A 233,187-nucleotide genomic window follows, 5' to 3' on the forward strand; every position below is an offset into this window, starting at 1 on the left:
TGCACCCCTGTCCTCCTGGGCGGTGGGCGCTCGGAGCACACTTCCTGGACCCCGTCTAAGGGCTGCACCCTGGGAGGAAATCCTTGCACCTCAGAGCAGGAGCCCTTGTCCCCGGCACCCCCTCAGGGACAATCGACTCCTCCATCAAGTGGACATTACAGGTGACGGCCCGAGTGGGGGTGGGGGGGTGACCTCCAGTTGGCATTTCTCATCCTCGATCCCAGGCTCCGGGACTGGCTGATGTGCCCAAGCGAGGTGAATGGCCTCTGGGGCAGGCCCTGTTCTGGGAATGGGCTGTGTCCTGGCCAGCAGGGAGGCCAGGGCCAGAGGTAGCTGGACCTCTTCAGGGTCCACCTGGGTCCACCAAGCTCTCCCCAGGCGGGGACACTATTGCCAGTTACCAGACATTTCAAGGTGGCCTGAGAAGGTACCTGGGAAGGATGGCACGGGGCTGGTCCCTGCACCTGTGTCCACCCCGCTGGTCCAGCTGCCTTCCTCCCACCTAGCTCACCCTGGAGACCTCCCCTCCTGGCTGGCAGAGCTTGCCGCAGCGAGTGTCCTCGGGCCTTGGGGCAGCTGCTCTGCATCAGCCCTGAGCAGCCTGCCCGATCCGCCCTGCGCCAGCCTCACCCTCTTCTCTGACCCCTGGCTCAGGGGTCCCAGCGCGGCCTCCCGGGAGCTCGTCCGCTGCTTGTTCCCTTCCCTGACGCGGCCTCTCCCTCCAGGGAACAGTGAGTTGGGCCGCTGCTCTCAGAAGGGGCTATTTCCTTGTTGCTGAGACACTTCGCTCCCGACCTGCCCCTGATCCTGTCGGGTGCCTGGGCTCTGCGCCCCTGGCCCGGGCTCCCAGACAGCAGGCCGGACCCCCCCCCCTGCCTCCGGCTTTCTCCTTCCTTCTTCTCCGCTGCGATCGGTTATTAACAGCCACGCTGGGGGGCACGTGCCGCTGCCGTGGCCAGCTCCGAGCTTCCAAGGTGGGCTTCGGGGCTCTCTCAGGCCATCTCCTGGGGGGACACTTGTACTTTCTTCCCCACCACCCACTCCCCCCGACCACAGCGGCAGGGTAAGCCCATCTGAATGCTGACCTCCCTGGTCACCATCCCACAGGACACGTGTCCCACCTTGGGCCACAAACCCTTCAGGTGAAGGTAGTGGTTTTCTGCTGGACGTGGACCCAGAGGCACATGGGGCTGAGTCAGGGCAGCTCGGGACCCTGAGGCAGAGCCTGCCCGGGTGGGAGCAGGTCCCTGGAGGCAGGGTTTTCTCCTGTGTCCCTGGAGGCCGGGTTTGTGTGCTCTCCTCCTTCTCTCCCAGCAGAAGAGGCTACCCAGGACCCCTCAGGAGCAGTAGCCAGGGGAGGCCCCTCCGTGAGTAAGCCGGCTCACTGGTATGGTTCACTGGCCAAGCAGAGCCTTCCGCCGGACACAGCGCCCTACCTGGCTGGGCTCCCCCCGGGTCCAGACACAGAGGCCCTCACAGGGGAGACGGCCCCCTGATGTCTGGAACATTCTGCCTCAAGAAAGACTGACCACACCTTCCTTCTTGTGTTTCTGCCCTCTCCACCCTCGGGCCTCCTCGGGCCTCCTCGGGCCAGTTATCCTGGGGCTCACTGTACTCGAGCCCTGACCACGCGCTCTGCTGTCCCTGCCCAGGAAAACCTACCCGAGCCCTGGTTTTCAGGAGATTCCTGTCAGCCTCCTCTGGAGTCCATACACAGCAGTCCTGCTTGATGCTGACCAGCCCGCCAGGCCCTGGCAGGGGCTGAGCTGCGCACAGGTAACCGTGTCTCGAGGGAGGGCTCGAGAGGTCCCCAGGATGCGCCAGGGGTCAGTCCATGAGGAGTGAGTGAGACAGGTGAGGGACCTGACCACCAAGACGGAGGAGCTGTATGGTGGGACTCTGCTGGGGACACGAAGGCCTCGGACCCCGGACCCCGGGGGGCTGAAGGGCCAGGGCCTGGGCTCCTGCTGAGGACCACAGCCATTGCTGAGGTTTGAATGTTCACATGTTGGAACCCGAATCCCCACCTTCACGGGTCAGTGGTGTTCGAAGATGGCCTTTGGGAGGTAACTGGGGTGGATGAGGTCCCGAGGTGGCCCAGGGAGGTATTAGCGGCTTTATGAGAGGACAAGAGGCCTGAGCTGGCACTGCTTGCTCCACCTTGTCCCGTGGGAGGCCACATCAGGTGCCGGGCCCTGCTCTTGGACCTCGCAGCTCCAGGACCCTGAGCCAAACACACTTCTCTTCTTTGTAAAGCACCCGATCTCGAGAAAGCCCGAGACACCACTGCCCGCAGGAAGGGTCTTATTGTTGAAATGGAGAGACCATCCCAGAAAGAAGGCGCGTGCAGGGTCCTGGCCTGCAATCCCAGCCAACAACCCAAACAATGCTGCTCTGACTGTGCCGCAGGCCCCCCCCGGGCTGAAGGAAGGTGGTCGCTTCCGGGATGCCCTGGGTCTCAACCATCTGCAAAGTGAAGGCTGCTCTGTGTGGCTTTGAGGTGGCCCAGGGACACAGAGTCACCACCTTCACAGGCCTGAGTTATCAGGCTCACCGGAGCAGCTTAGGTGTCAGAAAGGACTCCCAGGATGATCTGCAGGTGACCCGCCAGGGGCTTGGGGGATGGGGCAACACAGGAGTCGTGATTTTAGATGGACGCTCCCGAGGCCCTGTGTTAGCTAGGAGGTCCCGTGGTTAAGCCTCAGGGAGGGATGAACAGCTTTCATTTATTTATTTATTGGTATTGGAAATTGAACCCAGAGGCATTTAACCCCGGAGTCACATCCCCAGCTCTTTTTATTTTTTTTATTTTGAGACAGGGTCTCACTAAATTGCTGAGGCTGGCTTTGAACCTGCAATCCTCCTGCCTCAGCCTCTGAGTCGCTGGGATCACAGGCGTGCACCACCATGTTGGTTTAGAATGAATATCTTAAATTTATGAGTTAATTAACACAGCTGTGAGTGAAAGTGAATATTCATACGTTAATATTAAAATTGGATTTATAAAAAGAGTGCAAAACTTGTTGGATTTGGATTGCAAGTCGGATTTCGAGGTCCAAGAAAAAATAGGTTTTTAATATTTACAACAACTTAATTTTTTTTTTTGTTTTTTTGTACTGGGGATTGGACCCAGGGGTGTTTTCCCACTGAGCTACATCCTCAGCCTTTTTAAATTTTGAGACAAGGTCTGGCTAAACTGCTGAGGCTGGCCTTGAACTTGTGATCCTCATACTTCAGCCTCCCAAATTGTTGGTATGCCACCACACCTGGGGATATATTAATTTTCTTTCTTTCGGTTTTCAGTGCTGGGGATGGAGTCCTGGGCTTCACCCATGCTAGGCACTCTACCACTGAGGTTCACCCCAACACTTTTAATTTATTTCAGAGGCAGGGTCTCCCTCAATCGCCAAGGTTGGCTTCCAATTTGCGATCTTCCTGCCTGAGCCTCAGCTGGGATTACAAGCACGTGCCACCACACCCACCAAGCACCTAGGGTGATTGTTAATTCTGATTCAAGTCACTAAATCTCCCTTTCAAGTTACAAAACCCTCCTTACACATTAAAAAATCCAAGTGATACAGAAAAGAAAGAGTCCTCTCCCACCGCTGGGCTGTGAGGGCTCTGGAGGAGGAGCTAGATTTCGAGCTGGGCCTGGAGACCAATTAGAGGGTCTTCTCGGAGCCCTGAGCAAGCAGCACCACCCAAACATGCCCTCCCAGCCCCACCTCTGCTGGGGTGGACCCTCCCGCTGGGGCTCCCAGGCTTCCTGGGTAGGTCTGAGTGTCTCACTCACCTGGCCCCAGGGCCCTAGGGGGTCAACCAACCACAGAGCCCCTGGGGCTCTCCAGGTGCCTGGCCACAGGCTGGGGACTGAGAGCAAAGCCCTGGCCAGCCCTGCCGCCCTCTTTCATTGCTCTCCTGTGGGCTCAACGTTGACAGGCCCTCCTCCCCCCGGTCCTGCTGCAGTCTGGCACTCAGAGTGCAGGGTGAGGAGGCAGGGCCTCTGGGAGGCAGTTAGGTCACTGGGACTCGCACTGTTTCCAAGATGGAAACATTCCACAAGTAGGTGAAGCCTCAGAAGGCCACGGTGGCCACGCAGGGATCCCAGCTGCTGGGGAGACGGAAGCAGGAGGACCCCAAGTTCAAGGGCAGCCTGGGCAACTTAGTGAGACCCTGTCTCCAAAAATAAGGGCTGGGATGTGGCTCAGAGGTAGAGAAGCCCTGGGTTCAGTCCCCAGTATCCAAAACAAAAAGAGGGGTCGCGAGAATAAATTCCTTCTTTGAGGAGTTTGGTTACCAAGGAGAGCCTGAGGGCTGCGAGCGAAGGGTCTCAGGCACCCAGGAAGGGTTTTGAGATGGAGATGGTCCAGCACGTTTGCCTGGTGGCCTGGCCAGCTGTGCAGCCCAGAGGGAGAAGACCAGGAGTGGCCCTGACAGGGAAAGGGTGATCCAGGGCCCAGACGGCCTGCAGGAGGGAGCCAGCACATGGGGAGGCAGGCAGGAGGCGCTGCGCGTGCGGCTGGTGGGAGCTGGGTGGTGGGAGGTGAGTGGTGGAGGTGGGTGGTGGAGGTGGGTGGTGGGAGCTGGGTGGTGGGAGGTGAGTGGTGGGAGATGGGTGGTGGAGGTGGGTGGTGGGAGGTGAGTGGTGGGAGGTGAGTGGTAGAGGTGGGTGGTGGGAGGTGAGTGGTGGGAGGTGGGTGGTGGGAGGTGAGTGGTGGAGGTGGGTGGTAGGAGGTGAGTGGTGGAGGTGGGTGGTGGGTGGTTAGGAGGTGGGTGGTGGGAGGTGGATAGTGGGTGGTGGGTGGTGGGAGGTGAGTGGTGGAGGTGGGTGGTGGGAGGTGGATGGTGGGTGGTGGGAGGTGAGTGGTGGAGGTGGGTGGTGGGAGGTGGATGGTGGGTGGTGGGAGGTGAGTGGTGGAGGTGGGGGGTGGGAGGTGGTGGTGGGTGGTGGGGGTGAGTGGTGGGGGTGGGTGGTGGGAGGTGGATGGTGGGTGGTGGGAGGGGAGTGGTGGAGGGGGGTGGTGGGAGGTGGATGGTGGGTGGTGGGTGGTGGGTGGTGGGAGGTGAGTGGTGGAGGTAGGTGGTGGGTGGTGGGGAGCTGAGTGGTTAGGAGGTGGGTGATAGGAGATGGGTGGTGGGGAGGTGGGAGTTGGGGAGGTGGGTGGAGGGAGGTGGGAAGTGAGTGGTGGGAGTGGGTGGTGGGTGGTAGGAGATGAGAGTGGTGGGAGCTGGGTGGTAGGGAGCTGGGTGGTTAGGAGGTGGGTGGTGAAAGGTTGGTGGTGGGAGGTGGGTTGTAGGAGGTGGGGAGCTGGGTGGTGGGAGGTGGAGGTGGGAGGTGGGTGGTGGGAGGTGGGTGGAGGGGGGTAGGAGGTAGGGAACTGGGTGGTGGGAGGTGGGTGGTGGGCGGTGGGTGGAGGGAGGTGGGAGGTGGGTGGTGGGCGGTAGGGAGGTGGGGAGATGGGAGGTGGGAAGGTGGGTGGTGGGTGGTGGGAGGTGGGGAGGTGGGTGGTGGGGAGCTGAGTGGGTAGGAGGTGGGTGGTAGGAGATGGGTGGTGGGAGGTGGGAGGTGGGGAGGTAGGAGGTGGGGAACTGGGTGGTAGGAGGTGGGCGGTGGGGAGCTGGGTGGTTAGGAGGTGAGTGGTGGGAGGTGGGTGGTGGGCAGTGGGGAGGCTGTGGCAAGTGGTAGACGTGGCTTTGGTTTTATATTCCTCAGGGATGAGGGGGCAGGGCCATGTGGGGAGAGACATGTCTGCAGGTGGGGGATGGTCACAGGGAGTGAGTTGGTGAGGGAGCAGACATGGAAAGGAATGGGACTCCTGGGGACCTATGGGCCCCAGGTCTATGGGTCAGCCCCGTCAGCAGCCTTAGGCTCTCCCCAAGCCAGGTCCAGCTGCTCAGGTGCTGAGGGAGCCCGAGAGGGGCTAGGTCCACCCAGGAAGCACAGCAGTGCGGGCTGTCCCCTGAGCCCAGTGGATCCCTGCAGCTGCCCTTGACCTTGCTGGTCAAGGACTGTGGAACTGGTATCTGTCCAGCAGTGGAGTGGACAGCCAGTGCTTGGAACCAGCTGGTCACTGTGGGCCATCAGCACTCACCTGATGGTCCCAGGCATTAGGCATCATGCTGGACCCTGGCTCTGGCTCCAGCTGTCAATCAATGCCAGGGCTCCTGATGGCCCTACCACCTCCCGAGGCAGGGGGAGCGGGGCTTCTCCTGACTGCTGGCTGCCTGGATCCGGCAAGAGCTGGGTTCCAAGGACCCCCCCAGCCCCTCACTCCTGCTAGAAGGAATGTGGGTAACAGTCATCCCTCTCACCAGGATAGGTCCTCTCTCTCTCTCTCTCTCTCTCTCTCTCTCTCTCTCTCTCTCTCTCTCTCTCTCTCGGAGATTGAACCCAAAAGCACTTTCCCACTGAGATACACCCCCAGCCCTTTTGGGGACAAGGTCTTACTAAGTTGCTGAAGCTGGCTTTGAACTTGCAATTCTCCTGCCTCAGCTCCCAAGTCTTGGGATTACAGGTGTGCACCACGGCACCTGCCCGACTTCAATGTGGGACATGTTCCAGAAACAGCTGGCTTAGCTATTGACAGTGCTGTTCTGGAACTTCTGTAGAGCGTCTGCCAACGGGGTTGCAAGGCAGCATTCCCGGGGAGCTGGGGCCCAGGATCTGTCATTCACCCACTTGCCCGTCGAGCATGCCGTGGGGGGAAGCCTGGTGGATGTTTGTAAGTGGTCTAAAGTCCCCTGAGCCCTCCTGGCTGGTAAGGGAGGAAAGGACGAGCCACGGAGTGAAGAAGACCTTAGCACACAAAAAGTCCACAGTAGATAGAGGAGGATTCCTAACCATCAGGAAGACAGAAGACCCAGACAGAGGGGCAGAAGACTGGAACAGGCACTTTGCAAAAGAGGGCCCCCCAGGGGCCAGTAGCACCTAAAAGGGGCTCATGAATCATGGAGTGTGAAGATAAGGAGCAACCAGAGCTCCCACCTGTGGGGACAGGATACACCACTGGGACACTGTGTCAAAGCTGCTGTACAGCCAAACGTGCCTCGGTGGTGAGGCGGGATTCCGTTCTGAGGTGCGTACCCAGCAGAAGTCATGTTCTAGAATGTTCATTGCGATGCTGTCTGGGACAGCCCAACGTGGAAATGGCCCGGGGAACTCTGAAGAGGGAAAAGATGGGTAGAACCTGTTGGCGTGCACAGCGAGACAGCAACACAGAGCTGCAGGCACCACGAAGGGACCCAGGCCCCAGACTGTCCCACGTGATGCCACCAGCAGAGAAAGGTGCAAACGCAGGGAAACCACGGAGTTAGCAGTCGGGGCGGTGGCTGTGCACATGCGGAAGTTTGCCAGAGGGCTTCGGGTGCCGGCCACGTCCTGCCTTGACCTGGGTGCGACCACATGGGACATTACGTTTGTTTCCTGTAGGTGTATTTCAATTAAAAGACAAAAAAAAAAAAAAAACAACCATCTTCCCTTGGCGCGGAGCTCCGGTGGCAAGAGCGATGCTGGCCTTGAACCTGCTCCACACAGCCCTTGCAGTGAGCCACCTGCAGCCCCTCTGGTGTCACCTGTTTCACAGACACTGCCCTCCTGTGCTGGTCCCTCGGCTCAGGAGAAAGCTCCTTCCCCACAGCAGCAACACCCCCACCCCACCCTGCTCCGGCTACTCCCTTCTTGGCACCCCAGGTTCCGCCGTCAGCAGTGAAACCCATCGGCTCTGCCTTCCCAGCACCCACAGCGCCCCCCCCCATGCCTGTCACACCTCTGCCCTGCCCACCTGGCTTCCCTGCCTCCACTCCCAACAGGGATGGGGGTGGCAGTGACCAGGCTCTCCTGGCCACCCGGCACTTGCCCCTGAGCCCACGTGGGATGTGTGGAATGGGCCAGTCCCGCCCCCTGTCCTGGCCTCACCACCTGGCCTCCAGCCTGGCCCGGCTCAGGTGGCCTCTCTTCTGCCTGCAGCCCCCGCCCCTCGCCTCCTGCAGGTGGCAGCTGAGACCCCTGGGGGCACCTCCCCAGCCCCGCCTCAGACACCCTCAGCACCTCCACTGGGGACCCCACGGGGACCACTCCCAGACCATCAGTCAGGCTGGGCCCTGCAGGGCGGGGGTGAGGCCCCAGGAACTTGTTTCCCAAAATAGGCGAGGCCACCTCAGGATACCATTTATCTTTTCAGCACAAGGTCCTTGATTCAATCCCCAGGACCCAAATAAATGGACAAATGAAAATTAAAATGTTGTTTCTTTTTTTTCCCAAAAAAGTAGAATGTCGAGCTGGGGCTGTAGCTCAGTGGCAGAGTGAGGCACCGGTTCGACCCTCAGCACCACATAAAAAAGAATAATAATAATAATTTGTGTCCATTTACAACTAAAAAAGTTTTTTTTGTTTTTTTTTTAAGTAGAATGTCAGGGCTGGGGTTGTGGCTCAGTGGTAGAGTACCTACCTCACATGTGTGAGGCATTGGGTTCAATTCTCAGCACCACATATAAATAAATGAATAAAATAAAGGTCCATCAACACTAAAAAATATTTTTTAAAAAAGTAGAATGTCATTCAGTGATCTAGACTTTTCTTTCTCTCTCTCTGTCTCTCTCTGTCTCTCTCTCTTTTGGTGGTTGTTGTACCAGGGATTGAACTCAGGGGCACTTGACCACTGAGCCACACCCCCAGCCCATGTTTTATTTTTTATTTTGAGACAGCGTCTCACCGAGTTGCTGAGGAGTCGCTGGGATCACAGGTGTGTGCCCCCATGCCTGGCCGTGATCTTCACTTTTTCTGCCGCTGCGTATTTTCTGTGTTTCTACAGGGAGCACGTAATACTTACGCAATTCAGATAAAGCACCATTTCAGCCGGGCAGCGTGGTGCAATCCCAGCAACTTGGGAGGCTCAGGCAGGAGGATTGCAAATTCAAGGCCAGCCTTAGCAACTTAGTGAGACCCTGTTTCAAAATAAAAAATAAAAAGGGCTGGGGATGTGGGTACTTAACCCCTGGGTTCAATCCCTAGTACCCCCCCCCAAAAAAAAGCATATTTTCAAAGTCAAATTCTTTGCTTCAATATTTGCCCTTCTGGTAAAGTGCCCCTCAGAAAAAATCCTAAACACAGAAAAGAATTGTACAGGGACAAAAGATGACACGGAGCAGATCTGAGGTCCCCAAGAGGGCTGTATGGAGCCACCCTCTGCTGTCGTTTGGATGTGAGATGCCCCCTAACCTCCTGTTAACACCGGAATGTTTGGAGGAGGATTGGTTGGACTGTGAGAGCTGTGACCTAATTAGTTCACCCGAGTTTGAATGGACTCACCGGTGGTGCCTGTGGGCAGTTGGGGTGAGGCTGGAGGAGAGGGGTCACTGGGGTGTGCCCCAGAAGCGGGCATCTATCTGTTCCATCTTTTCCTGCAGTTCCTGGGCCCCCTCCCTCCTTCCTCCCCCTCCCCTCCCTCACCCCCCTCCTCTCCCTCCTCCTCTACCTCCCTCCTCTCCTCCCCCTCCCTCCTCCCCCTCCCCTCCTTCCTCCTCCTCCCCCTCCCTCCTCTCCTCCCCCTCCCTCCTCCCCCTCCCCTTCCTCCTCCCCCTCCTCGCCTTCCTCCTCTACCTCCCCTCCTTCCTCCCCCTCCCCTCCCTCATCCCCCTCCTCTCCCTCCTCCTCTACCTCCCCTCCCTCCTCCCCCTCCTCTCCCTCCTCCTCTCCCCTCCCTCCTCCTCCCCCTCCCTCCTCCTCTTCCCCTCCCCTCCCTCCTCTCCCTCCCCTCCCTCCTCCACCTCCTCCTCTTCCTCCCTCTCCCCCTCTCCTCCCTCCTCCTCCTCCTCCCCTCCCCTCCCTCATCCCCTCCCCTCCCTCCTCCCCGTCCCCTCCTTCCTCCTCTACCTCCCTCTTCCTCCTCCCCCTCCCTCCTCTTCCTCCCCTCCCTCCTCCTCCTCCCCTCCCCTCCTTCCTCCTCTACCTCCCTCTTCCCCTCCTCTTCCTCTCCCCTCCCTCCCCTCCCTCTTCCTCCTCCCCTCCCTCCTCCACCTCTACCTCCCTCCTCCTCCTCCTCCTCCTCCCCCTCCCCTCCCTCCTCCTTCTGCTCCTCATCCTCCTCCTCCTCCCCTCCCTTCTCCTCCTCTACCTCCCTCCTTCTCCTGCTCTTCATCCTTCTCCCTCTCCCCTCTCTCCTCCTCCTCTACCTCCCCAACCCCCTCTCCTCCCTCCTCCTCCTCCTCCCCTCCCCTCCCTCATCCCAGTCCCCTCCTTCCTCCTCTACCTCCCTCAACCCCCTCCCCCTCCTCCTCCTGCTCCTCCTTCCCCTCTCCTACCTCCCTCCTCCTCCTGCTCCTCCTCCTCCCCCTCTCTTCCCCCTCCTCCTCCTCCCCACCTCCTCCTCTACCTCTTCCCCTCCCTCCTTCTCCTCCTCCTCCTCCCTCTCCCTCCTCCTCCTGCTCCTCCTCCCCCTCTCCCTCCCTCCTCCCCTCCTCCTCCTCCATGTTTCCGAGCTCTGCCTGGAGCTGTGACTGCTGGGTTCCCTGCTTTTCTTCCGGCCTCCCTGCCCGGCCTCCCTGGCCCAGAAATCTTGACACCCTGGAGGAAGTGGCCAGCGTGGCGTTCTCCATCTCGCCCTCCTCACAGTCCAGTGGGCCGCACAGCAAGGGGCCCACAGACTCGGTTTGACCAATAAATCCAAGCCGGTGTCTCCCCTGGACCAGGCAGCGAGGTCAGGCCGGACCCGACCCTTCACTCTGCACCCGCGGGCTCACGGCACCCTCGCCCATGTCTGACAGGGACCCAGGGCTGCCCCAGCTCTGGACTGGCCCGGGGCTGACTCAGCCCTTACCCGTCCTGCCCCAGGTCCTCTTATGGGAGAGCCCTGCAGGTGGTGGCCCTTCTCCTGGCCCCAACCTTTTCTTGCCCCGGGGGCTCAGGTTCTTCAAGCCCTTCCATCCTGGGGCCTACCTTGTTTATGGCTCACTGTCCCCTCTCTGGACCTCTGTCTCCTCCTCTGGCCTGAGGGGACTCACCTGGAAACTACTGAAGCAGCTCTGGCTAGACAGGGACAGGGTGTAGCCTCCTGTGACATGCTCCCTGGACCACACAGCGGGCAGGGAAGGGGAGAGGGCGAGAGGAGAAGAGAGCCGCACTGTCTTGGGCCCAGGCTGGCAGGAGTCCTGAGCCGGGGTCTGGGTCAGGCTGGCCCAGCCGGCTTCCTGGGGCAGCAGCCTCTCCTGGAGGGTCGATGCCAGGGTACCCGGGGCCCAGAGGCAATGGCTCAGCCTTGCGGGAAGGGAGCCAGTGGGCTTCCAGGAAGGGAGGCTGAGATACCCCTTCCCGTCATGTCCCTGAGAGGACAGGGATCCAGTTCCCTGGTCCTGCTGTCCTGGGGTGGGGGTGGTGACCCTGAGGGCCCTGCAGCAGCTGTGCAGGGCCGGGCACTCCTGGAGGCTGGAGCCTGGGGCTGGGCATCCATTGGACGAGGCCCCTGGCCGGTGGGCTTGGCCAGGGCAGGGCGGGCGCATTACTGGAAGCCAGGCGGGCTGCCTGTCTCTCTGCCAAGCTGCCCACTGCATTCCTCGGCCTCGTATTTCCAGGCAGTCTCTGGGATGGGCCCCAGGCCTGGCCTGCCCTGAGTCTGGGTGCCATGTTTGGGGGTCACTTGAGCTGTTGCTTGGGCTAGCAGCTGGGACGGGGGACAGGGCTGCAGGATGGTACCTGAGGGAGCTGGGCTCCTGGGGGGCGAGGAGCACCTCTTCCCTGGCCATCCCAGGAGCTCAGGTGACGGGGGCTGTGTGTGAGCTCTTGTGAGTGCGGGGTGTGCTCACGGTGTGCAGGCACAGGTGCCGCGTCTCCCAGGAGGCATGGAGGAGCGGGGGGGAGGGGTGCCCATCTTCTCTGTGGGCTGCCCTGGGGCGGATGGGCTCTGCGTGACTGCCCACCCAACCCATAACCCAGCGCAGCCCTCCAGAGGGCCTGTCCCAGGACAGTCGAGGGTCTCAGGTTCCAGCACAGTGGCTGTCTGCAGCCCAGCCCAGCCCCTCTCCCCCTGCCCAGGACAGGGCCTGCAGGGCCAGCCAGCAGCCTGCTCCATGCGCTCTGGACATGGGCACCAAGGTCAGTGCCTGGGGGTTTCTTTTTGTTGTTGTTCATACTCTGGATTGAGCCCAGAGCTGCTCCACCACTGAGCCACATGCCCAGCCTTTTTATTTTGAGACAGGGTCTCACTCAGTTGCTGAGGCTGGCCTTGAACTTGATCCTCCTGCCTCAGCTCCTGAGTCTGAGTTGCTGGGATTACAGGCGTGACCACTGCACCTGGGTTATTTAATTTTCTTATTGCACTGAAATACATGTAAGATGTCCTTCCTAGCCATTTGTAGGTGCCCAGTGCTGTGGAGCCATCCCCATGTCCACCTCTAGAATACCTTCTTCTTCCCAAGCTGAAACTGTCCCCATTAAACAATACCCGGTCCCCTCCCCACTCACTAGCGACCCAACTCCCCGTTCCATCTCTATGAAGTAGACTGCTCCAGGACTGCCTGTGCGTGGAACCTCACAGGCGTGTCTTCAGTGCCTGGCCAGCTGCACACAGTGGGGTGTCCTCCAGGTCCAGCCTGCTGTAGCATGGAACGTCCTTCCCCTTTAAGACCGGACAATGCTCCCTGGCATGGAGGTGCCCGTGCAGGGCCCCCTGATTCTTGGTTCTTGGTTCCTGGTCTGGAGACGGTGGGTGCGGGGTGCTAGGCAGTCCCTGTGGTTCTTCTGAGGTTGCTGTTTTGCTCTGGACACTGGGAGTGGAACCCGCGTGGTGGCCACTGCGCTAGCCCCAGCTCCAGTCCCTGCGTTTAAATGAGGCCAGGGTCTCCCCAGAGGTCAGCCTTGGAGCTGGGTGCTGGGCCCCTGACCAGCAGGAGGGGTGACCTCTCACCCCTGGACCCGGGGCTCTGAGAGGCTGGATGAAGCAGGACACGGGGAGGCTCGGGTGGGTGGGGCGTGGCCCCGGGCGGGGAGGGCCGTGGATGGCAGCAGCAGTCCCCTCGGGCTCTGTCGGGGCGACCTGACTGTGTCACCTCTGCACCCTCTACCATTCCCAGGGCTCCCCACCTGGCCTGCCCGATCCCCTCAGGGTGGACAGCTCCTGGAGTCACCTGGAGCTCCCCGCCAGCCCGCTCGCCTTCTGCTCACTCTGCCCTCCCCCTGAAGCACGAGGGTCTTCCCTCAGGACCCTTATGGGGCCTGCGGGGGCCTTTGGCAGAGGGAGAGTCAAGCGTCCAGTTAGCTTCAGGGCACCTGCTACCCCCTGCTCACCTGGGACCTCCCTCTGCTGCCAGGTCAGGCCCCCAAGAGGGAGACAGTAGGAAGGTTCCAGAAGCCTGGGCCAGATCAATGGACGGAAGGCTGGCCGCCAGCAAGCTAGGCAGCAGCCTCAGGGCTGGGGTCTTGAGTGGCTTTGAGCAGGGTTTCCAGGCCTGGCCAGCCCTCAGGCCCAGGCGTTTCCTGCTGGACACGGAAACCTCCCCAGACCCTTCCCTCCCTCTCTCCTCTCCTGGCTCTGAGCTCAGCTGGGAGGAAGGCCCCGGGTGCAGGTTGGTGTGACCACTGAGGACATCAGGTGGCCCCTTCCCTGGTGGTCCAGGGGACTCCACTCGAGCCTCAGTCTCCTCCCCTGGACAACGTGGTGGGCGGCACCCAGGGCAGGGTCATCCCAGGCCCACGGGAGGGTGGGAAAAGCCTGGCCAACAGCAGCCCGCCAGCCAGCCAGGTGACTTCCTCTCCCCTCCCCATTCCCAGCCCGGACCAGAGGGAGTGGTCAGCTTCACCACAGCAGGGAGGGGAGACTGAGGCCCGCACGGGGCCAGCGGCCGGCAGAGGTCTGCCCCCTTCTGCAGGCTCCTGTGGGGGGGGCTCCTGGGGATCTGCCCACCCACCCCCCTTCCTGCAGACCATGTGCATCCATCCGTCCGTCCAGCCCTGCCTTCCTGCTAGCGGTGGGTTGGAAGGTCCCTGTGCCTCCCCCGCCAGCCACCGCAGAGGACAAGACTCGATGCACATCAGGAGGCAGTGCGGGCCCTTCCCGAGGGCAGGCCCCTCACTGACCCACGAGGACCATGGACTGTGGGGGGATTCTTGAACTTGACGCGTGTTCTAGAGCCTGGCGCGCCCTGGCCCAGGGCTGGGTGGACAGCAGGGCTGGGCTCCCGTGCTCTCCAACCAGGTCATCCCTGATCCACAGAGGGGCCTGCGGTGGCCTCTCTCTCAGGCCACGGGGTGCTCCGAGGACTCCAGCTTCCCAGTCCCTACCTTCTTCCACAGCCCTCTTCAAGCCCCACCAGCCTTTTGTCCCCACTCCTGTCCCTTGTATGGTGGCCTGTCTCCCAGATGGCCCTGTGACCTTGCCTCTAGTGTGCATGCCTGGGACATGGGCCCTGGCTGCTCTGTGTGACTTTGAGGCTCTGCCATCTTGGTCTGCGGCTCCCTTGCTGTGGGGAAAGCCGGTCACCACTGCCCACGGGAGTCTAAGCCGCTCTTGGAGAGGCTCGGGTGGAGAAGAGCTGAGGCCGCCAGGCGACACCTCGGAGCCCCCTCACGGGTAGGGCCTCTGGCCTCCCAATGAAAGCTGTCCCGCCAGCCTCCCACGACAGCCTCCCAAGCAACCCCAGGCTGGCACCACCAGCCAAACCACTCCCGGGTTCTGACCCATGTGACTAATAAACCTCCAAGTCTTGGGGTGTAATGCAGCCAAAGGACCCCTCGAGCCTTGGGTGGGGGCTCCCAGTTTTGTGGAGGATGCCTGGCCTCAGTGTTCTCGGTCACCTCCCCTCGAACACCTCAGCCTCCCCGCGGTGTGGCTTCCATGCTGTGGAACCCATGGGCCCAGATCCAGGACCTGGCGCACGGTGACCACCTGGCAGCCCCTGGGGCGGGAGCCGGGGCCTGCTCAACCACGTGCCCTGGTGCTGGTGGGCAATGTCCTCATCTGAAGCTCGACCAAGGAGGCCTCTGCTCCACACCGTCCAGTCACCGAGAGCCCCGGGGTGCCGGCTGCCAGAGGCCGGGCCACTGGGCTCTGAGGGCCACATGTCACCAGTGAAGCTCTTGGGCCACTCCGGGCTGCCGGGGGGACCCGGGGCCACGTAGCCTGCTCCAGGTAGTAGGTCCACCCCCTGCCGTGGCCCACTGCTCAGAGGCGAGTCCTGGCTCTGTCCACGCTCACAGAGGGGGTCATGCAGGCTGGTGTCCTGGTGGCACCCTGGGGCTCTGCCGCAGTCCTGCTGGCTGGGCAGGGAGCCGCTCTGTGCCGTGATCTGGGTGCTCGTCTCCTTCCAGTTCGCCCCGTCAGCCAGGCCCAGGTGGTTTGCCCGTCGCCCTGCGGCCCCGCGAGCCGTGCACGTGGGTGGGGCCGACTGAGTTCTAACCCAGCTCCTGCGTGTACTCCACACACCACCTGGGCTTGCCGAGTGCGGGACCCAGCGAGGGGCTTGGATTCATTACCTCCCTGTCACTCAGCCGAGGGGCAGCCAGAGCCCTACAGGGTCAGCTGATTGGCTATTAGTCAGGACTGTTGAAGCCAATCACAACTGGCTTAAGCAATGAGAAGGGGTTGTTTTTCTGGTCACATGACACACACAGGATTAGATCTGAGCCTCGGGCACAGTCAAATCCACATCCGCCTGGGTTGGGCTTGGAAACTGCTTGCTTCCACCTTCCAGGGGAGCTTGCCTCTGCCTTCTGGTGCCAAAATGGCTGCAGGCTGCTCAAGGGGAAGCTCCAGACTGCTGGTCTGGGGTTGCCTGGTCTCACCCCGAGCGGGACCAGTCAGTTCCTCCACTAAGGCAGGTGACCAAGGAAGGGGACGGCTGAGCAGGAAAAGGAATGGCTGGTCATTCTGGGGGCAGAGCCCGGGCCTGTGCAGTAGCCTTTGGGAGGCCACTGGGTCATGAGGGCTCCTCTGGCGGGAATGGGACTGAGGCCTCTAGGAAAGAGGCTTGGCTCAGGCACCAGCCCCCTCTTGTGCCCTCCATCCCCCGCCATGTGTGCACACAGCTCCCTCCCCTCCTCGGAGCACACCGCCAGGCGGGGAGGCAGAGAGCAGCCTCCCTAGACCCTGAGCCTGCCAGCCTCTTGGCCCTGGGCTTGAGCTGCAGGCAATAGTGGCTGTGGCTAATCACCGCCTCAGAGGCTTTGTTATAGCAGCACACAGGGCCTGGGACTAACCAGCCAGACAACAGATGGAGGAGCTGATAGCCAGCTGATAACCATCGAGACACTGAGTGTTGGGTGTGTGTGTGTGTGTGTGTGTGTGTGTTGCTGGGGACAGAAGAACCCAGGGCCTCCCACATGCTGGGCAAGCACTCTATCACTGAGCTACATCCTCAGACTATTTTTAAACTTTTTTTAAAAAAAGTTATAGATGGACACAATACCTTTATTTATTTATTTTTAATGTGGTGCTGAGGATCGAGCCCAGGGCCTCACACCTGTGAGGCAAGTGCTCCACCACTGAGCCCCAGCCCCAGCCTAACGCCTTTTCAAAATTTACTTTGAGACGGGGGCCTTGCTGGAGCTGGCCTTCAATTTGTGATCCTCCTGCTTTAGTCTCCCAAGTAGCCGGGATTACAGGTGTGTGCCACCACACCCACTGATACTGAGCATGTTTATGCCCTTCTAGACACAGAATCAAGAGCAGAAGCAACTTCCACCTAATGTAATGAAAATTTGCCCCAAATACACATTACCTTCATCCTCAAAAAACAAATTAAAAAAAAAACCTTGATTCTTCTCCATCACACTTCTTTTGAGCGGAAATCCCACCAGACTAAATGATAAACTCACCCACCTCCAATATACTCAGGGCCCCCCAGAGGCACAGCTGCTCTGGTATCATTCACACTCTAGACTTTTACAACAGTGCCCTCTTGGAGTTGTTCAGTGTGCAGCCTGCACAACACCACATGGTATCCCTGAGTCACATACTTTATGTAGAATAGTAAGGAAAGGAAAGATTAGGGATGTAGCTCAGTGGAGAGCCTGCTTTTTGCACGCACAAGCCCCTGTGTTCAATCCTCAGCGCTGCAAAAAGGAAGGGGAAGAGGAGGAAATTAGTTGAGAGAAATAAAAATTGAGCAGACTACAGAAGGAACTGTTCGTGTTCCCTCTGCCCTTGGCCATGGTCCCCTGGTTCTGGGGAAACCCAGTCTGAACGGGCCCCTCCTCCAGCCCCTGCTGCAGGTCCTAAGAGGGGAGATGCCTGAGGCTCGGGCCCTACCCTGGAGGTAGGTTGAGCTGCTCACACACGGGCCACCAGAGCGGGGAAGCAGGACTCAGGGGCAAGAGCCACCAGTCTCTATAGCTGCTCCCAATACACTTCTGGGTGAAGAAGGCCCGCAGTGGAGGGCGGTGGGCGTGGCTACAACAGGGCAAGACCAAGACCCTGCCGTGAGACCTGCACTGTGGGCACACGGGCACCGACCCAGGAAAGGAACCACAAACGCCAAACACACCCGGAAGAGTCCAGGTAGAGCCCGCCATCTGACAAGGCTGTGGGCTCCATCGAGGTCAGCATGCCGGCTGTCACGTTGTGCTAGTTTTGGAGAAAGCTACCACTGGTGTGAACTGAGCCAAGTGTGCCTGAAATCTGTCATTCTTTTCTTTTTATGGTACTGGGATTTAACCCCAGGGCCTCCCGCATGCACAGCATATACTCTGCCACTGAGGCAGACCAGTCTCTGTGTTACTTTTCACAACTACACGTGGACCCACAATTCTTTTGATAAGAATTTCAGTGGAGTGGGGCACAGCAGTGCACGCCTATAATCCCAGCGGCTCGGGAGATTGGGGCAGGAGGATTGCGAGTTCAAATGTAGCCTCAGCAAAAAGCAAGGCGCTAAGCAACTCAGTGAGACCCTGTCTCTAAATAAAATACAAAACAGGACTAAGGAGGTGCTCAGTGGTCGAGTGCCTCCAATGCCCCTGAATTCAATTCCCCGTTCCAAAAAAAAAAAGAAAGACTTTCAGTGGGAAAAATCATATCCAACGCTAAAGTCCTGCTTAGGGGCTGCTCCCGGGCCCTCCTGACAGCCCAGGTTGGCCATGGGGCCACCGTCTGCTGCACCTGGGTGCTCGGCAGAGGCGGGACTAGCCACAGAATGAACGCAGGAAGGGGCATGCTCGGGGGTGCAGGAGGGCTCTCCCTCAGGACCCTGGAGCAGGACAGCCTCAGGGAAAGCCGGGCCACATGCCTGGCCTGAGACCTGGGTCCCCCTCAAGGGAAACTACCTGGTAACCAGTACCACTGAGAGACTCCAGTTCCCAAGTTCCCACTCGGGTCCCCACATCTTCAGACACCAAGGTGGGTGCTAGGTCCGCAGTGCTTCTCACGGAGTCTTATTCCAAACACTCCAGAATGTCCCCGAGCACTCCACGTACCTTTTTCTTCCTCCTCCCCCAGGTGTTGGTCTCGCCTGTCCCCCTGGGCAAGGATGGGACAGCTGGCCTACACCTTTCTGCTGAGGCCTGAGGGATATCCAGCATGCTCGAGGCTTGCGGGCAGGGCTTCCTGCCTGGCCTTCACCCCTCAGGTTGTAGGTCACTGGGGCACCCACCAAGGCTGCCTGCCCTAGGCTGTCCCCTGGGATCTTCCATCCCTGCCCCCAGGAGGAGGACCCTAAGCCCAGAGGGTGCAAGGGGCAGGTTTTCTCCCAAAACTCTGGTTCTTCCTCCACCAGAGAACAGAGAGCACCTTCTCCAGCCCCTAGGGGAGGGGGTGGGGGAAGAACCCAGCAGGACAGGGCACCTGTGACTCTGCCACCTCCTACATGAGAATGCCCCTTCTGGTTAGGCTGCACTTAGGGCTGCAGGAGGGCTGAGCCCAGTTAACCGGGGCAGGGGAAGGCCAGTGGCCACCTCCACCTGCCCCCCGAGGGATCAGACCTCCCGGGCTGGAGGTGCTACTCCTGCACCTTCCCAAGGGCACCCGCCTATGTCCACCTCTCATTCCTCCCCTCCCTCTCCCCACCTGCGAGAAGTCAGGAGTTAAGGGCTGAGGGCTGGAGGCAGGGTCCTGGAGCTGGGGAGTCCCTGTTCGCAGGAGGCCTTAGCGCTGAATGGGGCACACCGACTGGGGCAAATCCCTGCTCCGGCTTCTTTTAGGGGCTCCTTCCGAGAGACTATTCGCTGATCACCTGAATCCCCACAAAGACAGCTGGGGTGGGGAGATGTTCTCTCAACAGTTCTAGAGAGAGAAGAGCTGGCAGCTCCAATTCCAAACCCAGGCCTTTGCAGTCTGACCATAAGAGCCAGGACTTGGGGGTGGTCTAGAGGCAGGGTCCCCATGCACCACGATGCCCCTCACAGCCCTTGGAGAGGACTACCCGTGGGTGACCTGTGCCATAGAACCCGGGCCTGGCGAGGTGGGGCGCGGTGCCCTGCAGGCCCGAGGGCTCCGCCTGGGCCCAGCCCCCGCAGGAGGCGAGCGCGGAGCCGGGGTGGCGGCGCGGGCGCGCATTGATTGCTGGTGCAGACGCAGCCGCGGCGGCGCGGCCCGGGGGCTCTGCGCGCCCGCGCCCGGCCGGGCTGTCGGGAACTCGGGCCGGGCTCGGCTCGCTCGCGCTTACTGGAAACGTGCTCCGGCGAGGAGAGGCTGGGTAGCTGCAGCCCGGGGCCGCCCTTGGCTGAGGGCAGGGCCGGACTGGGCACCCGGGCGCCTGAGGGCTGCCCTGGGCGCGTGCCACCTCTGGGGACCGTGCCGCGGTGGGGCGCCCCAGGCCTCCCAGCGCCGCGCTCCCCCCGGTGGGCGGGAGGGATAGGGAGCTGGGGGCTGGCCGGGGAATCCGTGGGGCGGGTTGTCCGCGGCTCCAAAGGGAGCCGCCTCCCTTCCCGGTAGCCTCGAAGCCACGCGGGGGAAGGTGGCGCTGCGCCAAGGCCAGGCGGAGGCCGAGAGCCCGGCCCGCAGCCACGCCCTGCCCAAGGTGCAGGTGGCCCCAGCAGGGAATGGTGCTGGGGGTGGGCTGACTCCCGACCTGGGAAGAACCTTCTGCAGGCTGCCTCCCGATCCAAGCAAGGGGCCTGCACGCCTGCAGTCACAAAACGGTTTATTGAGCACCTACTGCACCCGGCGCTCTGGGAGCAGCAGGACGCGGAGGGGCGGTTTCTCCCTTTCAGGAAAACGTTTCAGAGCACGTATATTTATTTATTTATAAAGCATAGGCACTTTATTACTGGGTTTATATATTATGTATCCATAAAACTTGAAATTTAAAGAGGATGAGATAAAAAATAGAAATAGAGTCTTGTTTCTTTCCATGTGCCAAACGAGCTGCCTTTCATCCCATCTTGGAGACCTGGGTTCAATTACTGCACCCTGGTTGGGCCCGGAACTGGAGAAAACACCCCCTCCTATTGTGTTCCTATCATCCTACCCACCCCCCACAAGCCCAAGGCATAAGGTAGCTGAGAGCAGAAAGTAGAGGGAGGTCCTCTGAGAACTGGGTTCAAGTCTTGCATCTGCTGTTTACTGGTCCAGTGACCTTGGGCCTCTGTGAGCCTCAGTTTCTTCTGCAAGATGGAAGGAGCCACATCTCTCATGCCTGGCAGAGGGACAGGCCATGGGGCTGGCTGGCTCTGGGGGTGATCTGGCACTGTTGCCGCCCAGTCAACCTGAATGGCACAGTAGTTAGGAACACACCCCAAAGGGCCAGGTGGTGTCCTACAGTGGCCATGCCCTTCCAGAAAGAGAGCCGTTTATTGTGGCATGGATAGGGCGGTTGATCGAGTCTGTGTCATGTGCCTGGAGCACTGCTGGAGGGGCCTTCCAGGAAGAATTATCAAGAGAAGAGCCAATCAGTCAGTCAGTCCGTTAACAAACAACCGAGAGTCAGCTCTGCCAGGTGCTGTTTTAGGTAGTGCAGGCCAAGAAGCTCCCCTAGGAGCCTAAGGTCGCTCGCACCCCAGGGTGTCCCCATCAAAGACACTGCATTGTCTCCAAAGAGCACCGGGGTCATCCTCAGGCCAGGGATAAGGGGCCCTTGGAACAGGGGGAGGCCCTGGCCCAAGCAAGGCCCATAGCCAGGTGGTCACCCCCTGAGGTGTGGTCCCCCCTGGGCGGAGAGTGACTCAGGCCCCGCCCAGCCTCCCGCTGCCTGGGTTTGGTTTGTTTAAGAACAAATTAGTCACAGAGCAGGCAGCTTTCCCGAAAATAAACCGAGAATCCCCAGGAAACAGGGAAAATTGAAGGCAGGCGGGTGAGTCAGCACGTGCGGCCCCCAGGGCGCCGCTTTCCAAACTGCCCTCGCCCCGCCCGCTCCCGCTGCTCTCCTCGGCCTCCTGTCCTCTGGGCACCCCGCCCGCTCCCGCTGCTCTCCCTGCTCCCCCACTCCCTGGCCCCTTCCCGCCACAGCTGCATTCATTCATCTGTCCTGCAGTGTATGCAGGGCACCCACGGGGCCAGGCCCTGGTGCCAGTGGGCAGAAGAGGGAGGCAGAGAGCCCGGCTCCTCCCGGACCCCCTCCCAGGGCACACGCAACCCAAGGGGTGTCACCAGCTGACCACGCCCTGGGCCCTTGCCCCCACCCCCGCGCCCACCCTGGGGAAGCAGAGCTCAGCCCCAGAGGACGGTGCTGAGGCCTCCACCAGCTCCTGTGGCCCCTCCCAGGCCACAGCACAGGCCATGGGCTCCAGGGGGCCCTTCTCTGGAACTGGCCCTCTGCTGCCCAGAGCAGGGCCTAAGCGGGGGGGGGGGAAGCTGGAGACCCTTGTGAATCTGAAAGCTCTGATGTCCTTCCTTCTGCGAACCTCCTGTGGGAGAGGCCAGACCCGGCTTTGGGGAGGACTCCAGCCTTCCCATTGACACCCAAATACTGGAGGTCGGCAGGGGAGGTTGGGGTAGCTCCGTTCTGGGAACCTGGCTTCTCAGCTGCCCATGGCCGGAGCAGGTGGGACACCTTTCCTGTCCAGGCTAGTCCCTGAGGGGCTGTACCTCTCCTGCCAGGGCCTCCTTCAGCCACCCCCCATCTCTCCAGCTAGAGGCCATGCTCTGCCACCTCCCTGGGACCCCCAGACCTCTCACTTCCCAGACCCCTCAGGAGCCAGGGGAGGTGGCCCAGGCCTAGGTCACAGGGCTGGGCTGGGGTCTCCTGTCTCCCGGTCACTGTCCAATCTCTGTCTGCAGCTCTCCATGAATAATTTAGTTGTTCGAATTACAGTAAAGAGCTTCAGCTTCCCTTCCCAAATCGTTAAGAGCTGATATAAGACGCCCCAGTTCCTTCTGAGGAAAGTCCCTTTCCCAGCGAAACTGAGCCCTGTGGGTGGGGATTTCTCCCCCTCCACCCCCACCCCAATCATCAACCAATATCCAATACTAGTAGGCAATTGGTATTAAACAAAAAAATGTTGGCTATGAAAAATGGATTGAAGCACTAGTGGCCAGTGTTCAGAGAGGGACGCAGAGCTGTCCTGCAGAGAGCCTTGAGGGCGCTCCTGGTGACCCTAGGTGATAACTGCAGGTCCCTGGGGGAGTCCTGGACCTGGGAAGGGGCGTGGCAGGAGCCTGGTGAAAGAAGCCCGGGGTCAAGCTGACCATAGAGGAGCAGTGGGCGCCAGTGTGCGGGGTGCACACGTGTGGGGCGTGGCCCAGGAGCGGGCACCGTGTGAGGCTGCACACGTGAGTGCCAGCGATGTGCGTGTGTGTAGGAGCTCGGGCACCTGGGGGCGCGGCTGGAACACGTGGGCCGCTCCGAGGGGGGGCTTGCAGAGCGGGATCGGCTCCCTCCGGGCTTTAGGAGCGGAGAGCGGTGGGGTGAGGACTCTGGGTGGGGCTAGGCTGGGCCTCCCGGTCAGGTGATTTGCAGGCAGGGAGCGAGGGGAGGAGCTTTGGGAGGTTGGGAGAGGGAGGACCGGAGGGAAAGGGCCCGGTGGGGACTCGGCTGGAAGATTCAGTGAGGAGGGAGGCCACACCCAGGGGCTGCAGGATATGGATCCTGGAGCCATGGACGATGGAGGCCCCGCACCCCCGGGTGTGGGAGCCCAGAGCCCAGAGTCAGCTGTGGAGGAGGGGCCAGGTCCCGAATCTCAGCCCCCCAGCACCTGGAGAGCCCCTGCGGTCTAGGCCATCCGAGGGGCGCTGGGGCTGAGAGGCAGTCCCAGCCTCTGCAGGTGTGGCCCAGAGGAGGCCGAGGGAGGAAGGAGGGAGCCTCCGGAGGCACCGCTGGCTGGAGGCTCGGCCTCCGCTGAGCACTCTGTTCTCTGAGCCAGGCCTGGCAGGAATGGGTGTGGTTTCCCATGACCTGTCCCCGCCCCAGAGCTACTGAACCTGCCCGACACACCTGTTCACTGACTGTACCTGAGCAGGCCCAACTGGCCTCCCACAGCCACTCAGGTGTCCTTTATGTCTGCCCATCCTCCCAACAGGACTCCAAGAGAAGGGCCCCCAACACCCTGCAGACACACACTCAAGGCCCAAGAGAGCAAGCCCCCCCAGGCCTTCTGTCCTCCCAGTTGCCACCAGATCCACGTCCACACGCTGCCTCTGTTTCTAGTGTCCTTCTAACTGACCCAGATACCCCAGCGGGTGATCCTGGGGGCAAGACTTCAGGCAGCTCAGAGAAGAAAGTGCAGGCCCAGCTGTGTGGGTTAAGGAGGGGCTGGGAGGACGGCCCCTGCCCCTCAGGGGAGGGAGCAGTGTGCATTGGCCTGCCCACAGGAATTTGCCCAGCTAGACAGTAGGATTCCTGTGAAGCCCAGGTGGCCCCAGCCTCCCACAGCAACCCTATGGGAAGCAGCTCCTCCCCCTCACAGAGGCCATGTGGGGCTCAGCTGTGACCCCGGCACCCCTCAACCAAACGTGGGCCTGCCTGGGTCCCCGGGGACCTGCCCTGACTGCTGTGTCAGCATCTTGCAGCTTCCGCTGCAGGAGCAAAGGCCGCAGAAGGACCCTGCGGTCCAGTCAGGACAGCAGCCCCTGGTAACCCCATCCTTCCCTCCCCAAGCCCATCCTGGCTCCTGGGGGAAACCAGGCTCCATAGAAGAGGAGAGTTCCTCCATTTCCTTGGAAATAATGGGCCACACCCTGTCTCCGAGCCCTCAAAGCCCCTCTGTGGCTTCTGGCTTCCTGGGATAAGCAGATGGGACACTCTGGTCCCCACATTCCCTCCTCTCCTTCCCCTGCTGGGGAGGCTTGGGCAGGGTGGTACCTGGCTGGTGGCAACCAAGCAAAGCCCACCTGCTCTCCTGTGGGTGAGAATGACTAGGGCTCTCTGTGGTGTCAGTATTTGGTGGCCTCTGCAGCCCCCCCCCCCCGCCCACTCCCACACAATACTTCCCCATCTCTGCTGGGTGGCAGGGGCTTCTGCCAATGCAGGGGAAAGCCACTCTCTCTTCCCTGAGGGTCTTAGGACAGGCTAGGGGCCAGCAGGCTTTTTCTGAAAAGGGCTGGGTGATAAATATCTTGGTCTCTGGCTTTGTAGAGAGAGAGAAGGTAATGAGCCCCAGAAGGTAATGAGCAGGTGAGTGTGTCTATGTCCCCAAAAAACTACAGGCGTTGCACCTTGAATTTCATGTCATTTTAACATGTCATGAAATATCCTTTTCTGTTTGATTTGTTTTCTAACCATTTGAAACTGTCAAAACCTCTGGGCATGGTAGCACACGCCTGTAATCCCATCGGCACGGGAGAGGGAGGCAGGAAAATCCTAAATTCAAAGCCAGCCTCGGCAACTTAGTGAGGCGCTAAGCAACTCAGGGAGACCCTGTCTCTACATAAAATACAAAATAGGGCTGGGGTGTGGCTCGGTGGTCCAGTGCCCTGAGTTCAGTCCCCGTACCAAAAAATAAATAAATAAAAATGTAAAAACTGTTCTTTGTTTGTGGACAGAAAAAAAGCAGGCAAGCCGGTGGGATTCAGCCTGAGGGCCGTGGCTTGCTGAGGCCTGGTCCAGGCTGCTTCCTGGGTGAACTCCTGCTCAAGGAACAGAGAAGCACCCCCTTGACCGGGTGAGCACAGCACATAGACCTCATGCCCGCACCACCGCTTCCCGGTCTGCAGCCTGGCTGGAGTCTGCACACACCTTCCATGCAGGGCAGCTGTCTGTTAAACTCCGGCGTGCTTCCTCTGCGATGTCTCCTGGATCTTCACAACCTCTGGCAAGGCATCGCTGTGGTCCTCATTGAATAGATGAGGTAGCAGGAGCCCAGAGAGACTAAGTAACCTGCTCAAGGTCACCCAGCTAGCTGACACAGAGGCAGGAATCCAGACTGTGCACACAGGATGCCTCTTTCCCCAAAGGCAGCCCTGGTGCTGGGCCTCCATGTGGGGCACTAGGCCTCCAGCCGAGGACATGTCCCCACTGCCCACCGCCTCCGCTCACCGGCTCCACTCAGCCCCCAGCCAGGCCCTTCTGCGCCAAGCGCTGTTCTCCCCATGTCTGAGGGGACAGCCACCCTGACACCTTCCCGCTCCCCACGTCAGCCTGGGAATTGGGCCGCTCCTGGGCGGGCCGGGCTGCATAAACATGTGGTTCCGCTGCGGTCTGCCTTCCCATGTGGGGTGTCTGGGGAGGCTTCTGAGGTTGGAGGTGGGAGGCAGCTCCTCCTCTGCACTCACAGGCAGTGACCCCGGCCCAGCGCTGTCCCTGCCACTCAGCCCTCCCTTCTAGCGCTTTCCCATAGAACATCCTGGCTCCAGGGATTCCCATCACCTCGCAGAGTTCAGAGTTCATGGGAAGCTCCCTCCTCCCCCTTCCTGAGAGAGGCCAGGGTCATGGCTGAGCTGCAGGAAGAGGAGAATCTGGGGGTCTAGTGGGGGGCGAGGGAGCAGGGTCTTAGGGGAGGTCGGGGTGAGGGTGGCCACAAGGGCAGCATCCAGTAGCACATAGCACAGCCTGGAGGCAAGGAAGTGACAAGTCACCAAGACCTGTGTCATCCAGGGGTTCCAGGAGGCTGTGCCCAGCCACAGGAAGACCATGGAGGCTGTGCTGGGGCAGCCAGTGCAGAGAAGTTCCAAGATGTGGCTCCTCTCCTCTGTCTCCCCCACCCACCCCCCCCCAGCTTCTGAGGGTCTCCGGAGAAAGCTGGGCCTCCCCCAAGGGGCGGAAGCAGCCCTCTGCTGTTAGGCCCAGGAAGATGGTGGACAGGGCTCGGAGGCCAGGGGCAGGGGCAATGTTGAACCCCCGAGAAGCAAGGAGGGAAGGAAGAAAGGAGGGAGGAAAGAGGAAGATGGGGAGAGAAGGAGAGAAGAGACGGGAGGGAGGGGAAGGAGGGCGGCTGCGCTGGGCTCAGCGTGGGCAGTGCCTGGCACCTGCAGGGCGCTGGGCTCTGTCCTCAGCTCCCCATTAAAAATGAATAAACGAACGACATAACGGCATCTGTCCAGCCACAACGACCAAAAGAGTCATAAAAAAAGATGGAAGGAGGCATCGGGAGAGGCGGAGCGCCCCCTGGGTGTTTGCCCCCTCCCCTCTCTCCCCTGCTCTCCCCAGGATGCCCCTGCTCTTCCTCCGGTGCTTAGTTATCTCCTTGCCATCTCCTGGCTCTGGCCCTGGATCCAGCGGGAGAGGCCGCCTCGCCTCGTGCCCCAGCCCGTTGCCCCGGAGACTCCCCTTTGTTAGACACCAGCATCTGGAAAGGTCAGACCGTTTTCGTGGGTCAGGCCCAGTCCCTCCCTTTTTTCCCCTTCTCCTTTTTCAATTCCAGTTGATTCTGCCCAAGTCCCAAACTTCCTCTGTCTCCATGGGGACGGAGGAGGGCCTTCTCTCTTTTTCCATCCCAAACATCTGTCTCCATAAACAGTTGTGCGCTGGCCTGGGGCACCTCCTCCTTCTGGCTGGGGCTCCGGAGGAAATGCTTTGTTTATCTGGAGGGGTTCGTTTCCTCGCTCCTCTTGGGGTTGGCCCGTGCTGGATGGCTGCAGCCCTGGACACTGGGAGCCCTGGGCACGTGGCCAGTGCTCTGCTGCCGGTGCCCAGTCGTCTGGTAGATCTCAGCTCCACTTTGCTGGTCGGGCTGTATCACACATGCTGCTTAACCTCTCTGAGCCTGCTTCCTCCTCCTCCAGGTGGGCATTCTAACTGTGCCTCTTTCCTGGATTTGTCCAGCAGGGGAAGAGGTGACCTGCGCAGGTGCCAGGTGTAAGAGCTGGGCTCTCATCAGAATGCTCCTTGTGCCCCTGAGGACTGTGGGTGAGATGTAGTGGCTTCACTGAGGACAGTGGTCAGACTCAGGGAGGTTGCTTGGTCCAGGACTGTCCAGGGGCTTGTTGGTGGGGACAAGACCCCACCCCAAGAGGCAAGCCCACCCATTCTGCGAACCGTCAGGACCCCCATCTGAGTCCCAGGACTTTGGATTGCAAGCTAAAGGAGTGAGGGGCCTTCCTTCCCGGCTTGAAGCATCTTTGATCTATTTCAGGGAAGAAGGTGGGGTAACTAAGAGCGTTAGTGGGGGTTTGCTGGGAACCAGGGATGGGAGTGTGTGGTGTAGGATAGTCAGGGAGCCAGGGACAGGGACCCTGTGACTCATCCCTGCCTCCCTGGCTGGTGGAATTGGCCACAAGAAGAACACAGGACTGGCCCAGCCCCAGCCTTGGCCCATCCACTGCAGGAGCCTGCTGTGGGCCACCTGACCCAAGTGCCAGCACCACTCCCAAGGGCCTCCCATAAGGACCTCCCAGTCCAAGTCCAAGGCCAGCGCCCTCCCCTGGGTCCTCAGCCCCTGTGTGGGTCAAAGGAAGAGATCAAACTCCCCCATCCCCACCCCCGTTCCCAGATGACCAAAGAGGGGTTCTTAGACACGTCCATGAACAGCTGAGCTGGACGGAGCCCCGGCTCTGGAGCAGGAAGAGGTGCTTCCGAGTCCAGCTCCAGGATTCCTGGCCGACCCTGGGCGGGTTCGTCTCGGAGACTCGCTGAGATCATCCGGGGAATGGAAAGCAGAGTTACGGTCCCAGCTGGGGACTAGTGGCTCGTGGAGGTAACATCTGGTTACGGTGCCCCACAAAGTGCTGGGGGAGCCCCGCGAGCCGCTCCCCACCCCTCCCATGGCGGCTGTGCCCAGGAGAGGTGAAGGAGGGCAGCTGGTGCAAGCAGGGAGGCTCCGGGTGAGCCTGGACCTGCCTTTCTGGGGTGACAGCCTGTGCTTGTGAGGACCCACAGCAGCTGGGCAGGGGCAGCCCCTCCAAGGAGCATGGCACCACACCCCCTCCCTCTGGCCCAGACCCCACACACAATAGGAAGAGAGGGCAGGGTTGGCTGGACCCGGACTAGGAGCAAGTGGGTCCCTCCCTGATGGGGCAGCAGGCTGGACTGTGGTGTGGGAGCCCAGTGCTCCCGTGGACTTGACTTACACAAATCAAATGATTATTGTTTTCTTTCAGCGCTGGGGATGGAGCGCCGGGCCTCGGGCGGGCCAGGTAAGGCAAGCTCTGCCACTGAGCTGCCCCCCAGCCCCCACGTCACGAATGGAGAATGGAATCCTAAGAATATCCAGGAGACTGCCGAGATTAAACCCAAGCCAGGGCGCCTTGTGGAGTGTGGGGCCCCAAGTGACAGGCCTGTCCCTGTGTATCTAAGATGACTGATTGCTGTCCCCTTAGTGTCTCCTAAGAGAGGAATAAACTGGGTTTGGGCAGGGATGCCAGGAAGAGGGGAGGGTTCATCCTCGGTTCCCAGCTCCCATTAGCCAAAGTCCAGCCTACCAGGTGTGGCCAGGTGAGCCCCACGGGGCTGGCCGGACAGGGGAAGCCAGAGCGTCTGGGGTGCTGACACACTGTACTTTGCTTGAGCCTGGCCACTTGCTGTGACTCTGTAAGCCAACCCTTGTGTTTAGGAAACACACCGAGTTCTATGGGGTAAAGAGACCTGTCTGTGACTTACACTCAAATGTCAGAGGTGAACACATGGAGGGGGGAGGGAGGGAGGAGAAACACAGCCGTGGGAAGATGTCCTCCCTGGGGAATCTGTGCAAAGGGTGTCCGGGAACTCTTCATAGTGTTTTTGCATAAGACTGATATTTTTAAAAATAAAAGTGGGTTTCCTTGTTAGTTTGTTGTTTTTTTTTTTAAGAGTATGATATGAGCTGGGCTCAGTGTCACATGCCAGAGGCTCAGGAGGCTGAGACAAGAGGAGGATCGCGAGTTCAAAGCCAGCCTCAGCAATGGCGAGGTGTTAAGCTGCTCAGGGAGACCCTGTCTCTAACAAAATACAGAATCGGGCTGGGGTGACGCAGGGGTCGAGTGGCCCTGAGTTCAATCCCTGGTACCAAAAGAATATGACACAGTTATTGTTCTGGGGAATAATATCATCAAGAGCCAGACCTTCAGGGGGTGGGCAGGTGGGTGGGTGTCTCCTGGAGGCTCCAGGTCCCGCAGGAGGGACCACAGCCCCAGGGCAGGGAGCAGAGTCCCCCAGGGCCAGCGCCCCGCTCCTGCCACCATCAGGTCCCAGCTTTCCGGCCTTGTGGCCAGTCTTTCCCTTTGGGGGGCTGGTGACTCAGCCACGGGCTCCATGTGGCAGGAAGTGGGCACAGTGACTCATGGGGTGGCCCGGCACCCTCCCTCCTGGAGGCTGGGATCACTGCAGAGGCCTCAGGCCACAGAAGTTCCCCTCAGAGAGGGGGTTCTGCGCCCAGAACAGCCCCACAGCGCTGCGGGGGGAGGGCGGCCTGGTCGCTGCTGGACCTTCCTCGTGCTGGGGCAGCCAGCTGTGCCCACGGCCCGCAGAGATCTCCAGCCACGCGTGGGCCTGCGCTCTGGGCTGGACGCTCCTTGGGATTCCTCACTGGCTGCCGCCAGCTCTCTGACCTGCCGGCTGCCCCAGCTGGGAGCCGTCACCAGCCTGGTGGCAGCATGCAGAGCTCCGCAGGCCCAGTACCTGTGACGCCTCACGCTCCAGTGTCCGCCTGCCTTGCGGACCCGCTCAGGCTCCTCTGCCACCTCGCGGGCAGGCGCAGTGGTGAACGAGGGCCACCTTGGAGAGCAGGCTTTGTCCTTCCTCCAACAGGTCCTGGCCACTCCAGGTTTCTTTGAATCCTAGGAGCATGGAGGGCTGGGGTGTTCACTTTAAAGCTAGGCCACGCTCACATTCGTGGGGGCGAAGGTCCCGTGCTCCTGTGTCCAGGGCCTCATCCTCATCACAGAGGGAATCTGAGGCTCCGAGAGTCTAAGGAGCTTGCCCGAGACCAGGGGGCTCCAGGAGGTGAAGTCGGGACTTGAACTCAGGCCTTCCTGACTCCAGGCTGCCCTGCCCTCATCCCGCCTGTGCCTGCCTGGAGCCACGGTGCTGGACGGGGAGTCCAGCGGGTCAGCCAGGAGGGTGGCTCCTCGGCAGGAGGCTCTGACATGTCAGGTGTGCGGGAAGGGACTCGGGACACAGCACCCGCCCTCTGAGCCAGGGCACTCCTAGCCCTGTCCCTGCCTCTCCCTGGCCTCCCACCTTGGCTCCCTCCCCAGCTGCCGGGCAGCCCCCACCTCAGCCGCCCTGGCTGCTCTCTCCCTGGGCTCCAGTTTCCTCTTCTGTTCACAACGTTCCCACTCCTGTGTGCGTCCCTTAGTTCCTCATTCTCCTTCAGTTCCCTTTCTGTCCCCTCTCCTCCTCCTTCCCTGGACCCCTCCTCCCCGTGTTGCCCTCAGGCTGGAGTCACAGTCCCCAGGGAGCAGAGCCTCCTTCCAGGTGCCTCCACTCACAGGCAGGAGCAGGATAGGGGCCAAGTGACCTACTTGCTTGTCACCTCCCACTTCCTCTGTGCAAACCCAGGGGTGGGGGTGGGGTGCTCCCAGGGAGTTGGAGGGAGCCTGGGGTCCTGGAGTCCGGGGATTCCATGGTGCCTCCCATGGTCCTGAGTTCCACGTGGACGGCCTGTGGTCTGCAGGGACTCCTGTTGTCTGCTGGGTGTGGTGATACCGAGAGCTGGACAGGATGGTGCTCTGAATATCCGGCAGTCAGGGACTATCAATGAGTGGAGTTTCTCCTTTCCTTCCTTGCATTGAGTTAAAATCTGCCTCCTGGAAACTTCTTTCCCCTGTCCTTTGATCTGGGTGGAGCCCATCTTCCTAACCAGCCAACTGTCACTTGATGGTCAGCTAGCTGGTCGAACCCCTTGTCTGAGTCCATTTTTTTTTTTACCATAACAAAACACCTGAAGCAGTTCACTTTATAGAGAAAAGAGGCTCATTTTTTTTTATATCTTTATTTTATTTTTATGTGGTGCCGAGAATTGAACCCAGTGCCTCATGCATGCTAGGCGAGCGCGCTACCACTTGAGCCACATCCCCAGCCCAAGAGGCTCATTTTTGGCTTTTGGTTCTAGAGGGCAAGGACAAAGTGTTGCATCTAGGGCTGGTCTTCTTGCTGGCGGAATCTGAGGTGGCTCAGGGCCTCACATGGGGAGAGATGGGAGCTCCTGTGTGTGTCTTCCTATGTGTTTTGGTCTCTTTCCCATCTCCTCCTCTCATAACGCCACCAGGATGCAATCATCTGTGGAGACTTACCGCCACATGGACATTGGTCACTTATCAATGGCTTTTGTTTGGTTTCTGATAACCTTTCTTTCTGCTATAATCTCCGTGGACTGTTTGGCAGGCTACCTCTCTGTTTCCTGTAGGCCACTTTTCTCGTGCCTTCCACAGGCTGTCCTGGGAGGCCTAATGTTTGGGGGGCGTGGGGACATTCTCTCCCCTGTGCATCTCTGTGATCTCACAGTCCCATCAAAGAAAGGAGCTACTTTGGCCTGTGTCGCTAATGATAAGCATAATTTCTTTTTCCTTGAGAAAAGGATATTCTATCTTTCTATATTCTTTTTATTAAAACTTCAAAATACAAAGAAGTGAAAAATCATTTGAAAACATTCTAAATCCTTCCATGCAGAGATTCATCAAACACTGGGCATAAACTATGTGTACCAAAAGCTCATAAAAATGCCTCTTTCACTACTTATGTGTTGTGCATGTCTTCACACGTGAAGGAATAAACACAGAGCTAAACATGCCGTTTCCCATCAGCTAGGTGATGTTCCAGCACACACATATCCCAGCCAACGGATCCCAGAGTACTGGACCTATTTTTGCCTCTATAAACATTGTTATGTAGACCTGCCAGAAACAAGTTTGGTTCAGCTCGGTGTAGTGGTGATACTAGTCACTCGGGAGGCTGAGGCAGGAGGATCGCAAGTTCAAGGCTAGCCTCTGTAACTTAGCAAGACCCTACCTCCAAAAAACGAAAGAAGAAAACAACAAAGAAAGAAAAGAAAAGAAAGAGAGAAAGTCCGTCTCCTTCTCTGAAATGCATCCAGTTGTTACTGTCTGCCCTTCTCCAAACATCTGCAGTTCACCCCTCCTTGGACGCCCTGGCACTTTTAATCTGTGCTTCCCTGGTAAACATATTTTCCATTGCAATAATTATATCCTGTCATTTTCCTGCCTGTAGCCACTGAGATCACATAGGGAAAAGTCTACCCCGACTTCAGCTTTCACCCCCACCCCTTGAAAAACAAAGAAAAAAAAATTAAGAAACAAGTAACCACAAAAAAAAAAACCTCAAAAAAGTAAAAAAGAAGATTAAAACAACAGCAACCCCCTGCACCCCGCACACACACCCCACACCCCGCCCCCCCGCCGGCCACAGCAGCCACCCTCGCCCTCGGAGAGGCTCCATAAACACCTTGGCGGAGGGCATGGATAAACGAATCTGCTCAATGATCCACTGCGGAGTTTCCTGGAGATGGGCTCACACTGGAGTCCAGCTCCCGGGTCTGGTTTCTGCCCTTCCTCTGAATCCCTGTCTGGGTCTCAGGATGACTGGGAACACGCGGTTCCCGGCTCCGTCCTGGGCGTGCTGGCCCTGCCCACCTGAGCTGACCAGGGCCTCCCAGCCCACCTGGAAGCCCATCCTGCCCTGTGTTGGACTTCAGCACCCTCTTGGCCTCCCCTGCCCCGCTTCCTTCTGAGTCTGACAGAGCTGCAAGGAGAAGTGGGACAGCTGTGCATCTCCTGGGGCTCTTAGAAGTGACAGGGAGAGTGGCCCCTTGACTTGCTTTCTGCTTCCTTGTAGGAGGGTGCCACAGCCCCCGACCCCCCCGTTCCCGCACTGCCAGCTTTGGGGAAAATGACAGACTTTAGGGCACACCAGTACACAGTAGGTGTTCAATAAAGGCCGTCTCCATCCCCCCTCTCTCTCTCTCTCTCTCTCTCTCTCTCTCTCTCTCTCGGTACTAGGGATTGAACTCAGGGGCACTCGACCACTGAGCCACATCCCAGCCCCCTATTTTGTATTTTATTAGAGACAGGGTCTCACTGAGCTGCTTAGTGCCTCGCCATTGCTGAGGCTGGCCTTGAACTCTCCATCCTCCTCCTGCCTCAGCCTCCTGAGCTGGGATTACAGGCGTGCCCCTGCACCAGGCCCACCTCCACTCTCTGTCCTCCTGTCATCGGGCATGTACTGGACTCCTTGTGGGCCTGCCTGTGACCTTCTGCATCCTCTGTCTCCTTAGAGGTTACATTAGAAGCTGAAGTGTAGCCCTTCCATCCCAGGTTCAAGGCTCCCTCCCTTCCCTCCCCTCCCTCTTCTCTCCTGGTGGCTTGAGCTGTTCCCTAGAGGACACCAGTTCCCTTCTTGGGGATCTCTGAGTCCATGGTCTGAACTGTGGGTCTTTTCTCCCAGTTCTCTCATTTTCACGGCAGACCTATAGTTTTGTTTTATTTTTCCAGAGTTCCCCGAACTTTTTGAAAAAAAATCCCCCTCAAGTCTAAGATGCCCGTCTGTCTAACAATTTCCAGAATCTCTCTCCTGAGTGACCTTAGCCGTGGCCTGAAGGGACCCACCTGTGTGAAAGGCAGCCAGGATGAGGTTCCTCCCCGGGAGCTTACACCACGGACTCCACTGACGGGAAGAGGGCCTGGTCCCCTCTGCCAACCCGGGTCTCACAGAACGCCAGGACCCTAGGGACCCCTCAGCAGAGCAGTGGACCCAAACCCACCCAGGCAGAGGCCTGGCCTCCGAGGACTGACTTTCTAATTAATGGCTCGGCCAGGAACAGGGGCACAGGCCTGTAATCCCAGCCACTCAGGAGGCTGAGGCAGAAGGATCAGCCCCTGCCACCCAGCAAGACCTTATCTCAAAACAAAATAAACATCAATACAATAAAGGGTTGGGGAAGAGCACAGAGAGTGCTCCAGAGCCCCTGGTTCATCCCCAGCAGGAAAAGAAAGAACAGGAAAGGAAAGAAAGGCAGCCCAGCTGGACATAACAGATCCACTGGGCACGGGCTCTGTGACCAGGGCTGGGCCAGAGAAAGGATGCAGGACACCCCATCGGCCCCCAAGAGCTTGGAGCCCACTGCTGAGACCTCTAGTGTTTACCCTCCAAAGAGAGAGAACAGAAAGATGGAGCTGGGAGGCGGGGCAGGGGGCAGTTGGGACAGTTTGGGTTTATTTAAAGAAATTTAAAACCGTGTCGTCTTCCTGTTTCTTCATCAGGTCTAAGTAGTTTCCAGTCATTCCATTGATTAAACAAATGTGTATTAAGAAAGAAAAGCACAGGCCAAGCCTACCTTGTGCCCGGCTGCCATACACAGTGAGGCCTCTCTCAGGAGGCTGAGCCTTACCCCTTGAGAAGGTATCAAATGGGGCACACGCCAAGGTCGGAGGACAAATGCCCAGCCTTAACAGCGGGGGCCACCCTAAGTTCCACGTAAGGGGCTCAAAGTTGGGTAATCAAGAGTGGAAATCGCTGGAAAAACCCTAATACCCTGTTGCAACATTCTAGGAAAACGAATCGTCTATTGAATAAGAGTGAATCACCCAGGGGAAGGCTAGGGGCAGTCAACACTGGCCACGCTGGTCATCCCCACCCTTTGGTTCCCCAGTAAGGTCCAGAGGCCCTCTGGGGCCATGCGGAGGAGGAATGAACTTCAACCAGAATCCAGACACATGCAAATGGCCCCGTGGGCCCTGGAGGAAGTTACCAGATGGGGGAGCACTGGGTAGCTCAGTGCTCATGGTCCAAAAAGCAGAAGTGAGAGTGGGTGAGATTCCCCAGGCCCTCCCCTCCCCTCCCTTCTCACTGGACTCCACTCCCCGGGTGGCCCTTGTCCCTTCCCTCTCAGAAATGAGACCTCTGACTTTACCCAATTACCCAAGTCTGCAAAATACCCATCTTGAAAGGAAACAGCCTTGTGAGGTTCCTTGCTGCCCCTGGATTGCGGAATAGATCTGAGGGCCCCTGGGGGCTGGAGGGTAGATGAGGGGACGGGGGAGCTGCTGAGCCCCACGTGGAGTAAGTCAGGAGTGGGCGGTGAACCTGAGGTCTTCCCCAGCTCTCTGCGGGGTTAGCATCCTCGTTCAGTAGATGAACTGATGGCATCTCAGTGGGCAAGCAGTGACCCTAGGACCTGACTCAGTCTGGCTACAGTGGTGGCGGCCAGCTGGCTTCCCAGGCTATATGGCCTGGACTCTGAGCCCCCAAAGAACAGGCAGATGCTAGTCTTTTAGGAAAGGAAGACACACCTGTCATACTCCAGGTGCACTTGGGGCCTCCTAGTAGACACTCACCTGATAAGTTCTACCCTAGCTGCTGGGTTTTGATGGAGCCATTCTATATTTCCAGTAACTTCCACCTTAATTAATCGCCCATTGATTCCCCTTTCACTTACGTGTGAGTGTGAGGCTCCAGCTTCTCTGTCAGGAAGCAAACTATCTATTGATGAATGAGTCAAAGCCGGGCTGTTGCTCATTCACCCAGGAGGGTGTTGGTGCATCTGGGTTTCCCCTCACCTGTTCCAGCGAGCCCCGAAAGATGGGAGGAAAAGCCCTGGGGAGAAAGTGGTTTCCTGGCTCTTCCAGGCCCCGTATTTGAACCACACTTTCTCTCTCTCTCTCTCTCTCTCTCTCTCTCTCTCTCTCTGGCTCCTCTCCTGAGATTTCCATCCCATGCCAGGTTTGGGTGACTATGGCCAGACTTTTTAAAATCCATATTCTATAGTGCTGCGTATCCTTTTTAGTGCACTGCTCACTTATTTTATTTTATTTTCACTGAGGACAACTGGACATTCAGTACATCAGGACATTCACGAGCATCACTGCAATGATTGACAAGACAAAAAAAGGAAGCTATGGGCATAAACTGCCCAGGGTGGAGGACAGAGGTGCCAGGCAAGCAAGCTGAGGCTCCAAGGGACATTCTGTGGGCCAGCAGGGGAAAGGGGGGTGCTGGCCTCCACACTCTGGACTCATCCCTCTGGCCCTCAGGCTCTTCATTTGAAGAACAGGAGAATGGGCTCACAGGATGGCTCTGGGGTTCTCGTCCCAGTGCCTAGTGCAGCAGTCTGGCAACATGAAGCCTGACCTGAGGACTCAGCAGTGTTGTAATGAGATCCAGCTGACCAGTGGTAACACTCCAGTACAAGAAGCACCGGGCAAAGCCGGGTGACCCAGGTGAGGCACCTGACAGACAGTGGGTGGGTAAATGTGACCTTCCACTCTCTGAGCATCTGGGAGACCCTCTGCTCTGAAGGGAGTGATCTGGTTTAGGTAATGGTAGCAACTTGCATTCTGATGGCATTACATGTAATTTGTCCCCCTATGACCACTGATATGGGGCAGACTGTAAATATTCTACTGGTTCTTAGATGGGAAAGAGTGACCAGGAAGGGTCCAGCAAGTGGTCCTCAGGCGATGGAGTGAACCCAAGGGGACCCAGGTCACCTGTGCAGGGCTACCCATAGAAGTGGTCACTTCCTCTAGTGGGAGAAGGGGCCAAGAGGGTAGCTAAAACCCACAACAAGAGTCTGCTGGACAGGATGTCCAAAGACCCCAAGGGGCTGGGGATTGGTGTCCTAAAGTGACCCTAATGTGACCGTTTAGAAGCTTTCATCCAATGACCATCTCAGGGGCACTCATTCTGGAAAGGGGCACTGGAGATTCAACACTGAACTACAGGGACACATAGGGGAAGGGAATTAGGAAGGGCCTGCAAATAGGACATTTGTGGGCAAAGGCTGTGTCCTCCAAACAGAGGGGGTATAGAGGGCAGAGAGGCCCAGGAGGAGGGAAGCAGTTCTAATGGGCTCTAGTTACTCTGCGTGATCAACACCAGAGAATGTTCCTGGCCTAGGCAAGGACCTGGGCCCAGCCAAGAAGGGGAGGGAGCTGGGCGCGGCCTGGGAGGAAACAGGGGAACAGGGGAGCCCTGCCCTAGCGTGCCCTCTGTCCCGGGCACGCACCCTGCCGGGAAGCCCTGGGGTCGCAGCTGCTCTGGCGGCCGGGCCCAGAATAGCCTCCTTCCGGGCAGGGCTGCCCCGGCCGGCCCGCAGCGCCAGCTCCCGAAATAGGTCGCCGCCTGGCCAGGCTATGAGAGGGGCGGCCCTGGCTTCGGGGCGCACAGGACAGGGACCTGGGCGCACGGACCACAGGGGGCTGCAGGACGCAGTCCGGGACTGGACGCGGGGCCCCGGGTGGGGGTGGTTCCGAGGCGGGGACCTGGGCAAAGGGTAGGCACTGGGTCACAGAGAGACGGGGTGCGGGCGGGGGCCCCGGCTCTGCGAGCGCGGTGCAAGCCCGCGGGGGCGGGGGCGAGGGGCGGGGACTGGGGAGGCGCGGCGGACGTCGGGGGCCGGGGGCGGGGCGTCGGGGCACGCGGGGCGCGGGCCGGGGGCCGGGGGCCGGGATCCCGGGCGCGGGGCCATCCCGAGGCGGGTAGAGCGGAGCGCTGAGCTCATGGCCCGCGAGCAAGCCCGTCCGGGCGGCAGGGCTGATGGAAGCCCTGAGGAATGCACAGCTGGCGGCGCGGTCGGGCGTGCGCGTGTTCCCTTTCCTCTTTAAACGTTGCTGGGCGAGGAAGCAACAGCGCCACGGTTGTCATGGCCACGGACCAGGCAGGGGTCCAAAGCTTGCAGGTCAGCGGTCACCGGCTGACCACCTGTCTCAGCCAACACAGGCGACCCGTGAATACCGGGGCTGGGGGTGGAGACCTTCGGGGTCTGGCCCCCAAAGGACACCCCCACCGCCTGATGAAATGTCAGCCCTGCTTCCTCCTCTCCCTCATCCAGATGCAGTCCTGGGGCCTGGTGCTCCTGAGACTCCAAGAGATGGGCAGAAGTGCCTGCAGCTCGCCGAACTATTGACCTAAGCAGACAGAGGTTGAGGGGGACCCTCAAGGGTGCTGACCTCACCTCCTGCCCATCACAGCCACCACCTCCTCGCCTTCCCTCCACCAGCCTCTGTCCTCCTTAACCTCCACCCAGCTCAGTTTTCTCAGCAGTTAGCCAGAGATCAGTCACAGCCGTCCAGGCAAGTCTGGTGCCCTGCACCCTGTCCATATGCGGCTCCCTCCCGTGTCCCCTCCCTCCTTCCCTCACAATGCAGCCTGGAGGGAGATAGGCTGCCCCATCACTGCCTGGCCCCTTGCCTGGGGTTGTGGGTGCAGCGACATCCCTGCCAGAGCCCTCCCTCTGGGTTACCTTGAGACCCCCCTCACTGAAGAGGATGGTCCACTTGTCAGAACCTGCAGAGATCCCCAGCTGAGGTCCAAGAACATGCAGGGCAGGTGCCTGGCTGGAGTGGGGCAGCCTCTCCCGAGGTTAGCCGCAGCTCCAGCTGCCCTTTCCAACCTGGGCAGGTAGATTGCCAAGGACCTGGACTAGGCCCAGGGCCTTGCCTCGGCTGGGAACATTCTCTCCGAGTCCCAGTGCCCACCCTTTGCTCTGGAGATTGCTGCAAAACCATCCTGCCCTGGGGGTGGGATTAGGAGGACTGGCCTGGGAAGGTCTCCTGAGGCCCCTTCTCTTACTCTGAGGACCAGGGCTAGGGGACAGGGGAAAAGCAGGACCTCCTGTAAAGAAGGGTGGGTGTGATTTCCCATAACTTCCTGGCCTAAGGCCTGGTGGTCTGGCAGTTGGGCAGGTGAGCCAGAGAGGCCCTGAGTACAGGGAGGTCTCAGGGAGAATGTGGCATTGCCAGGGCCCAATATATGTGTCCCAGGGAGTGGAGGGGGGTGGGTGCTGTAGCTGATTTCCCAGTGAGGTGAGTGCAGACAGATGGGCTGCCTGGAAGTACCCACTGTGTCCCTAAGCAGGTCAGGTCACTACTTAAATGCCAGATTATAGGCAAGGAAAAATAAATAAATAAAAAGGCTGTGCAGGTGCTCAGTCTCTTCCAGAGGCATCAGGGTGGCTGGGGTTGACCAAGCACTCAGTAGGTTCTGGGCATTTAGGGCATTCATTCACTGAACTTCACCAACCCCAACAAGTGGGGCTTTATTATGCCCATGATACAGATGGGGAGCTCATTTAGAGACCTGCCTAGGTCTCCTTGGTACAAGAAGGCAAACTGGGGTGAAAACCCAGCTCTTAGCTACCGCTCCCTCTGGCCTCCTAAGTGTGGGAACCAATGTGGCCCAGCTGACCACCAGGTGCCTGCCCCCTCCGCCTCAGGCACAGCAAGCTGCCTGTCAGTACTCAGCTGACTTCCTGTCCCTGGAAGAGCAGCTGTGGGTATGCTGGGGCAGGGCGGTCCCCTTCCTGTGGTTCAGGTGAGGGTGTAACCCCGTGACTTCTTGGCATCCTCTGTCTCTCCTTTCCCAGGCTCTGTAGTCAGACCTTGGTACCCCCAGCCACCTCCAGGCCACGTGTTTGTCCAGAGTGCTCAGCTAGTGGAGGGGCAGAGAGGGAAGGAAGAGGCTAAGGCCTGGCTGAGGAAGGCTTGGGGGACCCAAGGACCATACTTTGTCTATCAAAGGCCACACGGAGGGCTCTCTGTCCAGCATAAGTGTGCTTTGGTGGAGTGTGCCGTGGAAAGCCCCTTCTGCTGTCCACAGCCTGGTCATCTGGATTGGACAGGCGCAACAGAGGGAGAGGCCGGCACCATTAGCTCCTCCACCTCACTGTCAGATTCTCCAGGGCTGTGGACAGAGCTGGCCGGCTGCTGGCCAGCCCCCTTTCCCTAGGTGGCATTGCCAAGGAAGTGTGGCACTGTCTGTATTTCCTGTGCTCAATTCCAAAGCTCCACCTCCCTGTGGAGGCTCCGACTAAGCCTTCTAGAGGACAGTGTTCCTGTGAGGGGTCATCTGAGGCTGCTGAGACCAAAGTGCTTCACCAGAAAAAAGCAGGAAGTGCCTCTGCAGCTCCGTGAGGCAATGTCTAAACAGCACCAGGCTGGGCGAGGTGGGCTGCAGGTGTGCCCCTCCACAGGGCACCGACTGCCTCTCAGCCCTGCAGCTGGCTGGGCCATCGGCTGGCTCCATCCTTGTGTCTTCTCAGCCTGTCCTGGGTGCCCAAGGTGTCTTTAGTAGAGGGTAAAGGAACATTTAAAGGAGCATATTTCCCAGGTTCTTCCTGGAAGAAAAAAAAATTTTTTTTTTTCCTTTTTAGACAGAGACAATCCTCACTATGTTGCTCAGGCAGGCCCCAAACTCCTGTGCTCCAGTCTCCTCCTGTCTCAGCCTCCAGGCTAACTGGGCTAACTGAGAGCTACAAGCATGCACTACCACACCTGTTCTTTTTTTTTTTTTTTTCACTGTTGGAAATTGAACCCAGGGCTTTGCATATGCGAGGCAAGTGCTCTACCACTGACTCTCCCCAGCCAAAAAAAAAAAAAAAAACATTCTTAATATGGATCCCACAGGACCACTGTAGTAGGTTAAAAAATATCCCTTCCTCCAAAATCATGTCTATAAGGAACTGTAAATGTGACCTTATTTGGAAATAGGGTCTTTGCAGACGTAATTAAGTTAAGATGAGGTCATACTGGATTAATATGGGCCCTAAGCCAATGATTGATGCTCTGATAGGAAGAATGAAATTTGGACACGGACACAGAAAGCCGTGACATTGGACTGATATGTCTACAAGCCAATGTCCCTTCAAAACTTCCAGTAGCCTCCAAAAACTGGGAGAGTCGAGGAAAGAGTCTTCCCTACAGCCCTGGAGATGGTGTGGCCATGCAATACCTTGATTTTTGGACTTCTGACCTCCAGACAGTGAGAGAATAAATCTCTGTTGTCTTAAGCCATTGGGACTGTGGCAGTCCCAGGACACTGATACAACCATCAAGCAGAGGACTGGTAAAGAACCCAAGAAGAAAATGTATCAAGCCCATAAAGAAAAGACTTTGAAGACCCCAGGGAGAGAACAGGAAGGAGTGCTTCCCCAACTTCCTCCTCTCACCTGGCAGGAAACCATGGACCAAGTGGCAAGCCTGGGAAGAGGTGGTCACTATCCTCCTAGGGAGGGTGTGAGCTTGGTTGGAGGGGGAATGGGAGGGGAGGTGCCAGGAACTTGCTGAGTCCCTGGGAGACTCTGTTTACAATCATGAGCTCCTCCTGGGGCTATCCTCAGAGGTGTGGATTCCGACCTAAGGCAGGGTGCTTAGGGACTTGCCCAAGGTCATCCACCTTAAGCAGTGATGTGGGAGGCAGGCCCAGCCTTTCTGACCACCCAAAGCTCACTCCACTTCTGCCACCTACCCTCTGCTAGTCCAGGGCTCCCCTGCCCATGACCAGGGCCTCAGGGGGTTGGGCTGAGAGTCAGAGTAAGCACCTGGCCAGAGGCAGAGGCGCTGGAGCCCATGGCTGGGCTTGGGATCTCAGCTCTACTCTAAGTCACCTGATTTGGGGCAAGTTAAACTGCATCCCTGTTTCAGTTTTCTCCACTGGAAAAAAAAATGGGAACAATATTAGTACCTAACTCATGGAGCTACTGGAGAATTCAATGAGTTAATATGTTTCTAGTGCTTGGCACTTGGGAAGCTCGGCTATAAAAATGTTTGTGAAATCAATAAAGCATGCTGGGTAAGGACTCTTTTCCTCCAGGGTTAGGAGCAAGAAGAGGGCTGTGGCAGGGCAATCTGTCTTCCTCCGAGGGCCAGGGGGAGACCAAGGATAACAGTGCCTCACTTTGTCCTCATCTGTTTCCAATGGAACCCTCCAGAGACCAGCAAGGAGGCGTCCAAGCCTGAGCTGCCGAGTTCTGCCGACATCCTGAACAAGCTGACTCAGTTGCTTCAATCCTGCCTCTGAGGTCAAGGCCACCTTTTGATCCTGGCCTGGGCAGCTTTCTCCTGCCAGAGAGCTGGGACCCCAGCCACGGCCTTGAAGCCTGGTTGCCATCACTGCCTTGCTCACAGCAGGAACCTGGACCGGGGTGATTCACAATCACTCATGGCCCTGTGGAAAGACAATGCGCAGGGCATATCCCGGGGAGAGCTGTCCCTCACCTTCACACACTTGGAATGTGCGAGCAGCAGCTTGTGTACCCTGCGTGCCTCCGGGAAGTGCTCCAGTCATCGCTGGCCACTTCCCCATCGTTCTGTTGGGGGCCTGCAGCCTCCACCCAGCATCTGGCTATAACTGGCTCTCCTCCGGGTGACTCTCCTGTCAGCACAGAGCCTGGCCTGACGGCCCCAGGGCTTTGCTGTCCTTCCCCACTCAGGACTGTCAGACTCAGTCCCCATCCGGTGTGGGCACCAGGTCTTTGCAGCAGCTGGGCCCCTTGGCTGACCTTCTAGCTCCTTCTCTGAGACTGGAGAGGCCTGGAAGAGGGCCCAAGGGAGGGTCCCGGCTGTGCTCCTGGGCTCCTCCCTTCCACTCCAGGGCTCTGGTTGGAGCCTGCTCAGGGTCCATACTGAATTCTCAGCCAAACCCTGGCCCTGTGATGGCCTGAGGAGTCCAATGGGGAAGCCCCGACATCCAGGGCAGCATTCCAGGGCCATTGACTGCCTCTCCCCCCCCCCCCCCCCCCGGCCTTGGGCAATGTGGGCTGGACAGACTTCCTGCCAGACCCCCTTGCCTACTTTCACCAGGTGCCAAGGGACACCGAAAGGGCAGTGAATAGCTGGAGGACCACTCTTGGAAGCCAGCCTGCCTCCCGCCCTGCGCTGGCTCTTCTCCCTCCAGCCTCCTTTTCACAGGAACCTAGGACAGGAAGGAACTTAGAGGTCCCCTCCTCCACTCCCCACCCCTTTTCCAGAAAGGATAGTTTGGAGCGATTTGCAGTTCTCTGAGGCTTCGAGCAAAGCCCTGGACGTTAGGTTGGCCAGAGGTCTTGCTGGGGTTCCCGTGGGGACTGTATCCATTGGGGCACCAGCCAAGACATCTGAGGCTCCCCACGGGAAGGTGGTCTGACTTAGTGCTTCCTGCAATCATTTAGGGTCTGGGTGGGCAGCAGGGTTGCACAGGATCGTCCACAGGTCTGTCCAGGGCTCTGGTGAGAGCTATCATTTGGCTTGGGAGCTGCTAAGTGGAGGCAGTGGGTGGGCGTGGGTGGTGGGGCTGTCCCATACAGGTGCAGCAGCAGCAAAAAGGTGCCAGAACAGAGTCAGGGGACAGGTTCCAGTTTCCTCTGTAATCATTTATCTGTGATTGGAGACAGGCCTGAGCCCCTCTCCACCTTGGTCTCTCCTCCGGAGAAGGTAGTGTACCTTATTTTACTTTCCCTCCTTCCCTTGGAGGCAGGGAAGGCTGATGGAATTAAGTAACCTAAGCTGTTTTCTTTGCAGTGCTGGGGATGGAACCCAGAGCCTTCCACATTCTAGGCAAGCACTCTGCCACTGAGCCCCATCCCCAACCCTTAAAATGCATTTAAAAAAAGAAAAGCTAGCAGGTGGGTTATAGCTCACTGGTAGAGCACTTGCCTGGCATATGTAAGACCCTGCTTGATCCTCAGCACTTCATAAAAAAGAACCAAAGTGTCATATATGCAAACATATGGCATTAAAATTTTTTTTTAAATCCTGATCACCTCTGGAAGTAAAAGTTGGATTGAAAATGTGACATTTTAGGGCTGGGGATGTAGCTCAAGCGGTAGCGCACTCGCCTGGCATGCGTGCGGCCCAGGTTTGATCCTCAGCACCACATACAAACAAAGATGTTGTGTCTGATGAAAACTAAAAAATAAATATTAAAAAAAATTCTCTCTCTCTCTCTTTAAAGAAAATATGACATTTTAATTTTTTTTTTTGGGGGGGGGGTGGTAACTAAGGATTATATCCAGGCTACTCAACCACTGAGCTTTATTTTTGAGATGGGTACCAAAACGATGTTTACGTTATTGAGACTAGCCTTGAACTTGCAATCCTCCTGCCTCAGCCTCTGGATTCAGTGGGATTACAGGCCTATGCCACTTGCCCAGCAATCAGTGATTTTTTAAAAAAAAATTTTTAATTTGTTCTAATTAGTTATGCTTGACAGTAGAATGCATTTTCATACATTGTACACAAATGAAGCCCAACCTCTCCTCCTTCTGGTTATACATGGTCAATGATGTGTTTTTTGTTTGTTTTGGGGGGTACCAGGGATTGAACCCTGGGGCACTCAATCACCGAGCCACATCCCCAGTCCTATTTTATATTTTATTTAGAGACAGAGTCTCACTGAGTTGCTTAGCACCTCGATTTTGCTGGCTTTGAGCTCGCAATCCTCCTGTCTCAGACTCCAAGCTGCTGGGATCAATGATGCTTTAATAACTTCTAACATCCCATTTTTGCCCCCAGTACTAGGAATTGAAACCAATTTTTCCTCTGAACTATATCAAAACTTTGTTGTTGCTGTTTTGTTTTTTGTTTGTTTGTTTTGTTTTGTTAGATAGAACCCTGCTAAGTTGCTGAAGGTAGACTTGAATTTGCAATCCTCCTGCTTCAGCCTCCCAGTTCGATGGGATTACAGGTGTGTGCCACCATACCTGGCTAGAAGCCTCAATATTTGCTGGGCACAGTGGCACACAACTATAACCCCACCAGTTTGGAAGGCTGAGGCAGGAAAAGCACAAGAAGAAAGAGAGGAGTGGAGGGTGCAGAAAGAAAGAAAAAGGAAGGAAGGAAGAAAAGAAAGTGGTCCATTATTTAAAGAGCACTTCTTCCATATAGCCACAGATCAGGCGTTGGGTGACTTTCCCTAGGAACCACCCATTCTGCTGGACATTTCTGAAGAACATAAGAAAGCAAGAGATATGCCAGACATGGTGGCACACGCCTGTAATCCCAGTGGTTTGGGAGGCTGAGGCAGGAGGATGGCAAGTTCAAAGCCAGCCTCAGCAACTTAGCTGGGCCCTAAGCAACTTAGCGAGACCCTGTCTCTAAATAAGGAATAAAAAAGGACTGGGGATGTGGCTCAGGGGTTGAATGTTTCTACTAAGTTTATACCTGGTATCAAAAACAAAAACAAAAAAACAGCAACAAAAAAGAAAGAAAGAAAAACTAGGAAAAATAGGACATATAAGTCCTGGTGCAGAGCAGGCATTATTCAATAAATAAGTATAGACTGAATAAGAGAGTTTCTTTACTCTGAGAGTTCACAGTCCCGTTTGGAAACACAATAATGGGACCAAGGAATAGGGGAGTAAATAGTGTGTCTATCTATATGAGATGCTCCTGGAGGAAGAACGGTCCTGAGGTCTGCAGGGAGGCATGACCAGAGGAGAGGGAAGGACTGGCTGGGCAGGTGGGATATCCCCAGATGGACTCACAGGTGGGCAGAGGAGGGTATGTGTTGTGAGGAGTGGGAAGACAGCTCTGATGGGGACAAGTGTGTCTCCCAGTGCAGAGGGGCGGAGGAGTGGAAGAGGCGTCCGTGGTGGCTGGAGCCTGAGGGTCTGGATGCCCTGCTTGGTGGAAAGCACCAAGGAGAACCAGCATCCATCCTCATGATGTGACATGAAGGCAGTGTTTTTAGAAGAGTCTGGCATGAATGTGTCTGATGGGGATGGACCAATTTTCATGAAGTTCCCCAGAGTTTCCCTTTCCCGGGCCACAACTCCATTCATTCTGATATTTAGAAAGCCTGATCTTTCCGTCCTGTGAAAGGGACACCTGCTGTTGAGCTCACAGTCTCCCTTTCTGGGAAGCCACTCTCAGTCATTTCCTTCTGGGCACCCCCAGCTGTACCCTGTAAACGGTTTTATTTTTATACCCATTCCTTTTTAGGATACTTCTCAGTTTTCAGTCTGGTTCCCCTTTCACACTGTGAGACTCTGGAAGTCTCGGGTATATATCCTGGTTGTCATTGCTCTCCAACACCAGGCACAGTGGCCAGAACAGTGTTCCCATCATTACTGATGACATTATGTGTGCTGGTCAGGCACTGCTGATGCTTCCTAACTGGGACCACCGCAGTACCCCCAACTCAACCTCACTCACAGAGATGGAATCAGAAGCAGCACCCGCTGGAGTTGTGCAGCATGGCACAGTCCAGGTCCTCATGGACTTTCTATTTCACACCTATACTTTCAATATCTTCCACATTATGATACTACAGAATATTTTCTGTATGAAAAGATCCTATCACTGATGATTTGGGGGAGGGGAGGGGATCGAGAGGAAACGCATTTTCTTGTGTAATGTACAAAATGAACTTGCACTCCGGTGCTTTTCTTTTTAAGTCTCCATGTTCCTAAGGCCCAGCCTGAATATTGCTATGAAGAACAGCAGGCACGGGGTCAGCGCAGACAGCCCCCAATGTCCAGTACGGATCTCTCTGCTTCTTTTTGGAAAAGAGCCTGGGGCTCTGGTCTCTCTGAAAGCTGCCTTCCAGGCTGCTGCTGCTGTTGCTTAAGGCTGCGCTGCAATCGGAGCACTCAGGAGTGGGAAGTCCAGAGTTCTCCCTGCTTCTGGGAACAGACCCATCCCCCTCCCGGCACTAGCTTCCACAGCCAGCCCTCATGACAGTGGGTCAGGCTCACCCAAGGATTTCACAAACGCCTGGCCTGTTCCCAGCACAGCACAGCTGGGAGGCCTCAGTGCTGGGGAAGAAGCACCATCCTCCACCCTGGCCCCACTGTCCTTGGGCCCAGGGCCTCCAGGCCCTCCAGGCCCTCCAGGGCCTCCAGGGCTGGAGCCCAGGGAGAAGGGCTGCACTTGCCTGGGCTTGCCATGCAGCACTGAGGGCGGCAGGCGGCAACTCCAGGCCTTCCCTCCCTGTAGATTTCCCAGCTCTGCTTAGTCAGGGTTCAGGAGGAAATTCTGTGACCAGGAAGAGGGGAGAATCCAGGCTTGCCTGGCCCCACAGGCAGCAGCAGGTGGTCCTAGAGTCACCTGGAGTGGAGTCAATCATTCATATTCCAGGTCTCCCCTCAGGTGTCTGATTCAGAAGAGCTGGAGCTGGAGTCCAGGAATCAGTAATTTCCTCCTCACCCTAAGAGATCAGCTATGGGTGGATGTTGGTGCTTTCAGGGGGCTTGGGGACAGAGAGGTGTAGTCACTGGACAGAGAAAAGAGGCCAGTGGAAAGAGCCCTGGATTCTAAGTTAGAATCTTCATCTCTCCCTCTAGCTCTATGATCCTGAAAGAATTGTCCTTGAATTTGGGCCTCAGTTTATCCATCTCTAAAGTGGATGTGTTCTGACCTGAGGATAGAAGGACCCACAGTTCTAGTTTGCCAGAATTTCAAGGCGAACCCTCGCACCCTGGGAAAAGCTAGTTACCCTACCTGAGGGTGGGGCAAAATCCAGCCTGTGCCATGTACTACAAACGTGATTTGATGATGCTTCTCCCTGACACAATCGTATTTATTTTATTTACGTATCTACAATTTTCTTGCCTGGTCCCTCCCACTCACCTCCTGCGAGGTCCTGGGAGCCAGGCCCAGCAGCACCTGGCCTTGTCCGGACCCTGAGTCCACCACAGTCCGGGACACACAGGAGCTGTCAACCCATATTTGCTGAATGAGTGGGAACAAGGACGGTGGGCCTCCAAGGACAGGATCCCTGGATGGAGTTGGGGGTGGGCTTGCTCCGCTGGCCTGGACAGGGGTCCCGGGTCCCCGGACAAAAAAAGCTGATCCTCTTGCCGCCGGGAGGAGAGTGCGGCCTTCAGAGCAGCTGCCAGGGTCAGTGACCCCCGGGGCCCACGGCGAGCTCCCCCCTGCCCCCGCCCAGGGAGGTGCGCCTGGCAGCCTCGCGGCCGAATTTCCTGGCACTCGGCTGAGAATAAACAGCGCTCAGCGCCTGTAATCCCGTTGCCCCGGCGACGGCGCTCCGCGGGCGGGGGCGTGGCGGAGGCGTGGCGTGGCGGGGGCGTGGCCTGCCGTGCGCACGCTCCGCGGGGCGCTGCTCAGCTCGCGGTGCCACCCCCAGCGCTCCGCGCGGACATTCTTCGCATAGCTCCGCCAGGGCTCCCGCGGTGTCCGGGAAGTGACTCTTCCTGGCAGAGGGCTGCTCAGAGCGACGCGCCCGCCCGCCCGGCGGCTGCCTAAACGGAGGGGGTGGGGCGGGGCGCGGGAAGGGGGCTCCCCAGCCTGGGACTATGCTCACCCGCCGCTTCCTGGGGACCCGGTCCCCTGGGCACGTCTTTCCCCACGCTGCCCGGTGCTCCGGGGGCCCGAGTCCCACACCTCCACAGGCTGGTGTCTGCCTGGACTCCCTGTTGACTGCTCCTCCTCTGCCTGGTACCCATGCGGTGCCCCCTCTCAAACATCTGTACTCATTCCTTAGGCCGGGACACTTCGTGCGGGCTTATTTTCCATCGCTGGCTTTCCTGTCCGTGGCCTCTTCCCTCCTTCCCTCCCCCTAGGCAGGCCTTAGATTTCCCATTCTTGGCTCCAAGTCATCTCGGGAGGCCTTGCCCAAAAACAGCACCACCAGAGAGGATGGGGCCTCTTGGGGTGGATTATTAGCACAGGAGCAGGGTATCGGGTACAGGGCGGAGACCAGTCATCTCCCCGCTTTCCTTTGGCGAGGGACACCAGCTGTGCCCTGGAATACCTACTCAAGCCACAGGGGATTGCCCCACCCCATGCCCTGGAGGCACTGAGTGCATCTTGGAATCAGGAGTACTCCTCCTCTGGCAACCAGGACAAAGGAACCCCACAAGTCTTTTGGAAAAGGGGTGTCTTCCCCTGAAAGGATTGAGAAGCACAGGTTGTGTAACAGAAATGGGACAAAGGAGGGAGGAAAGGAAGAAGCTGCTGACCCACAGGTCCACCCAAGGGAGAGATGTGGCCACTAGCTTGCTGTGTGAACTTGAGCAGGTTGTTTCCCTTCTCTGGGCCTCAGTTTCCTTGACATAAAGGTAGGAGCCCAGAAGGTAGGAGCCATCTGTGATAGGAAATGGAGAGACAGAGAAGGCTGGGGTGGGCAGTGAGCTGTGGGTCGGGAAGTGAGTTGGGTGTCTTCCTGGCTCTGCACTTACCCCAAGCCAAGGTTCACCCTCCAGGAGGTAGGAGAGGGAGTCTCTTCCCCCAGACAGAGAAAGCCAAGTTCTTTTGCTAGTGTCCTTCAAACACAGGCACCCTGGCCAAGGATAGGGGCAAGGTACACCCTGGTTTCCTCAGTTCCAAAGGGACTGTTTGAGTAGAAGGAGCACTCTCTGCAGCAGGAGACAGGTGATGGTCAGTCAGCTCTAGTGCCAGGAAGAGCTGCCAGAGGTTTTCCCAGAGTCTGTATTCCTGGGGGGGAGGGGAGGGTGGCTGCCCACTGGGTCCCCTCATCTGAAATCTGCTCTGGAAACATCTCTCTACTTGGGTCCGCAGCCTCAGTTACTGAGCTGATGGTCTCTCTGTTGTGGGGCCCACGTATTCTGTCCACTCAGTGGTCTCATGCCTGGCCCCTTCTCGTCACTTTAGGTCATTTTCTCCAAAAGTCCAGGAAATGGGAAAGAAAAATGACTTTGTTTATTTACTCTCTCAGTTGCCTTTTGGACACTGATTCCTGGAGCAGCTTATCACGTTGGCTTAGGGGGTTGGGGGGAATCTGTGCTGGGGGCCTTGGGACCAGGAAGAGGCCCTGGTATTTTGTTTCAGGCATCTGAAACTCAGGTAAGGAGATGGAGCCCCAAATATAAGGATAACACTTGTCACCCAGCTGTCACCCATCTGTCGGGTCTGGGGAGTTAGAGAAGGAAGCAAGGGAGGAAAATATCACAGAGGTGTTCCCACCCCAGTACTGGGGACTGTAGAGTACTCTATCACTGAGCCACATCCCCAGCCCTTTTTATTTTTAGACAGGGTCTTGCTGAGTTGCCCAGGCTGGCCCTGAACTTGTGATCCTCCTGCCTCAGCGTCCTAAGTAGCTTGGATTATAGGTGCATTCTACCTTACTGGCTTCATTTTTTTTTTTTTCTTTTTTTAGCAGAACACTGGTGCTGAAACCCTAGAATGTGCGCGTTTGTGTTGAGGGATGCTAACCTCTTGTATTTTTAGGGAGTACTTACTTGAGAGCAACCATGGGCATATACTTAGTATATTGGGAGGCAGAGGTCACCGGCTTTGAAAATCAAATGCTCCTGGGTTCCATTGCTGTTGTCCTCACATTCCCAGGCGCTGTGTCCTTGGACAAGTTGGTTAACCTTCCTGAACCTGTCTCTGGCCCCACTCAGTTAACAAATATTTACTGAACACCTATCTAGGCACCAGAAGTGACCAGACAAGTCCTGCTCACACAGCACAGTTGTGTCTGAGAATACCCCCTGTCCTCTATGGGTGCTTGGGAGAGTCCACCCACGTAGCCTCCAAGTGCCTAGGGTGTGGGAGGTACTAAAGATGAGTGAGTAGAAGGCTGCTATTTCTGGGAGGTGCCTGGCTCTGTAGGGGCCCCTAGGAATGTGGGAGGTTGGAGGTATTGGGAACAGTGGCCAGGAAGCTCTCGAACACCTGGTTCTAGTCCCATCTGCACCACCCTCCCTACCTCCTGTGAACCTAGTGGTACAGAGGTTGGAGGTCAAGGGTCACTGCCAGGACCCCACATCTGGGCTTTCTTGGAACACCTCCCTGCCAAGAAGCCTGAGAGCCTCTAATAGCTTGGAGACTCTGACAGCTCTGACCACAGCTCAGCTTGCTCCCTGCAGGCTCTTTGAAGAGCTTCCTTCGAACTTGCTTTGCATATTCTGGTCAGATCTGAATCAGACTAGCAGGAATTACCCCTCTCAGTAACAGTCTAAGTGCTGCCTTAGCTTGTCAGTGACACACAGGGGCAGGCACACTGACGTGAAGGCACATTTGATTTCACCACAAGGAGCACCTCAGCAGGGATGGGGCACAGCCAGCCCCCTTTGTGGTTCCCTCCCTCTCCTCTGAGTGTGGGTGTGGGTGAAAGAGAAAGCAAGGCATGGTAGGGGTGCTGGGAGAAAAACGCTCAAAGTATGTTTTTCATTAAAAAATAGTGCTCTTTATTATAAATTACTGAAATGTTTCTTTTCTGAGTATAAATATAAATATGTGCAAAGTTTGACTTGGATTGGGATTTGGTTGAGTTCTTCAAGCATCTCCTAACAGCCTCGAAGGCCTGAGTGGGGAGGGGGCAAGGACTGGAGGTGGAATCTTTATAAAAGACAGAGTGATCGAGGCAGATTGTAAACATTATTAAAAAACAACAAAAAAAAAAGGAAAAAATGACCCCAAAGCACAACTGCCCCGCCCAGCCCAAATACCTGACACAGAAAACTTTTATGTTTAGTTTCCCCCCCAAAAAGAACAGTTCCAGGTTAATTCCGTCGCTGCTACATTCCTGTAAGTTGTCACTGATCAGAGCCAGAGCAGCTGGAGTGGCAGGCGCCTGGATGACTTCCTGCCCACCCCACCCCAAGTGAGGAGGGAGGGCTGTGCAGGGCCTGGAGGACGTGGGACCTGGTGGCTCTGCTCTGACCACGAGGTGCCTATGACTGGCCAACACCAACTGGGCTTCTGGGCTTCTAGCGCTCAGCTGGAAGGCATGGGTCTCCCACCCCCCTCCCACTGATCCTGACCAGTGGCTGGCTGGGTGCCCTCCAGCGAATCCCTGGGCCTCTCTGCCTGGATGGCCCAGTGTGTGGCCCAGCATTTAAGGCGAATCTCTTGGCCAGACAGGAGGCATAAAGTTGAATCCCCCATCTTCTCTAGGGGGGGATGGGGTCAAAGATGGCCCATCTCTACCACCATCCCCTAGGTGCTGAAGTCACAGCATGGGCAGGAAAAGGAGACGACTGACCAGCCCATCCATCCTCTCCAAATGCCACTTCCTCCTTATAACAGGGAAGGGCCCTGGGCTCTGGGGCACAAGATGGCTCCCTTCAGGTCACCCCTTGCCTCTCTCCCTAGAGCCAGGGAGTGGAGCATGCAGCCACCCCCCTCACCTGGACTGGCCATTTCCCTGGCCAGCCCGCAGCTCTGGGGCCCCTCAGGCTGCCCTCTCCCTTCCATCCTTTCCAAGGCCCTTCACCTTGCTCAGGTTTAAACCAAATCAGAGCGCAAACAAGTTCCGCTGGAAAGTTTGAAGATTCCGAGGCAGTTCTTATAAGTTCAACTCTCTGGAGGCATCCCCCGTTGGGAAGCAGTGGAGAGCAGTGCAGGAAGGGGAGAGAAGAGAATCCACTGGTCATTGCTATTGTCCCACCTGGCCAGCTGGCTCCTCCAAAAGCTGGACTGGGGAAGGGGAGCCCAGGTGGCACTCCCCACCCTCAAACATATTCCAAGTCCGCAGGCCCCATTCTGCAGGGGGGAGGGCCGCAGGGAGGGGCCTGTCCTCCTGACTCCAGAGCAACAGGACTCTCCTTCGGCTGGATTTTTGTGCTTGTGCCATGTGCCACAGAGAAGAGGGGACCCAAGCCCCTCTCCTGACCCCTGCCCTGTGCTCTTTATAGCGGGGCATCATACTGGTCCAGGAACTCCCGAATAGGCCCAGGCAGCTGGGTTACTTTCTCATAGGAGTCCAGGTGTCCATTGACCGTCTTCCGACAGAGATGCTGAAGGGTGGCCACGTTAGAGGAGAGAGGCCGGCTCAACACCAGAGGGATCTTCTCGCCCCCTGAGTAGATGTAATAGGCTCTCCTGGGGGGGCTCCCTGGGAGGGTCTGGGCAGGCTGAGTTGGCGGCTCCGGGCCCTCCGGGACCTCAGAGGAGGGCGAGGAGGAAGGTTCAGCGGGTGGAGAGGGGCAGGAGGGGGTACCCGGGGGCGGCATGTAGTGGTGCACCAGCTTGAGCACGCAGTCAAAACGGGGCACCGGCTGGGTGCTCCGGGGGTCGCTCTGCAGTGAGAAGCTGCCCCCCTCGCACTGGATGCGCAGGTTCTTGGTTCCAGACTGGGTCTTGACGCTGAGCGTGAAGAAGTGACGCTGGTCCGAGCTGTCGCGGATGAGGAAGGTGCCGGCGGGCTCGGCGCTGAGCAGCAGGTTCGCCTCGCCACCAGTCACGGCGCTCCAGTAGAAACCACTCTCCTGCAGCTTACGCACTGCGTTCACCACCAGCTGGTACTCGCTCTTGGAGCTGAAGGTCTTGAGGCGCAGGCTGGTGTCCAGGGGGCGGCTCATCCCGGCGGCGGGAAACTTGCTGTGGGTGACCATGGCGCACGGAGCCAGCGTGGATCTGCTTGGTGGCGGCTGCAGCTGCTTGGCGGCCTCCGCGCAGCGGCCGCTACCGCATCCCGGGGGGCTGCAGAAAGGAAGGCGCGCGCCTTGTGAGTGCCCGGAACCCTCCAGCGCGCCTGGCCAGCCCTGGCTCCCTGCCTCTACCGAGCGGCTGGGACACCCACTACCGAGGCCCTCGCTGCGACCCAGCACCCGCTGGAGCCCGCCCAGACTCTACTCCAGGAGTGGGGGCGGCCCCAGGCAGCCCCCTCCCCAGCAGCACACTGGGAGGACGCCGAGTGGAAAACTCTCGCGCGGAAGTTGAATCTCCAGGAGCGCGACCGGGGTGGGAAACGAGAGCAGAGCCCCCGGGACGTTCCGGGCGCCGCTCAGTCCGGTGGCCCCGGCCAGCAAGGACCCAGGGAGAAGCCCGAGGAATGGGAGTAGGGAGGGGATAGAAACCCGAGGGCCCCAGCCTGAGTATTCCGGGAACCTGGGATCTCCGGCTTTCATTCGCTCTGCCCCCTACTTCGTCCCCTCCCTGCCGGGAATGACCCGAGAAGGGGAGGGGAAACCGGGAAAAGCTCCCGGGACTAAGAGAGGCCCCCACCTTCGCCACACTGCGCCCCTCCTGCCTACCTGGTCCTGAACCGAAGTCTCTGGCCTCGAGGCTGCGCCTTCTACGGTCCCCAAGGCACAGCGGCGGCGCGGCGGCCAGCGGTGGCTCGCGCTGCGCCCAGATGTTGGCTATCGTGAAGTCCACAAAAGGGCCCTCGCGCGTGCGTCCCTCGGACTTCGCCGTCCCCGGGTTCGACCTAGCAGGGACGAGGCGAGGGGCCCCGGCGAGAGCTGGGCCAGGCGGGCGGCGTGCAGGGCCGGAGCGGCAGCGGCGGCGCGGGGAGTCGGAGTCGGAGCCGCCGCGGAGGCCGCGCTCGCGGGTATATACGCGGCGGCCGCGCCCCGCCCCCTTGGATTCCAGGAACTGCGCGACCGGTCTTCTTGTAATGTTTAGTCACTACTCGCAGCAATGAAAGGCTGCGCGCGGAGGGCGAGGGAGGGGCCGCGGGCGGCCGAGGGCGGGCCTCGAGCAGGGGCAAGGACCGGCGGAGACGCACCGAGACAAAGCGCGACGCGAGGCGGCCAGGGCGGCCGGCGGGCGCGGCGCCAGCCCCGGCGGCGCGTTCCTGGCAGCGGCCCCTCCCCCGCGCGCGCTCCGCCCCCAACTTCTCATTCACACTTCCCCCCCCCACCCCCTCCCTTCTAAGAAGGCCAGTTTCTGGCAGAGGCGGGGGCGCCGCTCCCGGAGCGCGGGCAGTTCTAAGAGGCCGACCCGAAGAGGCTCCTAGCACCCCTTCCCTTTTTCTTGGACCCTGCGGGGACACCCCCTCGCCCCCACCGAACCGAGCCGGATTACAGTCCCAGGCTGCCCGAGCCAGCCCAAAGGGAAGTGTGGCCATCCCGCAGCCAGGCCGCGGGGCTGGCGTCGGACTTGGAAGTTGGTGGTGGGGAACACGCGACAGTCACCTGTGGGCAGGTCCCAAGACTAGAACGGGAGTCCCAGGGGTGGAGGCGAACAGCCTGTGAAACAGCTGCTCGGACACGGCCCATCGGCCCACTGCCAGGTTCTTTGTTGACACTGATATGGGTGCTGGCCTCCCCGCTCCCCCACAAACAAACAAACAAAACACAAAACAACTGCTTTCCAACAGCATCTGGGTCTCTCCACCTGCGTGTATGGCGAGGGTCGGGCCAGGTGCTGGGGGAGCAGAAAGGGGAACGATGTCCCAACCCGCGCCCGCGTCCGCCAGAGGGCGCCCTGGAGTCTCTTCGGGGGAGAGAAGTTTGTACACATCCCAAACCTTGGGGACAGCTGGACCAGATCGCCCAGGAGCTGGAGTGCGGGACAGAGGAGAGGGGAATTCACACAGAGACTGCAATCAGACCTGGGAATAAAAGTCCAGCAGGAGAGAATTTCCAGAAAGCTGTTGTCCTGGGCTCAGCCCACTGCCAGTTGGCCAGCTCGCCTAGCCTGTGACCTCCCTTGCCTGGCGGGTGGGGGGCGGTATCTGAACTCTCCCTGGAGAGTGAGAAGAGCTGCCGATTGAGGTGAAAGGTTAATTTGCTCTTGGTCACACTGGCACTGATGAAGTGCTAACCTTATGAAGGATGGAAAGTTTTGCAACCTATCCCCAAACAGGCTGCAGGGTTCTGGAGCCACTGAGAGCCAGCTAAGTGGCATATACATCAGCACCCCTCAGGGCACGGAGGCAGTGAGCTTTGGGCCCTACCCTCTTCTCAGATCTCATAGGCTGAGGATAATGAGCTGGTGAAAGGAGGGCAGAGGTGCCCAGGGCACAGGCACAGTAGCTTGGGAGCGTGGAAGGGAGAGCTGGCACCTTGGCCTCACTGTCTTGGCCACTGTGTCTTCCATCTGAACTCTGACCTCTCTCCCCAGATGTTGGAGGACTGAGTGAGATTTGGCCAGAACACAGCCTCTCTCGTCTTCAGTTTTGCCGTCTGTAAATAGGAATAAAGACGACCTCCTATCAGAGATCTGAGATGTAAAGAGGTTAAAACAGATTATGTGTGTCAAAGTGTGTCCGGTTTGCCCTTCCGTCTCTTAGGAGAGCAGTAGCTGGAGAAATCCTGTTTCCTCTGCAAAGGGGAAACAGTGCATTCCACATGCTTCACAGACACCAGGCTCCAAGGGGTAGGTGTGTGCAGGCACTGAGCATGCGCGAGACTTCCCCGCTGCCTTCAGATACCTACAGGCTTCCCAAATGTATTTGTCCTCTCTGTACAATCAGTTCATTCTGTTTCCTTTTGGTACAGGGGATTGAACCCAGGGCTTTGCCAATGCTAGGTTAATTGCTCTCCATGCAAGCTCCATTCCCAGCCTTTTTTAATTTTTATTTCAAGGCAGGGTCTCGCAAAATTGCCCAGCCTGGCTTTGAACTTATAGTCCTCTTGCCTTGGCCTCCTAAGTCTCTGGACAATCCATTCATTCTTGTTTTCATTACGTGACTGCTATGACCACGCTCCTGCGCTGAGCACTGTGGAGGACAAGGAGGACTCACAAAGAAGAGCAGTTAATGGATGGGAAAGTGCTTTGTAAATCATAATGCTCCGACACAGGTCAAGTTCATTCATCCCTTCCACAAGCCTCCTTGAGTGCCTTCCTTTGCCAGGCACTGGGTGAAGTGCTGGGAAGACAGTCTGCTGGGTGAATCCTGCAGGGAGTGGAGGCCACAGGCAGGACGCCTCCTCTCCAGGGCTCAGTGCTTTGAGAAAGGGATGGCCGCATTTGCCATTCTGTGAGACTGATGGCACTTGGGGTAGAGTGGGGGCATTGGAAAAGGGAAATAAAGAGGAAGAAACTTCCCTGAGGTTCCGGGAATCCCTAGTGGGAGAGACCCACCTCTCTGAGGCAGGTAAGTCCTAATGCAGCTGTGTGGTACTCAAGGAAGCCTGGGCTCTGCAGCGGGTGCGGGCAGCATGGACTGTGTGGCCAGTCAGGAGCTCAGAGTGGGCCCAAGAGAGCAGAGATGATTTGAAGAGGAGAGGTAGGGCAGGGCCAGCAGGCTCCCTGAGGGACTGTGGCTGGAGAAGGTCAGGACAGGAGTTGGGAAGCAGGGCTGGGCTCCCTGCATGCTGTCTCAGGAAACTGAACTGTGATCCAGGCTCCACTACCCAGTAGCTGTGTGACTTTAAGCAATTTAGTCCACCAGCTGGGCCTCGGTTTCCTTATTTGTGAAATGGGCTGATGAGAGCAACTACTTCATCGTATTGTTGTGAGGACTAATTGAACTAACGCGTACAAAGTGCTGAGGACCGTACCTTGCACCTAGGAAGCACTTCATTCATGTTAACTATCACTTTTTGTTTGTTTTTAGTTCTGGGGATCAAACCCAGGGCCCCAAGCTTGCTAAGCATGAGCTCTACCACGGGCTGTACCCCAGTCCAACTGTCACTGTTTCAAAAAGCACTGGGAAGCCAGGTGTCCTGGTGCACACCTGTAATCCTAGCAACTTGGGAGACTGAGGCAGGAGTATGGCAGTTTAAGGCCGGCCTCAGCAATTTAGATCCTGTCTCAAAATAAAAATGTACTTAAAAATGGGGAGTCTGGGATGTAGCTCAGTGGTAAAGCAACCCTGGGTTCAATCCCCAGCATGAATGGGGAGCACTGAGGCCTCTTGGACAGAGGAGGAAGGCGGGGGCTCCTGGGGTATGGATGTGGTTAGGAGCTGCTGTGTGCTTTGGGAACTAAACAATTCCCATAAGAAGCAATCAAAAAACTTGTTTGTCATCAGAGGTCAGCCTACTGCCACGCTTTCCTTTGGCTCTCTGATTTCTCCATGGCTTCAGGATGAACTCAAACTCCTCGGTGGAGTGTGTACCCCAGGCCGTCTCTGTGAGGGACTGTGTCCTCCAGGCCTGCGTCATCGAACCTTTGCTCTCATTGGAGTGGAAGGACCCCATGCACTGGCTGATTGCTACATTCCTTTAAGATGGGGCAGACCCTCAGCTGAATCTTCCAGGGTGGCTCTTTCCACATGGCTCAAAATGTTTTGTCTACTTGTCCAGTGAGAATCTTGAGGAAGCCGACTATATTTGATTTATTTCTTTGGAACCTGCTATGTAGAAAGTGCTCAAGGAACCTTTAAGCCAGGGATTGATACAGTCTATTTTCATTGTTTTTAGGTGCCCAACCTGCCTTCTTCTAGGGTAGCTCTTGGTTGCTGCTGTGGGACTCAGGCGTTGCTCCCAGATGGGCTAGAGGGTGTGGGTTCCGGGAAGCACCCAGGGTAGTCGCTGGAGATCCTTAGGCCTGCTAATCTGAAGACAAACATGTTGGAAAAGTGGGAGGAGACACTTGGGCCAGTGCACAGCACATTTCCAGGAAGCCACTTCCAGGCAAGGACCCGAGCAGAGAGCGACCCAAGAACATGCTTCTGTCCCTTTATCTGCCGGGTGGCTCAAGGGGAGAGAGCACTAAGCGGGGTCCAGCCCCGGGCTCCACCCTGCTGTTTTCCCGTCTAAGGGATTTAGGAGACTCTGGTCTTTTCCTAATCTCTCCATTTGCAGAACTTCTGTGAGGTCAGAATCCCATTTCCAGGCAAAGGTGCTTGCTCATAAAGATAATCATTCACGGTGGAGGGGAAGTACATAGTGGTTTCAGCAGCCTGTGGGGCTCTACTCACTCCTGGTATGTGACAAATGCTAAGCACTTCCCCAAACCTCACAGATGGGAAGGAACCCTGGCGCCCCTGGGGGCTTGCAGGAAGCAATGGCACAGCCTGTGACTGACACGGGTGCCACATGTGCTTCCCAGGGGTGACTGTCTTGTCTGTGGCCTCATCTGTGGCTGGGGTAGGGAGGGGGGTAGGCCTCAGACCACCACATTGCTAAGTGCCAAGCCCAAGGGCTCCTTGTCTCCAAGGCTGTTGGGCTTTGTATGGCACCAGGGGGTGGCCCGGGTGTGACTGCCCTGTGGCCTGACATTGGTACAGTGCTTCAACTGTATGACAGTTGGCTACGCCCGGGGATGCCCTGGAAGGGGGAGCAAAATCTGGCCTCCTCCCATCTGGAGTTCTAGTCTGGAGTTGGTGGGGACACTCCTGTCTCTCCTGGGTTCTGACTGGCGGGGGTCCTGCCTTCCTCTGCTCCACTGAGGCTCCCTGGGCTCAGACAGCCTGGGGCTGGCTTTCACCTTCGCCCTCTCCTCACCCGCTGCAGGGCTATGGCCAGGATGACTGTGGTGGCCAAGATGACCTTTCCCTTGCAGGGGGAGATGGTCGTGGGTCACAGACCAGGTTGACCCTGATCTCTCCCTTTCCTGCTTCAAACAATCCCAAGGGGCGGGCTGCGGGAGGCTGGGACAATGGCCCGCCGCCGGGAAACGGTCTTCCAGTTCGCAGGCTTTTGTTCCCGCCGGGAGGGGCCTGGAGCTAATGAAAAGGTTTGCGGCTCGGGTGTCTCCCAGCGCAGTGGAGGAGTCCTTTCCAGCCTGACATTCCAGGCCCAGCCGGCCTCTGGCATTTCCCAGAAAACTGCTGAGGAGAGGAGGGGAAAGAAAACACTTGGCCACCCCCCACCGGCCCACCCTGTTTCTCTTCCTGGTGCCCTGTGGGGATTGGGCTGGCCTGAGTGCCAGGACCCTGCTCTGGTTGGTGCCCTTGCCCTGCTGACAGAGGGGACAGAGGGGGGTGCTCGGGTGAGTGAGTGGGGGTGACTTGGGGAGCTGCAGAGAGATGAAGTGGGCAGGGAGGGAGGGAGGGATTTCTTCCGCCTGTGGCAGAGGAATCCACATCTGGTCCCAGCTCTGAGTTGGGGGCAGGGGTGCGGAGAGTTAGCTTCCAGTCAGTTCTCTCCCCTGACCCCAGACCAATAAACCCTGCTCTGTCTGGGGCTGGGGTGGGAAGACTTTCTATTTGTTCAGAAGTGGGGTCCAACAATGTGCCTGCTCTGGAGACAGACACAATGGTGGCGGTGGCTAACCAGTGGTGCGCTATCTGGGTAGCAATGCAAATGAGTCTGGCTTGGGGCCAGAGTTGAAGTGGCAGTGCCCAGGAAGGAAAGCCCCACCCAGGAGGGGTTGAGAAGGTGAGGCCTACCCTGGGTCACACCTCAGGATGCTCTGGGCCCCAGGTGGCTTGGGAGGTGCCAGGGATGGCAGGGACCAGATGGACACAGCTCTCTGGCCTGTTCTACCTTGAAATGTCTGTGCTGGCTGCTGGGCCATGAGAAGGTCACCTGCATTTTGATTGTTTGTTGGTGGTGCTGGGGATTGAACCCAGGGCCTGGTGCACTTGAGGCAAGCACTCTACCACTACTGCGTGAGCCATATCCCCAGCCCCCACCATCTGCATTTTGAAGCACTTGAATTTTAAAAATTTGTTTATTTTTATGTGGCGCTGAGGATGGAACCCAGGGCCTCACACATGAGAGGGGAGCGCTCTACCTCTGAGCCATAACCCCAGCTCTCCCACTGCTTCTTAAACAAGTTCAAAGGTCCCAAACCAGCCTCTGAGGTGGAGAAGTGAGTCAGAGGAGTGGGGGCTAGGGTCTCTGTCAAGGACAGGGAGGAGAGAATTTAGGGGTTGACCTTGACCTTGGTCAAGAGATGAAGTGGGCAGGGAGGGAGGGACTTCTTCCGCCTGTGGCAGAGGAATCCACATCTGGTCCCAGCTCTGAGTTGGGGGCAGGGGTGCGGAGAGTTAGCTTCCAGTCAGTTCTCTCCCCTGACCCCAGATCAACAAACCCTGCTCTGTCTGGGGCTGGGGTGGGAAGACTTTCTATTTGTTCAGAAGTGGGGTCCAACAATGTGCCTGCTCTGGAGACAGACACAACGGTGGCAGTGGAAGGAGGAGAGAATTTAGGGGTTGACCTTGACCTCTTTTCATGCCCTTCTTCCCCTCTTGTCCATGCTGCACAAACGGGGCCTCCCTGGGTGTTGTCCAGTGCCTTAATCTAAGGTGCATCGCAGGGTTTTCATAAGCCCCCAACTCCCCTCCAGTAATCACAAAGATCCCGGGAGGAGGCTGGAGTCATTTCTTGCCTCTGCAGCACTTACTTTACAATCATTCCTTCCTTCCTGCATGATGTTTATTGAGCACCTACTATGTGTCTAGGTGCCAGAAATCAACCAGTCTGGTTCCTCATGAAGCTTCAATTCTTTCTGGAAGAACCAGATTCTTTCACAATTGATGACTGGAGTCATTCATTTTGGCCACGTTAAGTATAATGAAGAAGAGCCAGAGGGCTGGGGATACAGCTCAGTTGTTAGAGTGCTTGCCTCGAGTGCACAAGGCCCTGGGTTTGATCCCAGCACCACACACAAAAAATAAGACATGCCAGAGCTGTGGGAGCCTGTTGTGGATTACCTCATCTGCTGGGAGGGCGTCTGGGGGGGATTCCCTGAGGAAATGACAGAGGTGGACTGATGGGAAGCTGAGGCCCAGAGAGACCCTGGCCTGGGCCAAGTCTCCTAGATGTGCCTGGCACTTGGGCTGCTGCCCAAGTCTGCTTACCTGGCTCTTGGGCTTCCCCAGGACACTGGCTCCTCTGTCCTCTCTCCTGGTTACTTGAATGCACACTAGGAGAGGAGGACTCAGAGCTGGTAGAACCAGGGAAAGCCTGCTGGGGACAGGCATGCTACCAGCTCCAGGGTGCCCAGGGCTCTGCTGCCCAGTGTGTTCCAAACACTCTGCTTCTGTCTCCCTCCCACCAATGAGGGCCTTGACTTCCTGCTTCCAAGCTCAGGCTGAGGCAGCCTGGACCCGAGATGAGAAGTTCCTTCTTCATTCTACCTGTGGGAGGTGGGTCAAGCACTTCTGGAGCTTTGTCCACTGAAAATGCAGTTTGTGAATTGGCAAGACAACCTCATGTGTCCACCTGCAAAAGGCACGTCCCAGTGGCCAGGAGCTTCCTCTCCCGTTCCCTGTTCCCTGTCTTCCTACCTGAGGCACCTGGGACCCATTTTTTTTTTTTAATAAAAGCAGAATATGCCAATAAAGTAGTGAACCACAGGCTGAATCCAGCCCATAAATGTATTGGCTGGTAGGCCCATACAGAATTACTTTTTTATTCATTTACTTATTTATTTGGTACCAAGGATTGAATTCAGGGGCACTTGACCACTAAGCCACATCCTCAGTCCTATTTTTTTTTTTTTTTTTGCATTTTATTTAGAGAAAGGGTCTCACTGAATTGTTTAGCATCTCACTTTTTGCTGAGGCTTTAAACTTGCAGTCCTCCTGTTTTCAGCCTTCTGAGCCTGTGGGATTTCAGCTATGTGCCTCTGCGCCTGGCTCTTTTTATGTTTTAGTTTTGAGGCAGGGTCTCACTAAATTTCCCAGGCTGGCCTTGAACTTGTGATCCTCCTCCCTTAGGCTCCTGGGTTGATGGGATTACCGGTGTGTGCCTCTGCATCTGACCCAGGCAAAGTTTTAAAAGAGGGCTCAGAGGAAGAGCATTTGCCTGGCATAGAGAAGGCCCCCAGTTCCATCTCCAGGGCTGAAAAAACAACAGAATTTAAAATAATTTTTGAGACAACATTTAAGATCTGGAAATGTTACACCACACCTGAAACTGGGTTTCCTTTGGAAACACTGGACCCTGTCTCGGCAGTGGGCCTGCCTTCTGCTTCTTCCTGTTGGCCCTTTACATGGGGCCTGGGCTCTCAAGCTCAGCACAGCCCCCACCAGCCTGCCCTTCCCTTCCTCACCTGCCAAGGAGCTGCAGAAATTGGGGCTCAGCCTGGCCTCAGCCTTCCCTAGGTGAAAGGACACGACTTTGGGGGGTTTCTTTGGAGTCACTCTCCTAAATTCCCAGAGACTGCAAATCAGTCAGGCTTGGGCCCAAGCAAGAGATCAGATCTTATTCCACCTGCCCAAGCCTGGTTGGATTTGGCCTGGTCTCAAGCCAGATTGTCCTGGGTTGGGGGGGGGGACACCCTTGCTTCAGCTTCACTGCGGGGGCTGGGCAGTGACAAGCCAGGAAAGATGGTGGCCAAATGGGCTTTGGCAGGGGAGCCTCCCAGTCACCTGCCCTAGCTCCCCGAGCTGGGCCTGGGGAGCCTGGGATTCCCTGGGACATAACTGGCTGCCGAGTTTCCCCACGCTCTGGGCTGCTGGATCACGAGGGCTGCAGCTCCTAGCTGGGGTGGCGCTGGCTGCTTGCCACGCCACAAGAGGCTGAGATTCCCCTGAAACCAAGAGCTGCATTTATCCTGACGTTGACAGAGAAACAAACCAGGATGCTCTGCCCGGGAGGCATTTCCAGAAATTTGGGCTCTGGCTTCTTGTTGATCAAATGCCAGAAAGTCCTGGGCTTCTTTGTGGTGAGGGAGCCATTGAGCAATAGGTGTTTTGTTTTGCTGATGACAAGATTTTGACATTGAGAAGTTAAAATGCTAAGTGAGAGAACCTAGCCTGGCTCCCCACCCCTACCCAGGGAGGCTGCTGATCTGGGCTTCTGTGCTGGGCCCATTTCTTCTTTGGAACCTCTGGCTACTCTGGACCTCTGTCTAGCTCCAAAGGACTCAGGTTTCTGGTGTCAAAAGACCCAATCTCTTGTAGTTTTAGGGCCATACAGACCTGGCAGGGCCCATGTCAGGTATGCTATAACAGCTGCAGGGTGAGCAGACTGCTTTTGTGAATCCAGTGATATAATGAATGCAGCCAGGTTCGTGGCTGCTTTTACAGAGTTGGTAGTCCTTCTGCCTAAAGAGTGTAAAATATTTTCTATTGGGCCCTTTAAGAAATGCATGGTGACTGGTCCCAGTGGCTGGGGAGGCTGAGACAGGAGGATCGCACATTCAAGGCCAGCCTCAGGAACTTAGGGAGGGCCTAAGCATCTTAGTGAGATACTGTCTCAAAATAAAACCCAAAGGACTGTGGATGTGGCTGAGAGAGACAGAGACAGAGAGAGAGAGACAGAGAGAGAGAGAGAGGGAGAGAAATGGAAGACCTTTGTAGGGGCAAGTGGCATTGTTCTAGAACTCAGAAGAATGAGAAGAGCTGGGGAAGGGTGCTCCTGAGCAGAGGGGAAGGACAGACGTAAATAAAGATCCTGTGGAGTTTGAGGTAGCAAGAGAAGGCCAGGAGGGCCCCCGCGCAGTGCTCACACCTGCAACCCCAGCTGCCTGGGAGGCTAAGACAGGTGAGTTGTGAGTTCAAACCAGCTTCAGCAAGAGTGAGGCACTAAGCAACTGTCCTTAAATAGAATACAAAATAGGGCTGGGGATGTGGTTCAGTGGTCGAGTGCTCCTGAGTTCAATCCCCGATACCAAAAATATAAACAAATAAATAAAAAAAGAAGGCCAGGCCGGCACTGACCAAGGGAGGGATGGAGGAGAGGCAGGCAGTGGCCCCAGGCAGGCTTCAGCCCATGTGTGGTGCCCAACAGCAGGTGAGCCCTGGGTTGCATTGACCTCGAGGGCTCTGTTCCTGGAGGCAGGCGGGTGGGGGGCTGCTCAGCTTCTTCTTCCCCCTTATTATTTTTGCAGTGCTGGAGATGGGACAGTGCCTTATGTATGCTAGGCGCGTGCTCACCACAGAGCTACAGCCCCTCTGTGTGTGTGCGCGCGCGCGTGTGCATGTTTGTACACACACACACACACACGTGCACACCAGGTTATTAAAAAGAGGCACCTATCTGGGCAGAGTGGCAAGTTCAAGGCCAGCCTAGGCAACTTAGTGAGACCCTGTATCAGAATGAAACAGGGCTGGAGGTATAGCTCAGTGGTAGAGTGTTCGCCTCACAGACACAATGTCCTGGACTCAATCCCAATACTGGGGGCGGGGAGAGAAAGACACCTGGTCAACCTCAAATAGCAAGCCCCTCCTGTTCACCTCACCTGCCCCCTCATCATCTTGGTACTACAAAAATATATAGACATGTCTCTTAGTTTAAGAGTGTTTAGAACAAGCAACATTGTTCTATAAATCAGGGATTCCTAAACTTGATTACACACTGGAATAGTGGGCATTTTTTTTTTTTTTTTTTTGGTACTGGAGATTGAACCCAGGGGCATTTAAGCACTGAGCCACATCCCTACCCTTTTTTTTATATATTATTTAGAGAGAGAGTCTCGCTGAATTGCTAAGTGCCTCCCTAGCCTCGGCTTCCTGGGCTGCTGGGATTACAAGTGTGCACCACTGGGCCCAGCAGCCCCAGCCCTTTATGTTTTATTTTGTGACAGGGTCTTGCTAAATTACTCAGGGCCTTGCTAATTTGCTGATGCTGGCCTTGAACTTGTGATCCTCCTGCCTCAGCCTCCTGAGAGTTGCTGGGATTACAGAAGAGGGCATTTGTGCCCAGATGAAAAAGAAGCTTAGAGAAGGATTCATCAAATTGGTCTAAAAACACAGAAAGGTCAAGCAATGCTAGAGAGGTCTCAGTAGAACAAGAAATAAAGAGAAAGAGAAAACACAGGCCATTTTCTACATTTTCATGGCGCATCAAAGCTGTTGTGCCACAACTTGATCCTTGCGGGAGGAATTACTATCAAACTCACTCAGATGGGTGTTGGCGAAAACGTACCCCTCCTGTGGCATGCTGCCCGCACTTGTGAGTTCCCTGGCACTTGATCTTCCTTCCTCTCGAATTTGCCAGCAGCCCTGTGTTGGGGAGATACCCTGTCTCACAACAAATGTTTGGGGGTGCCTTCCTCTGGTCTTGGCATGATTTTCTGTCCAGGGAGTGAATCACAGACAGTGAGGCAGGGTCCCTGGGTTCAGGACCTCCTGGGCTTCCTGCCTGAGAGAGCAGCCGGCTCTTGGGGCAGCAGTCTATCACTCCTGACGTCAAATCTGCTTCAATGAATGGGTTTCCTTTTCCGTTTGGGAACTCAAAGTATCTGTCATCCGTCCCATCAACCTCTCCTTCTCACCCGGGTACCTCCTGTTTGGGAAGGAGCTAGCTGGAATAATGAGAAGGTGGTGAGTGGGGGCAGGAGAATGGGCAGGACTCTGTGGATGGGCCCCCTGGTTGCGTGGGGGTGGGGTGGGGGGTGGTGTCAGAAGAAGATGTCTCCTCATCAGGGTCCTCAAGGTGTGCATCCAGAGCCCCCATCAGGGGTAGTAGTATCTGCCCCAGATCGTGAACCCTCCAAGTAGCTTTGGGACACAAGAATGCTCCCAGGCAGGCTCTCTGGCCCCTTGTTATCTGGGAGAGTCTTATCTCCTCAACTAACAAGTTGATTAGCCCAGGTGAGAACCTCCCAGTAGAAAGAATGTGTGTGCTGTCACCCTGTAAATGGAAGCATTTAAAGATTGCTTAATCTCTAGAAGCCATTGTTTAAGATTTTTGCAAGTTCTTGGACTAAGTCAGGGTGGCTTCCCTCTGGTTGTGGCTCAGCCAGTTTCCGAACAGCCTTGAAGGCCAGGGGCTCTCGGCATGTGGCTTCAGGAGGGACTGTGCCACTCCCTGTTGTTTATCCTTCATGTAAACATGGATGAGTACAACTTGCCATGCCGTCAATCTCACTGTCTGTTTCTGCAACTTATTTTAGACTGGAAATTCCCAGAGAGATGGTACTCTGCTTTCAATACCTCACACAGCAAAGAACCACACACAAGAAACAGCTTTGAGTTCTTTTCAGGATGGGTAGGCAGTTAGGGTGCTCCTGAGGTCCACATGGTGCTCTCTCCTGAGTGGGATGGTGCGGCCATACGGAAGATGCTTAGGAGTGTGTGCCGGGCACTGTGCAAAGAGGAAACATGCAGTGGATGGTCTCATCCTAGTTACTGGAAGTTAGGAAATTTCATGATTCACCATTTCTTTCTATTTTCTTTTCTTTGGTGATACTTTGGATGGAATCCAGGGCTTCATGCATGCTAGGCAAGCACTATATTCCTGGCCTTTTAAATTTTTTATTTTATTATTTTTAAAATTAACCAATTATCATTATATTTTTAAATTTATTTTTTAGTTGTAGTTGGACACTATACTTTTATTTATTTTTATGTGGTGCTGAGGATCGAACCCAGGGCCCCGCATGTGCAAGGCGAGCATTCCACCGCTGAGCCATAACCCCAGCCCCTCATTATTATTATATATTTTTTGGGGTACTGGGAATGGAACCCAGGGGCACTTCACCACTGAACTATATTCCCAGCCCTTTTTAAATTTTGAGACAGGGTCTCACTAATTTGCTTAGGGCCTTGCTAAATAGCTGAGGCTGGCCTGGAATTTGCGATCCTCCTGCCTTAGCCTCTAGAGTTGCTGGGATTACAAACATGTGCCACTGTGCCCTACTTAATAATTCCTTAATAATTTTCCATTTCTTTCTTTCTTTTTTTTTTTTGTGGTGCCAGGGATTGAACCCAGGGCCTTGTGCATATGAAGCAAGCACTCTACCAACTGAGGTATGTCCCCAGCCCCTAATTCACCATTTCTAACTTGGAAAAGTTGAATCAAATTCCACCTAGGGTTTGTAAAACTATATAAACTGGAAAGAAAATGAAAATCAATCTAAGATACTCATTTGATTGCAAAAAAATTTAGGAAGTCCTAAACAGCATCAAATAGTTGACATTAATATTTTGGTGTATTTCATATTGTAGTATCTTTGTCTCTCTCAATTTTTAAAAAAAATATGTATTTTTTTTTAGTTTTAGGTGGACACAATATCTTTATTTTACATTTATGTGGTGCTGAGGATCGAACCCAGTGCCTCGTACATGCTAGGCGAGCACTCTACCACTGAGTCACGATCCCAGCCCAATCTCTCTCAATTTTTAATGAAATTAGATAGTTTCTATGCTACTCATGGGTAACTGGTTTTTACACATCATGTCACCAGATATTCCTCTGGAACATCACTTTTCATGGAGGTATGGCCTTCCAATGTACTGATGTGCCACTGTGAATTTACCCCCCCCCCATAGATGGCTTCCGTGACCTATCATAAAAAACACTTGAGGTGAACATTCTTGTGGGAATGCGTAATTAACTTCCTTGGGATGATCTGGATGTTGTTTTCAGTGTGACCATATCATTTAATTCTCACAGCACCCTTGGGATAAGTAGGATACGATTACATTTTACAGCTTTTCCAGTTTCCAAGTCCAGCCTTCGTGGATGCTAGCCAGGATTACAGAGCAGAGCTCCCCTCTCCTGCCTTTCAGAGATCTGCAAGCTTTTCCTTTCCTTTCCTTTCTTTTGGCAGTGCTGGGGATTGAATTGAGGACTAGGTAAATTCTTTACCACTGACCCATACCCCTGAGCCTCCTCCTACTTAAAATTAGCTGTAGAAAGTATTCATGGCTTGCGAGGCATGGTGATGAGGCATGATCCCAGTCACTTGGGAGGCTGAGGAAGGAGGATCACGAATTCAAAGCCAGCCTCTGCAAAAATGAGGCTCTAAGCAAACTCGGTGAGGCCCTGTCTCCAAATAAAATACAAAAAAGGGCTGGGGGATGTGGATCAGTGGTCGAGGGCCCGAGTTCAATCCCCAATACCAAAAATAAATAAATAAAGAAAGAAAAAGAAAAAGAAAAAAGCCAGCCTTAGCAACTTAGTGAGATCCCTGTCACAAAATATTAAAAAGTGCCGGGGACATGCTTCAGTGGTGGTTAAGCACCCCCTGTGTACCCTGTACCAAAAAAAAAAGAAAAGAAAAAGAAAAAGAAAAAAAAAAGTGTTGGTGGCTCATAGGCTTGTGTTGATTCCGTTTACTGAGGTGCAAACCTGTGCACTTCCAGGCGCCAGGGCTGACCAGGGGACTGGTCACATTAGGAGGGCGGAGGACACCCTATTTATCTCACAGAGGTTTTGTTCCGTCCGCTCAGGTGCAGCCTGACGCTGACCACGACCGTCCGCGGGGAGTCGGCCCCGGTCCCGGGTGGGCGGCTTGGAGGGTCAGCGTCGAGCAAGACCAGCGCCTCGGAGGCGCGCACGAGCCCGCCCGCCCGCTCAAGCGCAGCCCGACAGGACCACGCGGTTGGTTCCGCGGACAGCCGGCCGGGCCCACCGAACGCGGGCCGCCCCACGCCTGCGCCCTTCCCGCGGACTCCCGGGGACTCCCGCGCCTGCGCGCTGCCGCCGTGTCCGCGCTCGTGTTTCCAATAAAGTTCGCGCGCGCCGGAAGCGGAAGCGGCGAGTCTCCATGGCGGCGGCGGCGGCGGCGCCGGTGTTCTGGAGGCGGCTGCTGGGTCTGCTGCCGGGCCGGCCCGGGCTGGCCGCGCTCCTGGGGCGCCTGTCCGACCGCCTGGGCAGGAGCCGGGACCGCCGGCGCAGGTGAGGGCGGCCCCCGCCGCGGCCGCGAGCCCTGGAGGCGGCGCTGGGTGCGCTTCGGGCGCCGGCGAGCTGCGGGCCTTGGGCAGAGCCTGGCGGGGGCCGGGGAGCGCGTGGACGGCCCGGTCCGGGTCCTCTCTGGGCCCGGGACGACTGTGCCTTACGCCGCCGAGGGCCGGCGTGGCGGGAGTGAATCAGCCGGGCCCGCCCGCGGCGGGCGCGCGGCCCTCGCAGCCCGGCTCGAGAGGCTGTTGGGCAATCCTGAGTCAGTGGCGCTTGGGCGAGGGAAGAGGAACCGCCGAGAGCCCTGTCACGCTGTTCAAGGGCCTGCGCTCTGGAAAAGTACTGGAGTGAGTTGTGTCAATGGTGAAAGGGGCTCGTGGTCTTGGAGAGCAGACACTGGCCAAGAAGGCGCCGGCCTGAGAGGCCTGCTGCTGTCGCTGCTGTTGAAGGAAGGGAAAGGTGATTCTCCTGTGTGCAAATGGATTTCTTATTAGGGACATTTGGCCCTTATGCTCGATCCCCAAGAAAAGGTCTTCCAACTGCATCCTGTAGTTGAGGTTGCATTGTCTTAGGCGTCCCTAGGCTGAGATGGGGCCTTCTTGCTTGTGGGACAGAGACCCGCGTTTCAGTTATGTTCTGATTCTGGGTATGGAGGGGAGCTTGTTCTTATTGAGTAACTGCAAGATTTTCAGCAAAAACTGAAGTTTGATTTAGGGGAACTTTTAGGTGATAGAATCAAGGCAGGAAGGAACTCTTGGAAGCCTACTGATCAGAAGGGCCCAGGTTTCACAATAAGACACCCCCTACCTCCTCACACTCCAGGGGGAGCTGGAGTGTAGAAGAGGTAGTAGCCTCTGTATTTTCCGTAATTGATGCTTAGCCAGAGACCTGTCATTCCATTGGGTCGTGAAGTCAGATGATTTGTCTACCCCCCTGGCATCAAATTACTGAGAAGTTTGGTTTAAAGTTTCAAAACATGTTCTACCATCAAAGACAGGCTGTTTAGGTAGGCCCCTTTGTTATGCCCTTTCATATGTTCAAACTGTGAAAACCATGTTATTAATCTATGTTGTCTTTGGAATTGATTACTTGGGGCAGTTTCTACAAATTGTTTAAAAATATATATATAGTTGTAGATGGATACAATGCCTTTTATGTTTATGTGTTGCTGAGGATTGAAGTCAGTGCCTTCCACATGCAAGGCGAGTACTCTATCACTGAGCTACAGGCCCAGCCCCTACAAGTTGTTTTTAAAAAGGCATTTCTCTTGAAAGAGAGAGAGAGAGAGAGAGAGAGTGTGTGTGTGTGTGTGTGTGTGTGTGTGTGTGTGTTGAGAGGCAGTGCAGGTATGGGTAGAGTCTAAATTAGTTGACTTCCCAAAGTTTTTTGTAACTGGTGTCAATGGGATGTAGTTTGTGTGGCTCCATATTTCTTCATGATTAAGTTGGGAGGGAGCCAGTTGTTTCTCTGAGTCAACAGTTTAATCAAAAGCTCAGTTTCTTGGGCATTAAGACAGAAGTTCTTGTTTTATACTCCTTGGAAATAATACCTATGGTAGAATTGAGGATAAATACTTTGATCAGTGTTGAGTGATACTGTAGGTTTTTGACCTGTCCTTTGCCTTGTATGGTTTGCAGATTTCTTTTCTTTTTCTTTTGGTACTGGGGATAAGACTGAGCCATACCCCCACCCCTTTTTAAAACTTTTTTTTCCCCCAACCCCCCTTAAAACTTTTTTATGTTGAGACAGGGTCTTACTAAGTTGCTGGGGCTGACATTGAACTTGTGGTCTTCCTGCCTAGCCTCTCTGGTTGGCTGGGATTACTGGTGTGTGCCACCGTGCTAGGACTTGCAGACTTTTTTTTCTGGCTCTTTGTGGCCTGGGTGTTTGGAGTTATTCATGTCTGTCATGGCCACTCACCCACTGTTGGCTGCTGACTTTCGTTTCTTCTCCATTGTTCTGCTGCACCTCCCAATTCCTCATTCCCCAAATGATGTGGTTTCTTGTAACTCTCTGATCATTGATTCATTGATAATAGTTCTGTGTAGTCATGAGCTCAAGTTATTTTAGATTTCAGCTTGCCAGTCTGACTCAACATTGGGGGTGGGGGTGCTGGTGCATCCTTGTGGCTAGCAAGAGGAACAGTGCTCGTTGCTTTTACTGCCGTGGTTTCCTTTCAGGCTTAGAAATGGCTGTAGAGACCGAGAACTCTACTTAAGGTCATTTCTAATTAGTGATCTCGAAATACTGTTATTTCCTCTTAAGCAAGCATCTGACTCATTACCATTAGGGAACTCTGGATAATTCATTTATTTGTCACGTGTACAGAGCACTGCTGTGCTAGGTACCAGGGGAAGCAATGATAAAGATATAGCCCTGCCTTCAAGATGGCCAAACCCATGAACAGTGACAGGAAAGTAAGGTAGAAGGGCATGGTGGTACGTGGAGGCTCCTGGAGGCCACAGAAAGCTTCCTGGTGCTGTAATTGAGCTGTTTTGAAGGAGGAGCAGGAGTAGGCAAGGTGAAGAAGAGGGGGAGTGAGTGTTCAAGGAAGGAGTGCAGTGGCAGGCAGTTCCCAGATTCCATACTCAGTGTCATTTCTAGGAGCTGATGTGAGTACTCTGTAGGCAAGAGGAGAGGACTAGAAGCCAGCCAGCCCTCTGGGCCAAAAGACCCAGGAGGCAAGTTCTATCTCTCAAGTATGATTTCTTTTGCTCATGGTCCAGACCTGAGTGTCAGGGTTCATGAAGTCAGGAGCAGTGGGAGTAAAAGAGGGTTGGATTTAGTCAGCACTGCTTAGGGGTGTAGGGGATGCTTTAGTGACTGTGGATGGTGGCACTTCATTGAAACAGGGAGTGAGAAAGAGGACCAGGCCGGGTGAGGTGGCGCATGCCTGTAATCCCAGCAGTTTGGGAGGCTGAGGCAGGAGGATCACAAGTTCAAAGCCAGCATAAGCAACTCAGTGAGACCCTGTCTCTAAATAAAATACAAAAAATACAAAAGGCCTGGGGATGTGGCTCAGTAGTTAAGTACCCCTGGGTTCAATCCCTGGTACCATTTAAAAAAAAAAAATAGGACTAGGTTTGGGGATGGTGAAAAGGTCATTAGGGGCCCATTAATTAGTATCCAGGTGCGTGAGATGGAGATGTTCAGTGGGCTGTGGGAGAACTGAGAACCGGAGCTCAGGAGGGGGAGATAGCTTCAGATAGTTGGAGTCAATTGGCTATACTGAATGAACTCCTTGTTTGGAGTAGGTGAGACCTACTGGGAAATGGGTCAGGAGGCCCTAGTTTCTAATTTTTTTCTTTTTTTGGTACTAGGGATTGAACCCAGAGGCACTTAACCATTGAACCATATCCCCGGCCCCTTTTGTATTTTATTTAGAGAAAGGATCTCACTAAGTTGCTTAGGGCCTTGCTAAGTTGCTGAGGCTGGCTTTGAACTTGCAATCTTCCTGCCTTAGCCTCTTGAGCCACTGGGATTACAGGCATGTGCCACTGTGCTTAGTCCCAATTCCTAATCTTGACCTTGCTGGCATATATAGAAATATTTTCTCTCTGACCTTTTTCCTCCCCCTCCCCCTTTTAACTGATTTTAGTGTGAACTACATGTGCAATAAAGTCTTTTTTTTTTCCCCTGTGGTGTTGGGAATTGAACGCAGGGCCTTGTGCACATGAGGTAAGCACTCTACCAACTGAGCTACATCCCCATCTCTGCAATAAAGTCTTTATTTTTGAATGTAAATCCCATTTTCTCTATTCTACATGCATGAGTGAGTGTGTGTGTATGTGTATGTTGGAGCTGGTGGGGCTTCCTCACTTTCCTGAGTTGTAATGGGAAGCAGGTAACCAGTGTACGGTTCTTTTTTTTAATGTGGTGTTGAGGATCGAACCCAGTACCTCACACGTGTTAGGCTGCCCCAGCCCCCAGTGGATACTTCTTTAATTAGGTTTTATTACCGTGAAATTGGCAAGTCCTAGTCAGTTGTTTAACTTGTCAGTAGTTTGTTTTCTAAGGAATCACCAGATTTTCCAAAATTACTTTTGAATTTTCTGATGTTGGGATGCAGTCCTCTGTTATGCATTAAGAGTTTGGATTAGGGCTGGGACTGTAGCTCAGTGGTAGAGTACTTGCCTCGCACAGGTGAGGCACTGGGTCTGATCCTCAGCACCACATAAAAACAAACAAACAAATAAATAAATATATTGTGTCCATCTACAACTGAAAAAATATTTAAAAAAAGAGTTCAGATAAACCCACTCTTGGTTTACTTATAGCAGAAGAATGGATAGAACAGGGATAATTTGGAATCAAAACATCATTTTCTCAGTAATTCAAATTAATATTTTTTTGTTTTTGTTTGTTTGTTTGTTCCTGGGGATTGAACCCAAGGGTGCTTTACCATTGAACTACACCGGCAACCCTTTTTAATTTATTTTGAGACAGGGTCTTAATTGCTCAGGGCCTCACTAAATTGCTAAGGCTCACCTGGAACTTGTGATTCTCTTGCCTCAGCCTCCTAAGTGGCTGGGATTACAGATGTGTGCTACCACACCCTGCCCAAATAATTCAGATTTGATCTTGTTATGCATTGGAGTAAGCTTAGTAGTTGGCTGACTTTCTCAGCTGTAGCTTCATTAAGTTATTATTGACATGAGTGTCCCTGAGCATTGTAGCTGGACTGAATTAGGCCCAGTCAGTTGTGTAGGCTAGGCAGATGGAAAACAGCCGGGATTAAAATGTTCTGATAGGTAATCCTCTTGTAAATAGCGTGATCTGATTAATGTAAAGAGTCAGAGTCAGTTCACTACTGCCTGTAGTCAGCCTGGCTGCAGCCCTTTGGAGTCGCAGAACATGTGACTGGTTCTACTTGGGCACTTTGATGTGCCGGGTGCACTTGGCTACCCTGGGGCATATTGTGAGTTATAAATATATTTTAGATCTCTGGGCCCCTAGTGGAATGGACTTCCTTTGGCTGAGCCAGGAGGAGAGTCATCTGGTCAGCCTGTAGCCCAGTGCTGGCAGCCCTGGCCTCTCACGCCGCCTTGCTGGGGGAGTTCAGCAGGCCATCGGTCTTTGGTAACCTACGGGAATCCACATCATTTCCCTTACTTGGGTTCAGGTCTTGCGTTAGTCAGGAAGGGCTGCCTGATGCTAGGGTTGCAGGAAGTACGGGACCTTGGTGTAGTTTTTCAAGTCCTTCTCAGGAAGTGTTATGACTGTTGCTTGTTTCTCATCAGTTCACTTTTTATGTTTAAACGCGTATGGACGAGGTGGGGGTGGGGTTTTCTTAAAAAGTAGTTTCTGAAAATACAGCAGTCCAGAGAGTTCAGTTTCTGTTAAAGACTTCTTTTTTTGTCGTTTTGCACAGATTTGGATGGGATCCAAGCCACAGAGTTTGTCCCACGAATCTTATGGTTTCAGCAGAGCTTGTGGACCCTTAGAGCATGACTCTGAGCTCACTCAGTGGGATGCTTACCTAAAGCCCCATGTGGGGGCAGGGAATATGACCCCTGACTGTCATGGGCTTGTGAGTGGGTCTGAAGACAGTCTTCCAGCTTCACTGTACTCTTTGTTCAAAAACCTACATGTCCTCTTTGGAAAAGACCCTGAGAAATGAGCCTACAACTTGTGTTCCTTTGGTAGTGGGTGCCATTAGGTACTGCAGTTCCATGGGAAGCAGACGTGTGTCCCAAGGTGTACTTCTAGGGCTCAGTGAACCTCCAGGCACATCATTGCACATCTAGAGGAGAGACGAGTTGTGCCAGTGTTTTTCCATGAGACAGCTTTAGAATGTTTGGTAAGATGAGAAACCCATTTCCTCAGAGAAGGGACAGACATTTTTTCCTGTTTTCCCAGAGGCTTTTGTAAACAGGTATGCTCCATAGCCTCTTAGCTGCACAGATTATCCTGAACTCAAGTCTCACTGCTATCTCCAGGCTTCTCTTAGGGGGTGTTAAGGGAGTGTGTTGTCTTCCTGATGGGCCAGGCAGACTTTACTATCCTCGCTTGGTGGCTGCCCCTATCCAGGAGCTGATGGATAAGGGCTGTGCACTTGCTTCAGGTGGCTGAGATGTGGGTTTTCCTGGAGACAGAGGGAACTTGGTGTACCGCTCCCTTCAGACTCATCATGCCCACTCGCCAAGGCCCCGTCTGGGTGAAGAAATGGATTCCCAGATAGGGGGATTTATCTGCATTGTTCACGGGAAGCCTTGAATCACATGACTGAACCTTTATACAGGCAGGTGTCCTGTGGGCATGGCTGAGATGGGTGATTCACAGGTGCTGTTTTACCTTTAGGATTCTAGGCAAAGATTGCTTTGTGTTGTCTGTCTGACTTGGTTGTTGTTGAGGTTTACAGGTTGAAGCTACCAGAAGCTGGTGCAGCTTCTGGCCATGGCACCTGGAAGGACCACCTGCTCTTGCCCTGTCCTCTGCGTGCCCCCATCATACCAGAGAAAAGGGGTGGTCCTTCAGAGAGGCAAGACTGTTAGTCTTCTATCTGGTGCCTCCCTACCACTTCCTCCTTCTGATAACTAGAATGGGTACTAGATGGTATCTAGAAAGAGAAGACATGGCAGGGCAGTTCTATATGTGGAAGTCTTGTGTGTGCACTGGTTTAGTTCTCTAAATGGTGACTAAGACGCAAAGCTTGCCTATTTTGGTGACCACAGCTTCTGCCTCCTCAAATCTCTCAGGGCTTAGTTTTTGGTGGATGTGGTTTCTCAGTAATCCTCCTGGTGTGAGGGGGAAATGCATGTGCAGATGGTCGGCTGAGACTGGAATTACTGTGCATTGGGGCTGCTGCTAGCCTGGGAATATTCCCAGGAGTTGCCTGTGGGAAGCCAGGAACTCCTGGGTTCTGATTGAGGTGAGAGGAAAGAACAGGTCCCTGATAGGCCCTGGAGAAGCTCGTCCTGCAGGCTCAAGAGGAGTCATCTGCCTAGCTGATGCACTTCACTTGGATTTTGAGTGTCACCTGTCCAGGTGGATGTCCTTGGTGTGTGGTGTGGGACTCTTTACAAGACACTTGCTCCCTTTCAGAGCACCTTCCTCTTTGGGGGAATAAAATGGGTGCTTGAAGGCTGAGCCTCCTCCACAGTGAATAGGTGAAACCTAATTGGCTTCCAGCTTCTTCTCCTCTCTAACAAAAATAAACCTGTCACTACACAGATTAAACAGGAAGCCAACACAAAAAGGCCTTCAACAACTTTTGGACCCAGGCCCTGGTGGAACATTCCCAGGGAGCACTGCCTGGCAGGGAAGAGACCTGCCTGGGCTAGCCAGCCCTTGGGCACCGAGGCTCATGCTGCCGGTGCCTGCAGGGGCGGTGCTCTTGCTGGCTGTTGGAGATGGTGGTGGACCCTGACACCTGCCTGAGCTCTGTGTGCGCGTATGTGCTCTGGACTGGCTGTTGAGGTGCTCCCGGGTTTTCTGCTGGGAAAACATCCTTGCTTGGAACCTCCTTCCCTCGTGTTCCCTGTTTGAATTCTGCTGGTTTTTCAAGGCCTGGGCGGGGCAGGCCACTGTGAAGCCTCACCAGTAGCTGCTGGCAGCCCTGGCTTCCCTCTTGATCCCTTGAATCATACATACCACTCACCATGTATTTTGACATTTAATTAATTTTAGTGTCTTTTTTTTTTTTTGGTACCAGGGATTTAACTATTACTAATAAACCACATCCCCAGCCCTTTTTATTTTTGAGATAGGGTCTCACTAAATTGCTTAGGGCCTTGCTAAGTTGCTGAAACTAGCTTGGTCTTGTGATCCTTCTGCCTCAGCCTCTCGAGTTGCTGGGATTACAGGCCAGTGCCACTATGTCTGGCTAATTTTAGCATTTCTGCTTGTGTTGTTCTTAGGTGATTCCAGGTGTGTAAGCTAATGGGCCACTGTGACTGTGGAGGTGGAGACTGTTGAGCTCTTCGCGTGCAGTGCATCTGCAGTATGTGGCAGGTGTTCTCTGGAGGGCTGGGATTAGGCTTGCACTGTTGCTCACCTCTTCTCTGTGCCTGGGCCAAGGAGTGTGTCCTCTCTTTCCTCTCTAGGAGTTGGTGTGCATCTCTCAGCCCATGTGGAGGCTGTGTGATGCCAGACCACTTGGTGTGGAGTGGCACAGGTGGAGACCTGGCCCTTTCCTGGGTGGTCTGAAAGGTGGGAAGAAGAGCTGTGAGGCAGGGGTGTGCTGATCTTATGCTACTGTGCATTGCTACTGCAAATATATCACATTTCATTCATTAGATTTTAGGCCCCATTGGGGTCTTCAAATTGTTGTTACACAGCTTTCCCATTGTTTCATAGTCTTCTGTTGGGTCATGGGAGCCTTCCTTCTGCTCTCAGGCCTGGCAGGTCTGTGGCCCATATTTTGGGAAGTTGAGGCAGCTTATTTTTGAGCTGATGACAGTAATGTCGCCCTCCCCCAGACCATGGGGGAGAACTGCTGCTTTCCCACCTCTGCAGTGGGTCACCGAGGCCTGTTCCAGTCTTCCCAGGATCTAGAGAGCCGGCACCTTCCTGCATTGACAAAAAGTTTTCTTAGCAGCGAGTTGGCCCTGATAGACTGGTGGGCTTTCTGGGAAGCACAGCTGTGGGCCATCTGGCATCTGTGCAGGGCCATTAGGAACCCTGGAAGATTCAGTGCCTTATCATGAAGCAAGCAAGTGAAATCATCTTCCTGGAATTTGTGGCCATTCAAGCCTTGGGGTGTTTGAGCATCTTTTCCCCAGAGTCCCTTTGGAGGTCACAGCCTGAAGAGGATTTTCCTGCTGCTGTTTGTAGGACTGGGATTCAAAACAGGGTGGGATTTGTGTAGGACTCTGGGTGTTCAGGCCAGCAGAGATGTAGCTCCATGAGCAACCCCAGTTCCTCCATCTCAGCCCAGGGGAGTGTGGAGTCTGTGCCGGAGGGGCAGCTGGCTCAAGATGTGTCTGCTGGTGAAGTGGCCTCTGTCATCATGGCCAGCATCTCTTGAGAGAGGCCCCATTTCCTAACCTTTTTCTGCCCCAGCCTTTCTCTCCAAATCTGAGTTTTAAAGAGAAACACATATTTTTCCGAGTCCTTCCTTGAACAGAAACTCTTGAGTCGTGGGCTGGGGCTGTGGTTGTAGTAACCCTCAGACTTTCATTAGGCTAACCCTTTTAGGTATCTGTAGGCAAATTTTCTTTTCCTTTTTTTGGTGTTGGGGATTGAGCCCAGGAGTGCTGTACCACTGAGCTGTACCCTCAGTCCTTTTTCTTTTTTATTTTCAGATAGGGTCTTGCTAAATTGCCCAGGCTGGCCTTGAACTTGTGAGTTTGCAGAGCTTCATCTGCGCTCACCTTTTTTTTTTTGGTACCCGGGATTGAACTCGGGCACTGGACCACTGAGCCACATCCACAGCCCTATTTTGTATTTTATTAGGGTCTCTCTGAGTTGTTCAGTGCCTCGCCATTGCTGAGGCTGGCTTTGAACTCGCTATTCTCCTTTCTCAGCCTCCTGAGCTGCACCACTGTGCCGCTGCGCCACTGTGCCCGCCTCATAGCGTGATTATTTAAGCTTCATTCTGCATCGTCTCCTCTTAGTGTCCCTCCACTCTGCCTCTCAATCTCCTTCCACACTACTGATCTTCCCTATAACTTCATGTTGTCCTTTCCTCCCCCTTTCCTTTATTTTACTCTAGCTTCCACATATGAGAGAAAACATTCGACCTTTGAATCTCTGAGTTTGGTTTATTTCATTTAGCATATTTTCCATTTGCATCCAATTAATGGCAAATGCTATAATTTTATTCTTTTTATGGTTGAGTAGAACTCCATTATATATATGTACCACAATTTCTTAATTCATTCAGCTATTGACAGGCACCTGAGTTGATTTCATAATTTAGTTATTATCAGTTGTGCTGCTGTAAACATTTTAAGAGGCTGTATTGCTATCATATGCTGATTTTAGATCTTTTGGGAACACACCAAGGAGTGAGATAGCTGGTCATATGGTGTTTCCATCCCTAGTGTTTTGAGGAATCTCCAAATGCCTTCCAGAGTGGTTGTACTGATCTGCTGTCCCAATCTCAGGGTACAAGTGTACCTTTCTCCCACATCCTCACCAGTATTTGTTATTGTTTGTATTCTTACTCATTGTCATTCTGACTGGAGTAAGATGAAATCTCCAGGGGTTTTTGAGAAGAGTAACCCATTTGTGTGTGTTTTCCACCAGGTCACCATGGCTGCTGTTGGCTCCCTTGCTATCTCCAGCTGTCCCCCAGGCCACCTCCCCACCTTGCTGCCTGTGTCCAGAAGGTGTGCACCGGTTTCAGTGGATCAGAAGCCTGGTTCCAGAGTTCGGCGTCTGTAGCTCTCATGTCAGGGTGCTGTCCTCCCCAGCAGAGTTCTTCCAGCTCATGAAGGTGGGTCGTTTCTGAAGAACCCAGGGACAGAAGTTGGAGTTGGGGCCCTCAGGGAATCAGGTTGGGTGAGTCCTCGGTACCCTCCATTCTAGAAGCTTCTTAGGCTATTTAGCCTAGCCTGTTGGGTTTCAGTCTAAGGTGGTTGAGTGGAGCTGCAAGCAGAAGTCTCCCTGTTGGGTTTCAGTCTAAGATGGTTGAGTGGAGCTGCAAGCAGAAGTCTCCCTGCACGGCCAGCGTCTCTAAGCAGGGAGCAGTGAGGACAGGGCACATGCTGACTCTTGAGGCCTCGCTGATCCCCTTGTTGTTTTGTGGTGCAGATGTGGGCCACTCCTAGGGAGTTTAGTGAGGCTGTGCAGACCCACGGCATGCCCCTGCTACGTAGCTGGGAGGCCTGTGCTCAGTGGACCCTTGCCTTTGGAAATGTCTTCACGCACAGTATTGTTGTCTTGGTAGATGTCACAATAAGGAGACCTAGGGTGGGGTCTGATGTGTGGCCGGTGGCCAGTGCCCATTCAGCAAAGAGGCATTTCAAGATAACTGCGAAGGGCTGGGATTGTGGCTCAGTGGTAGAGCAGTTGCCTAGCATGTGTGAGGCACTGGATTCAATTCTCAGAACCACATATAAATAAAATAAAGGTATTATGTCCATCTACAACTTAAAAAAAAAAAAAAAAGACCGCTGGGGAAACTTGGACACCTGGTTTTAGGTCTCACAGGCCTCAGGGTTCTCTGGGACTTTGAGGTCTGTGCTTTCCTTTCCTGTTAGTGATGTTATCTTTGCCTTTTGAGTAACTTTCAACATGTTACTCAGGTTTACATGCTGCATCTAGTTATTCATGGTTGAACCACTAATTGGAATGAAGTAATTCAATACTAATGAATGTTTAACAACATGAACTTTGTGAGTTCATATCAGCAATGATGCTAGAATACTGATCTGGTGGGCCAGGCAGACAGGAGATTGCTGAGGGTCCTAGGAGACAGAGGTGGAGATGCAGCTTGGTGAGGCAGTGTGTGCTCATTCCCCTGAAGGCCTACGCATTTCCTCTCCTTTTGCCCTCTTGTTGCATTGGTCCACACTTAAAGCTTCATTTCTAGGTGGCTCATTCCAGAAAGCTTTCTTTGTGACGCCCTGAGCAGGTCCTCTGGTTCTCCCTCTGCTTTGCTGCACTGCCTGTCCTCATCCTGTGCACTGTTGCGTGTGTGGAGTGATGTGCAGTGTGGTCTTGGTTCTCTCCTTGCCTTGAAGAAACAGGTTTTTCCGTGGTGGTTCTTCTTGGTGTCTTGACTGACTCTCAGTGAATGGCTTACTGTGATTCCCCTGGCCAGGAGGCTGGGCCATGCCGTGCCTCTGCCTGTGGCTGCAGAGCCCAGGAAGGGGAAGAGGGGCATGGCCCAGGAGGTTGAAAAGAAGCCGAGGCCTCTGGACCGGATCATGGGCAGGTTCTTCTGGCTTGCATCACATGGAGTAGCGTGCGTTTCTTCCTGAGGCAGACAACAGGGAGGGAGGACAGCAGTGGTTTCTGCCTGCTCCTCATGTTGTCTTGTGGGACCTGGTGACCTATAGCAGAAAGGTATGCTTTGGTTGCCTGAGCCAAATGGACTCAGACATTATTTGCTTCCCTTTCTTTCTTTCTTTTTCTTTTTCTTTTTCTTTTTTTGGTACCAGGGATTGAACCCAGGGGCACTTAACCACTGAGCCACATCCCCAGCCCTTTTAATTTTTTGAGACATGGTCTCCCTAAGTTGCTAAGAGCCTCACTAGGTTTTTGAGGCCATCTTTGAACTTGCGATCTTCCTGCCTCAGCCTCCAGAGCCTCTGGGATTATAGGAGTGCACCACCACATCTGGCTGTTTCTTTTTATTATGATCCTTATAAACATCTATATTAATAGGTAGCAAAATAAAGGAAATTGCAACCTTGGGGTGTTTTTTTTTTTTTTTTTTTTTAATTGTGCCTATGTGTTTCCTAGTGCTGCGTTCATGCATCTGTATAGTACAGAAACCCAACTTCCTGTGTGGGTGATGCGGGCTGGGGGTGACAGGAGAGGGCATGAGCTATGCTGTATGCATCCCTCCCTTTTACCTTGCTCTTGTGTTTCCCCTGGGGTTAGCGTTTGGCACATTGCTGTTTTTTCTGTCCTTGCCACTACCTTTGGGGCAGGGCTGCCTGGAGTTTTGGAGGCAGGGTCTGTTCTTCTGGGCTGGAGCAGAATCCAGGGAGACTGAGCTGGTTTGGGGGAATCTTGGTGGCATGTTGTCTTTGAGTGTGGGTTTGTTCTGTTTTTGTGTCTGTGTACCTGTCTATATTTTGAAAGTGATACCTGTTCATTGGAACAGCTCAGCTGTGCAGGTGGTGAGTAGAAAGCATATAGGTTCCACCTATATCCCTCTTCCTTCCACTCACAGGGTTGGGCATAGGCAGGTGGGAAAATAGTTTGCATTCTGCTCAGTAATTTGCTTTTGCATCTCAGCAATCTATTGTGGACATTATGGACATTCACATTGTTGGGCACAGATCTCCTTCATCCCCCCCCCCCATTTTTTTATTGGTGCATTATAGTTGAACACACTGATGGCATGTTTGTACATGCACACGATATATGATATCTTTCATTCTTTTCTCATTCATTTTTTTACTGGGGGGGGGCGGCTCTTGAGGATTGACTCCAGGGACGCTATGTTACTGAAATTTACCCCTAGCCCTTTTTATTTTTTATTCTGAGACAGGTCTCACTAAGTTGCTGAGGCTAGCCTTGAACTTGTGATTCCCTGACCTCAGCTTCTGAGCTGCTGGGGTTATAGGCATGGCCATATACTCAATCCTCCTTCATTCTTTTAAATTTTTTAGTTGTAGATGAATACCATACCTTTATTTATTTATTTTATTTATTTTTATGTGGTGCTGAGGATTGAACCCAATGTCTTAGACATGCTAGGCAAGTGCTGTACCACTGATCCACAATCCCAGTCCTGCTTCATTCTTTTTAATGGTTGCCTTGCATTTTATAGTAGGGTTAGACTTAGGGTTGTGCCTAACTTTACAGGTTTGAGAATTGTGTGTTGAGGATTGTGGGTCCTTATTTGGTAGGTCACAATATATGGTGGGTTTTTTGTTTGTTTTGTTTTTTTGAGACAGGGTCTTGCACCTTGAACTCATGCACCTTGAACTCTTCCTGCCTCAGCCTCTGAAGTGTGTGCCATCACACCTGGAACTGTATATGTTTTAGTGGAGACATGGGGTAACTCAGCTTGGAGTGTGATTTGCCTCTAAGGTCAAAGGGACATATTTTTCTTGGTGAACTATGAAAATGCTGATTGTGAATTTTGAATGTTTTATTTTCTCTCAGGGGCAGATAAAAGTAGCCAAGAGGCGGGTCGTGATGGCATCTCTCTACCTGGGGACAGGTCCTTTGGAGCAAGAGCTGGTAAGGTTTATGGGGAGGTGGTCCTTGAGTATCACAGTCCTGAGAGGTGGGTTGGTGCTGTCTTAGTTTCTGTCGCAGCAGCTCTTGTTCTTGTTGCTACAGATGTTGTTTGAGTCAGGAGGGTGTGCGGGGGCTTGAGGAGGCCTAATCAGGGCTGGCCAGTGTCCTCCTCCTGCTCAGGGCTCTTGCTTCTCTGTCTACCAGTTGAGAGCTGCAGGCCAAATCTGGTCCACCACCTGCTTTGGTGTGGCCTTTGAGCTAAGAATGGCTTCTACATTTTCAAATGATTGGAATAAACCAAAGAAGAATATTTATTTTTGGCTTATTTAAAGTCTACTAAATTAACATTCTGGGTTCATCAGTTAAGTTTTATTGGAGCACAGCCATGCTCATTGTGCACCCTTCATGGTTACTTCAGTGCAGCAGCAACACAACAGAATGGTTTTGACAGAGGCCATCTGTCACAACTGTGTGGCCCTTTTCAGAAAATATTTTCTGACCTTGTACTGCACAGATGAACCCAAGTGCAGGTCGAGCTGCTGGGTGTACCCAGGCTGGTGTCAGATACCAGGTAGGAGCCAACCTCATTCCACCTGGACTCTTGGCATGCTGCACTTGTCACTCAGGCAGGCGGGAGTGGGCAGGAGCTGGAAGCCATCCACGTGGTGCTGCTTATGGCAGGTCCAGTATAGGCCAGCAGCCTCTGAGATGGAATTGATGGGACTATGAATGAGGTTATACATGTGTCCTGGGTTGGGGTCGCTTTCTGCTCAGAGGGAGGGGAATGACTCATTGCCTTGGATTGTCCTTGTTCAGAAACTCATAGATGGGAGCTGAGCAGTGTGTAAGGTCGGATGGGAGTGTGGCAGAGGGAAGGTGGGTCAGGCCTGGCTCTTCTTCCCTGCTTCTGAGGAAGGAGTCTTCTCCTCTTGCCAGGTCACCCTCTTAGCTACAATCTCGGGAGGGCTGTTTGTTCTCATGGGGTAGGAATGAAATGTCCTGGCCATAGAGGAGGGCCAGTGGGCAGCTTGTCTTGGATTCATTCATTCAGCAAATATTTACTGAGCATGCTCCATAAGTAGACCTGTATTTGTTGTGTGTCTGTGAGGACTATCTGTTGAAACCTGTGTGGGAGACGGTGTCTCAGAGTGTCCCTGAGTGGCTAGGCCAGGTTGCTGAGCAGCATGCCTCTGGCCTTTGTCTCCTGGGGCTCGCATTGGAGCAGCGCCGGGACTGTTTTTGATTGTCCCAAGGCCTTGCCCTGAAGTGCTTTCCCAGCAGTGGCTTGCGAGTTCTGGTGGTGTGTGTGCATGTTCAGGAAGGGCATGAGGGTGTGTGCTCACCAGGTGATAAGCTGTTTTAAATGCACAAATATCCTTTTGGTCTTGTTTCTGTTCCTTTGGGTTCTTTTCCCTGATAGGTGGATTGCCTGGAAAGTACTCTAGAAGAGTCTCTGCAAGCAAAATTTCCATCTGACCTCAAGGTCTCCATTCTCCTGGATTTCACCCGGGGCTCAAGAGGTAGGTTGCACACTTAGCCTTTTCTCTTCCTCTCCCTCAGACTTGGTTTGAGGAGTTACACTGTCACCTCTCCTGGTTCCAGGCAGAGACAAGGCCCAGAACTGCCTCCTTTTCCTAGTCGGGATTCCTTCTGTATCAGGTGACTGAACCCAGCTCTAAACAACTTAGGCAAAAAGTATTTTTTTTGCTGGGGATGACGCCTGTAATCCCAGGTCTCAAGAGACTGAGGCAGGAGGATTGCAAGTTTGAGACCATCCTAGGCAATTTAATGAGACCCTGTCTCAAAATAGAGCGAAAAAGACTGGGCATGTAGCTCAGTGGTAGAAAGCCCTGCGTTCAATCCCTAGTACTGCTTCCCTCCCCACCAATTTTTTTTTTTTCCTCTTGTGCCTGACCTCTTTGTGTGCCTCATAATTTGGGGCTTGGATTTATCCCCAAGATGCATCTCCTGGCCCTGCTTTCTTTGGGCTTGCTTCCTTCTCAGAGTCTGTGTGGTGGCCTCTGGTGGCTAAGGCCCTGTGCCCATGGCACCTTGGCCATCATTCTTAGGCTCTGTGTAGTGGTCTCTGTGGCTGAGGCCCTGTGCCCAGAACCCCTTTGCTATTAGAAGAAAGTCTCCTTCCTTGACATTCAGGCCAAAACCCCTGAGTGGCTGCCATAGACTGTGGCCCCAGCCCCGAATTAATTGTCACCCTAGGCCTGGAGTGGGCTGAGTGGCTCAACCCAGGCTTGTATGTTCTCTTGGGGACCTTGGGTGAGAGTTCAAAGCAAGTCGTCTTTACCCAGAGCAGGAAGGCTGAGAGTGAGCTGGGTGGTACCTTCCAGAGGAAGTTGAGTACACTTACCAGCAGGAGGGGAAGTGGGTGTCAGGTAGCAAAAACAGTGGATGGCTGCTGTGCAGAGCATGCAGTCCTGCTCAAGGCTGGCCAGAGTCCTCAGGCTGGAAGCAGTGCCTATTGGTGTGGCTGGTTCAAATAAGCAGCCCAGGGGAAGTGAGGCCCAATTGAGAGGTGGTTCCTCCCTGGCAGGTGGGATGTATCTCCTGGTTTTAGTCACCCACCATTCTCTCTGCTCCCCTCCTGTCTAGGCAAAAAGAACTCTCGCACAATGTTGCTTCCACTCCTGCAGAGGTTTCCAGAGCAAGTGCGCGTCTCCCTCTTCCACACGCCCGACCTCCGTGGTCTTCTCCGGCTCCTTGTCCCTGAGCGCTTCAATGAGACCATTGGCCTCCAGCACATCAAAGTATACCTCTTTGATAACAGTGTCATCTTGAGCGGGTGAGACCTGTCAGCTTCTCCTTAGTGCTGTGGGCTGGGAGTCAGTGGGACAAGGAGGAAGGATAGCTGTCCATTCAAGTCTCAGAGGCCCTGCTGTGTCACCTGCAGACACTTCTGTGGCCCTGCTGGAGCCCCTGAAGGTTGCTTGGAAAGCAGCCAGAATTTACTGGGTACTTGTGTGCTCTGGTCCCTGTGCTAACCCCCTGCTGTGTGCCACGTCACTCATTTCTCACCATGACCCTGTGAAGTTCTCCTTGGTTTATACCTGGAAAAACAGGTCAGAGAGGACAAGTAACTTGTCAGGCAAGGAAGACTAAGATGAAGCAGCCAGGTAGAAGTCCACATGCTTTTGATCCTCACAGGGACCTGGTAGATGGTCCCATCTAACTAGCTCTTCTCAGCCAGATGGTCAGCTCCTTGGAGTGGGGGTGGGGTTGGCAGTTTGTTTTGTGTCCCCTGGTGCTAGTCCTTCCCTGGTCTCCTGCTGTTTATTAAATGACTGCTCTTGTTACTTCCTGACTCGAGTTTGTCACTCCTCTCCTGAGGCCTGGGTCACCCAGTCATGCTGATGTACACTCTTACCTGAGTCCTCACCTGCTTCTTCCTTCCTGTAGTGCAAACCTGAGTGACTCCTACTTCACCAACCGCCAGGACCGCTACGTGTTCTTGCAGGACTGTGCGGAGATTGCCGACTTCTTCACGGAACTGGTGGATGCAGTGGGAGACGTGTCCCTACAGCTGCAGGGGGACAACACGGTGCAGGTGGTGGATGGAATGGTGCATCCTTACAAAGGTAGGGCCTGGCTCTGTGCTCCTTGGCTGTGGGGTGCAGAGCAGGGAACACACCTAGGTGGCTTTGCTTCAGGCACAGGAGAGAGGGTGGCAGGGCTCCGTTCTGCCTCTGTCTCTGAAGCCAGATAGGTGTGACTCACCGGCTGAAGGTCATGCTCTGAAGGTGAGACCTGGCTGGAGAAGATGGGAGTGTGGGCTTGGGCTTGTGGGCCCATGCGGGTCAGCCAGGAGCCTGCCCTGCCCTTAAAGGAAGAAGCAGCTTAGCAATTGCCCTTCTCAGCTCATTCCCCTAATTTCCTATCACAGAGGCCTTGTGGCTCTCACTCCATTGAGGTCTGTGGGCTCTCCCTTTGCCTGGAAAGTGCAAGGGGAGAGCTCTCAGCTCTGCTTGCTGGAGGCAGGCAAGTCCTGGCACAGCTTTCCTGGGCATTTGCATTCCTATGATTCCTGTGGCTCTGGCTTCTTGTGGATTTTTAAAGGGCAGCTGCTGAGTTTGCAAGCATGTTCACAAGTTGGGGACAACTTGGGGAAGGAGTTAAACACCGACTTTGTAAGAAGAGCTCTCCATGACCTGTAGTCCTAAGATGGGAAGCATCTGAGTGGACCTCCTGCTGGGAGTCCTGCCTTATGCCAGGGGAGGCATGGCCCTCCAGCTAGGCTGCGATTTGTGCCACTGCCCTGTGTGTTACCAGCGGAAGCTTAGTTATTGCCACTAGCCTTTGAATTTCATCAATAAAAACTTGATGTCAATCTGTTTCTCATTATATGAATACCCACACATTAGCCTCAATTTTGTCTTTTGGTCCACAAAGCGTAAAATATGTACATTTGGCCCCTGAAGAAAATGTTTGCAGATGGCTGGTCCATTGTTGTAGGCCAGTCTTGACTGAGAAGGCGACTGTCCTCAGGGGCAGAGCATGCACAGATGTGCTTAGCAGCCTGCTTACGCCTTCCTGACCATGCAGGCCTTGTGGCAGTGGGCACTGTGCCTGCTCCCCCGATCCAGGCAGTCACTGGCAGCAACAGATGTATCCCTGCATAGGACGTTCCTTTTCTGTTTGTTAATACAGCTTAGAAAGGCACTCAAGTGTCTGTCCCTGTCCTCTCGGTCTGTGTGAGCAAGTATGATTGACCACTACGGCCATCCTTCTCTGTTGGCTTTCCTTCCCAGCAGCCTTGCCAGAGCCTTGCTGTCTCAGACTCTTCAGAGGATTAATATTGGACAGTGTTCTCCATTTTTGTATTTTCATTCTATTGACTTCTGGTCTTATTTTCCTGTGGTGTAGTTTTACTCTTATTCTGTTTTCCCCATACTTCTTGGGCAGCTCATTATCATTCAGTCTTTGCTTGTCTAATAATAGCTCTTGTAGTTGTATTGTTCCACCTAGTTGTCTGCCCAGTCACTTGCCACCATCGTCCTCTCAGAGAGGATAGTTGCTCCCTATACTGCCCAGAGCCTGCCCTCAGAGGATTCCGTGTGTGTCACCACTGGTGGTTAATTATGCTTATGCTTCTCTGCACGCTTGTCATGGTATGTGCCCACTCTGTTTTAGCTATACTGATTTGGCTTTATATACACAAACTTTCTCATGAAGTTCACATAGAACACCAGTCACAGGTATAGCTCATGTGCCTGTTCATAGTGGATTGTTCTCCAGAAACTCCCCTTGGCCCTTCCCCAGGTGTTATTCCCCATGGTAACCACTGTCCTGATTTGTCACCCCAAGTTCATCTTTTCTGATTTTGAGCTTTTTGCAGTTGGAGATCATATAGATGTTCCCTTTTATTTCTCTCTGTGGGCAAGGTCCTTATTCTGGGCAGCTGTATCCTTGGAGGAGTCTTGCTCAGGGTTTCATGCCTGGAGCTCACTCAGTACATGTTCTGGCTGGACATGTGTTGCACGCCTGTAATCCTAGTGGTCTGGGAGGCTGAGACAGGAGGATTGCAAGTATAAGGCCAGCTGAGGCAACTTAGCGAGACCCTCTCCCAAATAAATAAAAAGTTGGAGACATAGCTCAGGGGAAGAGCACTCCTGGGTTTATTCCCCAGTACCAGAGGAAAAAGAGGCGTGTGTTCTGCTTGCACATCTTCACATGCCTGTCACATGCTGTGGCTGAGCCAGCAGAGTCCTGACTCCTCATTTCTCCTCCTCTTCCTCTTGTCTCCCTCTAGGTGACCGGGCTGCATACTGCAAGGCCGCCAATAAGCGGGTCATGGATGTGATCCACTCCGCCCGGACTCGCCAGCAGATGCTGCATGCCCAGACCTTCCACGGGGACTCCTTACTGACACAGGAGGAGGCAGCAGCTGCTGGTGATCGCAGACCAGCACCCGACACCTGGATTTATCCATTGATACAGATGAAGCCCTTTGAGATCCAGATTGATGAGATTGTCACAGAGACCCTGCTGACTGAGGCTGAGCGAGGTGCTAGGGTCTACCTTACAACGGGCTACTTCAATCTGACCCAGGCCTACATGGACCTGGTCTTGGGTACACGGGCAGAGTACCAGATCCTGCTGGCCTCTCCAGAGGTGAATGGCTTCTTTGGAGCCAAGGGGGTGGCAGGTGCCATCCCTGCAGCCTATGTGCACATTGAGCGGCAGTTCTATAGCGAGGTGTGCAGCCTGGGGCAGCAGGAGCGAGTTCAGCTACAGGAATACTGGAGGAGGGGCTGGACATTCCATGCCAAAGGTATGTGGTGGCTGGCCTCAGGATTGCTCCAACATGGGGGAGGCTTTTGGTGGTGGGGCGCGGCACACTCTTGGCGTTCTGGCAGGGACTGGGCTAGCTGTACTGTGCTGGCCCCTGCGGAACACCCGCCATGCCCGTGGTACTCCATCCTTTCTCCCATGGTGCTCATGGTGCTCCCCCAGGCCCAGTGGGGTGGTCTTGAGTCCTGGGGAGGTGAGGGTTAAAATACTCAAGTCAATTTTTTGGCAAGGGGAGTACTAGGGATTGAACCCTGCGCACTTTACCACTGAACTCCATCCCCAGCCTTTTTAATTTTTTTATTTTGAGACAGGGTTTCACTTAAGTTGTTTAGGGTGCCTTGAACTTTCAATCCTCCTGTCTCAGCCTCCCGAGTTGCTGGGATTACAGACGGGTGCTACTTCAAGCAAATGTTAGTTGTGGGAAATCTCTTTCTTTTACACACCAAAGACTAACAAATGGAAACCATTTTGGTGACTCTTGTAAAAAATGCAGTACATGTAATCTCAGACAGGGACTGGATATGACTTAGTCACATCTCATCATGGTGCTTCTGCTTGTTGGCAGAGCAACGATCATCAGGGATCTTGGGTTTGCCATCAACATCCTTTTTCTTTCTTTTTCTCACCATTTCTTCTTTGTTTTCTCCAGTGTGCCAGTCTCCACCTTTTTCTCCCTGTAACTCAGAAAATGGAACCAGTATTCTTCAATGTTTAGTTCTTATTGATGAATGTCCTATATACTTAACGTCTAGGTGGGAAGTGAGTTCTAGTCCAGATCAGTTTTTTATTGTGATCCCTCTCAGATATCTAGTAGCACAGCCCAGGTGGGGGCATATTCTTATGTGTACCTTTTTGAACTGTGATGAAGTACATTTAAAACCTCAAGCTTATTGGGCATGGTGGCACACGTCTGCAATTCCATTGGCTCTGGAGGCTGAAGCATGAGGGTCTAGATTCCAAGCCAGCCTCAGCAACTTAGCAAGGCCATAAGCAACTGATTGAGACCCTGTCTCTAGACAAAATATGAAGAAAGGGCTGGGGATGTGGCTCAGCAGTTAAGTGCCCCTGGGTTCAATCCCCAGTGTTAAGAAAAACCTCAAGCTTATGGTACAGCCCTGTAATCTCAGCTACTTGGAAGATCAAGGCAGGAGAATCACACGTTTGAGGTCAAACTCGGCAACTTAAACCCTGTCTGAAAAAAAGGGGTGCAGAGGCAGGGCTGGGCTTGTAGCTCAGTTGTCCAGCATGTGTGAGGCCCTGGGTTTGATCCTTAGCACTGAGTAAAACAAAATTCTAGTGTTTCCCAGTGGGCTTGCCCTTTGACTGCTGGGCGTTGTGAGTATGCCTACCTCTAGAGTGCTGACCTGAGAGTTTAAGAGGAATGGACAGTCCTAGGGACTTGGGCTGGGAATTCCATATGTGGCTCTTCTGGCTTCTTTTTGGGCAGTCCTGAGGCCTCTTTTGCTCACCCTGGCTGTTTTGCCCATCCTTAATCTTTTAGAAGAGCTGAGCTAGGGAGGATGGTGCTGTTGCTTTGGCCTCTTTCTTGGGTGCCATGCGTATGCCTGTGTCATCGAAGACATCTTTAAATTCCTAGGTCAAACCCTTTTTTCAATCTCCTAAAACTAGCATTTTCAGTGTGGATACATTTTAAGAAGCACTAACATTTAGGCCATCCAAGACCTGAGTCTAGCTTTCTGGGTGAACCTACCCTGGTAATTTATTTATTTATTTTTTGCAGAGCTGGGGGTTGACCCCAGGGTCTTATACATTCTAGGCAGGTGCTTAGCTCCTAGCCGCAGCCCCAGCCCTTAACTTGGTGTGTTTACTCCCTATACCTAGGAGATTTTGCTGCCCAGCCTTAGAAAACATGGTGAGGCTCCTGGCTTGTCCACACTGGCCCCATTGTGTTTTGAGGCCCCACACCTGCCTAGGCAGGTGGCATTGCTTGCTGTGGGAAGTGACTGCCCCATTGTACTGTTGGACTCATCCTAGCATGTCATGGACGGAACTAGCCTGGCGGTCAGGTGTCTCAGGATGGGTAGGGCCGGCAGGGAGGTGTGTGGAAAGTATTTTCAGGTTGGCCTTGTTCCTTCTGGGAATCACAACAGTGCCCTGGGGTGGGGCATCAGAGGAAGAGCTGAGCAGCTGGGAGAAGCTTTGAGCTTTGAAGAGGTACCAGGGTGTAGCCCAGGCCCAGGCTGAGTGGAGGCACAGCTGTGCAGCGCTCTTCAGCTGCTCCAGCTCCGCCTGCAGGAATTGTGGTATTGTGGTCCTTCAGAGGCACTAGGGAGTCGCCACAGGCGTACCAGTGCAGCTCCGAGGAAGAGTCTCTGTGGCGACTCCCTAGTACCTTTGAAGCAGAAGTACCCAACTGGCTTTTCCAGTGTGCCTCACCTTTTCCCGGATTATGTGCTCCTACTGCTCCCTCCCTTCTACGCTGGTATGGGTGGGGCTCTGCCCTCTGGGAGTGCAGAGTTGGTGGGGAGGCATGGAGATCCCAGGGCACATGTGGGTGTGTGTGTATGGCAGAGGTGGGTGGTTGGGGGCCAGATGGTGCATGGAGGAAGTTCTTGTGAGCAGAGCATCCTTAAGCCAGGAGCTAGAGTCATTCCATGCTGAAGTGCAAGGCCAGCGTCCCTCCTTGCTTGGTGGCTATCATCCATAGTGGGGTCTTAGCAGCCCTTTCTGGCTCACCTGTTAATGGTCGTTTCCCTAAAGCAGCCTGTGTCAGGAGACGGTTGTGGTTTGTGGATTTGGATTGCTGGTGCGCTGGACCATTTCCTGTAAGGCTCATGCTAGGTACAAGTTGCGGGCCTGTTTGAGCCCCAGAAAGTTTTGATCACTGTGTAGCCAATACCACAATTCCTTTACCCAATTCTCCTGTGGGATGGGCCTGATCTGATCTTGTCTTTTCCTGCTCCCAGAAGCCTTGGAGAGTGAGCCCGGGGCCCTAGATTCCAGATCCCTACACACTGGCAGCATCCCTGGGAATCAGACCACAGGAAACTTCGAGGACTGTGTGTTGGACTGCTGATGGCCCTGTAAGGGTGGCTCTGCAGGGAAGGTGGGTTTGGTTCCTGCCCTGGGGAAGCCTGAAGGCGAGGCTGGGAGAGACAGTCTTCTGTGGGAAATGACCACACTGGTTAAGTGGTGCCAGTGGGTTTCAGTGCAGCTTGATGGCAGGAAATCCAAAGGTCTTTAGTATTTTGTGTTATCAGATGTTGCTGGGAACATCCAGCAGTTGCTCAGATGCCTTGTTGGAGAGATCCTTGTGTGGTGACTAGTGGTGGAAGTGGTGTTTATTCTGTTCCCCAGCCCGACTAGAGGTTTACCTCACTTGCAGACTTTGCTCATTTCTTATTTATCTATTTTTTTTTTAGTAGTGAGGATTGAACCCAAGACCTGATACATGCTAGGCAAGCATTCTACCACTGAGCTACATCCCCCGCCCTTTTTATATTTTATTTTGAGACAGGTTCTTCCTAAGTTACTGAGTGAGATGGCCTTGAAGCTGTCTTCCTGCCTCAGCCACCTGAGCCCCTGGGATCACAGGCGTGCACCGCTGCGCCCAAGAGCTCACTTCATTGTTTCTTAATAGACTTCAGTTTTGTGACGTATTTTAGTAAACTAGCCAGAGGTGCCTTCTGTTTAACATCATGCCCTAGAGACTCCTTTTGCCATATGGATTATCTGTTTAGTCTTGTGTTTCACTTTTGCAAAGGACACCTCTTCCGAAGATCTGGTGTCAGTGTGCTTTAGTATAGACGTTACCGCATGTTTGCCCAGGACCCTGGTTCTTGGTTCAGTTTTACCCTGGGTAGAAGCTGAAGGAATGGTTCAGTTTCCTTTCTGTCAAGTAGGGTGATGGCACTGAATTAACAGGAGAGCAGGGTGGCAGGATGCACATTGACTTTCTTTAGCATGACCAGTGGCATAAGCCAGGAGGGATGCCTCTGGGGTCATGAGACTGGTGCTGTGTTGACATCGAGGGCCTGGGCTAGGAGTGGCTCAGTTAGCTCAGAGCAGATGATTGACAGTTGGACAAAAGTCTCGTTCTCTAGATGTGGGGTCTCTGGCTTTGTTACCTGTACACATGGGGGTATGTTCTGATAAGTCCATTTTAAGTTGAAGATAATGTGAGTTGAAAGTAACATAAGGAAAATACTGTGAGTTGAAAACACTTGATGCACTTAACCTGCTGACCTCCCAGCTGAGCCCCAGGAACACAGTGGAGTGCCAGTGGTCCCTCATCACTCGAGCCTGTGGGAGCTGCAGCGTGGTGCTGCCACCCAGCATCACCAGAATGTATACCTGTACCTCGTATTGCTCCCCTGGAAGAATAAAAAATTGGAGTTTTTCAGTGGTAGAGCACTTGCCTGGTATGTATGAGGCCCTGGGTTCCATTCCTAACACCACACACAAAACAATGAAAAATAAGACAAGTCAAGTTCCATGGAGTGTGTCTTCTTGCCCACCTTCTTCAAGTTGCTGCCTTGTTGGGAGCCATTGGGAGTTGGTCTGTGGAGTTCTGCTGCTGCTCTCCCTGCCTCTGGGTGGTGAAGGACAGCTTGAAGCCAGAGGCCTTCACCTGCAACTCTTGGGTCCCCAGAATGGGAGTCCTCAGGAGCTCCCCTTGGTATGCGGCTGGGCAGCCCTCCGTGTTAGCAGCAGGCTGCCGGCTGCTCCTATGACTCATGGTTTGCCAGTTTCCTGTTGCCTGGCCCTCATTCCTTGCCCTGTAGGTGTGGCAGCACGAGGTTCTGGGAGCCAGGGAAGAATCCGGACTCTGCCCAGAGGCTACTTTAGATGCTGCAGCAGACTCATCTGATTGGGCCCCGGGCCCACCCGCCCCCAGCCTGGTCCCTGTAGAGCACTGGGGTGGGGAGGAGAGCCCAGCTGCCTGCCATTTTCAGCCTGTAAGTGTAGTGTGCCACATGCTGGAGACTCACCTTGAGGTCTGTGACAGCCCACAGCTTCAGCAGAGGCTGAGTGTGAGGTATCAAGCTGTGTTCCAGCCTGTCGGCTTCCTGCCCGTGGAGGGGTGAGGCCAGGGCAGCGCTCACACTCAACTCCAGCTTCTTGCTGAGAGCGTGAAATAGGCCAACCATGTCCCAACCCTGTCCTGAGAGCCAGCAGCCCTCTCGACAGGGACCGTGCCCACACTGTGCACCTAGGTGCAGGATCTATGTGTGGGCTGAGCCCTGGGCTTGCATTTTAGGGGAGGATCAGAAAATGAGTTCATTGAGTTTAGATCGATGACTTCATTTGTTCTGGATTCAGTACTCTACGTTAACAACACCACGTGTGTGGCCAGGGTGGAGCAGGGCCATAGGATTGAGAGATTTCTGGCTCCTGCTGACAGCGGAATCTGTTAATGATTGTGAGAATTTCACTATTTTTATTGTCTTCCTGATAGGCTGATTGACATGGTGCCTACAAGTGAACTGATGGTGAGAGCCAGAAGCCCCACCCTGTGAGCCTTTGCGGCAGTGGGAAGGCTCTCACCTGGAACCCTTCCGGGGTGCTCCGCTTAGGGCTGTGCTGGTGCATACTGTCGCCTCAGGCTGAGGTGCACGGGAGGAGTTTCAGAGAGTTGTTCTGACACCAGAGCCAGCAGGTGCTTTTCCCTGGAGCGGAGGCCAGGGTGACTTTTTTCTCCTTGTTTTTTACCAGGGCCTGATTGCAGACTACTGTAGGGGCCTGCAGGGGAGATGCATACGTGTGGGTTTCTGGGCAAGATCCTGAGAGAATGCCCCTGATCTAAAGTATCCTTGAGCTTCTGCTTTCGAACCTTACTTAATCTAATCTTTTGTTGGAAGAGTCATCGTTACTCATTTTATTCAAACAGATATTTATTGAGGTCCTACCATGTGTCGTACATCATTCAAAGCAGTGGAATTAGCTCACTGGGCCAAGAGGGACTTCTTGTCTCCTGGGGCTTTCAGTCTAATTGGAAGCAGAAGGAGAGCAGAGGAATTCGTACCAATACACGTCAGGTGAACAAGACCAAGTTAGGAGAAGGGATCCAGGCTGACGGGCCTAAGAGCCAGGGAGGGCCCCTCTGAGGACCTGACATTTGGGCAGAGCCTAAGTGAAGAGAGAGAGAGAGTGGCCCACGTCTGCCTTGGGCAGGAGCGACCCAGGCAGGGGGCAGACAGTAAAGCCCTATGGGCTTCCTAGGCTTGCAGAACTGCATGGGCTGGGATGGGGCCTGTGCCATCCTGCAGGAGGTGTCTAGGGCCTCTGCAGGAGACTGAAAAGTGCTGTGAACTGGCTTTTGCATCAGATGGACAAGGTGACTGTTGAGAAGGGCAGAGGCTGGTGTCACTTTTTCGAGAAGGAGGCCCAGAGCTGGGTGGCAGCAGGGGCCTTTGACTTGAGTCCAGCTCTGTCCTCATGTGGCCTTCCACTCACGTGCTTTCTGCTGGGCTCCAGGCGGTCATGGCTGCCTTGGCCTCCCCTGCTCCCTAGGGTCCCAGGTCTGCAGTCCTCCTCTGCCTTGTGAACAGCCTGCACCCCAGTCTGCTCCTAAAGTCACTTTCTCCATAGCAGGGTGCTTCCCCCTACTTCCTGCTGCAGTTCCTGCTGGTTCCTGGAATGGTAGAGATGTTGGGCCCAAAGGTCAGGCCCTGGGGTGAGGAGCTGGGGCTTGATAACATTTTATGGCCCTGCACCGGAAGCATGTTTCCCGACAGCAAGTCCCTGCGTCTTCCCTGTGCACGCACAGCCAGCATCCTGAGCTGCAGGCCTGACAGGAGCAAAGGAGATGAAACTGCACTTCAGGGGTTTTCTTGATTTCCCCACCCGCTGGAAATTTCCCAGCTGTTCTCAGGGTGCAGACCAGTGATGAACTTGCCTTCCTGGAAGAGTTCAGATGGAGGGAGACCGCTTTCCCAGCAGGGCTCCCTGGGACACAGGTGCCCTGTGCCACCTCTGGTAGTGTGGGCAGTGTCCCTCCTTGGTAGTGTTTTTCACTATCTCAGTGGATCTCACCAGTGGGTATAGATCACTGTCTCAGTGGATCTCACCAGTGGGGACCAGGCTTGCCATTTGCTCTTTAGTTTTTCTTTTCTTTTGTGGCACTGGGGATTGAATCCAGGGCCTCACATATGCTAGGCAAGTGCTTTACCACTGAGCTGTACCCCAGCCCTTTATATTTTATTTAAAACAGGGTGTCGCTAAGTTGCTGAGGCTGTCCTTGAATTTCGGTCTTCCTGCCTCAGCCTCCTGAGTCACTGGGATTACAGGTGTCCCAGTGTTTATAAGAGGCTGCTGTTGTCATGAGAAGAGTAGGGACTAGCTTCAGCAGGTGGGAGGAATCTCTTGTCTTGGGGCTGAGGCTGCTGGAGTTCCTACCCTGTGTCTCATCTCTCCCGGCTCCATGCTCTGGGAGCGTTGGCGTGGGGTAAGGCATGTGCATGTGAAGAGCGGCCAGTGCAGAGAGCAGCCTTCCCTTGGACCCCACAGAGGGGACAGCCTGCCCTGCGTGTGGCCTCTTGAATTATCTGCACAGCCTGAGGCCCCATTGATGAAGTGGGTACAGGGCAAGCAACTGGCTTTGATGTGGCCCTCTGTAAGGGAGGGGACGAGCCCATTACAGGAACAGGCGGCAGGGCCTCGTCACCTCTTACCCAAGCTGTTCTTGGAAATGCTCCTGCTCTGAGTGAGAATTAGGAAATGGTCTTCTATTTTGGGAACGTGGTGTGTGTTACAGACTGCCAGCTGTGGTCATGCAGGTCTCAGGCCTTTAAGAGCATCCCATTGGTGGAGGAGACGTGGTGGGAAGTTGATCCCGTGCATTTGCCCACAGGGGCCTACAAGCACGTGGTAACACACTGGGCTGGGTTTTCTGGTGTGAGTGAGGGTGCGGTGAGGAGGAAAGTGTGGAGGCCATGCTGAATCCATGCTGCCCGGAAGAAGAGGATGTTTTGAGCAGCATACGTCCTTGGGAGGTCAGGTTTTGGGAATCTTCTGTTAGGAGTAGGTTTTTGGGGGGCTGAATTGTGAAAGCAGGTCTTGGGATTTGGGAGGTTATAGAATGAGGACCTGCCTGTTGTCTTAGACGACAGGTCAGGATTCTGAGAGAACCCACGACCTTTGTTACAGAAATGTCTCCAGGGTATGGTCAGACACACAGTCTTCCTGCTGATCCTTGACCCATCTCCTAGCAAAAAATGGGAACCAGTGTTTCTCTGAGAGAGACAGAAACTTGCAGGGCCCTCAGGTTCTCTCCTTTGTTGGCCCAGATGGACTTTGCTGAGTGCAGTCGAAAGGGAAGTCCTTAAGCCCCACTGCCAGTGAGAGCAGAGGTCTGGCCTGGAGCCCCTCTGGGCTTCCTGGCTTTCTGGTGTGTTAACAGCTTGAAATAGGGAGGCTGGGTAAGGGAGACTGTGTGTCCCCTGTCTGGAGGCAGGAAGGGCGGCTGTGTGTCCTCAGGCAGGCCTGTTCTTTCTTACCCAGTGCCTTGTCTCTCCTTGGTGACAGCACAATCGGCTGGCCCAGGCAGAGGGTTGCTGTTCCTTACCTGCTGCTTCCCGTGCCTCTTCCCTTGCCTCCCGCCCTGGGGTTGGGGATAGCAGCTGCTGCCCATGCGGGCCTGAGCTTCACCGGCAGCTTTGGCAGGCCCAGAGATGGCAGAGGCAGTTCACAGAGCTGGGATTGAAGCCCTGCTCTCCCTGGGGCACAATTGTGGGCGGCCTGTGAGAGCCAACCTTAGGCCAGCTTCGCTGGGTTCCCCCAAGGAACCCAGCTGCTCATCCTGTGTGGGACCCAAGGCCATAGCACAGAGTGGTGGGGAGTGCAGAGCAGCATTGGCTGGGGTGTCTGTTGCGCCCCAGCACAGGGTGTGGGGGTGGACCTCCTGGCCACCTCTCGACCAGAGAGCCTGGCCAGCTGCTTTTCTCTTAGGTTGACACAGTGCGTGGTGTGGATGTTGGCAGATTCTATGCTCATTTTCTGTCTGCCCATTTCCTTTTCCCTGCAGGCCTCTGGCTGTACCTGGCAGGGAGCAGCCTGCCCTGTCTCACGCTGATTGGCTCTCCTAATTTTGGGTACAGGTCAGTTCACCGGGACCTGGAGGCCCAGATCGCCATCGTGACAGAGAGCCGATCCCTGCAGCAGCAGCTCCACCAGGTTGGTTGAAGCAGTGGGATTCCTGGGTGTGCGGGGGGGCGGGGGGGGGGGTGCGGCTGGTACCCAGCCTGGCCCAGGTTCACTGGGCTGCTCCAAGAGCTGTCTCCTGCCATTGTCTGCTGAGGCAGTGAGACTAGGACTGAGAAAGACATCTTGAGTTCCCCCAGGTCTGCAGTGAGGGGGTAGTGGGGCCTTTCAGAGACCTGCGTCAGAGAAGCCTTGGAAGATCAGGCCCTTGGTCTTGCAGCTGCGGGGCGGTATGGACTCATGTCTTGGGGACTTGTCCTATACTGTTCAGAGGGCCTACCTCTTCGAAGAACAAGGGCAGCTCTTTAAGGGCCAGCAGTGGATTTGGCCTTCTCTAGATGGTAGCAGTGTTTTGTTTTCTCTTTAGATAACAATGTAACCAAGAATTCACGTATGATTTTACATAGACTTTAGTATTTGGTCACCTACAACAATATTGATGGACTTTTGAAAAGGAAGCACAGGCCCCATATGGGTGCGGCCTGCAGTGCTTTGGGTTCTTGAGGGTGTGAGCCTTTCCTTGGGCAGCGTTAGCTTCCCCTCCTGAGTCACAGGTGTGCAGAAACGTGCTGTAGGCCAGGCTTTGGAAGCCCAGGGCTGACCCGTTCAGCGTTCACTGCAGCGTTGGGAAGTGCTGCTGAGCTCTTGGACGGGGAGGGGGTGCTGCCTCGTTCCCTGGGCCTCCTCCTGCAGTCTCCTGTCCATGGAAGAGCAGGCCTGGGTGGCCCTGGGACACTGGATTTATCCAGCAGCTTTCTTCTTGCAGGGAGACATAGCAAGCTGTGGAAGAAGCCCCCACAAGCTGAGAGATTCCATTGTAAGGGGGCAGCCACTGGCCTCAGATCCTAGCTTATAGGAAAGACAGACTGGAGCTCTTATCCCCGGGATCTGGACTCTGGCCTCCAGGACAGAGAGAACTGTGTGCACAGACGGCCCAACTATAGAGTTGTTGGTTATTTTGGCCTGGGGTGGGGACGAGTTGTGTGGGGAATCTGGGTTGACTTGAGAAGTAAGTGCCCCAGGCCTATGCCCAGGGTCTTGGTACTGACCGTTCCCCACTTCCTGAGTCAGGGAACTCAACCCACATCCTGGATCTTGAGAAAAGCTGGGCCAGTTGTGGTTGGGAGCTGCTTTCTCAAATAACATATTTGGGATATTTTCTTCCCAAACCTGAGTCTCAGGGGCTTTGGATTGTGGGAGGGTGGTAAGAGATTGATTCTATGCTTGTGAATTGCAGAAATGCATTTCTAGATTATTCTGCTGGTCTGCCTCTGTGCCAGGACTACAGTGCCTGGTCCTCGAGCGCCAAGTACTACTGGGGCTGTGCAGCCAGCCACACACCAGAAAGTCCCTGCAGCCCCAGCAGCTGGGGTCTTTGCTCTCAGCAGCTGCTGCTGTAGTTCTGCTGGGACACAGGGAAGGGCCCTGGCCAGGTCACGTGGAGCTCTGGGAATGGGGAGATATCTTTATCAGAATCCGAAGTCCCTCCCTTCACTTAGTGCATACAATAAAAGTGGAAAGCTTCCTGGCTTTGTTCAGAGAACAGTTTTCCACTTGTGACCCAAGAAATGCTCCCTCGAAAAGCATTGTGACCCCGGCCAGCTGACTTCCTTCTCCATCCCTGTTGTGGAGTCTGAGGACACGGAAGTTGTGCTGGTAATCTCATCGCAGCCTTGGCTGCCTGTTCACTGAGAATGCAGGGCTGCAGTTGCAGACCCGCCCCTGAGACCAGAGCTGGCTCCTCCTGCAGGCACTTCCCACCAGGGATTTGGAGCTCAGCAGCAGCAATTGGGAGGCCATAGAATTAGCTCCCATGTTTGTGGCACCTGGAGCTGGGTAGAACAGCAGCTGAGGGTCTGCGCACGTGGACGTGGCCTCAGGTTGTGCTTCATGACCAGGGCAGCGAGCACAGCCAAGAGGGACAGCAGGAAGTGCAGCTGCCGACACCCGAGGTGACCTGGTCTTCCCTCACACAGCGTCCCTCTTGTGTGGCCCTGCATTTGTGGGACTGTGTGCCTGGTCATCCTGACAGGAGCCTCTGGATGGTGTGGACGCAGGCACAGCCTGGAATTCCTAGATAAGACGCTTGGTCCCCCGCCTGGTCTTGCGGCTCAGTCAGGAGAGGACAGCACCTAAGGGCACATGGCTTAAGAAAGTAACGTTCTCCTTCCAGAGAGCCTCCACACACTCGGAGGCAAAGCCTGTGCACGTGTTTCAGACGTGAAAGTAATAAACATTTTGTAAAGAAAAATTAGAAGAAACTAGCCTTTGGTCAGAGCTCCTCATTCCCTTTCATTCTGTGTATGCGTGGAAAGGCGTAACATTTTTTTAAAAAAGGAATTAGGATTACTGCTGGCCCTTCAAACCCACAGGTTTTGAATTCAAGGATTCAACCACCCATGGATCAAAATGGATGGAAAATCATTCCGTCTGTACTGAACATGTGCAGATTTCCCCCAAACAATACAGTGTGGCAAATATTTATACATAGCCTGTACCTTAAATACTACAGGTAAGGTGGAATTCAGAAGTCCCCCATGGGACGTGTCCACGCAGGCTGTGCATTTAAGTGCCAAGGACATGAGCATGCTCAGGGTTTGGTGTCTGTGGGGTCCTGGAGCCTGTTTCCCAAGAGTGCCAGGCATATACCCCACACCCAGCTCCTTCTGTCAGGTGTGCTGTGTGTTCTGCCCTGTTATCAAGCTTCCTGGGATGTGCTTGTCCCGTGGTGAATGCTGTCTTGCCGTGTGGATGTACTGGTAAGGAGCTTTGGGGCGTGTCAGTGGTTTCCAGTCTTTCCTGTCACGGTGCACTGTGGTAAGTGTCTGTGTGCAGACACCCTAGTGCTTGCTTCTGGGTGCACAGTTGCTGTTGTGGGAGAAGCTTGCAAGTGGAACGTTTAAGGCTCTTGATACCTGTTGCCAGATTGCCTTCCAGAGAGGTGACTCAGTGCCCCTTTCCACAGCAGTCCACGCCAGCCGGGATAATGACATCACAAAATGACTTTTTTACCAATTCGATGGAAGGAAAACTGTGTCTTATGTAAAAGGCATTTTTTTCTTGGTGGTGCTGGAATTGAGTGAGGGTGCTCTGCACTGCGTGCCAGGCACTTACTCTGCCCCTGGGCTGCCCAAGCCCAGGGCCTTGTCGTTGTGATATACACCAATTCATTTAGTGACAGTGAGCTTTTTTTTTTTTTTTTGCTGTTCCTTTTAGTCATTCATGACAGTAGGTCTGTTCTGACGTATTCACACAAATATGGAGTGTGTCTTATTCTAATTGGCCCTTGGTCATGGACGTAGGTGACGGCAAGACAGCTTTCCACAGTGTTTTTCCTACCAGGTGTGTTTCCTCCACTCCAAGTTGGAGACGTGCAAAGATGTGTCTTGGCATTGTCAGCAATGGGGCTTTGTAGCTTGTCCACAAGCATTGTGCCGCACCACGGTGGGCCTGCCCTGCCCTACTGCTGGGCACCCCCACACTTCTGGCCTGACATGTGTTTTCTGGCCTTGACACAGTGTTTGCCAGGCTGGTCTTAGGGCCGTGTTACCTGGTGCTGGAGGGGACTCTAACTACTTCTGTCTATTCTTCTTCCTTAGGAGCAAGAGCAGCTCTACTTGCGGTCAGGTGTGGTGTCCTCTGCCACCTTTGAGCAGCCCAGTCGGCAGGTGAAGCTGTGGGTGAAGATGGTGACTCCACTGATCAAGAACTTCTTCTGAGGACGCCAGGTGCTGTCTCTCGCACCGCCTCAGCTCAGTGTTGCCAAGAGCTTTGGGTAGGGCAGGGGTGGTCCGACTACCAGAGACCCTCTTGAAGGAACGAACCCTGAGGGCTCTTTCACCCCTTCCTTGGTTAAGCACGTGGAGGTTACTGTAGGATTGTGGAAAGCTGTCATCAAAGTTTTTGAAGACTGATGCTAAATTAGGAAGCTGGTTCACTTCTTATCAGGTACCAGTCACACCAAGTGCTGGGCCGCCTGTGTCAGCAGTGTGTACTCCCCTTCTGCCTTCCCGTGCCAGGGCCGTGCGAGGCCCTGGGTGAGAGGGAGGCAGAGCCTGTCCTTCCCTTCCCTTAGCTGAGCAGGACCCTGCAGGAGACAGCTATGGGAGGAGGACGAAGCCCTCCGGGAGTGGGGAGGGCTCTGGCCAGCTGAGCTCAGGACCACATGGTGGCTGAGCTGGACCTTGGGCTGCTGCCTTGCCGTCTCCCTGACGTCTGTGTGACGTGCAGTTAGGGAGGTGTGATGTTCTAGGTGTCAAGACATGCTCTGCCTACCAGAAAGCCACTGTTGGGTCCCACAGGCAGGTGCACCTTAGGGCTCACCCTAGCTACCCCTTGGCTGTCCTGATGCCTGGAGGTTGGGCAGGGAGTGGGTGGCTGCCGTGAGAGTGGGCTCTCTCTGGAGTGACCCTCTGTGTTCCAGATTCCTCAGGACCCTGAGCACACTCTGGAGGGCCCCAGATGGGGTTGGTTTCCTGGGTCCTCCGCACGTTGGCATGGTTAGGACTTCAGCTTGGGGGTACAGGGGAGTGAGGGGGTATAGTGGCACATGCTTCTCTGTTGGTAGAGTTCCTTGGCTCTTGACAACCTCATCTAAAAAAAAAAAAAATTGCATTTAATCCTGTAGTTTTTTCCTCATTATTTTAATTGCTTGTGTGTATGTGGAGGTGTACTGGTGATTGAACCAGGGACATTCTACCACTTAGCTATATCCCAGCCCTTTTTATTTTTATTTTTTGAGACAGGATGTTGCTGAGTTGCTGAGGCTGGCCTTGAACTTGCAATCCTCCTGCCTCAGCCTCCTGGGTTGCTGGGATTACAGGTGTGTGCCGCCTCACCCAGCTCATTTTAATGTTTTGTTTGTCTATTTGACCCAGTGTCCACGTACGCTGTACACCTTGTGATTGTTGATAATGCCAGCTCTCGTCTTGTGTCATCTCAAGCAGGGCATTTTGAATCTACCTGTCCTGTGTATTTATAGAAGTCCGTCCACCCTATCCATTGTCTTGAGCCAGTTTTAGAACTTATTGTGCAGTCTCAGCATGTCAGGATCTTGCACAAAGCATGAGCCTTCTGTAGGTGCCAGGAGTGGCAGCCCGACTTTAGGGGGCCAGACTGGAGAACTTCCCTGTGCCTCGTGCTTCTGGAAGCAGTCACTCTTGCTGGCCTCCTGAGAGGTGGCAGCTACCAGGACCATCTTTCCCAGGTTCTGGCTGTGTGGTGGGGCTCCAGGGCCCGAGCACCACTCTTCTACAAGGATGGCTGTAGTTTAAGCAGTTGGGCCTTGGCCACACTGCCCCGGGTTGTGTCACGGCCCTCAGACTAGTGCCTGGGGATGAGGAGACGCAGGAATGGCAGGGGCACTGGGTTTCTGTGTGGAGAGGCCTTCTCCATCAGCCCCCGCACTCCTAGGGTTTCTCCACCCCCGTGCGCAGCCTGGCCTGAGCAGTTCCTCTGTGCCCCTGCTCCCTCTGTCTCTGCTAATGGGAGTACTGGGCAGGCTCTCCAGAGACGCAGAGACTGGAGGCCCCTGGTTTCTCTTCCAAACCATGCTTTCCCCTCACTGTGGACAACCCAAAGGTGAATCATCTCTTGGAAAGTTTGGAGAGGATTTTCTCAACTACCCGCAATACGCACATGTGGAATAAATTACTGTTTTATTTTAGGCTCTAAAGGCAAAATTGGAAAAACTTCACATTTGCGGTTATTACCGGGGAATGGAGATGAGCTGCTGTGGCAGGCCATTGGCGGTCTTCTTTCTGTCCCTGCGGCCTGGTTATGAACGGCTGCAGTCACCCCTCCTGGCCAGCAGGGGTGGGTGTCCGACAGCCAGGGTCATTGGCACCAACTCTGCTTCCTTCCTTGGGCCCCGAGGGGTCGCGTTCCCTTCTGGATTTGAGTCAGACTTCCTGCACTGCACCACTTCTTCACCCATGGTTTGGGTGAATATGCATGTGAAAAAGATGGAGCGCCATTTCTTTCTAGAGTTCTTGCTTGCTAACGCTGTCACGCTCCCCCTGGGTTCCATCTTACCCGTGTAGGCTCTACACCTGCTTGCCCTGACTTGCGTCCAGGTTTCTAAGTAGTCATCTTCTCTCTGGTCTGCACCCCACTGCCCCAGTCAGCCTGGCTGTGTTGCTGGGATGTCTTGATGTGGCCCCAGGGCCCCGTGGACCTTACTTACTCCTGCAGACTTCCTGCCAGCTGGAGGACTCAGTGGACTCAGCCCGCAGCTGCCTATGGCCTGGGCAGGCTCCCTGGGGCTGTGTGCCACCCGCCTCTGTGCCCACTCCCTTGGGGCAGACGGGTGCTGGCGGTTGGAGCACAGGTGGTGTGTTGTGGACTAGCTCTCCTAGTTCAGGGGAGTTTTTAGGGTGTCCTCACTAGGCCTTGGAATTGGGTAGAGGCCAAAATAGCCACCCCCAGCCTGGATTTGCACACCCTCACAAGGGGACCTGAGGACTTTGCACATCCTCCTACTTACTGGCCCTGCAGAACGGTGGGGGTGGGGACAGGAGACAGTGTCTCTTTCTCCCCACCTTTGACCCTCCCCCCTCAGGACATACAGGGACACAACCTCACAGTTAAGGTCCCGTGGTTTTTAGAAAGCTGAGGGGAGCACCCCAGCCACGTAGAAGTGGCACCTGTGTGGAATAAATAGTTTGCCCTTCTAGGTTCTAGGGTCGGGTGGAGGGTGGGGAGGCCCTCTTGTCCTTGGGAGAGGAGAGGATGGCGCACCTATTGGGGGGCTGTGCGTGGACATCATCAGATCACAGGCTGCACCTGCTGTGCCCCAGGCTGCTTGCAACTCTCCAACCCCTCGCTCCCCTGGGGGGTTGGTCTGTAGGGTGCTTGCCCTTGGCTGTGGTGAGCCGGGGCCTTGCCGCAGCTGCACCCTGCTCTGGCAGGCCTGAGGCGCTGGGCCCAATGGATGAGACAGCCAATGACTGCAGGCCTTTTAATCTGTACGCCTCTCACACTCCAGCCTCCAGCCTCCCCTCGGGCTAGTCCAGGTGCACTCAGTCACAAAGCACCTCAATTATGTAAGAGGAAAATAACCAATGCTTCCCGTAAAGAGCGGGTGACAGTTGCAAGGCGGCGTTTCTGATTGCAGCCCGGTTGACTTGGTTCAGGGTGGGGCCGTGGCGCAGGACCGGTGGCCAGTTACACCTGCAGGAGCAGCGCCACCGCCGCCAGGATCCACTTGGCTGCCTTCTCCTTAGTCTTGAGGTTAAAGGTCCAGACGTAGGTGGGGCCGCGGATGCGTGTCTTGTACACGGGACACTCATATATGTTCTTGGTCTCCATGCGGTCCACAGGAATGGCTTTGATGAAGATGACAGGCATGGCCGGCGTCAGCTCCTTCAGACGCGCTTCAGCGATGACTCCAGTCTGGGTGTCCCAGCGAGCTCCTGCAGGGACAGCGTGGCCGAGGGTCAGGGCAGCCCTGGTGCAGCGAACAGGTCTTGTCTGGTGTGCTGGCAGTGAGGGGAGGGGCCCACAGGGAGAGGCCTGGCCTCACACCCCCCCCCCCAACCCTTTGCAAGGAGGTCAGTGCCCCTGAGACTCCTGAAGAGTTGAGGCCAGGTGCCAAGGGCAGGGGGTGCAGGTGTCCACAGAGGACACTGTGGGTGGTGGTGGCATGCTGTGGTGCCCCGGGCATCTCGCTGTGCACTGAGGAACAGCTCCGCACTAATGCTCTTGGGTTCCATCCATTTAAATTTGTGGTGTTTCCAGAGCCTCGTCTGTCGGCCTTCTCACTTTCAGTGGCAAGAAATCATAACTCCAACTGAAGATCACCAAGTTCCCTGACTCCCTCGTGTGTCACGTCTAGCCTGTGTGTCCATATGCAGCATAATCATCTATGTGCATATATAAATATTATTTGCCTTTAACCAGACTGCTGCCATTTCTACTCATCATATTCAATAATGTTTGTACTTTGTCTGGAATTCCAAAATAAATGTGGGGAACGGCTGCTGCTGTGCTTGTCTTGGTTGCTGTGGGAAATGGGGTACCTGGGCCCCCGCTGGCCTTGCCTGACACCACAGGTCGGGTGGTGGCAGTTGTGGAGTGGGCAGGGTTGGCAGAGAGTGGGTGGCCTGCCTCAAGGATGAGGGGGCCAGTTCTAGAGGGTGCCTCCACTCTCTCTCCCCCTCTTTTTTCCTGGCCACATGGATGGTGTGACACACAGGGCTCTGAGTCTAGGTGGTGGTCAGGCCTTCTGTCCCTTGGAAGTCCTGACCGTGCCGCTTGGAGACTGGCAGGGGGCTGAGACAGGAATGCAGCAGAGGTGGGCTCCTGGCTGAGGGCCAGCCTGCATGCCTGGGAGCCCACTGCTCTACAGTAGTTCCGCCCTGTGCCCTGCGCCCTGGCTGGAGGGGCTGGCCTGATAGGCACTGTTGGCTTCGTCCAGGCCAGCTGGCTGCAACGGGTGTGTGTGTCCTCCAGCCCTCTTCAGGTTCTCAGAACCCCACTGACTCTAGTGGTCAGCGTGGCTCCAGGCTGTGAGCTCAGGTACCCATCCTGGGAATACCGCTCTCCTAGCTGCCCCCAGCTGCACAGCCTGTCCTGCTGAGACTGAGTGGGCATGGCCTGTGGGCAGCTGTAGACAGGGCCCCCCCCCCCTTACCTTCCATGAAGAGTCCATACACATAGGAGCCCTCTCTGGGGGGAGCAGTCATGTCCTCCCGGTTTTTCTTGGTCACTTCCACAGACAAACACATCTTGTCAAGGGGCCACTCATTCTTCCTGGCCATGGACTGCATGATGGCCGTGAGGAATGACTGGGGGTTGAAGAATCCAGCCAGCCACACGGTGGTGGGCAGGACAAAGTCCGTCGTCCAGGCCTCGAGTTCCTGCAGGGAAGCACAGGCTGAGGGTGAGCAGGCAGGGCCAGGGCTTGTCAGTGTCCCAGAGAGTGGCCCTGGAGCCCGCCGCCTTCCTACCCCTTGCTTTGCTGTCTGGTTCCATTTTAAATGAGGGGGGACTAGTGGGAAAAGTGGCGTCAGGGAGGGAATGGCCGATGCTGGAGGCTGACCTGGCCTGTCACCAGGCTCACCGCAAGGCCTGAGCTCTTGGTGCTTGCTGGGTGGGGGGCTGCCGCTCATGGTGCGCACCGGTGTGACTTCCTCCTCAAGAGGAGGCCCCTGCATTGTCAGGTGCTGAGGGGCTGAGCCTGGCCCTTCCACCCTGCTCCTGCAGAGGCCCAGCCACCAAGGGCCTCTAGGGCCACCACAGCTCTACTCCTGAAGGCTCTGGGGTGTGGCACAGCCCTGGCATTCTGGTCTCCACATCTGAGTCAGGCACTGCTTACCCTGATGCGGAGCAGCAAGTCCGTGTACCAGGCTGCCAGGCCCATCATGGAGGGGTAGGCCCGGGCCACCCACGTGTCGGGCACAGTGTCGTAAAAGAGAGCCGTGGACAGGTCTTCCATGTCGGTGGTGATGGTCAGTTCCCCCTGAGGGACACAGCAGGTTCAGGGAAGTTTAGGCTCTGCCACTTGGCCTGGGGCAGATGTGCTCAGGTCCACCTTAGGCCTGCCCACAAGAGTGGGAGGCCACCCCCAGTGTGCCCAGAACCATCAGCTCTGGCTCTGTGGGACCCCTGGAGACAGCCTGCACGGGGCCCAGGCCAGCACCTTCTGCCAGGAGCAGTCAAGGTAAGTTCCCGTGGCTTCTGGAACACCCTGGGTCCAGAGCAGGGCAGAAGGGGGCAGGCCATGATGTGCCAGTGTCCCGGCTGTGGCTGGGAGCCTGCCTTCTTGGTCAGCCTGCCCCAAGTTCCTCCAGGGCCTGGTGCCTCCCCAGCTCACCTTCAGCCCCAGGTTCAGCTCCTTCAGTGAGCGGCGCATTTCGTTGGTCAGGATGTTCATCCTTTCACACTCTTGAAAGGCAACCACCACGTAGGGGGTCTTCTCAGCCGCCTTTGCCATGATCTCGGCCATGTTGAACGTCTCTGGAATCTTCTCGAGGATGTCATCCAGCACAGCCTTCACCTGGAAGCCAGCCCCCATTAACCCCCAGCACTCTCCACCCCAGAGAGACCCTTCCCTGCTGCTTCAGGGGCAGGGAGCCTGCCCAGACGTTCGGAGGAGAGGGAAGAGCGGGGGGCTGCCAGGACCCCAGCACCACAGGCTTCGACAGTGCCGGCAGGCTCTCCAGCGCTCTGGCCCCGCTGGCACACCACATGGCTGGCCCACGTGCATCGGGTGCCCGTGGCCTGGTGCCTCCATATATGCCCGAATGTGCTGGTGGGCACAGATGTCACTTTGTCCTCCATGGGGACCATACTGGTCCTACCCCCTTAGCATGGTCAACGCCCACCACTGTCCATAGGAGCTTTCTAATGTCACTTGTTAGGTCAAGCAGGGGTGTAGGTAATAGAGATTAGGGTGTTCACTCTACGTTTGGTCTGTCCACTGTGAAGCCTGGTACTGAGCTGGTCTGCGGTGAGTTAGGTGTAGGTGGTGCTGGGCCGTCAGGAGAGGGGCCAGGGGAGCCTGGACAAGCCGAGTTTGTTCAATGCTGTACTCTGGGCTTTTCCGATCAATGAGGTCTGTCTGTGGCCGTCTTGAGTGTGTCCAGGCTGTGCTGCCCGAGCCATGCCTGCCACTCCCCCGGGTTCTGCCTGCCTGACACAGGTGCTTCTGGGGGCCTGCCAGCCAGCTTGCAGACCCTCACCCCAGGTTTCTCATTCTCCCACTGGGATAGTGTGTGCCTGGCTAGCAAGGGCCCAGGCACTTCCTGTGACCTGGGGCTGCACTGTGCTGTGTGACCTGGCCCCAGGTCCTGGAGAAGGACAAAGGGTCCTGCCTTTTCCTCGCGGGATACTCCTGTGCCTGCTCCCGAGTCTGTCTCTTTGGGCTGCATTTCCAGGACAGTGCGGAACAGCTTCTCTGAGGTGACCGTCAGAAAGCCGATCTCTGCATTGGGGTGCAGGCCGTACAGGTAGGGGCTCTCCGGGGGAAGGTTCTCATCGATGTATTCATGGTAGCCCTGCAAAGAGGGACAGTGTGAGCAGACTGCCAGGTAAGCTGTGTAAGCCAAGCGAGTCCCTGCCTCGCCCCAGGGTCTGCGTGTCCTGCCCTCTGCCCAGTCCTCACTTGGTCCCTGGCCCTGCATGGCTCCCAGCTACATAAGGGAACTCCCAACCCCCTTCCTCGTTTTGTGTGCCTGGGGTTTGGCTCAGTCACTGCCACGTTGGAAGCAGGCCTGGACGGCCACCCTTCTCAGCTGCTGGCCACAGTGGCTCTGTGCAGGCCGCTGCTCACCTTGTAGTCCAGGTTGGGGGGGATCTGAAAGCCGGGGGCCAGCATCACCTCTCCCTCCAGCATCTCGCCGCGGACGTACTCAGCCAGGTAGGTCCTGCAGAGCCGCCGATCCCAGTCATCCGTGATGTGGCCGCCATACATGATCTCCCCGAAGAGGTAGCGGAGGTCGTCCCAGGGCACCTGGTGTGGTGGGGAGCAGTCGTTAGGGAAAGGCGCCCGCCCTCCTCTCACGTGGTGGTAGGCCTGCGCGGTCAGCCATGCTCGAGGGCCTGCTGTGCTGCCCTGGGCTTGCTGGCCAGGCTGGCCTCCCAGGCCATTTGCCTTCGAGTTCAGCAGTGACCGCTCAGCTGCCAGGCCAAGGGCTGCCTTCCCCTGACCCCGCACCACGGACCTGGTGTCTGCACAGTGGCCAGCACCTCTGAGATGCCCTCTGTTCTCAGGCTGAGCTCTCCCAACCTGTGACTTCCCTTCCCAGTGATGTCCTCGGGCGCCTCTGCTGGTGCCCCAGACGCCGCAGGCCTACAGGGCACATGTTCCTTCTGCCTGTTCCTCCTGTGACCCGTGTGTGGCTGAGGGCCGGCTGGGCCACGGCCTCCCCCGGGGCCACTGAGTGTAGCCATGTCTTCAGAACACTTCAGGCGCACCTTCCCTTGGGCCCCACAGAACTTGTCTGGTCCCCAGTTCCTTTGTCCATCAGTCCAGTAGCTGTCGCCTCGCTTGCCTCAGAGGGCTTTGTGGCAGCACAGAGAACTTTGAGCAAACGACTCACCCCACCAAACCGTGGCCTCCTGGGGCCTTGGGGACAAACGCCAGGCCCAGCAGTGTGCACACACAGCCCTAGTCAGGCCAGGTGCCCTCTAACCCGGGCCTCCATGCTCACTGCCTGCCTCTGCTTGCTGTGTCCCTTATCTCCAGAGCCTGGACACGAGCACCCCCACCCGTGAAGGCCCAGCCCCCCAGCCCTGCTCCTGCTGCTGGGGCTGCCACCGAAGGGCAGCAGGAGCCCTGGGTGACCCAGAACCTCCTCCCGGCCATTCTACGAAGAGCAGCAGGATCACCCCAGTATGGAATCAGTGAAAAGATCATTCCTAATTTTTTGGGGGGGTACTGGGGATTGAATCAGGGGCACTTAAGCACTGAGCCACATTCTCAGCCACATCCCCAACCCTTATGTTTTATTTTGAGATAAATTCTCACTAAGTTGCTTGGGGCCTCACTAAGTTGCCGAAGCTGGCCTCTAACTTGCGATCTCTGGCCTCAGCCTTCCAAGTAGCTGGGGTTACCGGTGGGCACCACTGCACCCAGCCCTCGAAATGGCCACTTTGACTTCAAAATTATCTTTCTCAGATTATCTGGAGTTCATGCTGAGCTGAGCTGCTTTGGAAGCAGCTTCTGTTTATGCTGTGAGGTGGGGAGCACACCCCCCCTTTAGGGACAGTCCTTTCCCACAGCAGGAGGGCTAGTGGGACTGGTCACCGGGCAGGCTGTTTCCCACTCTGCCAGGCCCATCCCAAGGAAGCCAGCCTGTTCAGGGCAGTCGCACCATGACAAGGCTGCTGGCTAGTCAGGCCTTCGGGCCAGGGTGGGAAGCACTGGGCTACCTCCTCCTGGGGGTGGGGGAGTAGCCCTGATACAGATGACATTTGCCAGGTGGTCCTGGCAGGCAGTGTGACCTGTGCCTTGAAGGAACAGAGGGCTGGGGACCTGGGCGGGGGTGGGGGCGGTCCCCGGGAGGAAAGCCAGCCTGCAGTCTGATAATTGCTCCTGGGGAGGGGCCCAGGAGGAGGACGCGCGCGGCTAGGGAAAGTCTGTAAAACACGTTGGACACAGAGGGACCTGCCCCAGCTGTGGTGGTGCAGGTCCTTCCTGGCATCTCCCCGCACCTCCTTATCTGTGACTGTTGAGGACACCCACCTGGGAGGGGTAACACACTGCCAGGACCGTCCCATCCACCTGTGGCTGGAGTCTCCCTGTCCCTTCCCCAGCTATGGGAGCCCAGGGAGCTGTGTCCTCCCTGCTAGAGACGGTTCCCGGTTCCCGGAGCATCTGCCTTTGTGTATCTATCCCCATTTGTCGTGATAGCAGGAGGTGTTGCCCCTTCTTTCCTGAGGAGCTGCCTTGTGTCCCTGCCTCCCCCAGGGCCTGGGTCTGTCTGGGAAGTGAGGAGCACAGGGAGCCAGCCCACGGCCGAAGCCCCGCCTGCCCAAGCCCATCCTCCCTCCCGCTGCCTAGGGTGCGGGGTCCTGGGCCGATGCAGGAGGGGCAGCTATCTGAAGTGTCCTGTGCGAGCAGGATGGTCACACGGCGGGACGACTGGAGGGGGTGTCGTGGGAGGTTGGTGATGGTTGATGAGCATGTTTTTAGATTCCCTTTGGTTTGTGGAGCCCCCTTAATGCCTGTTACACAAGACACAGAGAAGAAAGGGCAGGTGGGAGCGAGGGAAGGGGGCAGTGCGGGCCAGGTGGAGGGCCCGTGTGGCCAGCTGAGTCAGGACAGGGACCGCACTCCTCACCTTGGCGTTGGCCTCCAGGTAATTGTAGAGCACATTGATGGAGATGGTGAGGTCCCCGTTGTTGAAGGGGTATGACCGGTTCCAGCCCTGGGGACCAAACTTGCGCCTCTCGGCCACCACAGCATGGAAGTAGCACAGGGCAAAGAGGATGCACTTGAACTCGATCTCTTTGGTGCACATCTCCATGGTGTCCTGGGGGGGGGGGACAGGATGACATGGTCTGTGTCCCCTGTTCAAAAGAGGAAGCAGAAGGGGATGGTTGCATACAGACACCCCCGACTGGGGACAGAGCCCGTCTTTGCGGCTGCCGAGGAGCAGAGGGGCGCGGGTGGAGGGGACAAGGCCATTGGCCCATCAGCTCAGGACAGCCCAGCTGGGAAGGCACAGGCGGGGTCTCCTTTCCCTCCGTCCTTTCAGAAACGCACTTTTGTCGCTTTTAAGTGATTATTACAAGTCAAACTGACCCTGCTCTCTATAAGTAAGCCGCGGACTCAGACCACCATTTTGACCAAGCATGAACCAGGCACGAGCCTGCGGTCCCACTGGACGGTGACAGAACTGGGCGTCCCCGTCTCCTGTCACCACCCTCACGTGCATGGCTAGTTGTGAGCAGGCGTGCCCAGCGTGTCTCATCTGAAGACCGCACGGGCTGCCAGGGGGCATTAGCTGTTCTGTATGGGGGCCCGAGCTGGCGGGAGGTGAAGGCCCCCAGGTCAGGGCCTCCTGTGCCAACACCCCAGGGTGTCACGCTGAGACCAATACAGTGAAGGTGAGGTGCTAGGGCAAAGCAGACCAGAGCCCGGTTTCCGGCAGCTCCAGCTGCTGCGGCTCTCAGCACTTTCTGGATCGCAGCCCTGAGCTCCTCACCACTCACAGCCGCAGCTCTCCGGCCTGCTGCCTGGGCTTTCCGCAGCGCTTAGCACACTGGAGTCCCACTTCCGGGGCACATCCATGCCCCTCGCCCGACTCTGCTCACTGGCCACACGGGTTGTGCCCTACGCATCACCCATCCCGACACCTGCAACGTGCCAGGCACTCGGCCACGGCTGCTTAGATGACTCTCAATTCCCCGTGTTCTTTACACTTTGACGATGCTGTTTCCTTTAACTGTAGGTCGGGAACTGTTAGTGGGTGGCTCAGATATTTTCATAGAACTTTTTTAAAAAAATCTTTTTAGACATATGGGCCTTTATTTTTGTCATGTCTTTATATGTGGTGCTTGGAAATGAACCCAGGGCCTCACACATGCTAGGCAAGTGCTCTGCCACTGAGCCACAGCCCCGTCCTCTAGAACTCTTTATGTGTTTATTTTGGTACTGGCAATTGCGTCCTGGGGCACTCTACCACTACGCTACTTCCCAGTCATTTTATTTATTTAGAGACAGGGTCTTGCTAAGTTGCTGAGGCTGGCCTCAAATTTTTAATCCTCCTGCCTCAGCCTCCTGAGCTGCTGGGATTACAGGCGTGCACCACTGCACCCAGCCTAAGTGTCTTAAATTTGGAAGTGGTCCATTCTGGCATAGTGTCCTCCATAGGCACGCCATCTTCATTAGGTGTTACAGGACAATACAGGGTCTCAAAACCTCCGACAGATGGGAGATGAGTGCACGGCAGAGCACATGACGTGTAGAGGGGAGACACAGACTCCAGAGATCGGCTGCAGCAGCAACCCAGTGGACAGTGGTGGGAGGCTGCAGAGGAGGTGGGGAGGGGAGGGTGCCGAAGCCATCAGCTCTACCAGTCCACTAGCAGTTGGTCTTTGGCTCTGGAGGGCAGAGGTCAGGAAAGTGCTGGGCCCCCAGATACCGACTGACCGTCCATTGGCCTCCTCTCCTAGGGCCCCTTGAGGAGGCGTTCCCTGTGCCCACGCTTGCCTCTGCTGGCTGCTGGCTGCAGGCCTGGTTTAACTGCTGGGCGAGTGACCGTGGTGCCTGGTCCTTTTTAATTTTGCACAGCCTTCCAGGAGCACACCATGACACACATGCGCGCGTGTGCACGTGTGTGCACGTGTGCGTGTGTGCAGCGTGCGAGGCCGCGTGCGCCATCCTCCCTACCTGGTTGAAGAGGTCCAGGGCCTTGTGCAGGTTGGCGTACATGCCCGTGGGCGGCTCGTTGGTGATCTTGATGGCGTTTTCCAGGATGCCCTGGGGGATGATGTGGGCTTCGGGGCTGGGCGCAGGCTCCGCACTGATGAACACCCGGTAGTCCTCGTGGCTGCCCGTGCTGTAGTGCTCCATCTTCTTATCCAGGGTGCTCAGCCACCGAGCCACCAGGTGGATGTTCTGCAGTCAAGGCCACGATAGGCCACTTGGCTGTGTCCCCAGGCACAGGCAGGCTCCCTGATGGCACCCTCACACCCCGGGGGCTCCCCCACCCCATCTGCCCTGAGCAGGTGCCGGGCATGTGGGGGTGGTTCTAGCAATTCTTAGGCTCAGCTGTTTCAAACTTCCAACTTGTGCCGAGTCCCCCGCATCCTTCCCGGCACAAGGTGGAGATTCACAGTCCCCAGTCCTCTTGGAGCTAGGCAGGGTCCTGGAGGGGCTCCAGGACAAGGCGGGGTGGCCAAATTGTGGAGAGCACACACTGGGTGTGTGGCCTTTGCTATCTGCCCAAGCAAGGGGCCAGGGGGTGAGGGGTGCCTTTGTTGACTGTTGGTTTTTCAAATAACGTGTCTTAAAGGGGCAGCTGGTACAAACCCCAGTGTCTGTCCCCCGTCGGGAGGGCTCCCGCTTCCCCTCTGCAGTCTGGCCCCTGCGCTCCCACTGACTCCAGCCGAGCTGACCCTGGCTGTACCCCTCCTTAAGGAGTCACGGGATGCCCACCCAAGACTGCAGGGTCGTCCTGGGCACAGCCTCGGGCCCCCCTGCGCTGCCTTGGTGAGGCCTTCTCACCTGCAGGATGACCCAGTGCCCGTGCTGTGCAGCTACGTCCAGAGCATTCTCAGCCACCACCTCTTGTCCTTGCCCCAGGGACACATTATGGAGTTTCCCATTGTCTATGGTAAATCCCAATTTTTTTCCTAAAGAAAGGAAAAACAGGAAAAGCACAGCGATGAGTCAGTGGAGAGGCTCAGGCTGTGGGTGCACAGCTGGGAATTCCACGCTCCCACCTTGTTTATCTTGGGAAATGCTCATCGCGCACATCTGACAGGCTCCACGTCTAGAGAGCACCGTTTGGTCTGCTCCCCGGTTGTGCAACCCCCTACCTGGTCCAGCATTTCACCCCCAGGAGCCCGCCGCCCACCAAGCAGCCAGCCCCGCCCCCCCCCCTTCCCGGCCACCCCAATCTGCTTTCTGTCCCTGTGGACTGGCCTATCTGGGACATTGTGTATAAACGGGATCAGGCAGTTGGAGGCTTTGGGCCCGGCTTTCCACTGAGCGCAGTGCTGTCAAGCCCGCCCACCCCCTGGCGTGTCCTTCCACGGCAGAGCAGTATTCCACCGCGCGGATACGCCACTCGTGTTTAGCTGACCATCCGGCGATGGATTTTCTACCTCTCGGTTATCATATTTGTCTGGATGTGGGTTTTGGGGGTCTGGGTGTGTGCCCGGCAGTGGCTGCATTGCCTCAGGCCCCCACCGCGATGCCCAAGGGCTCTCTCTCCCTGTCCCTGCCAACCATCCTAATGGCCGGGGGGCGGAGGCTCCCTGGTGACTGAGGACTTCACTGGCCCTCTGCACTTACCCAGGGACTCCACGTCTTTCAGGGGGTCCACGCCTGGGGAGAGGATGAAGAAGATGGGAGTGGAGGGGCTGCTCTCCTCGTAGGACTTGGAGAACTCCACGCTCCGGCCTTCCACGAACTTGCTGCCCATCTTCTCCTCCACGAAGTTCCTGAGGGCAGCAGGCAGTGTCAGACCCAAGGCGGGAGCTCACTCTGGACCAAGGGCCAGATTCTGGGCTGGGCTGTGGCCCTGAGAGGGGGCATTTCTTGTGCTTCCTTCAGCAGAGAGGCCTCTGGCGGGAAAGCAAGGCCCTTTCGGGCACATCTCTCAGCATGATTTGCTTTCCTCGGGGTTTATTTGTCAGGGTGCCCTTTGTTCTGCCGGTGGCCCTGCCAGCTTTTCCCTCGAGCAGGGCCAGCAGGTACAGAGAGAGGCGGCCCGTTTTTGAAAGCACACTGGGTGCGAGTTTGAGAGGGAAGGAAGTCGAGATCAGTGGTGTTGGTGAGCGTGAAGGACCAGGGGACATGGAAAATCAGAGAAAATGAAGGCAAGGTGGCAGAACCCCTGTGCCTCGTCACCAAGCCCCGGCCGGGGGAATGGATCAGACCACGGACACTGTGATCCCGGCCCAAGGGCCTTCCAGAGGGGGCTAAGCTCTGCGCCTGGGTAGGGGTGGACCGAGACCACCTCAGCTAGCTCCTCAGTCAGGACAAGCGGTCCTTCTGTGTGGACGATGCATGTTAAGGGCGGACACTTGGAATCCAGTTGGCACTCAGACATGCCAAGCTATCCCAGGCCGGGGGCACTCCTGCCCCTCATGGGGGTCTTTCGCAAACTGTGGAGTGCAGGCCCCTCTCTGCTCTGGCTGACGGCAACATGGTGACTTTTGTTGTGTTCCGCCCCCTCCCCTTGTTCCCCACCACTCCTGGCCCCTTTCCTCTTTGTGGAAAACAAAGCAAAACATGAAGTCTTGGATAATCAGAGAGGGTGAGTCAGGCCGCTGCTTTGTCAGAGGGGAATTCTGTTAGGGACGTGGGTGTCTTTTGGGAAATCTCCTGGCATTCAGGCTGCTAGGGAAGATGGGAAGGCCAGGAGCGGACCAAGCCGCCTGCTCCGAGCCGGCCTGGGCTCCCTCCCCAGCCCTCCTCCTTCAACAGCCCTTCTCCCCCAGGCAAGGGTTCAGCTCCAGACAAGTCCTCAAGGTCAGCCATTCACTTGCAAATGACTGAAACCTACGTTGTCAAGGACTGACTTTAGTGTGGCAGTGGCCACACCTGTGGCGGGTCACAAGGCTGAGGCAGGAGGAGGGCAAGTTAGGGACCAGCCTGGGCAACCTAGCCAGACCCTGTCTCAAAACATAGTCAAGAGAGCTGGGGGCGGGGCTCAGAGGTGGGGCAGCCCTGGGGTCAGTCCCCAGGACCAAGCCAATAGCAGACACCCCAGCCAGGAAACAGGCCTGACGGTGGGCCCCCCGACACTCACTTGACAGCGTAGGTCATGCGGTCGGGCCGCATGCACCTCACCATGCACAGCTTCTGCAGCGCTGTCTTGTTCTTCCACTCCTTGGGGAAGACCTCCTTCTCCGGGGTCTCCGACTCCACCAGCTTCTTCCACCGCTTGGCGGACCCTTCAATGTCGTTGTCCAGGTTTTTGAACTCGTCCATCTCTGAGAGAGCCTAGGCAGACCAGTGGTGGGGGTGACTGCCCGCCTGCCCCGGGTCATCCCTCTGTTCACTGAGGAGCAGCTGTGGCCTTGGGAGGAGCGGGTGGCTCTGGGGAAAGAATGACTGGAAACCAGGGGCTAGAGGTCTCGGGCAGCGTATCTGGAACTCGGAGGAGCAGCCTTAGCTTAGCTTGGAGCTTTTGAGGTGCGCGGGGGGGGGGGGGGTGTCCCCGCCCTAGAAGACCTGGGGCCTGTCCTGCCTCTCGCTGGGTGGGCACCTCTCTGCTGGCTGCAGGCGGGCCTGCAAGGACCTAGTGGATGTCACACCCAAACAGGAATACAGAGCTTTCTGGGCACCCGTGGCCACCCCTCTGCTCTCCCTCTCCTTCTCTGGTCCCCAACTTCCCTCAGTGCCTGGTGGCTTGGCCCCACACACCCGCAGCACTGGGCAGAGGGCTCCACACAGAGCTCAGGCCGGAGACCAACCTTGATCCCGCCCCAGCCCTGGTGCTGCAGGAAGTCCACCGGCGAGACCACCCCGGCCTTGAAGGGGAACCGCAGCAGGAAGTCCAGCTCCACTGGGTTCAGCTCTTTCTTCATGGATAAGACCTGAGGGCACGTGAGGGGCACAGCCTAAGTGGGGCCGGCCACACAGAGGCATTCCCCAGGCACCAGGCCAGGTCAACAGAGCTCCCAGGGTCTTGCCCCTCGGGTGGGGGACAAACCTGAGTTTTTCAAATTGTGGTAAAATTCACATGACACGAAGGTGTCATGCTAAGGTGTGTCATTCAGTGGCGCTTAGTACCTTCCCAGTGTTGTACTACCAACGTCACCCCTAATCCAGAGCCTTCCATCACCCGCAAAGGCAGGCCCTCGCCTCCCTCCCCAGCCCCTGGAGAGCCGGCTACTGTCTCTCTTTGGATTTGCTTCTGGACGCTTCCTGTAGGTGGGCCCATCATGGTGTCTTTCCTGCCTGCCTTCTTAGCCTGTTCTGAGGCTCCTTCCTGTGTGTGTGCTATTGGGATTGAACCCCGGGCCTCGTGCGAGCTCGGCAGGTGCCGGACTACGAGCCACACCCGAGCCCAGCTTCATTGCTTCCCGCGGCTGCAGCGCTCGGCTGTTGGAGGGCTCCCGACTCGCGCTCTCCCGCTGGTGGACGCGGGGCTTGTTGGCCCTTGGCTCAGTGACAAGCCCGACCGTGAGAGCTTACAACAATCTGTTGGGACCCCCGATTTTAGTCCTTCTGGGTGCATGCCCAGGAGTGCGATTTGGGGCTCTATTCTCTGCTACCTCATGCCAGCTCCCTGGGCCTCCAGCAGGCTTGGTCGCATGGCACCCTGTCTCAGCTGGACAGCACGGGGCTGGGGTCACAGCTTCCCGTCAGGTGACAAAGGGCCCCTTTCTCTCCCCAGGTCAGACTCTTTCTTTTGGTTGAACAAAGGCTCCTGGAGCCTGAAGCCAATGCTTCCCAGCCTAGAAAGTGACACAGCCCTGAGGGACCCTCTCCCTGAGGACCGCACAGCTGGAGCGGCTCAGAGCAAACCTGGGGTTCCAGACGCGGGAGGAAAGAGGTCTGCTGGACCCACCTGGAGTTTGGTTTGACAGCTGGTTTGCCCTGTGCCTCAGCTGTCTGTGAAGCTGTGTTTCTGACCAGTGACAACAGGATCACAGAGGGGCCTTGATCCCCAGGGCACTGGTGAGGAGCTGGGGCTGATGGGAGGGGACTGGGCCACCAAGGCGGAGTGAAGAGTCACACTGTGCCGAGGGAGTGCACTCCTTGTAATGAGGGCGTTCAGTCCCTCTAGCTCTCCAATGTGGCAAGAAGGCCGGGCCAGAGGCAGCACCTTGATCTTGAACTTCCCAGCCTCCAGGACCACAAGAAATACTTTCTGTTGTCTCAGGCGTTCTGTTACAGCAGCACGGGCTGACTAAGACTTCTCATTTTAGTCTGAGTCGTACTGTGTTGCCAACCTGGTCTTCTACTCCTGGGCTCAAGCGATCCTCCTGCCTTGGCCTCTCAAGTATCTGGGCCACAGGCACGTGCCACCACGCCCAGCTAAGACAGGCCATTTGACCAATATTTAAAAAAAAACTTTTTAAAAGTATTTCAGCAGGACTGACTGCGCATGCAGGAGTACAAACATTCCTTCTTATAAGTCATACATTTAACTTATTGAGAAATGTCCCCTACCTACTACGCAAAGCCCAGGTGGTGCTATCTACTCAGCACCACTTAAATGTAACAAAATGACATTTCTTTATAAAGTTACCTTGTATCGATTTCCCCCTCAGCATCTCCTATTAGAACACAGGGGCTACTTCCTTGAGGTCCACTAAACAGAGCCCCACATGCCAGGCTTGGACTCACGAGGTGCCCCAGGACCTGCATTTCTAACAAGCTCCTTGGAAGGGAGATGCCCGTTACGGTCTGAGGTGTCCCCAAAGAGTGCTCAGAGGTGGGACCACTGGACCGTGAGAGCCGCAGCCTGGTCAGTCCCTAGCTGGAATGGACAGACGGGGTGGTAACTGCGGGCGGGGGGGGGGTGTGTGGCTTGGGGAGGGGGTCACTGGGGTCATGCCCTGGGAGGGGGCATCTGCCCTGGCCCTCCCCTCTCGCTGCTTCCTCGCTGTCCTTCTACATAATGTCCTGCCTTGCTTTGGGCCCAGAGCAATGGACTCGGCCCACCGTAGACTGAGTCTCTGGAACCATGAGCCAAAGTAAACTTTTCCTCCCCTAAGAAATTTATTTATTGTAGTACCGGGAGCCCAGGGGTGCTTCACCACTCAGCCACATCCCCATTCCTTTTTTATAATTTTATTTGGAGACGGGGGTCTTGCTAAGTTGCTGAGGCTGGCCTTGAACTCCCAATCCTCTTGCCTCAGCCTCCTGAGCTGTTGGGATTACAGGCATGCACCACTCTCCCCTGCCTGGTTACCCTGAGTTATTCCTTTTTTTTTTTTTTTTTTTTGGTACCAGGGATTGAAGTCAGGGGCACTTGACTCCTGAGCCACATCCCCAGCCATTTTTCATATTTTATTTAGAGAGAGCGTCTCACTGAGTTGCTTAGCGCCTCACTTTTTTGCTGAGGCTGACTTTGAACTCACGATCCTCCCGCCTCAGCCGCTGGGATCACAGGTGTGCACCACCGTGCCTGGCTTTCCCCTCAATTATTCGTGACGGGTATTTTGGTCACCACGACTCAGAGCTAGCTCACACAGTGCCTATGGGGCCAGTCCACAGACCACACTAAGCAGCAAGGCTGGACGTTACCTGAAATGTCACTTGTGCCAGAAAAATGAGCTTGTCTCGCTCAAAGAGCCCGCGGGCGGTGTACATGTAGACCGAGTAGGTGATCTCGTCCGTCAGGTTGATCACGCGCTGCTTCACCTCCTCGGCCGGGGGCGTCTTCTGGATCGCCTTCTCGAACACCACATTGAAGGCCTGGGGGCCACAGAGGCGCGCGGAGCTGGACTCTGGCCCTCCCACCCCTGTGGTGGCCTCTGGTTTGTTCTGATTGGGGCGCTGGGGTGCAGGGACCCACACAGACCTCCCTGGGGTGCTGGCGCTGGACTGACCCTGCCCTGGCTCCCCCGTATCCCCATGGGCAGCCGACCTTGAGCGAGAACTGGTAGATGGGGTCGATCTTGTTGAGGTCATTCAGGATGAAGTAGAGCAGGGAGGCTCGCTCGGCCGCCGGGCGGTAGTTCTCTCTCGCCTCGTTGATTTTGCTTTCTGTGATTTTTGCCTCTTGAACCTCAACACCGACAGGAGGGGCTTGGATGAGACCAGCAGGTGGACAAGCCACAAGGAGCCACAAGCCACAGCAGGTGCTCCACCCTCTCCAAAGCCCCCTGCTCCCTCGGATGTCCCCATCCCCTGCAGCAGCCAGCAGACCTGTGATCCCAGGTGGTGCACACCTGTGATCCCAGCAGACCCAACCTCCCGGGTGCCCCAGGGCTGCAGGGCAGGGCTCCCTACCTTCTCCTCGATCTCGCTTGCTGTGTGTTTGGTGGTCTCCAGGTTCTCCACCAAGGCCGTGTCTCCCAGAAAGTTCCCGGACGCAGCTGAGAGCCGGGCCAGGAGGGAGTCCTCCAGCTCCTTCAGGACGATCTTGAACTCATTCTGGGATTTGGTGAGGTTGGCCTGCAGGAGGAGGAGCAGAGGCCCCGCAGCCACCCAGTTAGGGCCTGGCCTCACCCCTGCCGGGCCAGTGACTGCCCCAGCCTGGCCACGGCCACTGCCCAGCAAGAGGATTGGCAGCAGGCCTGCAGGGAGGCCGATGGAAGTGGGGTCCCCTGAGTGGTGGAGGCCCAAGGCCTCCTCTTCTGGAGACCATGGGGTGGGACAGGGAGATGGGGGCAGGACACCTCTGAGCTGTGTGTGGCTACACAGAGCTGGGGAGAGGCCAGGGCAGGAGGGCAGCCCTGAGCCTCAGAGCCAGCCAGGGACAGCTGTGACGCCCACTCCTCGGGGAAGCGCTCCACTGATCGACAACTAAGTGTAGGAGCCAAGTGAGGAGATGCCGTGGTGGAAGGGTGGACGCTACTGGGCGAGAAGGCACCATCCAGTATTTTTGGGCAGCTTTGGAGAGAAGCAAAGAGACACTTGGGAACCCAGTGCCCTCAAAGTCCTGCGCCCCGCCCCCCACCCCCAGCTCCTGGCCCATGTCTGTGCTGCTGTGTGTGACCAGCCATCGGGGCTGTTACCTTGAGCTGCTCAAGATCTGGGCGCTCTTTGGCCACCACGGCCGCCAGGAGTTGGTCCTCGAGTCCGTCCCTGGTGACGAGGAAGTTGATGAGGGTGCACTGGGCCTGCATCTCCGGCTTGTAGTGAGGGTTGAAGTACTTGGTGTGTAGGATCAGGCGGAAGTTGGGGTGATACTCCACTTCCTTGTCACCGATCTTGATGAACCTGGCGGGGAGTGGAGGCAAGGGTCAACCCAGCGATGGGGACCCAGCTCAGATGGCCTTTCATACCTGCCCAGAGTTGTGCCCAGGCCAGCTGCTGCCCGAGCGCCCCCCTCTGGTTGCTGGAAAAGTGCTGCAGCTCTGCTCGGCCTGGAACGTGGCCTTCCGGACACCTCTGTCCTTGCTCAGTGCCTTACGCACCCCTGGCTGCACACGGGGCGACCCTGAGCCTTGGCAGAAACACTCAGGCCCAGTTCAGAACACCAGTGCACCCGGCCAGCCCCCTGAGGGGCAGCGGTGCGGGAGCCCCAGGGCTGCTGACCCACTGTGGGGTGGCTCCCTCTGGCCCCGTCTTTGCTCCCCCTCTTGCTGGTGGAGCTCACTTGGCTCCCTGCCCACCTGCATCGTACCAGGCCCTTCTCAGAGCCTTAGGCCCCAGCCTGTGGACCTGCCCCCTCTGAGTTCTGCCTACACCCTGGTGTCAACGGGTAGCTTCTGCCAGCCCTGACATGGCACACGTCCAGTTGAGTTACTTGTTTGATACTCTAAGGAGTAGCACCCGCTCAACGCATCAGCCGGTGAGTGGGCAGACGGAACGTGAGAGATCCACAGAACAGAATATTATTCAGCCACAAAAAGGAACGGGGTACTGAGATGTGCGACAACATGGAAGAACTTGAAAACACAGTGCCGAGGGAACAGAACCAGATCCGAAAAGAACAGCATGCATGGTTCTGTTTCCCTGGAGTGTCCACACGGGCAAATCCAGAGACAGGAAGTAGATCAGTGGTTCCTCAGGGCTTGGGAGGCAGGGGACCTGGAGAGACGCCCTGTGGGTGTGGCATCTCCTTTTAGGGCAGCAGCACTGTGGAGCTAGACAGAGGTGATGTCTGCACAAAACTGCGAGGGTATTAAAGGCGGTGCACCGCATTGCACGCTTTACTAGGTCAGATTCTCCAGAGCTCCTAAAGAGGGAAGGCATTCTCCAGGTTTGCAAAATGCGTAAGAAAAGAAAGAAGAAAACTTTCACTGTTAAAGGGCCCGTCTGGAGGGGCTCTCTAGTACCTGGGGTGCAGACAGTTCCCCCTGGACGGCTGCTCTTTCCAGCCTCCCCAGGCACTGGGCCTCCTTCACACCAGGCAGCGTCTGTGCAAGCCCCTGTCCACCCAGGGCAGTCCGTGCCTCCCATGGGATGCTCCCCCCAGTTAAACCTCAGGAAGGACACAACTTACTTTCCCTTTTTAATCGTGTTCCTGCCCAACAAAGGGTCCAGCACAGGGTCCACGGTCTCTCCAATGTTCTCGATGAGCAAGGTGTCCCCTTCTGAAATGGCCTGCTCAATGATGTCCAGGTAGCTACGGGCACAGCACAGAGGCACGTCAATGCAGAGGGGCCTGTGAGGGGGCAGCTGCAGTCCCTGAGAGGTGGCCCTGGGGGAGGGGTGCCCTGGAGGCAGCCGAGGAGCCAGCTGCCACAGTCTGGCTGGGCACAAATGCCGCAGTCTGGCTGGGCACAAAATCACGAGCCACCACACAGCTTGTAGATTCAAACAGCAACTCTTTATTCCCGAACTCACACCAGCCGTCTACAATCACGTTCTGGGGAAATCCACGTTCTCTGCCCAAATCCACGTTCTCTGCCCAAATTCACCTCCACTGGGCTTCTATCTCCAAAATATACTGTCTGAATCCCGTGAGAACTCAAGGGGAACTCAGGCAGCAGGATACGCCCTATTCCCAGCAGGAATAATCTTAAACCTTAAACCTGGAACCTAAACTGGGAACGCCCTAAACAGGATTATCTTAAAACCGGGAACACCCTAATCTGCCTTGGTCCTTGAGCAAGGTCACTTACATTCAATGTCACTGCAACATGTCAGCAACATGGGGTACGCTGGCAAGGAAATTGTCATACCTACTTGGCTAATGGCTCCCAGCAGCCAGCGGCAGCCTCCTCCTCCCAGCAGCTACCTCATCCTTCCCTGGGAGGAGCTGGAGGCCGGGGAGCGGAGGGGAAGGGGCTGCTTAAGGCTGCAGGACCAACGCTGCCTGTCCCTGCCTGTCCCTGCCCCTCGCTGCCGAGCACATAGGAGGGTGGACAGGGCACTCGTCATCAGCCCACAGTTACAGCCACTGACTCTCATCTGGGGCAGGAACATAAACCACGAGATGAGAAATGACCAGCCTGACGCCTCCTCCCCACAGGGCAGCAGTAGTGGGCAAGAGGAAGGGGCCCATGGTTGTCCCTGCTGATGCTTTTCCCTGGCACTGGACACCAGGGCCTGTGTGCCTGCATCCATGAAGGTCCCCCTGTGCATGTGACAAACATGCCACACCCAGGACGTGTCTGCGGGCGCCGGGAGGGCCAGCCCACGCTGCCCGGCCGGGCTCTTGGGCTCTCGGCTCTCGGCCACACACCTCTTCTGCCCCAGGCGGATGGCTTTCAGCATGCTCCCGTATTTGGTCTTGATCCACTTGATCCCCTGAAGCTGGGCGTCCACAATCAGGGGCCAGCGCTCCGTGTTGCACAGGATGGTGGCATTCTCGGTGGACATGCGGTCGCTGGGAAGGCCCTGGTTGTTCCAGGAGGCCACATCTGCGTCATCTGTCAGCAGACTCAGGGGGTCCAGGCTTTCCGTGATCGGGATGGGGACCTGTGAGGGCGGGGGAACGTGCCCTGTGACTCACTGGACAGCTCGCTGCTCCGTGGTTAGACGCTGGTCGCGCTGGGCCAGCTGGAGGAGACGGCCCCGGTGTCACCCTGAAGGAGCAGCTTGGCCCCACGGCCAGAAGTGACGTCACCATGTCGAAACCCTGAAGGGCCGAGCCTCCGCCGGGAAGTGGGGTGCAGTGTGGCTGCGTCTGCCCGGGGCCTCCCCCGTTCCCCGAGTCACGGCCGTGGCTGTGTTTACCTTCAATCTGTTTATAAAAGGGATCCAAAACTTGTCCATCAGCTCATTTCGGTATTTCTTGGTGAAGTAGCCCACGTAGGAGACGAAGGCAGAGATCAGCAGGACGTCCCCACACAGGGTGATCCCTTGGCTCTTGAAGTTCTCCACTGATTCTGCCCAGCGGACATTTTCAGACGCTAATCCGCCGACCAGCCTGGAGTGGGGCATGAGCGCGGGTGGGGCAGGGCTGCCAGCCTGGCCCTCAGTGCTGTCCGTCTCCAGCCCCTCAAGCCCTCCCCGGGATCAGGGCTCCACCATGAGAACGCGTTGGAGAAGCAAAAAACGGACCCTGGGGGTGTGGTGTCCCCCGTCACTGTGCCCTGGCCTGTCTATGCTGATGCCGCCGGACCGTTTCACCCACTCTTGGTTCATGGATGGTGAAGTCTGGGCAGGGACTGTGTGGCTACAGGACCACGTGGCATTCAGAGGGCACCTGGCCCTGCGAGACGGGAGACTCAGCACATGCGTCACCTTGCAGGCCACCAGCTTGAGGACGGTCCCTGAGCCTTGATGGCGCCCTGTGTGCCTGCAGCTGTGGCCCGTGTGTTCCAAGCCAGGTTGCCTGGTTGAGCAGGCTGAGGTCTGTTGGTGCGTCCTCTGGCAGCCCTCATTTCTCAGTGACCCCAGAGCAGAGGTCAGTCGGACCCCACGGGGGCAGTGTCTGTACTACCCTGGGGGGCTCCCAGGTCACGCTGACTCTGGGCAGTCACTGGCCACTGGGCAGAACACAATTAAGAGCCTGGCTCTAAAGGTGAGCACGGAGGCACGGGCACTCAAGCTCCCAAGCCACTCCGCCCGCCATGGCCACTGAGAGCCCCGGGTGGTGACTGAGTGCGGCAGGCGAGGCAGGGCCCACGGGGGACACCACACGGGGGGCTCGGGGCTCAAGGTGGACGCTTCAGATGTTGTGGCTAAATGACGTACGATCAGGGTTAGTGTCACATGCTTCTTTGTACTTTCCTGATGAGGCTGCTGGAGCGTTAATGTGACGGACTGGGGCCACATTTGCTTCCCAGTGGCCGCTCTGCCCTGGAGCCCCAATCCCTGAAGCTGGCTGGGCAGGGCCCTGGAAGCTGGCCCACCAGCTCCTGGGGAGAGCGGCCTGTGATGACGTCAGCCAGCCCCCCGCCCCCCGCCCCGCAGGGTCTGCTTCTGCAGATACAATCAACCTCGGATGGAAAATGTTTGGGAAAAAAATAGGGTAGGCACCGAGCACAGGCAGCGTAGGCACCGAGCACGGGCAGCGTAGGCACCGAGCACGCGCAGGCTCTTTTCTTGTCACTAGTCCCTGAACATACAGCACAGTAACCACCTCTGGCTCTGGAACCCTTGGGGTGACCTAGAGAGGGCCTCAACTCTGCGGGAGGACGTGTGCAGGTTATGTGCTGCACCCGCAGACTTGGGTGTCCATGGGGAGAACCACGGAACCGTCAGTCTCCTGAGGACTGTGAGGGAGCATGCTGCCCCAGAGCGAGCCCCTGTGGACACAGTGTCCAGGCAGCTCTGCCAAAGGTCCAGTTTCCTCAAGGTTGCAGAGGGAAGGGGGGCGGTGGGCCGGCGAGCCTCCGCCAAAGTTCAGAAAGTCACAACATTTCCTCCCTCCAAGGCCTCTGAGGGCTGGTCCCTTCTGGGGGACCCAAGGGACAGGTGGGGTGTCCCTGGGCGCAGCCGTTACCTGTTAGCCAGTGAGATCACTCTGTTGGTGGCGTCAGCCTCCTGCTGACACTGGATTTTCTCCGCAGTTGCTTTCTCGAATGCTGACGTCAGGTTGCTCAAGTTGGCATTGAGTTCCTGCCAAAACAGGTGGAGAGCTCCCGGGACAGCTGGACCACCCCCGGGCAAGGGCTGGCTGGAGCCCCCCAGAGCACGCGGCCCTGGCATGCACCGGTCCCCGGGGTCCTGCTCCCAGGCCGTGCCGCCCATGTGAAGCAGGTGCGCTTCCTGCATGCTGGGGAGGGAGCCCAGGCCTGGCACACACCAGGCACCGCTTTACCCTGAGCTGCACCCCAGTCCCGAAACCGGGCCTGACGGACCGCGTGGGCAGGCGGCGTGGGGCCTCGTGGGCCCACGGGGCGCTCACCGCGATCTTGTTTTTGATCCGGGTCAGCTTATCCTGCGCCTCGGCCAGCTCCGCGTTGGCCTCCTCCAGGGCCTGCCTCTTGGGCGCCACGTCGCAGTAGACCTCGTAGAAGCGCACGATGTTGATGCACCAGGAGCACAGGCCCGCGGCCGCCGTGGACTTGGAGCGGATGAACTCGGGGTCGAAGGTGGGGTTGCCTTGGTAGGGCCTGCGGGAGCAGAGGGCGCTGGGCAGGGCTGGCCAGGACGGGCCCATGCCTGCCTCCCAACCCTGGTTCTGCAGCGTGGGGCGCCCTAGCTGTGTGGGGCGAGGGCACGGGATGGCCACAGGAGGGGGCATTGTTTTTTTTTGTTGTTCCTTAGTGATTACAGAGAAAAATATGACATCGGATCTGGCCTCTGAAGTAGTTTTGGGGGTGGAGAATGGAGAGAGGTGACTTGAGTCCCATGTTCTAGATGGAAAGGAAACTAGAGTGTGTCAGGTGTCACAGAGCTGATGCCATCTTAATTCTTCAACTGCCCCCACAGGCAAGAATCCTGGGGTTCTGCGAGGACCTGCTGTGTTCACCTCATTTTTCTTTCTTTTCTTTCTTTTCTTTTTGGTACTGGGGATGGAACCCAGGGGTGCTTAACCACTAAGCCCCATCCTCAGTCCTCTTTATTTTTTGAGACAGGGTCTCACTAAGTTGTTGAGGCTGGCCTTGAACTTGCGATCCTCCTGCCCCAGCCTCCCAAGGGGCTGGAATTACAGGAGTGTGCCACTGTGCCTGGCTGTTTTTCCTTCTTACACTTTAAACTGTTTCAGACTGACCTAAGGGTTTACAGCAGCTCAACACCATCCCTCACCAGTGGGGGTTGGGACACACTGGGGTCCCTTGGGGTCCTGGTGGCCTCTTAGGGGGCCCCTGGACAAGGAACATGGGGCATGGGGGGTAGAAAACCAGCCGAAGTGCTCACATAATGGGGCAACTTGTGAGCCTACTGTCTGAAATCATGGGTTTAAAGTGGGGTCCCAGGGCTGGGGCTGGGGTCAGTGGGAGAGCGTTTGCCTTGCATGTGGAAGACACTGGGTTTGATTCTCGGCACAACATGAAAATAAATAAAATATTTATAATTCTAAAACATTATAAATAAATAAGTAAAGTAGGGTCCCCAGGTCCTTGCGCCACCTGAGGGAGGCCACTGAGCCTGTGGGGGCCTCCCTCCCGACATGGCCTCAATAGAGGACAGTGGAAGGAAAGAGAGACACAGGCACAGCCCCTGCAAGTGACCACTCATGTGCACGTGCACCTGTGTGCACGTTAGGCAGGTGTGTGTGTGCTCACACACTCTGAATTTGTGTGTGCATGAGTGTGTGTGCACATGTGTGCATGGGTAACAGGCTTCTGTGGCAGGGACGGGCCTCTGTGGGGCCTGGCAGCCAGTCCCAGGGTCAGGCTGGGCCCCGGAGTTTCCTGCTGAGAGCTCATCAGCCATGTGCTTTGGCCCCGGAGCTGAATGGGAAGGGAGCTGCCCCCATCTGCCCCAGCTTCCTCAGGTGAGGGAGACAGGGTGGTGGGGTTCCCAAGGAGCCTGGGCCACGCTACCCCCCAGGATCCCTAACCCTCAGGGGTGGCCCCATCTGCCCAGAGGTCACCTGAGTCTTTGGGTTCTCCCCACTCAGCTCACCCCAAGACCCCACCCCCAGATAAGCACATGCCTAGGGGCTGCTGTGCTAGGGCTAGTCTGTCCCCAGGGGGCTGGTCTGGGTCAGGGGCTGGTCTCCCAGGAAGTGGTCTCCCAGGGGCTCATCTCCCTCTCAGGGGCTGGTCTGTCCCCCAGAGGCTGGCCTCCCTCCCAGGGGCTGGTCTCCGAGGGGCCGCCCCTGGGGGATGGCTTCAGCAGGGAGACTGCAGGCGTCCCGAGCAGGCGTCCCGAGGTGAGGAGGAGCTGCAGGGGTCTGGGACTCACTTAAACGCCTTCAGGCAGGCCTCGGGGATGTGCTCCTTGTCGAACTTCTTGAGGGAGTCCAGGAACGTGTCCACTTTGCCCATCATGATCTTCGCTGCCTTCCAGCTCTTGTCCTTGGGGATCTTGCCTCCGGGTGCCGTCAGAATCATGACGGCAGCCGTGACGTTGACCACAGCGTCCGGGGGGGACCCAAAGGACTTCAGCTCTGTCAGGTTCTTCTGCAGAGGACAGATGGGCCCGGGCCTCGCCACCCAGCTCGGGGCCAAGGTGTCTCCTGCGGGTCCCTCACCCCCGCTTCCTCCGATACCTTGTTCAGAGTGTCCAGGGCCTCCTGTGCGGCCAGCAGGGCTGGCTCTGCCTTCGCCAGGTCCGTCTCACAAGCCTTCTGTTTCTCGGTGACATTCTAGGAAAAATCAGTGGGGGTCCTACAGGGTCGAATCCCGCAGGGGGACCAACCCTGCCACAGTGTGATCCCCCAGGACGGCCCCCTCGGAAAGCAGGGCCTCCTCGTTCAGGCCTGAGTTGGTTCACGTGCCTGTGTGTGCGCGTGTGCGTGTGTGTCTACACTTGATCTCTGGGTCAGCCGGGACCCTCTGACCTCCAGATGCCCACTAGAGACCAGAGGAGCTGGGAGAGAACAGGCTGTGAGGTCTGTGTCCTGTCCTGGATCTCAACTAGGCCACCTGCTAGTTTGCGACCTTGGGCAGGGGGCTGGCCACCCCGAAGCCTCAGTTTCCTGTCTGCCTAATAGGCGTGCGGTTGAGCTATTGACATGAGGAAGGGGCCGAGCTCCTGGCTGCCTTGCCTGGCCTCCTCCCAGCCGGGGAAGCAGCCTGTCCTCCAGGGTGGACCTGCCGAGGGAGCAGCCCCTGCCATGTGGAGGGAGTGGCCGCTGCTGGAAGACTACTGGAAACCCCTGCCCAGACCCGACCCTGACGACACAAAGGCGTGTGGGGAGGGCCACAAGCCACAGTGCAGGACCCCGGGGCCATGAGGGTCTCTGCTGGAGACACCTCGAGCCATAGAGTGGTCTTTGCCTCAGCTGCTGCCAGGCCAGGGACGCCCCAGGCTCCGGGGGTCTTTTCCACATCTTCAAGGAGCAGCAGGTCTGAGTACCAGGCTCCAGGGGCGTCTTCTGCATCTTGTCCAAGTGCAGAAGGGACGCCACCCGGGAGAGCTGGCTGGGGCCGGTGGCCTCCGTCTCTCTCAGGCGCCTGGCGATGCCACCTCAGGGGCCTGGCCTGGCTTCGAGGATCTCAGCTGTGGGGCAGGCGTGTCTCTAAAAGCCCTCCTCTGGGCCAGCTGCCCCTGGCAGAGCTGCCCCCTGCTGTCCCCTGCATGGGAAGCTCTTTCCTTGGCCGGGTCTCAAGGCTTTCCCGAGTCTGTGGTGCGGTCTGGCCCCCAGGAGCCCCCCGCTGCCCTGCGGCGCCCACCTTGTTGATGATCTCCACCTTGACCTCCTCCTGGTCCGCGATGGCTTTCTCTTTGCTGACCTTCTCGGTCTCCACGCCGACCACCTGGATCAGCTTGTCTGCCTTCTCGTTCTTCAGCTTGAGCTCAGCCTCCTGAACCACCAGCGTGGCCTTCAAGTCGTCCACCTGGGGAAGGAGAGACCGGGGACGGCGAGCTGGGGCTGGGCCCACACGCTGCCCTGCACGGGTGGGCACGGGCGGCAGCCATGGGGCCTGCACAGCAGTGGGTTGGGGGCTTCCGCCTCCCAGGGACTCGGGGGAAGTCTCAGTTCACCAGTGATGCCCACGGTGTCACAGGTGTCACAGGCGTCACAGGCGTCACAGGCGTGAGGCACCCCTGCTTCTCAGGCACAGCCGAGGCGACTGGGGAAAAAGGTCCCCTAGGTCATGGTGTGGAGGGGCCGTGGGCGAAGGGCCCCGGGTGCATTTTCCCTGGTCATGCTGGCCTTGAGATCCAGCCTCCTGGGCCGCAGGGTGGGCAGCACTGTGTGGGCCAGGCGCCCACCGCGAGACCCTGCAGCCCGGGCTCTCTGCTGGCCCACACGTCTGTCCCTGGTCTCGGTCCCGCAGCACTTGGCCTGTGTGGGACTTTCCCCGGGGTCGCCCGAGGCCCGCTGCCCACCTGAGAGGCTGTGCTCTGCAGCTTCCTGAGGCCACTCTCCAGCCGCTCCATCTTGGCCACCAGCTCCAGCCTCTTCCTGGCCAGCAGGTCCTGGTAGAGCTTGATGTGCTCCAGGAAGGTTTTGGGCGTGGTGTAGTTGTAGCGCCTCTCGGTTGCCAGGTACACCTTGGACATCTCGTTGACCGTGGTGTGCACGTAGGACATGAAGAGGCTGATGGAGGTCTTCACCTCCCGCTATGGGGAGGAGGGGACAGGCTGGCACCCCCGGGCCCCATCCACATGTCCCCACTCCTGCTGGGGTCCCTAGCCTTGCTCTGAGGGCCCAGGGAAGAGGGACAGCTGCTGGCCACGGCAGATCAGCCGGGTGGGGCTTCCTGAACTCAGCCTGGGCCGTGGACAAGATGCACCAAGTCCCCTCTCAGCCATCAGAAGAGACTCAGGGGAGCAAGACTCCCACCCAGGGCCACTGCCCTAGAAATGGCCCCAGCAAGACTACTTTTAATTGTGGTCAATTTGGAAACGATCTCCTCAACAAAGGCTCCCTCAGCCCCCACGAGGTGGTCCTGGGGACTGCTAGAGGCCATTCCTTGCTCCTTGGGGGCCACGTCTTGGGGACTGGAGACCTGAACCTGTGCCCTCCCCGCCTCACCGAAATGCCCTCCGTTTCCTCCAGGAAGCGAGTGCTGACGGACACCAGGGCATCTTCCGGCCACTCGTGGAACCAGTTGATGGCCGTGCAGTTGACCACGGCAGGGAATTTTCTTGCTCGAATACGCAGGATGGAGCCCACGGGGGAGAAGCACAGAATCACCTAGATGTGGGACACAGGCCCGTGGCTCATTGGGGTGGCAGTGCCACGGCTGTCCTGTCATCTTCCAGCGAGCTCCTTTGGAAAGCGCCGTGGTCAGCAGGCCTCGGTGTCCACAGGCCTGGGGAGCACATCCTGGTTCTGGGTTTGCATGGTGACTGGGCACCACACTGAGAAGCGCCCAGCGGACGTCACGGCACTCACTAGCAACGTGAGGGTGTGGGGCGACCCTGACCCCCTCCCTGAGCACCTCCTCCTTCTGAAGGAAAGGCTGGACCAGGAAGGGCCAGGGAGTGGCCTCCACGTTGAAGGGGGAGGACTGTGAACAGGAGGCCTGATCCCTCCTGGGTTTAGTCAGAGATACAGAGCTCCTGCAGGCCCCGAAGGACAGTGGCCTTTCCCAGACAAGATGGGGACTCCTGGGGCCCCAGCTGGGGAAGGGGCCGTCCCCCTCATCCTCTGTCCCTTCTCTCAGGGGCGAGGAGGTTGGTTCTCTGGACGTGCCATTGAACACAGCTGGCTTCATGCTCCTCTGACTTCCCAGCTCTCCCTGAGGTGACGGGTGCTCCTGGCCCCGGGACTGGCAGGGCCTGGTCAGGAAGCCCGGAGCCTGCAGCACCTCGGGGACTCCAGCCCCACAGCAGCCTCCATTGCCAGAGGGACCCAGAGGGGAGCCGGAGAACCTGGCTCTATTGCACCAAGCAGGGGAGAAGGACCAGCAGCAGACTGTCAGGCTGTGGGTGGACCCTCCGCCGCGGCCACCCTGAGTTCCCAGGCAGAGGAAGCAAAGGCCCCTCTCAGTCTGTGGCCTTCCCTACGCGGTGTTGAAGGCCGCGGTGTGTTTCTCTATGTCTTGGGGTGTCTCCGCCAGCCCCCAGGAAATGAATCTTCAGCTGCAGTTCATTAGGCTGTCCCCTCCCTGCCACCTGCACATGGCTAACAGCTTCCCGTGACCTGGGGAACAAGGACCCACCCTGGAGGGGACAGGGAACGGGCGGCTCCTGCCCGAGGTGGGTCCTACCTTGAGCTGTTTGCGCACTTTCTCAATGAAGAACTTCCAGCACGCCTCCCGCGTGTCCGTCATGCCCAGGGACTTCACTTGTGGTCGCATGGAGGAGATGATGTTCTCCACTTCGTCGTCCGCAAACAGCCCGGGGATCTCCCCGGAGGCCAGCAGGTCGTTGATCAGCACCAGGAACTGCTCCTCGGCTACCTGGGAGTCCGTCATCAGGAACACGGAGGGCACGTTCTTCACAGCAGCCTTTATGTACTGGGCGGCCAGGTCCATCTGGGCCAGACGAGGACATGTTGGGAGACCTTGACCATCTGGGCTAGAAGCACCCTCCAGAGCCACCCAGAGCTGGACACCTCCAGAGCCACCCAGAGCGTCCTGGGAAGGTGCAGGGCTCTGGAGGGACACCTAAATCCATGACAGGAACACAGCCTGCTGCTGGGACCGCCAGGTGCCCATCCATGGGCAGGGGACACACAATGCATGGTCCTTGGCAAGGAAGGACATTCTGAGACCTGTGACAACACAGTGAATCCTTAGGATGGCATGCCAAGGGAGCTGCTGGCGCAAGCCACCCAGGACAGAATCTGCAGGTCCCTGGCACAGAGATGGAAGCAGAGGAGGCACAGCCAGGAGCCGTGGGGGACATGGGGTGCCGTGTAACAGGGAGAGGGTCTGTTTCCAAATCAGAGAGTCCTGCCAGTGGCCGGTGGTGAGGTGACAGTGGGGGTGACTGTGAAGCCACCAAAGGCCACCAAAGGGTGAATCATTTGTCACGTGTAGGTTACCACACACGCAAAAGGCAGGAGCCCAGCGACACCTCACGGGGAAACCCTGGGGGAGGCCCTCAGCAGGCACACCCAGGCTGGGACTGGGGACCAGCCCTGCCACCCGTGGACGGCCCTGAGTGGGCCACGTGCGGCCTGACGCTGCCCCGGCCCAGCAGGTGTACAGAAGACCAGCAGCTCGAATCCAGAAGTCTCAGTGAAGAGAAATCCCAACAGAAAGCAGGTTGCAGGGTACGAACAACCTGCCATCTTTGAGAAAATCTTTGCCCATTGGCCTGCGTGTGCCCACTGAGAAATGCCTGCCGGGAGAACCCAAGCACTGGTGTGAATCTTCAGGGCCTCACTGACTTGCTTCTCTGCAGTACCCAAGTAACTGATTTTGCTGGTGGGGATGGGCCCAGGGAGCTCCACTGCTGAGCTACATCCCCAGACCCTTTTATTTGTTTTTGAGACAGGGCCTCGCTCAGCTCTTGAGCTGCTGGGGTCACAGGTGGGCCGCTACCCCAGCCTTCATTTTTTTTTTTTTTTTGATAAGACCCACGGGCATCTGTGGTGTTGAACACGTCCATCACAGGCACCTGAGTGACCCGTCCTCTCCTGAGGAGCTACTCCCCCTCCCTCGAGTCTCTGTTCAGAGCTCCTCTCGTGGGGCAGCTGGCTGGGGCCCGCCTGGGGTCAAAAGCAAGCCTCGAATTCCACATCTTTTGACAAGCTAAACCATTTAGAAGGCCTCCAATAATAGGCATCTCCTTCACATAGAAAGCTGAAGGCCCCCGAAGGTGGAGGGCCAGGAGGTGGGAGCTGGGGTCACCCAGACATGGCTGTCCCAGTGCAGCCTGCGCCTCGCCTCCTGTGTCCTCACTGGGGCTTCGGCCAGCAGACCCTGCACCCCACGTGTGCCCTCTGGCTGGGCTCCCGACCAGCTCCATGTAGGCCACCTGGCCAGCACCTGCCCCTGGCACAAGGGCAGGGAGATGGAGTCTAGCTCAGAGCAGTCCCGGGTCTCTTCTTGAGCACATCAACCATCGGCTCTGGACTGACCGTGTTTGCTGGGGCTCCCTGGGGGAGCAGGCCTGTTCCCACTGGGGTGACACCCCTGGGTTACCCCCCTGAAGGGCCGAGCTCATACCTCCTGGCCTTTACTTGTTGAGAGCCACAGTTTAGTCGGAATGACGCCTGGCATTTTGCTAGAGGGAATGGTTGAAAGGTGACCCTGCTCTGGGATTAGGGGGCTCGGGGGATTAGGGTGGATCCTGGGGTGGGGAATAGGGCGGCTCCAGGATTAGGGCGGATCCTGCTGCCTCGGGCGCCCGCTGCTTTGGAGTTGAGTTCCCACGGGTTCCGGGAGAATTGGCACGTGGAGCCCGGTGGAGGGAGTGTGTTCCCGGGAAGTGTGTGTAGAGTGCCGGTGAGAGTTCGGGAATAAAGAGTTGCTGTTTGAACCTACAAGGCTTTTTGGCGGCTTGGTTATTTGTGCCCAGCCAGACTGCGGCATTTACTTCCAAGGAGGACGGGTGACACTCTGAGGGCAGCCAGCTGCCAAGTGACCCTCACCTTGAGGTCCGGGATGCCATAGCCCTTCTTGAGGGTGATCTGGAACACGTCCAGGGCGCTGATGTAGGCGGCCAAGCGCGAGAGGCTCTGCTTCCCGCTGCCGCCCACCCCCACCAGCAGCGCGTTGCCGCGGGGCGACTCTAGGATGCGGTTGATCTTGCAGACATGCGCCACGGCGTCTTCAAACAGCACCTGTGGAGGGGACCAGGCTCATGGAGGGCCCGCCTGGCACGCAAACCCTCACCAGCCCCTGGGCGGCAGGTGCCACGCTGGGGTGCCCACCGGGAGTCACGCAGCCCGTGGGATGCCCCTCAGACGTTCACAGCTGTGCCCCCTCAGCTGTGGGTTCACTTTGCCACGGTTTCAGTTTCCAAAAATATCACGTGGAAAGTTCCAGAAATAATTAATTAATATGTTTTAAATAGTTTTCATTAGAGTATATGGTCACAGTGATTCTATTTTGTTGTTAGTTGTTATTATTAGTCTCTTACTGTGCCTAATTTATTGTTTTCTGGTGCTGGGGATGGAACCCGGGGTGCTTCACCACTGAGCTACACCCCCAGCCCTTTTTATCTCTATTTTGGGACAGAGTGTCCTTGACCTGCCCTCCCCCTGCCTTGGCTCCAGCAGCTGGGATTCCAGGGGTGCCACCGCTCCCAGCTCTGGCTTACACACGAGGCCTTGTCACAGGCACGCGGGGAGAAACCCTGTGTGCACTCCGGTGGTCTCAGGCAGCCTTGGGCTCATGGCACCTGTGCCTGGGGGCGCTGCTGTGTGGAGACAGGAAAGCCAGTCTCTGCCGTGCGTCCCTGGCTTGTGCCAACAGCCCTGGCACCACTCACCAAGTTCATGACGGCGTTGACTTCGTTGTAGCTGTCCAGGACGTCCACCAGCAGCTTGTTCAGATGAGCCACGTCGGTCACGTTGAAGTACTTGGGGTCACCAATCCCTTGGACAAAGTGGCAGAAGATATTCGGTTTGGCAAACATGTGCTCCTCACCGAGTTCCTGGAAACCAGAGACCAGATACTTGCGTTTTTGCCTCCGCGGCACAGGTATGAACTGGTGTCCTGAGGACTTTGCTAAGGTGGCCTAGAGGCTTTAGGACGCCAGGGACCCAAACCATGGCTGCCGCTGGCCCTGCAAACCACGGGCATCCTTGGTGGGATGCTCCAATCCCCCATTCGTGGAAGGAATGGACGGTCCTAAGAAGCTGCACCAGGGAGTGACCTTGGCCAGATTATACCGCTGTGTTGTGTGTGTGAGTGTGTAACAGCACTTCCGTCAGTGTGCACAACTAGGGTGCACCCATGAAAACCGGGGGTCCACACAGAAACGCAGCAGGGCACGAGGAACGAGGCCAGGGGGGATGGAGGGCGCCCTTCCACCCCAAGTGGTCAGCTCCTTCTCACTTGGGTCCACTGTCACATGACTGAGTCATCCTGTGGGACCACCCGTGGCCATCCCCACCCCAGGGGCCCTTCCCAGAGGACTGCAGTCCCCACTGGCCACAGGCACTCCCTGTCCCTCTTGGAGCCTCCCTGGGCTCAGCAGAGGGAGCTGGTGGCTTGACTTACATCAAAGAACTTCTTGGTGGAGGCCACCGTGACCCTGTGCAGGGTTTCCTGGTCTTTCTCGTCCACCATTTTGTCCCCATACACTCGCTCAGCCTCATGCAGCCAAAGGCGGACCAGGTCCAGGGGGACCTTCAGGATCTCTGCTGTGGAGAACAAGAGTCCCTGCCCCACAGCAGGGTGGTCAGCGTCTTCTGCTGCCTTGGGAAGGGATCGCTCGTGCTGGACACAGGTGGACTGTCAGCGTGGCTGCTTCCCGGAGGACGTGCTGAGCTGCAGCACAGCTTCTCCCTGGCCCAGGGAAGCAACCTGCCCCTGAGGCCATGTACATCCAGGCCAGCGTGGGTCTGGCCCCTGAAGATGAGGGAGTCCCCTCACCGTCAGGTCAGGGGCTCGTTCTCCAGTGGGTGCACGATTGACAAGGAGCCAGATTATCAAAGGCACAGTGTTTGGGTCCAGTCCTGGATCAGCCACGTATTGGCCAAGCAGCCTGCGGCCAGCTCAGCGAGGGCTGCTCACCAGGCACCCTCTGGGCCCTGGAGCTACAGTGATGGCAGACAGACCCTGTGTTTGAAAAGCTGATGATCTAGAGAAGACACAGAGGCAGGTGAACTAAATAACAAGGGAGTGACCTGTCACGGTGTGTGCTAGGAATGTCATAGGAGGGCAAGGAGGTGGAGGTGTGGGTCGCAGCGAGGTGGCACAGCGCGAGGAGACAGGCAGGACTTAGCCTCCTTGAGCCTCAGAGGCCCCTCCGTAAACCTGGAACAAGAGTCCCAGCTTTGCATGTTGCTTGGAGAGAAAATGGAGTGTAAGTGACCAGACCTAATGCCTGACTCAGACCAGGCAGCCAATAAATAAGAAGGAATATCATCACCACCATCGTCATCCTCATCACTACCATCGTCACCATCACCACCATCACCACCATCCTCACTGTCACCATCATTGTCACCATCACCACCACCATCACTACCGTCCTCATTGTCACCATCACCACCATCCTCACTGTAACCATCACCACCACCATCACCATCATCCTCATTGTCACCATCACCACCATCCTCACTGTCACCATCACCACCACCATCACCATCATCCTCATTGTCACCATCACCACCATCCTCACTGTCACCATCACCACCCATCACAATCATTATCACCACCATCCTCACTGTCACCATCACTGTCACCATCACCACCACCATCACTACCGTCCTCATTGTCACCATCACCACCATCCTCATTGTCACCATCACCACTGTCCTCATTGTCACCATCACCATCATCCTCATTGTCACCGTCATCACCATCACAATCATTATCACCACCATCCTCACTGTCACCATCACTGTCACCATCACCACCACCATCACCACCATCCTCATTGTCACCATCACCACCATCCTTACTATCACCATCATTGTCACCATCACTACCACCCTCATTGTCACCATCACCACCACCACCACCACCACCATCACCATCACCATCACCACCACCACCATCATTTTCCCCATCACCACCATCATCAGCATCAGCACCATCATTACCATCACTATCATCACCATCATCAACCCAGTCACTGTCCCCAGCATCACCATCACCGTCACCATCACCATCATCATTCTGCACTCACTTTGCCTTCTCTCCAGAGAGAGGCAGAGGAAGAGTGCACCAGGGGTGAAGCACGTGACCAGTACCTGGAAGATGTTGGAGAGGTCCCTGAGGTTGAAGACATAATGGAACTTGATGGCCGTGGGAAGAAACGTTGAGGTCACTTTCTGATGCAAGGCTGTTAGGGGAAAAGACATGCGTTGTGATGTGCGCCTCATGGCCTCGGGGAGCACAGAGCTTAACGTTTCTCCAGCAAGTGGACCATGAAATGGTGACGATTTAAGCGAGAAAGCTGCAAAGCTTCCTGAGGAGCGGGGCAGCCTGCTGCTGCTGTACTGGCTCGTGGCCCCGTCCTGGACTTCTGTGCTCTGCGTCCCCTGAAGCAGTTTAGCCACGTATCTCCTGCTGCAATGCGGCATCATTTAAGACCTACTGATTCCAAGGTATAGATAAAACATTCACCAGGGGAAATATGAGGAACCGCCAGCCCCACACAGCAGTGAGGGCGGCAGCTGGCAGCTTACCCAGGGCTGCAGCCACCAGCTGGCTGCTCATCCTCTGGACCACCATGGAGGCCGAGCGGTAGGACAGGTGCTGCATCAGGATTGTGCTGTAGATGGTCATGAGGGCGTCCTGGCCAGGGAAGCTCACGGCGAACACGCAGAAGTGGCGCTGTCCCGGGAGAACCAGAGTCTTCTGTCAGGCAGCTCTAGGGGTCCAGCTGGTGGCCAGGGCCACCTTCTTGGGAGAGGAGACCCCCGTCCTCACTGTCTAACATCATCTACCTTTGGGACATGGTCAGGATGGACAGTTTCCCTCTTTGTGCCTTGCAGGTGAGGTCACATTAACTATTGATTGGATATGAAACAGCCACTCACTTCCTGCTGTCCAGAAGCATTTGTGGGGGCAGAGATGTGACTCAGAGGGGGCCCGGGTTTGTAGTTCAGGTCTCCACCATGCCTCCGTGATTTAGGGGTGAGAGCTGTCTGAGCAGGATTGCAGACAGGATGCTGGGTGTCCTACTAAATCCAAGCTTTAGATATGCCACAAATACAAAGGTCTCTTTTAGTTTAATTATGTCTCATGCAATATTTGGGACATATTTGTACTAGAAAGGGCATTTGTGGCCTGGCTGGAATTCAGACTTCACTGGGTGTCTGCATGTTTACTTGCTAATTATGGCAGCGCTAGGGGGTCCTAAGGAGGGCTGGCTGGTGGCTTGTTCTCCAGCCTCCCTCAGTCTCCTGACATTCTGAAAGGCTAGGGAGCCCCCGAGAACACCCCGAACCAATGCTTTTATTCTCAAGCAAGCCTCAGACCCCAGGCCGTGGCCGAGATGAGTTTGGTTCCTGCTCACCTGCAGTCTTGGGTCAATGGTGAAGGATCCAGCGGTGGGGTTCATGCAAGCCACGTACTGACAGTTATGGACATCCTTCAAGGTCAGCTTCTGCCTGTCGTACCTGTGCCAGGGAGACCAGCATGACCACCCGGCCCCCAGGACTGCCGTGAAGGTGGTTGAAGAAAGAATCTCAGTAATACCAACTGGATGACAAACAGCCAAGTTTACCTCTTGCTTTCAAGGGAAAAAAAATAATATTTTTTTATACTGGGGATTAAACTCAGGGGTGTGCTACCACCGAGACACACCCCCCAACCCTTTTGATTTTTTATTTGGAGGCTGGTTCTCAGTAGGTTGCCCAGGCTGGCCTTGAACTTGCAATCCTCCTGCCTCAGCCTCCCGAGTCGCTGGGATTACAGGTGTGCAGCTCCACATCTGGCCTTCAAGAAAAAAATCTGAAACAGGCGGCAGAAGAATGTTCCGCAGTACAGGCCTGGGGTCACATCCTTGCTCCTTCCTTAGGTGCCACAGGGTGCTGGGTAAGTTGGCTAACCTCTGTGGGCCTCGGTATTCTATTTTTTGGGTACTGGGGATTGAAGCCAGAGGTGGTCTCCCACTGAGCTACAGCCCCAGACTTTTTAATTTTGAGACAGGGTCTCTCTAAGTTGCTTAGGGTCTCCCTGAGTTGCTGAGGCTGGCCTTGAACTTGCAGTTCTCCTGCCTCAGCCTCCTGAATTGCTGGGATTCAGGAGTGCACCATGGTGCCCGGCAAGGGCCTTGACATTCTTATCTGTGCAGTGGGTCCCTGTGGGGACTGCGAGAGTGAGTGCGTGAAAAGACACGGGGGGCAGGCCACTGGGACACAGCCACGAGTGATAAGTGCTTCCTGTCCCTGGACATTTTGGTTACTCTCCTTACCCCGGCTCTGACGGGTGTGTTCCGGGGCCAGCCTGGGCTGTCTTCCCCATCCCTCTTACTTTTCCCTCTCCTCCATCATTCCTTTCTTTCTGGGGTGGGGGTGCTGCCTCGTGCTGACCTACAGGAAGCCCTTGTGGATCCGATGTGGACCCTCCTGTCCTGTTGGCCGTCCCATTTCTTCATGGTCTCCCTTGTTGAAGGATGTGGATGTCAATCACAGCATTCACATTTCCGGCCCTGGGCTCTGCCTGCGCCTTCCCTGCCCCCCTTCCTAGGCTCACAGAGGTGTGTTCTTCCGTGAACCTTACACTTGACCTCCCGCCAGGGGGGTCTGCACTCCCTGTTGTCCCTGAGTGTCTTTTCCTGCTGCCTCCTGACACACCCACCCTGTCACCATGGAGCCACCTGGACCTGAAACTCCAGAGGAATCTTGAAAACCGAAGCCTGACTCCCGCCCCCCAGGGTTCTTCAGGTTAAACTCCGGGGAGGTGTGGACCCAGGCGTGGACCCAGGTGTGGCCCGTGCGCAGCCGCCTGGGGCCTCCTGAAGAACGCCATAATCTCAGCAGAGTTTCCTGGAGTGCTTGACCTTGTGGAGCCTCTTCAAGGGCTTTGAAGGGGCCTGGAGCCGGGAGGGCTGAGTCCTCATCAGCCTCACGGTGATCCCCCCGAAAGCCTGCTGGCCCCAACGTTCCTCCGACTCTCCACTCCTGTCTTGGTGCCCTCAAATTCCGCACCGACACCACCTTCTGTTCGTCAGAGATGTTGTGCTCAGGGTGCGCGTGGAGCGGCCACCTCGGGTGGCTGTGTTGGCTCCCCAGGGCGCCATCCCTCTTACTTCCCTTGGCCCCACAGGCCAGCCTGCAGCACCCACGGTCTGGGGCATCCTGCCGGTCCTCCAGAGGGTGCTCTGAGAGCCACTGCTGCTCTGCGGGGAAGGCAACCCTGGAATTGGCCCTGACACTCAGGAGTGCAGGGATGGGAGTCGGCAGCCCAAGCCCTCCGCGGGCTCCTGGACTCCTTTGGCATCAGGCTCCTTTGGCACCTGGGCATGGCCTGGGCCACTTGCCCATTTTGAGAGATAGGAGGAACTGAATGTATGGATCTTTCCAAATCGCAAACCTAAGCATGTCACGCTCTGTCCAGTCTGCCCCAAGGTCCTGGGGACCCCTCTGTGGCTTTGTCACTGCACCATACCCCTCGCCTTCCATGCCCCTTGGCTGGGGGAGGCCCTCTGCCTGTGCCCAGGCTCACAGAGTCCCCCACACGTGGCCTGTAGCTCCGCCCCCTGTCACTTGGCCCCGCCCCATGTACCCCTTGGCTCCACCCACTGGCTCCGCCCCACAGCCCCCCTTACCAATGCCCGTGGTCCATGTGCTGCCGGATGAGGGTGTGCGGGGCCACTGTCCCATACTTGTCCACCTCAGGCATGTTCATGTCGTCGATGAAGTAGATCAGCTTCTTGGTGCCTGGTGGCCCATAGTTCCTCCCCGATTTCTTCTCCAGCGGCTTCTCGAGCACACCTGGGGTGGGCAGAGGGTCAACCACTGCCCCAGTCCTGGGCCCTACCCACTTCCCAGAGGAAACGGGGTGGGAGCTGGCTAGGGTCATGATCGCTGAATGCAGCTGCCCAGGGAGTGGCCCTCAGGGACCCCGAGAGAGGCGGGCAGGGGTCTGCCGTGCAGCCTCGGCTCCCCCAGTCCCAGAGCAGACAGAACCCTGGGAGGCTGGAGTGGCAGGAAGCTGGAGCCACCACCTGGGACTGGCACGGGTGCTCCCAGGAGGACCGGTAGCCTTCTCCTTGACCCCATGCTTGCAGGGAGGTGGGACAGGACACGGGCGGGCAGCATGCAGAGTGCGCCCAGCGGGCACCTCACCCTGCAGCATGGCGGAGGTGGTGTAGAAGTTGAAGGGCACTGACTGCACCAGGTACTCGTCTGTGCTCAGCTTCTGCAGCTTGTCGCCCATCAGCACCGACTTCCCCGTGCCCGCGTTCCCCACCAGCATCACGGGCCAGGACTTCTCCATGAGCAGGTCCAAGAAGTAGCGGATGCGGATGGTTTCCGTGGTGTGGACCAGAGAGGCCTGGGGCGGAGAGGCCCAAGAACAGGAGGGAGGGGAGCAGAGCACAGGGGATTGGGAGCCTGCCTCAGACCACAAACCAATCCAGTCCTACCTCTCACTAGCCTGCAGATCTCCACAGTCTTCTTTCTTCTCTTTGGTGCTAGGGATTGAGCCCAGGGCACTTGACCACTGAACCACATTCTCAGCTCTCTTTTTCTTTTGAGACAGGGTCTGGCTAAGTTGCTTAGGGCCTCGCTAAGTGGCTGAGGTTGGCTTGGAACTTGTGATCCTCCTGCCACAGCCTCCTGAGTGGCCGGGATCACAGTAGGGCACCCGGCTCTCAGACCTCTGAACTCCCTGTATCACTTAAACAGGGCTACGGGGGAAAACTGGTTGCATTTGGACGGGCTGCCTGAGCATGTCTGGGGAGGGACCCTGCGCCCCGCTCTCGGCCTCTGCTGTGGGGTTACCTGCAGCGGGATGTCGGGATCCAGCTCAAAGGCAGGCACTTTGTCTGTCCACGGCAGGAACTTTTTAGTATCAGGATCAATGTAGTAGTCAAAAATCGTTCCCTGAGAGGGAAACTTGATGGTCTTAAACTCATTGATCCACCACCTGCTGAACTCGAGTCGGTAATCTATAAGCTGTTAAAAACCAAAAGCGCAAAAAAAAAAAAAAAAAAAAGGCCCAGCTAAGAGGGGGGTTGGCTCTCGCTCAGACAGCGGGGTCCCGGCACGCCCATCACCTGGTCCTGGAACATGGCCCCCCCGAAGGCCCAGAAGCAGGCGAAGACGAAGTACAGCTCGTAGAGCTCCTTGGGGGAGTCGGGCGGCGCGTTCTTCTCGGTGAGCAGGCACTCCAGCAGGTACAGGACCGTCTGGATGACGGTGATCTCGGGCACCGGCGTGATCCTCTTGAAGCCAAAGCGCAGCTTGTCCAGGCACGTGGGCAGGTACTTGTCGAAGAGGATGGTCAGGTTGGCCTTCTCCGACTGCACCCTGCGCCTCTCGATCCAGCTGCTCACCACCCTGGGGAGACGGGCGGCCTGGGTGTCAGCAGCTACTTCCCGGGGCCCACCGGGCGGCCTCCCTGTGGGAAACGCACCACACCCTCCATGGGGTTCTGCTGGGGTGGCCACAGTCAGGGCCGGGACAGCCTGGCTACTCCTGTGTGACAGTGGGTCTAATCGGGGTACCACCGAGGCTGTGCTGTACACCCCAAGGGGGCCTGAGGGGATGCTAGGCCAGGGGTCAGTGCTCTCCTCGGACTGCTGGCTGGGGGTGCTCAGTAAGCCCCTAACAACCGGGAACACACGAAGATGGTACCGAGGGCTGGACAGAGATGGGATGGGAGAAAGCTGCCATGACATCCCCTGCAGGGGACGGAGGACGTGGGGATGGGAAGGGAGAGAGAGGAGAGGCGGGTGTGTGCGGGGGACAGCAGGGACAGCTCATCATGGTGTTTGAACTTCCAGATCCAGCCATGCCTGAAGCGTCCGCTTAGAGACTTGGGCATGTGGCTCTGTGTTTGGCTGCAGTTAGTTCAGAGTCCCCTGAGGAACCAGCGGGTGTCCTGGTTCACAGTCCCTCCCTGCCTCAGTGGTGAGGGGCTTGGGTGCTGCAGTCTGCCTGCCTGGGCTGGAAGGGTGGGACTGTGGCCAGCTGCAGCTGAGGCAAGTTTCTCCGGGGCCTGGGTCCCGCTTCTCATCGGTGAGTGGGCAATGCTCACACCACCCCCTCTGCGAGGATGCGAGGATGCGTGGGCTGGTCTTTTTAACACAGAAGGGAGCCTGCTAAGTGCCAAATAAGTGTCTGCTAAGAGCGTAAATAGCTTCGGGCTCCCTGAGGTCCGTGAGCTCAGCCGGTGCGTCATTTCCAGGATGGTGCCCAGGGCATAAGCAGGAAGCTCACATTACAGAGGGCATTGTCTGTCCGTGGTGCGCTCCCGTCCTAGCTGCTCCGTCTCCCTGCACCTCGGCCAGACCCGGAACAGAGAGCTGGAACCTTCGCCCGCTGCACCTGGGTACCCAGGGCAGCAAGGCAGACATGCACAGGGCTGCGTCCCCAAGCCCACGGTGTCCCCCTGCATTCCTCGTCCAGGTGTCCTCGTGGGGGACACTGCAGCTGCACAGGGCGGCTTCTGCTTCCTGGCTGAGGGTGCCCGTCACACTGAGTGCCGTTAGTGCTGCTGGTGCGCACACTTGCTTGGGTTCTTGGGGCAGGCCCAGACGGACGTGTGAGCACGGCTCCCCCTCTCAGCTGGGTCCAGGCGCTTCCTGTCTTTCCCTGGGAGCTGCTGGGGCATGTCAGGCCCTGTGGCCAGGCAGCTCCTGGCCTGGAGTCCTGCCTCCCCCGCAGCAGTCTGGGAGGGCTGCTGCCACCGTCTGGCCCCGTGCCTGCTCTCCTCCAGCAAGACCGGCTGCTGCCCTGGGCCCTCGGGTCCACCTCTGCCCACGCTGACTCCACTGTTTTCCCTGCCCCCGCCGTCCTGTTGTCCCCCTGCCACCTCCTGGTCTCAGCAGCTCCTGCCTCATCATGGTCCTGATGCCCTGTCCACCCTGAGAACTCAAATGTGCCACAGGGACAGAATGGCAGTCCCTCCAAGGACACATCCACCAAACCTCAAGCCGTGAGCTCGCGTGGAGCGTGTGGTTGGGTGTGGTCATCCAGGATTGGGGCGGGCCCCAGACCTAGCACCTGTGTCCTTGTGAGGAGGAGGGTGGGCACAGACACTGGAGAGGGTGTGGAGGCCCAGGCAGGGGTGGAGTGACGATGTCTAAAGCCAAGGATGCCCAGGGCTGCGGTGGCCCTGGGGGTGGGAAGAGCGGCTGGGCACAGCTCCCCAGAGCCGGGGAGGAGCCAGGTCTGCCTGCACCTTGCTCTGCGACCGGCGGCACTGGGAGGGTGTGCACCTGGGGTGGCAGCATCCCGTTTGTGGCCCAGTGACGGCAGCCCCAGGACACTCCTGTTCCTGGGCAAGGGCCCCTGGACAGGCTGGCACCACGGTGCCTCTCACTCGAGTCCTGCCCTGACAGGGCCACTCTCCTCCGCATCTCCTGGAGCCCTGGCCTCACCCAGCTGCTTCCCCGCAGTGGGTGGGGGAGGCGCTCGGGCTCCATCTCCCTCTGTCTCCCGCCGGGATGTGTGTCTGGGTGCTCCTGTGCCTGCTCCCCGTGCCCGGCTTGGCTCTCACTGTGACAACGCTCCTCCCAACTCAGAGAGCCTCCTTCCAGTGCTCCCCAGCACCCGCCCCCAGCCCCTTCCTGCTGCAACATGTTCCCTGGAGTTATGGGGCGGTTCCTGGCCATCGAATCCTGGACAACCTTCCTGTCCTCAGTCCCATGTCCCTGGACACGCTCCTGTTGACCTCCTCCCTTAGTCTTCCTCCCCGGTGTGTGTCCTTTCTCAGGACCATGCCTGGACTCCTCTGCCTCCCCAGCACAGGCCGTGTTCCCCAGAGAGGGAGTATCCCTTGCCCACTCCTCATCTCTCCTAGAGAGTCCAGTTCCCCGGCGTGGCACAGGCGAGGGTCCAACATGGGGTGTGTGAGGAGGGGCGGATGGAGGACTGAAGGGCCACTTCCAGCCAAGGCACTGCTCCTGAGCCTCTGGTTCCGGAACACACCCTGGGTCATTGCTCCGAGCTGTCACTTCTGGGTCCCTGAAATTCCACTGCTCTGCCCATCACTGGCCACATGTCCAAGCAGTAAGTTGTGCCCCTGGACCAACATTGAGTCCTCGGTTTTTCACGATTTCAAGCATTTCTTAAATCTGTGTCTTCCTCTCCCCTCCCCGGCCACCCATCGTCCATCGGCATGGCCAGCTCTCTTCTTCAGGTCACCCTCTATGGCCCCACTCCCCTGTAAGTGCTGGCTCTCGCCCAGGATGCTCAGGATGCTGACCCGGCTTCTGTCCACCTCCAGGGCTCCCCTGCCTGGGTGCAGCCCTGACTTCATCCTCTGGAGGACTCCTTGGAGGCTGAGCCTCTCCCCCTCCCTAGAGCTCGGGGCTCCAGATCTGTGCAGACAGATGGCTCCACTGCACACTTGGTCACTTCCTAAACACGTCCATGTCTTGCCCTTTCACTGCTGTGACCATGGAATGAAGTGCACGTATTACAGTTATAATGAGACGATTCAAAAAGGAAGGAATGAAATGGCCCACTGTCCCGTGGATGGATGGATGGGGGGCAGTGACATGGCCCACTGTCCCATGGATGGACGGGTGGGGGGCAGTGACATGGCCCGCTGTCCCGTAGAAGGACGGATGGGGGGCAGTGACATGACCCACTGTCCCATGGATGGACGGATGGGGGGCAGTGACATGGCCCACTGTCCCATGGATGGACGGATGGGGGGCAGTGACATGACCCACTGTCCCGTGGATGGACAGATGGGAGGCAGTGACATGGCCTGCTGTCCCGTGGATGGATGGATGGGAGACAGTGACATGGCCCACTGTCCCATGGATGGACGGATGGGAGGCAGTGACATGGCCTGCTGTCCCGTGGATCGACGGATGGGGAGCAGTGACATGGTCTGCTGTCCCATGGATGGACGGATGGGGGGCAGTGACATGGCCCACTGTCCCATGGACAGATGGAGGGCAGTGACATGGCCCGCTGTCCCATGGACGGACAGATGGGAGGCAGTGACATGGCCCACTGTCCTGTGGACGGATGGATGGGAGACAGTGACATGGTCCACTTTCCCATGGACGGATGGGAGGCAGTGACAAGGCCCACTGTCCCATGGATGGATGAAGGCAAGGGGCAATGACATGACTACTGTCCCATGGACAGATGGGGTGGGGACAGTGACATGTCCCATGGATGGATGGATGGGAGGCAGTGACATGACCACTGTCCCATGGACGGACGGGGTGGGGGCAGGTGGGATACTCTGACAGCTGGCCGCCTCCCCTTGCTCTGCACAGGTGGGGTGGGACAGCCAACCCCACTCACGGGTTCCACCCCAGGTCCGCGGGGTTGATGTAGAGGATGCCGGCTCTGGAGACGGTGGCCGGGGTGGCCGTCCTCAGGTGGCTGATCTCAAACACCAGCCTCATGGTGCGGTTCAAGGGGATTCGCTCGTTGCTGGCCAGGGTGAGGACCTGGAAGGAGATGGGAGCCCGCCTGGGGTCAGCACAGCTGCGTGTCATCCCTACTGGGTCCAGCAGGCGAGGAGCCGCATGGAAGCATGCACGCCCACCCTGCACCCGGGTCTCCCCGCCCTCTAGCCCTGCCTTGCCTCCACATCCCTCTCCCCCGCCTGGCACGAGGACCCCCTGGGCAGCTCTAGACACAGGAGTAGAAATGTCCAGAACCGTGGCCCTTGCAATCCCGGAAGTTCTTGCATTCCCTCCACCCGGTGAGAATCATTTCCTTCCTCTGTGTGTGTGTGTGCGTGTGTGTGTGTGGTGCTGACACGGAACCCAGGGTCTCGTGCCCGTTAGGCAAACACCTTTCCACTTAGCTGCACCCTGTTAGAGACAGGGTCTTGCTTAGTTGCTTAGGGCCTCGCTAAGCTGCTGAGGCTGGCCTTGAACCAGCCTCAGCCTCCTGAGCTGCTGGGATCACAGGTGTGTGCCACTGTGCCCGGCTGAGAGGCACCTTAAACTGCTTCAGATAACTCTGAAGACCACTTCTCCTCCCAGGCTTCGGCTGTCCTTTCCATGAGCTGCCAGGGACGAGCTGGAGAGCTGTCCCCGTCCTCACTGCCGCTAAGACATTCGAGGACGAGGGGCGCGTGGAACTGCGTCCTATGTCTGTGCAGTGACTAGGTGGCCTCTGCCCCTCGTGACTTTTGTGCCCATTCTGGGTCCCAGCCTTGGGCAGTGCTCAGTGTGCATGGCTGGCTGTCCTCATGGCCCCTCCTAAGGTGGCCTGGGGACAGTTCACCTTGTTGTCATCCATGACCGTGTTGAGAGACTCGATCCACATGGGGTCTATGTCCCCATCCAGGACGATCCACTTGGGGCCGTCATGAGTGATGTTGGCCAGGTCCCTCATGACGGTGGAGAACAGGCCTGCGAGGAGGGGACCGGCTCACTCCCTGTCCCCTGCCCCAGGTGGCCTCCTGTCTGTGCTCTCCCCACCTGCCGGGACTGGGAGGGCTTGTGGGGACCGGGTACAGAGCCGCACATGGTCACAGCCCTGTCACTGTAGAGGTCTGGGCAGCACCCGAGGGGCAGAGTGGGCGAGAGGCGGAGGTGGGGAGGGCGCCAGGCGGAGTGGCTCCCAGCCTGGGAAGCCGGCCGAGGCTGAGGTGTGGGGAGGAGCGTCTTTGCCAGAGCCCAGGGACAGAGGCATGGCCACCAAACAGCCTGCCTGTCCAGCCTCGGGCCCTCGCCTGCCTCAGGTTCTCTTCCTGCAGCTCCCTCCCCGCCTGCTGGTGGTCCACTGTCCTCCCAGGCTCTTTCCCTGCTCCCAGGGTGGGAATCATCCCACTGGGCACAAGCCTGACAGAGTCTCGGTGAACGGCACTGAGTCTGGTGACCAGCCCAGAGGACCAGGGCCGCCAGGCCGAGCTTCCCACCGCCCGCTCCTGAGGCCACAGCTCCCGTCAGTTACCGTCTTTCCATTCCCTGGTCGCTGGGTTGATGATGCCAAAGAGCTCGTCACAGGTGACGGCCTTGGGGTCCAGGTCCACAGCCACCGGCTTCCTCTTCATGTTCTGGTAGGTTTTGTTGAGGGACTTGAGGACCTGGCAAGGGCAGACGTCACTCAGGTGTGACTCGACACCCACTGCTCCTGGATTGCTCTGGAGTGGGGTGCGGGTGAGTCGGCAGCCCAGACAACGGCTGGGGTGGAGGTGGCCTGTTCACGGGTGCAGACCGCAAGAGCTCTGGGACCCTTGGACCCTGCTCAGGTCCAGAAAAACCCGCTTCATTTCCTCTTCCTTCTACGAGTAGTGCATGCTCACGGGGAAGCACAGAGAACAAGCAGCCTCCAGGGAGGAGACCACCCACCCCCTTGGGCCCAGAAAGGAGACTCCGAGGCCATCTGAGGCGTCCCCTGTGCGTCCCTGTTGGTGCAGGCCCCGCTCAGGAAACCGTTTCCGCCTTTTAAAAAGCAACTTGCCCTGAGGTCCCCCCATGTCATCAGTCTTTGGAAATGACTTTTAAGTTTATTTTTATTTTTGCGACGCTGGGGATTGCACCCAGGACCTGTGCATGCTTAGGCCAGTGCTTTATCACATCCCAGCCCTAGAAATGAGTTTGATAGCCGCACACAGTTCATCCTGTGGGCACCCCGCTGACCTCCGGCCTGGGTAGGACTTCCAGGGTCACCGACATTGGTAATGTCACCCTCCCCCTTGCCTGGGGGGTGGGGGGGCTGCGGGGGGGGGGGGCGGGGCGGGTGACTAGAGTCAGCCGGGAGGGGCAGGTCCTCAGGGACCAGGGCCGGGACTGTGCCCTCCTCCTTCCTGGCGCAGGCCCCTTGCCTTTGGGGCCAGGACACCACGAGGTCCGAGGCGGGGTCCCTGACCCTTGGGCCCAGCCCTCCCCGGCTGTGCTGGCTGTGTCCCTGCAGGCCACAGGGGCAGACCTGGGACTTGCCGCTGCCTGCGTTCCCGATGACGAACACCGAGTGCCGGACTTGGAGCAGCTCCTCCAGCTGCACCACCTTCAGCACGAAGCTGTCCTCGGCCTGCAGCCGGAGCTCCACCACACTCTGCTTGATGACCTGGGGCGGAGAGCGGGCTCAGCGGCCAAGAGGACACCCGGGGAGTGCCCCCCCCCCCCGCCGTGGATGTGTTCCCCAGCTCGGCCCGAACCCCACCCCACTCCTCCTGGGACCTGGGCCCTGAAAAAGCTGGGGCCTGCAGGGCAAGAGGGGCCAGGGGGCCACCCAGGGAGGCATGGGAGACACTCGGGCCACCCCCCCACCGGGGCTGTCTTTGCCAGGGATCTTCCGGCCAGCGAACAGCAGGGAGAAGGGCCCGTCCAGGCGGCTCCCCAGGACAGGAGGGCCCAGGAGGGCCCACCTACCTTCTCAAAGTTCAGGTCTCGCTTCCGAGGCACGTCCAGAGCCGGGAAGAGGTCCCCGATCAGCCCCATGAACACGGGAAGGTCGTCGGTCACGATCTTGGGGATGTTGAAGTCCCTCAGCGCCCTCATGAGCACCTGGTCTTCTGCCCGGGCAGGGTCTCCCCTCTTCAGGGAGCCGGCCACCACCAGCACGGACTTGATGGCTCGCAAGCCCCAGTCGTAGTGATCCTGTGGGGGCAGGTGGCTGAGAATGTGCTTCCCCACGTGGCCAGCGGGTGCTGCCAGGCTCAGGGTGGCTCTGGGGCCAGTGTGGGGGGCAGGGCGGGGATGGAGGCCAGTGTGGCTCTGGGACACACGGACCCCCCCCCCCCGGGGCCGTGGGTGAGCCCCAGGAGCCCAGGGTACACACCTGCTTGGAGAGCAGCTCCTTGCACAGGGTGTAGAGTGTGATGAACTTCCTGGCCAGCAGGCGGGCCTCCAGGAAGCCCTCGGCCACCAGCATGATCTCACAGATCAGCTCAAAGTCGGGGACCACCATGGCGCAGGGCCTGGGGGGATGGCGTGGGCTTTGGGCTTCTCCTCCCACCCGGCTCCTGCCCCTTCCCCTGGCAGAGCCCACCTCCCCTTCCAGGCGGCCCACTGCGCTGGCCACCTTCTGGTGAGGAGCAGATCCCAGCCCCACCCTACCCACCTCTCCTCCCTGCCAGGCCCTCTGCCCTCGCCCGATGCCCCAGGCCCTCACCACCCACTCTCCGGCTGGGACCTCCCGCCTCCGGCAGGACCCACAGCTTTGGAGGAGGCCTTTCCCACTGCCTGCCTGCCAGGCCCCGACCTGCGGTCCCCAGCTCAGCCCTGCTCCTCCTCCACTGCCTCCTCAGCCCTGGGACGCTGCTCACCCTTCCCCAGGGTCACACACCTGAACAGGGCCTTCAGGTTCTCGGGCAGCTCTGTGCGTCCCGCGTACCCAGGGTTCATGGTGATGAAGATGCCGACCGAGGGGATCAACGTTATCATCTCTCCCAGGAAGTTAAACGTCTTTTTCTTGGCCCGAATTGCATCCTGGACACATTTTACCTAAATGGTTGGTTCACAGACACGTCAGCATGGCAGTGCCCTAATTTGCCCGTCACTTGGAGAAGTGTCATGCAGAATGTGACCTGAGGCAGCTCCTGTGGCTCAGCAAAGCTCCCTGGGGCGTCCAGGTTGCTGCGGTCAGCAGCTTGCTCCTGGCCCTTGCCAAGTTCTGTCCCAGCCCCAGCCCTTCTTGAATCTGTTCCCTGGGGAGGTCCTTCAGTGGCCACCCCCTCTGTGTCACAGAGCCTCTGAGACCATCTGATGCCGTTTACCAGGTTAAATCCAGAACTCCAGGGATCTGGTCTGCGTTTGGATTTTTGCAGAAACTGGAGAAGTTGGCTGCAAACCTCTGAGTCACCACTGGAGGGCACCCAACGCCCATGGCTGAAGCCTCGCTCACCCCAGAGCAGAGAGAGCCTTTGCCAGGGGCACTGGGGCTTCGTCCCTGCTGTCCGCACAGTGGTGTCAGGTCTGGGAACACCTCGCCTAGCACCATGCCCCTCCTGCCGTTCTGTTCTTGTCCCTGCTTCTGTTTGTGCCTCCAAACACTCAGTACCTCAATCAGACTCTGCCTAAATATTCTGGGGATTGTCTGCCAACTTGGGCGAGAGGCAGGAACACTGCTCAATGCCCCGGGGGCCAGGGGAGGGTCCCCAAGGAGGTGGCCAACCATGCCATGGGTCAGGTCTCTGCTGCCCATGTACTCTGCCGGATGGCCTCCAGCCTCAGAGCTGGGCAAGTCAGCGTGGACACAGGAACGGGGAGGAGGGAGCCTCTGCCTGCGTTCGCTCCAATCCCACCGGCAAACCCACGTCATCAGCTCCTACAGATTAGGAGACGGGGTGCAAAGACTTTAAATGGCCCCTGTGCAGACAGCTGGGGTTCACTGCCCTGAGTACGAGCCCCGAGCGGCCTGGCTCTCTTGTGCTGGGGGGTGGGGAGGGGTCTCAGCGCCTGCCCCTCCTTGCTTCCCCCTCCTTTTGGAATCTCAGCGTCGATCCTGGGGCTGGGGCTGGCCTCAGGCGGCCCCGAGGGTGCAGTGGCTCTTGCCTCCACAGCCTCAGGACCACTGGGGCTTCTGTTTATGTCTGTGGTCCGGAACCTTCCTCCACACTTGGGAGCCGGCCCAGGCAGCTGGGGCCACCTCAGGGACCAAGGCAGACGCACTCCCGCGGCCTTCCCTCAAGACCGTTAGACACTAAAGAGCCACAGACACGGCAGGAGCCTGAGCCCCCTTGTGCCGGGGCCTTCGAGGGGCCAGCCCTGCTGACCCCTCTCACCGGGGCCTGCCCGCCCACCCGGGTTCTCAGGCGGGCGAGGCGGCTCCTCTGCCTTCCCGCTCGGCTCTGCGCAGGCACGCGCCCCACTTAAGGAGGGCCAGTTTACAGCCTGGTGATGCAGCCATCGCCCTGGTTCTCCCAACCCGCCTCGTCCCCTCAGCACCAAGGACACCGCACAATGTCCTCGTCCAGACGCCTGGAGAGAGCTAGAGGTCCCCAGTCACTGCCCTAAACCTGCAGTCACGCCCTCCGGAGACCCCTGAGGACCAGGACCATCACCCAGACTCCAGCCACCCAGCCACCCAGCCACCCGGGAAAGGCTGGCCCTCCCCATTGAGGGAGCAGCCTGGTCTCCCATCCTGGGCTGCCTCCTGGAGTGAACCCCCATCGAAGCTGGCCTGTGTGTTCCTGGTCCTCGGCCCGGCTTCATTTCACCAGGCCAGAAGTTCTGGTGTCTGGCGTCGCCCTGATCCGAGGACCCTGCTTTCTGCCTCAGGCTCTGCACTTTCGTCCTGTGCTTTCCCGGGGTGTTCCCAAAACACAGGGGCACATTCCCTCCCTCCCTCCCTCCCTCCTCCTCTTCCTTCCCTGATAGGCTCTCAGCACACTTGTCTAACTAAGAAACTCCTGTGCATCCTTCCAAGCCCAGCTCCCTAATCCATTACTGCACGAAACCCTTGGTTCCTCTCCCGTTAGATTGAGCTGTTGGCCCATGGCTGCCTCCATGTGCATTTTAAGTTTGGCTCAAAGGTGTCTCCCTGCATAGGTACCGAGAGCAGTGAACCTTAACATGATGCGTGCCCACGGTGACCTACTCCGGTGACAGGAAGCAGAGTCTCAGCCAGTCACCCTCAGTCAACTGTCCAAACTGTGTTCAAACAAGACGGGCGCCAGCTGTGACCAATCCAGCGTCTCCACCTCCCTTCCTTTTCTCTGGCTATAACCTGCCCATGTGGCAGGCCTGATGGGGACCGTCCTGGTCTCCACTGCTGCCAGTTAAGAGCTATAAAGCTAGATTCCTGGTAGCTTCCTCTTCCAGTACCCCGCCCCCCCGCCCCGAGTGAAGACCCCTGCGCGTCCTGGGTCCTCTAGGCCAGGTCTGTTGACTGTGTCCATCTCCGCACGCCTAGGCAGGCTGTAGGTCAGGGGCCCAGGGTGGCCTTGGGCATCTTGCCACACCCGCCTCGAGTGCTGCACATGGGCAGGAGGGTCCCTCTGGTGGCTGAGACGCCCCCAGCTGGCAGAGCTGCCAGCTACCCACCCGAGCAGAGCTGGGGCAGGGCCTACCTGCACAGCGATCACGGACAGGACTTCCACCGAGATCCGGTTGAACTCATCGAAGCAGCCCCAGGCTCCGGTCTGGGCCAGGCCCTTGTAGATGTTCCCACAGGACTAGAGGGCGGCAAGAGGCAGAGGGCAGGGCTGCAGGCCCCACCACCACCACACAGGGCCTCTGGAAGGCCACTCCCCACAACAGGCTCACGGGCAGAGGGCTGGGAGCCGCAGGGGCATCCTGCACCCCGGCCCCCCGAGAGGGCGGCTTCCTGCATCCCTCCCCAGAAGGACGACCGACTGGTTCTGCGTTTCCCCTTGTCCTGACCTTCCTTCACTGTACGCAAAGGAGGGGTCTCTCTGAGCGGAGCCGGGCCCCAGCTCTCCCAGGACTTCCCTGGACCTCTGGGCCACTCTGGTCCAGCCGGATCATCAGGGTGAGTCTTGGGGACACTCACCCATGGCATTCACTTCCTGGGGCCCTTGACTTTCAATTTCACTTCTCTAGAACCTGGGAGGCTGGTGACCACCTTGGTGGTCAGCAGGGCCAGTGGACCCCTCCTCAGCCTCTGGAGAGGGACTCCCAGCGGTGGGGCTCAGACACAATTGGGCAGGGGAGTCCCGACCACTGCCCACCTCCTCTTGCAAGAGGCTACTGTGGCTGGGCAAAAACTGAGGCCCCCTTCTCCTGTTTGGCCCTTTGAGCTCTGATGAGACCTTGCAGTCTCCATGACCTATGGTCCTCCCCAGCTGGCCCCGGCCTCCACCCAGCATCCTGCACTGCACACCAAGAATGGGCTGCTCCTCTGGCAGCCTCTAGCCTCTGTTAAGGCTGCCTCTGGGGACAGGGGCAGGATATTGGGTTTGTCAGCTCTGGGAGCCTCTTCCAACAGGCCACACAGGGGACGCTGTAGCACACGGGGCCCTCAAGGCCCCTAGGAGCCTCCTCCCAGGTCCTCACAGCTGCTGGGACCTTCAGAGCTGTCTGGGGGGCCGCCTGGGACCTGGAGCCCTTCCTTGGCTCTAGTTGGGCACCTGTGGCCACGGCTGCCCACCTTGTAGTCCATCTGCTCGGAGCAGTTGAAGACGTACACCATGGTGCCCAGTGCTCGGCCCAGGTCCTTGGTCGTTTCTGTCTTGCCAGTGCCTGCAGGGCCCGCGGGGGCTCCACCCATGATCAGATGCAGTGACTGGGTCAGCGTGATGTAGCACCTGCCGAAGACCCCATTCCCTCCTTGAGTGACCCTGCTGTCCTGCTCACCTGGCGTGTGGTTTCAGCCAGCTGAGTGACAGCAGCACCTGCTCAGCCCCCGGGGGATAAAAGGGAGTGGACAGGAAGGGCCTCATGGAGCAGAGGTGCCAGGCCCTCCTGCGGACACCACAGTCGGAACGGGGGGGGGGGGTTTACGCCAAGCAGCTTCTGGTCTGAGTGAGTCTGTAATTCACTGCATCCTCGACAAACTCACAAGGACTCACAGAACACAGCACCCACCTTGCAGGCCCTCAGAGAGGCCAGGTGACTCCCCCAAAGCCACCCACCAAGGGTGCAGAGCCACAGTCGGGCACCGGGCAGCTGGCGGGTCTGCCTGACTCAAGCCGAGCAGTGGGGAGCAGACGAGTGGCCGTGGGGCAGTGTGGTGGCCGCGGGCACTCACCTGTCTGTGAGGGGGGTGATGACCAGCCGCGGCGTGTTGCCCAGGTACTCGTAGGAATACTGGATCTGGGCGTCGCAGATGTTGGCGAAGCAGTGTTTCTTCTCCTCATCCCAGCGGTGGCGGAGCTGCGACTGCCACGTGAAGGCCTGGGAGCTCTCCACCTGCAGGGAGCCAGCCCTCGGTTGGACCCTTCCGGCCATTTCCCCTCCAGACCCACAGCCACCTTGCCCTCGCTGCCCCGGCCGGCTCCGGCTCCGGTCGGCACTTGTGCTGCTGGTGAGTCCCCGAGAGGGCAGGGGCAGCGAGGACCCCCCCCCCCCCAGGAAGGGGCTGGGCCGCCCAGGGCAGGGCTGAGCTTGCCTTGGCGACGATCATCTTGGCCACCACGTCCCGGGCGTGCACGTCAATGGTGCAGATGGTCATGATCTTCATCCTGTCGCCAGCGCTGAGGCTCCCGATGAGCAGCGTGATGAGCGCGTTCAGCTGGCTGATCTGCAGGGGGACCGGCACCTTCCCTGAGACCCGCGTGGCGCCCACCAGCTGCAGGCAGGGCCACCCAGCCCGGCTAGTGTGTATATTTTTGGCGTATAAATACCACTGTATGCAACCCAGAACAGGAGGAGACCGTGAGAAAACGTGGACAGTTGTATTGCTGTGACATGGGACTGCGGGTAAATTCCCTGTATTTTATTTTAAAAATCATCTGTAGCTTCTAAGTATCTAACCAAGAATCTTAAAAAAAAAAAAGTCTGTGGGCTGGGCTGTGGGGCTCAGTGGCAGAGCGCTCACCTTGCACGTGCAAGGCCCTGGGTTCCATCCTCAGCACCACGTAAATATAAGTAAACAAAATAAAGGTATCATTGCGTCCATCTAGAACTAAAAATATTAAAAAAAAAAAAGTCTGGGGTAGTATCTGGTGATTTCCAGAGGAGCTACTGGGTCCTGCACTTCGGAGGCGGGACCCTGGGAGCTGGCCACTCTGACCCCTGTGTGCGACCTTGGGGGACAGTGGCCCTGGGGGCGGAGCCTGGCCCACCTGCTTCTTGTTGTAGTCTTTGATGGCGTTTTCATAGCCCTCCTCCAGCCTCGAGAACGCCAGGCCCACCTCGGTGGTCCACCAGATCTGGGTGCAGGTCAGCGCAATCTGGAAGCAGAGGGGCGCAGTGGCCCTGGTGAGCGCTGGCGCCTGCGGTTCATCAGGAACCATGCCACCCACTGCTGGCTCTCTCCCCAGGAGCCGCCATCAGCCCAGGGGCTCAGCGCCTTCGAAACCCAGCCCTTAGGCACAGGCACGGCACCGCGCCCACCCTGCTGGGCCCCGGACCTGGGCCGGGTAATCGAAGATCCACTGCTCCCTCGGCTTCTCCTCGTAGGTCACCACGGCTTCTGGAATTTCGTGTCGAAGGGTGGCACACATTCTGTCCAGCACTCGATTCAGCCAGACCTCCACCTGGGGACAGAAGCCACACTGACCTCACGGAGCCTTGAGCACATCAGTTCCAAGGATTTGATTTGGTGTAAAGAAAAAAAAAAAAATCCAAAAAGCAGCTGGTGCAGTGTCCTGTGCCTCTAGACCCAGCGGCTCAGGAGGCTGAGGAAGGAGGACTCCAAGTTTAAGGCCAGCCTCAGCAACTGAGTGAGAACCTGCCTCGAAGTGAGAACTGCTGGGGACAGAGCTCTGTGGTAGACATTTGACTAACACACACACACAAGGGAAGCAAAAAGAAAGGGCCATCTGTCCTCCTCCTCGTCCTGGGGTGGAAATGTCAAGGAGGCTACGGAGCACAAAACTGCCCACCTCAAACCCCTGGCTGGTAGCCCGGCCGACTCTGACCCTGGCAAGCTCGCTGCACGAAGCATTGAGGGCAGGCGGACTGTTTCTAAGTCAGAGAACAGGGCAGACAGCGCGGCTAGGCTCAGGGGCTGAGCAGAGCTGAGGTCCCCCGCCAGCCTAGGGGCTCTGACTTGGTGCTGCTGCCTGCTGGTCAAGGGATGCGGGGGCGGGAGGGACGGGCCACAGGACATGCCGTCCACAAGGCCTTTGGCAAGTCTTATTTGTATTTTGAAAGGTCAATGCTGTGGCTGAGGGTGCAGCTCAATGGGGGTGCTCCGCAGGCCTGAGGCCCTGGATTCCATTTCAGCAGCAGAAAATCGGAACAGAGAAAGCAAAAAATAACCCTTCAACCAACTGCTGCTGCGGGAAGGGTCCCCAAAGGGATCATGGCAGGCTTTCTGGTTGAGTGGTCAGTACGGGTCAGGTCCTTGTGGGGAGTAAGTGCCCGTGGGATCGGGAACCAGCTCTGATTGGTGGATCTGTGCCCCGCCCTGCCCGCCCAGCACCTCCTGTCTTTCAGGACAGTGTCCTGCACAGTGGCCTGGGCACCTCATTTGGTTTTCTCTCCCTGGTCTGATGTGCCCCTGCGTTTTCCTAGGCCCATGTCACAGTGCTCTCTGATTTCGATGGGTGGTTGGGCAGGGAGCCTGGGGAAGGGCCAGCCAGCGCGTGGGCGGGAGAGGAGGGGGACCCCAGGTTGCCCAGGTCCACCAAACAGTGCAGCCAGTTCTCTTGGCGGCCTGTGAAACCTGCGATTCTGATGATGTGGTCCCCTTGGCCACACACAAGTCCCGTGACATTGAGCAGCCTCTCTCTGCTGCACCCTCCCCTCAAGGCTCTTCTCAGGAAGCTGTCACTCACCTGCCCCGAGAGGTCACTCTCATGGTCAAAGTCCACATACTCGTCCTCCTTGCTGTACATCCCTAGGCCCACCTTCAGGGGCTTCTCGTCAGCACCCAGTCGGAACTTGAGCTTACACAGGCTGTCGAAGAGCTTGGACAGGTGGCGGCTCACCTGGGGCGGAGGGAACCTAGACTGGTCAGGTGGGTGGAGGGGCAGTACCCCAGGCCCAGACTCTCCTGGGGCAGTTTTAAGGTCTCTATCCCTCCCCCTCCCTCCCTCTCTCCTCCCCCTCCCTCCCTCTCCCTCCCCTCCTTCCCTCCTTTCCCTCTCCCTCCCTCCCTCCCCTCTCCCTCTCTTCCTCCCTCCCTCCCCTCCCCTCCCTCCCTCTCTCCCCTCCCTCCCTCTCTCTTCTCCCTCCCTCCCCTCCCCCTCCCTCCCTCTCTCCCCTCCCTCCCTCTCTCCCCTCCCTCCCTCCCCTCCCCCTCTCTCCCCTCCCCCTCCCTCCCTCTCTCCCCTCCCTCCCTCTCTCTTCTCCCTCCCTCCCCTCCCCCTCCCTCCCTCCCCCCTCTCCCTCCCTCCCTCCCCCCTCCCCCCCCCTCCCTCTCTCCCCTCCCTCCCTCTCTCCCCTCCCTCCCTCTCTCCCCTCCCTCCCTCTCTCCCCTCTCCCTCCCTCCCCTCCCCCTCCCTCCCTCTCTCCCCTCCCTCCCTCTCTCCCCTCCCTCCCTCTCTCCCCTCCCCCTCCCTCCCTCTCTCCCCTCCCTCCCTCTCTCCCCTCCCTCCCTCTCTCTTCTCCCTCCCTCCCCTCCCCCTCCCTCCCTCCCCTCTCCCTCTCTTCCTCCCTCCCTCCCCTCCCCTCCCTCCCTCTCTCCCCTCCCTCCCTCTCTCTTCTCCCTCCCTCCCCTCCCCCTCCCTCCCTCCCCTCCCCTCCCTCCCTCTCTCCCCTCCCTCCCCTCTCCCTCTCTTCCTCCCTCCCTCCCCTCCCTCCCTCTCTCCCCTCTCTCCCTCTCTCCCCTCCCTCCCTCTCTCCCCTCCCTCCCTCTCTCCCCTCCCCCTCCCTCCCTCTCTCCCCTCCCTCCCTCTCTCTTCTCCCTCCCTCCCCTCCCCCTCCCTCCCTCCCCTCCGCCTCCCTCCCTCTCTCCCCTCTCCCTCCCCCCTCCCTCCCTTCCTCCTTCCTCCTTCTTTCCCTCCTCCCCTTTCTTGGGCACACTCCCCCATCCTGGTCAAGGCTCACTAGCCGTGGCGTGGCCACCTGGAGGAACCCTATGAAAACAGCTGCCAGGGACGATGAGAAGCCGGGTGGCGCAGTAGGCCCCCTGTGTGTGTCCCCAAACTTCAGGGCTGCGGTCAAGTGTGGTCACTTTTCTTTCGCCTAGTTAACGCCCCCCTCTCTCTCAGAGCCCTGGGAGACCTTCTTCCTGGCTCCCGGGGTGGTTATTAGGGTGGTGACGATGGCCGGTGAGCAGGTGTGTCTTTCAGGAGCAGTGTCCTAGGCCGCTGCCGTCACCCACTTTGCAGAACAGGCGAAGGAGGCCCCGAGGCAGGTCAACTTGGCCCAAGCCACACAGGTGAGTCCCGCCCAGGGGGCTCCCAGCCGGCGTCCCCCTGGATGGTGGAGTCCAGGCCCCCTCCAGGCGCTGCCTACCTCCACGGGGTCGTTGCCGTTGGAGAGGATGTCCAGCAGGTCGGCCGAGGAGACAAAGTAGAAGCGGGGGAAAGCCAGCCTTTTGGTCTCCAGGTATTCTGCCAACGCCTTCTCACACATGGCCAAGCTAGAGGAGCGGGGACCAGGCTGGGGAGCGCCACTCGCCGGGTCCCACCAGCCCATGCCACGGCAGCTGGACCCATCCTGGAGCCGGGCAGCCTGTGGCTCTCGCTTCCCTGCCGGCCGACCTCCGCCTGCCCAGACAGGAGGGCACCACCCCATCGCATGGCCGCGGGCTCTCCCTGGTGAAGGAGCTCACAACCCGTGGCTCTGCACCATCCCGACCGGGGCCTCTGCCACCAGTGCCCCTGGTCTGGCCGCCTGGGGACCCACCTCTTCTTCAGTGCCTCGAGTTTATCGTAGAGACCTGGCTTGTTGGTGGCTTCCACCACGTTGGGAGTCTTCACGGCGTCCTCCATCAAGGCCTGGGAGGAGCAGGGACCAACCAAGGTGTTAGGAGGCCCCGCGTGGCCCAGGTAGCGGCTCCTGGGGATGCCCTGGAGCGGGCAGGCTGGGCTCACCTTGAATTCCTTGTCGATGTCATCAAAGCGCTTGGAGTCCTCTGGGAGCTGGGCCCGGATGTCTTCCGAGCCTATGAAGATGCTCTCCAGGTGGCTCCAGGTCCTTTGGACCTCAAACCAGATGGAGATGACCGAGTCTGCCGTGGACAGCTTCTGCTGCCAGCTGGTCACCTCCTTGAGGAAGTGGGACAGGTACTTGGACATCATCAGGTTCTGCAGCTGCACCTGGTTGTCCTCCAGCGTCTCCACCAGCAGCTCGTCCGCCTTGAGCATCATGGTGCCCGTGCGTGGGTGCGGCTCGTGCTCCAATTCCATGGTGGTCCACGTGCTGTCCAGGGCTCTCAGCACCTTTCAGGGGAACGGGACAAAGGGCACTGAGCGTGTGGCACGCAGGGCTAGGGGAGGACTCACGGTTCCCAGGCCACGGCATGAGGCCAGGGCGTTTGTGGTCAAGCCATTCACAGTCGCCATCGGGAGGGAGGACCTCAGAGGCCCCCCGCCTGCCCCTGATGAAGGGACAGAGGCAATGTGGGCTGTTCACATCTGGGTGTCACTCAGCCTTAGGTGGGAAGGAGGAGGTAGACCTGAGGCTGAGTGAGGGAGGCTGGGCACAAGAGGCCACCCATGGTGAGTATGAGGACCCCACAGCCAAGGGATGCCCCTCTGACACATGGGTGATTTTGATTTAAAAACACATTAAAGCAGGGGGTGCAAGGTCACGCTGACCTTCCCCGTGTTCCTTAAGAGCAGGAGATGAATGCCCAGGTGGAGGGTCCTCCCTGCCTCGTGCCCACACTACTGCACACGGGCATTTTACGACATTTCTGTCATGACCCGGTGAGAGAGGGCTCCTGGACTCCCCTTGCTGCCGAGGCCTCTGGAGTGGGTCAGTGCAGGCTGCCAGGCAGAACCGGCACCACGGCAGTGGCTGCCCACCTTCTCCATGCCGGACTCCTTCACGGCCTTGTCCACGATGTTGCGGACCTCGTCCTCATAATTGTGCAGGTTCAGCTGCAGGAGGTCGGCCAGGGTCGTCTCTTCCGACATCTCGAACTTCACCTAGGGAAAAGCAGCCGTGCTCCGCCAGGGGTCTCGCCCTCCAGCAGCAGGAGGGACGCAGTGGACACGCTTTGCTCGGCCCCTCTGCCCCTCGAGGCGCCAAGCCCCGCCTTCTTTCCCTGTGGAAGCATGTGACAGCAGAGTGCACCTCGGACTCCGAGTGTGACCTTGTCTGGAGACAGGGTCTTTGTGGGTGACGAGGATCCCGGGGCCCTGAGGGAGCTGTTCACCTGCTCCCCGAGCCCTGTGGACATGCATCCTACCACGAGGATGGCTGCAAAACCGGCAGGGCCCCGTGCAGAACAGACCCGCGGAGCCCTCTGTTGGAAAACCGCCGACTTTCAAGATGCTGAGAGCAGAGAATGAAAAGGAGCCGTCCCTCCACCCCATGGCGACAGTGGTACCTGGGTGGCCCGCATGAGCTGCTGCCAGTGGCGGTCACGGATGGCCGGGTTCTGCAGCTCGCTCACGGCGCGCAGGGACGTGATGGTGTTTTTCACGGTGCTGTCCAGCCCCACGAAGGCCTCCCAGGTTTTCATCTCCTTGTCCAGAGACCTTAGGTCCTTGGCAAACTTCTTGCAGTCGATGTCCATCTGCTCCACGTTGATGTCTTTCCACTTGGTGGTCTTCCAGTCGTCAATGCAGGCGTTCACCTGCAACGGGAGCCTGGCTTCAGCTCCTCTCTCTCGAGGGACGCCCGGGGGCACCTCCGTCACCTCCCTGCACTTGCTCTTAAGGAGCAAATTCCAGCAAAGATTTTTTTTTTCTGTCTTTCAGTGTTGGGGATCGAACCAAGGGCCCTGCATCTGCCACAGAGCTGCGTCCCCAGGCTCCAGTAAGGAAAGCTGAGAACTAAAACCAGAGTTTGGGAAAGTGGTTAGATGCAAAGGAAAAAAAAAAAACCCACCCAGCGTATCATAAAAGCTGAAATTTAAAAGTTGGTCATTAGAATGTATTTTGGCAAAAACCTGCATTGGGGCCTTGCGACTGCTGAACGCGATCCAGCTTTCTCTTACTTCTGAGAAGGACCATGTAACTTGTCTTGGCTGGGAAATGTGAGCCGTCCTGAACTTCAAGGCAGAAGGTCTTAATTGGCCATACTTGGCTCGGTGTTCTCTGCCTGCCTTGGCAATCACCAAAGTGCACCATTGATTCACAGCCTGGAGTGCGGAGCCAGCTGGCCCTTGGCAGACAGCTGCCCCAGGGACAGCTGCTTGGAATGAGGGTGTGGAGTTGACATGAATGAGAAATGTACTTTTGTTGTTTGATACATAGGGATTTGTAGGGCTGTTTGTTACTGCACAGTAACCTAGCCTATACTGACTGATGAAAATATCTTAGAAGAAGCTTCATTCTTGACAATGTGAAACAAAATAAATAAAACCACCTGAAGAAAGCCCTACCAAGAGGGTTAACAGAAGATTATGAACCCTGCATTCTGAAACTTGGGGTGGGTTGAAGTTGGCTATGAAGCTGGAAACTGCGAGTCGTTGGTGGAATCAGAGACTGTTCTCACGGGTGCCTGAGGCGGGAAGGCCCGGCTTGCCCCGCATCCATGTTCCTTGAAGGCCAAACCGGGACTGTCTGTAAGATGCTTGCCCTGAAGGCACCGAGTGCCAGCCCTCCCTCCACCCAGGAGTCACGGCCTTTCCAGCGGGTTCAGGCTGGCACTGTATCCTGTGACCCCGCGACGTCCTGGCTCATTATTTCTGGAGAACCAGTCTGACCATTAATATTTACAGTCGTCTCCTGGAGAGCGCCCCTTTGCTCTCTCCCGGGGCTGGAGGGAAGAGGCTCGAGGTCCCTTAGTGGTGAAGGAGGGTCAAGGGCCTGGATTCGCACCCTCTCTTTAGGCCTGATGGCCACAGAGCGAGGTATGCCGGCCTGCATGATGAGAATGGAGGCGCCTGCGACCCTTGACTGTGGTGTTTGTCAAAAATGAAAGAAAGGAAGAGGCAGAGCAGGAGAGGGTCTCCCCGCGGGGTTGGCAGAGTCGACCCATCTCATGTCCAGCCGCCTGTCGGAGGAGCGGAGGGTTAGGTGACTGATGCTGAAGCTCATCAGAAGGATGAGAGGAGAGCTCCGATACTTGTGAAAACAGCTGAGCAAAGAGGAGAGAGAATGGCGGAAGCCCCCGCGCATACACATGCGGAGAAACGCGTGGGCTAAGAGGCCTCCAGCTGGGCCTGACTCCCTCACCTGCTGAGTCTCGCCTCACCGCGGCCTTCCTGCTGCCCATCAGCCCACATAGCTGCCACAGGAGACCCCGCTTGGACCTGCTCCTGTGGCGGGTTTCCAGGCTCCTGCATGGCCTCTTCCCCCCAAATACCACCCCTCCCCAGCCGCTCTAAATCCCCACTCCCCTGGCATCACATGAAAAAGGCTGTTTATGGTTTTTAACAAGTTGCCCGTTTCCCCAGTTCTCCCAAGGTGGAGCAGCCCTGCGGGTTCCCTTGCCGTCAGAGAGCTGAGAGCCCCTGGGCGCGTCACGGCAGATAAGCAGTGAAAGGAGGTCGCTGAGGTGGGTTCCGATGGCAGGAGAGGGCAGGCCACTTCCCTGGCCGCTCTGGGGCATGAGACCCAGAGAGCAGACAGGCAGCTTCCCAGCTGGGGCGGGCGGGGGGCGGTGAGAAAAAGGGTGGGGGACTTTCCTGGAGCTTAATTCGGGGAGCTCAAGGAAGGCTGGGGACGCAGGAAATCACAGACAACCAAGTAGGGAAGAAGTCCCCATGCCACCGCTGCTCCTGTGTGGCGGGGTGGCCTCTCGAGCACAGAGGGGTAAGGGAGTTAAAGGAACCACGCTATTAGAAGGACTGAGGCACGTCTGGGGACAGACACCTAGAGATGGAGCACTCGCCTGGCTACAGATAGACCGTAGGAGACAAGTCCTACAACCTCATGAATTGACACAGAAAGCACATTTGAAAGGATCCAGGACCTATTCATGATGAACACTGAAAATAACAGGGACAGAGAAGAACTTTCATGACTTAAAGAATTACAGCTAACGCCACACATAATAGTAAAGTGCTTTCCCTAAGGCTGGGAATCATGCAAGAATGTTTGAACCCAGCACTCTTATGCAACATAGCACAGGAAGTTCCAGACACCACAAAAAGGCAAGAAAAAGAAATAGGAAGCCATGAAAATTGGAAAAGAAAACCAAACTGTCCCTAGGTGCAGACGACATTATTGTCTACGTAGAAAATCCCTAAGGAATCTACCAAAACCCCTAGAACTGCAAAGTGAGTTCAGTAAGTTCCCCAGGTGAAAACAAACACAAAACTTCATCCCATTTGCATAGGCCAGATCAAAAGAGGGAGCAGACACTTAGGACACAGTGCCATTCACAATCCCTTCAAAGAGAACATGAACACTGAGGTGTAAACGTGACAAGTCATGTAGAGGGTCTCTATGTCAAAACCACAGAATGCAGATTAAAGAAATGAAACAGGAGCCAAATAAATGGAGAGACATACAATGTTCATGGATGGGAAGGCTCGGCACAGTAGACTGATTCCAAAGTTTCCTAGAATATTAAACAACCTTGGCAGAGAAAGTCAAGTGGGAGGACTTCCTCTGCGTGGTATCAAGCCTGGCTGGACGGGTACAGTAATCGACCCTGGGTGGTTCTGCCGAGGAACAGGCATGAAGATCAGCACAACAGAACAGAGACCCCGCCAACAGTCCCACTCCAATACGCCCAGCTGAGTCAGGCTCTGGGGAGGGAGGACCCATAGCTTTTCACCAACAGTCCTGGGGCTCCAACACGTCCATATGCCAATCTGTGAGGGTCCACCTACATCTGGAGCTTCAACCTAAGTGTAAGACAGACAACTTCTTGGAAGAAGTCACAGGAGAATGTCTTTGGGATGGAGGCAACGAATCAACCTATTGATCACTGAAGGCACAATCCATGAAGGGAAAGGCTGATAAAATAGGTTTTGTCACAGCTAAAAGGTGAGCTCAGGACTGAGAGGAATCTTTGCAAACCACACATCCGACCCACGGCCAGTTTCTAGAATAAACAAAAACTCTCAAAACTCAGCAGTAAAAGACAAGGACAAAAAGGTCCAATTAGAAAGTGGAAAAACCGATGGCAGCTCATTGCAGAGAGGACAGAGAGGGCAAGTGAGCACATGGGAAGGGGCCCATCATCTTGAGTTGGTAAAAACGCAGATGGAAGTCACAGGTCTTTCCAATAGACCTGGCGTGCTAGGATCAGGATGCCTATGTCCCGCCGCCCCCAAACCCCAGGTTCAAGTGTTCAGACCTCACCCCGAGGCCATGGTGGGTGGGCTGATTAACCCCAGGGTGGAGCCCTCCTGAGTGCGATGAGTGCCCTAATAAAGGACTCCTGAGAGACCTGACCTCTTCCACCGTGCCAGGCACAGTGACAGTGTGCCATCTATGAGCCAGGAAGCCACCCTCATCAGACACTGAATCTGCCCTGACCTTGGACTTTCCAGCCTCTGAACAGGAAGAACTAACTGTTGTGCATGAGCACAGCATTCCACCTAGTGTGTGGCCGCTGCAGCTTGAAGGGACCAAGACATGCAGCGTTCCTTACCTTTACAACGCTTTTAAAAAGAGGTGAGATGTGAGGGAGAATGAGAGGAGGAGGAGGGAGGGAGGAGGGAGGGAGAGAGAAGGGGGGAAGAGAAGGGGGAGGGGGGAGGAGGAAAGGGGGGAGGGGGGAGAGGAGGAGGAGGAGGTGGCGGCGGGAGGAGGGACAGCAGTAGAGAGAGGCCAGAGGACGCCTGTCCCATAAGCAGCAGGGTGCCCTGGAGGACAATCCGTCCCAGGGACCCGGAGACCAGCTGCCGCCCTCTTGCCACCCGAGGCCCCAGAGCAGCCCCTTGCAGCCGGGCAGCCCCACGTGGAACCCCCCTTGGTGTCTCTGGGCCTGCCTCCCCTGCCACTCACCATGACGATCATGTCCCAGAGCTCCTTCAGCAGGCGGACCTCCTTGTGGCAGGCTTTGAGCGGCTTGTAGTCAGGGACAGTGACCTCAAACAGACTCCCGGATTTGCACAGCGCCTCCATGATGTCCTCCATGGCCGCGATGAGCTTTTGTTGCTGGGGAGGGAGGGGCCGGCGGGGGCCGTCAGGGCTGGTGCCAGCCCCCTCTCCTGCCCCTCTCCTCCCCCGTGTCCTGACACTGTCCTCCAGGACAGCGCTCCACTCAGGGCCCCAGCAGACACTGTGCTCTGCTGCGAGCCCCGGCCCTGGCTCTGGAGCGCGGGAAGGGGCCACCTCGGCAGGCCTGGCCCGGGCGTTAGGCGAACCGTGCAGGTGCCTGGTCTCTTCAGAGGTCCCCTCTGACTTCCCAGGCCCCCCTTTCCATACTGTGTTTTTATCTTATTAAAAATGACGCACTGATGCTGGCTGGCCTTGACAGTCAGAAGGTCTAGTTAGGCCAGGGAGGAGAAAGACTGCCCCAGACCCTGGCACCAAGTGCCGGCTGTCTTCGCCAGCCTCCACACCCGCAGGTTTTCACCCTGGGATTCAACCAAGTGCAGACTGAAGATGTTTGGAAAAAAGAGAGAGAACCTGGACATGCACTGACCGTGTCCAGACTTACTGCTTCCTGGTCAGTTCTCTATCTACTGCAGTGTGACGACTATTTGAAGGCACTTACAAAGCATCTGGTTGATCACTAGTCTAGAGGTGACTTACAGGGGTGTGCGTGGGTTCTGTGCAAACACTGCAGGTTCCTACGAGGGACTTGGCCTTGTTGAATCTGGCACCCACAGGCCCTGGAACCCATCCCCCTGGGTACTGAGGGACGATCGTGTGTGTGTGTGTGTGTGTGTGTGTCCGCCACACATCTGCACGGTGCACAGCTTCATGGGACAGGTAGGGACAAAGCTGGTTCCTGAATGTGGGCACACCACCTGCACAGCCTTCCTGGCACATGCATGTCAGGGCCCAGCCTGCCCTGTCACTCACTGGAGGCTGTGGCTTTGATCACATGGCTGTCAGTGCCCCCTCCCCCAGATCTCTCCAGTGAGTTCCGCCTGGGCCCTGCAGATGGACCGCTCTGGGGGTCGGAGGGAAAGAGTGTGAGCAGATGCCAGGAGGAGGGAGCGCCCCAGCCCTCTGGAAGGACGGGCCTCAGAGCTGGGCAGCAGAAGAGCAGGGCTCAGGGCAGGGGAGGCGAGGTGACCACTGGACACCTTGGCGTCCGTGTCTGTGTAGCTCGAGTTGCTGCTGAGCGAGGCAGCCGTCTGGGCCCTGGGCACCTGACCTGCTCTTGCCCACAGAGCCCCAGGCTGAGTGGGTAGCCAGCCCCACGGACCTGTGAACTTCTACATTGGACACTGACCATGGACTTGGGCAGTGGGAATGCAGTGGGGACATGTAGGAATCCTGGCATCTGGCTGGACATGGTGGGCCAGAGAGAGGAAGGGGTCAGGGATGGAAAGTGAGTGTTAGGCCCAGGTGACGAGGCCCAGCACGGGACAGACACGGGACCAGCAAGGTGATGCCAGGCTGAGGGACAGCAGGTCTGTGAGACGGCCTGGGGCACGGGCCTGAAGCACAGCTGTAGGCACTGCCACACAGCGTGGAGGCCTGTGGGGGGGGCACGCTCCAGTTTGCATGTCCACATGTACATGTATGCACGATCGTGTACACGCGCACACACCTACACTCATGTACACATGCACACACATGTCCTCACGTGCACACACCTACATACATGTACACATACATGCACACGCATACACACACGTACACAGATGCACACTCATGCACCTGCGCGCACACTCGCGTGCATGGCCCCGAGGCAGGCCCTGCTGAGGCTCTTTCTGGACGTGCAGGAGTGCCAGCTGGAGGAGGGCCGGGGCTGGTCCAGGCCGGCAGCCGGCTCCCCGTGACCTACCTTGTTGAGGGCCTTGTAGGGCTCGGGGCTGCTGAAGGAGAAGGGGGCCTCTCTCCGGAACTTCTCCCTGAACTCTTGCTGCTTGATCTGCAGGAGAGCGGTGCAGACGCTCTGGCCCAGGCCCACCCCAGCCTGGCATCCCCGAGGGGCCACAGCCACACTGCCCCCACCCCAGCGCGGCCCTGACCCCGTCACCATACCTCGAATTGCTGGCACTTTCGCCGCAGGATGCTGACCTCGTTGGCCTGCAGGGGAGCCACGTTCTGCTTCACCTGGATGGCCAGCTTCTTGGTGTTGGCCCACTGCTCGGGTAGCTCCTGCGGGGCCAGGGCAGGGGGTCTTTTCCTTTTGCTTTTTTTCTAAACTTGCTGTTGTGAAATGATCGCAGACTCATGAGAAGCTGCGTAAGCGGCCCCGTGGACACCGTGGACGCTGGGCCGTGCACTCTGCTGCCCGGGTGTCGGAGCCTCCCCTCCCCTCCCCCTTCCTATCTGAATCACACGCACACGCGCGTGTGTGAGCATGCGTGTTTGGGGGTGTGTGGTCCTCTGCCGTCTTGCCCCAGGTGGCGATCTGGGTGACCACCACCATCAAGGTAGGACTTACCCATCCCCTTTCACCTGCCGCCTGGCACCCAGGAAGCTGCCCTCCTTCCCGACCCCACCCCTCCAGGACGGCTCTTCTCTGTCCTGGCAAACGCTGCCCTTATAACCATAAAAGGTTTTAAAGGAAGCAAGCAGATTCCTGGCCTGTGAACGCTGCCTACAAACGGAGGGGCCGCCCTGCTTCCCCGGGTGGACCCACTTAGGGTCTGCTGCAGCAGGGGCTCAGGCACTGCCCTCACATCCAGGGGCCCCATGTGTGGCCTAGGAGCCCCGCGGGGCTGACCAAGTGCTCCCATTCACAAGGTCCCGGAGGGCCTAGGACATGATGGCAGAGCACCACTTGTAGTCCCAACCTGACAGGCCCATGGCAGGCTCTCAACAGCATAGGGTGGCCCTGGCCACCAACCCCACGGGGCTACAGGGTCCTTCCCCTGTGGCTCCTGGGAGCAGGCCTCAGCCCGGCAGAGTTGGTGCCTGGTGGACGGGACATAGAGAAGAGAGAGAGGAGGAGACACAGGCAGGTCTGGGAAGGCTGGTGTCCTTAGTGGTCTCTGAGGAGGCTGGGCAGTGCCAGCTCCTGGCCCAGGCTGCTCACACCTTCTTTGATGCTGACAACTGACCACCACTCCATTGGCTGTAAAGTGCTGTGTGAGGGCAGCTTCTGTCCCCGCTCCCTGACCACCTCCTCTCCAGGGGTCCTCTGTGGCCGCAGTCTCCCTCCACCTCCTTGATGGTGGACCCAGTGTCGGGAGAAGGTGTGGGACACGAGGACACTTTCAGCCCAACAAGACCATCAGATGGGACCCCTGGACCCTGGAGGTCGTTGCCCCGGAGGCCCTGACCTCCAGGAAGCCTCCTCTTTCCCCCGGGGTCTGAGTGCCCCTGCCTGGTGCTCTGGGACACTGTCTCCACTGAGGCGGGCGCCAGGGCACAGGGCGCCTACCTGCAGCTTCAGGTGGGCCTCCTCGGGCAGCTCCTCCCCGTAGGTCCTGAGCAGCTCGATGGTCTGCTTCAGGGGCTCGAACATGCTGTCGGTGGCCGCCTGCCTCTCCTTGACCTTCATCAGGTGCCCCATCACCTCCACCAGCCCGTCATAGTCTCCCTCCTTGAGCGGCTTCTTCAGGCCCAACTGGGACACCTTCATGAAGGCTTCCAGGTCCGTGAGGCTAGGGACCAGGGGAACCTCGGTGACAGGCCCCCAGCTCCGGGGCACCACACTGGTCAGGGACTGGAGGCCCTCCAGAGGAGGGGACAGTGGTGAGGGGACCTGGCTGCCACGCCAGGCCCTGCCTGGAGCAGGAGGGCTGCTGGCCCCCTTTGGTCCCCTGATGTCACCCAGGCCCCGCCAAAGTAGCTGGAGCTGATGTGGTAGTCCCAGCTGGAGGCCGCAGCTCGGGGGCCTTTGCTGGCCGCCTGGGTGGGCTGGCTGTGGGACGCCCTCTCTGGGCAGCGTGCCCGTCACAGCCCGACTGCTGCCAGCAGTTCAGTTCCTGGGCGTCGGCTTGACGTCAGCTTTCACTGCTGGCCTCTGGGCCCCCCAGGGTTTCCCTGGCGTCCGACGAGGACACTGTAGTGCTCCATAAACAGGGGTTGACAGCGGGGACACCACCTGCAGGAACCTGCCCTTGCTGGGTGGCTCAGGGCCCGCCCGGGATGTCCTGGCTTCCTTCCCAGCCTCCCCACCGGGGTGGGCAGCGGAGGGCGGGCCGGGCGCCTGCCCACCTGTTGATGACGTAGTCGCTCAGGTACCGCTTGAACATGAGGCTCCAGCGCTTGATGGTGTTGAGCAGGGCCTGTTTGAAGGGGCGGCAGTCGCACTGCAGCCAGCCGTGGAACACCTTGGCGCTCTCGCACTTGGACACCTCCTCGTACAGCTTCTCGTAGGAGTCGATCTGGAAAACCAGCCGCCGGCCATCAGGATGCCGGCCGCCCTTGACCTTGGGAGCTGGCGCAGCCTCCTGGTCGGGCTGCAGAGGGCAGCTGCCCGGCAGGCGTGCTCACGGGGGATCCTGGTGACAAGGTGTTTTCTCCCCAGGGGGCCTTCTAGCCCCACATTCAGGGTGGCCTGTCAGGGGACAGAGTCGGATACACCAGGAGCAGGAAGGGCCGGGAGCTTCAGAGGTGGTCACAGGCTCCGAGGGACCCCGGGTCCTCCTTGGGGCTCTCTAACCACACAGCTGCAGCCCCCCTGAGGGCCAGGTGGCACTTGCTCACAGGCTGCCTCTTCGCTGTGCCTTGGGATGGCACGGGGAGGGGCTCCTTGCTGGGCACATCCCTGACCTTGTGCCTCTTGGTGCTCTGACCTCTGGGGCCTCCCGTGCTCCCCACATGGGAGGGCGCTGGGCTGCAGGCAGCCATTCCCGGGCTCTCCCAGGGCCTGGCTCTCGGGATGGGTACCCCTGCTCTGGCGGAGCGCTTGCTGAGGCCTGGGTTGATCCCCAACACCACACAGGCACACTGACCCCTGCCCTCAGCACCCCAGGGTGGCCCCAGCCCACTCAAGACAGCCACTGAAGCCCTGGGCCTGTGGGGGGATCATGCTGGCCAGCCCTGGGCCTGCCTGTGGGGGACGATGCTGGCCAGCCCTGGGCCTGCCGACTGCCGGGTCCTTCCCACAGACTGCAGCAGGGCTTCTTCTGCCCACGTGACCCGTGCTCCCCACCTCCTGACCTGCCCTGGGGCCTGGGGCCTGCGTGGTACGCCTACCCCTCCTCTGCACACTACCCTCTTGGTGGTGACTGTCCCCTGATCTAGGGGCCTCAGCAGACCTGAACGACAGCGAGACCATGTCTTCAAGGGTGACACCAGGCTTTACACCAAGCCCTGGCGTCCTTGACTGGGAGACTCTGGAGGCCTGGGCACACCTGCTCCTGGAACTGCGTGAGGGCCGGTGGCGTCTTGGGCGTGGTGATGTCTGTCCGAGTGTCCAGCTCCTCTGCCGTGGGCACGTGCCCGAAGATGAGGAAGTTCCGCATGAACTCCTGCAGGTCGTCCGTCCAGAGGTAGGAGTACCTCTCCGTGGAGTCCTGGTACTCCTCCGCCTCTTTCATGGCGTTGATGACCAGGCCGGACAGCTCCTCCCGCATCTCGATGAGGTCCGTCTGGTCTTCCAGCTCCGTCTGAAAGCGGGCGGGGGAGACGGGGGGTGAGCCGCCTGCCCTCCCGCCCGCGGTTCTGACAGATGTCCCTCCCTGCCTTGGAAGCAGCTGTGGGTGGGGCAGTGGCGCCCAGCTCCCACCGCTGGGGACGGTTTTGACGACGGCGCGTTCTCTTGGGAGACTTGCCAGTGTGGTTTCTGCCCCAAGGACCCGGATGACTCCCACCTCAATTCCCTCGTTCCATTCTACTCAGCCCCTGCTGTGTGCCCTGTGCTAGGGTGGACACGGGGCAAAGGAGGGCCCACATGTGGTGTGCTGTCCAGGTGCAGGCACAGACTTCCATCAAAGAAGCACAGAAACAACACCTGCTGGCTCTGACCCTTGCTCTAAGGTGTGATGCGGAGGAGGTCAGGGAATGCCCCTGAGAAATGACCGCTGGGAGGAGAGCCGATGGCAGGCAGACAGACAGCAAGAGAAGCAGCTCTCCAGGCAACCACCCAGCATGTGCCAGGGCCCTGTGGTGGGAAGAAGCAGAGTGGGGAGTGGAAAGCCGTCTACCCCTGGAGCCTGGAGCAGAGCTCAGGAGGCCTGTGCTGGACTGGATATTTTCAGTTTTAAGTGACAGATCCAACTCAAGTGGTATGCAAAAAGAGACGCTTGGATCGCGTGACCATTGAGTCCCAAGGTGGTGCGTGTGTCTTCGTGAACCAGGTTTTATTTTCTGTCTCTTCTGGTGTCCTGCAGTGTCACGACCTCCCTGGTGGAGAGAGGCTTCCTCCGGGAGCAGTTCCTACAGCCACCGAGGCACGGCCTGGAGTGGTCTGTCCTGAGTAACGGGCCAGTCCTCAGTCTGTCCTCGGGTGTGAAACTCCACCTGGGCCCCAGGGTGCGTGTCTCAGCTTTGGGGCACCCGTCTTGGGTCTGCTTCTCAGTGACTGTGTTGGTCCCCGGCTGTACCTGAGCCCAACACTTTGGCCAGCACTGGGGACCCCACTGGTCAGCTGGGCCAGTGGGAGCTCCCTCCAGCCGCCAGGTGGCGCCAGCTCCCCAGACAGACAGGCTTCTCCCTCCTAGCAGTCCCCCTGCAGGGCCACCGTCCCCTAGGTCCCTAGGACTTTAGGCTGGCAGCCTGGACCCCACCATGCTCTCAGCTCCAAGGTCTCCTGCTCCGTCCCTGTCTGCCCTCACCCCAACTCCTCCAGGCTGCCCCATCAGAAGCACCCCTGGGATTCTCCGCCACCCATGCCTGGGTGCCTGACCCTGCCGCCATCTGCCAACCGTGTGGCACAGGTCAGACTCAGGCTGTCTCTGCCCCTAGCTGGCAGGCTTTGAGAGACCCTTGGTACCACAGAGCCCTTCAGTTCTGCAACATCCCGTCCTCGTGTCCCCAGTGTCTCTGGGATATCCTGTGTTTGGGTGCCATAAGAGCCCTGGTGGGGGCGGCTAGCTCTGTCCACAGCGGCTACTGGTCTGGGGAAACTCGGGTGCGGGTGGAGGGTAGCCCCCAGGCACCCCACCTCCAAGGGCACTTGCTTGTCTTGTGTGTGCCAAACTGTGGCGAGCCATTCTGAACTCTGGGACAGGTTGCTGTGCTCACGGGGGCCAGGCATGCCACCTTTCTGCGACTCAGAAGTCACAAGCCCGACTCCGTCTGGAAGATCCTCCCGCCCGTCGGGAAGAGTTCTCAGCTTCCCCGGGAGTCAGCGCTGTCCTCCTGTGTCCCCACTCACCTCACCACACAGGCAAAAATGCACACGCGCGTTCACAAACACCAGCACACAGACTGGAAATGCCCGAGGGCGGGGCGATCCCCAGAGTGGACCCACGAGCAGCGGAGACCACATTCCCCACATCCGGCTAGGAGTGACACCCAGGGGACCAGAGGCCCCTTGGGGAGGACGGATTCAGGGGAGGGAGGGAGAGAGGGAGAGAGAGTTTGCAGTCCTGGGGACCCTCGGGAGAGAAAGCCGGAGCCCCTCCTCAGGGCCACTGCTGTCACTGTGCTGAGCTGGGGGCGCCATTCTAAACCCCAGAGCAAGGGCTGCCCACACAGGGAGAGGGCAGGCCACAGTAAGCCAGGACTGACCTTGTAGTTCACCTTGCCCTTGGCCAGCCGGGGGATGAGTCTGGCCACGTTGTAGATGTCATTGACCAGGCCCTCGATCAGCGCCAGGAAGCCACGCTCAGAGCCCACCTCCAGCGACGGGTTAAAGGTCAGCCCTTCATCATTCAGCTCCATGTGGATCTCAAACAGGGGCGCCACACTCTCCTGAAACAAGGGTCAGGGCCGTGGCTCTCCCAGCACCGTCCTTGGCACTGTCCGAGGTGAGGTTGAGGGAATGCCCTTCTCAGTAGGGGACAAGCGCAGGCCCTGGGACCCAACATCGCAGGAGCAGGCTGTGTGGGGAGGCGGTGCCTGGGGAGACGGTCACTTGGTCCCAAGCCCACAGCTGCTGACCATCCGCTGTGTGGCCTCGAGAAGGTCACTTAAGTTTCAGTTTCCATGAATGTATAAAGCAAGGGTCATCAGTGTGGAGGGTGGGGACAGTCGCTGCCCTGTCCCCAGGTTACTAAGACTGAACCAGAGGACTCAGCCCTGCTGGCCACCCTCACGTCCCCCAGCTCCTGTTGCCAAAGCTCCCCGGTGGCCGCAGCCCTGTCTGCTCCTGGAAGCCCTGGTCTGGCCTCCTGTCACAGCAGAATGGACCGAGGAAGTCACGAACCAGCACTGGGGACCTGCGCTCATCCTACTGCCCTCGGTGGCTCGAGCATCTCAGGGCCATGCTATTCCTGTGGGTGACTGGGGGCTCTGACCTGCCTTACTGGCAGCCTCAGAGTCACTTGGTAGTCACCATAACACAGGGGAATTGGGTGGGGAGAGGGTCACCCTCTTGGAGGACCCGGGGGCGTCTCTTGGTGGAGTGAACCAGTGCTCCCTCTTGTCTGGCCTGGTTAACACACCACCTAACAGGGGATGTGCAGGTTCGTGGCCAGTGTTGCTGGCAGGATCCTGGTCCCCACCAACACGTGCAGGGGATAGCAGTGCCTGCTCTGCCCCTCCTGGCCACAGGTAGGACCATTCTCTCGGATCCATTTAGGTTTTTTCCAGCTGATTTGTGCTATGGGCAGACTGAGGTGACTGGGTATTCTGATTTTAATAGGCAGATTTTTATAACTATGGGTTTTTTTTTTTTTTTTTGAACCCAGGGGCACTTCACCAGCGACTCACACCCAAGCCCTTTTAAAATATATTTTATTTAGAGGCAAGTTCTCTTAAAGTTGCTTAGGGCCTCGCTAAGTTGCTGAGGCTGGCTTTGAACTCGCGATCCTCCTGCTTGAGCCTCCCAAGACGCTGGGATCACAGGCGTGCGCCACCGCACCTGGCAAATCTGTTTATCTAGAAAAATAAACTCCACACCATGGTCTCCCAGCCAGACCTCACCTTGTGTTATGGGGAGAGCGTGTGCACGCCCCCACCCTCTCACACCCACACCTCGGGGCTGGTCCTGACCACTTACATCCAAGGCCATGTTGTCCATCAGGTAATTGAGAGACTTGCGGATGAAGTACTCGAATTCCTCCAGGACCTTGGTGTCGATGTAGGAGACGTAGTCCTTCCAGGGCTGGCTCGACGTGTCTGCTCTGAACAGCTCTGTGTTTTCCTGCAACAGCGTGTTGGTGTCAGCTCACGGTTCAGTTCAGAGGACTCCCTGGGCCACCTCCGTCCTTGTCCTCAGCGTCTCTGAGGTGCCTGACTATGTCAGGCCGCTCCCTCCCCCTCCAGCCAGGTGTCAGGGATCAGCTTTGACACCCCCTCCCCTAAGGCCCTCTTGGAGCACCCCCTACCCATCTCTGCTGGGTGTCCACCCTGTCCCCCCCCCCCGGCATCCCTCTAGCCATCTGTTCATTCCCACAGTGGCACAGACGGCCACTCTGAATGGTTCTGTCCTTGGTCAGCATCCACTTTGAGGCCCAACTTGAGAAGAGCAGGGTTGGCTGTCCTCTCCAGTACCACACCCCCGGACCTGGCCGTGTGCATGGGCCAGCAGGAGCTGAGGGAGGTGGGTGGGCGGGGCTGGGGTTGATGGACAGAAGGACAGGCAGTCCAGCTGAGTCGTTCCCTGGGGCAGCAGCCCTCAGAGCCACGAGGAAGAGACACCAGAAGAGCCACACGGGCCACCTTCCCAGGGGACCGGCGGGGGCCTGCATGTGACCTGCCATCAGAGCCCACACCGTTCATCTGCACACGCCCCGGGGAGCCCCAAGCTGCCCTGATACTGTCTGGAACTCCAGGGGGGAATTCTCTTTTCCAGATGCAAAGCCCCAGTTTTCATGGCTCCCCCCGGCCTGGTGCCCAGGTGGAGCGTCCCGTGGTGCCTGTGTCACCCCCTCGCGTGGCTTTAACTGTGCTGGCTGGAAGCACCTCGTGCCTGTTCTGCTGCCCACCCCCATAGATGGCAAACCCGGGGATGCAGCCTGACCCTGGAGAACAGGCTGGTGCAGAGGGAGGTCACTTCCCTGAGCCAGTTCTGGGCAGGGCAGGAATGGGTTCCGCTCCCTTGGACAGAGGAGGGCAGACACCCCAAGAGTCAGGCTTCCCAGCCCAGAGCCCCAAGGCCGGCTGTCCTAGGGAAAGCCTGTCTTAGGTTAAGGACCGGGGCTGCGGTGGCACTGACGGCGGGTGCTGCCCGCGTTACGAGCTCTCCACCTCTGCCTTCTCTCCCGCCCCCTGTGAGGGGCAGGCCAGTGGCTCCCCAGGACCTCGCGCTCACCGTGACCATGGCTTGGATCTTGGCGCCCGCCTCCTTGACGGCCGTGTAGCGCTTATTCAGGTTGACCGTCCTCCCGTCCAGGTCCAGCAGGGCCTCTTTCTTGTTGTCCTTCCTCTCAAACAGGGGGTTGGCCGACCAGTCCTGGAGGGAGGGCGAGAGGGCGCAGGACCTGGAGAGGCTGTGACTCCGCCAGCGGGAGCCCAGGTCTCTCGCCTACGTGGGGCCCTGGGCGTCTCGGCCTGACTGCTGACAAGGTTAGCTGGGGGCCTACCCATCCAAATGATAACCGAATCAAACACCAACATGGCACTGGGTAGTGGTTTTCGCCCAGGACTCAGTGGGTCCGTCTGATGGGGGAGGAAGTGACAGAGGTGACTGATAGCAGAAAACAAGTCTCACAGCAAACCAACCACGGGAGACTTGGAATGGGAGCTGAGCTCCATCGCCCGCCATCCACGGGATGAGGTGGACGTCCTGAGAGTCCGGCCTGCGGCTCACGGGAGGCGGAGTGCTGCGGACGCTGTACTGGGCCGTGGCCTGTTCCTGAGGGCCAGAGCCTGTCCCATCCCTCTCTCTAGTGCCAGCCCGGCACCGTCAGTCCTCACCCCTGTGCTGAGCTCAGCACTTGGGAACAGAAGCCAGTTCCGGAGTGACATGCTGCACGTCCAGGGCGTTCCATGGCAGGCTCCCCTGCTTTCTGCCACACGCGGCCCCGGCCCTGGGCCTCCCTGCGCGCCCTGTCTCCTTCCCCGGTCCTGCCCTCGGGTCCGCTCACCTTCATGGCCTGGGAAATCCCTTCAATGTTCTGCTTTGCCCTCTGCATCCTGTTCTGCAGGTCGTGAAGAATCTCCCGCATCTCTTGGATGTACTGGAACACATCTGAAGACAAGCAGACAGCAGCGTGACGGGAACAGCTCTCCAGGGGCCCTGGGCTACGGCTGGCTCCCCAAGCCCATCTCCTGCTCGGCAGAGGAGAGCAGCCGACTGCCTTCCCCCCAGAACCCAGGACTCCTGGGGTTGCAGCCCGGCCCTGGGCTCCGGCCCCTCCAGCCATGAGCAGAATCCCAGGGACCTGAGCCTCCTTACAGAGCCACCGGGGCCGGAGCAGCCGGGGAAGAGGTGAGCCCTTCCTCTATCTCCAGGCCGCCTGCAGCCGGCTGAGACGTGTTTGTGGGCTTGTTCTCTCTCCCCCGACAATCCCCAAGAGGCCTGTGCCCAGTTCTGTGTGTAAGTGACACCCATGGGCCCTTTGGGTCAGGGCAGTGGGTAGAGTGACCCTGGGCTCTGGACCCCAGCCTGGCACAGCTGCAGCTGCGGCAGGAGGCCAGGAGGTGCCGGTGCCGCTCCTGGGGTGTCTCAGGACCCGCGTGGGCAGCTGGGACCCCGTGGAGCCCGGCAGTGGGTGGCCTGGGTACCTTCGCTGTTCCAGAACAGCGTGGTCTCAGCGCTGGACAGCCTGTCGTCGATGGCTTCCAGCTCTGACTTGATGAGCGGGTACTCCACGTCCATCACCGTCGCCTTGATCTGCAAGACAAGGGCCTGTTCCTAGCCGGGCGGGACTTGGACCCCGTGAGGGAGAGGCAAGGCGAGGACTCGGGCTTCTCCACACCCGGCTGGTCACGAGCATGTTGTTTGGGGGGAATTATATGTAACTTATGCTTCAGGAGATTTCGGTTTTTACAGTGATTTTTGTGACAAAGGATTTGCGTCGCCCTGGGAAGAGATGCGCCCTGCGGTGTGAAGCCAGAGGCTGGCCTGCCCTGACTGTGTGTAACTGGCTTAAGTCTGGGCTAGGCAGCTTAGCCTCACTGTGACCAACACAACCGAGAACAACAACCTGGAGGAAGGAGGGTTTATCTGGGGCTCGGGTGTCCGAGGCCTCAGTCCATGGCCGCCCACTCCACTGCTCCGGGCCTGAGGCGAGGGGAGGGGCAGCGGAAAGCTGCTCAGCTCATGGCGGGGTCAGGAAGCAGGGAGAGGGGAAGGGCCCAGGGCAGATGCTCCCTTGCAGGGGACCCGCCTCCCCCAGCCACACCCCAGCTGCCCAGTTACCACCAGCCAGTCCATTCAAACTAGGGTGGACCGACTAGGCTGCAGCCTCACAGTCCATTCACTCCCCCTCTGAGGACTCCTGCGGGAACAGGAGCTTTGGGGGACACTTTGCATCCAAAGCTTAACAGAGTCTTAGAAAAATCCAGAGACGTGCACGTGGATGACGGGAGCGTTTCTGGGCTCTGACCGCCACCCCCCTTCTCGGGGGTCTAAGTCTGGTTATGAACAGGGGATCCGGACCTGCAGAAAAGCTGTTCACATAGTTAGCAGATCCGGGTTCATGCCAGGCGGGTTCTGTGGTCTTGATTCGGCTCTGCCCTGCTCAAGAAACTACCGAACACTCGAGACCCCAAATCCACAAGACAAAATCAGAACAAGGAAGGAAGGAAAGGAAGGCGGTACACAGTTCTGTTGTTTTGTATCAAATATTTATTTTTTAATTGTAGTTGGACAAATACCTTTATTTTATTTATTTGTACGTGGTGCTGAGGATCAAACCCAGGGCTTCACATGTGCTGGGCAAGTGCTCTGCTGCTGAGCCCCAACCCAGGCCGGTACCCAGTTCTTACAAATCATCCCCTTAAATAACCAGCGCCTCCTGAGTTTTGGAATAGCCTTTCATCGAGCAGCATTTTGCTTCATGTGTGGGTCCGAGTGAAGTGAGGGGTCACACAGGGTTAGAACTGGACAGTCAGCAGGGCGCAGCGGAGCAGGCCTGTGATCCCAACAACTCCAGAGGTTAAGGCAGGAGGATCGCAAGTTCGAGGCCAGCCTCAGCAACTTAGGAAGGCCCTAAGCAACTTAGAGAGGCCCTAAGCAAATTAGCAAGGCTTTGTGTTAAAAATAAAGAGGGGTGGGAAAGTGGCTCAGTGGTTGGTGCCCCTGGGTTCAAGCCCTGGTTCCCAAACAAGAAAACAACAAAACACCGAACGCTGATAGTTTGCCTTTCAGAATGATTTTTTGCATAAACGTGGAACTTTAAATGGTGATCCCCTTGATGTCCCTAATGTTTTCAGGCCGTGAACTCTTAGAACAGGTGGGTAAGGACAGAGAAGTAAAGCTTCAAGGCCGTTCCCCATGGAAGACCAGGCAGCGCTAAGAGGAGCGTCTGTGGGTGGCAAAGCAGGACTGTGAGCAGGGGCCACCCTTCAGGGCCCAGCTCCACTGCCCTCTGCAAGGACAGTGGCCGAGCTGTCACTTAGAAGATGCGTCCGTGCGGGACAGCTAACACCTCTCCTGGGTTTGCAGCCTCAGCTCTGTGTGTGGCATTCAAGAAGGGGCCCTGATACAGAATTCAACCACTGGCCTGCAATAACTGGCCCTGGACCAGGGTGGGGGGCTGCTGGCTGATCAGAGTCTGGGGCCCCATGGCCTGCAGTGGACCGGTTGGACGTCGTGAGCTTGGCTGGCTCTGTTGGAAATAAAGTAGCAGGTGGTCAGTTTCTTTATTTTATTTTAAATACTGTTGTTGATTTTCCCCGTGCACGGTCACTGTAGGAGACCTCTGGCCCTGGGGGAGGGCCGGGAACGTTTCTCTGCCCCCTACTTGGCTTCTGTTTTCTCTGCACCTTGGCTGGGAGCTGCTCCAGAGAACCGAGGGAATGGTCCTGGTGAATGTGGATTCAGGGCAGTTCCCTTCACAGCCCACAGTGCCCGAGGACAGTCCGTCCCACTCGACCTTGAAGAGCCGACATCAGCGTGCTTTGTGCTCAACACGTGGCAGGCCACCTTTCGGCCGTGGTTCATTCTGTGGCGGTTTCACGGTGGTTGGTATTTTGACCACTTTCTGTGACAGCCATCCGCCAAGCTTCCTTCTGCCCCGGGCTTCCCAACTGCTCCCGAAGGCGCTGCCACCCATGAGAGCGGCTCCCCGCCTCCCAGCCTCAGCCTTGGCCTTCCTGGTTTCTGGGGCACCCAGCGCAGTGCTGGATTGGGGGCACCGTGGAAACCTGAGGGTCTGTGGTCTCCATCTCCTCCACGTGGCACTTTGTCAGTGAGTCCCCTTGGGAGAGACGTCCTTTATCTCACGATGTCACCCTTGCCACTCCTTCTATCACAGGAGGAAGGCAAGTGGCACAGCTCCATTTGTTGCTATGGCTCAGGCAAGGCTTAGCAAGGGACCCCACAGGGCGGGACAGGAAGTGGCCACAGAGAGGGGGCTGGGGAAAAGTCCACACAAGGGCCCCCTCTCCTGGGCACCGGTTCCTCTCATCCCCTCCTTCTCTGCTCCTGCGTGCCTCCCAGGTGACAGGACGGGGGCTTGCCTCTCCCCTCCCTGCGCCCCAGCACCCACAGACACATTGCTCTCTGGGACTCACTCCACATCCCCAGGAACCCAAGGGAGGGCATCTGTTTTGCTCCTTCGTGGTGAGGTGTGTGGGATCCTAAATGACGGCTCCCTGTGATGCCCAGCCCCAGTCCCTGGGACTCCTGGAGCTGTGGCCTTGCAAGACGGGAGAGGAATTGCAGGGAGCCTGCAGGGAGCCTGTGGGGGGCTGGGCTGTCGGCGCCATATGCAATCTCGGGAGGGAGGCAGGAGAGCTAAGGAGGAGGCCCATGGCAGGTGAGCAGAGCTGGCATGCAGAGCCTTGAAGCTAGGGTGTGGCTGCACAGTCAGTTCACCTGTCACTCGCTGAGCTGTGTGTAGGGGAGGCCCAGGCTGAACACTGCATCCGGCCACTTCAGGATGGGATGAGCGTTTGAGTGGAGGACTCAGGAATTCAGGGGTCCTCCCCAGCAGGGTGGGCCTCATCTGACTTCTTGAAGGCCTGAGTGGTGGGTGCAGGGTGGTGGGCTCTGCCCCCGTTTCCTGGCTCTCTGCTCGTCTGTGACATCGCCTCTGCTCTCCTGCTGTCGGGCAGGATGGACATCACCTGCCCCCTCCCTCAGGCCCTGGGCTCACACTGAATCACCACACTGGCTTCCAGGCTCACCAGCTCGCAGAGAGCAGGAGTGGGGAGGTCCTGGCCTCTGTCGCGACGGGAGACAATCCCTTGCCATGAATCTCTGGTCCAGCTCCCTGTCCCACTGCCCCTGCTCTCAGGAGAACCCACCCAGGGGACCATTGGCCAAGCAACATGGCCGCCCTTCAGTGCTGGAGAAGCCAGGGACACACCGTGTCTCCAGAGCCACCTCTGGCCAGCACCTTGACTCCTGCAGAAGGTACAGGCTGTGGACTCCTGACCTCAGCCCCAGAAGACCAGGGGTCTGTGCTGTTTCAAGCCACCTGGTTCGTGGTGCTGAGCTACAGCAGCCGTAGCAAACCCACACTGAGTTTGCACCTGGCCGTCTGCTGTGGGGGGCGGGGGTCAAACCTGGGGTCCAGGGGGCACCTGTGTTAGCTTTCCCTCATGGTGACAAGATGCCTGGGGAAAAAAACCAACTAAAGAATATCTATTATTGTAGTTGTTGTTATTATTATTGTTATTTTGTGGGACTGGGAATTGAACCCAGGGGTGCTCAACCGTGGGCCACATCCCAGCCCTCCTGAGTTTTAATTTTGGAACAGGGTTTCCCCATGTTGCTGAGGCTGGCCCTGAACTTGGGATCTTCCTGCCTCAGCCTCCTGGGCTGCTGGGATTACTGGTGTGGGCCAGAGGAAAGGTGTATTCCAGCTTATGGCTCCTAGGGTTGCAGCCCTGGGTTGACCCAGCTGCTTTGGGCCCGTAGGGAGGCAGGAGGCTGCTCACCTCGCAGCAAGAAGCGAAGGGAGAGAGCAAGAGGCTGGGTCCCACGCCCACTGTTCAAGGGCACACTCCGTGACCCAGCTTCCTTCCGGTGGGCCCCACCTCCTGAAGGTTCCGTTCCCCCCCCCCCCACCACCACCACCCCCATAGCGCCATGGGCTGGGGGTGTAGCCCATGGTTGAGCAGGGGATGCTAAGATCCAAACCATAATGTCTCTTTGCCACCCTGCGGTTGGGGTCTCTAAGAGAGGGGGTGCCCAGGACAAAGACAGGCGTGTTGCTCCGTGCTTCACCCCCAGGCGTCCCAGGCTCCCTCTGAATCCCTCTGGTCCTTCCACCAGGAGGAAGGTGCTCTGAGCAAACAGCCTTGTCACAGCCCTGTCACCAGGAGGCACTATCTGCCAGCCTACCGATTACCGCAATGGCAGCCTCTTTGTGACTGTGTGCCAGGGACCCAGGTCTGACATCAGGGGTCCAGGAATTCTTGAACACAGAGCTGCAGGTGGACTGGCCACGTGTCCAGGCACCTCCCCGCTGGCCAAAGCCCCGGAAGACCGACAGTCCCAGCCTGGGTTCCGGAAGCCCCTTCCTCCCCCAATTTAAGAGAGGAATGGAAGTAGGTGGCCTTCACGTTATCCAGGAGATGTTTAGGAGAGGAAAGCCTCTCACATGAACTGCGCAGGCCCGCCGAAGCCCTGCATCTGTCACCAGCTGCTTCCGGTCCCCACCGTCCTTGCACACATGACCGTGAGGGCTGGAACCACGCGTGGTTATTAAGACACACTGTTTGTTCTCTTCTGCGTCCAGAGCTCACCCCCTGCTTGTTCTCAACCAAAGCCGAGACTTGGCCGGAAAAGCACACGAGGTCGCAGCCCACCTGATTGTACCAGCCCACGATGAGCTCCAGGTTCCCCACGAACTTCCGGAAGGTCTCGTTTTCAGAGAAGAGGTGCTCCGCACTGCCTGGAATCTCTTTTTGCTGCTGGAAATTCAAATACTTGACTTCTCTCAGGACGGCCACCAACTAAATGGCAAATGAAGATGAAAGACCATGTTGGCAGGGAAGCTGGACGCAGCGGGAGCAGAGGTGGCCCGGGGGCGTTGGCGGGAGGCCGTGTTGGCCATGCCCACCTCCCTTCCTCTGGCCTCTTGCTCCCCCTCGCCCACCCAGGCTGTTTGGAGCAAGGCCTCGTTGAGGGCTTCTCCTGGGTCCTCCTGGGGTCCTTCCCCTTCTCTTCCCACCTGGATTTGATGCGGGGGATCGGGGTGACCCTTCCACTACTGCTCTGTCCCCCAAAGCCATCCCCCATCAGGACTGGATAACATCTCCACGCTGCTGATTCCATCCGCCATGTCACATGGCCTCCCAGTAGCGGGTCACTTCCACCGTGGCTTCTAGGACACCAGACTGTCCTGGCCACTCTGATCACTCTCTTGAAAATCTGGGGATGTCCATGTTGGAGAGCCAGAGTGTGATCCTTCTCATCTGGTCTCATCTGACCTCATGGCTTAAGATACTGTCCGCGTGTCGATGAGCCCCACAGGGACGTCTCCAACCCCAGCTTCTCTCCCCACCTCCAGACCCTCAGACCCACCTGTCAACGTCTGCCCTCGAATGTCTGACACCTCAGATTCAATGGGCCAAACAGAACGGCCGAGCTTTCCCTCAGCCTGCTCTGCCTGCCCTTTGTGGTCCAGGTCAGCTGATGGTCGTTCCATCCTCTGGTCACCCAGCCCCAAACAGTGGGCCTGACCTCTCTCTTCCTTCCTACTCTGTATCCAGGCCTTCCAGAACCTCGGGGCACCGCCGTGGGATCTAGCCACTCCTCACCACCTGCCTTGCCGCCATGTGCCCAAGCCACCACCCACCGGGCTGGGCTGTCATTTCCCACCTGCACTGAAGCAGAGGACTCCCAGTCTCTGTCCAGCCCTCGTGGAGAGGGGTCTTTCACAGATATAAATCAGGTCAAGCCTCTCTGCCATCTGGCTCAAACCCTGACCCTATCTTTCAGTGGCCCCTGAGGCTTCTCCCTCACCTCTTCTCCACCGCCTCCCCTTTGTCCACTCTTCCCCAACCCCACTGGCCTCCTTGCCGGTCCTAGAGCATGCCGGACACACTCCCGCCTCTGGGCTTTGCTGGGCCCTTGGCTCAGAGGCCCTTGGCTGTACCTCTGCTTGGCCAGCCCCCGCACCTCTGGCAAACCTGGACCACACCTAAACCTGCACCCCCAGCCCTCCTGTACCTCTTCCCCAGCCCCCTCCTCCAGCCCTGTGGACCTTCTTCACTGCCCTCCCCGTGCACCTGCTGTCACCGGCTGACACGTGGGTGGTATCCCTGCCTCTTTGTGCTACTCCCCCTCTCTCTCTCTCCCCCCACGTTCCCTTCGCCTCTTGCAGATAAACTCCAGGAGGGCAGGGCAGAGACCTTTGATTCTCTGGTTCATTAATTTTCCCAAACACATGTACACAGTAGGTGCTTAGTAAATCTTTGTGGAATGAAAGAACCAACGGATGTTAGTGAAGGGGAGTTTCCCTGCCTCCCTGGTATTACCCCCACACCCCGACAGGACGGGCCCCAGGAGGCCCCCGCAGGAGCTCAGCGCCCCCACTTCTGTCCTCTGCACACCCAAGCTGACCAGGTTACAGCTCACTCGGGTGAATTCTCCCCCACCCTTTTATTAAATTTTCAAATTGATGTTTCCTCTTGGGATCAAATGTAAAGTGACCAAGCTTTAAAGAGGGGCATTTTTGAGGACACTACTGTTTTGCCTCATATCTCAAATATATGCTGGACATACTTAAAAATGCTTCAAAAATAAAGTGGCCACCGCCAATGACATCAACAGCAACCTTCACAAATGAACGCTGTTGGTGGGATGGGCCACCTCAGTGCCACGGTGGGCCCTGGGCTCCTCCTGTCCCCCCAGCTGGACCCCTAGCTCCTGGGTGACGGCTTCCCCGCTGCCTGCCCCGGGACCCACCGCCTTGCTGAAGTTGACTTGGAGCAGGCCGGTGGTGGCATGTCGCTGGATCAGCGGCTGGCCCAGGTTGAAGTGGCAGTCCTCGTCCACCTTATCCACCCACTGCTTGTAGACCTTCTCGCGGTAGCTGTGCAGCAGCTCCAACATCTCGTCGTATTTCTGGTAGATCATCTTGGTCTCCATGCTGGACATGACCCTGGAATCAGAGTTGGGTGGAGCTGGAAGTCACCAGGCTTCCCTGGGATGGCTCGTCTCTGCCAGCCTCCGGCTGAAGCACCAGCCAGCCCCCTGCTTCTTCGAGGCTGATGGGCTGAATGTTCAGGTGGACAGTGGCCAGACCCCGGCATACAACCAGAACTCAGACCCACAATCTGTCACGGCCAGCCCGGGAGCCAGCCCACCATCTGAAGCCCCAAGTCCAGGAAGGCCACAGTAGCCCAGGTGGCAATCACCACGGAGGGCGAGGGTTGGACGGATAACCGCTTCCCTAACCAGAGAAAAGCCATCCTCAGGTGACTGCTTCTAACCAGCTGTACCCCCACCCTGCGGCCACCCTCCACTGCAGCCAGCCTTAGAGCCTCTGCCAAGGGCAAGTGGCCCTGGCTTGGTGGCTGCTTTGTCCTGGCCCATGGCAGAAATAGCCTCAGTCTGTTCCGTTTGGGCATTTTGGAAATCTCCCCAGGCTGGTGGTCAAGGGTGAGGACCAGCCTGGGAGGGCCTTTGGGGACGGGGGAGGCCTGAAGGGGCCTCTCTGGAACTTTGTTTTGGAAGTGAAGGCTGGTGGGCGGGCAGCCTGGGATGGCGTGGGCTCAGGAAGGGCCTCGTCCCCTGCGGTTGAGGCTGCCCGGGGCCACGCCAGCTGGCACTCACGGGTGGTCGATGTGCTTCAGGTGCTTCATGGACACCTCCAGCCTCTCCTGCAGCCCCAGGCTCCACTTGAGCTGCCCGGCCACGGAAGGCATGTTCTTGTGGATGGGCGGGATGTTGCCCTCTGCAGAGGCTGCCATCTGGGCATCGTACAAGAGCTTGGCATTGTCCAGCTCGGTATCAAACATCTCCAGCATGGTGGAGTACCTGGGCACCACCTCGGCCAGGATCAGGGGCCGCTCCAGGAGACTGCCGCACATGTACAGGAGCTGGGGAGACAGCAAGAGCACGTCTTCTCCAGGGTTCCCACGTCTTGCCCTGTCCCCAGCCCAGGGTTGTTGACAAAACAGGCAGGGCCAAGCTTTACGATCAAGAAAACACGTACTTTGTCCAAGCAAAAAATCCATTTGGACATTTCTCTGCATCTGGTTGTGGCACCTGCATGGTCCCGTGTTTCTGTTTGCGGAGCCCCAACGTGCTCGGCTTATAGACCAGTGTGCCTACTGGCTCTGAGGCCCAGGAGAGCTCATCCCAGGCCAGGGGGACAAGGGTGTGGGCAGGGAGACGAGAACAATTAAAAACACAGGTCAACATGAACAGCGGCCCAAGCCTGCACTCCTCTAACCGGGGCTCGCTCTGACAGCCAGAGGAGAGAGGCTTTTTTTAAGGGTCCTTCCTCTTGGGAAGACCAGGCTCAGGCAAGGAAAACGACATCGACGTCGGAAAATTGGTTTCACTCTGAAAAGCAGCAATGGTGGCGGGCGGGGGAGGGACGGTGAAGGGGGGAGGGTCCAGAGAGCAGGAGAAAGATGGGCACCCAGGGGCCCCTACTCTCTGGGCTCACCCAGCTGCCAGCAGCCACCAAGAACCCAGTGGGGCCCTGCAGGCAGGCCTGTGTGAGTCCCAGTCAGTCCCAGATTTGGGCTTGAAAAAAAATAACAACTACTGTCCCCAACAACGTCCTCTTGAATGGAAGACCTTCAGGCTCTCTAAAAAGTCAAGTGCAGCAGCCGCGGCTCCTGAGGAGGAGAGGACGCTCAGGCCAGCCAGGCCCTGCTCTCCACGGCCACCTGCAGACACAGGTGGGCACCACCTTCACGTTTTAAAGAAGTCGACCTGTGACAGTCGGGGACAATGCCACTTAGTGGCTCTTCCCCACCCTCTTTCTCTTCCTTCTTTTTTGTGGTCACAGATTTTTTTTTTTTTTGGCTTCTGGCTTCTGGGAGGGAAGTCCATCTTATTTCCTTCCAGGAGTCACCTGCACCCACAGGTGTTCTTCACGGGAGAACCTGCACCCAGGCCGCGTGGGCACAGGGGAGTGGAGGGGCTGGAGTGAGGGGCCCCAGGCCCACCCTGGCAGGGCACGGGGCCATCAAGGGCAGGGAGAAGGCTCTGTGTAAGATGCATGGGGACAGTTGGAGGTCGAGGCGGCTCCCAGAACCCTTTCTCCTTCCCCCTTTCTGACCTAGCGTGATGATAAAGTGAAACTAGACAGTGACTTCCTATGAGAGCATGAAGCTGCGTCTGGGCCCTAAAGGGCGGGCGCCTCCTCCAGGACCCAGGGCAAGGACAGCTCTCTGGTGGTTCCGGGAACACATCTAGGCACCTGGGTGCTTCCGAGACCACCTGCTCCACACAGAGAAGGCCAGGACTCCTGGGTGTTGCTCATAAAGGTGACCCTCCCTTCCTCCCCACCTGCCCACCGCAGGAAAAACGCCCTAGGCAGGGCTCAGCCCCCATCCGAATGGTCCTCCCTATCTGTTGCTCCTCTTGTTCTAAACCACATTTATGGGGGAGAAATCTCCGGGTGCCTTTGGGGCCTGAGAGACTGCCATCCAGGAGAGCGTCCTGTCCTGGCTGTGTGAGGAGAGCCGGCGGTGCCCTGCTCCGAGTCACTCCACGTTGTGCAGATCAGCAGGGCCTAGCCCTTGGTTACCCCACGTTACAAAGCAACAGTTTGCCATGAGTCACTCCATGCGACTCCCTCTCCAAGTGGAAGGGCTTGGAAACTTGTCGGGGCAAGTAGGTAGCCACCAGGTATTGGACATAACTCCAGCTGCCCAGCGAAACCAGAAGGCACAAACCGAAACAAGTTCATTGCCCCGTGAAAGCATCAAATCAGAAGCACATGGGCCCATGGCTGTATCGAAGCCACATCAGGGAAACGAGGCCCGTGAGCCTATCAGACAAACCAGACCACCCGGTGATGCAGCCCCTCACCTAGGACACAGCAGAAGGGGCACCTAAGTGTGCCAACCTGTCATCCTTCAGACCACCTGGTGAACGCATCCCCAGATACAGGGGCCGGGACTCCTGACTGTCCCCAGGACTCCAGCTTGGTCATCTCCTGAGTGACCTGGTCCACCCTGCCTGCTCCCCCAGCCCTGGCCTTGGCCCTGGCCGTGCTGGAGTAGCCGGTCCTCCCCAGGCCTCTGGAGTTCTCAGGCTGGGTTCGCCTCATCTGGCCAGCCGCAGCGACTCCTTGGCACCTGTCATCAACCCCGTGGCCACTGTGAACACTTGCCCAGTCCTTCTGCATCCGCTGTACCCTTGTGTAAAGTGGGACGTGTGACGTGCGGGTTGCAGATAGAGGAACTGAGATTGGAGTGGGCTAACAGAATGCGTGGTTGCCGTGGTCTCAATTCCAGGGAACTGTGAGGACTCGGCGAATTAAACCCGGTGAAAGCCACGTAGCTTGTGAATCATCGTTATTCAATAAATTCCAATGTTGTGGAAAGACACAAAGATGTCGAGTCTGTGTTGCTGGCAAGGCTCACAGGGGGGAATTTTTTTTTTCCTATTCCCTGAGCCTGTTTCCTCCCCTGTACACCCAGGAATAACTACTCTAAGAGGGGACGAGCCAGCCACCTGGCCGGCTCAATCCTGCACTCTCCTCTTTGCCCTTTTGTTTTGGAGACCCCGACCTCGGGCTCTCCACGTTAAAGGACCGACTCAGAACCTCTGCGTTAGTAACCTGATGCGGCTCCACAGTAAAGATCTAGGCTGCAGTGAGCCACCTCCCCACGCAGCCTGGAGCAAGCTCTCCCAGCTACAGCCACTGGGTCACATAGCAAAGGCTGCTGTTGGGTGCTAGGCTTGGTCCGAAGTGACCCTCAATCACACGCCTTCAGCAGGGGGCAGTCGTCCTATTCTTCTTGGGAGGTCAAGATCCCATAAGGACGTCAACACACAACAGAACAGAGCGGCGGGGGTGGGGGTGCCCCAAGAAGAGAAGCCGGCTCGGCTCTCAGCCTCAGCCAGTGATAGGGAGGAAGGAGCCCGGTGGAGGAGGAGGAGGGAGGGGCCAGGTGGTGCTCGGAGGGAAGGAAGGACCTGGGGAGCACTCTAGGGAGAGTCCCAGGACGCGGCACGGTGATCAAGATTCTCTGGTGGCTAAACTCGAGCTGGCTCCTGAGGCCCCTCCTAGGTCATGAGTGCACGTCCCTGTGACAGCAGCGTCAGCTAGACCCCATGTGTGGTCAGCGAGCAGTCCCCACCCTGGACATCCGATCAGGCTCCGCATCCTCCACCTGACCCCAGGTGGTGCCTGGTCCCCAGGCCTGGCTTCAGCAGGAATCCTGCTCAGTTGATTTAGACAGAGTCCCTTTACCACGATGTTCCTTCTCTTAGTAGCTTTCATCTCCTGACCCCTCCTGCTCCTTGGCTATGGGTTCCACTCACCCACGCTGTGTTCAGAGTTGACCCCATTTCTGTCCCCCACTGTCAGATCCTGTTGCAGGGGGCCCTGTAGCCATTGCTATGGGCCCCAGTGATCTCTGCCTTACTGTGACTTTAATTTTTTTTCTTTAACCACAGCAAGGAGACAGCACTGATTTGCACTCGGTGGTATTTTGCTTAGGGTGCCAACAATCCAAGACTTAATTGGTCATCATATTTGCAGAGCTGCAAATGCCCACGCATCTGCATCTTTACAAAGGATGGTTAAAAGACAAAGGCACATCCTGGCGTGTGCTAGGAGAGATGTTTGTGCTCAGTCAGGGGCAGGGGGCTTCCTGGGTCCCCAGCCCAGCTCCAGGAAGCCAGCCCTGACATGCCCCAGAAAGATGGCCGGTCCTGGGAGCCCACGCAGCCAAGCTCAGAGCTGTGGCCCTCCCAGGCCTGTCAGGCCCAAACTTAAGGAAATCTACCTTGTGCAGTGTTAATCAGCCCTCCAATATGGAGCTCCAGCAAAGAGCAGTGTGACGTTTTGAGGAACCTATGATTTAGGGGGCTTTCCAGTGCCACCTGCTGCTCGGATAGAGAAGGCACGTGAGCCTGAGGATTCTGAGACTGACCAGACCTCCAGAAACCACCTCGAGATCCCCGGGCAGTGTCACCCCACAAGTGACGCCTTGCCAAGTTTCCTTCAGAAGAGGAGCTGGGAACCCCCAAAGCAGGTCCTGGCTCTGGAGTGGCCACATCCTCCCTCCAGTGAGTATTCCTGGCTTTTCTAAATGAATCTCTGCTGAGAGGTATTGAAATTCTTATCTTCATGTATATCAAGGACACCACCAGTCCTCAGTGGAGGCCCCCGAAGGGGACATGGGGGGTGAGGGAACTCTGGCTGGGAACCCCTGGGGACCCTCTTCTGGAGATAACTCTTCTCCATGACAGAGAGCAGAGGAAGACAAATGAGCCCCCCTGAGCATAGATCTGAGAGAGGGACAGAGACTGGACGTGGGGGAAACCAGACCACAGGCCTTCAAGAGCAAACATCAAAACCGTCACGTTTTGTTAGAGTCACAGGTCTGGGATGACTCGGTGACCTCACGTCGGTTCCAGAATGGGCCATTCTCGAGACTGAAGAAGTACCCTGAGACCCACCTGCCCAAGGCAGATAATATCCCCACAAAAGATGCTCTGCAGACTTCAGCAGCCCTGGGCAGGCAGAGCCAGGCGCAGGCCGTCACCTTCGGACAGGCGGCTTGGTGCTGGGTACCCCTCCCTCTCCGTCACACTGCCTTTCTCTGGAGGCAGCAGATCAGCCTCAGATCAGCCCTGAGCCTGGGCTCCTCGCATGCCCTGCTGGGAGTCTGAAGGGAGGGGTCTGGCCGCGCCTCTGTCCTGCTGGCTGATGTGGCCCATGCGGGACTCTCAGTGGGCAGCGCCCAGCTCCTCACTCACCTTCGCAGAGGACTCAATGGAGCTGCAGTCGTCAAACGCTTGGCAGAAGATTGTGGCCAGCCTCCTGTCCAGATCTTGAATCTTCGTCTCAAAGTCGGCGTAATCATTGTCAAAACTCTAGAAGAAAATGGTGGGTAGTCGGCTCGTGAGGCAGGGCAGTGGGTGGAGCCTCCCCCTGGTGAGAAGGTCTCGGGGGGAAGTCCAAGCCAGGGTGCCCATTGGTGTGGGTCTGCTCCTTGTGTGGTTTGGGTAACACCTTTTTCTTTTGGGGGGGCAGTACTGGGCACTGAACCCAGGGCCTCCCGCATCCTAGAGAAGTGTGCTGCCACGGACCCAGATCCCCAGCTTTTTTTTGTTTTAAAGTTTATTTGAGACAGGGTCTCACTGATCGGCCCTGCCTCAGCCTCCGAGTAGGTGGGACTAGAGGTGTGTGCCACCGTGCCCAGTTCCTTGACAACTTTTAAGGTGGTGGACTGCAGGTGGCCTGCTTCCTTCACACACCTTTCTGCTCCTTGGGCCCAAGCGCACCAGTCCCTGCCTGAGGACTTACTGAGTCTCCAGGGTCCAAGGGATCGTATTTGCACTCCGCAAAAACCTTCACCAGCTCAAAGACCTCGTCGTAAATCTGAGTCACCCTGCTCCCCAGGATGTTCCCCCGCACGCCCCCGAGCTCGATCTTCTCCAGCTTCAGAAACTCGATGGCAGTTTTATAGAGATCCTGGTGGAGAGAGGGAAACCCCCATGAGCTTAGTCCTTCATCTCCAGCTGAACTCAAGGGTCCTGTTACTAAGCCCACTCTGACCCTAGCAGGGAGGGCCAGGGACCAAAACACCCTGGTGACAAGACCATCGGGGCCTGTGTCCACCTGTGTGATGGGCTTTGAAGCTGTCTCTGGAAGAGAGAGAGAGAGAGAGAGAGAGAGAGTCGGAAGGAAGGGGTGTGCGCATCGTCTGCGTGTTAGGAATGCGGACAAGCAGGGGGAGGGAAGTTTGGGGTCTGGTCCTGACCGTTGCTGGTGGAATACGTCACTCGGTAAACAGCACTGTACAGAGACCTCCGTCTGCCCAGCCTGGGTGGCTCCTGAGGCTCTCGCCCGCTGAGGTTCTCTGCTCTCTGGAACCGTCCACACTGAGCAGCAGCAGGTGGCCCCTGGCAGGTGTGCACATCCCACTTCCTCTGCGGACTTCTGTCTGTGGACCTGCCCCTTCCCGAGGCCTCCGCACCTGCCCTTCCCCGCAGCCTGCTTCCTTCCTGAGTCTGGTTCCCTCTGTGCTCTCTGCTTTGCATCTCACCCACCCTAACCCTAACCCTAACCCTAACCCTAACCCTAACCTGTTGGCTGGTGCTTCTGTGTGTGATGTTCTTGTTTCCCAAAAGAGGTCCCCAAGGTCCCTAAAGGACAACCAAGTGCCAAGCCCAGGGCCAGGCAATGTTTAGAACGCAGATGCTCCTGTGGGGTTGGCGTCACTTCCAAGATCTCCTCACCCCCAGAGCCTTCATCCTGATTCAGAATCTGCGACATAGGAACCCACAGCCACCCGACCAGATCTCCGTCTGAATGAACACACAGGGATTTCCATCCTGCGTTCTAAGGGGGCTTCCCCGCTCTGCCTCCCAGAGGTGTGGCTGAGAAAGGTCAGGTCTTTCCTAAAATCCTACAGTTAACGCTCAGTGGTTCCAGGATTATCCCCTTCCCCATTTTTTTGAGTCACATGTGCACAGTTAAAAAAAAAAATCAGCCATGCAGAAGATGGCAAAGCAGACAGCCAAGCCTCCTTACCCCTCCATCTGGACCCTCTCCCCTCTTTCCCCAGGGAAAGCCATCCTGACCCACTTTTAGGTTTTAATCTGCTGTGTGTCACTCTGCGGGTCCACCAGGGCCTCTCAAGTCTTCCTTTGTGATAATTTAGTCACTACCTGCCCTTGTCCTCCAGGCCTCCTGACTGTGAGTGGTCATTGAACTTGTAGCTACCGGCTCGCGGAGTGAACTAAGGGCAGAAGCAACCCAGTGGGGGCCATTTCTGACCTTGGCAGACAGATTCAGCGGCCCCCAAGACTGAGTTTCTCCTTTCCCCAGGACACAGACAACTGGTCTTCACTTGTATTTTCCTTACTGGGAGACTTTTCTGGATATTTTATTTTTTATTTTTGCAATTCTGGGGATGGAAGCCAGGTCCCCCCATACTAGGCAGGTGCTCCACCACTGAGCCACCTGGGGGTCATTCTAGAAAGGCCATGTGGGAAGTCGAGGTGAGGTGCAACAAAGCTTCATTTTTACCTCAATCGTTTGGATGCGGTGGAAGAAAGAGTTCATTCTGGAGAACGCGAGAGAAGATGGGAACTCCCAGGGCACGGGGTCCTTGTTCTTTGGGGGGGAAGGAGAGAGAGAGAAGCCGTGTTTGTTTCAGATGCCCACCTACCCGACTGCCTGCCGGGGTGTGGCCGACGTGGGTGTTCCCAGTGTGCCCTGCCGGGGCGGGGAGTGGTACCTTGAAGAAGAGCTTCATGTTGGTGCAACAGAAGTCGTAGGCCTGGAAGACCTGCTTCAGGACGTGCACAGACAGCGAGATGCCACTCAGGACCTCCTCGATCTCGCCCTGCAAGCCCTTCAGGACCTCCTCGGGGCTCAGGAAGGTCCGCGTCTGGACAGAACAGAAGACAGACTCCTGGAGAGATGCTCAGGATGAGGAGCCATCCCCACGAGGCCGGGGGTCTGCTTCTTCTGACGGGGGACTGTCGCTTGGGCACTTGGCGTAACCCAAATGCCAACTGCTGAGCCATTTTCAGGGGACTGAGTGGCTTCCCATACTTGTCCCCTCAGCCTGTGCCAAAGCTGCAGTCAAAATGAATTTGGGTCACAGATGATTAGGGACCTTCCAGGAGTGGGAACTGAAGGCTGATTTGCATGCACGCAGGCAGCCTAGGGCTGCAGCCTTCAACCCAGTACTGATGACTGGCTAAGGGTGTGTGTTGAGGGACACAGGAAGTGCCTGGGTCTTGGGGTGCAGACTTCCTGGGTGAGTCTGCTCCTGCAGCGGAGTGGGCAACGTACTTCCCAGGCTCTGGGAGACCTCCAGAAGGACTCAGCCTCAGGATGCTCAAGCCAACATCCCAGCCCTTTCTCAGTGGCTGGGGAACGGAGGGGGCCAGGCCTGGCCGGGCGGGCAGGCGAGGCTCACCATCTCAATGATCTGGTTGCACAACTCCCGCAGGATGACGATGACCCTGGAGGGTGTGTTGTAGTGCTCCGAGGTGGCCCAGATGAAGGCGATGGTGTCCAGCACCTTGGCAATGAAGTTTGGGAGCTGGAGAGAGACGGGCACAGGCACACAGGGACTGGCTTTGTCATACTGCCCCAGCTGGCACTGGGCACCCAGGGGAGGGTCCCAGAGGACCTTGTACATCTGTGACAGAGAGAAGCCTGCAGCCCCCCGCTCCCCCAGGACACAGCCCCCATCATCACACACAACGTGAGCTTCCCCTGCCAACACACCACCGAGAAGTCGGCCTGTTCCATCTCCTCCAGCGAGATCCGCAGGGGCTTCAGGTAGAGGACGATGTCGTTGGCTTCCTTCAGCCCTGAGTGGAACAGGAACAAGCTCTGGTCATGGGGGGGGGGGATCCCGTCAAAATGGCACCGTGCCAAAATGGCTGGGCTTCCTGAGACCTGTTCCTTCAAGAAACAGGATCATTCTTGGAAGGAGAGGGCCGGGAAAGCGGCTCATGGGGGAGATGTATGCCCTCTGGAGTTGGTGGGCAAGGGTCCTGTCCAGCCCCTCCCAGGAGGCACAGCTGGCTTCCTCGGGGAACTCACGGGAGGTGTCCCGGGCTCACCTTCGGTGACGTTCATGTAGACATTTTGCAGGGCCGGCCAGTAGCAGCTTTGGGCTTTCTCCAGGATCTCCACTATTTTGTTCACTTTGGGCCTGTTGAGCTGAAAGGAGAGAAGATTCGGGCCCTTCAAGTGAACTTGCAGACCCTAAAATGAGGGCAGCCCGACTTGAGGCGGCTGGAGAAGGGGAGCTTGGGCAGGTCTTGGGAGACTCTGGGCAGTCAGCACTGAGGGGCTGAGCACCGGGCCAAGCCGCCCAGCAGGGACTCGGCCATCGCAGCCAAGCAGAGGCCCTACCTGCTCGTGGATGCACTTGAGGTTCATCAGCCGGGCGTCCCAGAACTGGAACTCAACCTGGGGCAGGGGGTTCAGCCCGTCCAGGAGGGCCTGGGCCGAGTCCTTGCTCAGCACGTCCCGGATCTGGTGGGACCAGTCGATGATAATGGTTTCAATGGCGTGCAGGAGGGAGTTGTCCGGGGAGGAGGGGATCCTGCCAGGCACAAGGGAGGACATGCTCTTCCGGCCACACACCTGCCACAGCCTCCACCTAGCCTAACATCCACCTGCTGGACCCCCTGCTGCCTCTTCCTGTCCCTCAGCACTGAATCCTAAAGCCGAGCACGCTGGCTCTCGGCCGTGTGGACGCTGAGGCTTCGTTCACATGTGTGTGCGGATTGCACTGGGGAGCCACAGTGTGTGAAGGGGTGGGGGTGGCTGGAGTCGGAATCCCAGGGACTCCTGTGCTCTTCCTTCCCTGCCCTGTGCCATCTACCCGACTTGGTGCCACCCAAGGTACCCTCCTGTCCTTGGGTGTTTCAACAGCTGCAAAACACAAAACGCATTTGCCACGAAGTGCTGTCCCTTGCCCCAGCTCAGGCGCCTCCTGTCCAGCCAGTACCTCTCCATGGACTCCAGAGCACCGTCCAGGTTCTCCAGGTTCTCTGGGATGGGCAGCAGGGTCTTCCCTTTGATCTTGCCGCCCATCACAAACATCTCGTTCTTGAGCTTGTGGACTTGCTTCACGATGTCTTCGGAGACCACCCGGGGCCAGCCTTCCATGTTCTCGCTCTGGTTGAGCAGAGAGTAGAGGACCTAAACGGAAAAGCTGCTGTCGTTCACCCCAGCTGCCCCAGGAGGCTGGGCCTCAGCCCTGGGGAGACGGAGTCCTCCTCCACACCAGGCAGCGGGGGCCATGGGTCATTTGACCTGGCAATGACAGCCCAGCTGCCTTGACTTTGCTGTGGCAAAGCCACCTCCAAAAAGGGAGGCCCACCTTGAAATGGTAGCATCTTGCCCGAAGCACTTGTTCCATGTAGTCCAGAATTGCAGAGACAGGCTGAGCTGTGTCCCCAAGTCTAAGGCAGAGTCCCACCCCCAGCACTTTGGGATGTGACATTAGCTGGATATAAGGGTCTTTAAAGAGGTAATTAGGGGTAAAATGAGGTCGGCAGGGTGGGCCCTAAGGTAAGAGGACTGGTGTCCTCACAAGAGGAGATTGGGACGGAGGCAGGCAGAGAAGGATGACCGTGAGAAATAGGGCAGAGGTGGCTTCTACATGCCAGAAGGTGTCAGGAGCCACCAGCCAGCTCTGCCCCTCAGAGCGCCAGTCTTCAGGACCACGGTGGAGCTTGGCCTGCTGAGGCCCAGCCCAGGTGCGCGATGCGCTGGCCCTGCTGCCTGGGACAGGGACCGTGCACTCCCGTCGGGCCTACTGTGCTCGCGACTCTTGGATTCGAGGCTGGGAAGCCCTGTCCATCACCTTGTACTGGGCCCTGCTGAGTGGCCACTGGGCATCTTATTTTCCCTTGAGTGTACACAAGGTGGGACCCAGGTTCTCATTCTGCAATGACTGTAGCAGGTCTGACCCCCAGGCATGCCCTGTGCCATACTGCACCTGCTGACAGGGCCAGGGAGGCTGCAGGACGGTGGCAGAGGGGTACAGAAAATGCCCGCCCACCCTCCTAACTCAGAATGGGGGAGACCTTCCTGCTGGTACTTGGTGGCCCACTCTAGGCGTCCGGCAGACTCTAACGTGGCCTGGAGAACCAGGTGGTGGGCAGGGCTTCTCAGACTGCACCACCTAGTCCTGTTAGGATGCAGGTCTGTCTGCATTTCTGACCAGTTTCCACGTGCGGCCGCAGTGTCTCTAGGCTCCTCACTGCGAGTGTGAGGGACAGACTGTCCCTCCTGAGTGTGGGACCCAGCCCCTCCCGGCCTCCTGGACACACGCACCTCTTCTACCACCACGATCAGCTGGTCCACGGGCAGAGGGCTGATGTCCCCATAGAGCAGGTTCGTCTTGTAGTTGAGCTTGTTGATGCTCTCTGGCTTCGTCTTGATAAAGTAAACCCCCTTGGTCTTGAGGGACTCTGGGAAGCCCAGGCAGGGGACGATCATGCCGGTGGCATTGAGCGTCAACACCAGCACGGTGACTTCTGGCTTTTCAAAGAACTCTGTGAACAAGGCCAAGTTCTCCTCGGCTCCGATCAGCTTGCTCCACTTGTCCGGCTTGAACTTGAGGATGAGGGAGGCGATTTCCTCCAAGTACTCGAATCTGACGTCGGGTGTAATGGTCATCTTGGTCTTGACTCACGCCTCTGGCCTCTGTGCGGTGAACAGACAGGTGTCAGATGCGCTCCCAGGCCCCCATTGCCCGCCCCTTGCTGGGCCAACGGAGTTCTCCCACCAGCCCACGGAGCCTTGTTTAGCTGTGGATGGGCTGTGGCGGGGGACGGGCCAGGAAGTGGTGTCCGGGTGCTGTGGCTGGACACCGGCCCTGGCCCTGCTGTGGGGTGTCACCAATGGAGTAGTGTGTGCGCTTGAGTCACTTGTGGCCACCAAGTTAGTTGGTTAAGAAAGACAGAGAAGAACACTGGAGGAAGACAGAGGAGGTGACCTCCCCAGGCATTCTGAAGGCACCGGGGAGGAGAGGACAGAGGGTGGTAGAAAGGGCCCAAAGAAGGGACAGAAGACACCTCACCCCAGTGCATGTGAGAAGCAGAGGGGGAGGGGCGGCAGACCACACGCCGGGTGCAGAGTCCAACTGTCCCCATTGGACCCCAGCCACCGTGGGCCCAGCTGTGCCCTGTTCTGCACCCTGTCCCTTTGGACCCTGGAGCCACTGCTCAGATGCCCAGGGTGACTCCCCTGTGGCTCTTCCTTTAAGAAAAGAGGATACTAGAGAATTGGGGTGAGGGAGCTCCTTAAAGAACCCACCGGAGGCCCAAAGGTGAGACATCCAGGGCCTCACTGTGAGCACGGTGTTTAAGGAAAGGCCAAAGCTCTCGGACATCAATATATTTAGCATGAAAATATTCTTAAATATCAAAATTAGTGCAAACCAATTCATTTAAAAATATCAAAATCTCCCATGAAGGGGCTGGGTTGGGGGTGCAGGGAGGTGAGGTCTTCGAGGGCAGAGTGGGGCCTGCCCTGCACTTGTGGACGGACAAGGAAGTCTGGCGCAGTCTTTCCACAGCAGTGAGGGGGCCCTGGGGCCTGTGTTTGCTCTCTTGCAATTGCCACAGTGCAGCTCTGACAGATGGGGTGGGTCACTCAGATCCCGGCCTTTTGTTTGCCCAAAGCTATGGGTTACGGTCTGCAGGTCCCGACAGGCCCACGCTATGGAAAAGGTGGTATTTCGCTCAGCTCCTGCGTCGCAGAAGACAACTGTGTCATAAGGGGCAGGAGTAGGCTCTTCAAATGGCCTGGGGTTTGTGTCACTGTGAGAGAGCGCAGAGCCATACACAGAAGAAACTTGTAACGGCCCACAAGCAATGCCCATCTGATTCAGGCCCACCCATGACCAACAAGGGGACACTCAAGGCCCTTCGGCTGCATAGGAAGAGCCACATGTGGCAGTAACAGATCACATGCCATTCGTCCGAGGCCCAGGAGGGCTTTGTGCACGTTGCTGAATTTGTCTCCACTGGCCTTGGAGACAGAGTGGCAAAGGGAAGTTGGGGGAGGCCCCTCCCATAAGTCTGGCCACGTTGGTGGTGCTACTGGGGTTGGAGGAATGTCCTCTTGCTTTCTGATTTCATGGACTTGGACTTTGACAAAATCAACTTTTCTTCCAAGAATGGGATCAGAATGGGGTCCCTCTCCAGCTCTTCTCTGTGTGGTCCCCCGAGTCCCTCTCCCAGTCAGCTGGTCTCATCCCAGACTGCTGGTCTGCCATCCCCTGGGGCGCAAACCCACAGATGGCAGTCAGTAAGTAGGGCTGTCTCCCCTCCCGGTACCGACGCTTTGGGAGGCAGGCAGATGTGGCCATCTTTGGGGCAGGAACAACTTCTCAGGGAGGTGGCTTCTGGGAGAAGCCAGTGGGTGGAGGCGAGTCTAGCTTTAGAGCGGCTGGGGGGCGGGCACTAGGGATCCAGAAAGGGACTGGGCAGGTCCTAGGCCGCCTGCAGGTTGAGCCAGACCCCTGACCAGCTCCAAACAGGAGCAGAGCCTCTGCTGGCTGAGTGGGGTCTGCTGCCCTCGAGGGCCTGGGCTCCCACCCTGTGCCCTGAGGCCCCTCTGCTCTCCTAGACCACCTAACTGTCCGTGGCTGCTCACCAGCTTCTCACAAACGTTTGCTCCTGTCTCAAGCAGGACGAGCCTTTCCCCCAAACAGGAAAGAAAATGGCTCCTGTCCCTTGAGGGGCTTCAACTGTCACAGAACTTCTGGAAGTCTCAGGTCACCCGGGGCTTCTAGAAGTTTCTCTTTAGGACCAAATAACCAGTGGCAGTGCAGCAGATGAGTGACCAACCACAGCTCACCTCACCCCCAACAGCTTCCTCAAGCCCATACGGGGGATAGTGGTACCACAAAATGACCCACTCAAGGTCCAAGCTTCAGCTGGCACAGATAAAACCCCCAGTGTGCGCACCCCGACGGGACAACCAACACAGACCATCGACCATTCTCAATTATCTGATTTCTCTCACCAATTAGGCAAGTTTGGGAGTCCAGTCTGCAGGGGGAAGGAATGGAATAGATCCCTTGGACTCCACATGTCTCTGGACAGCTGTGGGACCTTCCCTGATGTTGCAGCCGCAGGATTGGCTCATTGTGAGAGCATCTCAACTGTGTTTCTGTGCTCGAGGATGAACAACCTTCTCCCGGCCCCTGCAGGACCCTGCTCCGTGCACACGCACAGCTGCCCGCCTTCTCCCCCTCAGGATGGAAGCTGCATCTCTCTCCGCAGCACCGCGTTCTCCCGTGCAGCACCCAGCACAGCTGCTCGCGTCCACCACACAACTGTTAGGGGCTCCCACCTCCCATGTTAGGCACCCGAGAGGACGAGTTCGTTGGCTCCTGCTGCAGAGGTTCCGGTAATTGGTCACCTGGCCCCTTGCTGTGGGGCCGTGGGGGAAGGATCAGAGCTCACCTTGTGGCAGCCAGGAAGCTTAGGGACAAGATATAGGCCCCAGGGCCCCCCCCCCTTAAATGAAGTCCCACTCCCACAATTTCCACCACCTCCCGATGACCTGTTCAAATGACGACTCCATCCGTGGTGAATCCAGCGGTGAGGTCGGAGCCTCACCCAGTCACCACCCAAAGCTCCACCTGGAACATTGATGTACTGGGGACCAAGCCTTCAACACATGAGCCTCGGGGACGTCAAGACCCAAACCATGACACTCCCACCCCTTTTGATGAGCATGGTCCCTCCAGAGTCGGCCACTGTGGCTGACCAGTGCAGGCCTTCAATGAAGGCCACTGAAAGAAGAAAGGCTAGACGTCCTGCTGAAGGGAGTCCGGTACAGCGCCTCCCACGCAGCGTCTCCCCCAAGGTGTGTGGCCTTGGAAGCCTGCCTCCCTCGGAGCCCGTCACTGTTACAGGGAAGAGGGACACGTGGGACTGTGCTGGTCCCACTTCCACCCAAACTGCACTTCCCCAGACTTCTAAGTCCAAGAGCCCCAGACGCCAAGGACTGGACCCCTGATGGTGAAGTGGCAGACTTGGGAGGGAGCGGGGACAGGCCCTGCGCCTTTGTTCTGAGGTAGGAGTTGGGGATACACAAAGAGAAAGGCAGACCGAGTCTCAGGAGGAGTGGCTGCTGGGCTGCAGGGAATGCCCATGAACCCACCAAGTGCAGAGCACGCCTTCCTCAGCCACCTGCCTGCACCCTTAGCCTGCACCCTTGACCCTGACCCTTGCCTGCACAAGGTAACAGGAGGGCAGTGCCCAAGCACTAGGGAAACCGGCCCCAAGCTCTCAGCTCTGCCTGACTCCTCTGGCCCGGCCCCCTCACTGCCTTCTACAAATATTAACAGCCAGACCATGCCCTGGCCGTCTCCCCCTCTGGACACGGGCCACACCCCCCCCTTGAGTGTGTCCAGACCCACTTTGCCCTCCCCTGCATGTCCCTTTGCTTTCCTGAGTGAGTCCTGGCCTGTCGTGTCCGTGAAGGGCCTCGTCGGTCCTGAGTGGTGGTGACCTCTGCTTTCCCACATCATGCTCGAAGAGGCAGAAGCACCCCCTTTTCTAGGGCACCTCGACCTCTCCTTAGGGACACACCATCCACACCGTGGCAGAAACCCCAGGCCCCAGGAAGAGGCCAGAGCTGCGTGTAGGGAGCTGGGCCATCTACCTTCTAACTGGGTGACCAGCGGGGCAGAGTGATGGCTCCCTCCAGGGTCACAGCTGGGCTGTCATTCACTCCCTTCTTTGTGTCTGTCATCACGGCCACATGGGGCAGAGCAGCTGAAAGGGCCCCCTGCCTGCAGCCCGGTCACTCCCCTGTGCTGAGAGGACTTGGAAGGCGAGTTCCATAAAAGACATCCCCGTCATTAAGGAGGATGGCAGGACAATCTTCCCCTGCAGCGTCTGCTCGCGGTCAGCGGGGCCGGGCCATCTGGGTCTCCTTGGCTCCTTCTGCAGCTTCCCTCTGTCGGTGTTGGCCAGGCCACATGTCCTCGTGCTGAGTTGGAGACCTTTGTCCTGTCCTTGCCCCTGGCCTTGGGCTGAAACGGGGGCAGAGTTGAAGCAGCCGAGCGGCCCGGCAGGTCCCCCTCCCTTCACGAAGGCGGTCAGGGAGACTCAGCAGACAGCGAAGGCCTCACAGACTTCGTCCGCACTGCTGCCACGGGGAGGCCCAGCTCAGGTCCAGTGCAGGTGACGTACAAGGTGCTGAGTGGAGGGAGGGTCAGTGACGGGAAGTGATGAAGAGGAGACACGGGTCCTCCCTCGGGGCAGGCCCAGGTGTCTAGGGTCGGGGTGACTTGGCAGGATTCTTAGCTAAGACAGGCAGGGCAAGACGAAGCCCGAGGACGGGCCTGGTCAAAGCAGCCCGAAGGAGCGAGCCTCTGTCCAGTTCAGCCTGAAGGAGAGGGCCGGAAGTCTGTCCCCCAGGCCGAGGGTGCCCCCTCCCCAGGGTGTGATCTGCTGGGGTGGGGGCTGGCACCTGCATCCTCAGGCGTCAGTGGGACCCTCGGCTTCACACTGGGCCTCTGTGGTGAGAGAAGAGGTCGTCCTGGTGCAGGTCCCTCCTCCAGCTCCCCGCGTCCCTCAGACCCGGCAGAGGGAAGAATCTGCCTGTGACCACTGAGGCCTCCAGCCCAGCACTCAGGGCCTGCCGTCTTTGGTCCCCAAACCTTCCTGTCATCTCAGCCACACACTCGACTTGTGCTGGGTTTGTTCAGGACAGTGGTGCCTGCAACCTGCCTCTTTATTAAACACAAGTTCAACTCTCCATCATTCTCATGTATTTATTCATTTGAGTGCAGGGGCTCGCCCTCGGGCCTCCCACGGCCAAGGCAGCGCTTTACGCCTGAGTTCCACCCCAGCCCTTGTGTTCCTCCACCTGAGCACAGCGGTTCTCAGAGCAGGGCCCTGGGACCAGCAGGCTGGGCATCTCCTGAGAGATGTCACGGTGAAGAGTCTCGGGCCCAGGTCTGCGGGGGCAGATTCAGGGACGGGGACAGCAATCCTAGGAGGGTCAGTACAGGCCTCAAGCTTGAGAGCCACTGAGAGAACTTTTTCTGTAACTTCACTTAAGTGGTCAGTTGTCCTCAGCTGGTGAGACCCTCCTGCCTCTCCTTTCTGGACGGCTGCTCACACGCAGGAAACCCGCCCCGTCCCGAGTCCACTTCAGCAAGCCCACTGTCTACCTGAGGAGCAGCTGTGGTCTAGTCAGATTGTTTGCTCCTGTGACTACAAGACCTGACAAGAACAATGTCAGAGGAGGAAACGTTTATTTGGGGTCCCGCGGTTTCAGAGGTCTCCGCCTGTGGACAGCAGGCTCCATTCCTCGGGGCTGGAGGTGAGGCTGGACAACGTGGTGGAAGAGTGTGGTGGAGGGAAGCTGCTCTCATGGAGATCAGGAAGCGAGAGAGAGGTCTCACTCACCAGACACCCCAGTGGCACGCGTCCAGTGTCCCTTCCTCCGGCCACAGCCCACCTGCCTCCAGCCGCCACCCAGTTAATCCCTCAGGGGGTAAGTCACCAACTGGGTCAAGGCTTCACAACCTGATCACTTCTCCTCTGAACCTTCCCCACTGTCTCACACGTGAGCTTTGGGGGGACACCTCACCTCCAAACCGTAACCAGTGGCAACGTAAAGCCTGGTTTCTTTGCTTGGCAGCCGTGGAACCACCTGAGAAGCTTCCAGAACTAACAGGGCAGGGGGTCAGAGCCGGGTGTCAGGTTTCCCGAGCTCCCGCTGGGGTCTGAGTACCAGTGGGATGGGGCATTCCTGGTCCAGGGGTCAGTGCCTCTCCAGGGTGAGTTCTGCTGTCCTTGGCCTATTTAGGTAAGAAATCGCTGATAAAAGGAATTAGACACTTGGAAGGTTTAACTCAGAGACAAACGCTCCTCGATGTGCCGCTGGGTGCCCGCCAAGTGGTTTCCAAGGAACTCAGAATACAGAGCACCTCTACCCAAGCCCTTGCCGTGTGGGCTGGAGTCCAGGCTGAAGGACTCAGGAGGGTCCCCACAGACCAGGCCGGCCACTCGCCCTGAAAGAAAACCAGATGGTAAAGGAAAAAAGAGCTATTTTCAGGGTGGCCGCCCTAGGAGGACAGGTCTAAGGACAGATTTGGGGGGCCAACAATAGCCTGGAGTCACCTGGGGAAGGCAGAGCCATGGCCAGCAGCCTAGGTCGGTGGATGTGGCTCATTCACTATCCCGAGACTGGCCGTGTGAGTCTGATCCTGGAAACGGCCAGTGCCTGGGGTGGTTTTGACTTCTGGGGCAGGACATTTGTCTACCAGACCTGTGGCCCTGGACTATAAGATAAACTGAGAATGACTCAGAGAAAGGCAGGTCAAAGAGACAAAGGGAGTCCGTCCCTTGGCGTTGGGGTCCTGCTGTAATTGGGCTTGTTCGTGGTGGCTGGTCGCTAAGAGAACAGCCTTGCCGTGGCCTCCAGTCCTAGCCCATGTGGCCTGATTCTGCTGCGGGAGGAAGGGCCACCCAGTCCTGGCCTCCCCCTCCATGCCAGCTGTCCAGCTCACCGCCAGCTCCTGCACCCTTCCCATCTCGGGGCACACACGGGCTTCAGATCAATGTCCCTCGCAGGCTTCACCCCACGTTACAGCTCAGTCCCCCAGAGCTGGGGCTGGGGCTGGGGCTCAGTGGCAGAGCGCTTGCCTAGCATGTGTGGGGCACTGGGTTCAACTCTCAGCACCACATAAAAATAAATAAAAACATAGAGGTGAAAAAACAAAAAAGAAAGCAAAGACCCTGTTTCAGTGTGGTGGTGCTGGGGACTGAACCCAGGGCCTTGGGCATGCAGAGCAAGCACCCTACCAACTGGGCTGTATCCCCAGCCCAAGGCCCTGTCTCTTGGGAATATTCTTTAAAGACCTACATTGTCATAGAATAATCTCATCTCAGGGACTTAATCCATAGTACCCCATAGTGCTGAGAATCAGTGCTCCCTGGTATCCCAGTGGGAGCCTGGGTTTCCCAGCTCCCGTGAGTGGCTCCCTCCTGCCCTGCTACCGACCTTCAGGCCCATTTTCAGGGGGAATTCAAGTTTAATTCTGAATTTCAGGAAAGGGAGAGCAGGAGCTACGTGGCCTGGGGGCTGCCCTCCCCCCCCCCCCACAAGGCCTTCTTACTTTGTTTGCAAAACTAAATGTGCCTTGAATGTGATGAGCCAGGAAAAACAGATCTGAACAAGGTCTGGGAATGAAATTTCCTGCCTGTGGTTTGACTCATGACTGTCTGTCTCTAAATCTACCCCAAGGACATTCATTCCACTGGGACAGAGCCCCAGCCTCATCCAGGGGGAGGGAGGATTGTCGGAGGCAGGCAGGAGGCCGGTGGGGCCGCACAGCCGGGGCTGCTGACCATGTCCCCTCACCACCCAATGCAATGGCACAATCCAGGTTCAGGGACTCCTTACCCAAGTCAGGATCCCACCCAGCCCGGCCTCCTTCTCCAAAGGCCTCGTTAGAAATGAGGGACCCGGGTCTCAAGGGTTCTCCCTGTCCCTGGTGTCTTTCTTTGGCGATGGGGCAGACTAGTGCAGGCTGAGCCGCGGGCAGGACGGAGCCGTGCGGGGCGGGGGTTCAAGGTGAAGCTGGTGGGTGAACAGTTGGTTGCTAGCCCTGTGCTGAGTGGGGGCAGGGGAGGGGAGACCGGGGCTGGCTGTTTCCTGGGGACCTGTCAGCAAATAAGACCAATTCCTTTTTGAGCTCTGAGAGGGAATTTCCTGCGATCTGGAAACTGATGGGGTTGGTTTTGGGACCTGATTTTTCCAGTTCACCAAATGCTTCCATTCAGTCCTCAAGGGTCACTTGGAGGGCAAAGTCTTTCTTTCTTTTTTTTTAATATTTATTATTTAGTTGTAGTTGAACACAACACCTTTATTTTTTAATTTACTTTTATGTGGTGCTGAGGATGGAACCCAGGGCCTCACGTGTGCTGGGTGAGCACTCTCCTGCTGAGCCCCAGCCCCAGCCCCAGCCCCGGCTCCGCAGTCTTACTTTGAGGTGTTCCAGTTTCTGGGTCTCCAGCCCTGCCTGGCCCCTGGGTGGGACCCACATTGTGTCTGCTCCCAGGAGAGTCGCAGGAGCGGTGGGAGCCGGAGTGCTGCGGAGGTTTGGAGGAGCCGCAGACACGTGGCTGATTTACCGGCAGGAGCTCTAACAGAGCCAGCTCGGTTCTGGGCCCGGCAGGTTGTACCGGTGTCTTTGGATGCACAGGAGGACAGCAAGTATTTAGTACATGAAAAATATCTTTAAAAACAATCTGTTTTTTTAAAAGCCACAGCCACGTGGTATATGGTTCCATTTATAGGAAATGTCCCAACAGGTGTCCCACAGAGACAGAGAGCAAAGGGGTGGGGACTGCTGTGTAACAGGGTCCCCTGGGGCTACAGAAAGCTCTGGCCCTGAGAAGGACAAGATATGGCTTGCGGTGCCCACGAGAAGGGGGAAAGAGTGGGTCTGCCCTCGTGTGCTCCGTCCCAGTCCTCTGAATGAAGGGGGAGCGGCCTTAGTCAAGGGTCTGCGGGACACTGACCCTGAGTCCTGGAGCTCGGGGGTCACAGTGAGGGCCTCGCAAAGCGGGCTGAAGCCTGACCCTGGCCCCGGTGCTGGGGACGGAACGCGGGGCTCCACCCCCAGCCAGACCCCCAGCCCTCGGTGCCTTCTTAGCAGGTCAGTGCCCTCGTGCAGGAGGCTGTCCCCAAGAAGGGGAAAGAGGCCAGATGTCCCCTCTCCACTTCCGCTTGACATTGTGCCCGAGTTTCCACCGACCATTAAGAAAGAGAGGCCAAAGCCATCCAGGGGCTCTGACAATAACAAAGTGTCACCGGGGGTGTGAAAGAGGGGAGTGTCGTGTCCCACTGGTGACCAGGAGCACAGAGTGGTGACACCGCCCTGGAGAAGAGCTGGCAGCCCCTGCAGACCCAGAGCTATCAAGGGAGCCCGCAAGGCCACTCTCAGGTGCACAGCCCAGATGCGTGGGGGTAGACCCCAGGTTCAGAGACGCATTCTGCCCGGCCACCCCAAGTGGATGAACCCGCGTCCGTCCAGGGACGAGCCGGTAGGTCAGAGGCGCTGCAGCTGTGACGGACCATTCTTCAGCCACACGAGGAAGAAGTTCACCCACAGATGAACACAGAGACACTCTGCTAAGGCAGTGCCAAACGTTGATGTCTGTGTGACTCCCTTTATAGGGAACATCCAGAATAGGCCACTCTATGAATTATGGCTTCTCAGGACTGGGGAGGTGGGGACTGCGTGGGAGCAAAGGCTTGGGGGCAGCAGGAATTTTTGAGGGATGAGGGAAATATTTTTTGTTGGTTGGTTGGTTGGTTGGTTGGTGCTGGGGATGGAACCCAAGGGCACTTTACCTTTGAGCTACATCCCGAGTCCTTTTGAAAAATCTGAGTTTGAGTGAGGGTCTCACTAAGTTGCTGAGGCTGGCCTCCAACATGCTATCCTCTTGCCTCAGCCTCCCAAGTAGCTGGATCACAGGTGTGCACCACAGCACCCAGTGAAATGTTTTAATATGATTATGGTGATGAGTTCGTGACTGTTCATATGCTCAAAACCATCGAGTATACACTTTCATTAGGTGACTTATGTGGTATGTGAACTCCAGCTCAATAAGACTGGTTATTGGGGCTGGGGTGTGGCTCAGTGGTGGGGTGCTTGCCTAGCAGGTGTGAGGCACTGGGTTCAATCCTTAGCATCACATAAAATAAAATAAAATAAAGGTCTTGTGTCCATCTACAAATAATAATAAAAAAAGAGTGATCATTGAGGCACCCACATTGGAAAGGGGAAAATAAAACTGCCTTTATTCACCGATGACCTAATCCTGTCCCTAGAAAACGTTCAGGAATCCGCCAAAAGGCTCTAAGAACTATTGGATAAATTTAGTCAATAAGTCAATATACAAAAATCAGTTACTTCTCTATATGTAACAATAAGCAGAGGGGATGTAAACTAAAAATTCCGTCAATGCCAATGTTTCTTAAAAAGATGATAAAATATGTTGAGAGCCACAGCCGAAGGGGCCCCAGCAAACTTCCAGCTGCCAGCAAACTTCCAGCTGCCGGCTGATGATTGGCTCACAGCGCCCCAGCAAACTTCCAGCTGCCAGCTGATTGGCTCCTCTGCGGTGATGCTCATTGGGCTGTTTCCCAGCCCTTTCAGACCATGGAGCTGCTCACTGGGGGAATTTTTGGCTCCGCCCACTCGACCCAGCCAATGGGCCTCAAGAGCAGGAGGAGGGGGGGAGGTTGAGAGGCTTGCTGGAAGCCGGTGGTGGCAGTTGGGCTCTGAGGGGATTCCTGAGGAGCTGTGTGGTGTGGCGTGTGTGGTTCTAAAAATAAAGTTCGTTTCTGCTTGGTAAGTGGCTCCTGAATTGTGCCCAGCCAGACTGCGGCAAAAATATTTATGGAAGTACGTAACAAGATATTTGCAAACCTCTGTGCCAGCGTCCCTTGACCTTGGCAAGGTGGGCCCTCCCAGCAGGACGGTCCTGGGCACCGTGGGGGTCTGGGCAGCATCTTGGGCTCCACCCACCAGCTCCCAGTAGCCCCCGCCCCAGTTCCAGTTGACAACCAGGGATATCTTCAGACAGGGGCAAAATCGCCCTCGCTTGGAAGCACCGTCGTCGAAACTACAGAACAGTGCTGAGAAGGAGGGAGACCACGGGGACAGGTGGGGTGCTGAGCTCGTGGGCTGGGGGGCGCCTCGGTGTCCAGAGCTCAGTTCTCCCCAGATCTGGTGCCATCTGGGCCCGTGGAACCTGCTGAGTGTGAGGCTGGTCTCACCTGGGTGCTCGTATGCTAAATGGTCCAGGGCGCTGGACGGGGAGCTGAGACGAGCCCAGCCCGAGACCTGGGGGCCCCGCGCTGCTCTCTGGCACCCTCCGGCTCTCCACGGGGCGTCTGTGCAGGGAGAGGCCTCAGGGGCTCCCGTCGGCCCCCCACCCGGTCTGGCCACAGAGCTGGGCACCCCCCCACACACCTGCTCTCCAGGGTCCCCCCCTCAGCCTCTGCCTCCCTGGCTCCACCCAGGGCCCTGAGGCGTGAGCGGGGAGAGGGAGGCTCGGCTTCTACCTAACCCATTCTTCCTAGAAAATGGCTGAAACGGAATTCCACCTTTAAGAGTTCCGGAAAAATCAAAGAAATGCTGCTTTCATGAGGCAGAAGTTGAAAGACGAGCGTGGGCGGGTCCTCACTAGTGCCCTCCATGACCAGCACCCTGGGGACGGGCTCACAGTCCCCTCTCACAGAGGTGCTGCTGAGGGCCGGGGGGTGGGGTGCCGCCCGGGCCAGCCCTGGACAGGGGTGGTGACCTCGGCACCCCGTGCCCCAGCCCTTCCTTCCGGCATAAGCTGGCCAACGATGCTGGGTCCTACCCCCGCCCAGGCTGTGGGCCACCCCGCAGTGCCCTGTTCCTCTCCTACCTCCCCACTGTGGAGGGTGTGGTCAGGGTCCCTGGGGGGACAGAGCCCGCTGCGTCACTGTGACTCACAGGCCTTCTGGTCACATCTGCTCTCAAGCAAATGAGGGGGGGACGTGCCCACGGCCATGGCAGCAGCTGTGGCTGACAGAAACCCTGAGCACAGGCTGCCCCCAGCCCCTCGGGGACTTCACAGGGGCACCTGGCTGGCCTGCCTTTGGGTCACAGAGGTCGGCAGAGTTTCTGTCAAGGGCCAGAGGGTGTGTCAGACTGTGTGACCACCGTGGGACGCTGCACTGTGGCCAGCAGCGTCCACAGGCAGTGTGTCAACACACAGGCTGTGTTCAGACAGGACTTCACCTAGAGAAGCGGGCAGAGGCCAGATTCGGGGCGACTTCCCTCACCCTAATTAGAGACAGCGGCCACTTCTAACCCATTCCTCCCCTCGGCTGCCTCAGAATTGCTTTTCTGTAATTACCCTCCCTCTGCCGGCTGATCCCACCAAGATGCAGATATACCAGAGACTCTGCCGCCTCAACAACAAGACAAAGCCACTCTCTCTAGAGGCCACCTCTGGCCAGCTGCCACCTTCTTCCTCCCTCCAGGTTGCTGACTCGATGAGGCACCTCCCCTTCTCTCCCCAGCCCCTGCCAGGGGCTCCCCATCCACCCTCACCTGCTCCAAGCCCCTCTGCCTGGGCAGCTGTGGAGCCAAGCTGGGTGCCATCGGGGCGGGCAAGGGTTCCGAGCACAAGGAAACGTGAGCAGGAAAACCTGCCCAGCATCCACTGCCCTGCCGTGGGCCAGCTCCCCAGCCCACGTCTAACCCCAGGCACTCCTCTCTCCAGCCGGGTCTTCAGCCCCGGGGCCTAGAGAGCCTCCTCGTTCCCCGTCTTGCTGGTGGCAGGACTTCAGACTCTCAGGAGATGCGTGGCTCATGCCTCCCAGTCCGTGGGTGTGCACAGCCCCCTGGGGGAATGCATCCTCATCCAGCAGGGAGCGCTCCGGCCTCAGCCCTCCCCATCTCAGCACCCCCTTTGGCCAGGACTCTGACAGAGCTGGGGCTGCAGGGAGGTTCTGCTGGGCTCTGGGCCACCTCTCAGCTGCCCACAGGTTTGTAAATGTGAATCATCTTTGTGTTCTGAAATGGACTGATGAAACACACAGTGGAAAGTTCAAAAAGGTGATAAGCATTTCCTAATTTTAAGATCTAATCTGCTGCAGTGCAAGAGACTTTGTCATTAGGTGGGGGGCTGGGGTTGTGGCTCAGTGGCAGAGAGCTCTTGCCTGGCTGTGGGAGGCCCTGGCTTCAAGTCTCAGCACCGCATATAAATAAATAGAGCAAAGGTCCACCAACAACTAATATGTATATATAGAGAGAGATAGAGAGAGACAGAGAGAGAGAGAGAGAGAGAGAGCGCTGAGCCCTTTCCGACTACAAAGCCTAAGTTGGTTTGGGCCTTTTAGTTTAGGTGCTCTGAGGTACAGGCTGCATGAAGGAGCCTTTACCCAGTTCGGGGAGAGGACACATGCGTGCAGTGGCCACCTGCCGTGCCTGTGACCCATCAGTACTGGCACCTCCCCAACTCCCTCCTGCCCCTCTCAGTCCCCTCCCTCACCCACATCCCCTGACCACCACTGACCTGCTCTCTGTCCCTAAAGCGTGGCCTTTTCCAGGATGACATGTAAGCGGACCTTGCAGCGGGCGGCCCCTGGAGTCCACCTTCCTTCATTGACTGGTGCTGGGGAGCTCCGACCACGGCTGTGTCCAGCAGTAGCCCCTCCTCGTGCCTGAGCGGTGTTCTGCTGCACACACCACAACTCACCACCCAGTTGTCAGGTGACGGAGGCCGGGCTGCTGTTCTGGTGTCTTGTGGTGCTGGGATGGCACGGGGGCCACACCAGGCGAGCGCTGTCCCGCGGAGCCCCACACCAGCCCCCTTTTGGGCTATCTTCACTAAAGCTTCCCTAAACACTTGTCCAGGGTCCTGGGAGGGCCTGTCTTCACTTCTAGGAGTAGGATTGCTGGGTCTGCAGCAGGGACAGGTGTGACTTCAAAGAAACATTTTCTAAAGGGCTGTTCATTTCACGTTCCCAGGAACAGCCTCTCGGGGTGCTACCCATCCTCCGGGGGTGGCGGGATCAAACCTGGCAGACACAGCGTCTCGGTGGGATCTGGTTTCCCGGGTGACCGACCCCGGTGGGCGTTGTTTCCTGTGTGTATTCACCACCTGGATCTCTCCTTGGTGAAGGGTCGGCTGGAACCTCTTGTGCATCCAGAGTTAAGCTATTTGTTTTCCTGCAGGCTGGTGTTGAGCGCTGTGTGCTCCACACCTCAGTTCTATCAGATGGCTCATGGCCAAGCACTTTTCCCAGCCTGTGGCTTCACTTCTCATTCTTAATAGTTTCTTTCCAAGATCAAAAGTTTCTAATTTTGATCAGGTTCAATTTGTTAATTTTTCATATAGTGATTATCATTCAAAAATTCTCTTAGTAGATTTTTGCAGCGTTTACGTAACAAATCACTACCTGGCATATATTTAAACACACTCACACACGCACAAACTCACAGGATCTCCTTCTGCAATACAAAGATAACACTTCAACAGCGAATAAGAATATAACTAAATTTGAAGTAAAGTCTTCCTGTAGATTCTACTATTTTAAAAATAGATGTTGGGAATCAGCTACATGGTTATGTTGAGTCTGTTGCCAAATATAACATGACTGTTTCACCTACTTAAAAACTCTCATATTTGCGCACTTTAATTTTCTAATGGTCCCTTAGTGGTGTTCTAACCAACTTGTTAATAATCATTCAAAAATGCAATGCCTTCCCTTGACTGACTCAGAGAGAGATGGATAGGAACAAGTTAGATTTCAGGGGAAAATGTACTATTGGTAGATGAGATTGGAAAGTGAATTGCATGGTTTAATTAACAGAACCAATGACGTGACTCCACCCGTGTGGTCTCGGCAAGCCCTGCGTGTGTGTGTGTGTGTGTGTGTGTGTGTGCGTGCTCGCCTTACTGGGGATTCAACTCAGGGGTGCTCTACCACTGAGGTACATCCACTTTTTTTTTTTTTTTTAGACAGGGCCTCACTATGTTGCTAAGGCTGGCCTTGAACTTGTGATCCTCCTGCCTCAGCCTCCGGAATTGTTGGGATTACAGGCCTGCACCACTGCGCCCAGCAGGCTCAGAAAGTTCTGATGAAACCACACTGCTCACCACTAGAGAGTTCTGTTCACTGAGATGCCTGATTGGGAGAGGTGGACGTGACCTCACAACCAGTCCATACAAGGAGCAAGTATCAGACTAGAGTCTGCCACCCAGAATGACATTCATTAGACGAGCAGGTGCTAGACTGTCCCTGTGGCCTGTGAGCCTGGTTGGTTTGTGGCTCCAACCTCTAGGTGCTCTGAAAGTGCATCTGAGCAGGTGCAGCAGGGTCTTGTCCCCTCTGGCCACTCATGATGCCGGGAGTCCCCCAGGAGCTGTGGCTGTGCAGGTGACCCCTTAGGTAACCCAGTTGCCAGGGAACCTGCCCCGGGCGGAGCAGCTGTAGTGAGAAGGGCATCAGGTGAGGGACACAGGTCCATCTAAGGTCATCTGAACATGGGGACCAGCCTTGGTGCTGAAGACACCCTGGCTCTGCGCGAGGAAGAGCGCCAGGCCCCCAGGAACTCAGGCTGAGGATGGCGGGTAGCCCTCCTGCAGGACAGGAGGAAGTCACGGTCAGACAGGATTTCTCTGATTGTAAGACAGGGGACACTGGGTTTTTCAGCTGGGCTGTTTGTGGCTGCCTTCTTGTGCCTGTTTCTTGACACACGGGGCCAGCTGCCTATGAGGTCCTAGGCGGGGGAGGCTGGAATGTGTGCCAGGGGCCAGGACGCGTCTGGGCGAGAGAGGGCAGGAGTGCGGCTTCCTCTGCTCTTTCTTGGTGAGGAGTCTTGTAGGCCGGTTAGGAGGGTCATTTCCTTGGCGGAGGAAACCCCTGGGGTGGAGAAACTTTTCCTCCTCCAGTGACGTCGAAGCCTGTCCCAGAGGGCAGAGGCATGTGGCTCGCTCATCCCCAACACACAGGCTGCACCCCAGACCTGCCAACAGCAGAGCAGAGCTGCTGCAGGCCCCCTGGCTGCACCCCACACAAGGGAATGGAGAGAGCTGGGACAGGGGCCACAGGGTGACCCTGTCCAACGTGCCGTGTGAGCTTCATGGGACAAAACCCACGGGGGTGGGGGGGGGCTGCCTGGCATAGAATCCCAGCCCAGTGCCTGGAACAAGAAGTACTTATGCAACAAATTACTGATTAATTAACAAACATAAGCAGAAACCATGAATGAAACATAAAAATTCATTAAAAAATGTGTAGGGCTGCTTTCCCAATCAGGGATGGGAGCAGCAAGGGGCTTTGGTGAGGCACGGAGATCCTGGCCTCGGGGCTGAAATTCATGCTCATCAACCAAGATAAATCGTGACGCTTTAATGCAAGTTTTGAAGAAAATAGAGTTCATGCAAAAGATTCATCCCAAGAAAATATCCAAATTTTACATAAAGAGAGGATGAGCAAGGGTCCCACGCTGAGCCGTGTCAGAGGCAGGGGCCAAAGAGATTCAGAATCGGCACTTCAGACCCTCCCCCACGCCAGTTTTTCATCCAAGGAGAACAGCACCCTGCCTCGCCCTGGCCCTGATGGAAGGGGCTCTGAGGCCAAGAGGAAAGGCACCCCACCTCCCTCGCATGGCAGGTGGTAGCCAGGGACCCTCTAGGCCCAGAGGTGGTGCTGGACCCCAGGGCTCCCATAGAGGTGAGAATAGAGGAGGGCAGGAGACGGGGTGCGTGCCGCGTACTCCTCAGCTTTAGAAGTTCAGGTCAGAGAAGGGAGGAGTTCATTCATAAAGCCAGACGGTTGGCCCCGTGGACCAGCTCAGCCTCACCCGGGCACAGTCCCGACTTTTATTGCAGCACAGCACAGGAGACCCATCTGGAGCATCTGGGCAGAGGAGTCCAGGGATGAGGCCCCAAGCAGGCCTCCTTCCCCTCTAGCTTCTCCCAGCTCCCTGGCTCTGCCGAGAGCCCTGGGCCTCTGCATCAGGCCTCCGGGGATCCATGTAGTCTCCACAGAGAGGACAGGGCGGGTCTGGTCTGTGGTCACTAAGGGAGTGACCAGGATGAGGCCCCCCATTTCCTCCTGAGGCACGGAGCCTCCTGGCAGCTGGAGCTGTGCATCCATTTCCAGGGCTGCTGTGGTCCTTCTGGTTCCCGGGGATCACCTGTCCATCAGAGAGCACAGAGCTCTGGGACGCACGGGGGCCTCAGAGCAGGAGACTGGCACATGGAGACCACAGCCCGATGGCCCATGGCAGCAGCACGGACCCACAGCCTCTGCAGCACCAAGGCCACAAGGGCCAGGGATGGACGGTGACAGCTGGTGGCCTGTCTCCAACTCAGGACTAGCAGAAAAAGCAGACATGCCCCCGACCCAACCGCATGGGCCGCCAGCTGCCCTCCACAGCCTCCGAAGGGCGCACCTGCAGCCCTGCGGCCTCCGCACCCTCCATACGTACGCACGGGGTGGCGCCGACTCCCTTGCCTGGTGGACTTCATTCCCACAGAAGAGGAGGCAGCGGGAGCAGAGGCCCGGGCAGGACGGGAGCTTATCTACGGTCTTGGGAATCATTTGTTCTCATTCAATCAAAAGGACTCGTGCGTTTGTCCCTGCCCTGCTGGTTTGGGCTCAGTGGCTACGTGGGAAGATCGATGGGAGGTGCCCTGAAGCTCTGGCCTCGCTCCCTGGCATGAGGAGCCTGGCTTGGGGCTCCTCTCTCTGAGTGGCCTGGGCTGGGCCTTCCTGGGTTCTGAAATCACCTCTGAGGACCCAGGTTTCGGGGGTCTCTGGATGGAAGCAGGACTGGTCCTGCCCCGTGGGCCACCTCCCCAGTGCTTCTGAGGCGAACGGCGCCCTAGTGACAGCCGCGACACCAAACCACCAGATGCGGGGCTCTCACCACGGCCTGCTGCCTCAGCCCAGGTTGGCGGGCAGTTGGCTTTCTCACCAGAACGGGGCTTGGACACCCTGGACACTCTTTCCAGTTGCCAGCTCCTCCAGGTGGCCAACCAGACGGCCTTTCACAGCAGCCTGGCCATGGCCACTTCCAGGTGGGACACACGGACAACACAGCCACTGACCTGGCACCCCACAGGCACGTGCTGGCGGATACAGGGACCACTGCTCAGTCCCAATGGATGTCCCCAGAGCTTGTGCCCGCTGGTGTAAGGGACCCAGTAAAGGCCTTTGTTACACGTCCCCTCCCCACACTGTCCATCTGCTCTCTACTGACTGGACTTCCCAGTGGCCCCCTCTCTAGGGCCTCTGTTATTCTGTGTTTGTGAGCTTCCTCCTCGGGGTCTCGCCTGACCACACACAGCAGTCTGCCTCTCCCACGTCAGGGACCTCCTAGAGCGACCCTCTTGGCTGATGGCCACTGTCCAGAAAGAGACCTCACGACCACATTAGAGGGGAAGGTGCAGGAGGGTCTGAGGTCCCAGCCTGCCCACCGCCATCTCTGGGGCCTCGGGGAAGTCACCCTCTTGTGGCACCTGTGTGACCACTTTGAATGGGGATCAAAAGTGCCTCCCTCCCAAGGGAGTTGACCTCCAGGGTCCTGGCCAAAGTCTTCCCAGTTCTTAAAGCCTGTCTCCATCCCCGGGAGCCGGAACACACACGGCCTCTTGGAACTTACCCTGAAAGCTAAAGAGCAGCCCTGACCCCTCCCCAGCCCAAAGTCCCCTCCACATCCCGAAGTCCCTCTCTACAACCCATAGTCCCCTCCACAGCCCAAAGTCCCCCTCCACAGCCCGTAGTCCCCCTCCACACCCCATCCCAGCCTCCTGGGCACCCTCTTCCCTGGGTCGATCCTCCCTTCGGGGTTGGACACGTGGTCCACAGGGTCAGGGTCACGAGCACAGTACTGCTGTAAAGAACCGCCACAAGATGCAGGGTTTCCCAGTCAGTGAGGCCATGGGCCTTGGGGGCCTGCTGGCCCACCTCCTGCCCCCGGCTCCCCGCCTGGTGTTTTAGTCTTTCCTCTTATTTTGTGTCTCTTCCCACTCCCTGTCTCCTCCTCTCTCCTAAACTTCCTCCCAGGCCCCGCCTCCACCTACAGGAACCTTTAGCTGGTCCACACTCTCCACCCGGGTGACGTCTGTTGATTGTCAAGAAAGGCTTGTTAAAGGGAAAATGTGTTCACCCCCAGGGATGACCACGTGGAGGGTGAAGAGCCTCATGGCCCTCGTCCTCAGGTTCCGTTAAAACTGCACCATCCCCACCCACGGGCGAGAATCCCCCCTCACCTCTCTGGTCCCTGTCATCGGCTTCAGTGCTCAGGGCACACCTGGCCTTCTACGTGCTGTTGATTAACTTATTTATTATGTGCACCGTCTGTCCCCCGTCACCAGCCGGCCCCGTGAGCTGCTACAGATCCCGTCACGTAGGGCGCAGGAAACACTCCTGAATCCGTCAGTCACCCAGCTGGCCACCTGTGCTCCCCGCCCCGGCAACCATCTGAGAACTGGCTGCTGTGGGCTGTGGCTGAGGATGGAACGCCAGGGCAAGTGCCCAACTCAGAGGAACGTGACTTTGCCCTGACCTCTCAGGGCAGTCATTTTCTGGCCGTTCTTTATGGTGTTTTCCAGGTCTCTGTCCCACAATGGGTTGGAAATTAAGACAAAACTAAACTGGTTCTTCAGCAGACGGTTGGAGAATACCAGGGCTGCAAATAAAAGTCAAAATCACCAGAAAAGCACGTTCCTAAGTCAGGCAAAATCCTGGGTGCAGGGTGCTGTGCGGGGCCAGGGAGGAAGGGCCCAGAGGGGAGCGGACCAGGTAGGCAGGGGTGCCTTGTCCTCCCACAGAGCAGGATGGTACCTGCTCTTTCTGGACCAGGCCCCTCTGCACCACTGGCCAAGGGCATTGACCTCAGATGGACGACTTCTTTCCCAGGGAAACCTTCACTGGCCATCGGCCAGCACCCAGGACTCCCAGCTGCCCCTCCTGATGGCCTGTCTGTGATTTCTGCCTGGCCCAGCCAGGCCCAGCAGTCATGTCACCAGGTCTTTGCCATCAGTCTACACAGGGTCCTTGTACTCGAGTCCAGAGGTGGCGTCAGGTGGTGTTGACCTCTGAAGATGTAGGAAAACAGGTGCTTACCAGCCCGGGGGCCGCTGGTTGGCCTGGTTGGAATTTCAGAAAACCATCAGGAACTTGAACTTTTTTTGTCCAAGTGTCACCGTGGGCAGGACACCTCCCTGTGGACACAGCGGCTAAGTGTCTGTTTCCTTGACCCCTGGCAGCTGAGCCTGGTCTTCCTTTGTTCCCAGGACACATCCTGTGTGGGGGTCCCACAGCTGGCAGCCAGGCTGGTCCACGCCCACAGGGGTACCTGGACCTGTGCGTGGGCTGGAACCCTGGGTCGAGGGGCCCTGAGGCCACTACTCAGCAGCTCAGTGAAAAGAGATGCCCAGATGCAAGGAGACAGGGAACACTGACCTTTCCCTTCTTCTCAAGACAAACCCCCTCTTGTCCCTTGAGTGGTGAAGAGACCAGGGGACACATGGGCAAGAGAACGCAGGAGATGCTGGCACCAGCCCAACGCTGCCAGAGCAGGACAGTGTCCCAGCTGAGGCTCGCCCAGTGCCCTTCACTCTGCCTTAGTTTTCTGTGAAGTAAAGTGACTGGGTGACCCCCAATTTCCTCCCACCCGTGCATCCTGTGGCTTAATCTGTGAGACGCCAGATTCCACCCCACCTAGCAGCTGTCCAGGCCCCGTGTCTTGTTCTGTGAGCTGCATTCCTGGGTGACCTGTCTCCTCTGGGATTACCAAGTGGGCTTTGAGGACTCTCAGCCCCTGGCTTGGGGTGGGCCTACGGCCACCTTCCTACCTTGACTGGCAAGGTAAAAAGCCGCCCTGTACTCCCTCTGATGCTTGGACACCTGAGACCCCGCCCATGGGTCTCTCTGGGTTTGTCTAACACACAGGGGAGAAATTCCACTCAACCTTGGCATCCGGCACTCTGCCAGTCTGTGCCCAGGGTCGTGTGTGTGTGTGATCAGGTGATTTGTAAGCCATGGAAACGTATTTCTCACAGTTCCAGAAGATGGAGAGGCTGAGGTCACGGTGCCAGCAGGATGGAGGGTGGGTTGGGTGGGGCTGCCCTCTACTTCCAGAAGGGCACCTTGTTGCTGTGTCTTCTGGAGGGACAAAGGCTGTATCCTCACATGGCAGGAATGATGGAGGGGTGAACCCGCCCTCCCGGGCCCTTTTATAAGCATTCTAATCCCACCCAGGACTTGCCCTCCCCACGTAATCACCCCGGGAAGTCCCCACCTGTTCAGACTATCACATCAACATGAATTTTGGGGACACATTCAAGTCAAGGCGTCCAAGAAACACTGGGAAATGTCTACCCACCAAAAGCCTTGGGGAAACTTGCCAGTGGCTAGTAGGGTTTCCTTGACCTGCAGAACAGCAGACCAGAGACGTCTCGGAGAGCCACGGCACTGCCCAGGACTCCCGCGAACTTCCCCAGGACTCCCAGGTAGGCCTCCATGGTGCCCTGGGTGGAAGGTGTCTTACCCCATCTCCTCATTGGTTTTTGAGGGTCTTAAGTAATCGCTGCACCAACGTCCAGATCAGGTGGATCAGGGCTGGGGTGGCGCTCAGGGGTGCAGCGCTTGCCCAGCAGGAAAAGGCCCTGGGCTCCACTTCCAGCATCACTGAAAACATCGGGGAATTCAAGCTAGACAGGGAGCGTCGGCGTGGACCAGGCTACCCCCCGGCTTTAAGAGGACCAGGCTATCTATCCCCCGGCTTTAAGCTGCACAGACACTTGGCACAGACCATGAAATGCAGAGGAAATCTCCAAAGCTGAGGAAGGAGGTCCAGGGAGGTGCCCGCCCAGCGCCACACAATGCCTAGGAGGGGGCTGGGCTTCCAGGTGAAGGTAAAGGAAACCAAATGCCTGGGCCCTGGAGTACTCCAGACAGAGATCAGGTGGGAGGGACGGGAGGCAGGACCCACAGAGGGTGCTGGATTTCGTCCCTGAGCCTGGAGGTGCCTCCTGGTCTGTGTTTCAGTGAGGAGTCACCTTCAGGGCAGGAAGACAGGCGTTGGTCCACCCAGAGGACAGGGGAGGGCAAACCACACAGCGGGGCCTTTACAACAAGAGCCGGTTCTTTCCCACCCGGGGTCAGGCTTGGGTCAAGGGTCTGGGGAAGCCTCAAGTTAGATCTGGAAACCTAATTCCTGCCCGTGGTTTTCCTGGCCTGGTCTTGCCTGACACTCTTAGGACCCCGAGCTTCGAGGTCGCCTCCCCCAGGGCTCTGAGCACTCCTTTGTGAGGCGGGGATTGAGGGGAGAAGCAGAGCAGAACACAGCTGTCTGCAAAGCCAGGAGGAGGGGGCGCCTCTGGCTGTCAACCAGGGCCTGCGGGACAGCCTGCCGTCATCATGGTGGAGGGTATCGGGGCGCCCTCCTCCGATGAGCCCCAGGCTCTTGGTTCTGAATCGCTCAAGTGCGGAAAAGGAAGCGGTAGACCCCGATGGCGCCCACCAGGGTATCTCAAGACTCTGTAGTCGGCCTTTGCTTGCCAGAGCTGCGCCAGCCAGGTCCCGGGCTACAGCCGTGTCTCTGTGACAGGTGTCAGGGCCCCCGGAAGACGAGGGGCGCACAGGGCAGGGAGGAGAAGGGAGGTGCTTAGAGAGGTCAAACACCCTCCACAGGTCACACAGCCACTGGCTGAGCCCGGGTCAGTGGCTGGCTCCCCTGACTCCAAAACTGAACCTCCACGACTCCCCTAAAGCTGTGCGACTCTTCCTGTCCTCCATGTGTGTCTGAGACCAGAGCTGCACTGTGGTCACCTAGAGAAAGAACCAGTGTCCCCTGGTTTCCTGAAAGGCAGGGTTCTCAGGGTGGCTGGAGACACCAGGGGACTGGTTGATGGGGACTCCACACCAAGGAAGAACCAGCGTGTGAGCAGCAGGACTTGACGGGGGCTTGGACCAAGGCTCATCCTGCCCCAAGAGAAGCCAACGGAGACGGCTGGAGGGTTATGGGGCCCTCTTGGGAGGTGGGCAGAGAGCGTACCAGGGATTGCCAGGCTCCTATTAGGGGGAATCCCTGTCGTGACCCCGATCCTTACACGGGTCCTGTAAGATGCATGTTACGTTTTCCATTTTGTGGGTGAGGAGAGGGAGGCCCCGGTGGCAGTCACAAGGGCTGTTGACAGAGACTGCATTCCTCCTTCCTGGGTATCTGTGAAGATCACCCCCCCACACCCCCCAGGCAGGTGTGGTCACGTGACTCATTTTGTCAGTGAAATGTGATTCAGTGTGTGCGTCACTTCTGGGTGGAAGCCTTCGGAATCAGGTGTGATTCGCCACATCCCTCTGTGGCCAGAAAGTCGTGGAAGCGCACACCATGATGAGCTCAAGTCTGGTTTAGTTTGTTACTGGGGCAGACCTCGCCTATCCTGACTGCCACGGCCCCCATGCAGCTGAGCTGGGTCCCATCCCGACCCCCTGCCAGGTTCATCCATTTACTCTCCAGGAAGCAAACGTGAAAAGCTAACATGACAGTAGAGGGCAGAAAGCCAAAGTGGGTGGGGGAGAGGTGGCCGCTGGAGGGCTTCCTCCAGAAGACGAGGGGCGCACAGGGCAGGGAGGAGAAGGACGCCCTCAGGGCCGTGTGGTGGAAGGGCAGCGACAAGAGCAGACTCAGGAAGGAGAGGGCACAGTGTCCTGTGGACCTAGAAAGCCGGCCTTGGGCAGTGGCAGTGGACGTACGGTGGGGGGGAGGCGGGAGGAACAGGACAGGCAGGTCTGGGTATTGAGGTCAGGAGTGCGCCTGCCAAGGGCTCAGGGCCCCGTGTCTGAGATGCCAATGTACAGCAGGTTTCCCAGAGGGAAGCAGGACTTGACAAGTAGCGTGAAGAAACAGGTCCCTCGCGTCAGGGCTCGGCTGCCCCTCCCAACAGGACGCGGCATCCGAGTTCCCAGACCTTGACGCAGCCCAGCCTGTGCGACAGGAAGCCTCGCGGGCAGATTCCCAGCCAGGTCTCTGGCTCTCATCGCCCTCTCCAGGAATTCTCTGCAGCCTCGCTCTCTGTCCCGCGCTGGGGTGGGATGTTGGAAAAGATGAGATGACGTATCTCGTGGCGCTCTGTGATTGCTTATCTAGACAGCAATCAGACTATCACAGAAATGCTCAGGGATAAGTATACAAAAATCAGTAGCCTTCCTCTATACTCACAAAATCCTGTTACAATTGGGGGATGCCCCCATGACAGCAGGTGTAAAAACATAATGGGGAAATCAACTGTAGCACTTCTGTGCCCCGGACATCTTGCAGGTCTGCAGACGGTGTGCCAGATAGCTATAGCTTGTCCCAGTTAGAGAGGTGATGCTGTGCTGGATTTGGGTCACATGTGGCACAAAATAGTTTTGGTGGTTAAGGTGTTCAAGCAAGTCTGGACCCAAAACTTCAGACTCATCTTGGCTTGTTTAGGAGAGCCCTCCTACCATTACCTTTCCTCCCCAGAATCAGGGAGACACACTCTCCATACTCCCTCAGCTGAATCTGATACATAGTAACTGATCTTGTGCAAACACCTCTTACAGGGTGGAATTGAGTCACAAAAGCAAGGATGTCTTGGAGCTTGTAATATGTAGCAAGTGTACTTCACCATTTCAGAGTACATCCTGCCCAATGTTTTGATGTAGCCGTTTCCTTGAGGTCAAAATTCTATACATATTTATGACTCACGTACTTGATGGTTAGTTTAAATAGCCTCTGAAAGGTTCTGTGTCTCCAAATCATGCCTACTGACCTGAACTTCTTCCTAGTCTTTAAGACTAAGAGTCAGAGAGGGCCCTGTAACAAAATACGTGAGGCTGAATACTTTACAAAGAGAAGAGTTTGATTTATCTGTCAGTTTTGGAGGACCGGAAGTCTAGAAACATGGCACCTGCTCCGGTGAAGGCCACCCCCAGCTGTCGCATCAAGGCAGATGACATCATGGCCGGCTTGTGCAACATCAGCAAGCACACGGGGAGTCTGGAGCTGGAGGCAGGGAGGGGCCAGGTGCTGTTCTTGGCAACAGAGTTCACTCTGAGAATGAACCTGGGGTCCCAAGAGAACAAACTTAACCCTTTCTGAGGTGGTCCCCCAACAACCCAGATTCTCCACTAGGCCCCTCAACATTGCCATCCTGGGGATCACACTCCAACACCTGACCCTTGGGGGACCCGCTGAAGTCCTATCCCAACCACAGCAAGCCCTGAGGGGACGTGGCCCAGTGGTAGTGGTTTGTGAGCATGCACGAGGCCCTGGGCTCCACCCCGCACGAGGCAAGGAGAAGAGCACAGGGTAGCCAGCACCCGTGGGCGAAAGCCGGAGGCCACCTGGCTTCTTCCTTCCACAGCGCTCCTAAGGCTGCAGCGGTAAGATTCAGGGAGGCATTTGGCTCCCTGTGGGCTGAGGATGTCTCTGGAAGATCCGCCACACGGACAGGCTCTTGCTGAGTGGGGCGCCCAGGCAGCGGCTTCTCGTGCTGGGCTGGGAATCCAGTGTTCTCAGCCTCATCTCTCAGACGTCGCCCAGCCTCTCGCTGCTGGAGAAAGGAGGGTGACGCATGCCCTTCTAGAGGAGACGGAAGAGCAGAGCGTGCGCTTGGATACCCTGGCCTTTGCCTGTGTTCCTGCGGGTCCTCCTGCTCACCAGGGCAGACCTCAGCTGGGGGTCAAACTGCACGCCGAGGCTCCCCAGTCCTGTGGTGAGTCACTGAAGTGTGGCTGCTCTTGGGGGGCCTGACCAACCTGCTGTTGGAGGGAACGGCACAGGCGTCCAGAGGGTGCAAACCAGCTTGATGTAGCAGCAAGAGCTGGAGAACACCCTGGGGCGAGGCCTGAGGGGTGTGGGGCCTGGCACAGGCTGAACCTGGGGGCTGCCTCACCTCCCGAGGCCGGGCAGAGGTGCCCCGGAGCAGGCTGGAGCTGTCTCTGCACAGCAGGGGTGGCTCCGTGAGCGTCCCAGCCTGACGACCTCCAGTGAAGTAGGCAGAGGCACAGCATGGAGGCCAGCCAGCAGGTTCAGGGCGGTGGGGTCAGGGAAGTCAGCACCTGACGGTGTTCCCCAGGAAGGTCCCTAGGTCACCCCTTACCGTCTTGGTGAGAGGAACATCAATGCATCTAAGATGCTCAGGGTGGTTGTCCACTGTGGTTTGGGGTTGACATGAGGAGGGACAGCCATGCAACTTCAGGGTCCCTGAAGTTGACAGAGTAACAGAATGGAGAGGGCAGGTGCCAGTGGACAGGCAGGCATAATTAGTACCATGATATTTCACCAGTGTTCTTCGGGATGAGCAGAGAATTAGGGTGGCCTGACCTGCGTAAATAAATAAGAACATCCAGAGCTGGCGAGCAGGAAGCGGACACCTGCCTGGAGAACATCATGTTGGGCCAGTTTCACAGACAGACCCCATCATGGGAGTGGTGATGCCCATCAAGGTTTTCCATGGCCCCATGGCTGGGGTGGGCTGTTTGCTCTGGGAACCCCCTGTGCAAAGTCCAGGTTAAAATTGCCCAGTTGCTATAGTGACGACCTACCCATGGAAACTCTGTGCAAAGGCTCAGAATCATGAGTCAACCCTGAAAGGCAGACACGAGCGCCCAGGGACGGGGGATTCTGAGCAGTGCAAGATAAGTCCAGTCAGTGCTGCCACCTCCAAGCCTGACTGCTTTGCAGAAATTTTCCTACAGATAACCTTTTGATGACAAAATCTATATAGTAAACATGTGCAGCCAGCTCTGGGTCACTGTTCTCAACCAGAGATCAGTGTCCCACCTGATCCCAGAGTTTTCTCTCAATGTTTGTGTGTGTTTTTAATTCCCCACCCGCTACCGCTGATATCTGAATTAACAGCATTCATTGATTGAAGGAGACCTTGGGTGTCCTTGAGAAAGAGCCCTTCAGTGACCCTGCAAGACAGAGTCCCTAATCCTGCCCCATGGGACTGACAGATGTTCATTAGAGTCTCCTGGGTAAAAGGGACCCGCCAGGCCTTAGTCCCCTGGGCTCTGAGCAAAACAACTTAGAAAAGGCAATTTATAGAAAAACAAAATTAAAAAAAATTATATCTGACAGTTCTGGAGGCCAAAGTCCAAGATGGAATTCCGGTTGAGGGCTTATGCTGGCTGCTCATGTGGAAGGGGCAGAAAGGACAGAAAGGATGCACCCTGTCCAGCCATGGTAGAAGGCCAGAAACACTCACTGTCCAAGAGGACAGAGCCCTCAGGGCCTGAGGATTTCCCGGAGGCCCCACCTCCCAACACCATCACCCCACAGCAAGCCCAGCTCCTGAGGATGGAGGGTCTGAGTGGACACGGACACAGGAGACCTGACATCATGCTCGTTATCATGAATTGACCACGAAAACGGCAACCAAAACCGTGACCTGAAGTGCAGTCAGAGGAGAGTACAGGTTTGCTTCAACTGAAACGTACCAGGACCACAGCCCAGAGGACATAAGTAGATTCCATAAAATTCCACATAGTGAAGGATGGGGAGGGGCTGGACCCAGGAAGCGGCGAACCCTGGCCCAGTGTGACTTCCCATCCATGCCTCTTCCTGCCTTGGTTGGGACACGCATCTGGTATCCAGTTCCTGTGAACTTTGATGGACTCACGGGGTCCCGAGGTCCTCAAGCAGGCACATGACCCTAAGCAGAGTCAGGTTAGGAAACGTGGGAAGAGAGCTGGCTGGAGTGAACCCACTCCTCTCTCCACGATAATGGTGTTGAACTCCCCTGACACTGTTATAACAGGGACCCAGAGGCTGCTTTTGCTAAAAGCACTGACCCTTCACTTGGACCTACAAATGCCTGATGGGTTGCCAAACAAGACGAAGCTCAGCATCTCTGCCTTCACACTGCCTCTGTCTCCTTTTACCACCCTGAACTTTGGGCCCGATTCCTGCTCAACTTTGCACGTTGACATGTCAGTCATTTAAGAAGTGTTTGTCTACACTGGTGTGCCTTCCCCAAGGCCAAAGACAAGGCCAAGTAGATATTGTCAAGGTTTGCAGGGACATTCTAATCAACACATTGTCAACTGGCAGCTTTGACAACTCTGTGTCAGAGTTCTCTGGAGGGGCAGAACCACAGGATGTGTGTGTGTGTGGTTGCAAGAAGGGGACTCATCACACTGGCTTGCAGGGTCAGAGGCTGGATGGCCCCACATGGCTGTCTGCAGGCTGGACAGCTGGAGGACGCAGTAGCTGCTCAGCCCAAGGAGTGAGATCCCCAGAAGGGCCAGCGATGCGGCCCCAGTGCAGGAGGCTTTTCTGTCTGGAGGAGTGAAGGAGCTGGAGTCCAGTGTCCCCAGGCCACGGCTGCAGCCGTCCAAGCACCCGCTCAGGAAGAATTGAGCTGGCATCTGCCTGGGCTGCCTCAGTTGCCCATCCAGACCCCCGGCCTGTTGGACTGAGCCACCATGTTCTGTGTTTGGCAGCTTCGTGTCCCTGTGACCAAAATACCTGGCCACAAAACTTAGAGGGGGTGTTGACTTGGGGCTTACAGCTCCAGAGGTTCCGTCCCTGGTTGGCCGGCCGCGTTGCTCTGGGCCCGAGGTGAGGCAGGATATTACTGCCGAGGACACAGCAGAGGAGGGCTACGTGGCTCATGGCCCTGGGGAAGCAGAGAGCTGAGCAAGAGGCCAGGAAAACAGAGTACGCAAGGCATGTCCCCAGTGGTCACACCACCCCCAGTTACCACCCAGTGATCCATTCAAATGATTAACTCATAAATGGAGTGGCCCACCCATTAGGTTATGGGACCCAGAGTCGAATCATTTCACCTCTGAACATTGCTACGTTTCCACCATATGAGCTTTTGGGGGACAATGCCCACCCAAACCGTAACACATGTTCTGCTCCAGACTGCTGGAGTGGCACCTACAACGGCCCTCCACCTAATTAGCTCCGTGTTGTCCTTCCGACTAGTGCCTTCTCCGAGTCATTCTCTCCTGCCATCACCTTGGGTTCCGAGAACAACCGGTCAGACCGACATACATCTTGTGATAAGAGTTGGAACGACTGACGCAGCAGTGTCTTTTATCACCTCTGACAAGGCTCAGATGGCCACTCCTGAGAGAGTGACCAACCCGACCAAGGCCTGACCCAGACACCAGCTGTGCGGGTCCCCAGCCTTGCCTTTGTTGTCCCCCTGGGTGTGCGGGAGTCCCTGTAGCAGGCGGACTTTCATTCTTCAGGTAGATACCAGGGAGCGCTGCAGCTGGGTCGTGCGGAGGGTGGTCCCCTGCCTAGTCTCCTGGTTTCCACATGGTGGCACTGATGGGTAAACCCACGTGCTCCCCAGCCCTCACCACTGTTTGCATTCTGGGTGCAGCCATGCTGACTGGTGTGGGGTGGAATCTCAGTGTAGTTTTGATTTGTGTTCCCCTAATTGCTGATGGGGTTGAACATTTCTCATCTATTTGTTGGCCATTTGTATTTCTTCTTCTGGAAAGTATCCATTTAGTCCATCTGCTCATTTACTAATTGGGTTATTTATTTATTCATTTATCTAGACGTTAAGTTTTTTGAGTTCTTTGTATATTCTGGACATCAATCCTCTGTCAGAAGAGTAGCCAGCCAATCTCTCTCCTATTCTGAAGGTTCTCTCTTCTCGTTCTTGATGGTCTCCTTTGCTGGGCTGCTTTCTAAGTGATGCCATCCCATTTGTGAACTCTTGGCCATATTTCCTGAGCTTCAGGGGTCCTATTGGAGAGTTGCTGCCTGGGCCCGCGTGCTGGAGTGCTGGCCCTCTGTTTTCTTGCAGGAGGTGCATGCTTTCTGGTCTCATTCCTAGGTCTCGGATTCATTTTGAGTTGATTTTTGTACAGGGTGAGAGATAATAATCCACCCTCATTCTTCTGAATGTGGATGACCAGTTTTCCCAGCACCATTTGTTAAAAAGACTGTCCTTTCTCCGGTAGGTGTTTTGGGCATCTTTGTTGAAGACCGGCTGCCCATGTCTGGGTAGGTCTGTCTCTGTGCCTCCGTTCAGTCCTATTGGTTGTGTGCCTGTTGGTCATGGTTACTTCTTTTCTTTAATACTGTCTGAATGTTCAAGGTCAGTCACTTTGTGGTCCAGCTCTGAGAGTCTGTCTTCAGCATGGTCTACTCTAATTTAGAGAGACTTTCAAACGAACTTGTTGTTTTTTTCTGTGTTCTCTTGGAATTCATGGATCATATTTATAATCACTCTTTTGAATTCTCTATCTGGTATTTCATCCACTTCATTACCTCTGGGTCGGTTGCTGGTGAATTATGAGCTTTAGGAGGCATTGTGTTACCTTGTTTTTTCCTATTTCTTGTATTCCTGTGTTGGGTTCCATGCATCTGTTGGGGTGGATTTATCTTCCATTCTATGTGTGGGCCTTTTAGGGCATGGCCTGCTGTGGCATGGCCTCCTGTTGCCAAAGTGTCTTAGAGTGACCTAGATTGAGAACCCTCATGGGTGTAGTATCCATAGCTTTTTAAATTAATTCTGTTTTTACCTGAGGGTCCATCCCCAGCCATTCCTACTTGTGACCTGGTAATTAGTTTGGGGTTTGTCTCTTTCATTCTCTGTATTAAAGTACAGCTGAGCTGGGTGTGGTGGCACACACCTGTAATCCCAGCAGCTCAAGAGGCTGAGGCAGGATTACAAGTTCAAAGCCAGCCTCAGCAATTCGACGAAGGCCTAGGCGACTTAATGAGACCGTATCTCTAAATAACATATAAAAAGGGGCTGGGGTATAGTTCAGTGGTTAAGCACCCCTGAATACCATCCCTGGTACACCCCTCCCAAAAAGATATATAGCTAAAGTCTGAGTGTCAGCAATTTGGTGTGGAGCAAGACACACTGTCTTTTGGCTGAGCAGCAGACTCTACCCTGTGAACCTGTGTCCCCACAGACTCCCAGCTCTTCACAGAAGAGGGAGAGAAATAGCAACGACCAATGCAAACCACACACAGCATTCAAACAACTACCTGAGGTGCCTACTATGACATCTACAGCACTAATAACCACGAAACAGGACTGTGGGTTAGCAATCGCAACAGCAAAACAGTAAACCACCATAAACTAGGTCTGCTTTCAAGTAACACCAGATGTCAACCGTGTCATCCACCGTACTGACGACTACACAGGAATGGAGGGGTGGGGTGATAGGAACCAAACAGTCTAAAAGGTGGTAAAATGCAGTTCACTAAGGCAAAAGAAAATGGAATAGGAAGATAGAAGAGATTTTTACAATGTTCAAAAAGTGAACAGAGAGAAGAAAGCAGAAGAGGGTTATAAAGAAAGAGAGAGGGGCTGGGCTTGGGGCCCAGGGGTCGAGTGCTTACCTCGCCCGTGGGAGCCCCTGGGTTGGATTCTCAGCACCACATACAAAGAAATAAAGGTCCATCAACAACTAATAAAATTTTTTTTAAAAAGGAGAAAAAACAGGAAAACAAGAAATCTGACTGTTAGCAGAAAAAAGAAGAGAAACAAGAGTCATAAACAAATAAAAACCAAATAAACAAATCAAAAACCCTAACCCTGAAAAGACAAGGCAAAGAATAATAACATTAAAAAATGCCAGAAATGAGGGGAAAAGAAACACATGTGTATTTGTAGATATAGGTTCACAAACCAGTCAGTACAGGAAAAAAGGAAAAAGAAAAAGAGAAAGAAAGAAAAAAGAAGAACATTCTCCATGCAAACTGAGGGACCGTCTCCACGGAGGGGTCAGCAAGTCCGTGAGCTTGACGGTCTGTCTGGGCCCCGCCGTGTTCTTCTCCTCTTGGGCCATGTGCTGAGGGACGGCGGGGCTGTGGGTTGTCAACCCCTTCCTCTTTCCGCGTCCCTCACTGAGCTGCCGCTGGAGGGGGCCTGAGCTTGAAGCTGGTGGACGTGCTCCCAGGTGCCCTTCTCTCCGGTGTGAGAGGGGGTGGGTGGGAAGAGCTGTCCACCCAGACCAGACGGTGCCCTCCCAGAGCGGTCCTGCTGCAGCGGGTGGCTCCCATGGCTGGGGCTCAGGGCTAGTCAGGCTTTACGGCCTTGGTGTCTGCTCTGGAGAGATTAGATCAGTAGATGCTGATCTCTGCTGGGGGTCTGGTCTCAGGAGCCTCCCAAGAATTCTGCTTGCGGGGCAGGGGAGCCAGTTCCCCCACACTGTTGCCCACAAACAGCCCCCAAGCTTAGTCCCCTAGCAGGCTGAGTCGCCTGTGCAGACGGTCACAGAAGCACCGGGTTAAAGATGGAGTGAGGTGAGCTCCCTTCACCTTCCGGACTCAATCCCCCGGCAGAGTCTTCTCTGTGCCCGTCCCCCCTGTGCTCTGCTAGCTGTACCCTAGGCCCCGTTAGGTACTTGCAGGGTCAGCTCCACAGCAGCTGCTAGGTCACCCCAGATGGCTCTGGCTCTGCCCCGTCCAGTCTGCTGTGCAGCTCTGGACTGGCTGAGTTCAGGCTGATTTTCGGATATCAGTTTTGTACTCCAATTTTTATTTTTTTGAGATGGTTTTGGCTATGCTTCGTCCCTGGCAGTTCCATGTGAATTTTAGGGTAGGCTTTTCATTTCTACCAAAAAAGGCAGCTAATATTTTGATGGGAACTGTACTGAATGTGTACATCAATTTGATAAGCATTATCTTAATATTAAATTTTGCAATTCATGAACTCAAGATCTTGATATTATTTAGGTCTTCAATGTCTTTCAATGATGTTTTATAGTTTTCAGCATATAAGTCATGTTACAATAATAAAAAAAGCTATTTCTAAGTATTTTATTCTTTCTGATGCTTTTGTAATGGGATTATCAAATTTGGGGGGCTTGGTCACTGCTAATGCACTGGATACAACGGACTTTGGGACTTTGTACAGTGCCTCGTGGCTTGCATCCCGCTGAATTCCCGCATTAGCTCCAATGCTTTTTGGTAGATCCCTGCACCAGCCAGGCTCCTGCAGTGGGGAGAGCTATCCTCCCCCTTCCCCTCTGGAGGCCTTCTGTCCTCTCGCTGGCCTGAACACCCCGACTGGAACTCACACTAGGCTGCAGTCAGCGGCAAGCTCGGCACCTTGGTCTGCTCCTGAGCCTAGGGAACTGCTTCTTACATGAGATCTGGATATCCTTATGGTTTGAGGGAAGGAAATCAGAAGGGCATGGAATTAAGGGCATGTGCAAGAGAGGGAGTCACGGGCAGGCAGGACCTCAGGAAGGCAGGCAGGACCTCAGGAAGGCAGAGAGGACCTCAGGAAGTCGGGCAGGACCTCAGGAAGGTGGGCAGGACCTCAGGAAGGCAGAGAGGACCTCAGGAAGGCGGGCAGGACCTCAGGAAGTCGGGCAGGACCTCAGGAAGTCGGGCAGGACCTCAGGAAGGCGGGCAGGACCTCAGGAAGGCAGAGAGGACCTCAGGAAAGCAGGGAGGACCTCAGGAAGGCAGGGAGGACCTCAGGAAGGCAGGGAGGATCTCAGGAAGGCAGGCAGGACCTCAGGAAGGCAGAGAGGACCTCAGGAAGGCAGGGAGGACCTCAGGAAGGCGGGCAGGACCTCAGGAAGGTGGGCAGGACCTCAGGAAGGTGGGCAGGACCTCAGGAAGGCAGGGAGGACCTCAGGAAGGCAGGGAGGACCTCAGGAAGGCAGGGAGGACCTCAGGAAGGCGGGCAGGACCTCAGGAAGGCGGGCAGGACCTCAGGAAGGCAGGGAGGACCTCAGGAAGGCAGGGAGGACCTCAGGAAGGCAGGGAGGATCTCAGAAAGGCAGAGAGGACCTCAGGAAGGCAGGGAGGATCTCAGAAAGGCAGGCAGGACCTCAGGAAGGCAGAGAGGACCTCAGGAAGGCAGAGAGGACCTCAGGAAGGCAGAGAGGACCTCAGGAAGGCAGGGAGGACCTCAGGAAGGCAGAGAGGACCTCAGGAAGGTGGGCAGGACCTCAGGAAGGCAGAGAGGACCTCAGGAAAGCAGGGAGGACCTCAGGAAGGCAGGGAGGACCTCAGGAAGGCAGGGAGGACCTCAGGAAGGCAGGGAGGACCTCAGGAAGGCAGGGAGGACCTCAGGAAGGCAGAGAGGACCTCAGGAAGGTGGGCAGGACCTCAGGAAGGCAGGGAGGACCTCAGGAAGGCAGAGAGGACCTCAGGAAGGCAGGCAGGACCTCAGGAAGGTGGGCAGGACCTCAGGAAGGCAGGGAGGACCTCAGGAAGGTGGGCAGGACCTCAGGAAGGTGGGCAGGACCTCAGGAAGGTGGGCAGGACCTCAGGAAGGCAGGGAGGACCTCAGGAAGGCAGGGAGGACCTCAGGAAGGCAGGCAGGACCTCAGGAAGGCAGGCAGGACCTCAGGAAGGCAGGCAGGACCTCAGGAAGTCGGGCAGGACCTCAGAAAGGCGGGCAGGACCTCAGGAAGGTGGGCAGAAAGCAGGTCCTGCTTCCGAGATAGGAGGAGCAGTAGGCAGAGTAGCCTAGCCTTCGGGGCCAACAGCTGCTCTGTCTTTTGGTGTCTTCTCAGCAAGGTGGGGTCACAGGGACACTGGGGAGGGTTGGCTGGCCACTGGACCTGGGCAGCAAGTGACCTTCCTGGCTGCTGTGGTGGCTCCCTGGGGTCTGCTGCTCGGCTGCCCCTCCTGCTCCTGGCACCACAAGGTGTCTGGGGAGGCTGAAG

General features: G+C 57.0%; 3 protein-coding genes and 1 long non-coding RNA gene across 9 annotated transcripts in view; 2 read left to right on the plus strand and 2 right to left on the minus strand.

The window, feature by feature from the left end:
* LOC124094080 (uncharacterized) overlaps nucleotides 1-3,012 on the plus strand; it is a 3,872-nt gene extending 860 nt beyond the window's left edge. The window contains exons 3-4 of one of the 3 annotated variants that reach the window (XR_006852127.2): nucleotides 1-2,599; nucleotides 2,820-3,012. The exon at nucleotides 1-2,599 is cut by the window's left edge and continues 156 nt beyond it. This is a non-coding gene — a long non-coding RNA (uncharacterized LOC124094080). The other 2 variants (XR_006852130.2, XR_006852126.2) reach the window with 2 other exon arrangements.
* Nucleotides 3,013-50,999: 47,987 nt separating this feature from the next.
* On the minus strand, nucleotides 51,000-54,086 carry Socs3 (suppressor of cytokine signaling 3). Its single transcript, XM_046446639.2, has 2 exons — nucleotides 53,816-54,086; nucleotides 51,000-53,261 (listed from the first exon to the last, which is right to left on the minus strand). The coding sequence occupies exon 2, from the start codon at nucleotides 53,171-53,173 to the stop codon at nucleotides 52,469-52,471; it is 705 nt and encodes a 234-aa protein (XP_046302595.1). The 5' UTR covers nucleotides 53,174-53,261; nucleotides 53,816-54,086; the 3' UTR covers nucleotides 51,000-52,468.
* A 14,686-nt stretch (nucleotides 54,087-68,772) lies between these two features.
* On the plus strand, nucleotides 68,773-106,171 carry Pgs1 (phosphatidylglycerophosphate synthase 1). 4 transcript variants are annotated; one of them, XR_009226963.1, is made up of 11 exons: nucleotides 68,773-68,920; nucleotides 79,112-79,301; nucleotides 82,652-82,729; nucleotides 84,150-84,249; nucleotides 85,337-85,526; nucleotides 86,141-86,319; nucleotides 88,491-89,012; nucleotides 98,019-98,167; nucleotides 101,794-101,922; nucleotides 102,940-103,016; nucleotides 105,514-106,171. XR_009226963.1 is itself a non-coding variant. In XM_046446653.2 (10 exons), exons 1-9 carry the CDS (start codon nucleotides 68,790-68,792, stop codon nucleotides 101,911-101,913), a joined length of 1,659 nt encoding a protein of 552 aa, XP_046302609.1. In that variant the 5' UTR covers nucleotides 68,773-68,789; the 3' UTR covers nucleotides 101,914-101,922; nucleotides 105,514-106,171. The 4 variants fall into 4 exon arrangements, 2 of the variants coding, with proteins under 2 accessions (XP_046302609.1, XP_046302611.1); XR_009226964.1 differs by lacking the exon at nucleotides 102,940-103,016 and having other exon boundaries at nucleotides 105,514-105,657; nucleotides 105,932-106,171; XM_046446653.2 differs by lacking the exon at nucleotides 102,940-103,016.
* Dnah17 (dynein axonemal heavy chain 17) lies at nucleotides 104,945-198,666 on the minus strand. The gene is made up of 80 exons (XM_046446652.2): nucleotides 198,322-198,666; nucleotides 196,988-197,181; nucleotides 196,387-196,579; nucleotides 196,092-196,191; nucleotides 195,751-195,836; nucleotides 195,437-195,562; nucleotides 194,747-194,899; nucleotides 194,536-194,622; nucleotides 192,808-192,975; nucleotides 192,258-192,374; nucleotides 187,137-187,402; nucleotides 186,267-186,462; nucleotides 184,163-184,309; nucleotides 178,964-179,072; nucleotides 178,324-178,427; nucleotides 177,549-177,689; nucleotides 176,295-176,438; nucleotides 174,863-175,045; nucleotides 172,543-172,797; nucleotides 171,401-171,570; nucleotides 170,622-170,844; nucleotides 169,274-169,390; nucleotides 169,074-169,160; nucleotides 167,114-167,266; nucleotides 162,592-162,840; nucleotides 162,065-162,187; nucleotides 161,129-161,476; nucleotides 160,941-161,032; nucleotides 160,548-160,674; nucleotides 158,924-159,076; nucleotides 157,553-157,678; nucleotides 157,265-157,372; nucleotides 156,589-156,720; nucleotides 156,229-156,389; nucleotides 155,629-155,785; nucleotides 154,589-154,693; nucleotides 151,864-152,021; nucleotides 151,357-151,495; nucleotides 150,948-151,175; nucleotides 150,505-150,642; nucleotides 149,527-149,659; nucleotides 148,855-148,982; nucleotides 147,919-148,067; nucleotides 143,703-143,985; nucleotides 143,428-143,601; nucleotides 142,771-142,978; nucleotides 142,251-142,416; nucleotides 139,995-140,097; nucleotides 139,162-139,309; nucleotides 138,724-138,815; nucleotides 137,024-137,185; nucleotides 136,290-136,454; nucleotides 135,448-135,639; nucleotides 133,115-133,381; nucleotides 131,935-132,096; nucleotides 131,286-131,519; nucleotides 130,625-130,789; nucleotides 129,499-129,594; nucleotides 129,192-129,409; nucleotides 127,243-127,450; nucleotides 126,838-126,953; nucleotides 125,124-125,316; nucleotides 124,630-124,865; nucleotides 123,445-123,567; nucleotides 122,012-122,216; nucleotides 121,284-121,448; nucleotides 120,919-121,059; nucleotides 120,576-120,746; nucleotides 117,791-117,913; nucleotides 117,124-117,317; nucleotides 115,662-115,810; nucleotides 114,870-114,997; nucleotides 114,033-114,260; nucleotides 111,979-112,170; nucleotides 109,467-109,646; nucleotides 109,009-109,191; nucleotides 108,009-108,191; nucleotides 107,511-107,654; nucleotides 106,827-107,052; nucleotides 104,945-105,606 (listed from the first exon to the last, which is right to left on the minus strand). The coding sequence occupies exons 1-80, from the start codon at nucleotides 198,664-198,666 to the stop codon at nucleotides 105,359-105,361; spliced, it is 13,389 nt and encodes a 4,462-aa protein (XP_046302608.1). The 3' UTR covers nucleotides 104,945-105,358.
* Nucleotides 198,667-233,187: the final 34,521 nt, after the last annotated feature.

Source organism: Marmota monax, unplaced genomic scaffold (genome assembly GCF_021218885.2).
Source record: "Marmota monax isolate L192 unplaced genomic scaffold, Marmota_monax_Labrador192_F-V1.1 WCK01_AAM20220418_F8-fsc00353, whole genome shotgun sequence".
Classification (NCBI taxonomy): Eukaryota; Metazoa; Chordata; class Mammalia; order Rodentia; family Sciuridae; genus Marmota; species Marmota monax.

What these genes read in the sequence shown, in the direction of transcription:
- Socs3 (XM_046446639.2), bottom strand. Translation starts at nt 53,173, where the DNA reads ATGGTCACCCACAGCAAGTTTCCCGCCGCCGGGATGAGCCGCCCCCTG.
- Pgs1 (XM_046446653.2), top strand. Translation starts at nt 68,790, where the DNA reads ATGGCGGCGGCGGCGGCGGCGCCGGTGTTCTGGAGGCGGCTGCTGGGT. An exon ending in AGCCGGGACCGCCGGCGCAG is followed by an intron (nt 68,921 to 79,111) that starts GTGAGGGCGGCC and finishes GTTTTCCACCAG; the next exon opens with GTCACCATGGCTGCTGTTGG. An exon ending in GTCCTTTGGAGCAAGAGCTG is followed by an intron (nt 82,730 to 84,149) that starts GTAAGGTTTATG and finishes TTTCCCTGATAG; the next exon opens with GTGGATTGCCTGGAAAGTAC.
- Dnah17 (XM_046446652.2), bottom strand. Translation starts at nt 198,666, where the DNA reads ATGACCATTACACCCGACGTCAGATTCGAGTACTTGGAGGAAATCGCC. An exon ending in ATCCGCCTGGGGCAGAAGAG is followed by an intron (nt 123,568 to 124,629) that starts GTGTGTGGCCGA and finishes CTGTGCCCGTAG; the next exon opens with CTACCTGGACATCATTGAGC. An exon ending in ACTTGCTGCTCCGCATCAGG is followed by an intron (nt 107,053 to 107,510) that starts GTAAGCAGTGCC and finishes GCTTCCCTGCAG; the next exon opens with GAACTCGAGGCCTGGACGAC.